Source organism: Heptranchias perlo, chromosome 32, assembly GCF_035084215.1.
Source record: "Heptranchias perlo isolate sHepPer1 chromosome 32, sHepPer1.hap1, whole genome shotgun sequence".
In the NCBI taxonomy this organism is placed as follows: Eukaryota; Metazoa; Chordata; class Chondrichthyes; order Hexanchiformes; family Hexanchidae; genus Heptranchias; species Heptranchias perlo.
The window spans coordinates 4,811,788-5,054,638 of NC_090356.1; the positions used below are offsets into that span (position 1 = coordinate 4,811,788).

General features: G+C 48.0%; 1 protein-coding gene across 3 annotated transcripts; it reads left to right on the forward strand.

Annotated features, from left to right (window-relative positions):
* The first annotated feature begins 10,330 nt into the window (after window positions 1-10,330).
* On the forward strand, window positions 10,331-221,820 carry LOC137300950 (MORN repeat-containing protein 1-like). 3 transcript variants are annotated; one of them, XM_067970239.1, is made up of 15 exons: window positions 10,331-10,495; window positions 12,130-12,201; window positions 13,045-13,143; window positions 13,882-13,992; window positions 14,144-14,234; window positions 23,554-23,641; window positions 34,790-34,886; window positions 36,414-36,524; window positions 44,062-44,188; window positions 45,233-45,423; window positions 66,190-66,255; window positions 115,845-115,996; window positions 119,996-120,072; window positions 140,391-140,467; window positions 221,224-221,820. In XM_067970239.1, the coding sequence occupies exons 1-15, from the start codon at window positions 10,417-10,419 to the stop codon at window positions 221,367-221,369; spliced, it is 1,584 nt and encodes a 527-aa protein (XP_067826340.1). In that variant the 5' UTR covers window positions 10,331-10,416; the 3' UTR covers window positions 221,370-221,820. The 3 variants fall into 3 exon arrangements, with proteins under 3 accessions (XP_067826340.1, XP_067826341.1, XP_067826339.1); XM_067970240.1 differs by lacking the exon at window positions 221,224-221,820 and adding an exon at window positions 142,139-143,095 and having other exon boundaries at window positions 10,332-10,495; XM_067970238.1 differs by lacking the exon at window positions 221,224-221,820 and adding an exon at window positions 143,129-143,785 and having other exon boundaries at window positions 10,334-10,495.
* The last annotated feature ends 21,031 nt before the right edge of the window (window positions 221,821-242,851 follow it).

The following is a 242,851-nucleotide window of genomic DNA, read 5'->3' on the forward strand; positions in this document are numbered from 1 at the left end:
AAACTTAAAAACTAGTGCACAGGTACAACAAGTAATCAAAAGGGCCAATGGAATGTTGGCCTTTATCTCAAAGGGGCTGGGATACAACGGGGGAGGAAGTGATGCTCCAGCTGTACAGAGCAATGGGCAGACCCCATCTGGAAACACTGCGTTCAGTTTTGGGCGCTGCACCTCAGGAAGGATATATTGGCCTTGGAGAGGATGGAGCAGATTCACCAGAATGATACCGGGGCTTAAAGAGTTAAATTATGAGGACAGGCCACATAAACTTGGCTTGTATTCCCTTGAGTTTAGAAGGTTGAGGGGTGATCTGATCGAGGTGTTTAAAATGAGAAAGGGATGCAATGCCGGGTCATTTGACATTTTTCAAGACTGAGATCGGTAGATTTTTGTTGGGTATCGAGGGATTTGGAGAAAAAGAGGTTAAATGGAGTTGAGGTACAGATCAGCCATGATCTGCTTGAATGGCCAAACAGACTCGAGGGGCTGAATGGCCTCCTCCTGTTCCAATGATTCATTTTTTAAAAATGGGTTTTCAGTTTATCTCTCTTTCTGTAATTACATACAATTTACAGCACAGAAACAGGCCATTCGGCCCAACGGTTCTATGCTGTTGTCAATGCTCCACACGAGCCTCCTCCCTCCCTACTTCATCTAACCCTATCAGCACATTTTAGCTATGAGAAAAGATCGGATAGGCTGGGGTTGTTTTCTTTGGAACAAAGGAGGCTGAGGGGAGATTTAATTGAGGTGTATAAAATTATGACGGGATGAGATAGAGTGAATAGGGAGGACCTGTTTCCCTTTAGCAGAGGGGTCAGTGACCAGAGGGAACAGATTTAATGTAATTGGTAGAAGGATTATTCGGGAGCTGAGGAGAAATGTTTTCACCCAGAGGGTGGTGGGGGGTCTGGAACTCACTGCCTGAAGAGGGTGGTAGAGGCAGAAACCCTCAACTCATTTAAAAAGTACTTGGATGAGCATTTAAAGTGCCGTAACCTACAGGGCTACGGACCAAGTGTTGGAAAGTGGGATTAGGCCGGGTGGCTCATTTTCGGCTAGCACGGACACGATGGGCCGAATGGCCTCCTTCTGTGCTGTAACTTTCTACGATTCTACCCTTCTATCCTTCTATTCCTTTCTCCCTCATGTACTTATTTAGCTTCCCCTTAAATGCATCGATGCTAGACACCTCAACCACTCCAAATGATGAATCATATTCCTCACATTTCATCAGTGTTGACAGACATTGTTGCTCAATCACCCACTCTAATAAATTAAGCTTCCAGGAAGTGAAAACCTGGCTGGGTGAATATCTGTTAACTTTGGAGCGAAGCAGAAGGTGTATTGCAAAACAATGAGCAGCCAAAAAGAATAAAGGATCGCACTGCATGTTTTTTTTTGGGGGGGTGGGAACACTAAGAAGATCATCTGATGCGTTTGTCCCAATCACATTTTATGTATGTGTTTCAATATGACTTATTTCAATGTCCAAGTCACACACCATCCCGACTTGGAAATATATCGCCGTTCCTTCATCGTCGCTGGGTCAAAATCCTGGAACTCCCTTCCTAACAGCACTGTGGGAGAACCGTCACTACACGGACTGCAGCGGTTCAAGAAGAAGGCCCATCACCACCTTCTCAAGGGCGACTAGGGATGGGCAATAAATGCCGGCCAACGCCCCTATCCCAAGAAAGAGTTTTAAAAGGTTTTTTTTAAAGTTTGATCTTTCCCTGGGTAAGTGTATTTCCCAGTGCTGAGCCACACAGACCCTGGTTGGTGGTGAGTTGGCTGATCTACCTTGGGGTGATGCATGGCCACCTTTTGCCCGGTCCAAGTAGGGTCACCAACACTGGTGAGACCTATTCCGGGAGGTTTCATTACATGACCTCCTACGTCCAATTGCCCCACCCCCGCACTCCCGCCATTGGCCACCCGACACGTCCATCCTTGCGAAGCCCCGCCTTCCCATGCTAAGTGGAAAGCAAACAGACTCTTCGTTACCCAATTGGATGGTTCTTGACTGTCAGTCAAACAGCCGATATTTTTTGTAACTGATAAACAAAAGTGAACACCTTCTCCTGGGTTTGCTCACAGCCGTGTCCAGGAGATAAACCTATAATTCCCTGAGACACCAGGACAATCCGGGTGAGTTGGCGGCCCTGGGTTCAAAGCAGACTGGGTATTTGCAGAAAAGATGTGGACAGCAGAGGCTGATTGCACACGCAACTGACGCACATACGCCCGTGTTGTGCGTTTGCGATCAGACTGATTTCTGCCAGAACACAGCTTGTTTAGCGATTGGTGTTGGACCTTTCTCCATCCAGTCCTTGAACGTACCATGTCCACCGTGGGCAGTGGAATTTTCATTTTAATTTCCAATGATTTCATAGAATCATAGAATGATACAGAACAGAAGGAGGCAATTCGGCCCATCATGCCTGTGCTGGCTCTTTGAAAGAGCTCTCCATTTAGTCCCACTCCTCCTGCTCTTTCTCCATAGTCCTGCAAATTTCATGGTTCTAACGTAGTTTGTTATTTTCTTGTTAAAAATCAGTTTAGTTGGGCCAATCACTACAGGGGAAGAAATAAAATGTTAGAGGTGTTGCCCCCTTTAAGGGGAGGTGTTTGATTGTATCTCAATGGGAACAGGTTTCCTATCTGTCTAACCTGTTAGTTGGGTTCAATACTGGACGGTTGGTATCTCAAACATTAGGGGGAGCTACAATCGACCTCAGCACCCCTGGGATACAAGAGGAAAAATCAGCCAGGGTTCTTGCCCCTGATCACTGCCAAGTCACCCTTACTGGAAAGCGCGTGTGTGAGGACATCGGGCAAGGAGGGTGTGATTGGGCCAAGCTGCGATGCCCTCCAACTGACTCTCTGACCAATACCGGATGAGCAAAAATTTCCTCCAACTAAATTGGGAAGACTGAAGCCATTGTCTTTGGTCCCCGTCACAAACTCCGTTCCCTAGCCACCAACTCCTTCCCTCTCCCCGGCCACTGTCTGAGGCTGAACCGGACAGTTCGCGACCTTGGCGTCCTATTTGACCCTGAGATGAGCTTCTGACCACATATCCGCTCCATCACCAAGACCGCCTACTTACACCTCTGTAACATCGCCCGTCTCTGCCCCTGCCTCAGCTCATGTGCTGCTGAAACCCTCATCCATGCCTTTGTTACCTCTAGACTGGACTATTCCAATGCTCTCCTGGCCTCCCATCTTCCACCCTCCATAAACTTGAGCTCATCCAAAACTCTGCTGCCCGTATCCTAACTCGCACCAAGTCCCGTTCTCCCATCACCCCCTGTACTCGCTGACCTACATTGGCTCCCAGTCCAGGAACACCTTGATTTTCAAATTCTCATCCTTGTTTTCAAATCCCTCCATGGCCTCGCCCCTCCCTATCTCTGTAACCTCCTCCAGCCCTACAACCCTCCGAAATCACTGCACTCCTGCAATTCTGGCCTCTTGCGCATCCCCGATTTCCTTTGCTCCGCCATTGGCGGCCGTGCCTTCAGCTGCCTGGGCCCTAAGCTCTGGAATTCCCTCCCTAACCCCCTCCCCCTCTCTACCTCTCTCTCCTCCTTTAAGACGCTCCTTAAAACCTACCTCTCCCTGTCCCAATATCTCCTTATGTGGCTCGGTGTCAAATTTTGTTTGAAGGCGCTGCTTGGGACGTTTCACTACGTTAAAAGGCGCTATATAAATGCAGGTAGTTGTTGTTGTAGGCTCACGCACGAAGACTTGCCAATGGGACGGGCTCTTGGAGACTCCATGGACGCCTCCCCCGCATCCTGACTGGAGGAAAGAGCGGAAAATGTTTCAGGAAACAAAACTTGCTCTTTTTTTTTTGTTTCCCTCCTTCAACTCACCACAAGATGGCCTGCTTCCCAAAGCTATGGGCGGTGAGGTGAGGGGCCGAGGGGGGAACTCAAAGTTTTGGAGAGAGGGAGTAGGGCAATGGAATGTGGTGTTTCTGCCCCGGGCACTGGAGCAGCCAAAAAAGACGGGCTTGACAATCAGAAAACATGTTACCCTGTGGCCAGCTTAAAAAGACAAAGGAATCCACTTGTAAATGATGCTGCGATATATATATATATATATATTTAAACAACGCACACCCCTTCGTTTCTGACTCGAGTGATCAAGGATAATCCAATCGCAGGACTGTATCATGCCCATTCCTCCAGTGACGCAAACCGCCCAGCGGTCCGTTCAATGCTAATCTGTTACTTTGATTTTTTTTTTTTTTTGCCCAGACGTGACTTACCGGTAGAGCCGCGCATGTTTTTGTTGCTGTGGCGGGGAGGAACCCGTGTCTCAGCGCTGCTCCGAATGCCATCGACGACCCCACTCGGGATTGAATCCGTTCGCAGCGGTGGAGCTGGCATGGACAGAGCGCAGCCCCTGTGCTGCAGTGGGACCTGTGTCTCGGCCCTCCGCTTCAGGACGCTGCGGTTCCTGCTGACTTGGCAGCTTTCCCTGTCGTGTCGATGTGAAGATACACAGTACTAATCAGGATAAAGACCTCACTCGTGCTGGGATCTGGTTTCTGTTTTCTTCCCCCCCCCCCGCCAAACAAAAGTGCTGACTTTTGCAGGACAATGATTCCACAACAAAGACAAAAACAAAAACTTGCATTTATATAGCACCTTTAGCATAGTAAAACATCCCAAGATGCTTCACAGGAGTGTTAGTTCAAACACAAATTTGACGCCGAGTCACATAAGGAGTTATTGGGCAAGTGACCAAAAGCTTGGTCAAAGAGGTAGGTTTTAAGGAGCGTCTTACAGGAGGAGAGAGAGGTGGAGAGGTTCAGGGAGGGAATTCCAGAGCTTAAGGGCCCAGGCAGCTGAAGGCACGGCCGCCAATGGTGGAGCGATGAAAATTGGGGATGCGCAAAAGGCCAGAATTGGAACAGAGAACAGCATCTCTCTCGTACCACAGCCGAGTTGTCATTCTTCATGGGTGGGTCTAGACCGTAAGAGTCAAGAGGATATTTGACCATGGTGGGCAGCACTCCCGCCTCTGAGTCATTCCAGGGTCTTGAGCACAAAAATCTAGGCTGACATTCTAGTGCAGTACTGAGGGAGTGCTGCAGTGTCGGAGGTGCCATCTTTTGGATGAGATGTTAAACCAAGGTCCCATCTGCCCTCTCAGGTGGGTACAGTAGCATAGTGGTTATGTTACTGGACTAGTAATCCAGAGGCCTGGACTAGTAATTTGGAGTCATGAGTTCAAGTCCTGCCACGGCAGCTGGGGAATTTAAATTCAATTAATTAAATAAATAAAAATCTGGAATTAAAATACTCGTATCCGTAATGGTGGCCATGAAACTACCGGATTGTTGTAAAAACCCATCTGGTTCACTAATGCCCTTTAGGGAAGGAAACCTGCCGTCCTCACCCGATCTGGCCTATATGTGACTCCAGACCCACAGCAATGTGGTTGATTCTTAATTGCCCTCTGAAATGGCCTAGCAAACCACTCAGTTAAGGAGGTGACTCACCACCACCTTCTCAAGGGCAATTAGGGATGGGCAATAAATGCCGGCCTCGCCAGCGATGCCCACATCCCATGAACGAATTAAAAAAAAATCCCATGACAATTTTTCGAAGAAGAGCAGGGGAGTTCTCCCCGGTGTCCTGGTCAATATTTATCCCTCAACCAACATCAATAAAACAGATTATCTGGTCATTATCTCATTGCTGTTTGTGGGATCTTGCTGTGCACAAATTGGCTGCCGCGTTTCCTACATTACAACAGTGGCTACAGTTCAAAAGTAATTCATCGGCTGTAAAGCCCTTTGGGCCGTCCTAGTGTGAAAGGCTCGATATAAAATGTAGATTTGTTTTAATGGTTCAGTGTGGCGAAGGGAGCAAATTCCAAGGGTCACAAATTAAAAACGAGAAGTCTAGGAGTAAGAAGGGAAGTCGGTTGGAGTGTTTCTCACCCGAAGGTTAAAGGAGTTGCGGAATTGGTTACTGGGGAAGGACACTGAGACAGGTGGCATAACGGGGTTCAAAGGGGTCACCTGCTGTGTTTATAGAGAGGGACAGGACTGAGGGATATGCTGAGAAGGTGGGTTTGATCTCTGAGGAAAGGGACTGACTTGTCTGGGTGTATTGGCCTTTTCCTGTTCCCAGAAATCCTTGTGCAAGTTTATCAAATGATAACCCTCAGTTGATTGCACGAAAAACAACAGTCTGTACATAGTTAATTATTAATTGAACGAATGTGAGAGGCCACTCATTACGTTGATGTGGTAATACATCAATGAAAGGGATTTCTTTGACATTAATAGTAACATTAAAATAAAGCCTCCCAGAACTTCTCACAACTGACCCACCCCTTCAAACACAGATTTGATTCCATTCCCTTGTAATCTTATGTTGTGCTTTTCTGAATTACCACTCGTACAGATTTACGAGAATTACAGACTCCACCTGATTCAGGGTATTACCAGTGCACAGGACATGCTGTGTACATAGAGTTAATATATATTATTGGACCACTCGTTCATGGGGCCAAGGACAGGCCGTGGTGGGCGGGGGCAGGTTCAGTTGGAGGCTGCAGGCTGGGGCCCCAAGCTTGGGTTGTGGATTGGGAAGGGGTGAGAGACTGGACGCTGGGCTGGGAATTTGCTCGGACCTGCTCCTGCTCCTGCTTCGCTGCACTTCCAGCGAAGTTATAGCGGAAGAGCATCTCCGAGGGAATTCCCAGCCATACGTGACTATGGAGGGCAGGGAGCCGAGGAGTTCTCCCCTGTATCCTGGGCCAACATCTATCCCTCAACCAACATCACTGAAACAGCTTCTCTGGTCATTATCTCACTGCTGTTTGTGGGATCTTGCTCTGCGCAAATTACAACAGTGACTACGCTTCAAAAGTACTTAATTGGCTGTAAAGCGCTTTGGGACGTCCTGAGGTTGTGAAAGGCGCTATGTAAATGCAAGTTCTTTCCTTTTCCTTTGAGTCTGGAGAGCAGGGGCCGTTCACTGAACTCCAGGTGTTTATTAACATCTGGAGTTTGTCAGTAATAGGATAAAGAATGTCATGATCAAAGTGTATAACAGTGTGAACCACTGGAGCCTGAGATGGGGAGAGCAGGAGGCCAGATCCTGAAGTCGGGACATAGAGGGAACCGAGCAGGACACAGATGTGGAGCTGCGGCTGGGATGGGGTTGACCTGGAGCCAGGTCTCATCAGGAAGCTCAATCTGGAAAGGCGGGAGACGTGCAGCTGGGAGCAGGCAAGGTGGCCAACAAATACAGACCCTTGCATCTGACGAGGGTACCCTCATCAATCAAAGCTTAGATGTAGTGGTCACATGGCTTCCATGGCCCAATTAGATTTCCACTCAAGTGTACAGCCAGGTGGCAGAAGGCTGTGCACTTAAGTGGAGATCTAATTGGGCCACCAGATGTTGACAGGACTCATCAACCAGACAATGTCCCTTTATCTCCCCTTCCCACATTCTCAGTGGATGCAGAAAGAGATTGGCCCCATAGTCCAGGACTACATACCTGTATGGTCACTGTGCAATGCACACAGGGACATGAGTACTCTGCCATATCACTGGACCTCACTGATAATCTCACTGGCATCCACCCGACAATGTGGAAAATTGCCCAGGTATGTCCTGTCCACAAAAAGCAGGACAAATCCAATCCGGCCAATTACCGCCCCATCAGTCTACTCTCAATCATCAGCAAAGTGATGGAAGGTGTCGTCGACAGTGCTATCAAGCAGCACTTACTCACCAATAACCTGCTCACCGATGCTCAGTTTGGGTTCGGCCAGGACCACTCGGCTCCAGACCTCATTACAGCCTTGGTCCAAACATGGACAAAAGAGCTGAATTCCAGAAGTGAGGTGAGAGCGACTGCCCTTGACATCAAGGCAGCATTTGACCGAGTGTGGCACCAAGGAGCCCTAGTAAAATTGAAGTCAATGGGAATCGGGGGGAAAACTCTCCAGTGGCTGGAGTCATACCTAGCACAAAGGAAGATGGTAGTGGTTGTTGGAGGCCAATCATCTCAGCCCCAGGACATTGCTGCAGGAGTTCCTCAGGGCAGTATCCCAGGCCCAACCATCTTCAGCTGCTTCACCAATGACCTTCCCTCCATCACAAGGTCAGAAATGGGGATGTTCGCTGATGATTGCACAGTGTTCAGTTCCATTTGCAACCCCTCAGATAAAGAAGCAGTCCGAGCCCGCATGCAGCAAGATCTGGACAACATCCAACAAGAGAGAGTCTTACCACCTCCCCTTAACATTCAACGGCATTGCCATCACCGAATCCCCCACCATCAACATCCTGGGGGTCACCATTGACCAGAAACTTAACTGGACCAGCCATATAACTACTGTGGCTACAAGAGCAGGTCAGAGGCTGGGTATTCTGCGGTGAGTAACTCACCTCCTGACTCCCCAAAGCCTTTCCACCATCTATAAGGCACAAGTCAGGAATGTGATGGAATACTCTTCACTTGCCTGGATGAGTGCAGATCCAACAACACTCAAGAAGCTCGACACCATCCAGGACAAAGCAGCCCACTTGATTGGCACCCCATCCACCACCCTAAACATTCACTCCCTTCACCACCGGCGCACTGTGGCTGCAGTGTGTACCATCCACATGATGCACTGCAGCACCTCGCCAAGGCTTCTTTGACAGCACCTCCCAAACCCGCGACCTCTACCACCTAGAAGGACAAGGGCAGCAGGCACATGGGAACAACGCCACCTGCACGTTCCCCTCCAAGTCACACACCATCTCGACTTGGAAATATATCGGCCGTTCCTTCATCGTCGCTGGGTCAAAATCCTGGAACTCCCTTCCTAACAGCACTGTGGGAGAACCTTCACCACACGGACTGCAGCGGTTCAAGAAGGCGGCTCACCACCACCTTCTCAAGGGCAATTAGGGATGGACATTAGATGCCGGCCTCGCCAGCGACGCCCACATCCCATGAACGAATATAAAAAAAATAAGTTGCACACACTGGTGAGACTCCAGCAGCTGTCCTCTTTATTCATCGTATCATAGTAGGTGCAGCGCTGAAGGAGGCCATGCCGGCTCTTTGAAAGAACTATCCAACTAGTCCCATTCCCCTGCTCTTTCCCCATTGCCCTATAAGTGTTTTCCCTTCAAGTATATATATAGTGCTAAGATGTCATCATTGAGACCTCTGTAGAGTTGGCCGAAGACTGTCTTCTGCATCCACTGTCTCATTGGAAGCGTTTTCACCTTTGAGTCGGAAGATTGTGGGATTTACGGCCCACCACAGGACTTGGGCACATAATCTCTGGAGACACTCCACTCAGGGCAGTACTGAGAGAGTGCTGTATCATCGGAGGTGAAAGGTTAAACTGAGGCCTCACCTGCTTGCTCAATGGCTGTTAAAGATCCAATGACATTATTTTGAAGAGGAACCAAGCGTTCTCCTGGAGTCCTGGCCAACATTTCCCTCTCAACTAACACCATTAAAAACCAGATTAACCTGTAATGGCACTCCAGCTCCGTGGTAGCGCTCTCCCTTCTGAGTCTCGTGATCATGGACTCAAGCCCCACTCCTGGATTTGAGTTTATAATCTAGACCGGCACTTCAGTGCAGTGTGGAGGGGACGCTGCTTGGCTGGAGGTGTTGATTTTTTGATGAGACATTAATCGAAGGCTAAGGTTGTGTCTGTGTGTTCAGCTGGACATCAAAGATCCCATGACATTATTTGAAGACGAGTTTTCCTTGTGCACGGACCAACATTTATTCTTCAACCAGCACCACCAAAAATGGATGAACTCATCGATCATTTCATTGCTGTTTGTGGGGCCTGGTGTGCAAATTGGCTGCTGTGTTTGTCCATATAACAAAGGTAATTAATTGGCTGTGAAGCGCCATGGGATGGCCTGAGGATGTGACAGATGCTATATAAATGCAAATTTGTATTTCTTCATTTATTCTTCTTGTCATTGTCTGTCGAATCTTGCTGTTTGTAAAAGTGGGTGCTGCTGTTATGTGTATCAGTGACAGCACTTCAAAGAAATTAATATGAAACACTTTGGGACATTTCCGAGAGATGGGTCCTAGATAAACGCAATTCTTTCTTCGGAGTGGAACAGATATAAAATTAGGACAGAAAGCACTCAACATTTTTGGTGATGGACAGGTAAACTGATGTAAATTTAATTCCCATCACTGCACAATATGACCAGAGTCCATTGTGGCCTTTAGGTGGCGCTGATACTTGGAGGACCAACTGTTGGGACCATCTTGACTCTCACGTTGATCGAGGAGTTGGACCGGCGGAAGCCCCGAATCGCGATTGGTGGGTTTCCCCCCTAGCAACGGCGCTTGCGGCCTGGCCAATGGCTGGCGATGTTATTGGTGCCGGGGCCGCGATGCGATGGAGGCGGCGGGTGAAGTGAAGGTGCCGGCGGCTCCGGGCTGTTATGTCGGGGAGGTGAAGCAGCAGCTGCGGGACGGTGAGGACGGAGGGCGGGCGGAGGGCGGTTAGGGGCAGGAAGGCGCTCGGGTTTAAAATGTCATTGACAGAAACCACCATCGACAGCGTCCTGGTCACTGGAACCCCCTCCCCCCACTTACCCCCTCCCCTCACTTACCCCCTCTTTTTCTCCCCCACCCCCCTCTTTTTCTCCCCCACCCCCCTCTTTTTCTCCCCCACCCCCCCTCTTTTTCTCCCCCACCCCCCTCTTTTTCTCCCCCACCCCCCTCTTTTTCTCCCCCACCCCCCTCTTTTTCTCCCCCACCCCCCTCTTTTTCTCCCCCACCCCCCTCTTTTTCTCCCCCACCCCCCTCTTTTTCTCCCCCACCCCCCTCTTTTTCTCCCCCACCCCCCTCTTTTTCTCCCCCACCCCCCTCTTTTTCTCCCCCACCCCCTCTTTTTCTCCCCCACCCCCCTCTTTTTCTCCCCCACCCCCCTCTTTTTCTCCCCCACCCCCCTCTTTTTCTCCCCCACCCCCCTCTTTTTCTCCCCCACCCCCCTCTTTTTCTCCCCCACCCCCCCTCTTTTTCTCCCCCACCCCCCCTCTTTTTCTCCCCCACCCCCCTCTTTTTCTCCCCCACCCCCCCTCTTTTTCTCCCCCACCCCCCCTCTTTTTCTCCCCCACCCCCCCTCTTTTTCTCCCCCACCCCCCTCTTTTTCTCCCCCACCCCCCCTCTTTTTCTCCCCCACCCCCCCTCTTTTTCTCCCCCACCCCCCCTCTTTTTCTCCCCCACCCCCCCTCTTTTTCTCCCCCACCCCCCTCTTTTTCTCCCCCACCCCCCTCTTTTTCTCCCCCACCCCCCTCTTTTTCTCCCCCACCCCCCTCTTTTTCTCCCCCACCCCCCCTCTTTTTCTCCCCCACCCCCCCTCTTTTTCTCCCCCACCCCCCCTCTTTTTCTCCCCCACCCCCCCTCTTTTTCTCCCCCACCCCCCCTCTTTTTCTCCCCCACCCCTCCCTTCCTCCCCCCTCTCCCCCCCTCTCCCCCCTCCCCCCCCAACTCCCCCCCTCCCCCCTCCCCCCCTCCCCCCTCCCCCCCTCCCCCCCCCCCCCCCCCTCCCCCCTCCCCCCCTCCCCCCTCCCCCCCTCCCCCCTCCCCCCCCTCTCCCCCCCAACTCCCTCCCCCCAACCGAACAACAACAAATATAAATCCACACTCAAACAACTCTGTGAAGAAACTCCTTCTCACCACTCTCCTCATTCCCTTAGTTATAATGTTAAATTGGTGACTTTCACACTGACTGCCCAACCATAGCGAAAAGTCTTTCCCCACTCACCCTATCAAAACCCTTCATCATTTTCTAAGCCTCTATTGAATCTCCTCTTTGCCACCTTTGCCCGAGTTGCAATAGTTCCCAGTATCTCTGCTCTCTTCTCATAACTATTGCTTCATATCCCTGGTAACTTTATGCTGCATGCTTGTAAATTTGTAACATCAGGAAATTGCTTGTAAATTTCAGGCTGCAACTCTGAATAAAATGCTTTCTTTAAGATTGTTTTGCATCTGTAATAAAGTTTGATGGATGCATGCTGAGTGCAAGACGTGTGAGTGTACACATGCAGCGCCAAAAATGGCTGCAGCTCATCACCGGGATATTTGATTTTCTTTTTTCTAGGGTTTGGTCTGTACGTTTATGCGAACAGCTTTTTTCAATATGAGGGAGAATGGAAAAGTGGGAAAAAGCACGGTAAGTCATCATTGTGTTGCTTTCTGAGATATAACACGTTCGAGTCGCAACGGCCTCCTTCCTTACATGCTTTAAAAGCAGCGCCTTTCACGACCTCAGGATGTCTCAAAGCGCTTTACAGCTAATGAAACACATTTGAACTCTAGTCACTGTTGTAATGTAGGAAATGCAGCAGCCATTTTGCGCACAGCAAGGTCCCACAAACAGCAATGTAATAATGACCAGATAATCTATTTTAGTGATGTTGAGGGATAAACATTTGCCAGGACACCGGGAAGAACTCCTCTGCTCTTCTTCAAAATAGTGCCATGGGATCTTTTATGTCCACCTGAGAGGGCAGAAGGGGCCTCGGTTTAATTATTTATCCGAAAGACGGCGTCTCCGACAGTGCAGCACTCCCTCAGTACTGGCTCTGAAATGTCAGCCTGGATTTTGTGCTCAAGTCCCTAGAGTGGGACTTGAACCCACAACCTACTGACTGAGAGGCAAGTGTGCTGCCAGCCTCCGATCCATTGCTGCACCTGTAAGATTCTATTAGTTTGTTTTACACTACGTGCCTGCTCATGGTGGGGACCATTTTCTGTGACCTGTCACTACCTGTTCCTGGCACTACATTTATAGTTGCTTTTTTTTTAAGCCTGGGTTACAAACTTTCCTGTTTTCTTCCTTCTGGGTAATGTCTATCTCCAAACAAATCTTTTTAGAGAGCAAGGCAGTTCTGTTTTGTCATTGCTTGCCGTCAATATTCAGTGATTTGTAAACAGGTCACACAGTTCAAATTTGAACTCTCCGGCTCTGTCAGACATGAAAGGCTGTAATTGATTTTATTTTTGTCCACATTAGGTAATGGGAAGTTTCTAATGAAGGATGGCAGTTACTACGAGGGCGAGTTTGTGAATGGAGAAATAGAAGGGAATGGAGTTCGGTACTGGGCCGTCTCAGGTACGCAAACTCCTTAACACTGCTACCTGTTAGAATAACTTCTTACAGATGAGCTTACAAGGACATCCTCTTTAAGAAAAATAGAACCTAGCAAACAAGGAGGAGCAGAGGGAGAGAGTGAACAAGTGAGCTAGCTGTGTATCATTTTCACTTCAATGATCTCACATGCAAATGATGCAACATTTTGGTACATTATTAAATTTTGTGTTTATAAACAATTGGGGGAAAAAATTATTTGTCTTTGTTGCCTGTATGGACTTTGTGCCCTTTAGTTTATTTCTTTGTTTCTATATTTTTGGTCCTTGCTCGGACATTTCCTGCAGTTCCTATTATCCCCATTGTCCATTGTGTAAGGTCAGTCAGGTGTTAGAATGGCTGGAGTTTCAAAACTGACCTGGTGCTTCAGTTGTTCACTGAGGATCACTTTCCAGTGGTCCCTGCATGGAAAGTGCCTGTGTGTGGATGTCAGGGCTTCGCTATGACGGGCGAACAGCCTGCTTGTCACTCACTGCCTTGCCTCATACATAAACAGTAGAAGCTTGGCGAAGTACCAGAGGGCTGCCAGCCCCGTTGGAAAGAAAAAACGTGCATTTATATATAACGCCTCACGCAAAGTGTGGCCGCTTAATGAGGTACCAGAGGGCTTTCTGCCATTTGAAACACCTCCCAGCAAAGATTCAGGAGAGAAGGGGAGGAATTTAGAAAGAAAAAAAAACAGATGTTTTTCCATTTTTAAAGGAAATGAGTATTCTGGACAGTTCATGCAGGGAGAGATCCACGGATATGGAGTGATGAAGTACAGCGATGGTGCTCAGTATGAAGGGGAGTTTCACTACGGCGTCCGAACAGGTGAATAAATTTCTATCTGATTTTGACTCCCATCTGCTGCCTGGCTTTGCATCTTCGTGTTGTGTTGTCTAGTGGCACCTCCTATAACTGCAGGCTGACCCTCTGCTTGTTGCTGGCTCAGTGTGTAACTGTACCTTATTCCTCTGTCTAGGTCATGGAGTGCTGACTGATAAGGAGGGTCAGATGTACCGAGGGTCCTTCCACAACCACAAGAAGCACGGAGAAGGCGAGATGTACTATAAGTAAGTGAAGACCAAAGCTGAGAGCTCCTCACTGCTCCACTTGAGTCCTCCTCGTCAGCTGGAGCTTACTTGCGAATACACAATGAACCCTGATGAGATGCACGCAGCTGTTTCCAGCAACGTACGGTAACTTTGTTTCTGATTTCCACCGAGCCTTTACCACCTTTTCCGTTTCCCCCCCTCCAATTTGGAAAGTCTCAAAATATTACATAGAAGTTATAGCAGAGACAGGCCATTCAGCCTAACTGGTCTATGCCGAGGTTCCTCCCACCTTACTCCATCTCCCCCTATCAACATATCATTCTAGCCTGAAAACTTCCCGGGAAACCATTTCAAAAATAAAAACCAAAGGTGCAGAGCCCTGAACATGGTGCATGGGAGGGAGGAGTTTGATCAATGCTTTTGAAGGGAAACTCCCCACCGCCCCCCCCCCATACTTTCTTCCACATACACTCTTCCCCCCCGGCCCTCGCGGTTCAATCAAAGCTGAATCATGGCAATTTGGGAAAGGTACCAGAGAGTGATAGGCTTCATGATGCAAAGCTCAGCAGGGACTCAGCGCCTTTAGAAGCGGTCAGGGGTGGGAGGGCGGGGAGAAAACTGTCAGAGAATACCGTTTAGAAACATGGTCCTGGCCGTCTTGTAAACATGACACTTGGAGCAGGGCACTGCATTCCGCAGATGATGAACTTAAAAAAAAATTAATGAGGGAAAAGATCGCTTTGACAAGAACTAATGACTCCTGCACTGCAGGGTTAGAAAGTCTTTGTTGCTCCATTGATATAAATTCCATTCTGTCAAATCTCAAGTGGATTCCTTTGTGAAGGATTTCATTAATATGCCTGCCCACAGTTACTTATCCACACGTCATCGTGTTTTAATGACCCCATGCCCTTGTTCCATGGTGGTGCCTTGCTCAGGAACATTTGCCTGTCTTCTCTCAAGCATCTTTCTTGATGCCTTTAAAGGATCCATTGCATTTTTCATTAGTATTGATTGTCCGACTTACCCTGTGCTTAAACAGTAAAGTTCAGTCTCTGGCCTGTGCTGAGTTAGTTGGCCTTCGCCTGGGTTGAAGGTAGAGGAACAATACAACCGGTCGCTGTGCCATGGCGAGGGAGACGTAAATCAGCCAGGGTCATGCTCCTGGTCGCTCTCCACTGTCCCCTGCTGGAAGTGTGTGTTTGTGGATGTTGGGTGAGGAAGGTGATGCCCTCTGACGTTAAACTGACTGCCAATCACTCACTGGCTGGGCTCACGTGTACAGAATGGCAGCCTTGTTGAGGTACCAGTGGACACCTGGCAAGAAAGGGCATCATCAGGCAAGAAGGAAATAAAGTAGAAATGGGGGAAAGCAATAAAATACAGGTGACATTTATGACAGGACCAGAATCAAACAAAAAGGAATAAACTTGGTGCTGTCTGTAGCTACTTTTATATTGTCCTAGGGCCTCAGCTAGTGTCACCAACTCCGCATGCTTGCGTCTCAGGCTGACATTTAACCATGGGGTTCGGTGAGTAAATGTGTACAATTATTCCAGTACCATATAAAGATTACTTGCTTTTTCTATTTTATTTTTTCCTCATCCTATCCTGAAGGTGCTAACTCCATGCCGGGGTACAGTCCTACAGGCGCGGCGCCATGCCGGGGTACAGTCCTACAGGCGCGGCGCCATGCCGGGGTACAGTCCTACAGGCGCGGCGCCATGCCGGGGTACAGTCCTACAGGCGCGGCGCCATGCCGGGGTACAGTCCTACAGGCGCGGCGCCATGCCGGGGTACAGTCCTACAGGCGCGGCGCCATGCCGGGCTACAGTCCTACAGGCGCGGCGCCATGCCGTGATACAGTCCTACACAGGCGCGGCGCCATGCCGTGATACAGTCCTACACAGGCGCGGCGCCATGCCGGGGTACAGTCCTACAGGCGCGGCGCCATGCCGGGGTACAGTCCTACAGGCGCGGCGCCATGCCGGGGTACAGTCCTACAGGCGCGGCGCCATGCCGGGGTACAGTCCTACAGGCGCGGCGCCATGCCGGGGTACAGTCCTACAGGCGCGGCGCCATGCCGGGGTACAGTCCTACAGGCGCGGCGCCATGCCGGGGTACAGTCCTACAGGCGCGGCGCCATGCCGGGGTACAGTCCTACAGGCGCGGCGCCATGCCGGGGTACAGTCCGACAGGCGCGGCGCCATGCCGGGGTACAGTCCGACAGGCGCGGCGCCATGCCGGGGTACAGTCCGACAGGCGCGGCGCCATGCCGGGGTACAGTCCGACAGGCGCGGCGCCATGCCGGGGTACAGTCCGACAGGCGCGGCGCCATGCCGGGGTACAGTCCGACAGGCGCGGCGCCATGCCGGGGTACAGTCCGACAGGCGCGGCGCCATGCCGGGGTACAGTCCGACAGGCGCGGCGCCATGCCGGGGTACAGTCCGACAGGCGCGGCGCCATGCCGGGGTACAGTCCGACAGGCGCGGCGCCATGCCGGGGTACAGTCCGACAGGCGCGGCGCCATGCCGGGGTACAGTCCGACAGGCGCGGCGCCATGCCGGGGTACAGTCCGACAGGCGCGGCGCCATGCCGGGGTACAGTCCGACAGGCGCGGCGCCATGCCGGGGTACAGTCCGACAGGCGCGGCGCCATGCCGGGGTACAGTCCGACAGGCGCGGCGCCATGCCGGGGTACAGTCCGACAGGCGCGGCGCCATGCCCATAGTGAACCAACACGAGGGAAAAACCTACTTGACCTCGTCCTCACCAATCTACCTGTCGCAGATGCATCTGTCCATGACAGTATTGGTTGGAGTGACCACCGCACAGCCCTTGTGGAGACGAAGCCCCGTCTTCACACTGAGGACACCATCCAACGTGTTGTGTGGCACTATCACCGTGCTAAATGGGATAGATTCAGAACAGATCTAGCAGCTCAAAACTGGGCATCCATGAGGTGCTGTGGGCCATCAGCAGCAGCAGAATTGTATTCCAGCACAATCTGTGGCCCGGCATATTCCTCACTCTACCATTACCAACAAGCCAGTGGATCAACCCTGGTTCAATGAGTGTAGAAGAGCATGCCAGGAGCAGTACCAGGCGTACCTAAAAATGAGGTGCTAACCTGGTGAAGCTACAACTCAGGACTATATGCATGCTAAACAGCGGAAGCTACATGCTATGGACAGAGCTAAGCGATTCCATAACCAATGGATCAGATCAAAGCTCTGCAGTCCTGCCACGTCCAGTCCTGAATGGTGGTGGACAATTAAACAACTAACAGGAGGAGGAGGCTCTGTGACCATCCCCATCCTCAATGATGGCAGAGTCCAGCACGTGAATGCAGAAGACAAGGCTGAAGCGTTTGCAACCATCTTCAGCCAGAAGTGCTGAGTGGATGATCCATCTGTGATATCCCCACCATCACAGAAGCCAGTCTTCAGCCAATTTGATTCACTCCACGTGATATCAAGTAGTGGCTGAGTGCACTGGACACAACAAAGGCTATGGGCCCTGACAACATCCCGGCCGTAGTGCTGAAGACTTGTGCTCCAGAACTAGTCACGCCTCTAGCCAAACTGTTCCAGTCCAGCTACAATACTGGCATCTACCCGACAATGTGGAAAATTGCCCAGGTATGTCCTGTCCACAAAAAGCAGGACGAATCCAATCCGGCCAAATACTGCCCCGTCAGTCTACTCTCAATCATCAGCAAAGTGATGGAAGGTGTCGTCGACAGTGCTATCAAGCAGCACTTACTCACCAATAATCTGCTCACTGATGCTCAGTTTGGGTTCAGCCAGGACCACTCAGCTCCTGACCTCATTATAGCCTTGGTCCAAACACTGACAAAAGAGCTGCATTCCAGAGGTGAGGTGAGAGTGACTGCCCTTGACATCAAGGCAGCTTTTTACCGAGTGTGGCACCAAGGAGCCCTAGTAAAATTGAATTCAGTGGGAAACGGAGAAACTCTCCAGTGGCTGGAGTCATACCAAGCACAAAGGAAGATGGTAGTGGTTGTTGGAGGCCAATCATCTCAGCCCCAGGACATTGCTGCAGGAGTTCCTCAGGGCAGTGTCCTAGGCCCAACCATCTTCAGCTGCTTCATCAATGACCTTCCCTCCATCATAAGGTCAGAAATGGGGATGTTCGCTGATGATTGCACAGTGTTCAGTCCCATTCACAACCCTTCAAATAACGAAGCAGTCCGTGCCCACGTGCAGCAAGACCTGGACAACATCCAGACTTGGGCTGATAAGTGGCAAGTAACATTCGTGACAGGCAATGACCATCTCCAACAAGAGAGAGTCTAACCACCTCCCCTTGATATTCAACGCATTACCATCGCCGAATCCCCCACCATCAACATCCTGGGGGGTCACCATTGACCAGAAACTTAACTGGACCAGCCATATAAATACTGTGGCTACAAGAGCAGGTCAGAGGCTGGGTATTCTGTGGCGAGTGACTCACCTCCTGATTCCCCAAAGCCTTTCCACCATCTACAAGGCACAAGTCAGGAATGTGATGGAATACTCTCCACTTGCCTGGATGAGTGCAGCTCTAACAACACTCAAGAAGCTCGACACCATCCAGGATAAAGCAGCCCGCTTGATTGGCACCCCATCCACCACCCTAAACATTCACTCCCTTCACCACCGGCGCATCGTGGCTTCAGTGTGTACCATCCACATGATGCACTGCAGCAACTCGCAAAGGCTTCTTCGACGGCACCTCCCAAACCCATGACCTCTACCACCTAGAAGGATAAGGGCAGCAGGCACATGGGAACAACACCATCTGCACGCTCCCCTCAAAGTCACACACCATCCCGACGTGGAAATATAACGCCATTCCTTCATCGTTACTGGGTCAAAATCCTGGAACTCTCCACCCAACAGCACTGTGGGAGAACCTTCACCACACGGACTGCAGTGGTTCAAGAAGGTGGCTCACCACTACCTTCTCAAGGGCAATTAAGGATGGGCAATAAATGCTGGCCTTGCCAGCAATGCCCACTTCCCATGAACGAATAAAAAAAAATATGCTGGGGTACGATCCTACGGGCGCGGAGTAATGCTGGGGTACAGTCCTACAGGCACGGGGTAATGCTGGGGTACAGTCCTACAGGCGCGGGGTAATGCTGGTGTACAGTCCTACAGGCACGGGGTAATGCTGGTGTACAGTCCTACAGGCACGGGGTAATGCTGGTGTACAGTCCTACAGGCGCGGGGTAATGCTGGTGTACAGTCCTACAGGCACGGGGTAATGCTGGTGTACAGTCCTACAGGCACGGGGTAATGCTGGTGTACAGTCCTACAGGCACGGGGTAATGCTGGTGTACAGTCCTACAGGCACGGGGTAATGCTGGTGTACAGTCCTACAGGCACGGGGTAATGCTGGTGTACAGTCCTACAGGCGTGGGATTATGCTGGGATACAGTCCTACAGGCGCAGGGCAATGCTGGGGTACAGTCCTACAGGCGCGGGGTAATGCTGGGGTACAGTCCTACAGGCGCGGGGTAATGCTGGGGTACAGTCCTACAGGCGCGGGGTAATGCTGGGGTACGGTCCTACAGGCGCGGGGTAATGCTGGGGTACGGTCCTACAGGCGCGGGGTTATGCTGGGGTACGGTCCTACAGGCGCGGGATAATGCTGGGGTACAGTCCTACAGGCGCGGGATAATGCTGGGGTACAGTCTTACAGGCGCGGGATAATGCTGGGGTACAGTCCTACAGGCGCGGGATAATGCTGGGGTACGGTCCTACAGGCGCGGGGTAATGCTGGGGTACGGTCCTACAGGCGCGGGATAATGCTGGGGTACGGTCCTACAGGCGCGGGATAATGCTGGGGTACGGTCCTACAGGCGCGGGATAATGCTGGGGTACAGTCCTACGGGCACGGGGTAATGCTGGTGTACAGTCCTACAGGCGTGGGATTATGCTGGGATACAGTCCTACAGGCGCAGGGCAATGCTGGGGTACAGTCCTACAGGCGCGGGGTAATGCTGGGGTACAGTCCTACAGGCGCGGGGTAATGCTGGGTTACGGTCCTACAGGCGCGGGGTAATGCTGGGTTACGGTCCTACAGGCGCGGGGTTATGCTGGGGTACGGTCCTACAGGCGCGGGGTTATGCTGGGGTACAGTCCTACAGGCGCGGGATAATGCTGGGGTACGGTCCTACAGGCGCGGGGTTGTGCTGGGGTACGGTCCTACAGGCGTGGGGTTGTGCTGGGGTACGGTCCTACAGGCGCGGGATAATGCTGGGGTACAGTCTTACAGGCGCGGGATAATGCTGGGGTACAGTCTTACAGGCGCGGGATAATGCTGGGGTACAGTCCTACAGGCGCGGGATAATGCTGGGGTACAGTCCTACAGGCGCGGGATAATGCTGGGGTACAGTCTTACAGGCGCTGACTCAATGGAGGGTTACGGTTCTACAGTATCTTACCCAGGCGGCCTTTCTTCGTGTGTTTTGGCAGGCTGTTCAGCTAGTCTTGAACTCAATAGTCAAATTTTTTAGTGGGCGTCTGGAAATTCCGAAAATGTGAATCTGCTGCCAAAAGTCTTTTTGTTTAAATAGATGTCTATTTTAGTCAAGATGTGAGAACATTAATTTATTGGGGGTTATTAAAAAGTTTTCAATAAACTTCATCAGCAAAGCATAATCCTATCCTTGCCCCCTACCCTGCCCAGTTTTGATCTTTGCTAAATGTGGCTGGCCAGTCTTTGATTGTGGTAAATCTCAGCTGAAGTCAATCATGGCCACACCTTATGTCCACACACCTGCACTTAGCAGCAGACAGCACTGGATAGTGTTTCGGAGCAGAAACCCTGGCCGATGTTTCTCACCCCCCGCTTCCCATAACACACAGGCACTAAGGCAATTGTTGGACCCTCATCTTAATGCTGAGATCAGCTAACTTTGCATTGACCCGGGATCGAACTAGGACATCTGTACTCTGAGCTGTGCGTTTGCCCAATTAGCTGTCAGAGGAGCTGCCAAGATCACTTTTACACACCGATGGCTTGGAGTAAACAACGTGGTACTATATGTGTCTCAGACCGCTCATTTTATGGTTTCTAAATCTTGTTGGGACATGGGGTAGTGACTGGGCCACAGTCTTCTCATTAGCTAATGCTAACGCTGCTGCTCTGACCAGCCAACGGGATCTGTTGGTGTCTCCAGAACCGGAACATAAAGTTAATCGAAGGTTACAGCAGTGCAAAGTACTATGCAAAGCAAAAGTGCCAGTATAACTCCACAGAGTCGGGCCCTGACTTGGCTAGAATAGAAGAGTGTGAGACGCTCCTGAAAGACGCAGTCTCGCCGCACTTGGGCTTGGCGTCGCATGGAGAGTAACTCCAGTGCAGGGTAAAGACAGACGGGGGGGGGCGTGGGCAGAGTGAGTGGGGGTTCTGTTGGGCATTGTCAGTGAAGTGTCAGTGGTCGTGCTCTTGCCTCTGTCGGGAGGTTGTAAGTTCAAACCCCACTTCAGATACCTGAGCGTTTAATCATGGCTGACACTTCAGTGCAGTACCGAGTGGACTGTCTTTTGGATGAGAGGTTAAACCTGTTTCTGCTTAAATGTAAAAGATCACACGGTACTATTTGAATAAGAGCAGCAGACCTTTCCTGGTGTTCTGGCCAACACTTCTCCCTCAACCAACACGCATTAACTGGTCTTCATCTCACTGCTGTTGGTGGGACCATGCACAAATCGCCTGGTGTGTTTGCCTATAAAATAACAGTGATCGCAGTTCACAAGTAATTCATTCTTGGGATGCTGGCAAGGCTGGTCTTTATTGCCCATCCCTAGTTGTCCTCGAGAAGGTGGTGGTGAGCCGCCGCCTTGAATCGCTGCAGTCCGTGTGGTGAAGGTGCAGTGCTGTTAGATAGGACGTTCCAGCGATGATGAAGGAACGGTGACATATATCCAAGTCGGGATGGTGTGTGACTTGGAGGTGGTGTTGTTCCCATGTCCCTGCTACCCTTGTCCATCTAGGTGGTGGAGATCGTGGGTTTGGGAGGTGCTGTCGAAGAAGCCTTGGCGAGTTGCTACGGTGCATCCTGTAGATAATATACACTGCAGCCACGGTGCACTGGTGGTGGAGGGAGTGGATGTTAAGCTGTGAAGTGTTTTGGGACAGCCTGAGGACATGAAAAGTGCTATATAAATACAAGTTCTTTCTTCCTTTTATTAACTTATTTGGAGCTTATATAAATATTTTGAGACTGATTGCTACAAAATAACTGCAGCCAAAAAGGACAGCAAGGTGAAGCTGGGCAGTTGCCATCTTAGATTTCTCTACTAAACCTCTTTTGGTGTAGTCTCGACAATAAATATGCTTACTAGTGATCCATAACTGTCCTCTGTTATTTCCTGAAGGGAAAGAAAATTGTTTGTGAAAATTTTAAAGAAGTATTGTTAGGAAAATATTCTTGTAATAATTGCAATTTTCAAAAAGGTGTGGCGTTTGCATCAGTGCAAAAGTTGTACCTGGCAGCAAAGCATGGCTCGTGCTGTGCTTGTAGATTTAAGCGTGAAGTTGCGCCTGCTGCACTGGATCTTACGGTACTTCCTCTCTGTCTCGCTTCACTTCAGGAAACTCCAGTAGACGGTCTGGAGCCTGCAAAGAGCAGATTTATTTATTTTTCTGCAGTTTGAGCATACCAACAACAGCAACAGCAGAAAACTTTCCAGTCGTAAGTTGGCAGCGTTGCAGCTTCAGCTGAATTGATGTTCTCTGTCCTGCGCCTGCCCCTAGTACTTAGCCAGCATTTTCTTTGCCTTTTCTTATTTCTCTGCAAGTTGCTGACTCATGCTGTGGACCGGTTCCATGGGCACTGCAAGCCTCTGGTCCCTTGCCCAATGAACCATTCTTTATGTGTAAGCACAGACAAATAGTGTTGACCGGCTAGTCAACCAAGGGGAGATTTGCAGCAAATCCCAATCGTCTCCTTACCCAATGTGCCCTTTTCAGGAGGGTCACTTGCACAACGATTAGGGGCAAGAACCAGGGCAGATTTCCACCCCCCCCCCCACCTTAACGAGCCGCAGCCCAGGGCTTCTAAGGCCAATTGTAGCACCCTTACCACTGCTCTCCTTGAGGTCAGCTAACTCAACACCAACAAGGGATAGAACCTCCTGGTCTGCACGGTTCACTTCCAAACTGGTTGGTGCTCTTGCCTGCTTGGGGGAGGCGGGGAGGGGTGCGGTGAACAAGGTAACCACTTGCTTTTTTTAATTAGACATTTTAAGTTGAATCATTTATTGAAGAGAGAGATCGAATTTGAAAAAACATAACTTCTATTTCCCTCTCTCGTTCAGGAACGGGGACCACTATCAGGGAGACTGGATTGTGGACCGGCGACAGGGCCATGGCATACTGCAGTATGCAGACCAATTCCTTTATGAGGTATTCCTATTTACCAGTAGATGTCACTGTGAGCATGCTCTTCGTCTCAAAGGCAACACATTGCAAGATTTAACAGACTAAGTTTTCGGAAGTTAGAAGGCAACTCAAACTTCTAAAGCTTCAATTTTATTTCACAAAAGTCTCGGAACAGCACCTCACAAAATGTCCCAAGGTTTTATTTTTCTCTCCACACCTCAACTTTCCTCCTGCCCTCTCCTGATGACGCTGACACTTACCCGATTACCCCTTCCGACGGTGGCATCAGCCTTGCCGTATCTCCTCCAAGTGGCCGTTCTTCATGTGAAAGCTGGTACAGTGAGCATCAGCAGGCTGTTTGACCCTGGAGGCCATCGCAGTTGACCCCCGCCCTATCCGATGCTCACTCAATGTCGTCACAAGCCTTGTAGACTCCACATAAAGTTGAAATTAGTGTTCCCGTTAATTCCCATGTGTCTCAAGTTACTGATACTAACCGATCTGGTTTAGGATTTATCCATCAATAAGAGGACAGCCAATTCCAAACCTTCAGGACAACCAAATTCAAACAAGTTATCCAGGACAAATAGAACTGAGTTGCTTTGATTTAATTGACCAGGTTGCCAGGGCTCGGGCTGGATATGGCCCATGTGACATAGGTTGGACACCCCTGACTTTACCACATGAGCCACCACGACCAATTGTGACACTTGCTGATCTCAGTCCGGACTGAGATTAGCCAACGCAGCTCAGTCTGGGGATTGGGAGTGGCAGCTTCCCGTTCTGTACCATAGCACATGGCCCATTTACAACGTTACGATCTCAGGTTTAAGTGTTGTGATCCTTTCATAGAACCATAGGCACAGAAGGAGGCCATTCGGCCCATTGAGTCCTTGCCAGCTCTATGCAAGAGCAATCCAGCTAGTCCCAATTCAGTTGAAGCTTTTTCTAATGAGGCAAAATGAAAGTACCAGTATTTGAACTAAATCCCAAAGTCTTTCTCTAGGGAAGAGAACTTTATTTAAATTTCAAAACCCTCGAATGCTGCGTGTTTTTTTTTATTTTGTGAGGCAGTGGCTGCCTCATTGGGCGGGTTCAGCCCACTGAGCGGTAAGTGCGGGTTCAGCCCACTGAGCGGTAAGTGCGGGTTCAGCCCACTGAGCGGTAAGTGCGGGTTCAGCCCACTGAGCGGTAAGTGCGGGTTCAGCCCACTGAGCGGTAAGTGCGGGTTCAGCCCACTGAGCGGTAAGTGCGGGTTCAGCCCACTGAGCGGTAAGTGCGGGCTCAGCCCACTGTTTTGCAGTGAATGGGGGTTCACCCCTTGTGGGATTGTAAATGTGGAGTCTCCTTGGTGCAGTGAATTCCCAATCCAGGCTGTGCCACTGAAGGGGAAAGCCAGAGGGAGATTGTTGCAGGCTGCTCCAGCTGGATTATAGGGCAACATTGACAAAGGGAATGGTTTGTGCCTTGAGGAAGAGGGATGGGAACAAAATAATGAAATGCAAATTTTTAATTGTAAGAACAACTATAAGTGTAGTCCTAAATAAGTAGTCATCTTTAAAAATTGTTTCTCCTCTACCCTTTTCCCTGTCCTTTCCTTTTCAGCGCTAGTTATAAAAGTGCACAACTCCATCGAACATGTCTTAAATGGCAATATTCTATGAGGGGGGAGGGACTAGCCAATTTAATTTCAGTCTTGGCAGAAAGTAGAACTTCGGCACTCGAATGGTTAACTCCTGCAGGACTGTGGATGCCATTTGGCGTCATTGCCCACTGCAGGCTCCAGGCTCCAGTCTCCCCAGACGTCAGTAGTGCAGCTGTGTGGAGTGCGTGCAGGCAGGAACACGTTACCTCACCATGGCACTGTGTAATGAATGAATTAATTCAGTTTCAGTGCCTGATAACATCACTTTCCCATAGTATAATCACTTCTCTCTTCACACCATTCACTGGAACTGTTTTTACACACGTGTTTGTGTGTGTTTTTTTGTAATTTAGGTTAGTTATAAACTTTAAAAGTCTGATTATTCTGAGCTCCTGGGATCCTGTTGAACTGAAAACTGTCAAAGGTCACAATGTGAGGAGTAAAAGGGCAATATACTCCAACCTTTGTTGAAGTCCTTCTTCTCTGCTATTCCGACATGGGCCTCCTGTACACCCTCCTCACCCCCTCCCTCCATTCTGCCATTGGTAGCAGACCCTTCTACCACCTGGGCCCTACTCTCTGGAACTCTCTTCCCTAAACCCCTCTCCTTTGCTGCCTCTCCTCTCCACTTTCAAAAGCCTTCGACTGTGCCTTCAGTCTTCTCCCCTAACTTCTCTTCATGCTCGGCATGGCGTGCCTTGGGGCAGCTTGAATAAAGAGGTAGAAATCTGTCTGTTTTCCCTTTAGCTCTGAGAGTAGAACTGTCTGCAGCCTGTAATTTTCTATGTCTCTAGTCACTGCCATATGATCATAAGAAAAGGTCAAGGAGGAGAAAAGGCTATTGAGGCCATCAAGTCCACACTGGCACTCCACCTCCCCCTGTCCAGCGCCCACCTCCCCCTGTCCAGCGCGCCCATTGGAATCTGGTGTTGGAATCTGACTCCGGATTTACACTGCAGCGTCTTAGCACCAGTGAGAAGCGAAGCCACCGTGCACCAACCCTCCCGTTACCGTGTCAGTGCAGCCTGAGGATTTTTGTTCTTCCATTTTTAAAGTTCAGAGGAGTCCCCAAGCTAGCAGGACAAACCGGCCCAGGGACTAACAATTAAAGTATGAGAAGGGACATTTTTTAACTTGACGTTGCCGACATGTTGGAAATCCAGGTGCGCACAGCCCAGTTTTCTGGTGATTATTTTAAATGGCATTTGGTGCTTGAATTCTCCATCAGTGGGTGAGGCTCCCCACTGGCAGTGCAAAGTCAGAGCATTACCACCACGTCCTTAAACAAATTCTCAGGGCAGAAGCAGGATTGCAATGTTATCTTGGGGCCAAACTGGCAAACTATCCCAAAAATATATTTGACCTCTGTCTCTAACCCACAGAAGCAGAGAAGGTTATGGGGAGATTTAATAGAGGTGTTCAAAATTATGATGGGTTTTGACAGAGCAGATAGGGAGAAAATGTTTCCACTGGCAGGGGGGTCAATAACCAGAGTACACAGATTTAAGATAATTGGCAAAAGAACCAAGGGGGAGATGAGGAGAATTTTTTTTTCCGCAGCGAGTTATGATGATCTGAAGGGGAGGTGAAAGCAGATTGAATAATAACTTTCAAAAGGGAACTGGATAAATACTCAAAGGAAAAAATTTGCAGGGCTGTGGGGAAAGATTCAGCGAGTGGGACCAGTTGGATAGCTCTTTCAAAGAGCAGGCGCAATGGGCTGAATGGCCTCCTTCTGTGCTGTAAGATTCTATGATTCTAAGCACCTCTTCTCAATTGTCACTGCGGTCTCTTGAAATACACTGGTGGTATAACCAGTCACTTGGGAAAACCAGTTTCATAGAAAATACAACGTTCTCCTCCAACGTCTCACCGAGTTGGAGGGTGAAGAAAGGGGAAACAGGCCAGGGGTCCAGCCTTTGATTGCTAGCCATTGATTCGTACTAGTTAACTGCGTCTGTGTGTGTGTGTGTATGTGGATCTTGGATAAGGCCAGGATCGGGTGTGGCTGTGTTGCACTCCACAATCAAATATGCTATGACACTAGCTGTCTCAGCTAACACATCAACATGCATTAGTGCCTTCAGGAGCAGAGGGGAGAAAATCGCCAGGGAGGGGAGCGGGAGGTAACAAGATACTGTTTAATAGCTAAAGTTAGCAGTTAAACAGCTTAAATTGGCAAACTCAGTTCCTGGCTACCCTCCAATACGTCAGCTAAGTGGTACCACTTCATGCCTGAGACTAGACAGTGAATATTGGGAGGCTGTTTGACTGTGGAGGTCGTCATCACTTAAAGCTGATCCTGTCCTCATCCAAGATCCACAAATGGGCACTTTTCAGCAGGCGTCACTCGATAGTTCTGAGGGAGGAGGAGAACCCTGGCAGGTTCTCTTCTCTCTCACCTAGGAAGACTGAAGACAGAAATAGCTCGCTCCCATTTCACCTGAGATCAGCTAACTCAGAACAAAACAGGGAGCTGATCTGTACAGCTCGGCTAAAGAACGGGAACTCTGCTGCCTGTATCCTAACTTGCACCAAGTCCCGCTCTCCCATCACCCCTGTGCTCGCTGACCTACATTGACTCCCGGTGCAGCAACGCCTCAATTTTTAAATTCTCATCCGTGTTTTCAAATCCCTCCATGGCCTCGCCCCTCCCTATCTCTGTAACCTCCTCAAGCCCCTACAACCCTCCAAGATCTCCGCGCTCCTCCAATTCTGGCCTCTTGTGCAACCCTGATTTTCATTGTTCCACCATAGGCAGCCGTGCCTTCAGCTGCCTAGGTCCTAATCTCTGGAATTCCCTCCCTAAACCTCTCCGCCTCTCTCCTTTTTAAGGCGCTGTATAAAGGCAAGTTGTTATTGTTTCTCAACTTTAGATGTGGGTTACGTTTTTGTGTTAAGGTTAACATAACCCAAAAGAAAACCTCGGAATCTACAGTGGGAAAAAGCAAAAGATACTGATTATAAACTGGCTTAAATCTCAACAATAATCTAGGCTTGTTCTATGGAATATAATTTTTATCACTCGATCCCTCATAGAGTTTCCCCATTAGAATGCAGTTACAGTAGCCAAGTGGTTATGGTACTGGCCTAGCAACACAGAGATCGTGAGTTCAAATCCCATCACAGCAAGAAGTGAAATTGGTCATTTGTGGGCCAGCACCAGAAAAAATATCTCTATGGTAACAAGGGATGGACAATGAATAACGGCACCCGCAAAGCTGTTTAAAGACTGAGTGCATTAGGGAACTGATTTGGAGGAGTTACTGAGCCCAACAGTGTAAGAGAGCTGAACCAACATAAGTGGGACCAAGTCAATTACACAGTGTGCTTCAGTGGTTGTCATTTTGACTGTGTATGAATTTCAGCCCCTTCGCACAGTCACACGCAGCAACTCCTCCCAGCCAGTTCCCTCGATAGTTTTGTGTCACATCACTACCAAAAAAAATTCAAACAAATCAGCAGAAATGCACCTGAATGAGCAAAGAGCCAGAGAATCTGTCCTTGTTTTAAAGCTCCCTACTTTAAGATGCTTTGCTTGTCTGTAGTGCTGACAGTGGGACTTTGGAAAATGTATTTTTTTTTGCAAAGCACTTAACAAAACAATTCTGTAATAATCCAGCGACTGGGTAATGAATCATCTCTGAGTACTAGCAGCTCGGGCTGTGGAGCTTTGCGTGGGGAATTGCTATCTGCCTGTAAGAATGAATGTTTGGATCTGCTGCAAATACATCTCTGCGTGTTGGTTGCCGAAGACTAGTGCAAACAGCACTTAATCATTTAGAAACTTTTGGCTGCGCTGTGACAAATACATGAATGTTATGCAAATTTATGCTGAGACTTGGCCTTCAGGTTTTTAGTTGCAATTTCTGCTTCCTTCACGCCTCTCTCTGAAGGTCAGAGTGCTGAGGATTGGTGTAAATCTCCTGTCATTTCCTCTGCTGTGAAAATGTTGCAGGCATTCCCATCACGGGGGGAGATGGGGAAGGGGATAATGGTTTTACTATTTTAAACTGGCTTGCAAACCAAAAATCCCTTGCTTAATCCCCCCCTTTCATAACGCTGGAGTACTGAGGCCCATTCTAGCTCTCCTGGGATCAACAGACAGACCGAGGATTTGAACCATTGGCGTGTCAGCTAGACTCAGTCAATCGCACTCAATGTAATTCATTGGATGTGAAGCACTTTGGGACGTCCTGAGGATGTGCTATATAAATCCAAGTGCTTTCTTTCACATCTGCGATGAAGCTGCTTATGACATCAAACAAGCCATTGCTGTAAATTTGAGTTTCTCACTTGTTGATTTCAGCTGGGCAGCACTAGGAGCACTGCAGCTGGCCTGGACGAGTACCCCTTGGTTAGGAAGCGGCAAGGTCTGCCTGGATTCCTGTTCCTCACCACCCCACCCCCGCTGGAAGAGCAGATGCGTGAGTGCCGGGTGAGGACAGGATCAGGCTTAGCTGTGATCTCCGCATTCAGGTAGCCTGTCAAAGCTCACGCACGCAGATGGCTGCTTGGATGAGGAATGTAGGGTAGCTTCCATCCCTGACACAAAGTAGAGCATGTGAATTTTTAAATGTTTTTTTTTCTCCTCCTACCTGAGGGAGGGAAGGGGAGAAAATTGGAAGAAGAAAAACTTTCAAAATTCACCATTCTCCAAACTGATGGTGCTTTGAGTTAGCACTCTGCCATTATGGCTCAGACTAATAGGATGAAAGTTTTCTCCCTGTGGGAGTCCTACATGAAATGATTGGGTGGTCACTCATCGGCCAGGGCCCACACACAAACTCATTTGATAATCCCATGCAGGGGAGGGTGTGTGAATGCCTGGAAATGTCACACTGGCTCACTCTGCTAAGACTGAGATTAGATATGTAATTAGGGCAGTGCACTGGGACCTTTATTCGGCATTTAACCTCTGATGTGTCCAACCTAGTGATTCTCATTGATGACCCTGGGGTTAAAAAGTGGATAAATTTCCCATTCCCTAGTACTACCTTCCTTAAGTTTGACTCTTTTTCGGTTTAAGTTTAAAATACATATATTGGCCACCTTTGAATTACAAGACCTTAAGACAAGCGTACCATTTAAATTACCCATAAATGGGCTGGAGCTTTACTTTTCAAATTTGAGGTGTGATAGAATCATAGAAAGGACCTTTCAGCCTTTTGGACCTGTGACAGTTCTAGCACTTCAACTGGAGCTGTCCACTCTAATCCCATTTCCCTGTCCTTTCCCTGTATCCTTTTACACTCATTCTTTTCAAATGCTTATCCAGTTCCCCTTTAAATAATGCTACAGTCTGTACCTCCAATAGCCCCTTGTGGTAAAGCTCCATGTTCTAATCACCATCTGTGTGGGGGAAAAAAACATTCTTCTCACTTTCCTCTTCATTCTTCTAAAATTCTGGAGTGAATTCTTCTCTTATAATTCCCTCTCAGCCATCTGTTTCCTTGCATGTGTTTTATTGAAAATATTCCAGGGAGTTCATTTGCTTTCCCCTGTGTCCTGTTCAATGGACACAAGGGTATTCTGTTATATACAAAAGACTGAGAATGCAAAAAATATTCGAATGTTGCTGTCACTGGTGGCTCAGTTTCTAAGTCCGTTGACCAGCCTGTAACTAAGCCACACAGAAAAGTTCGATACCCAGTCTGTACTCGGTTAGCCAATCTCAACCAAGGTGGTGAAAGACAAGTTAACTCAGTATCTCTGGGCTAGGGAGGGGAAAATTAACCTGACTTTCTGATGACTACCTTATAGGTAAGGATAGGAATGGGCTTCTCTCTGGCTTCCTTCAGCTGGAATAACCTGTTGGCAGTCACCATCAAAGAATGGTCATTTGGGCAAGGTACTGGAGGGTAACCTATGCTCTTGGAACTGAATGCTAGTATGAGTCAAGGAACGGAGGGGAGGAAATTGGATGTGTTGTATTCGGACTGCATCTGCGAGTTTGACTGTGTTGTGTGGTTGGATCAGAGCATTTGGATCACCATCAAAACATCTGTCAGTGAAAGGAATATCACCAGTGCGGCCCTAATTCTATCCGCCTAATGGATTGGTGAATGCTGACTCAGTGTATCCTCCATGTAGTCCCAGGTCTATTTAGCATCTGTCTGGCTTTGGCTAGGATTCTAAATCAGACATTTTACAATGGTTGTTCCAAATGTTTGGAATACAGAGGGTTTGTTGGCTGCCTGTATACTGCCATCTTTCCCAGAGGAGGCCGTGCTCAATCAGCTGTAGCTGTTTACTGCACAGAACAGGTGGGGATTCTTATGGGTCCCCTCACCTGTGACATTTTAGGGAAGTAAGTTGATGGGAATGTGTTCCACGTGCATTCCGGTCTCTCTGAAGGAGCGCATTCGCCTCATCCCCCTGGATCCGTTCTCAGGAATACCTCGGAGAATCAGGCCGGTGTTATTTACAGGCCAACTCATGTGACTGTACACAAACATCCTGCATGTGTTAAAAGACACACAAACAGCTGCCGGGTACATAGCATTTATTACCAGAGTTGCTTTGGAAACCACCAATTCTTTGTGCACAGGGACAGGGTGGCACAATATGTTCCAGCACTACTCTTTCACCCCTAGGCATCAGATCCAAAGCCAACCAGCCAGACCAGGTAGAGTGAAGCCTGACAAGTGAAGCACATTCATTTTTGGTAAACAGTCTAGCTGGATAAATCAACAAGGTAATAAAAAATTAAAGAGGCTGATTTGATCCAATGATCTGGGGACTCTCCCTGGGTCTCAGCATTACCACATGCAGGTAGTGTATGCTGGGAGAGCAGCACCTGCGTATCCTTGAAGAGACAGTCCAAAAACTTGGCGGGGCAAAGTCCTCCTCACTAATAATACAATCTTGGCATGGAGATGCCCCTCACTGTAAAATAGCCTGCCGACACTCACTGTCTAGGCTCACATGAAGAAAGCCCAGTTGGACAAGACTGTGGAGGGCTGCTGGCACCCATGGAACTGTACGCCAGGGAGAGCCAGTACCCTCAGGAAGGGGGGTAATGGGAGGGAAAGGTATGACCCGTTGCACACTTGTCTCGCTGTTTGCGGTGGGAGGAGGTTTCTCAGAGTTTAATGCATTTCTGATCATTGCGTTTCAATTTATGAGATTGTTTCTAACTTTGTGAATTTTGAGCTCATCAAGATGAGAGACTGGGAATGGAGCACTTTACATTTCAGCAGTGTCAACATCAAACCCTCCCAGGCTGGATATACCCCACAGTTAGATAACAGAGCCAAGCTCCTGCTAAACAATGTGGGGGGAGCGGGGGGTAATGGGACTGTGGGGGGAGGGGGGGTAATGGGACTGTGGGGGGAGGGGGGGTAATGGGACTGTGGGGGGAGCGGGGGGTAATGGGACTGTGGGGGGAGGGGGGGTAATGGGACTGTGGGGGGAGGGGGGGTAATGGGACTGTGGGGGGAGCGGGGGTAATGGGACTGTGGGGGGAGCGGGGGTAATGGGACTGTGGGGGGAGGGGGGGTAATGGGACTGTGGGGGGAGGGGGGGTAATGGGACTGTGGGGGGAGGGGGGGTAATGGGACTGTGGGGGGAGGGGGGGTAATGGGACTGTGGGGGGAGGGGGGGTGTATGGGACTGTGGGGGGAGGGGGGGTGTATGGGACTGTGGGGGGAGGGGGGGTGTATGGGACTGTGGGGGGAGGGGGGGTGTATGGGACTGTGGGGGGAGGGGGGGGTGATGGGACTGTGGGGGGAGGGGGGGGGTGATGGGACTGTGGGGGGAGGGGGGGTGTATGGGACTGTGGGGGGAGGGGGGTAATGGGACTGTGGGGGGAGCGGGGGGTAATGGGACTGTGGGGGGAGGGGGGGTAATGGGACTGTGGGGGGAGGGGGGGTAATGGGACTGTGGGGGGAGGGGGGGTAATGGGACTGTGGGGGGAGCGGGGGGTAATGGGACTGTGGGGGGAGGGGGGGTAATGGGACTTTGGGGGGAGGGGGGGGTGATGGGACTGTGGGGGGAGGGGGGGGGTGATGGGACTGTGGGGGGAGGGGGGGGGTGATGGGACTGTGGGGGGAGGGGGGGTGTATGGGACTGTGGGGGGAGGGGGGGTGTATGGGACTGTGGGGGGAGGGGGGGTGTATGGGACTGTGGGGGGAGGGGGGGTGTATGGGACTGTGGGGGGAGGGGGGGTGTATGGGACTGTGGGGGGAGGGGGGGTGTATGGGACTGTGGGGGGAGGGGGGGTGTATGGGACTGTGGGGGGAGGGGGGGTGTATGGGACTGTGGGGGGAGGGGGGGTGTATGGGACTGTGGGGGGAGGGGGGGTGTATGGGACTGTGGGGGGAGGGGGGGTGTATGGGACTGTGGGGGGAGGGGGGGTGTATGGGACTGTGGGGGGAGGGGGGGTGTATGGGACTGTGGGGGGAGGGGGGGTGTATGGGACTGTGGGGAGAGGGGGGGTGTATGGGACTGTGGGGAGAGGGGGGGTGTATGGGACTGTGAGGCGGGGAGGGGGTGTATGGGACTGTGAGGCGGGGAGGTGGGTGTATGGGACTGTGAGGCGGGGTGTATGGGACTGTGAGGCGGGGAGGGGGGGTGTATGGGACTGTGGGGGGAGGGGGAGTGTATGGGACTGTGGGGAGAGGGGGGGTGTATGGGACTGTGAGGCAGGGAGGGGGGGGGTGTTTGGGACTGTGAGGCAGGGAGGGGGGGGTGTATGGGACTGTGAGGCGGGGAGGGGGGGGTGTATGGGACTGTGAGGCGGGGAGGGGGGGGTGTATGGGACTCTGAGGCAGGGAGGGGGGGGGTGTATGGGACTGTGAGGCGGGGAGGGGGGGGTGTATGGGACTGTGAGGCGGGGAGGGGGGGGTGTATGGGACTGTGAGGCGGGGAGGGGGGGGTGTATGGGACTGTGAGGCAGGGGGGGGGGGGGTGTATGGGACTGTGGGGAGAGGGGGGGTGTATGGGACTGTGGGGAGAGGGGGGGTGTATGGGACTGTGAGGCGGGGAGGGGGTGTATGGGACTGTGAGGCGGGGAGGTGGGTGTATGGGACTGTGAGGCGGGGTGTATGGGACTGTGAGGCGGGGAGGGGGGGTGTATGGGACTGTGGGGGGAGGGGGAGTGTATGGGACTGTGGGGAGAGGGGGGGTGTATGGGACTGTGAGGCAGGGAGGGGGGGGGTGTTTGGGACTGTGAGGCAGGGAGGGGGGGGTGTATGGGACTGTGAGGCGGGGAGGGGGGGGTGTATGGGACTGTGAGGCGGGGAGGGGGGGGTGTATGGGACTGTGAGGCGGGGAGGGGGGGGTGTATGGGACTCTGAGGCAGGGAGGGGGGGGGTGTATGGGACTGTGAGGCGGGGAGGGGGGGGTGTATGGGACTGTGAGGCGGGGAGGGGGGGGTGTATGGGACTGTGAGGCGGGGAGGGGGGGGTGTATGGGACTGTGAGGCAGGGGGGGGGGGGTGTATGGGACTGTGAGGGGGGGTATATGGGACTGTGGTTGCTAACGGATAACACAAAACAGTGGTTAAAACCTTTCCCTCGTTTCAGGGACAGTGGAGAAACGACTTGTTTAATGGGCAAGGCTCGATGATTCACTGCAGTGGTGTTGCTTATGATGGACTGTGGATCAATGGCCGTCCCGCCGGTGTGTACCCTTCAGACTGCATTACCAGTCGCATGTGTCATGCTGATAACTCAGACATTGATTAACAATCGTCTTGTCTGGTTTTGTTTTAACTGATGAAGGGTATGGAGAGGTTTTGATCTGGATCTCACAATTTAAAGTACATGTGCTCTTTGTTTTTTTTTCTTTTATGAATGTTTCCTGTAGTCACTGTTTGACCCTGGACAGTCCTGTTATTCCCCATTTTATGTTTCTGCACAAAAATCTTTTTTTCCTAAACTCCCTAAGCTGCTGCATTTATGTTTTGCTGATGGTGAGACTCCCTCTTTTTAAGGTATATTTCCCCTTGATTGCCCTTTTTAATTATTTGTTCTCAGGACATGGTGACACTGGCAAGGCCATGATTATTGCCCATCGTTAGTTGTTTTAAACTGAATGGCTTGCCAGGCCATTTCAGAGGGCATCAACCATGTCATGCAGGACTGGAGTCATGTGTTGGGGGTGACAGGTTCCCATCTAGGATAGTAACTAATTACCAGATTTATTGAATTCAGTTGCCATGGTGAGATTTGAACTCCGAACCTTTGGTTTGCAAGTCCAGTACCATAACTAGTACATTACTGTTCGGGATGAGCAGTTGTACACATGCAACCTGCTGTCGGTCTCTGAATTGGCTACCAAGTGTTTGAGAGACATTCACTGGGATGATTCTCCTTAATTTTTTGTGTTACGGATGGGAAAATCGTCCAGATATCCCATTCCTGATTACTGACCAGTGACCCGAGCCGGAGGTACAAATGTGTGGACATTGGGTGAAAAAAGAATCAAACTTGTCTGCTGCATCCTGTGACAGAATAGCTCGCCAACACTTCCTGCCAGTTATTATACGTGAGTTACGGTTACCCAGCAGGTACCTGTGGAATCGTACTCCAGCAGCTTAAGGGGGGAAGATGTCACTTAAAAAGATGGTGCTCAGACTAGTTGTACATAGGACACCTACAGCCAGGAAACAATGTGGAGGCTTTTATTCCCTCAGTCTGGGCTGGATTTAAACCAGGACCCCTCAAGATATTAACCCACTGAATCATCCAGTTCGCAAGCTGTTTTTCTGACTTTATGGTTGTGTTCTTTTTGCTTTGTTGATTGCTGCTCTGCAGTGATTGAACACGTGGACATTGAGTCCACTAATACTCCCAGATCTTTCAACTTCATCCTTAGCTCTTTGACACATTCATGGAGGAATTATGTCACCCATTTTACTTCCTACGAACAGTCCTTTACACGTGTCCACATTGAATGAAGAATTCAGAAAGAAATGTAACACTTCATTCCTAACTGAATTAATTCATTAGTCTGTGGCAGGAGACAGACCTTTATCATTTTACCAACATGTAACCTTCAGCCTAATATCTGGACACTCCACCTCTCATACTATATGTTACACGTTAGCTTTTGTGTTGTCTTTGGTGTAAAATCTGGATGTTGCATGTCTTACTGTGTGACTAATAACATCTTATTAAATAATGTAACTTCTCTTTTTGGGAAAAGCTGAAGCCACTAAGCTGGTGATCCTCGGTGAGGAGATACAGGAGTTGGTACAGGGGTCTCCCTTCACCATTGAAGTTCAACTCCAAAGCGATGAAGGAGAGGTCATGGAAGGTAAGGGTCGTCCATTATCATAATTATCCAGCATGAGAAATTGTATGGGTCCCAGACACCACAGGAAAACACCACTTAAGATTTGCTCCAGTAGCTTGGTGGGTACATGCACTGACTGGTGAAATCGAGTCATACAGGCTTAGTAGGCCTCAGGTTTGGTCCCTGGTCGATGTTGAGTTAGCTAATCCCTGTCAGGGTAACAGCTGTGGTGCTGCATTTGGCCTCAGTGCTCCTGATGACTTTGCAGTGGCCCCAGTAGGAAAGGGCATGTGTGTGGATGTTGGGGGGAGGACAGGATTAGACTCCGATGTGATGCCCGCCCCCTTGCTCAATAGACTGCCGACACTCACTGCCCGAGTTCACACATGAAGAATGGCCACGTAGGTGAGGTACCAGAGGGCTGACTAAACCCGTGGAATCAAACCCCAGCAGAGTTAGTACCCCGAGGACAGAGGGTGAGAAATAGCTCTGCCCAGAGATGACCCCCCTCCCCCCACCAACTACTCAGGGTAAGGTGCAGGTCAGGAGCAGTGGGCAGCATGAAGGGCAGTATTTTCAGCACAAATGAATAACAGGCCTCAGAAACAGTGTGTTTATTATTATTTAGTAAACTAGTACCAAAGTTGCAATGGTTTTATACTCCTCTATGGCTGTGTTCAGTCTATAATGGTATAACCTACACAGGGACATTTTTCGATGAAAGACTAATCAGGCTGGGAGGTGTGACTCAAGCAGCCGCTCTGTCCCGTTACTTTGGATTGTACATTGCAGGATGTCATGCGCAGCAGCCTGCAGGAGATGACCCAATTTCACATCTTTTAAATGCACAAAGGGCACCCATTGGATACCAGAAAGAGCAAGACTCCCATTTAATTTATTTCACAGACAGCAAATGTTTGCTAATGGCTAGGACCTGTCAGTAGCAAAGTTAGTTTCCCCACTAGCAAAACTGATCCAAACCAAACCCAAACTGACAGGCTGGCTGGCAACAAAAAGACTAATTTTTGAGAGGAACAAACTGTCAGACTGTGTGAGCATTTCCTGCAAATGCCTGCTATTTTGCGATCCCTGGAAGGGACTTGATGTGGATCTGACTTCGTATTACTGTGCCCAGTGCCTTATTTACAATATGCAGAGTGGTGTTCAATTCATGGGTAAATGCAGACTGATCACGCCCATTTTATATTAATCTGGTAAACTGGTTGGACTAACCCCCTGATGCACTGGAGTTGAACTGATTCAGAGTAAATAGACATGGCTTCTTCCGCTGCCTGGCACGGAACTTTTTTTATTCATTCGTGGGATGTGGGCGTTGCTGGCAAGGCCAGCATTTATTGCTCATCCCTAATTGCCCTTGAGAAGGTGGTGGTGAGCTGCTGCCTTGAACCGCTGCAGACCGTGTGGTGAAGGTTCTCCCACAATGCTGTTAGGAAGGGAGTTCCAGGATTTTGAACCAGCGACGATGAAGGAACGGCGATATATATTCAAGTCAGGATGGTGTGTGACTTGGAGGGGAACGTGCAGGTGGTGGTGTTCCCATGTCCCTGCTGCCCTCGTCCTTCTAGGTGGTAGAGGTCGCGGGTTTGAGAGGTGCTGTCGAAGAAGCCTTGGCGAGTTGATGCAGTGCATCTTGTAGATGGTACACACTGCAGCCACAGTCCGCCGGTGGTGGAGGGAGTGAATGTTTAGGGTGGTGGATGGGATGCCAATCAAGCAGGCTGGTTTGTCCTGGATGGTGTCAAGCTTCTTGAGTGTTGTTGGAGCTGCACTCATCCAGTTATTTATGTGACTGGTACAGTTAAGTTTCTGGTCAATGGTGACCCCAGAATGTTGCTGGTGGGGCATTCGGCGATGGTAATGCTGTTGAATGTCAAGGGGAGGTGGTTGGACTCTCTCTTGTTGGAGATGGTCATTGCCTGGCACTTGTCTGGCGCGAATGTTACTTGCCACTTATCAGCCCAAGCCTGGATGTTGTCCAGGTCTTGCATGCGGGGACGGACTGTTTCCTTATCTGAAGGGTTGCAAATAGAACTGAACACTGTGCAATCATCAGTGAACGTCCCCACTTCTGACCTTATGATGGATGGAGGTCATTGATGAAGCAGCTGAAGGAGGTTGGGCCGAGGACACTGCCCTGAGGAACTCCTGCGGTGATGTCCTGGGGCTGAGATGATTAGCCTCCAACAACCACCACCATCTTCCTTTGTGCTAGGTATGACTCCAGTCACTGGAGAGTTTCCCCCCTGATTCCATAACATAGAAAATAGAAATATAGAATATAGGAGCAAGAGTAGGCCATTCGGGCCTGCGCCACCATTCAAAATGATCATGGCTGATCATCTAACTCAGTACCCTGTTACTGCTTTTTTCCCATAGCCCTTGATCCCTTTAGCATTAAGAAATATATCTATCTTCTTGAATACATCTAATGACATGGCCTCCACTGCCTTCCACAGGTTCACCACCCTCCGAGTGAAGAAATTTCTCCTCATCTCAGTTCTAAATGGCATACCCCGTATCCTGAAACAGTGACCCCTTGTTCTGGACTCCCCAGCCATTGGGAACATCCTCCCTGCATTCCTATTGACTTCAACTTTACTATGGCTCCTTGATGCCACACTTGGTCAAATGCTGCCTTGATGTCAAGGGCAGTCACTCTCACCTCAGGAATTCAGCTTTTTGTCCATGTTTGGACCAAGGCTGTAATGAGGTCTAGAGCTGAGTGGTCCTGGTGGAACCCAAACTGAGCATCGGTGAGTAAGTGCCGCTTGATAGCACTGCCGACGGCACCTTCCGTCACTTTGCTGATGATTGAGAGTAGACTGTGCCATACAGACCCGAGCACCTGATCTGGATCACGATCCAGTGATTGCTGCTGGAAAGGGCGCGAGTGTGGGTGTCAAATGGAGGGCAGGATCAAGTCCAGTTATGATGACCCCCATGGCGGAATGGCCTTATCGACCAATGTTGTCCAGGCTCCCGCATGAAAAATAAGTATCTGGGTGAGGTACCACAACATATGTCAGAAAGGAAAGGGAGAAAAGGGAAGAAAATTGGAGGAGCAAATAAATAGCATTTTTGGAGTCTGACAGTAGTGACCTGTGCAGCTGATGAGACATCAGTGGTTGCAGCTCTATCAATGCACTGACCCAAAGACGAGATTAGAGTGGACGTATTTGGTGCGGAGCAGCCATGCTGTAAGGACTGAGAAACAGATAGTCAGGTGAGGAGAGAAATCATAGCGAAGAAATAAGAAAATAAAAAGGAGATTCCAAAATTAGAGAGAGAGCGTGCCTGAGAAAAAAACGCAAGACAATGAAACAAAGAATAATTTGTAGTGATTAATAGAAAGTGTTGAAAAGAAAGAGAAACGTAGAGAGAGATACCAAAAAGAGGGCAAGCAAAAGATTAGGCAAAATACAAAACATAGGAGGAAAATATGAAGATAGGGAATAAGGCATGAAGAAAAACTTTTTAAAATTGCAGAGAGAGCATAAGTGGGATTGTCAGAGACAGGCTGCTATAGACTGGTGCTTGTTCAGCTCTATTATAGAGATGAGACAATAAATGGGGCCTGCAGAGACAGCTCTTGCTATAGACTGGCACTTGTCCAGCTTGTTAGAGATAGAGCTTGCAAATGGGGCCTGTAGAGACAGATCTCCCTGTGGGCCGATAGTCTGCTTTGTTTATAGAGAGAGAGAAAAAGTAGGGACCCATCGAGGTAGGCTCACTGAGGAGTGCTGCTCGTCCAACTTGTATAAATAGAAACTGATGCTTCTAGTTTCTTCGATGGCTCTGCCCAGTGTGGAACTGAGCTGTACAGATCAGGACAAACACTTTGTAATGAAGCTGCGCTAGGGAGTGGTAGGACATGGCCCCTCCAAAGATTTTCCCCGCATGCTGAGCTTGGTTAAGCTATGTGGAGTGGAACGATGAGAGGCTTTCCCTGAGGCGTGGAGAAACAGAATATGCAAATATGCTGTTCCACTGTTGACTTGATTGGTTACAGGAGCACTCCTAAAGTCCTTTTTTCTAAATAAGAGGAGTTGATATTCGTTATTTGGCATTGGCTCTGTGTAAATTTCTCCCATTCCTTTAAATTTAACTTACTTACAATTTTCGTCTCCTATCACAGTGTCCTCCCTAGACCCATCAGAGTCTGCACATAGTGCTATGAATAATTATGCAAATGAGCTTACATTGGAGAATTGAGTGTAATTAGCATTTGACCTTTCAGGTGGGATTTGCACCATCTCTAAATCATTTAGAACTGACTTAAACCTGAAGATGAAAATTGGCCCCATCAGTCAGGGCAGCAGTGGAAGCAGTAATTTGGTCTCTGTGTCCCTGGGACAAGAGGAGTTTTGGGGGGGGGAGGGAGGGATTTAATCAGCCAGGATTCTTTCTCCTGATCGCTGTCAAATGCTGGGAATCGGGCTGTGGGGGTATTCGGTGAGAACAGGACTCAGCGTATCTCTGTTCAAATAGTCTGCGGTGACTCACCATCTAGACTCCCACAAAGGGTGGCCACTTGGGTGAGGCACCAGATGTTGACCATGAGGCGGTACCCCAGCAAGTCTCAGCACCTTCAGGAGAAGGAGGGGAGAAAACTAGGTGTGAAAAATCGAATTTAACAAATCAGTTTTGATTTTTTATGTCTAAGCTATAACGTGGCTTGCCTCCAGGTGCTGGGCATCATTCCAGCTTCACGGATATGTGTTAACAGCTTTGAGTCAGGTTGGGTAGCTTGGGCGAAACATTTTTGTAGCATTCAGTTCAGTAACCAGGAGAGTTACCCAAGGGTGAAGTAAAATCTCCCTCCAGTGATCTCCTTTTGCCAAAATGTTTGGAAGCGGAGCGCACTTTATTCCCCTTGCAACTATCTTTGGGAAGAAGCGAGGAGGCCAGATTCTCTCGTGTTTCCTTTTGGCAGGCGCAGCTCTCTGATGTTAGTGTTCACTGTGGAAGTTGTAAAATGCCTGGTTAATCTGCTCGTGGTCAGGTGACTGACCCATCTGTTGCCCATCTAACAGCAGAAATAACTCAAGACTATTGTGACAACAGATACCTGGAAACACTCTACTGATGGCTTCGAACTGAAAAATCCACAAGAATCTTGCTAGTGCACAGATGTTATATTCCAGCTGTGCAAAAGAATTTATTGCTTTCTTGTTGCTATGCCAACCAAAATATATAAGAAAATACTGGATTTTTTTTCTTTTTGTCATCAGGTTAATAAATGTATCACACTTGTGTTTTCAGTTCTCTTTGTTAGGGCTCTGGGTAAATGCACCATACGGTGTGGTACTCAGCCCTGCAGATCAGGAAGGTCCCAGGTACAATCCTGGATCTGTTCTGAGTTAGCTGATCTCAGCTGGGGCAGTGGTCAAGGTTGGTCACTAGTCACAGCGGCCCTGGTCTAGGGAGGTGATTCAGGATTCCCACTCCTGGCCCCTGCTGGGAAGTGTGTGTGTGTTTGCATGTTGGGGAGGACATGGTTGACCACAGGATCCTCCTCCAATGCCTCCCCTCTGCCGTCCAGCTGGGTGGGACGGAGCTCACCTGGTTCCACTCTTATCTATCCAGCTATGGCCAGAGAATCACCTGCAATGTCTTCTCTTCCCGCTTCCGCACAGTTACCTTTGGAGTCCCCCAAGGATCTATCCTTGGCCCCCTCCTATTTCTCATCTACATGCTGCCCCTTGGTGACATCATCCAAAAACACAATGTCCAATTCCACATGTACGCTGACGGCACCCAGCTCTGCCTCACCACCACCTCTCTCAACCCCTCATTTGTCACACTGCTTGTCTGAAGTACTGAATGAACAAAAATTTCCTCCAACTAAATATTGGGAAGACCAAAGCCATTGTCTTTGGTCACCGCCGCAAACTCCATTCCCCAGCCACCGACTCCATCCCTCTCCCTGGTCACTGTCTGAGGCTGAACCAGACCGTTCACAACCTTGGCGTCCTATTTGACCCCGAGATGAGCTTCCGACCACATATCCGCTCCATCACCAAGACCGCCTACTTACACCTCTGTAACATCACCCGTCTCTGCCCCTGCCTCAGATTATCTGCTGCTGAAACCCTCATCCATGCCTTTGTTACCTCTAGACTGGACTATTCCAATGCTCTCCTGACTGGCCTCCCATCTTCCACCCTCCTTAAACAACTATGCTATCCGTATGCTAACTCTCACTAAGTTCTGTTCTCCCATCACCCCCGTGCTCGCTGACCTACGTTGGCTCCCGGCCAGGGAACGTCTCGATTTTAAAATTCTCATCCTTGTTTTCAAATCCCTCCATGGCCTCACCCGTCCCTATCTCTGTAACCTCCTGCAACCCGCCAAGATCTCTGCGCTTCTCCAATTCTTGCCACTTGCACATCCCTGATTTTAATCACTCCACCATTGGTGGCTGGGCCTTCGGTTGCCTAGTCTCTAAGCTCGGGAATTCCCTCCCTAAACCTCTCCACCTCTCTCCTCCTTTAAGACGCTCTTTAAAACCTACCACTTTTGGTCACCTGTCCTAATATCTCCTTATGTGGCTCCTGTCAAATTTTGTTTGATAATCGCTCCTGTGAAGCGCCTTGGGACATTTTATGACGTTAAAGGCGCTATATAAATGCAAGTTGTTGTTGACAGGATCGGGACTGTGATGCCCCCCACGACCGACTAGCCTGTAACACTCTGTCAAACAAGTGAAAATAGCTACTTGGTCACGGTACCCCAGCAAGAGTCAGTGCTCTGGGAGAGGGTGAGGGTGAGCGGGGGGGGGGGGGGGGGGTAATGAACAAATAAATGAAACTTTTTTTTTATTGGACGTATTTGACCGTGTGCACGAATGCCCTGAGAGAGGTTAAATCAGAGAGAGAGTCTTCCAGTAGGTGTTGGAACAGGTTAGACAGCAGGTCACTTTGCCACGAAGTGAGATGTATAAAACAAAAGGTGAGATGGGCAAAATATCTTTTTTGCTTTAAATTCAAAAATTAAAACAATGTGGCTCACTGTGTGTGATCTGTTTTGGAATACAGACATTGCCTCTTGGAAGAAGGTATTGAATGGGTGCCTTGTAATACTCTCCAAGTCTATAATGTGATTCAGATGTTTGGATGACCTCATAAACCAGGACTGTCCAAAGTTTTTGTCTTTGTGGGCCACTTAGTGCGTAGCATGGAGCCTTGTGGCCATGCATCAGGTTTAAATCTAGGTCCCCATTAATTCCCAGATATCTCAAGTTGCTGATACACTCAGAACCTGGTTTTCTCATTTAGACTTTATCTGCCAATGAGGCAACAGCACTAAGCACAGCCATTTCTAAACCTGCACACCCATGAAATTCAAACAGGACAAACTGAGTAAGAAATACAAGAGCAAACAAAGCTAAATATCCAGGGCATGTATGATTGGCACCCCACACGGTTATAAATTGTGAGGCTGAGCCCTCTCTGGTCAGTCATTGCCTCGCAAATAGAAGAGGGACTGAAGAGGAAGGCGTTACTTTTAACAGTGATGTGCTTTTGTCTCCTTTTAGCTGAAAATGGGCGAGTGTTGCAGATCTGGGCAGGAGTCAAGCACGTTCAGCTCTCCCCAAACCTCTCCACCACCACCTTCCTAGAGCTCCTGGAGGATCTAGAAGAATCACCTGTTGAAACACCATTGTAAGTGTTCTGGGTGACGGTGTAATACAGGAGTGCCTCATTCTAACTCTGATACAATGTTTATCCCCTGGTTTCCCCATCTCTCTTGAAGTAACCAATTCTCATGAGGTACGGTTCAAAGTTGTCGCTCTTCATGTGTGAACCTGAACAGTAATTGTTGGCATGCTGTTCAACTGCGCAGTGCCTCACGACTGAACCTGATCCAGACCCTTACTCAACATGTGTGCACATGGACACACATACACATGCACACACGTTGCAGCAGGAGTCACTGGACAGTGTTGAGCAGCCTTGGCTAATTCCTTATCTCCTTTTGCCCAGGGACTCTCAGACAAATTGTAGCCCTGGTTGAGATTAGCTAACTCAGCACAGACCAGGAATATGGTTTGGCTCAGTGCATTCACCCAATGAGCCATCAGGAAAGCCTGTAACTCTGAAGTACGACTTCTGAAACTATGTGTTTTTTGGCTCTTTCGCTAATCGAGAAACCATATAAAATGCCCTCTATACAACACATTGCAGTTGAGATTCCTCCATGAGCTATATTTAGTGGAGATCAATTTTGTCCGCCCGTTTTGGCGGCGAAGATACCCCCGCCATTTTGAGGCTGTGGCTGAGGTTTATAGAAAATCGAGTATAGTGTGGGATTTCCTGAACTCTGGGACTAGCCAGGTGGACCCACTGTGCCTTTTCCACACCTGTACCATTCCTACGTTCCTAAAACCAGCATCTGCCCGAAATTGGAGGGGGTTTCTCCACTGGCCCGCTTTAGTGGGCCTCCTGATGGATGGCCAAAGAGCTGCTTCACTTATCTTTGCTCTTGATGAAACTGATGGGAAATAGCTGGATAACCACACTGAAAAGTTACAAATGTCAGCCACTGAGACCCAATTGGGAGCAGACAACCTGTCTGCTGTTTTTTTTTCCCTCAGCTGATTTCAAACCTAGTTGCTGCAATGTTGGCGTGGTGGGATTCATAAAGTGGGGTTCTCCCCAGAACTAGATGTGACTAAAACATCAAACTCTTATTTCCTTTTCACGCAGTGGCTATGATGCCATCGGCTATCCCCTGATGGAATATGTGCCAGAATCTGACGAGGTGAAGGCTGGCAATATTGCATCAGCTAAATCTGGAATTACCACGGCTGATTCATCGAGCATCAAAGAAGACAGTGTCAATGAGGCTAAACTGTATTTTCCTGAAGCAGCTGGAAACACGCATGGCTCATTGCATGGTAAGAGCTGATAAACACTTGAACAGCGATTACAGCCCGGTCTCCGCAAACGTCAAGATAAGTGAGCACCTCCGTGGGATTTGACGGTCATTTAAAAAAATAATCACAGCTACAGACTCGGGTATAGGATATTCTCCCTCACTTTGTTCCTTGTCCTGTATTGCTATTCGCCTGCTTCTGCACCCACTTGTTTTTGCACTCAAAAAAAAAAATTGGTACAATTTCAAATATTCCTTGTGTATTAATCTGTGCACTCTTCTGTAATTTTTTTTTCACTTCCCTTTTCTGAACCTGGCGGCCCTGCACTGGGTGGTGGCGGGGGAGGGGGCCTCGCTGGGTGGTGCTGGGGAGGGGTTGGGGCCGCGTGGCGTTGGGGGGGTGCCCCGCTCTAGCCTGTGCCTTCCCTAAATGGCACATTGTTTACGTGTGAGCCTAGAGAATGTCAGCAGGCTATTCAGCATCACATCCAAGCCAGCCGCTGTCCTAGCTCAGAGTTCACATACATGCACTTTCCAGCAAGGGTCCCTGGATAGCGATCGGGAGTGGAGACTAACCCGTCAACTATAATGTGTCTCCTGCTATCCTGACTGAAACTGGCTAGTTCAGCACCATTAGGAATCAAACCTTGCAACTTTCTGGTCTGTACAGTTCATGAGGAGCTGCATTTACCCATAAAGCCATCAGGAGGTTTGATGGTGTTTTTCAGTAAAATAGAGTATGAATAAACAAGTCCGGTACGGCAGTTGAATGCTTGTAAGTATTGCTCTTCCTTCATCTTCCTCTTATTGTCAGATAACTCTTTCCTCTTCCACACCTCATCTTGAGCATTCAGCTCTGTGTGACTTTCAGCTGTAAGGCCGTGCATTGCTAGGGTTGCTGACGGGAGTGTTGCTTTGGTGCGTGGCTACTACAGTTACTGCACACCATGATCAACGTTCTTCACCTCAGCCAGTACCCAAAAACAAAATAACGGTCCTTCATCTCATTGCTGTTTGTGGACTTCTGCTGTGCACAAGATGACTGCTGCGATTTGCCTAAATGATAACAGTCACCACACGTCAAAGTACTTCATTGTATGTGAAGCACTCTAGCATGTGCTGATGTGATACGGCACTATATAACTGCAAGTCTGTCTTTCTATTACGGAGGAAGTGGGAGCTAAACTGAATGTCCAAAGTGATTTGAATTGGGCCCCTTCAGACCTGTTCATAGCCTCTGAATTTAAACCTGTTTGGTTTGGATCCACCTGTCCCTGCATTGATTCCTTGTATTAAATTTAGCAGTGTGCACGGCTGAGGTATAAATGATTCTCCTGTATATGTATGTCACACTGTGCCAATATTGAAGGGGCAAATTTTCCGATCCCAGTGAGTCCTGATGTGGATTGGTGTTCTAGGAACCGCTGCCTCAGGTGGAGGGGTGGGAGAGGAAAAAGACAGTAGTGCCCCCCTGCTGCCTAGTAGCACTTGCCGAAAATTAAAACATTTTTATTTTCTCACCTCGCCTAGTGCAATTAGTTGCTCTGATTTTAAAATTCTCATTCTCGTTTTCAAATCCCACCATGGCCTCGACCCTCCCTATCTCTGTAACCTCCTCCAACCCCTACAACTCTCCGAGATCTCTGCGCTCCTCCAATTCTGGCCTCTTGCGCATCACTGATTTAATCGCTCCATCATTGGCGGCCGTGCCTTTAGCTGCCTAGACCCTAAGTTCTTGAATTCCCTCCTTAAACCTCTCTACCTCTTCCTCCTCCCTTAATACACTCCTTAACACTTACCATTTTAACCAAGTCCTAATGTCTCCTTATGTGGCTCGGTGTCAATTTTTGTCTGATTACGCACCTGTGAAGCGCCTTGAGACGTTTTACTACACTAAAGATGCTATAAAGTTGTTAACCAGGCAAGGCGGCTCTTGACCCCCCCCCTCCCCCCCATGTTGGAGGCCAAGGATGCGGTAGCATTGCTCAGAAATTAAATAGTTTAAAAATCCATTGGATAATGTTTTCCCACCGTTAACATCTGATTTAAATACACCTGCCCAAATACGGGCGGATGTGTTCAGTGTCCATAGTCACTTCTGCGACATCCAGGGAGTGGAGTTGGCCACCAAGCACCCAGTGGAACTGCTCCACAGCCCATCTCCTGCCCACTGCCATCCAAAATTGGATGGTAACAGGATGGAAAATCCAGCCCACGGTATCCCGTGAAACTGCAACTTGAACCACTTCTCTTTTCCCCCCCCCCATCACATTTATTTTAAATTGGTACCTGGTGGTCTCGGGATAAACTGAGCTCATTCCCAGATGGTCCAGTGGTGATTGTTAATTACTCTGCTCTCAAAGCTCTCGTTGAGCTGATTGATCCTGCACTTCAATGGGAAAAGGTTGCATCCCTGTTTCAAGGTGGTTTATTGCTAATCATGCCTGTGATGCTGGCTATCGTCTAGTGGCTCTGTTACACACTCTTGCATCTCGACTCGAGCTCCCCACACACCTGGGTCTCCTCTGCTGATAAGGTGCAAAAAAGATTCACATGGATAATACCAGAACTGAGGGGATATACTGATCAGAAAAGGCTGAACAGGCTGGGACTCTTGTCTGGAAAAGAGAAGGCTGAGAGCTGATCTGATGGAGGTCTTTAAGATTATTGAAGGGTTTGATAGGGTAGGTGTAGAGAAAATGTTTCCACTTGTGGGGGAGACCAAAACTAGAGGTCATAAATAAAAGAAAGATACTAATAAATCCAATAGGGAATTCAGTAAAAACTTCTTTACTCAAAGAGTGGTAAGAATGTGGAACACGTTACCACAAGGAGTAGTTGAGGTGAATAGCACAAATGCATTTAAGGGGAAGCTAGATAAGCACATGGGGGAGAAAGGAATAGAAGGGTATCCTGATAGGGTTGGATGAAGAGGGATGGGAGGCTTGTGTGGACCATAAACACCAGTACAGATCAGTTGGACCGAATGGCCTGTTTCTGTGCCGTATACTCTATGTAAAACGGCAGCATCATATCCATGCTTCTTCGCAGCTATTTGAACAAAATACACCTTTGAAAAGTTGCCATTGCTGGTTTAGATCTGATGGCTGGGAATGTAATTGAGGGAGGGGAGGACTCGTACTTCCTGGTCATTTTGGGTAAATGGGATTGAGGTACAGAATAACATCTAAGTAGGTACAGCACAGGAGGAGGCCATTTGGCTCATGCCTGTGCCAGCTCTTTGAAAGAGCTATCCAATTAGTCCCATTCCCCTGCTCTTTGCCCATAGCTTTGTAAAATTGTTTCCCTTCAAGTATTTATCTAATTCTCTTTTGAAAGTTACTATTGAATCTGCTTCCACCGCCCTTTCAGGCAGTGCATTCCAGATCTTTTGCCGATCGCCATAAATCTGTGTCCTCTGGTTACTGACCCTGCTGCCACTGGAAACAGTTTCTCCTTATTTACTCTGTCAAAACCGTTCATGATTTTGAACACCTCTATCAAATCTCCCCTCAACTTTCTCTGTTCTAAGGAGAACAACCCCAGTTCCTCATCCCTGGTACCAGTCTAGTAAATCTCTTCTGCACCCTCTCTAAGGCCTTGACATCTTCCCTAAAGATTTGAACTCAGTATTCAAGCTGAGGCCTAACCAGTGTTTTATAAAAGTTTACCATAACTTCCTTGCTTTTATACACTCTGCCTCTATTAATAAAGCCCAGGATCCCATGTGCTTTTTTAACAGCCTTCTCAACTTGTCCTCCCACCTTCAAAGATTTGTGTACATACACCCCAGGTCTCTCTGTTCCTGCGCTCCCTTTGAAATTGTACCATTTAGTTTATACTGCCTCTCCTCGTTCTTCCTACTAAAATGTATCATTTCACACTTCTCTGCGTTAAATTGCACCTGCCATGTGTCTGCCCATTTCACCAGTCTGTCTATGAACTCCTGAAGTCTGTTACTATCCTCCACATTGTTTTCTATATTTCCGAGTTTCGTGTCATCTGCAAACTTTAAAATTATACCCTCCATACCCAAGTCCAGGTCATTAATATATATCAAAAAGAGCAGTGGTCCTAATACTGACCCCTGGGGGACACCACTGCACACTTCCCTCCAGTCTGAAAAACAACCGTTCCCCACTACTCTCTGCTTTCTGTCCCTTCGCCATTTTCATATCCGTGCTGCCACTGTCCCTTTAATCCCCACGGGCTTTAATTTTGCCTTTTGAAAGTCCATATACACAACATCTACCATACTACCCTCATCAACCCTCTCTGTTACTTCATCAATCAAGTTAGTCAAACACGATTTTCCTTTAACAAATTTGTGTTGACTTTCGTTTATTAGCCTATACTTTTCCAAGTGCCAATTAATTTTGTCCCAGATTATTGTGCCTCAAAGTTTCATGGCAGTCTGGCTCAAGGAGCTACATGGCCAACACTTTTTTTCTTATGTTCCTACATTTCATGATCTGCGTGCATTTATTCCCTGGAGGTTTGAGAACTGTGTGCCCCTAGGGGTTTGGAGGGGGCAGGGGTGGGGGAGGAGTTTGTCCTGAGGGCTGTCCATGCCTGGGGTGCCCTGAGATGTTTAGAAGGTGTATACATTTGGATTGGCCAGGAAGTTTGGGGGCTGCGTGTGTGTCTGAGGTACTCCTGGAGGTTTGGCGGACGTGGAGGCTGGGGTAATATTTATCTGCTTTGCCCCCTGAAATTCATTGGGTTCCAACTTAGTAAAGATCTGGATTTTCTCCTTTGTAAATCAGAGACCCAAACAAACCCAGATTCTCATCCATAGCGAATAGACTCATGCAGAGTTACTTTTATTTTGTGATATTTTGTGTCGTTCCCCCTTACCCTCCAACAAAAAACCAGTGCCACATATAAGATAGAAAGAACTTGCATTTATATAGCGACTATCATGTACTCAGGACGCCCCAAAGCGCTTCACAGCCATTGAAGTACGTTTGAAGTGTAGTCTGTTGTAATATAGGGCCGTTTCCTTTGTAATCTTTATTCTGAAAGATTTCACTGAACGTTTTCACACTGTATTCTGCAAAGCAGGATCGGTTAGCTCCACGGAGCCTTTGTGAGCTGACTAATTAACAGTTACCATTTGAGCTGCTGTAATGGAGCTGTAATGACTTACCTGAATCTACCCTACCTCTGCTCCCTCTGGGCTGCCCCACAACAGCCACAGTCCTCTGTTTTTAGAACCTAGAGAATTTTTAATAGGAAACTGAATGTGAAACGTGGCACTAAACATGTCCCAGCATATGCCAGAGTGTGGGGATGTTTAGCATCGCAGCGGTGAGTGAGAAAAATAATTGGTAATTAGCCCCGTTGAAGGCTGGAGTCGCTTTTTTTTCACCACACCAGCCCTTAAAACAAACAATACCAGAGTGTAATTAAAATTTTAAAAAAATAGGTAACACATCTTGTTCCATTTTCCCTCGGCGAGTAACGTGCAATTGCTGTTTGCACGTGTACAAAAGCGCAGTTTATTTTTCTCGCGCATGTTTGCGCCGATCTAGGCTTTCGATACCCTTTGCCCGCGGTAAATTCGCATTCTGTGCGCAGTTTTTCCAGCCCGATTCCGAAGGCACACTGAGGATTGTAATAAGAGCTGGGGGAAGCAGGGGGCAGTGCAGACACAGGACAGACTGCACCACTTCACGGCAGAGAAAGTTACAGAGCCTGTTTTTGTCCAAGGTGATTCAGAGGCAAGACAGGCCAAAAGGTGAGAAGGGGGGTGGGGGGTTGCAAAGAGATGTCAGTGTATCTGCACCAGTTCTGTGCTCCTTGCCTGAAAACAAGTGTAATTTTTGTTGTCAACATGCACAGTTCTTTGTCAGGAGTTGCAAACAGATTTAGAAAGAGACTTTTATGATCTAGCACCCTTCAGGCCCTTGTGTTAAGCCACATACATAGTATCAGGTATCATGAGAAGTCAGAGGGAATGTTGGTGAGGAGAGTGAGGCACATCAGAGAGTGAGGTTCAGTGTGTGTGTTTCTGGGACTCTAGCACTTTTAATTCATCTATGTTACTTTGTGCCTCCCTATCTGACCCTCTCTGGCCCTACAACCTTCCAAGAACTCTGCATTCCTCCAATTCCACCCTCTTGTGCATCCCTGATTTCCTTCGCCCCTCCTTGGTGACTGTTCCCTCAGCTGTCTAGGCCCTAAGCTCTGGAATTCCCTCCCTAAACCCCTCCTCCTCTCTACCCTCTCTCCTCCTTTAAGATCCCCCTTAAAACCAACCTCATTGACCAAAATTTTGGTCACCTGTCCTAATATCTCCTTATGTGGCTCAGTGTCAAAGCTTGTCTGATAAAGCTTATGTGAAGCTCCTTGGGATTTCTACCACGTTAAGGGCACTATATAAATGTACGTTGCTGGTGTGTGGTTTTTTAAAAAAAAAATCCTACCATCATTGCGCAAGGCTCCAGCTTTTGATGGGTACAGTACCATTGCCCCTGCCAGTCCACTGGTATCTCACCCACGTGGTTACTTGTGATCCTAGAGAGTGAATGTTGGAAGGCTATTTGACTGTAGAAGGCATCACAACTAAGCCCAATTCTATCCTCCTCCCCCAACACCCACACGTGCAGTTTCTAGCAGCGGTCACCGTACAGCAGGAGTTTTCAAACTTTTCCACGTGGGGGTGGGCAACCCCGCTTGCAAATATTGACACACCTGCTCTCCCGGTCCACGTCTTAACATCCTAAAGACAATGCCAGCTACCCGAAGAAATCAGTGCCATTACTGCAGAAGGTGTACTACCCAGCAACAGAAACAATGTGCCAATAAGTTTTCTGCATTAAAATAGTGACTACACTTCAAAAAGTATTTCATTGGTTGTAAAGCGCTTTGGGACGCCCTGAGGTCATGAAAGGTGCCATATAAAGGCAAGTCTTTATGTTCTTTCTAACTCATCAAATTCAGATGGAAGATAGAATCCAGAATTCTCGAGACCTGGTGCTTGCAGCCTGTAGTGTGTCCAGCTCCCAACAGACAGCCGACCGCATCATTCCCTTGATACTGGAGAACAGTTTGAAAACCTCTACTGGATAACAATTAGTAGCAGGAATCCTGGTGGAATTTCCCCTTACTTTGCCCATACACATTGAAGCCAATTGTAATGTCCCTACTGCTGACCCCAGCTGAGATCAGCTAACTCAGCACAGACCAGGGATCAAATCTGGTAAGGGTTTATGCTGAGGAGTCGTGTTTACTGAGGACAAGGTTAAGGCAGCTGGAAATCAATTCACTAACAACCCTAACACCTCGTGTAATCTCCCAAATCCGGAAAGGTATGACCTGCTGTTTATAAATCTTCTTAGACCTGGCAGCTGTCGGGAAAGGAGACTTGTCGCCCTGTCTCCCTCGGCTCCGTTCAAACCCCATCTCCTGAAGGACAAATTTTTTGGGGGGGAAAAAGTTCTACGTCGACTGGTTACTTTTACATCTGATGATCGGATCTGCTGGTTTTGTAGTCTGAGAGGCAGGATGGTCAAGACTCCTCCACAGCCAGCATTCGTGCCATTAACACAGATTGGCAGGGACTGCAGCAGACAGGACAGGATAGTCCACATAGTTGTTCCAGTTGCATCTGCGCACAAAACAGTTATTGTCAGCCTAGCACAAGTGCTAGAGCTGTCTACGGATTAGATGCATTATTAACACTACTGTCTGTGGGTACGCCAGCTTTTTAAAAAAAAGTTTGTTCTCAGGATTTGAGTGACGCTGGCAAAACCACGTTTTTATTGCCCCGAGAAGGTGGCAGTGCGCTGCCATCGTCTTGAAACCGCTGCAGTTCTTAGGCCAATGGTGCTCCCACAATGGTGTCCGATAGGGAATTGCAAGATATTGACCCAGCGACGATGAAGGAACGGTGATTATTTGTCCAAGTCAGGACGGTGTGACTTTAAGGAGAACTCAGAAGCGATAGTGTTCCCACAGTCTTATTGCCCTTGTACTTCTTGGTGGTAGAGGTCGTGTGAGTAGGAGTTGATGTTGAAGTGCATCTTGTACATCATACGTACTGGAGCCACAGTGCGCTAGTGGCGGGGGGGATGCGGGCCGGATCCAGTGGCGGGGGGGGATGCGGGCCGGATCCAGTGGCGGGGGGGATGCGGGCCGGATCCAGTGGCGGGGGGGGATGCGGGCCGGATCCAGTGGCGGGGGGGATGCGGGCCGGATCCAGTGGCGGGGGGGATGCGGGCCGGATCCAGTGGCGGGGGGGATGCGGGCCGGATCCAGTGGCGGGGGATGCGGGCCGGATCCAGTGGCGGGGGATGCGGGCCGGATCCAGTGGCGGGGGGGATGCGGGCTGGATCCAGTGGCGGGGGGGATGCGGGCCGGATCCAGTGGCGGGGGGGATGCGGGCCGGATCCAGTGGCGGGGGATGCGGGCCGGATCCAGTGGCGGGGGGGATGCGGGCCGGATCCAGTGGCGGGGGTGCGGGCCGGATCCAGTGGGGGGGGTGCGGGCCGGATCCAGTGGCGGGGGGTGCGGGCCGGATCCAGTGGCGGGGGTTGCGGGCCGGATCCAGTGGCGGGGGGGGTTGCGGGCCGGATCCAGTGGCGGGGGGTTGCGGGCCGGATCCAGTGGCGGGGGGGCTGCGGGCCGGATCCAGTGGCGGGGGGGCTGCGGGCCGGATCCAGTGGCGGGGGGACTGCGGGCCGGATCCAGTGGCGGGGGGACTGCGGGCCGGATCCAGTGGCGGGGGTGTGCGGGCCGGATCCAGTGGCGGGGGTGTGCGGGCCGGATCCAGTGGCGGGGGTGTGCGGGCCGGATCCAGTGGCGGGAGGGTGCGGGCCGGATCCAGTGGCAGGGGGGGGATGCGGGCCGGATCCAGTGGCGGGGGTGTTGATCAAGTGGGCTGCACTAGTGATGGTGAATACTCAGTCAGTACAAAGTCACTCCTCAAGTTCGGGAGTTGAATGGTCATTTTTCATCTGACCTCATTTGATTTAAAGTCATTTTCAGTTTCCCCACACTTTACATCTCCCTACAGCATTCCTCAGTCATGAGGTACAGGAAGGAGATCTCTTTGTGGCTATTCCAGCGCCACTTTAGAACCAGTTGTTGGAAGGAGCACCTGGCTTTTTGACAAAAGTCAAGGAGTTGCTATATGTGATATCTTCGTGTGAACCCACATCTGACCTGGAACACAACAAAACTTGCCATTCCACTGCCCCCACCCCTACATTTGCTTTTTAAGAACATTTGCAGGCAGGTCATTTTTCATGTTTGAGGCCAGACAGTGAGTGTTGGGAGTCTGTTGGACCATGGGAGGCATCAATTGTTTCCTTGCCTGATGTTTTCTTTCACACACACGCTTTCCAGCAGCTCAGTGGATAATCAGGAATAGGAACCTGCCATATTTATCCCTTCCCTAGCTCAGGACTACTGATGTCAATTATTAGCGCGTTAACTATCGCCTTAGCTGAAATCAGCTAACTCAGCATAGAACGGGCATGCAACTCGGATCCCTCCTGGTCTGTGTCGTCTATTTTGTAAATTCTCAAATGGTGGCTTTCACCTTAATTATTTATCAAAGTGTCTTGCCTAAGCTGAAATGCAGACCATTTTCCCCAGGGTAAAATTACAGGGTATCTTTTTATCTAGGTTTTGCATTCTGCAGATATGCAGCTACATGGAACAGTCCCCATCAGATTACAGGGTTGGACAGTTCTTCCCCCTCCCTGCATTCTCATTGGGTTGAAATTAAGGGTAGATTTTCTGCTCATTGAATATGAATGAGGTGGAAAACTAAGCCCCAAGAAACATTGCACCATTTCCCACGCAAACACATTCTCTCCCAGGATATTCTAACTGTGGAACTCCCCATCTCCCTCAGTCCCCCCTTCCTCCTACAATCTACATGCTTTTAAACCCTAAGTTTAGTATCACCTGATTACTGCTTCCTTGTCTGCTCTCCTAATCTTTTAATCCTTGGTAGTGTCCTTGATACTCCACCTATGCCCCTCAATTTAATGATTATTAATAATAATCCAAAGCCCTTCACAGATATTGGCAGTTATCAACAAGTCTGTGAAAGGGAGATCAGGCCAGCATGACATTGCTGATAATCTACTGGTTAGTGTTAAGAGGGCAGGCTGACTTAAGCTATCAGTAAACTCAAATCCAAGAAACCCTGAATTGAGCCATTTCAGCCGAGCTGGGCCAAAACCAGGGTTCTGCTTAGTTTAGCCTCCAATTTATTTTAATAAGAACAGAATTTGAGCTGTTTCACTTTGCCTGGTAGGGATTTTTCATACGGGTTCCATGGCTTTTGTGGAAGTTAAATCAAACTAACCTGAATCTTTTTGGCCAACTGTCCAACCATCATTACTTTAAATCCTTCAATGATCCCTCACCTCACCCACCCACAGAGGAGGGGCTCAAGATAATTTCAAGTTGTCCATTTGTGAAATTAGGGTTTTTGCAGGACTGAAAAATACAGAGACATTAATAGCAGTGTTCATTTTTTTCCCCAGTGGAAGGAACGTAATGTTGATCAAACAGGCTGTGCTCAGAGCAAAGTCCATGATAGAATAATCATACACTGCCGCTGGATGGGCAGTCTTGATGGGTTGAATCGCATTTTCTCACTCAAATCTAGTTGTGTTTCATAACAAAAGCCATTGAGGAGGGTCTCCCATGGAGAGTGCATAAGTCTCGACGATGGCAAACAAATGATTTGCATCCCCCTGATGGTGAAAGGAGAAAGGGCACCGTCCAGTGTAGCACTAAGCAATGCAGGCCAGAAAAGATGCAGGTTCAGTTCTAGATCTGTTCACTGCCTAGGCTTTTACGTGAAGAATAACCACTTGGGTAAGATACTTGAGATCTGCTGACATCCATGGGACTGCTGCCCAACACGAGTCGACACTTTCAGGGAAGGGGGAGGCAAAAACAATTTTTTTTTTAAAAGGATGGAGCATGTTAGAACTCCAATTCAAGGTGCAGTGCAGGCTCAGCGTTTGCCCCTGCTCCCCTCACGTGAGCTTCTGATTTCAGCAGCAGTGATCAGAGACTTGGCACCTCAGGCATTTCAAGATGCTCAGCACCTTAATCAGCACAAACATTCAGCCCCCCCCCCCCCCCCCACCAAACAAGAAAATCAGTTTGAAATACAAAATAAAAGGAAAAAATGCTGAAAATGCACAGCACCCAAAAACAGCAAAGATTTGAGCAGATTCACGGCCCTCCGTCAGAGCTCCCAAAACATTAACCTGCAGCATGCACTTGAAATGTAGTTCATTGCTTTTTACGGAGATGCAAATTCCATTTTTAGTCATCAGAAGCCTGCAAGGCAGCCAGGGTTTTAAAAGAACTTTCCGAAGGACCTTTTACAGCGTTCTAATGGGTTCTAGAACTGAACTGAACTGAACAAATAGGCAACTTTAAGCAGCTATAAAAAAAACAAAAAAAAATTCCAGTAACTCGACTAGACAAAACAGATAGGACAGTTTTATATATATATTGCAGCCCTTGTGTTCCTCCTGTATTGATTTGTGCACTTATGGAACAGCACTTGATGTATTAACCATGTTGAAGTGCACCAGAAATAGAAGTGGAAGCACAAGTGAATAATGCATTTGGATGGGAGACCTATCTCTGCGAGACAGTGTTAGCGTGTAGACTGAGCACTGCTTTATGGGTCTGTAGAAAGCAGCTGCACTTTAAAAAAAAAATTCACACTATTGTGACTTATCTTGGGAGAGCTTGCAATGCAAAGCATTTTTCACAGGAGGTTGAGGAAAAAAAAGTTGTCAGCCATTCCCAAACAGGATTTATTTTTCAATGCACAAGTTCTTTGTATTATAGTGTCACTCTTTCACTACTTGGCTTGCTTGTTAGTTTGCAGTTGCCTCAATGGCTAAGAAAACCATTGAGAATTGCAGTGAGATTTATATTTTTCCTGCATCTTAATTTCTCCCCGTCTATTTTCTCTTGATCTTATTTTAGGTCACCCCACTTTCTTAGCATGTGCTAAGTGGCATCCCCTAATGGCAGGTGACCAGCTCCCTAGCCTTAGCTAATGGCGCTGTGTATCCAGCCTGTAGCAAGTATGCAAGGCTCTTCCCTTGAAGGCACTGCCAGTATAGTACTGAGCCACACGGGACCAGAAGGTGCCTGATTCAGTTCCCCAGTCTGTGCTGAGTTAGCTGATCTTAGTTAGATGGGCCACTGGGCTTGGCTGCAACGCTCCATCATTGAATAACCGGATAATACTCATTGCCTAGGCTCACGTGAAGAATGGGCATGTAGGACAAGATAGTGGAAGGCTGCCAGTGCCTGTGAGACCATACTCCAAAGGAGGAGAGAAATTAGACCCTCTTCCCCAGTGGCAGTATTCCAGGGGGGGCAGAAGGGGGAACCTGGGACCTAATGACAGCATGTATCTGTACCACATCCTGCTGAGCTTGTTAATTTCAAAACGTCTGCTTTGGAGGATTAAAACATTTCGGAGCCTCTGAAACTGGTCTGAACTTATCTGGATGCTCGTCTCCAGTGAATTATGTGTGGGGAATTTCAGATGGCTCTTGATGAATGCTGCCGTGCTGATGAAGGGAGTTTAAACAGAATTAGGTCCGATAAGAGCTTCAACAAGAGGACTGAGGGCAGCACATCCGTCTCCAGACAGCCTTAGCAGCTGGCAGACTGCAGCCGCTGGTACCCTCACAAGGAGACAGGAGATGCTGACTGTGTCAACAGTCTGCCAGAAAAGACTTTATTGATCTTTTTACTGGCACAAACCTGTACTTAGGTCTATAGCACGAGGCTGTTTTATAAATATTTTATGTAGCTTAAAATAATGGAGCTCTTAAAAGGGCGATGTAACATTTCAGGAGCCGAGACTGTCAGAGGAGCTGCAAGCAATCTTGTCTCAGTGACAACAAGTGTATGCAGCATAATACCTTTGATACAAATGGCACATTAAGTGCTTGGCTCAGTTGGTAACAGTCTGCTCTCTGTGTTAGTAGGTAGTTCAACACCCACTGCAAGACCTGAGCACATAATCTAGGCTGACACTCTAGTCCAGTACTGGCAGTGCCTACTTTGTCAGAGGGTCCTGTCTTTCAGATGAGATGTTGAACTGCACCCCAGTCTGCCTGTCCAGATGGATGTTGAAGATCCCATGGCACGAGTCAAAGAACAGCAAGAATTTTCAGTGTCCTGGTCAACATCCCCCCAGCCCAAAAGCAGGTTAACTGGCCATTTATCTACTGTATGTAAAATGGCTATTGTGTTTTCCTACATAACGACCGTCACTGCACTTCAAAGTAATTCATTGTATGTGGAGTGCATCAAGAAATTTCTGAGAAATTATGTTGACTGCTATTTTTCACTTGAGGGACCACGGTGAAAAGCGAAGGCCCTTAGTGTAGGACACCACAAAGGTACAAAAGGAGAGAAGATGAACTAAATCCAGAAGCAGTGAGGCCAAGCTTGGGTTTAGAAGCTTGAAGATTGTAAGAAAGAGAGAAAGAACACATTTATAAAGCACCTTTCACAACCTCACGGTGTCCCAAAGTACTTTACAGCCATTTAACTACTTTTGAAGAGTAACCACTGTAGAAAGATGGTAGTCACGGCCAATTTGCTCACAGCAAGGTCCCACAAACGGCAACGAGATAATGACCAGATAACCTGTTTTGGTGATGTTGGTTGAGGGATAAATATTGGTCAGGACACCGAGGGATAACTCCCCTGCTCTTATTCAAAAAAGTGCGATGGGATCTTTTCTATCCACCTGAGAGGGCAGACGGGGCCTCGGTTTAACGTCTCATCAGAAAGACGGCACCTCCGACAGTGCAGCATTCCCTCTACAGCACAGAAGTGTCAGCTTGGATTATAAAATCATAGAATCGTAGAAAGGTTACAGCACCGAAGGAGGCCATTCGGCCCATCAAGTCCACGCCGGCTCATTGCAAGAGCAATCCAGCTAGTCCCACTCCCCGCCCTTTCCCCATAGTCCTGCAATTTTTTTTACCTTTCAAGTACTTATCCAGTTCCCTTTTGAAGGCCATGTTTGAATCTGCCTCCACCACCCCCTTGGGCAGTGCATTCCAGATCCTAACCACTCGCTGTGTAAAAAAAAAAAAGTTTTTCCTCATGTCACCTTCGGTTCTTTGGCCAATCACCTTAAATCTCTGGTTCTTGACCCTTCTGCTAATGGGAACAGTATCTCTCTATCTACTCTGTCTAGACTTCATGATTTTGAATACCTCTATCAAATCTCCTTGCAACCGTCTCCGTCCCAAGAACAACAACCCCAGCTTCTCCAGTCTATCCACGTAACTAAAGTCCCTCATCACTGGAATCATTCTAGTAAATCTCTTCTGCACCCTCCCTAAGGCCTTCACATCTTTCCTAAAGTGCGGTGCCGATGTGGGGAAGAGGACTATGGAGATTGGAGTATTTGAGATTAGGAGGCACAAAAGAGCAAAGTACAGAGGAGCAATGATCCAGCTGCAGAATCAAAAAAAGTTGAGATGGGAACAGTCCACTATTTCCAGTTAGATAATCTTTTACTTTTTTCAACTTTGGTGATGAGTGAGATAATGGAGGACAGCTGGGACCATATACAGTGCCTTCAGGAGAGATGGGGAGTGAATTGTGGGGGAACCCTTGGGTTCAAACCATTGTTGTGTGAGAGTTTGTTTTTGTTCTCTGTTGCTGGTTTCATCACTGACATGAACCAAAATGGGACAGAATTCTCATGAAAAGCTTAAATTTACGACATGATTACGGAAATGAGTCTGCAGTGGATTAGAGGAAAATAACAGTGCTGTACCTCTATCTGCTATACATACTCGTTAACTTTCCAAAACATTGCGCACAGGGCGGCAAAGCCAAGTTTGAAGCAGGGTTAGAAGGTGGGGGATAATCAGACCAGGGTGGTGATTCAGCATCCATTTCTAAAGTCTTATATTCTGTCCTTATTTTTTAAAATAATACTTTGATTTGATTTTATATTATTATTCATAGTTAAATAAAGCAGAACCTACAATTTGGAAAGTAATAGTTTTGGCTGGAGCACAGTCGTTTCTGCAGTACAGGTTGAGGAACTGAAAGATGCAAAACTGAGGTGCTACAGGCAGTTTCCATTATAAATGTGGACAAAGGAATTTATAATGGGAAAAAGTTGACACAGAAAGTGTGCTCAGACATAATATCCATAATATATAGAAAATCTTGTTATACTCATGGCCTCGCTCCTCCCTATCTCTGTAATCTCCTCCAGCCCTACAACTCTGAGATCTACGCGCTCCTCCGATTCTTGCCTCTTGCGCATCCCCGATTTTAATCGCTCCATCATTAGTAGCCGTGCCTTCAGCTGCCTGGGCCCTAAGCTCTGGAATTCCCTCCCTATACCTTTCTGCCTCTCTACCTCTCCTCCTTTTAAGAAGATCCTTAAAACCTACCTCTATACAAGCTTTTGGTCAGCTGAGCTAATATCTCCTTATGTGACTTGGTATCAAATTTTGTTTGATAATCTCTCCTGTGAAGCACCTTGTGATGTTTTATTACGTTCCAAGGCGCTATATAAATGTTTGTTGTTGTTTTGTAGATTTCCCATAGTGCTACTTACGGTAAGTCGGAGGATATTTTACAAGAAAGAAAAGAACTTGCATCTATGTAGCGGCTTTCACATCCTGAGGATGTCCCAAAGTGCTTCATGGCCAATTAATTACTTTTTTGAAATATACTCATTGTTGTTCTTTTGAAAAATGTAGCAGCCAAACATCAAATGAGATAAATGGCCAGTTAATTTATTTTAATTTGGTGCTAGTTGAGGGATAAGATCAAAATCATCGTCTTTAGCCCCCGCTACAAACTCCATACCCCATATCCTTCCCAAGCCATTGTCTCAGTCTGAATCATACTGTTAGTAACCTATTCAACCCGAGCTGAGCTTCCGACCCCGTGTCCTCTCCATCACATGGACAGCCTACTTCCACCTCCATAACATTATTCACCTCAGCTGTTCTGTAGCTGCAACCCTCGTACTATCCTTTGTCATTTCCAGACTCAACTATTCCAATGCTCCTTCATCCATAAACTTCAGCTCATCCAAAAGCCTGCTGCCCGTAGCCCACTCGCCCATCAGTCCTCTCCTTGCTGACCTACAATGGCTTCTGGTCCCCCAGTGCCTCAAATTTAAAATTCTTATCCTTGTGTTTAAATCTCTCCTTGGCCTTGCCCCTCCCTAACTCTGTAACCTTCTTCAGTCCTGCAACCCCCCCACCCCCCCAAACTCTCCATTCCATTGTCTCTTGTGTCCCCTCCCCCTTCACCTCACCATTGACAGTCGTGAGACCTAGGCCTCAATCTCTGAAATTCCAAACCTAAATCTCACCATTTTCCTCTCCTCCCTGTTAAGACCCTCTTTAAAATTCTTGTTTCACTAAGCCTTTGGTCACCTCTCCAATTCTCTCCTTTGGCTCTGTCTTTATTTTTCCTCACATCTACTGCTCATATTATCTAGGTATTAGATTATCTTGTGTCCAGCGATCTCTCTCTAATTCACGCTTTCTCTTATCGGCAGGATCTGACATTAGACGCGTCTCTTCTGTTGATTTGTCTTTTTGAAATATGTCCATAAGTAAATAGATCTGACTGTTAGTAATTCAGTTAGCAGAAGATCTGTGCAGCTTGTTGGGATTGGGATGTGGTGATGAAAGGAGTCTTATTTGAGACCGAGTACTGTTTGCAAAAAGAGAAAATCTGGTGGTGACTTAGTGCACTGACATCATGAATGTTCACAGATTGATCCTGCAAACCAGCAGAGAGCCAGCAAGGAGATGAAAGGTAAAGTCATCCTTTCTCCAGCCTTTCCAAGTGATATCCGTGGACTCACCCTCGGGCAACGTGAACTTCAGAGAGCTCATTCATAAATAGCCGTGCCTGGGCGAAGTGCAGCCAGAGACAACTTGTGTTGCAATCAACTTCAAAGGACACCCTAAAGATATGAGATTTTTATGTATAATGCTTATTACAAAGTCTTTGACATCTTTGTTGGTTGAAATGTAACCTTGTGTTTCATTTAGCAGCAGAGTTATAATTATTCATCCTATATATATGTATAATATATAAAGATCAAGTGCCAGGGGTAGAAAGAAATTGAAAGATCACAATTACCGCATTGTCTTTCAAAGACTCCCAACAGTCTCCTCACTGAGTGTCTTAGCAACAAATTAACCCTGTGAATAGTGAATTTCCCCTGCATCTTTCACAACTGATCGACCTAGTAATCTATAGGGTAAACTCAATGATGCTGTGCTCCTAACAGGGAGCCACACTCAAAGGGAGCGTGGGTTGGAGGTGGAGCTATGCTACTATAGTATCAGTTCTCTGACCCCACCTCCTCTTTGAGCACGGGATCGAATGCCCAGCCCTCTCCTCGTCCGCTGTGCACGCGGTTGCACTTTCCAGGGGTCACTGGACAGCGATCAGCAGCTACCCTTGATGCCTCCTCATTATCCAGAGGCACTGAGGCCAGTTGTTGCAGGCCAGACCACTGTCCTGGGTGAGATTGGGCTGACTCAGCAGACACCAAAGACGAAACCAGGGATGGGAGACTTAACCATGGGACATGTTGGCACGAGCTAAAGGTTGCATTCTATTGAAAAAACTTTTCCACAAGTGAGTTGAATTTGAACCTTTCCACAAGTGAGTTAAATTTGAACACCCAGCCCGATGCGATCCTTTAATAAAAGAAAGTGCACGGAAATAGTTCCTAACATGTTAGGAAGCACTGATATGTCAGCTCACCTCGTGTCAGCTCTTATAATGATCCTGCGCAGTGTAGTGTGCTTTTAATAACACAAATAAAACTCAATTTGCACAAAGTAGAAAGAGCTTATTTGAAGCGGCTTCATTTCAACATTAGTTACTTAACTTAATTTTCAGACAGTGCACGGAGAAGGGCTGTTCCTGTCTTGTCTGGTGAAAGTACAATTCTTGCAGAATAGCTGTTAAGCTCTCTCCAAAGACTTAGTTGCTAAATGCACTTCCAAATATGATAGAGAACTACTGAGACCAGAAAGCCTGCAGGTTCGATGGCCCGGTTAGTTGATCTCGGTCGTGATGGTTGTAGAAGTGCTCCGGTTGGCCTCAGCACCCGGGGATGAGGGAGGGGAGAATATCAGCTAAGTTGTGTTCTTGAAATGGAGTATAGACAGCTGACTTGTCTGGAGCAGCAGCAACAACAACAACTTGCATTTATATAGCACCTTTAACGTAGTAAAAGCTCCCAAGGTGCTTCAAGGAGCGTCTTCGAACAAAATTTGACACCAAGCCACATAAGGAGATATTAGGAGATACTTAGCAGAGAAAGTAGTGAGTCGAGCCATGAGTGTTAGCAGCAAGGTAAGGCGGAGATGTGAAGAGCGAGATAGGTCCAGTGCAGAGAATTCAAATAACCGATAAGAGAATCTGGGCATTTACATTTGACAGACACTTAAGGGGAGCAGAATGTCTTGTAGTTTTGTCTAATTTTGAGACATATTTTTAACATTTTTTACTCTGCATTTGTACCATCAACAAGTTGGGTACGAGCACAATTATGGACAATTCAGTAAGATTTGTCTGGTGGCCTTTGAGTGAACCGGTTACACTACTATTTAATTTGGCTAGGACTTGGAAACCAGAACAAGTCTAAAGATGAGCAGTCTTTTATGTAAACAGATCTGATGGAGATGCCACTAGTGCTAAAGATCACATCCTCGGGAGCTGAGGACTCTGAACGAGCCAGATGGTGTGGAAAAATAATGACATAATTAACAATTCGCAGTTTAGAGGTGCTTAAATTTAAATCCGTTTTATTTTCCACAAAATGTGGGCACTTCCCACACTATTTGTTTTGCCAGACATCATACCTTCCACCAATGCAATTTATCTTTTAACTGTTTACGTTAAATTTAATCAAATCGCTCATCTCTCCTCTGATGGCTCAGTTGGTAAAGTGCTGCCCAGTGTGGAACTTAGCCACATGGGCCAGGAATGTCCCAGATTCAATCTCCAATCTGTGCCAGGTTAGCTGATCCCAGCTGTTACAATTGGCCTCAGCTTCCTGGTCTAGAGTGGAGAAAAATCAGCTTCCTATTTCTGATCGCTATTCAGTGACTCCTGCTGGAAAGTTTTTTTTTTATTCGTTCATGGGATGTGGGCATCGCTGGCGAAGCCAGCATTTATTGCCCATCCCTAATTGCCCTTGAGAAGGTGGTGGTGAGCCGCCGCCTTGAACCGCTGCAGTCCGTTTGGTGAAGGTTCTCCCACAGTGCTGTTAGGAAGGGAGGTCCAGGATTTTGACCCAGCAACAATGAAGGAACGGCGATATATTTCCAAGTCAGGATGGTGTGTGACTTAGAGGCAAATGTGCAGGTGGTGTTGTTCCCATGTGCCTGCTGCCCTTGTCCTTCTAGGTGGTAGAGGTCGCTGGTTTGGGAGATGCTGTCGAAGAAGCCTTGGCGAGTTGCTGCAGTGCATCCTGTGGATGGTACACACTGCAGCCACAGTGCGCCGGTGGTGAAGGGAGTGAATGTTTAGGGTGGTGGATGGGGTGCCAATCAAGCGGGCTGCTTTGTCCTGGATGGTGTCGAGCTTCTTGAGTGTTGTTGGAGCTGCACTCATCCAGGCAAGTGGAGAGTATTCCATCACATTCCTGACTTGTGCCTTGTAGATGGTGGAAAGGCTTTGGGGAGTCAGGAGGTGAGTCACTCGCTGCAGAATACCCAGCCTCTGACCTGCTCTTGTAGCCACAGTATTTATATGGCTGGTCCAGTTAAGTTTCTAGTCAATGGTGACCCCCAGGATGTTGATGGTGGGGGATTTGGTGATGGTAATGCCATTGAATGTCAAGGGGAGGTGGTTAGGTATGAGTGGATATTTGGTGAGGACAAGATCATGATCAACTGTGATGCCCTCCACTGTCAAATCCCTTTTATCATTTTAAACACCTTGATTAGATCACCCCTCAACCTTCTGTAATCAAGGGAATACAAGCCTAGTCTATGCAACCTGTCCTCATAATTTAACCCTTTTAGCCCCAGTATCATTCTGGTGAATCTGCACTGCACCGCCTCCAAGGCCAATATATCCTTCCTGAGGTGCGGTGCCCAAAACTGAATGCAGTCTCCAGGGGTCTGACCATTGCTCTGTGCAACTGAAGCATAACTTCCTCACTTTTTAATTCCAATCCCCTTGAGATAATAGCCAACATTCCATTAGCTTTTTTGCACTGTGCACTAGCTTTTAGTGATTTGTGTACATGGACACCCAAATCCCTTTGCTGCTCCACAGCCTCCTAGTTTCTCACCATTAAGGAAATATTCTGTCAGCCGCCATGGCCCTACTCTGTGGAACTCCCTTCTCCACCTTTAAAAGCTTCCTGAAACCCCGGCTCTTTGGGCAGCCCTTCGGTCACCTCCCTTAACTCACTTGCAAAGGTTCAGTGTCCATGCTTTTCTTCCTCTGTGTGTGGGCCTTTTTTTCCCTACGTTAAAGACCCTATTTAAATACAATTTGTTATTAATCTCAATTCAGCAATTACTTGATTTAGCATTGTATATAACAAGTAACTGTCTTCCTTGTTTCAGCTGGGACTTATGTAAGTATATCGCATCCACGTAACCATACTGTAAATAATGGTTGACCTAAATAAATCAATCTAATTTGACAAATACAGACCCAGAAATTGCTTGGACAGTGAGCGTGACAATGACTGAAATACCCCCTATTTATTGAAAGCTCTTTGTTTCTCTCCTAGGTATGTCGGACTCCTCACCTGTCAACGAAGGAGAAGAGACAAAGCAGCAGGAGGAACCTCTTTACGGTAAGTGTGCCTTAAGATACCCTAGTGGCAGAGCCCCAGGACTGCACCAGCCTTCATTTTTATCAGGAAATACTCTGCAGGTCAGGCAGTATCTGTGGAGAGAGAAACAGAGTTAACACCTCATGTCAATGACCTTTCATCACAACTGGAAGAAGTTAAATATTTAACAGTTTTTAAACAAGCACAGAGCCAGGGAAAGGTGGGGGGTGGGGGAGGAAGCAGAGGGGAGGAAAGAACAAAAGGGAAGGTCTGTGATAGGGTGGTTCTGCTGTTGCCCACCCCAATTCAAGAGAGGAAACAACAGCACTCACTTTGGGTATTTCCCTGTAACTTGGTTTCTGGGAAGAAGAGGAGGAGTAAGCAATAAAGGAAGGTAGAATCTAAGAGTTTTCAAGAACACAAAAAGGTCCATTAAACCTGACGAGCAGGGGTCTTTGTCATAAGTCAACCCCACTTCCCCACCTTCTCAGTGTAGCCTTTAAACCAGGAGTGTCAGTAGCCACTAAGATACGTACTATGGAGTCTAAATATAAACTTTAAGTCCATGTTCCCATTAATTTCTGTATGTCTCAAGTTGCTGGCACTAATCAATCTTGATTTTCTGACTTACGATTTATCCACCAATGTGGTCACAACACTAAGAACGACCCTTTTCCCCGGGCCTTCAACAGGACAAACCACGAGCAATAAAACTGAACTGCCGAGCTCATAGGCCACGTATGGCCCAGAGGCAGTAGTTTGGACATCCCTGCTTTATTTCTTCTCTCTCCTGAAACACACCTAATTGCACCTGACCCCATTTATACGGTTCCCTGTAATGGCTTTCCCTGATGACTTGTTCCACAAATCCATTTCCTTTGGGTTAAAAAGTTCCTCCCGACTTTCCTTCTAGCTTCTAAATTGCTAATTTACGTCATGTCAACTGATAGAACAGGGTGGGTTACAAAAACAGTTCCGCTCACATCAAATGATAGGAAGTGCTGGTGGTACAAATTGATTTTATCTGCTGTGATACAGGGAGTTGGTTCCGCCACTATCTGTGTCAAAATGATCTACAGAGAGACATTCAGTACCAGGAGTTTAATGACCGTGAAAGAGTTAATACAGACGACACGTATAATGACACAAATACATGTCACACATCTGTGGCTTCAGTGTGGATAGAGATGGAAGATCCATGTGCACTGCTGTCCCTGGGGCTGTGCACGTTTCACAGTTTGTTGGTTTTCTGTGAGTTGTTTGCCTCTCCACAGCTGGTGTCTCTGTCAGAGCTCTCAGCCTCCATTTTTACAGTCAAATTGGATGTGGAAGATTTCCATTGGTTAGGTCCATTAGGTGGTGACCTTTCAGGCGCACTCACTTCTGCCACCTGCGCGTAGCCTCTGTTACTGCGTGTTACTCTGTTATCAAAGCTACTGCTATACGTAGGGATTCATTGTGCAAAATTAACCACGTCGCTTTGTACGTTTTCAACTCAAATGTAAAGTTGCATTCTTGGCTCAGACGGTAGCGCTCTCGCCTCTAAGTCAGGAGGTTGCGGATTTGAGCCCGTAGTCTCAGCTGACGCTGCAGTGTAGTACTGAGACGTTAAACCAAGGCCTCCTCTGCCTGTCCCAGTGGTTCCGATGGATGTTAAAAACCCCATGACACTATTTGAAGAAGAGCAGGGGGTTCTGCTGGTGCCCTTGCAAATATCCTCCCGCAACTAACCCTACCACAAAACAGGTTAACTGGTAAATCATCTTATTGCTGTTTGTGGGGCCTTACTGTGTACAAAATGGCTGCCATGTTTACCTGAATAACAATAGCAACTGCACTTCAAAAAGTAATTCATTTGATGTAAAGTGTTTTGGATCATCCTGAGAGATGTGATGAGGTACTACATAAATATAAGTTCTTTATTTCTTGCATATATTTACAGAATTTACAGAATGGGTGGACACATGGCAGATGAAATTTAACGCAGGAAAATGCGAAGTGATACATTTCAGTAGGAAAAATGAGGAGAGGCAATATAAACTAGAGGGCACAATTCTAAAAGGGGTACAGGAACAGAGAGATCTGGGGGTCTATGTGCACAAATTGTTGAAAGTGGCAGGACAGGTTGAGAAAGCGGTTAAAAAAGCATACGAGATCCTGGGCTTTATAAATAGAGGCATAAAGTACAAAAGCAAGGGAGTCATGATGAACATTTATAAAACACTAGTTCGACCAAATTGGAGTATTATGTCCAGTTCTGGGCACCGCACTTCAGGAAAGATGTGAAGGCCTTAGAGAGGGCGCAGAAAAAATTTACTAGAATGATTCCAGGGATGAGGGACTTTCGTTATTTGGATAGACTGGAGAAGCTGGGGTTGTTCTCCTTGGAACAGAGAAGATTGAGGGGAGATTTAATAGAGGCATTTAAAATCGTGAAGGGTCTAGACAGAGTAGATAGAGAGAAACTGTTCCCATTGACGGAAGGGTCAAGAATCAGAGGATATAGATTTAAGGTGATTGGCAAAAGAACCAAAGGTGACATGAGGAAAAGCTTTTTTACGCAGCGAGTGGTTAGGATCTGGAATGCCTTGCCAGGGGGGCTGGTGGAGGCAGATTCAATCATGGCTTTCAAAAGGGAACTGGATAAGTACTTGAAAGGAAAAAATTTGCAGGGCTACGGGGATAGGGCGGAGGAGTGGGACTAGCTGGTTTGCCCTTGCATAGAGCAGGAACAGACTCGATGGGCTGAATGGCCTCCTTCCGTGCTGTAACCTTTCTATGATTCTATGAATAGGAATGCACCCTAGTTTGTAGGAATTTTATTCAATATTATTTGCTGCCTAAACACTGCTCTGCTCAGGAATTCAGTTCCCACTGAAATAAAATCCCTTCCGTCTGTTCAGTCTTTTAAGACAGTCTGCAAATATTAACACACTTGCAGGTAATGCTGTGTGTAGGGATGCCAACCCTCCAGGGTTGTCCCGGAGTCCCCAGGAATTGAAAATTAATCTCCAGGACACTGCTGCGAGCAACACCCGAGGCAAAAATCATAGAGGCATTAAAGCAACTTGAGTGTTTTATCATTTTCTTTGATCATTTTCGTTTATCAGTCATAAAATTATTGGAAATGAGTTTTTTTAAAAAAAAAGACTATTTGACTGGGTGGGGCAGATGGATGCGGGAGGTCATGTGATAACAGCTGCAGGAATGCATCCAACTAGAGATGGCAGCCCAAGCTGTGTCTCTGTGATGCTTTCATCTTGTATCTTACTGACATTGTAAACCAGCTGAATTTTTTCCTGCCGTTTTCCCCTCTCCTTTCCTAAAGTGACTACGGTTGCTGGGGTACATTTCCATAGTCTCCGGATTAACCCGTGTGTGCCTAGATTGGGAGTGCTGGCAGGCTATTTCACCATGGAAAGCACCACGGATGAGCCTAATCCCATCCTCACCCGACACCCCGACACACGCATCTTTCAACAGGAGTAACTTGATAGTGATCAAGAGCAGGAGTGTAGGGTGATTTCCCCCCTCCCTCCCAGCCCAGTTGCAATGCCCCAGCTCCTGCTGTGGCTGAGATCAGCTAACTCGTGCGTTCCAGGAATCAAATCAGGGTCCTCCTTGGTCTGAATGGCTTAGTACCACGGTGGGTGGAGCATCCCCCCCCCCCACCCAACTGGACCATGTGGGAAGCTCCCAATTACCCTCTTATTGGTTGAATTTTCAGCAAAAATTGCTTTGTCTTTTCCTTGCAGCATTTGATATCCAAGTGAAGTAATAGTGATCAAAACTACAAGAGCTGGAAAGTTTAGGGAGAATCTTATTGAGAGACTATTACAAAATGCTGGAATTTGCCAAACGTTTAATTTGCCAGCGCAGATCATATGGCATGGTTTAGGGCGCAATGGTTTACAGATGGCTACTGACTAGTACTGGAACAGGTTAAACAGCACGAAACCTGGTATTAGTTGTGATAGAAATTGCTAATGTTTCAACCCAGTGTTTATCAGTACACAGAAGATTAACTGTACTGCCAAATGGCTCTTGAGAAGGTCCTTTTTTTAATCCAATGCAGATCAAATTTTACACTGTCCTGTTTACAATTCTCTGAAGCGATCGGTTAGCCTGACATGTTCCAGACAGAAGCTCTTTAGTAATCAGTCTGTTGGGCAGGATGTTCTGATGTTGGGCAAAGTCAGAAAAACAAACCCTGGGTAGTTTCCTGCGCTTCTGCATGCTCTGTGTGTCTGGCTGAGATATTCATTGTCTTGGCAGTGGGAGGTGAGGCATGAAGTCCCATTTTCCTTTCTCTTCTCACTCCCTCCCTCCCATATTTCTACCTCTGCCCTTCTGCTCCTGAAGCTGGTGACTCATGTTGGGGTAGGGCTGTACCTCACCTAAGTGCCCATTCTTGTGTGAGCCTAGACTGGGCAATGAGTAAGAAAGAACTTGCATTTATATAGCATCTTTCACAACCTCAGGATGTCCCAAAGCGCTTTACAGCCAAGTACTGTACTATTGAAGTGTAGTCAATGTTGTAATGTAGGAAACGTGGCAGCCAAATTTTGAACAGCAAGGTCCCACAAACAGCAACATGATAACCAGATAATCCGTTTTTAGTGATGTTGGTTGAGGGATAAATATTGGCCAGGACACCAGAGCGATTTCCCCTGCTCTTCAAAATAGTTCCATGGGATCTTTTACATCCACCTGAGAGGGCAGACGGGGCCTCGGTTTAACGTCTCATCTGAAAGACAGCACCTCCGACAGTACAGCACATCCTCAGTACAGCACTGAAGTGCCAGCTTAGCTTTTGTGCTCGATCCCTGGAGTGGGACTTGAACCCACAACTTTCATGACTCAGAGGCGAGCATGCTGCCCTCTGAGCCACAGCTGACAGTATTTGATCATTATGGCTGAGCCTGATCCCATTCTCACCTGAGGTCCACACATGTTGAGGCCAAATGTAGCATGCCAATTGCTTAATCAGCTAACGCATCAGAGACTAGAGATCAAACTGTGTCCTTCTGCACTATATCTTCGTTTGGCACTATAGCTTCTACTCTTACCTATCCGATCATAGCCAGAGCATCTCAAATAAGGCTTTTCTTATCCCCATATTATTACCTCGGAGTCCCCCAAGGATCTATCTTTGGCCCACTCCTCTTCCTCATCTATGTGCACCTCTTGGTAACATCATCTGCAGACATTGGGTCAGCTTTGCGTATGTACGCTGATGATATCCAGCTCTACCTCTCCACCACCTCTCTCTACCCCTCCACTGCCTTAGTGTTGTCAGTCTGCTTGTCTAACATTCAATCTTGGATGAGCCACAATTTTCTCTAGTTAAACAATGGGAAGATTGAAGGCATTATCCTTGGCCCCCAACACAAACTCCGAATTCCATCCCCCTCTCTGATCACTGTTTCAGGCTGAACCAGACTGTTCCAAACCTCAACGTCCAGTTGACTCTGAGCTGAGCTTCTCGCCACTTATTCTCTCCATCACAAAGACTGGCTACTTGCATCTCCATAACATTGCCCACCTTCGCCCCTACCTCAACCCATTTGGTGCTGAAGCTCTCATCCATGCCGTTGTCACTTCCAGACTCAACTATACCAATGCTCTCTTGATCTTACACCCTCCAGAAACTTCAGCTCATCCAAACACTGCTGCCTGTATCCTATTATGCACCAAGTCCCACTTACCCATCAACCCTGTTCTCGCAGAACCACTGGATTTGAAAAACAAAAAGTACACTGCATCACTGATACTGTAGGACACTGCATCACTGACACTGGAGGACACTGCATCATCGCATTGACACTGTAGGACACTGCATCATCGCATTGACACTGTAGGACACTGCATCATCGCATTGACACTGTAGGACACTGCATCATCGCATTGACACTGTAGGACACTGCATCATCGCATTGACACTGGAGGACACTGCATCATCGCATTGATACTGTAGGACACTGCATCATCGCATTGATACTGTAGGACACTGCATCATCGCATTGACACTGTAGGACACTGCATCATCGCATTGATACTGTAGGACACTGCATCATCGCATTGATACTGTGGAACACTGCATCATCGCATTGACACTGTAGGACACTGCATCATCGCATTGATACTGTGGGACACTGCATCATCGCATTGATACTGTAGGACACTGCATCATCGCATTGATACTGTGGAACACTGCATCATCGCATTGACACTGTAGGACACTGCATCATCGCATTGATACTGTGGGACACTGCGTCGTCACAGATACTGTAGAACACCATCATCGCATTGATACTGTGGAACACTGCATCATCGCATTGATACTGTGGGACACTGCATCATCGCATTGATACTGTGGGACACTGCATCATCGCATTGATACTGTGGGACACTGCATCATCGCATTGATACTGTGGAACACTGCATCATCGCATTGACACTGTAGGACACTGCATCATTGCATTGATACTGTAGGACACTGCATCATCGCATTGATACTGTAGGACACTGCATCATCGCATTGACACTGGAGGACACTGCATCATCGCATTGATACTGTGGGACACTGCGTCGTCACAGATACTGTAGAACACCATCATCGCATTGATACTGTGGAACACTGCATCATCGCATTGATACTGTGGGACACTGCATCATCGCATTGATACTGTGGGACACTGCATCATCACAGATACTGTGGGACACTGCATCATCGCATTGATACTGTGGGACACTGCGTCATCGCATTGATACTGTGGGACACTGCGTCATCGCATTGATACTGTGGGACACTGCGTCATCGCATTGATACTGTGGAAACACTGCATCATCGCATTGATACTGTGGAACACTGCGTCATCGCATTGATACTGTGGGACACTGCCTCACGTTGATACTTCAGCACCCTGTAGTACATTGATACTGCTGCACTCAGCATGGCATTGATGCTCCAGAATGCTGTACTGCATTCATGCCCTAGAATGGTGCACCCTCTAGTTTCACACACTGGGAAGGTCAACTACAAAGTCTAGGTAGGTATCGACACCAATATATCTTAACTTGAAACAGAAGAGTTTACAAATGGTTGCCTCTCCAGTCCGTGCTGTGTTTGTTGATCTGGACCAGGGCAGCAGTCGACCATGGTGTCCCTGGACTGGCAAAGGGAAAATCAGTCAGCGTTCTCACCCCTGATCGTTATCCAAGTGGCCTCTGCTGCAAAGTGCATCTATGGACATCATGTGAGAACAGAATTGAGCTCAGTTGAGTAGTTCTCCGTCACTATGGGCATCAAGTGTTGAGCTTGATTGAATAGCTCTCCATCACTCAGCATCAAAGCTCACGAGAAGAATGGCCACTTAGTGCCTTTAAGAGAGGAGAAGGTGGGAAAAAACTGGGGGTGGGGGGGGTGGGGAGGGGGGACAAACAACTGGTTGCCGAGCGTCATGGAAAAGGTATTATAGCACAAAGCCTGGTGTTACTGGTTCGAACCTAGCCTTTATCAGCACACAGTGGATAATCTGTACTGCCATGTGGCTCATCAGAAGATACTTCCCAAAAAAAAGCTGTACGGAGCATATTTTGCTCAGTCTTTGGTCTCTTCTTTTCTGCCTACCTTTCACAAAAGTGAGAATTTAGCCTGACATGTTCCAGACACAGCATCTCTAGGTTCGGTTTGCATGACAGGTTGCCCTTATGGTGAGTAAAATGAAAAAAATATATATTGGTTCTGGGTATCTTTCCTAGGTTCTGGGTTCCCTTCCAGCTGTGTTTGTTTCCCTGGTTCTGGTTCCTTTCTCCAGCTGTCACGTCTTTTATGCCACATAATTGAAACAGTGTTTTTAAAGTAAGTTATGTATTTTTAAAATTTTAACAAGAGGCTATTGTTAATGTGCTGGTTGCTTTAATACTCCCCATTTCAGTGTAGCATGATTAGCATCTATAGGTGGATTTTGGGTTGTTAACTACTTTTTGCATTGTTTTCTGCTGTGACTTAATCACAGATGTGGAGCATTACCACCCAAGTAGAAAATCATCAATTAAACCAATAATTAAGGGGCGGAATGGAGTAAAATAAGTGCAGTAACTATTTGACATCACTGTTTTTGTGCACAGAACATGTGTCATTAACCCTTAAACTGCTGAGAGCTCCAGGGAATTTTAGGCTTCCTGTGCAAGCCACTTTTTCAGTTCGAACACCGAAACCGACACTAATATTACAGTGATAAAGCTACTCCCTGCACGTGAATATGGTCTCTGTGTAATTAACCCTAGTTCAGGGACAGTGAGGCTCCCTCAGTGCTTATCGAGGCTGAGATCAGCTGACAACACAGACTGGAAATTGATCTTGGGGACCTTCAGGGCTGTAGGACTCAGTTCCATGCTACCTTCACCAACTGACTCTCTGGGGAGCTGAGTATGAAGATTGGTCTTTATATATATATATATATATATATATATGGCCAACTCAATCTTTTGACAGGACTTTGTGTCAAAGTAAAAGCAGTTACCAGGTTCATTAGTAGTACAGATAACCTAATCCTGCCCAGGTGAGGTACCAGCAACAATGCTATTTAAAGAAAGCTTTTCCAATCGCTCTTCCATAAGAGAAATACTTGGGCACAGATCCTCCACATACATTTTTCTGCATATCCTAGTGCAGTAATGTGCAGATCTGTTATAACTGATTCTTGATCTAAAACAATTGCAGAGAATTTTTAGGATTTGCAAGCAACATAAACCCGCTCGAGGGGCTGACTGGTCTCCTCTTGTTCCTATGAGGGTAACTCATTAATCCTGTGTTCCCAGCAGTGGGCCACATTCACAGTGAGCACAGATCAGCGATAAAGATATTGTACCTGCAAAGCCGTCAAATTCTCTGACATGCAAAGCCGTTGAGCGTGGCTGGTGAATTTACTGTATAGTATTTAAAGTGCAACTACAGCATATAATGTAGTATTGAGTGGGTGTACTCCCCTCCTTGCTTATGTTGCGCAAGTTGATTTCTTGATTTACTATGGGTGCTAAATTAAAGGAAAAAAACAATAAATCGCTTATTAGTATTTGAATAGTAAATGGGGGTAATTACCCCGCACTTAACACCCAAACAGCCCTAATGACTGCAGACCGTTCACACCTTTAAATACCGGTGACTTATCTAGTTAGTCTCACTGGTGAAAAGATAAATCCTACACCTTTTTTCTCCCAATTTTCTTCCCTCCTACCTGAAAATACTGCTGAGTTATGGTTCCACTTTCACCAGCAGCCAGCTAATGCCTCACCCATGTAGCCATTCTTCATTTTTGAGCCTCGATGTTGAGTATCAAAAGGCTATTTGACAATAGGTGGCATCACAGATCCTCTCGTCCCCTGGTGCCCAGCAGAGGTCGTTGGATAACAACCAGGAGAAGGAAACCCGGCTGATTTTCTCCTCCCTAGTCCGGGGCACTGGAGGCAATTGTAGTTCCCCAGCTAACCCGTGCACAGACCAGGAATCAAACCTGGGGCCACCTAGTTTGAAAAGCTCAGTACCACACCATGCAATGTTTCTACCCACCATGTCATCAAGTGACCTATAAATCCTATTTCACGGCTGTTCATTAGTTTGGGTTTAAGGATCTGCAGCAGATGCAGAAGCCGTCTCAAAATTAGCAACCCCTTCCAGCAGCTCACATTTACTGCTGATCTGTCTGCTTTGAATGGTCTCTGTAAATGCATCTTCTTTCTCCTTTCTTTCTGTGATCAGTGCTTGGGCAGTAATTCAGCTGACAGAAAAGATTATCTTTCATGATTTTCCATCCTGGCGATTTTTTTTTTAAACACTCTTAGCACCACTCTTAAACCTATAAAGAATGAAAAATGGAAAAAAAATCTCTTTGCAGACATTAAGTGATTAACAGTTTCCCGCTGTATCTAGTCCTATGATCTGACCTTATCATCTGATAGCCTCCCACTAAGGGTACTAAAGGAGATTCAGCATGTCTGCAGCAGTGTGTGAATAACAGAATTTAATGAGCCATTACTTCGCCATTATAATTTAACGCTGCTTACTTCCAGTGCCCCCTCCGTCTCATCCCCCTCTTGATCATTACTGCTGGCTTCAATTCTCTTCATTTCAGTTAATTGGTGCCAGTTAAGGGGGTCTGTGACAAGTCTGTGTATTTTTTAACCCAGCATGCTGTAGTCAAGGTGCTGATAATTGCACGATTGTTATGCGCAAGGCAAGACCAGCCTTATGTGGCTCGACTCTCCCTGACTCTGCTAATTGGATTTCAGATTATTAGAATGCTGCAGAGTCACTGCCAAATGAGAAGGTTAGATAACCTTAACGTACCTTTTTATTATTAAGGACAAAAGGAGGGAATAATTGAAATGGCACTATAGTTTATAATTAATGGCTTGTGTTTCCCAGCAGCGATAAAGGTCAATTTTCCACAGCATGGTTTTATGTACTCTGTAGTACGAATTCGGTGTGAGGTGCACAGGCAACGGACTCACTTTAATTGTGAGCTGCAGCCGTTGTAGTGATTGCTACAATTTGGGGGGTTTTCGGTAATGTCTTCTCCGTCCCCAATGATCCAGAGGCTGTACCTTTTCCATACGCTTCTCCTGCAGAGATAGGTCTCAAAGGATAACAATTGCCCCTCTCTAGTGGATTTAATGTAGTTTTGCACTAAATTCTCTTCAAAATAGGAGCTATTACAACAATTGAGTATAGAAGCGGTGGTCTAATTGAGGCGTTTAAGATGTTTAAAGGATTTGATAGGGAAGATAGAGATAAACTATTTCCCCTGATGGGGGAGTCCAGAGCAAGGGGGCATGACCTTAAAATTTGAGTTAGGCTGTTCAGGTGTGATGTCAGGAAGCACTTCTTCACACAAAGAGGAGTGGCAATCTGGAACATTCTCCCCAAAAAGCCGCTGAGGCTGGGGGCCAATTGAAAATTTCAAAACTGAGATTGATAGATATTTGTTAGGTAAGGGTATTAAGGCTGGCAGAACCAAGGGCAGGTAAATGGAGTTAAGATACAGATCGGCCATCATTTAATTGAATGGCAGAATAGGCTCGAGGGGCTGAATGGCCTACTCCTGTCCTATGTTCCTTCCTATAACAACAACAACTTGCATTTAAGTGGCACCTGTAACGTAGTAAATCGTCCCAGGGCACCTCACAGGAGCATTATCAGATATAATTTGACACCGAGCCACATAAGGAGATATTGCAACAAGTGACCAAAAACTTGGCCAACGAGGTTGGTTTTAAGGAGCGACTTAAAGGAGGAGAGAGAGACGGAGAGGCACAAAAATTACCACACAAATCAAATGTTTACAGACTAAAAAAAACTAGTGACTTTATTTACAAATCAATAGCCACACAAAGCATAATAAAACGCAAATGCTAAAAATAATTAGAACAAACACAAAGGCCCCGATATTTACTGGGAGGCAGGGAGGGAGCGGGGGAGGGCGGTGTCATAGTGGCTGGGAAACCCGGAAATGCGGGTAACCCAGAGGTCCTGCTGAATTTAGCAGCAGGACCTCATTTAAATTTTTTTCTTCTGTTTTCCGGCCGGCAGCCAGCCAGATTAAGAGGCTGGTCAGCTGCTGTGCGGGAGGGCCTGTGCTGGTAGGCCGCAGCCGGGGAGCGGAGCGGAGAGAGGGAGGAAGAGATCATAAAAGCTGGGGGGGTGTCGGAAAGGCCGTGGGGCGGGGGGGGAGATTGGAAAGGCCTGGGGGGAGATTGTGGATGGAAGGCTGGGGAGGAGACGGGGGCCGGGAGAGTCCAATTGCGGGAAGGTCGACCGATCGAAGTGGGGAAGCACTCCTGCTCCTCCTGGCCCACGAGCTGTGCTGGAAAGGAACTGACCTGCTGGATCCGGCCGTTCTCGCCTCCCTTCAGCTGCCGGGTTTCCCGAAACCTGGGACACCCGGCCCGCAGCCATTTAATTTAAAACTGTGCTAAAATTTGAGGCACGCAACCTCATTAAAATATTTAAATTACGTACCCGCCTCTGGAGAGCAGGTTAATCGCCTGACCCCCAACCTGCCTCTGTTAAAACTGGAAGTTGGCGCGTTGGGGTCGTATTTCTGATTTTTATAATTTTACCCCCCCCCCCCACTTCCACCCATCATGGGGGTTAAAATTTCCCCCAGAGTTTGTAATGGGTTAATTGCCCTGTGTAAAACTGATGTTATAAATAGTTAAATACCCTCATTTTAGGGTATTTCTCCCCTTCCCCTTTCTTGGCACATCATGCAGCAGCTCCAAGCCCTAAACCACCACTGCTCTGAAACCACCCATTAATCGGTGAATGAGAACAGCCCGGGGTGGGGGGGGGGGATTGAGTCCTCCCCAATCTCTCTACGTTTCTGTGGAGAAGCACCTGCCTCCAATGAAACTGGACACTCAGTATGTGAGAATAACAGGAGAAAGAGAGCGAGAGAGGCCATCTTCTGTGACAGAGAATTTCATGATTCCTTTTGAGTATCTTTTGAATTAACCGTTCGTCATTTCAACAAGACCTGTTTTTAGTTTTTAGTTGTTTAGGTGTTAAAACCAACATTTATAGGAAATCTCTATTTTCCCAATTCAAATTAAATAATGCCTTGTGCAGCTTTCCGATTAACGTAGGGAATTGCGTGTAGACTATTTCCTGAGCAAATCAAACCTTACTTTGTACGTAAATCCAATTAAAGATGATGTGGAGATGCCGGTGATGGACTGGGGTGGACAAGTGTAAAGAATCTTACAACACCAGGTTACAGTCCAACAATTTTATTTGAAAATCACAAGCTTTCGGAGATTATCTCCTTCGTCAGGTGAGTCTCACCTGACGAATTTGTTCAAAAGATGAAATAATTAACTAACAACTCCGTACATGCAAATTCTTCCATTTCTCACTAAATAGACTTGCATATTGTCAATCTGTGTACCATCTTTAATTGTAAAGAATCTTACAACACCAGGTGAGTCTCACCTGACGAAGGAGATAATCTCCGAAAGCTTGTGATTTTCAAATAAAATTGTTGGACTATAACCTGGTGTTGTAAGATTCTTTACAATTAAAGATGGTACACAGATTGACAATATGCAAGTCTATTTAGTGAGAAATGGAAGAATTTGCATGTACGGAGTTGTTAGTTAATTATTTCATCTTTTGAACAAATTAGTTCTTTATTTCACAGGTAGGCCCTGCTAATGAAATCAATTCAGGCATCTACTCCTTAGATCACAGATCCCATTTTGAACATCACAGTCAAGGAGACAAACGATTCAGACTCTCTCATAGCGATGATGAACTGTTGGTAGAATATACCGTTTGCAAGTGGAGAAAGTGCTGTGAATTCATGCGACATAGTGTATATTACAGAAACGTGCTCGTATCATAATCAATCTTTCTCGCTTTCTTTCTCCTGTTATTCTCACATACTGAGTGTCCAGTTTCATTGGAGGCAGGTGCTTCTCCACAGAAACGTAGAGAGATTGGGGAGGACTCAATCCCCCCACCCCCCCCCCCCCCCCCCCCCGGCCCCGGGCTGTTCTCATTCACCGATTAATGGGTAGTTTCAGAGCAGTGGTGGTTTAGGGCTTGGAGCTGCTGCATGATGTGCCAAGAAAGGGGAAGGGGAGAAATACCCTAAAATGAGGGTATTTAACTATTTATAACCCCAGTTAGGAACATAGGAGCAGGAGTAGGCCATTCAGCCCCACGTGCCTGCTCCGCCATTTGATAAGATCATGGCTGATCTGTGATCTAACTCCATATACCTGCCTTTGGCCCATATCCCTTAACACCTTTGGTTGCCAAAAAGCTATCTCTCTCAGATTTAAATTTAGCAATTGAGCTAGTATCAATTGCCGTTTGCGGAAGAGAGTTCCAAACTTCTACCACCCTTTGTGTATAAACTTCGATCCGATCACCTTCTAAACTCTAGAGAATACAACCCCAATTTTGTGTAATCTCTCCTCGTAACTTAATCCTTGAAGTTCAGGTATCATTGTAGTAAACCTACGCTGCACTCCCTCCAAGGCCAATATGTCCTTCCGAAGGTGCGGTGCCCAGAACTGCTCACAGTACTCCAGGTGCGGTCTAACCAGGGTTTTATATAGCTGCAGCATAACTTCTGCCCCCTTGTACTCCAGTCCTCTAGATATAAAGGCCAGCATTCCATTAGCCTTCTTGATTATTTTCTGCACCTGTTCATGACACTTCAATGATCTATGTACCTGAACCCCTAAATCCCTTTGGACATCCACTGTTTTTAACTTTTTACCATTTAGAAAGTACCCTGTTCTATCCTTTTTTTGATCCAAAGTGGATGACCTCACATTTGTTTACATTGAATTCCATTTGCCACAGTTCTGCCCATTCACCTAATCTATCAATATCCCTTTGTAATTTTATATTTCCATCTACACTGCTTACAATGCCACCAATCTTTGTGTCATCGGCAAACTTAGATATGAGACTTTCTATGCCTTCATCTAAGTTGTTAATAAATATTGTGAATAATTGAGGCCCCAAGACCGATCCCTGCAGGGCTCCACTAGTCACATCCTGCCAATGTGAATACTTACCCATTATCCCTACTCTCTGTCGCCTTTCGCTCAGCCAATTTCCTAACCAAGTCTGTACTTTTCCCTTGATTCCATGGACTTCTAACTTAGCTAACAGTCTCTTATGTGGGACTTTATCAAATGCCTTCTGGAAGTCCGTATAAATAACATCCATTGACATTCCCCTGTCCACTACTTTAGTCACCTCTTCAAAAAATTCAATCAGGTTTGTCAGGCACGACCTACCTTTCACAAATCCATGCTGGCTCTCTCTGATTAACTGAAAATTCTCGAGAATTTTCAGTCGCCCTATCCTTAATTATAGACTCCAGCAATTTCCCCACAACAGATGTTAGGCTAACTGGTCTATAATTCCCCAGTTTCCCCCTCCTTTCTTAAAAAGCGGAGTGACATGTGCAATTTTCCAATCTAGAGGGACAGTTCCTGAATCTAGAGAACTTTGAAAGATTATGGTTAGGGCATCTGCAATGTGCTCACCTACTTCCTTTAAAACCCTGGGATGGAAACCATCTAGTCCTGGGGATTTGTCACTCTAGTGCTATTATTTTCTTCATTACTGTTGCTTTACTTATGTTAATTTTATCGAGTCCCTGTCCCCGATTCAATATTAGTTTTCTTTGGATTTCCGGCATGCTATCCTCTCTTTCTACTGTAAATACTGACGCAAAGTAATTATTCAAAGTGTCCACCATTTCCCCATTGTCAATGACAATATCCCCACTTTCAGTTTTTAAGGGGCCAACACTGCTCCTGACCACCCTCTTTTTTTCCTAATATAACTATAAAAGTTCTTCGTATTGTTTTTGATATCCCTCGCAAGTTTCTTTTCATACTCTCTTTTTGTAGCTCTTACTATCTGTTTTGTGACCCTTTGTTGATCTTTGTATCTTTCCCATTCGCCAGGATCTGTACCATTTTTTGCCTTTTTGTATGCTCTTTCCTTATGTCTTATACTGGCCCATTACCTCTTTAGTTGTCCATGGCTGTTTTTTTTGGCAAGTAGAGTTCTTGCCCCTCAGGGGTATAAACCGGTTCTGTATCTTGTTAAATGTCTCTTTAAACATTTCCCACTGATCAGTCGTTTTACCCATTAACAGATTTGCCCAGTTTACTGTGGACAGTCTCTGCCTCATCCCATTGAAGTCGGCCTTACCTAAGTCCAGAATCTTAGCAGCTGATTCACTTTTTTCCCTTTCAAACATTACATTGAACTCGATCATGTGATCGCTATTGGATAGATGTTCACGCACAGTTAAGCTGTTAACTGAATCTGGTTCATTACTCATTACTAAATCTAGTATGGCTTGCCCCCTTGTTGCCTCTAGGACATACTGCTGTAGAAAACTATCCCGGACACACTCAGGAAATTCACTACCTTTCTGACAGTTGCTAGTCTGCTTTCCCCAATCTATGTGAAGGTTAAAGTCCCCCATTAAGACCACTATGCCTTTGTTACACGCTTGTCTAATCTACCTGGGAGTGTTTTACAATGTTTACACCACAAACATGAAGAATGAGTGAATTTCTGAAGTTAGGCAGACATCAACATTGAACAAACTTACATTTCTTTTCATTTGTAACCCATACAAACCCTGATTATTACCATACACTCACAGCAATGGGCAGTGGGCTATTGATTTTCCAATGTGCGCTCACTATGTGCAAGGTACCTTTCGGTGGGCAAGAACTTGGAAAATCTACCTTATAGAATAATCAATAGAATATATAAGAGCAGCAAAATCTAATCACAAGTTGACATCATTTGAACTCAGAGTTTGAATTACAGCTTTTTGATTGCGCTCTGCCACCGCAGTCTGGTATTATTTAGAACTTGTACTATTTTTAAGTCCCGTTGTTTTTGGCTATGCTCCTGCATCTGGAAGCTGTGGATGTATTTTATGTTGATAGTCAACGGGTGTTATTTTAGTGCGTTGTGCTCACGGTGTTGATGTCCCGTCATGACCTCGCCCCTCCCCATCTCTGTAACCTCCTTCAGACCTACAACCCTCCCTTCCCCAGAACTCTGCATTCCGTCGACTCTGACCTCTTGACCTATGCTCTGATATTCCCCCCCTTAAACTTCCCCGCCTCTTTCCCCCGGTCACCGCTCCTAATATCCTCTTCTTTGATTCGGCATCTATTTTTGTCTGATATACGCTCCTGTGAAGCGCCTTGGGATGTTTTTCTACGTTAAAGGCACTATATAAATGCAAGTTGTTGTTGAATGAAATGCTTCTCCCTTCATTCTCAAACCTGCTAAATTACTGATGATAGAAGCCAGGTTAGCCTCAGTCCCCTGCAGGTTCTGTGGTTAGATGACAGCTGAAAGCAGTGCAAAGTGACAGCTACAGGAGCCAAGTAAACATATCTATTATGCCACGGGGATATGAGCCTGGAAAATCACCATTGGCAAGATGTTTGCTGCCCAGGAATGAGTGTAATGGCCATTGGCAGGTAAATTACATTGCAGTAGTAGGAGGAGAGTGTGGCATTGGAATTGCACCACCCTGGGCAACGGATGCACTGTAACAGTGCCAACTACCTGGGCATGGCTGAGGAAGCTCAAACTTACCAGGGAGGCTGAGATTGAAGTGTGCCACCTAAGCCATGAAGACTTGCAGGGACGGTTAACAACCTGTGATGCGCTACCTGTGACAGTGAAAGTCACCACTGTTACGCCACAGAACTCCTACAGACACTCGCAGCAGACATCACCGGAGTCGGCCGCTTTGTTTGGTCTTTGTGCAATTTGTTTTTCCTTCAAATTTGCAATTCCTTCAGAGTGCAAGTTATATTAAGAGTGAATTAATTTGATTAGATTAATTGTTTGAACCTTCCTATGTTATTTATGGATGTGCTACTAGGTACTCCCCTAGCTGAGGGAACAGCACAGGTGCATGGCTGCTTCGCCAACTGGTGAGCTGCACGGGACACAGACACACAGGACTACGTGTATCTGTGAGCAACGCATCAATACCAGGCCTCTGCTTTACAGGAGTTACTGTGGGATCAGTCCTTCCAGAGTTGGCGACTGTCACTTGTGCAGAGCTTTCCTGTTGGCTTAGCACTGCCGTTCATGTGGATGCTCCTGACCTACTCCACACATGACACACCTGGAGGCATTTCTTCACAGTGCCCACCGATTGAGTATAAAACATCTGACATTTTGTGCCCAATAATTAGACCAAAAGTAACATCCGGATTTATTTTGAAGCTAATGCAGGGGAACATTGCTATGATACTATAAATAGAGCTGTCAACATGGAGGAAATATTGGGAGTGAGATGAATCATAAAACCCGTTAAGCATTTACTGTTCAGAATGAGTTATGCTAAATTAGAGTCTTCCAATACTTCACAAGTCTAACGTTCCAAGTGCAAATCCTCCTGTTCACTAGAGGGGAACCTAATGGAAAAACAAAAGACGTTTTCAGTTACCAGCAATTTAAATACTCTAGTCAGGATCTTCTGTCCTCTCTCCACCATGTTCTGGCGGAACTGCGATGACTGGAGCCAAAAATGGGACAGGGACGCACTCTGCCAAGTCCACATCCATTGGATTTCCTGCCGGAATTGACATGGATATTTGATGTGAGCACCCATCCATGGCTGGGTGTATTGAAATGATACTCAAACGTTGGAAATATGTCATGTGATGTATTTTCAGAGTAACGCTGAACACCTGGGACTTCTGCTAATCCATGGCATCCAACATTGCAATGGCAGCAGAGGGAGGGGATTTAACTTTTAAAAGCTGGGGGACTCCTGTGCAGTTGATTCCTCAGCGATCAATTTCATTGGTTATAACTGGCCCCTCCAAGGTGTGCCACAGCAAATCTCTTCCCCGATTCCTGGGGAACTCCTCGGCGGAGGCTGGGGAGCCGCCAAAAATATTTAAATGACTCTGAGCTGGAAGGTCGGCCAGGGTCAGGCGCACATCTTTGTATGCCGCCTCATCAGGAAGGCACCCCAATTTCGCTCAGGCTGAATATAGGGACTCGTGTTTCCTTTGCACTTTTAAAGATGTTCACAGACTTTGTCACTATTTTAACTCAGCTGTTGAAATGAAACTGGTATAAATCAACATTTGCGTTACATTAGTAGCTGCCAACGTGGCTTTCTTCAGCCCCTCAGGCTCACCCTTCACCCACCGGCCACCCAGCATTGATGGGGCTGCCACATTTCTCCCATCTACCTCTTCGTATGGCTGGCTGCTTTCTCTCTGCGATGCTAGCTGGCATCGTGGTGAACAGATACCCTGCCAAATAATAATAGAGCAATGATGGAGAGGAAACAAAGAGCAGTGTGCTTTAGGTTTGACATTGACTGGTAACAGTGCACAATAAGTCGCGTGGCCTTAAGACTCCGTCCGGCATTGGCCCTGCTTGGGCTCAATCCTGACTGGGGCTCGGTGTCGGGTTGGACACCCGATCAGATTGAACCTTGCAGGATGCTGAGATCTTGACTGGATAGAGGACTGAAGACAACCCATTCCAGCCTGGCAATCAGGATGCGTTATGTCCATTACAATCTGCAGGTTGGAGCCTGAATCGCTTCCATTCCAAAACAAATGGTGGTCTGTGACCTTTAGTCCGCACTGACCCTGGCAAAACTAAATGCATCCTGTTACCTTCCTTCTTCTGTACATCCAACACCTGAATGGGGAGAAGATCAGGCTTCAAAGCGTGAGCAATTACAAGATGGTCTCTTGAAGCCCAATGCGTATCTTTCCAGGTTGGAAATAGTCTGCTGCTGGCCTGTTTGGGCAGAGGTGTACATCCCGTTACACTTGTAGAGGCCCCCTGGCCCAGAGAAGAGGATTCTGGTTTCTGTCATAGGTCACAAAGCAGACTCAAAGCTGAAAGAAGCTTGCTGATGAGACTTTACTTAAGGTTGGAGAAGATGGGGCTTTATTCCATACTGGACAATGAAAGGGAAATATGAAATTTGGACGTTATGTGCATTTTGTGTCTACTCAGCTCAGTTGGTAGCACTTTCACCTCTGAGTCAAAAGATTGTGGGCTCAAGCATTGAATACAAAATCTAGGCTGATACTTCAGTGTAGTACTGAGGGATTGTTGGAGGTGGCACCTTTCAGATGAGATATTAAACCGAGCCCCCGTCTGCTGGTTCAGATGGATGTAAAAGACCCTGTGCCTCTATTTGAAAAAGAGCAGAGAGTTCTCTGTGTCCTGGCCAACCTTCATCCGTCAGCAACATCCAACCTTCAACCAAACAAATATGCTGGTTACTTATTTGCTATTTGTGGGACCTTACAGTGTGCAAATTGGCTACCATGTTTGCCTACAACACAACAGTAACTGCACGTAAAAATGCTTCATTTTGAAACCCATTTGGATGTCCTGAGGATGTGCAAGATGCTATATAAATGCAGGTTCCTTCTTTATATTGCTGCATTAACTAATTTGAATATAGATGTCTTTTAAAGTTACAGACCATCCTTGCTTTAAGAAACTAAATTTCCAGAATTATACTGGACAGCCAAAAAGTGTAGGACTTGGCTTACGTGGTTTTTGAGGATGGTAATTTTATATTTCCAGTTTTCATATTTGTAAACTACGAAGTGACATAGTGGCTGCAGCTATTGTATTCATTTGGGGAGGGGGTGAATCCACTGATTCTGGGGCTACTCTCCCACAGATTTCTACATTTTTCTGCAATGAATCCCAGCAGATATTACTCAAATTTCTCACAGATTTCCATTTTCATTGACCCTGTCTATGGGATATCTGCAGAAAATGTGTTCCAGATGCCACGTGGGTGTGAGACACAGAGGGAAATAGAACGATCCATCCATCAGCTAATGCTGTGAAGCGTAAGCTGAGCATTGTTTACAAAAGCTCAGGCCTGGGAATAGCTCTGCCCTTCAAACCTCCAACCCTGCAGTTTTGTTCGGCGCAGACAACATACAAGGTTTGCTGAGTCAACCAAAAAGATGTTGGAAAGTCCTTTTCTGAGCCTGAAACCTCACGACATAGGTTCAAAGAATGTAACGTACCCGTTTGTGTGGGGCAGGGTTTGGGAGGGGCGGGGGGGGGGGGGCAAATTCAGCAGGTTCTCCTGACTCATGCTGGGCAGACACTAGCAGCCTACTGGTTCCTCACCCTAGTCTTGTGTTGGTAGGCTATTCAACTGCAGAGAGGATCGCACAATCCTGTCCTCACCTCTACTTTCCTATAAGGGTCACTAGAAAGTAATCAGGGACAGGACTTTTCCTGTGTATATACAGATTTTTCCTGTCCCTAGCCCAAAGGCACTGTGGCTAGTTGGAGCACCCGAAACCAGATAAAGATAAACTTTGCCTCACCGCTTCTGCCGTTATGTTTCCATTACAGTATTCGTCTGTAGCACACAACTATATATTTATATGGAGAGATTTTACGGGAACTATTTTGGTGCACAATAGAAAGAAAGAACCTGCATTTATATCCTCAGGATATCCCAAAGTGCTTTACAGTCAATGAAGTACTTTGAAGTGTAGTCACTTGTTTTGTAGGGAAACAGGTCAGCCATTTTTCAAACAGCAAGGTTCCATAATCAGCAATGAGGAAAATACCCAGATCATCTGCTTTTGGTGGTTTGTTTGAAGGTGGGAATATTGTCCAGGGCACCCTGCTCTACTTTGAATAGCCATGGGATCTTCAATGTCCAGCTGAGCAGGAAGATGAGGTGTCAGTTTAACATTTCAGCCAAAGAATGGTGCCTCTAACAATGCGGCACTCCCTCAGTACTGCACTGAAATATCAGCCTAGAATATGTGCACAAGTCCTTGAGTGGGGATTGAACCCACAATCTCTGACACAGAGATGAGTGCTACCAACTGAGTCAAGCTACAAATAATGATTTTAATAGTTTATTTTACATAAAAAATTATAAAGGTAAATGCACCACATTGTATGCTGCTAAGCTATGTAGACCCTGAAAGTTTCAGGTCTGGCTTGGGCTGAGTTATCTGATCTCAGTTCAATGGCGGTTGGGTGCTATACTGGCCTCAGTGCCATTGGACTAGGGAGAGGAAAAATAATTGAGGGTTGCTGCTACTGACAGGAACATCACGTGCAAGGATAGTGATCAGGCTTAGCCGTGATGGCCGGCAAGGTCCAATAGGCTACTAATGCTCACTGTCTAGAAAGAAAGAATTTGGATTTATGCAGAGCCTTTTGCAAACTTTTGAAGTGTAGTTGCTGTTGTAATGTAGGAATCACAGCAGCCAATTTGCACACAGCAAGTTCCCACAAACAGCAATGTGATAATCACCAGGTAATCTGTTTTAGTGATGTTGGTTGAGGGATAAATATTGTCCAGGACACCGGGGAGAACTCCCCCGCTCTTCTTCGAAATAGTGCCATGGGATCTTTTGCATCCACCTGAGAGGGCAGACGGGGCCTCGGTTTAATGTCTCATCCGAAAGACGGCGCCTCTGACGCTGTAGCACTCCCTCAGTACTGCTCAGTGTCAGCCTGGATTATGTGCTCAAGTCTCTGGAATGGGACTTGAACCCACGACCTTCTGACTCAGAGACAAGAGTGCTGCCCACTGAGCCACGGCTGTATATACAGAATGGCTACGTGGCTGAGTCACCAGAGGGATGTGGAGCTCAGGGCACTGAACCCCAGCAAGGAGCAAAAGCCTTCAGCAATGGAGGGGAGAAATTGGGAGGAAACCGTCCATCCAATATTAAGGGCTATGTACAGACACTAGCAGGCAGAACACTTGACTGCAGGAATAGTGGGGGATTATGTTGCAGCAGCATCTCCTATGCAGAAACAATCAAATAAGCAAACAAATTTTTTGATGCAATACTATAGAATTCTACTATTCTCTATGCAATTTACAATAGATTTACAATTTCCTACCGAGATAATGGGACGTGTGTCTTTAAAAAGCAGAAAAGATGAATTATGAAACACAGGACTCCGTCACAGAGTCGGTCACCTCCGGAGCGGTGTAATAAATTCCCCAGAGAGAGAGACTGCCATCTGTTAGCCTGTCATTTTCCATAACGCCATGTGGCAGTTTTCCAGACAGTCTCACGCAATGTTCTCGTCTGCCTTCCCTGACCTGGCACAGTAGGGCCACAGGAGAAAAGGAGCTTGCAGCAAAATGACTGACTAATCATTTCCTGCTGCTCCCACCAGGAGTGCAGAATTAGAGGTAGGAAAAGCTTGCCGTGTCCACACTGTTCCACTGCAGGTGGCAAAGAGAAAAAGTTTTTGAAACCAGAAGTATATTACATATATGCACACGCACATATTCCCACACACATATAATAGATAAATATGCTGGTGTTCAATATGTTAGTGCATTGAGACCATTTGTTACACGATGTAGGTGCAAGTCATTATTGTAGGCTCCCGTAGAGAACGGCCACTTGAAGCTACTGGAGGGTCATTGCTCACACAGCCATTCTTTAACAACAGAAACTTGCACTTATGTCAAATAGTAAAATGCCTTATGGTGTTTTTCAAAGAGGGACTGAACACCGAGCAGGCATTTGGGTTGGAAAAGTAGGTTTGTGGAGATTTCTGAAAGTGAAGAGAGATGTGGCAAGGTGGAGGAGTTTTAAAAATTCATTCTCACGATGTGGACGTCGCTGGCAAGGCTGGCATTTATTGCTTATCTCAGTATAGTTGCCCGCTGAGAATGTGGTGGGAGTGACTTGATACAACGGAGTGACTTACTAGGCCACTTCAGAGTCAACCACTTTGCTGTGGGACTGGAGTCACATAGAGGCCTAGGCCCTAAAGACAGCAGGTTTCCTTCCCTAATGAACCAGCTGGGGCTTTTACAACAATCCAAAGCCTCATGGTCACTTTTATTGATACCAGCTTCTTTCTTTTTTTAAACTGAATTCAAATTCTCAAACTGCCATGGTGGGATTTGAAATGATGTTCTCTGGATTGCTAGTCCGGTAACATGCCCACTACACTACCGAAAAGCAGCGCTGCGGTGTGATGACTGCAGGCTCTGCCTTCAATGCTAGAATGGAAGGGTGGGACGCACAGTAGGCCAGAGCTGGGAAAGTGGACGGTGTGGACTAGCACATGGAGCTAGAGGAGGGTTTAGAGATGGATGTGTTGGCAGATCATTTTTTTTTCATTGTAGAATTTTAATTAATAAATGCCAGTATGGTGCCACATATAAGCTTGGGCAGTACCAATCCAGCCCTGGGAGGGGGATGCACTCTCAACATAAAATTGCCTCTAATTCAGCATTAGTGGGCACTAATTTGGCAATCTCAGTCAGAGAGGCTAGAGGATGGGTGTTGTTGGATATTAAAAAAGTTGGAGGTTTAATTCAGCAGGGAAACAAGTTGTGACCCAGAGCTACGGGGCAAAAAGCAGAGTATTTTGTTGAATCTCCCAGTTCCTTCAATCTCAGAACTTCAAATGGTTCTTCTTGCTACTCGGCCAGTTTGCAATTAGTTTGGTTATATGTGGTCTGGGCTATGAGTTTTTCAATATTTAGTTACATGGAAAAATGATTACATTCAAAAAAAAATAAAATAAACCCTTTTGTTGCTTACCTGAATTATCAGAATTCGGTGCAGTAATGAACCTAGTTGGCCACAGTGCATGAATCTGTCTGTCACTCTTGTAATGAATGCCCTCAGTAACAGAGCAGAGTGACGCTCCAGTCCACACTGTTTCATCAGTTTCTGACTAGAACACTGAAATACCTCACAGCACTGGAGTTCCTAAATGGGGGAGAGCGAGAGAGAAGAAGATTAGCACAAGTGAATTGGCCATGCGAAACTCATGGTTAATACACATAGAAGACCAATTGACTTTGAGCAGGTCATCACCTCATCCTGTCTATTGAGGGAGGTAATAGTCCTTGAGAGGGAAAAAAAATCTACTGAAGAATAGAAGGATTAATGCAGCCATTTGAAAATGGTAAAATGTATTGTAATTTATTGGCCTCATAAATGTAATTATTTAAAAATCTCTGCCTTGTCACTTGACCTTATTCATTTGCAGCATTCCTTTCCCTGAGGGTGTTTTATAGGCTGTAGCCCATAACCAAATCAACAGCACCATATCCTGTTTGGATTCCTATAATTATTTAATTCCCATCATTTCCGTTTTAAGAGTGATTTAAATTTTATTGCTGCAGTCTGGCACTCGCTGGCCCTGCTTCCTAAGCAGATCAGGTATGCAAGAATCGCTGGCTGGCAGATTTCTGACCATATACAGAGCTGCCAACCTCAGCACATTACCAGGAGTGAGATTTTATGAAGACAAAGAGCTGGAAGGATTACTAAACCCATTTCAACCCAGCACAGGATTAAAAAAAACACATTTTACCAAATATATAGAGAGTCTCACTCATATTTTCCTAGACCTGGCAGGTCTGATATGGTCAGTACCTCCTAAGAATAGGTGAACTGTGATTCACCCCCCGGGGGGAACCATGCACTACCCAAAACCAAGGCCCAGCAAACCCTGTGACCTGGCCTCCTTATCCAACCAAGCCCCACTGCTACAGTTGGACCTGACCCTGCCAAAGAGTAACATCACTCAAGTGTGCAGACTATGTAAGCGCTTCATGTGTGCGTGTTTACATATATGGATCTCATGTGACATTACTCATTGTAAGGCAGACGATATGCTAAACTGTAACCTCTGAAGTGTGAGGCTAAAGTGCGACAGGAAGTCAATATGTTGCTTAGAGGAATTGGGCACTGTATACAAGACCTTTAATATAGAGAGGTCAGTGTGTATCAGTTTGTAATGTGGCAGGCGTCCTATCATGTATCATGACCGAGGAAAGCTTGTAATTGTTCTTTTTGTTTTTTCATGTGAAAAGCTCAGTATTTCATATTTCCACCACCACTAATTGATCCAAAACGTCATGACATGAGTGTAAATTTCTCTTTAGTTGTTGCTTTTAACTAAGGTGTCCTGTAAAACACAGTTTGTTTTTTTCCCCCCCTTTCTGTGGTACGAGCATACGAATTAAGAGCAGGAGTAGGCCATTCGGCCCCTCCAGCCTGCTCTGCCATTTGATAAGATCATGGCTGATCTGATTGTGACCTCAACCCTCCTTTCCCGTCTACTTACTATAACCATTGGCTCCCTTGTTAATCAGGAATCTATCTATCTCAGCCTTAAAAATATTCAATGACCCCGCCTCCACCGCTCTCTGGGGAAGGGAGTTCCACAGACTCACCACCCTCTGAGAGAAAAAATTTCTCCTCATCTCCGTCTTAAATGGGAGACCCCTTATTTTTAAACTGTGGCCCCTAGTTCTGATCTGTCCCACAAGGGGAAACATCCTCTCAGCATCAACCCCTTCTAGTCCCCTCAGGATCTTATATGTTTCAATAAGATCACCTCTTAGTCTTCTAAACTCCAATGTATACAGGCCTAATTTTTTTCAACCTTTCCTCATAAGATGACCCCCTCATCCCAGGAATCAGTCGAGTGAACCTTCTCTGAACCGCCTCCAAAGCAGTTATGTCCTTTCTTAAATAAGGAGACCAAAACTGCACACAGTATTCGAGATGTGGTCTCACCAATGCCCTGTACAACTGTAGCAAAACAGCTCTACTTTTATATTCCATTTCCCCTTGCAATAAATGACAACATTCCATTTGCCTTCCTAATCACTTACTACCTGCATACTAACTTTTTGTGATTCATGTACTAGGACACCCAGATCCCTCTGTACCTCAGAGTTCTGTAATCTCTCTCCATTTAAATAATATACCGCTTTTCTATTCCTCCTGCCAAAGTGGACAAGTTCACATTTTCCCACATTATACTCCATCTGCCAAATTTTTGCCCACTTATTTAACCTATCTATATCCCTTTGTAGACTCCTTATGTCCTCTTCACAACCGGTGCAGTTGCACCAGTGCTTGCAGCCCAACAAGTGGCCATTCTTCTTGTGGAAGCCCAGACAGTGACTGTTGGCAAGCTATTCCACTTATGGGGTGCATCACTGCTGAGCCCGATCCGTTCCTCCCTCCAGGTTTGCACTTTTGGCCAGTGGTTATTGGATATCAATCAGGAGCAGGAACCCCCTCCCTTGCGCAGGGACCCTGAAGCCAATTGCAGAGCCCCAGCTACTGACCGTTTCAGCTCAGCTAACTCATGGAGACTGGGTTTCAGTAGAGTAAAGCCCAGTGTGTGGGTCACAGCAGATTTGATGGTAGTTGATAACCTTCCACATAAGATCCCTTGACACTTGTGACTATGTTTGTATAAATTCTATGATACATACCGCCCATATTATTTATGTATAATTAGTTGTTGGTTATCACTCAGTAATCATACAGAGGTTGTATTATAATCAGTACTTCAGGGTGGACACCGTCACGAGACAAACACAAGGGGCCTGCAATCCATTGGCATCTACCATGACAGCTGCCCTATTGGAATTGTTAAGAGTTTTTATTCTCCAATGTTATTCTTTTTATATCGTGCTCTTCTCCCGCAGGCACTGACTCGGGCTGGGGTAAAGTTCACAGGCACCTGCAGAATCCCAGCCCTTCACCCAAGTGGCTTATTTTTCATATGTAAACCTAGGCAAGTGTCGGCAGGCTATTGGACCCATGGGAGGCCACTCGGCGGAGCCTGATCTCGTCCTCATAAAGCGTGCACTTTCCATTCAGGATTGACCGCCTTGGCTGTTTTCCTTCCTCTGTCAATGGTAGTGCCCCAACTGAGGTCATCCAGCTCAGAATAGAGCGAGACCTTCTGATCCATGTGGCCCAATCCTACACCAGGCTGCACCTTTAACCAATGGAAAGCTGGACTTCCTGATGAAAGACACATTTATATAGCGCCTTTCACATCCCAAAGCACTTTATAACTGATTAAGTACTTTTGATGTGCAGTCACTGTTGGAAACCCAGCAGCCAATTTGCACACAGCAAGGTCCCACAAGGTCCCCAGCAATGTGATAAATGACCAGATAATCTGTTTGTGATAAATATTGGCCCCTGCTCCACTTCGAATAGTGCCATGGGATCTTTTACGTCCACCTGAGAGAGCAGACGGGACCTCGGTTTAACATCTCATCCGAAAGACAGCGCCTCCGACAGTGCAGCACTCCCTCAGTACTGTGCTGGAGTATCAGCCTTGTGCTTAAGTCTCTGGAATGGGACTTGAACCAACAACCTTTAGTAACACAGAGGTGAGCATGCTACCCACTGAGCCACGGCTGACACTACATAGAAAGAAAGTGAAGGAATCCAGAATGTCCCAGATGAATCTGCTGCTGGAAAACAGTATTAACAGATTTTTTGCCGAATTTTCTGTCACCGTGTCTGGATGGAAATAAGTGAATATCCAGCAAGGGGACAGACTTGCTGGTGACGTAAACAAAGATCACACAGTTCAGTCCTTTTGATTTTCCAGTTGCATATTTTAGCTTACCCATATTATATGGAATGTAACCTTCATCCAAAGAATGATTACTGCACCTAAAGGTGATTAATCTCCCTTTTTGCTACATGACATTTATATATGCAATCCATGAACCAAATTGCCTTTCTGATCCGAATCTCTCACGCGACACACTGCCTACTCGTGTGGTTTACATCTCCACCCGCTCCGTTACTGGCAGCAGTGGTAATCAGGTGGCACAATTACTCTGGCTGCTGCCTCATATAAAATGATATGAGAACAGTCCCAGTAATCAGTACAAGCAAAGTTTGTCCTCCCTTAGCTGTCTTATACTGCAGAACTGGTTAAGGATAGGAACACGGATTGTGAGAGAGCGGCGACCATATACGGATCGGGAGAGAGCGCCGACCGTGCGCGGAGCGGGAGAGAGGGCCGACCGTGCGCGGAGCGGGAGAGAGGGCCGACCGTGCGCGGAGCGGGAGAGAGGGCCGACCGTGCGCGGAGCGGGAGAGAGGGCCGACCGTGCGCGGAGCGGGAGAGAGGGCCGACCGTGCGCGGAGCGGGAGAGAGGGCCGACCGTGCGCGGAGCGGGAGAGAGGGCCGACCGTGCGCGGAGCGGGAGAGAGCGGCGACCTGTTTCACTGGTTCAGGTGAATGTTAATCCCATGACACTATTCAAAGAAGAGCATTGTGATCTCTCTAGGTCGCTGGTCTTCATTTCCCCCCTCAACCAGGGCCACCAAAAACAGATCAACTGGTGTGATGATTTATCTCGGAGTTTGCTGTGCGTACATTGGCTGCCATGTTTCTTATATAACAGTGACTACTTCATAAAATGTTTCAATGGATGTGAAGCACTTTTGGGACATCCTGTGAGAAATTATAAGGTACGATATAAGTGCAAGTTCTTTCTTGTATGATTTCATACCAGGCATCAACCAGATGGTACAATTACTCTGGCTGCTGCCTCGTATAAAATGATATGCGAACAGTCCCAGTATCAACCAGATGCCACTCTCCCATGATCCAGACAAACTCCAACAACAACTTGCATTTATATAGCACCATTAAAATATAGTAAAATGTCCCAAAGTGCTTCACAGGAGCGTGATCAGACAAAAAATTGCACCTCTCTCGCGATCTGTACATGGTCGGCGCTCTCTCCCGATCCGTATACGGTGAATGTTGTAGAATGTTGTGATTTTCCATAACATTCACCTGAGGAAGGAGGAAGCCTCCGAAAGCTTGTGAATTTCAAATAAAATTGCTGGACTATAACTTGGTGTTATCCTGATCCGTATATGGTCGCCGCTCTCTCGCAATCCGTGTTCCTGTCCTTAAACACTTGGTCAAAGAGGTAAGTTTTAAGGAGCGCCTTAAAGGAGGAGAGAGTGGTAGAGAGGCCAAGAGTTTAGGGCCTAGACGGCTGAAGGCACGGCCGCCAATGGTGGGACAAAGGAAGTCGGGGATGCGCAAGAGGCCAGAATTGGAGGAGCAAAGAGATCTCGGGGGGCTGTAGGGCTGGAGTAACCACGCCAGTTAAAAGCACCTTAAGCCACCAATTTGTGCTGACTTCAGCGGTATTATTGCCAGGGAACTCTTAATATTAAATGGAAGTGTAAGCGAATATCCTGCAGCCACGCACAAGTGATGCTGAAGTACAATAATGTGGAGATGCCGGTGATGGACTGGGGTTGACAATTGTAAACAATTTTACAACACCAAGTTATAGTCCAGCAATTTTATTTTAAATTCACAAGCTTTCGGAGGCTACCTCCTTCCTCAGGTGAACGATGCGGAAATGAAGTCCTCGAAATGAAGTCGCATTTATAATTCACAGAACAATGCTGGTGATAACAGACAGTTTTTTCAACTGCCCGTTGCCAAGGCAATCAGTGTGCAGACAGACAGGTGTATATTCTGAGACCTGGCAGGTAACACCTGTCTGTCTGCACACTGATTGCCTTGGCAACGGGCAGTTGAAAAAACTGTCTGTTATCACCAGCATTGTTCTGTGAATTATAAATGCGACTTCATTTCGAGGACTTCATTTCCGCATCGTTCACCTGAGGAAGGAGGTAGCCTCCGAAAGCTTGTGAATTTAAAATAAAATTGCTGGACTATAACTTGGTGTTGTAAAATTGTTTACAGAAGTACAATAACACATCTTCTCATTCTCACCTTTTCTAGTAGGCGATTAAGACATTCAGAGGCTTTTGTTGTGTGACAATGGGTCGTTAATGGATAATTAATGAGGAAGATTACAGGACAAAGCAGTGCAAGGTCACCTCATGTCACTGAACGTGGACTTGCACTGTAGGTGGAAAAGAAACGAGTTTATAAAAGAGCACCTTCCACTTATCGAGTATTGTATGTCAATATGTAATGACGGGGAAAATCCGAACATGTAGCAAATGTGTAATCAGGCTTGTTCTTAAGTGCACTAGCCAGTACTGCATATAGTGTTAGAAAGTGACATAAACAGATATGTAGATCTTTAGGAAAGGGATGTCAAGACTGGTCTCGCCGTATCAGTACTGAAGACCAGCTCTAAAGCTGCTTTTATATTGGGGTTAATGGGGTGTTAGCGTCTTTTGCTCCCAGCGCGACGGCCTTGCACAACTGGCAGCAGCCCCAGCTGGATTCACTAGAGCCAGCAGACAGGAAAATCCAGTAAAATCATAGTATCATAGGATGGTACAGTATAGGAGGAGGCCATTCGGCCCATTGTGCATGTGCCAGCCCTTTGAAAGAGCTATCCAATTAGTCCCACTCCCCTGCTCTTTCCCCAAAGCCCTGCAGATTTTTTCCCTTCAAGTCTTTATTCAATTCCCTTTTGAAAGTTACTATTGAATCTGCTTCCATCATCCTTTCAGGCAGTGCATTCCAGAACGTAACAACTCGCTGCGTAAAAAATGTTTCCTCATCTCCCCTCTGGCTCTTTTGCCAATTACCTTAAACCCGTGTCCTCAGGTTACCGACTTTTCTGCCACTGGAAACAGTTTCTCTTTATTTACCCTATCAAAACCGTTCATGATTGTGAACACCTCTATCAAATCTCCTCTTAACCTCCTCTCTTCTAAGGAAACTAATTGTAAACAATTTTACAACACCAAGTTATAGTCCAACGATTTTATTTTTAATCCCACAAGCTTAAAGTTATAGTCCAACGATTTTATTTTTAATCCCACAAACTAACCCTAGCTTCTCCAGTCTCTGGAGAACTCAGTCCCTCATCCCTGGCACCATTCTAGTAAATCTCTTCTGCACCCTCTCTAAGGCCTTGACATCCTTCCGAAAGTGTGGTGCCCAGAATTGAACACAATGCTCCAGCTGAGGCCTAACCAGTGTTTTATAAAGGTTTAGCATAACTTCCTTGCTTTTGTACTCTATGCCTCTATTAATAAAGCCCAGGATCCCATATGCTTTTTTAACAGCCTTCTCAACTTGTGCTGCCACCTTCAAAGATACAGTTCTTCCTGGCAGCCGGTCTCAGCCAATCCGGCAAGTTTACTTTGGTTATTCCATTGGCTGTGCCATATCAAAGCAATTTAAGAGCCTGAGGCCAGTAGGTAGGGTCGCCAACCCTCCAGGATTGTCCTGGAGTCTGCAGAAATTAAAGATTGATCTCCTGGACACTGCTGCGAGCAAAGCCCGGGAGAAAAATCATAGGAGCATTAAAAAATTGTGTGTTTTTTCATTTTCTTTGAACACTTTAATTTCTTAATTATAAAAATATTGCTGCTAGGGGTGGAAAAGGCTGTTTGACTGGCAGTCAAGAATTATCCAATCAGGTAACGAAGAGTGTTCACTTTCCAATTGGCCGTGGGCAGGCGGGGCACTGAGAAGATGGACACGCTGGGCGACCAGTGGCGGGAGCGGTTGGGAAAAGGAGGTCATGTGATGAAACCTCCAGGAATATGTCCAAGCAGAGTTGGCAACCCTACCTGTACAGAGTATAATCTCTACCAGCAGGGACAGTGAGCTGCCACCGGCTGTGAGTTGTACTCTGGGCACCAGGAGAGAGTGGAGATTGCAAACCAGCACAGAGCTGCACCCCCCGACCCCGACCCTGGCCAGTAAATTTTTAATGTGTGGAGAGTGGGGTGGAGCATCCACAATCTCAGGACATGAAAACAAAAACTCTGTTTTATTAGAGGAAGTGGCCAGCCAGGTTGACGGTGGTAGTAAACCCTATAACGTTGTGTAGTTAGACTTCCAAAAAGCACTTGATAAATTTCCACACAAAAGATTACTAATAACGCTCAAAAGCTTTGGGGATTCAGTCCAAACTTGGGTATTGATAAGAAATTGATTGAAGGGTAGAAAACAATGGGTCCCGGCGAGAGGGGTAATGTCAGGTTGGGAGACACCCGTCTGCCCTCGGAAGTACTGAGTGGGGTGCCCCAGGGCTCAGTGTTGGACCCACCACTGTTTGTAATTTACATCAATTACTTGCTTTGTGAAACTCTATATAAATTGATTAAATTTGCAGATGATGCCAAGCCAGGAGGGGCAGTGAAATTGAAGGAGGCAGCCCAGAAACTCAAATGAGCTAAATTAAAAATGCAAGTGGGTCAAACAATGGAGATGGAATGTAATGCAGACAAGTGTAAAGTACTGCACATAAGAAGGAAAAACAGAAACCATGCAAACTATGGTAAAGGTGTGGAAATAGCTACGGATGAAGTTGAAAAGGTCCTGGGAGTCTTAGTAGATTTTATGTTCAATATATATCCAGCCAATGCAGAGCAGCAATCAACAAAGCGCTTTATAGCCAATGAAGTACTTTTGCAGCATAGTCACTGTTGTAATGTAGGAAACACGGCAGCCCATATGCGCACAGCAAGGTCTCACAAACAGCAACGTGATAATGAGCTGATAATCTGTTTTAGGTGTTGGTTGATGAATAAATATTGGCCAGGATACCCAGGAGAAATCCCCTGCTCTTCTTTGAAATAGTGGCTGTGGGATCTTTTGCATCCACCTGAGAGGGCAGACGGAGCCTCGGTTTAATGTCTCACCTGGAAGGCGGCACCTCCGACAGTGCAGTACTCCCTCAGTATTGCACTGGAATGTTAGCCTGGAGTTTGTGCTCAAGGCTCTGGGGTGGGACTTGAACTCACAACCTTCTGACTCAGAGGCAAGAATGCTACCCATTGAACTATGGCTGATGAGGGGAGTCAGGCCCGCACTGTGCAGGGAAGAGTCATGAGGCTGAGCCATAGTGTCAGGGGTCTGAGTTATGAAGAACGACTGGAGAAACTTGGGCTTTTCAGCCTGGAAAAGAGGCACCTGAGAGGCGATCTAGTAGAGAGTATATAAAATAATAAATGATATGGAAGAGTTTAACCCAGAATACTACTTTGAATAAAACATGATGTGGAGATGCCGGTGATGGACTGGGGTTGACAATTGTAAACAATTTTACAACACCAAGTTATAGTCCAGCAATTTTATTTTAAATTCACAAGCTTTCGGAGGCTACCTCCTTCCTCAGGTGAACGATGTGTGGCATGTATCAATTGTTTACAATTGAATAAAACAGGGAGAGTAGGACAAGGGGGCAGAGGTTCAAACTGGTAAAAGGTATCTTTAGGACTGATATCAGGAGCTTCTTCTCCCCATTGAATGATCAACACTTGGGATGGACTCCCAGATAGAGTGGTGGAGACAGAAACCTTGGAATCATTTAAGAAACAATTGGATGCTGTAAGGGGGGGGGGAGTGTAGGGTTGTTCTGGATGAATATATTAAAATGGGCCTAAAAGGCCTTCCTCATCCATAACTATCTTGTCAAAGATTAACCAACCCTCCTGAGCACTTTCTAAACTTGGCTCGATTCTGCACTGGAGATACATGCCACACATTATTCAACCCAATCAACATTTTTTAAAATTGAAAATATACTTTACTTCATAAAATTGAAGGATACATACAGTTCAATGTATATATCACAATTACAATTCAAAACCATACAAAACAGATCGTACACATTACGATCCCATTATTACAATTCAAAACACTACATATCTTATAATACATGGTGAACAATACAAGGTGGGATGGCCTTACACGGTGGCCTTTCCCCTCAGAGCCTTTGCATAGGCCTCACCTCACTTCAGTGCATCCCGCAGCACGCTCTCCTGGACCTTGGAGTGTGCCAATTGGTAATTCAATCGTGGACCGCTCCTTCAGCTGGAAGATCTGCAAGTTTCGGGCAGACCAAAGCTCCTCCTTCACCAAGTTGATGGTCTCCCGGTAGCTGTTGATATCTGTCTGGGTGTGCGGCCCGGGGAACTGTTCATAGAGCACAACGTCCTGTGTTACCAAACTGTTGGAGATGAACCGGGACAGATACCAACACATCTCTCTCCACACCCTCTGCACGAAGGGGCAGTCCACCAGGAGATGGACGACGGTCTCGTCCCCGCTGCAGCCTCGCGGTGGTGCTGAGACGCCGTGCGTGCAGGAAAGACCGCACTGGAAGGGCCCTTCTCACCGCCATCCAAGCTACACCCTGGTGCCTGTTGGTCAGTTCCGGCAACGCGACGTTCTGCCAAATGGCTCCGACCGTCTGCGACAGACTCCCTACGGAGGGGTATCACACCACTGTGTTCTGGAGACTGATTGAGATCGGACCCCACAATTATAGTCTCACTTTTATGCTACTGTGTAGCAAAAACCACTTCACAGTGACACCAAGGTGACTGTCCAGCTGCAGCCTAAAAGTTAGGTTTATATTGTCGGTACAGCAGAGGGAGGTCAGTGCTCAGAGCCTGACAGACACTCTCCCCGTTTCTCTTTATCAAAGTGCAAACCAGCCCCAATTTGGCCTGTTGGAGGACCGATAAGGAAGAGGCCCATGTTTCCACAGCACCAGTGGCTGCTCTGAGGACTAAGATACGGGCTAGAATGCAAGAGAGGCACGAAGCTTGGGTATGTTAACAGATGACACTCTGTGAATATAACAAGATGTTAAATAAGGAGATCTGGGTTCTTGCAGCCCTACATTATCACATGCAATCTCCCCCCCTCTAACACCGACCTCCTTGTCCCCCAGCCCCTCCACTCCATCACTGATAGCCATTCATTCAGCCACCATTCTCCTTTCCTGCTGATCTCCTCACCTAATTCCCTCTGCCTTACACCTCCTTCCCTGCTTTCGAAAGACCTCCTCAAAGCCTTTATCTGCAACTGTGCCTTCAGGTCCCCACCCTAAACCCCACTCAGTTTTGCCATTAACCTCCTGCTCCTGTTTTTTTCCCTCAATCCTTAGCGTGAAACGCTTTGAGACATCTTCTTGCACGTGACCAGCACTATAGCGCATAAAGTTGCCTGTTATTGATGGAAGTTGCTGAGTCAGTTCTAGAAAAGAAAACCAATGAGCATATGTAATCTTTTCAATTCAGCTGCTGCCCCACACAAAACAAAACCAAACCAGAGAATTATGTTAGTTTGTCCTTGCAAAGGCATTGATGCATCTACAGTATGGGCCAGTAAAGCACAGCATTCACAAACTTCTTAAATCTTTGTGACTGTAGCAGCTACTGGCAGGCTGAATCCACTGGGACAATAATAGTCCGACATCTGAGTCAATGCCTTCAGCAGTTTATTATCTGCAGGCAGTGAGTGTTTCAGTCTCTCTAGTTTAATTCACTCCCATCTTATGCAGGCAAGAGGCTGTGAAATTGCTGCGTTGAATCATTTTTCACTGTAATTTAATTTTTTTAAAATTCCTTTCTCTGCAATTTCTCCCCTGCCTGCCACCCCCCACCCCCCCACCTGAACGTGCTGACTCCTTGCTGGGGTACAGTTCCACTAACAAAAGGCAGCACAAGCACAAGTCAACTCAGCGCCAGCACAAAGGAAGGAGGAGTGTCAGTGAAGGTACAACTGGCTTCCCACCATCACGTTGATACAACCAGCTCCCTTATCTCCATGGGCAGAATTTTAGACCGACTTGTTTGTGGGTCTGGAGCTGGACCTGTTTACACTATGGAGTGCAGACTAGGTCTCCCTCCATCAGCTAGAAAGAAGGACTTGCCTTTATATAGTACCTTTCACAACCTCAGGACGTCCCAAAGATCAATTAAGTACTTTTGAAGTGCAGTCACTGTCGTAATGTAGGAAATACGGCAGCCAATTGCACACAGCAAGGTCCCACAAACAGCAATGAGATAATGACCAGATCATCTGTTTTAATGATGTTGGTTGAGGGATAGATATTGGCCAGGACACTGGGGAGAACTCCCCTGCTCTTCTTCGAAATAGTGCCCTGGGATCTTTTACGTCCACCTGAGAGGGCAGACGAGGCCTTGATTTAACGTCTCATCCAAAAGACCTGCCCTTGTATGTGGAGGTAATTTGGCACAGAGCTTTGAAGGTGGTGACTGCAGTTTGGAAAATCAGAGCTGCAATGTTGTAGCCTTATCTCTACTCCTGTGCTCACTGCCAGCAAGGTCTCGTGCTGCAAGCAGATGATGGCAAAATGATGCCCAGTGTGCAAAAATGCCATAAGTTCAACTCCCATCACTGAGAAGAATCAGGTGAGTGAGCGACAGCACAGGTCCACCTGTGAGTACTGGCACCGATGGTTGCTCACCCTGGTACCAGAGGACTAAACTAAATTTTAATCCATACCAGGGCTATCGAAAGAGATGTATTCAGCCACCATCACCTGCAGCTGGGAGGCAGGCTGCTAATTTGTAATGTGAAGACATACTGAACCTTGGTCAGAGGATATGGTGCTCCCAATGGAAGAGCGTTGTGGTTCTTGGGGTCAGAAATATTATACTCCAGTAGGTTTGATGTGGAACGGAGGAAGACAGAGAAAGCTTCTGTCCCTTTGGATCATTTAGGAGCTGAACAGATGCCGGATGAATTTTCTGCCATGTGCATGCAACAGGGCTGCGGATTTGCTACACTCACCTTTGCGACACTGGAGCCTGTCAGCGTGGGAAGGATCTCGGATGCAATTATAATTGGGCCATACAATAACTAATTTCATTATGGTGTTGGCCTGACAGTAGGAAGATTCCCTTGTGGAATTACAATGTGTCCTCATTGAGATAATAAATATTTAACATGGGGACATTCTTCCTTCACACTGCTGCTTAGGGTACAGGAGAGTGGAGAGTCATAGAACTGTGTCCCAGCCTGAGTCATCACCATCATGGGAGGAGGGAAAGATTTTGGCCAAGTGTATTGCCACCATGGGAACTAATCCAATTGATTTTGTCCAGTGGAAATCATGGTGCTGTCTTTGTAGACTGTCAGCCCCAGTATTTGACTTATAATGCAAGTACACAGAATGTCAGTTTTGCTCAGTGGGTAGAACTCTCACCCTGAGTGGTTCAAGCCCCACTCCAGAACCTCAGCTCATAATCTAGGCTGACACGTTGGCGCAGCACTGAGAGAGCACTGCAATGTTGGAGGTGCAAATGAGCCATTAAACCACACATGTGTGTTTGTGCGTATGTTTGTGTGTTTGTCTATATATATATATATATATATATATGTTCTGGTACTATAATGTGAATGAAGTGAACTGTTCTGTGCATTTTACGTACAGTTGCTTCTGGTCATTTTACCACAAAGCCAGTAGCAATATAACAATCACTTTGTGATAGGGACAGTGTAAAATACAGTCTGCCTATTCAGGTGGTGGAAAGGAACTTGCGATGCTAATTGACAAAGAGCAGGGAGCTGTCCTGGTGTCTGGCCAACATTGCTCCCTCAACCAACACTACCAAAAGCTGGTCATTCATCTCTTTGCTGTTTGTGGGACCTTGCTCTGTGTAAATTACACGGTGCGTTTGTCAACATAATAACAGCGGCTGTACTTCAAAAATTGTTTGGTGAGTTGGATATTCCAGTCCTGTATCATGCGTCCCTGCTATTAACACATCAAACTCCATTCATTTATGCAAAAGCCTTAGTGACGCATCAGAATTCTCCCATCCTATCCTGAAGCTGCTGACTCAGGCTGGAATGACAGAATTTTACAGCACAAAAACAGGCCATTCAGCCCAACAGGTCCATGCCGGTGCTTATGCTGCACACGAGCCTCCTCCCACCTGAAACTGGAGTACAGTTTCTCGGGCCCTGCCAAGTCTGATATCTTGCCCAAGTGCTCATTCTTCACGTAAGAGCATAGAAACTGAGTGTTGACAAGGTATTCAATGATGGGAAGGGTGGTCTCAAATCTAAAGCAAGGGCCAGTGTCGAGAATCCTGGCTGATTTTCCCCTCCCTAATCCAGGGGTGCTGAGACAAGTGATCCTACCTCAGCCCTGTCTGAGATTCACCTAAATCAGCTCAGATCAGACCTGGGACTTCCCTGGTCTGTATTGTTTGGAACTATAATAATGTGTCATTCAAGCCAGTGGCTGCTATGGGGTAGGAAATCAGTGCTGGAGTTGGGGGTGGGGGCGCAGTACAAGCCAAGCATTAAATGTAGTTCTGAGCTCAAAAGCAATGTCTTATGTAAGGTGCAGTGGGGGAGTTAATGGTGCCCTACCTTCCAAATCCTCTGGGACCCCACATATCCTGGCCTTGTTTTAATGACCTCCATTATCTAGTTCATCTGCTTTCTCTTTTATTATTCAGTCCTGTTTCATCAAATAATCCATGGGGGACTCAATCTCAACAGTGCATGTCATCCTTCCATCTGTGGCCCTCAATCCCTGCAGTCTTCAGTGGAGGGGATTGAGGCTTGAATTCCGGGAACACTGGCATTCACAGTCAGCTCTCTGTGCTTAAAAGTGAACGTTACGGTGCCTGAGGAGAAGAAACCAGCTCCCAAGAAGGGAGCCAAGAAAGCTGTGAGTAAAGTCACAGCAAAGGGCGGCAAGAAGAAGAGAAGGTCGAGGAAGGAGAGTTCCTCGATCGACATCTACAAGGGGATGAAGCAGGTTCACCCCCGACACCGGCATCTCCTCCGAGGCCACGAGCATCATGAGCTCTTTTGTGAACGATATTTTTGAGCGCGTCACGGGTGAGGCTTCCCGCCTGGCCCATTACAGCAAGCGCATGACCATCAACTCCCGTGTGCCTGCTGCTGCCCGAGCGAGCTGGTCAAACACGGGCCATGTTGGAAGGGACAAAGGCTGTGACCAAAAGTACACCAGCTCTGAGCAAACCTCCACAATGTACTGAGAAGTAGCAGCTTCCTGATTTAACGCCTGAGTTCCTGCAGGCAGCAATGAACGTTGGCAGCAGGCTGAACGGATAAGCAGCCATGAGACCCGCGTCGTCCTCAGTTGTTTTCCTTTGGCCAATTTTCTCCACTCCTCTCCTAAAAGTGCCGGCTCGTTGCTGGGTTGGCTTTGACAGTCCCTAGCCTCTCTCCAGCACCTCACTCAAGTGTCCATTCTTTGTTTATAAGCACTAGACGGCGAGCTTTGATGGCTAATCAGTCTGGAGAGCATCACAGCCAAGCCTGATGCTGCCCCCCCACCCCCCGTACCCATTGCCAGTCGGGAGCAGGAGCCCCGTTTACCCCCCATTTCTGACGAAAGGTCATCGACCTGAAACATTAACTCTATCTTCCTCTCTCCACATAGGCTGCCTGACCTGCTGAGTGTTTCCAGCAATTTTTATTCTAATTTCAGATTTCCAGCATCTGCAGTACTTTGCTTTTTGCTTCTTCCCCCCTCCCTAGCCCAGGGGTGGTAATAAATTTTACAACTCAACTACTATCCAGCTACATTGGGCAGAGCATTTACCCACTGACCAGGCCATCAGCAAAGCAACATTGGGATCTCCAATCACATACTCTGAGCTGCATTAAACTATAAATTTAGAAATACTTACTCCACCTCGACACTACACATCCATTTCACTCGAGTCAGATCCAACCTAGAGCAGGGAGTCCCACTCCACATCACTCCAGAATTAAGACCCAACCTAGAGGAGGGAGTCCCACTCCACATCACTCCAGAATTAAGACCCAACCTGGAGGAGGGAGTCCCACTCCACATCACTCCAGAATTAAGACCCAACCTGGAGGAGGGAGTCCCACTCCACATCACTCCAGAGTCAGGTTGGGCCCTGACTACAGATCTACAACTTCTTAGCATCAGTGGGAAATGAAACTGCCTCACACCAATAGTTACAATGTAAATGCTGCCTAAACAGGCCATGTAAAGTACTGGATCACCTTCAAACACTTGACTATTTTGATTTTTCCACCCCCCACCTTAAAGTTCTGTAGTGTGACAAAACAGTCCAGTTAAAGAGATGGGAAATATGACAGGAGTATGGATTAGGCCATAAACAGCCTATAACTATTTATGCCCTATTATTAGGCACGACATCTGTGAATTTTATGGTAATTGTCACACTGTACTCACCAGCCGGGGAGTTCCTGGTGATTTAGTGCCGTTTGCAGATATCCTATTCAGCTTATCAGCGTGTAATAATTGAGAGGGTAGTAAAAGTATAATTAATTGACATTTTGCTCCTGGAGAGGTCAATTCCCTTGTCCTCATCCCTGCTGTTCGGAGTCTCGTCCTCTTGCCTGTCTGCGAAAGCCGGGTGTCTGACCTTGGCCAGCAGGTTTAGTTACGAGTGTGTTAATTAAAAGAGACACATGCGGAGTTGCTTGCTGCTGCTTCCCTCTGTGACCTAGGCTTTAACTCCAAACTACAGAGGTCCCTTAAAGAAAAAAAATCTGCATTATTTACTTGATCAGGGCGGTTTGCTGTGCATGTTATTAACCCTGGGTCAGGAGCCAGGCTGGTGAAATATTTATCAGCAGAATACAGATTGTCACCAGCGTAAGAGAGAAGAGGAAAGGGGTTAAAAAAAACATTCCTAACGTTTGTATTTCTCTCTGTTTAATGTCTTGCATTCAGGTTAAAATTATAAACATGCCAAAGCTTCATTACGTTTCAACTCTTGGTTCCGCTAATCGTATGTGCAAAGGGCAGCAGGGTTAGATCTTGGTGTATTGATTCTAGTTGAATTACTTACTGTATTTACTGCTTTTGATGACCAGAGTGTTGTGAAAAGTTATTCATTATTTCACATTGCCAATAAACTTTCCTGCTCGTCAAAGTGAGGTTGACTTTTGTTGCCCACTGTCAGTACTGGGCACCACTGGGTCAGGTATGGTGCAGGTTAATGCAGGGGAAAAGCTCCTTCTACTCTACCTCAATCACATGCCTGGACTCCAGCCTTAGAAGAACAGCCCCACTGGACCAGTATGACATTTCCCTTTCCCACACCTTACTACCTTTGAGGGCTCCCTGAGTGAGATTGCCAACTTAGAAACCAAATTATGGGCAGTTTTTATGCTTGCTGGGAAGTAGGTTGAGTTTGCCTGAAACTCAGTGCTCTTAAAAACCTTAGAAGTGGCTGAGAGAGGAGACATTCGCCCCATCAATCAGCTGGATTCATCAGCCGATCACTCTAAGCTGGATTCAGACAGCCAGTGAGCTAAAATAAGCACTGAAAGAGGACTGGGCAATCTAGTGAGTTAGCACTCTATTCTTTCGCCTCAGCGACCTGCTTTTGAATCACTGAGAGAGGCCACAAAAGCAGCAAGTGTAGGAAATGGATAATACAGTGAGCTGCTCTTCTGAGGTTGGGACTAGGACCTGAGAAGGCATTATATTTTTTGGTACAGAGATATTACAAGACTACATTTTACAGCAAATATACTCAACAGGTATGTAGTCTGTCCCTGCTGCTCGCTGGTGTCAACAGTTCTCAGCCATGCAGCTGGGCTGGGGACCTGCTTGTAGCCCCTCTCAGTGTTGCTCTGCAACTAGGTGTTAGGAATTGTATGACAGGCAGCTGATCGACTGACTGCCTGCCTAATTCCTCTTCAGTCTCTGTTGGAGACGTGGTTCGTGTTCATTTGCTGTTCACAAGATGACCAGAAAGGATGTTGTGTGGGAATTATTGGCACTGTGCACACCCCCCTAGCACTCAAAGCACAGCTGCACCTTGGTATTAAGGAATAAATGATTCATTTAACAAAACAATTTGTCAATTTGAAGCTTCATATCTTTGACGTGTCACAGTTCTATAAAGCATGTGAGAAGGTGGGCTGATAAAGCCTTTCGCACACCCACAGAGAAGCAGAGCTATGAGGTGTCTGGAGGCTCGAAGGGGGCACCAGCTAAAAATATTATAAAACTGCTAAGAATTATGCAGTGCAAAGGAATTGGGAAGGGGAGGGGAGAACGAAACTGGAAATCACCACATTCCAGGTGTTTAAGGTGGGGAAAGGTTTTGAGCAGAAGAGAATTATTTGTACTCTTTTAATATTGAATGGCCGTCAGATCATCTGCTGCTGGAGCCAACCCTGTTTAAATAAAGTTATTGCCCTCCCCACCATAGGTGCTGCCTCTTGCAGCTGCACTCCAGCACCTCGCCAGCGTGGCTATTCTTCACGCGTGAGCCCAGCAGTGTTGACAGGCCATTTGATCATGGGGGGCATCACAGCCTAGCCTTATCCTGTCCTCACTCAACACCAACACACCCTCACGTCAAGCCAGCCGTGGGAGCGGTCACCCAAACTGCTTTTTCCCTCGCCCCCATTCCCAGGGGCCCTGAGGCCAACTGTGACACTGCTCTACCACTCTTGGCTGAGATGAGCACAGACTGGCGATAGGCCCTAATACCTGTTTCTGCTCCTAAAGGCTCAGCTCTGCACTGGGTAGTGCATTAACCAGCTAGGGCTGTCCAGAGAGCTAATTTTCATGTCCTGCTCAGCCAATTAAGTACTTTCGAAGTACTGCCTTGGGGTCTTTCACATAGAGCTTTGGGATCTTTTACATCTACCTGAGAGGGCAGACGTGGCCTCAGTTTAACGTCTTGACGGATATTTCTCAGGATCCCACTGTTTCACTTTTGTTTAAGATAAAAAAACGCGACTGTCATTTAAACAGAAAGTTCTGGGAGCAGCCGTACAGAATTGGGTTGAATCTGGGTCGAGTGAGGTGACATTGCCAGTGTGCGGTGAATGAGTTAAGCTATTTTCTGACCCCCTAAAGGAAAAATAATGAATTGTCAAATAGAACTTATTACCCACTCAAAATTAATTAAGCCATTCAGCTATTACATTAACACATCTAATGGTAAATGATTTTCCATTGAATCATAAGAGCTCACAGTGTTGGCAGGAACAGAATATTGTTCTAAGCATTGCCAATGGTGAGGGGAGCAAAATATTCAAACATTTTATTTATCTAACGCAGCTACTTATGGCCACAGAGAGACGTATTTTTTTTTGTCAATTTTCTCCCCTCTCCAGAAGGCACTGACTCTTACTGGGATAGAGTTCCACAGGCACCAGCTGTCCTCAGCTACCTCTCCCACCGCTGAGCTTGGACGGTGAGCGTCAGTTGTCTATTTGGCCCTGGAAGGCAGCACATCCGAGACGGATCATGTTTTCACCCCTTTCCGGGATCGGGGGATGGGGGGTTACCGCATAGCAATCAGGAGCTGATACTTCTTTTCTCTCTCCCCCCTCACCCCCCCCCCACCACAGCCCAACAGGCACTGAGGCCAATTATGCTACCCCGACTGTTGCCCCCGCTGAGGTCAGATAACTCAGCACAGACCAGGAATGGAACCTGGCACCTTCTAGCCTGAACCAACACCTAAAAACAGATTACCTGGTCATTATTTCATTGCTGTTTGTGGGATCTTGCTGTGCGCAAATTGCTTGCCGCGTTTCCTACTTTACAACAGTGACTACATTTCAAAAGTACATCATTGGCTGTAAAGTGCTTTGGGACGTCCTGAGGTCGTGAAAGCCACTATATAAATGCAAGTCTTTCTTCTTTCTTACAATTAGTCTCAACTGCACTGGATTTGGTGGGGAAAATTTGGTGTGTGTAGACATCAGGTGGGGGCAGGATCAGGCTCAGCTGGGTGTCATCGGCTATCAAGTAGCCCCCAGGTTCACCAATGAAGAATGCTGTGGCATGGTTTCATGTCTCTGTTTCTCTGTGGATGTGCCAGTGGCTTTACAATCCCACCGACTTAAGCACATTACAGAACTCTGCCGTGTCAAAAATGTGAAGCTTTGAATTGACAAGCTGTTTTTGTTTTAATGAATGATTGATTCCAGGTGGAGCTGTTCATTAGAGTGGCAGGGGGTAGCTCCGCGCCCCTCATTCCCATGTGCCAAGTATTCAGCATCGCTCTCGTGAGCTGCCAAGATGCCAAAGGCTTGTCGGTGCCCATGGAACCATCACTCGATCCGAGTTAGCTCCTTCACAAGAGGAACGAGGGAGGCTGGAAAAAGAGAAGATAATTTTAATAAAAGGATGCAGAACTACACAGGAAATGCTGGGCATAAACCAAGAGCAGTGGGGACAGAGCAGGCGTCTGGCAAACATTAAGAGAAGAGGGAGAGGCCGAGAACATGGAAATCTGCTCATTTCCACGTGACAGCTCCTGCTCTGCTCTTGGCATGCCACAGAATCTTCTGCACTTATCTCAGCCTATCTCCGTCGGTCAGCTCTTCCTCTCCCCCCTCACACCCCACTCACTCCCCCACCCCCCCCACCACTAGTCTGTTTTTCACTCTCCTGCGTTGATTTTCTTCCCAATACTAATGCAGCACCGGCTAAATACTAGTGCAGCACCGGCAGAACCATGGTCCTATATATACATTAGCAAATTAGGGTCACATTGATCATACGAGTCAAAAAATAATGGGCAGGAAGACCCTTGTATGTAAAATGGACAAGGTCCCACCTTGTTTGCAGCTGAGGGAAAAACGTTACTGAAAATACTGCATACAATTTAACTGCATTGGTGCTAAATGATGCACGAATATTAGATTGGAAAAATGATGTGCAGAGTGTAACTTCCTCTATCCCTCTAGACTGTTGCAACAGAATGGTTTCACCTACTTTTACATTGGTTTAGTGGCATGTTATCATCACTGCTTCCCGACATGTGGGTCTCACACAGCCAGTGAAGACTCTAAAGAAAATTTACTGGAGCACTAAGGCCAGTGGCTGAGAAGACCCATTCCTTGGAACCCAGTGTAAAAGCTGCTTAACTCCTCAGGTCACCTTCTACAGTGAAGCATGTTTTTGATTTCCATTTTTCACAGCAGTCATCCTTATTGCCTCTCTGAATGAGATTGCCAATTCACTGCAAACTTGTATATAGTATAGCCCGTCGTTATGCTGCAGGTCCTTTCCAGGCTTATTTCATGTAGGACCCTCCATACCGGCTGAGAAAGACTGAAATCAGCACAGGAGATGCTGGAGGGAAGGTGGTGGTGGGGGGGATGAAGAAACAGCTGACAGATTAAAGAGAGCCCCAGAGCAGAGCAAATGATGCCTCTGGGTCAGATTCTAACTGAGACCCTAGAGGTGACAGTCTGCTTAATCACTGCACAACTCTGTGCCCATCATATTTTACGTACACTTAAGACAATTTCCTATAAAGGATAGTATAGCCATGGCTCAGTTGGTAGCACTTTCGCCCCTGAATCAGAAGGTTGTGGGTTCATAGACCAACTCCAGAGACTCGAGCACAAAATCAAGGGAGTGCTGCACTGTCAAAGGTGCCATCTTTCAGATAAGATGTTAAACCGAGGCCCCATCTTCCCTCTTGGGTAGACGTAAAAGATCCCATGGCACTATTTCAAGGAAGCACAGGGGAGTTCTTCCCAGTGTCTTGGCCAATATTTATCCCTCAACCACCATCACTAAAACAGATTTTTTTTTTATTCGTTCATGGGATGTGGGTGTCGCTGGCGAGGCCGGCATTTATTGCCCATCCCTAATTGCCCTTGAGAAGGTGGTGGTGAGCCGCCATCTTGAACTGTTGCAGTCCGTGTGGTGAAGGTTCTCCCACAGTGCTGTTAGGAAGGGAGTTCCAGGATTTTGACCCAGCGACGATGAAGGAACGGCGATATATTTCCAAGTCGGGATGGTGTGTGACTTGGAGGGGAACGTGCAGGTGATGTTGTTCCCATGTGCCTGTTGCTCTTGTCCTTCTAGGTGGTAGAGGTCACGGGTTTGGGAGGTACTGTCGAAGAAGCCTTGGCGAGTTGCTGCAGTGCATCCTGTGGATGGTAAACACTGCAGCCACTGTGCGCTGGTGGTGAAGGGAGTGAATGTTTAGGCTGGTGGATGGGGTGCCAATCAAGCGGGCTGCTTTGTCCTGGATGGTGTCGAGCTTCTTGAGTGTTGTTGGAGCTGCACTCATCCAGACAAGTGGAGAGTATTCCATCACATTCCTGACTTGTGCCTTGTAGATGGTGGAAAGGCTTTGGGGAGTCAGGAGGTGAGTCACTCACCGCAGAATACCCAGCCTCTGACCTGCTCTTGTGGCCACAGTATTTATATGGCTGGTCCAGTTAAGTTTCTGGTCATTGGTGACCGCCAGGATATTGATGGTGGGGGATTCGGCGATGGTAATGCCATTGAATGTCAAGGGGAGGTGGTTAGACACGCTCTTGTTGGAGATGGTCATTGCCTGGCACTTGTCTGGCACAAATATTATTGCCACATATGAGCCCAAGCCTGGATTTTGTCCAGGTCTTGCTGCATGCGGGCTCGGACTGCTTCATTATCTGAGGGGTTGCGAATGGAAATGAACACTGTGCAATCATCAGCAAACATCCCCATTTCTGACCTTATGATGGAGGGAAGGTCATTGATGAAGCAGCTGAAGATGGTTGGGCCTAGGACACTGCCTTGAGGAACTCCTGCAGCAGTGTCCTGGGGCTGAGATGATTGGCCTCCACCAACCACTACCATCTTCCTTTGTGCTAGGTATGACTTCAGCCACTGGAGAGTTTTCCCCCTGATTCCCATTGATTTCAGTTTTACTAGGGCTTCTTGGTGCCACACTCGGTCAAATGCTGCCTTGATGTCAAGGGCAGTCACTCTCACCTCACCTCTGGAATTGAGCTCTTTTGTCCATGTTTGGACCAAGGCTGTAATGAGGTCTGGAGCCGAGTGGTCCTGGCGGAACCCAAACTGAGTATCAGTGAGCAGGTTATTGGTGAGTAAGTGCCACTTGATCGCACTGTCGACGACACCTTCCATCACTTTGCTGATGATTGAGAGTGGGCTGATGGGGCGGTAATTGGCTGAATTGGATTTGTCCTGCTTTTTGTGGACAGGACATACCTGGGCAATTTTCCACATTGTCGGGTAGATGCCAGTGTTGTAGCTGCACTGGAACAGCTTGGCTAGAGGCGCAGCTAGTTCTGGAGCACAAGTCTTCAGCACTATAATGATCTGGTCATTTATCACATTGCTGTTTGTGGGATCTTGCTGTGCTCAAACTGGCTGCTGTGTTTCCTACATTACAACAGTGACTACACTTCAAAAAGTACTCCATTGATTGTAAAGCGCTTTGGAACGTCCTGAGGTTGTGAAAGGCGCTATGTAAATGCAAGTCTTTCGTTCTTTCTAGTGTCGGACATCAAACAATTCTGATTATTTGTAAAAATGGCTTTTTTATGTTTATGAAATTATGGTTTAGGGCTGCTTATGTAGCTGTTTCTCCCCCCACAAAACTAGTCAGTCTCCTGTGATGTTGCAACAGAAAGTCAAGACCAAGTGTATTCTTCAAATGAAGCTGTAGCACCTCCACTGTGGGGAGGATGTTATTACAATGTAATAAGTTTACATGGGCAATTTCCATTATAAATGTGGACATAGGAATTTGTAATAGAAAAAATAGACAGGAAGTAAGATTTTTAATATATTATTTAGATGATGGACTCTTGCAATTAGGTGCACAATAATCAGATAATATTCACAATGTTAAGAAGGGGCATGTACTGTTAAACTATATATTTAATAAAGAAATAATCCACTTCATCACAAGCTTACTGGGTGAATGCTCCATTCGGTGTGGTACTAAGCCATACACCAGGTTCGATCCCAGGTCTATGCTGAGTTAGTTGATCCCAGCCAGTGTGGGAGTAGAGGTATTACCATCGCCCTGCGTGTACTAGGGCTGGGAGCAGGGGAACTCCCGAATGCTGTCAAGTTATCCCAGCAGGAAAGTGCTGGGTGCAAATGCCGGGTGAAGGCCGGATGTAATGCCCTCCCACAGTCAAATGCCCTCCCACAGCCTACCAGCACTGCCTTTCTGCACTTAAGTGCAAAGAATTGGGAAGGAGTCAGAGCCTTCAGGAGAGAAAGTTCAGGAATAACTAAACAAGGCATGTTTGACAGTAAGAAAACACAAACCCGTAACGTACACTTGAGAGCTACGGTAATTGCAACAGAGGCAGCAACCCCCCGCCTCCCCAACCCCCCCCCCCCCCCAAAAGTAGCGACTGGTTCAGATAATTACTTTTGTTAAACCTTTAACTTAAATAAACGAAAATAACAATTAACACTGCCAAGGGCAACTGGGAGCATATCTCATGCATCGGACCCAGTGACCTATTAGCCACTGAAAATGGCCTCCAGATTGAAGCAAACACTCGACTTCTGTGCAGTCCAAGCCTGATAAATAAATGAAATATAGAGGCTGGGGCTGGGAGGGAAAGTCTTAGTGTTTCTGTGAGGTGCAGACTCCAGCATTATGCACTGCACTGGCAATGGGACTACCACCAGCATCACTCCAGGTGAGCATTTCAGCCTCAGTATTTGTTGCTAAGCCCTTCAGTTACTCTGAGGAGTTAATCGTGTGTATGTTTGCAGTTTTTTTTTAAATCTTAAAGAAATAAAAATCTGAGCAGATGGGAAAGGATTAGGTGATTGACTCTGAGTGTCAGACAGCATGGAAGTGAGCTGTTTGCTAACACAAACAGATTTATCTCCCCTGTTCTTCTGGCACGACCAATGGTTTCCACTGCGTTTGGCATTCTGACTTAAGTCAGCGAGAACCATGGTGATAGTGATCTTCAGAAACCAGAAATGCACTGCCACTGTTAACCGCAGGGCGTTACACACAGTCCCCTGCTCCATTATCTCAACAAAGTCAGTTGACTTCTCCCTCAATTCCCCCTCGCCGTGGGGAGAACAGGGGGAAGGGCGGCGAGCACAAACCAGACCTTTACCCCAATAAATAAAATCAGGTAGATAAACCCACATCACTCTAGAAAAGAGAAGGCTGAGAGGTGAGCTAATAGAGGTCTTTAAAATTATGAAGTGTTCTGATAGGGTAGTCGTAGGGAAGATGTTTCTCTGTAACCACCTCCAGCCCTATAACCCTCTGAAATCTCTCTGCTCCTCCATTTCTGGCCTCTTGTGCATCCCTGATTTTCATCGCTCCACCATTGGCGACCATACCTTCAGCTGCCTAGGCCCTAAGCTCTGGAATTCCCTCCCTAAATTTCTCCGCCTCTCTCTCCTCCTTTAAGACGCTCCTTAAAACCTACCTCTTTGACCAAGCGTTTGGTCACCTGTCCTAATATCTCCTTATGTGGCTCGGTGTCAAATTTTTGTGAATACTCCTGTGAAGCGTCTTGGGATGTTTTTATTACGTCAAAGGCGCTATATAAATGCAAGTTGTTGTTGTAAGGGTATCACGGGATATGGAGGTAGGGTGGGGACTAAGGGTTGTGGCTAACAAAATGGCAGATCAGGCTCGTGGGCCGCACACCCTGATCCTGTATTTGTGTACCTAACAACAGGGGTATCCGAGGTCGATGTGAATGTACTAATTGACTGTCCATACTGTTGCAGGGTGCCAGATCTCTCTAGCAGTGGAGGACGGTTCCGGTCCTGCTCTGGCCAATCAACGAGCAGAACGTGGCTATGCCGTGTTTCGGAATATTGCACTGGCGCTGCCCCCAGTCTGCTATCGCCCTTTCATGATTCTGGACGAACTGGAGAAGGTAAAAACCTCAAAACCGACCTGCTTCTCAAATCTTTGTACAAAGCATCTTTTAAAATGTAGACAGCGACCCAACCCATTTGACTTTGCTCCGTGATGTTACTGATGAGGCTGATTGGCTGTCTCACTCGGAGTGGCCAGTGTGGGCAACGAAGAAATATTACATGGTGCCATAGGGGGCGGTTTTCTATGGTTGGGCAGAGTGGGATGGACACGCGTGTTAGGGCAGGGTGGGGTGGACATGCGTGTTAGGGCAGGGTGGGATGGACACGCGTGTTGGGCAGGGTTGGATGGACACGCGTGTTAGGGCAGGGTGGGATGGACACGCGTGTTAGGGCAGTGTGGGATGGACACGCATGTTAGGGCAGGACGGGATGGACACACGTGTTAGGGCAGGACGGGATGGACATGCGTGTTAGGGCAGGGCAGGATGGACACGCGTGTTAGGGCAGGACGGGATGGACACACATGTTAGGGCAGGGCAGGATGGACACGTGTGTTAGGGCAGGGCAGGATGTACACGCGTGTTAGGGCAGGGTGGGATGGACATGCATGTTAGGGCAGGGCGGGATGGACGCACATGTTAGGGCAGGGCAGGATGTACACGCGTGTTAGGGCAGGGCGGGATGGAGCTTCACCCACATAAAACAACATATTTCAGAAATGATTCCCTACCTCCCACTATCCTCGGTCCGCGGGGCTGGTGAGATATTTCATCCCACTGACATTTCCAGATTGCTGTTCTTGGCCAGTGTACTGAAATGAGGGAGCTCCCTCGTTGTTCATTTTTCCCGCCTCATTGGGTGAGACTTAACTAAACTGAAGAGGATTAATATTTATTTCATTTCACGTTTTTGAAATCCCTCTCCGGATTCCACCATACACGCACTCTGCCTGACCTTTCCCAGCTGAGGCGATGCCACTCGGCTCCTCCATAGTTGGATCGACTCACTCCCTGATCCTCCCTACTTCGAGGAAGCATCTCCGTAGACCAGCCAACTCACAATGTTGGGGGCTCCCAGGGGCAGGGAGAGTTTTTACACCACTTGAATAATATACCAGAGAACCAGGTGGTCTGCCCATCGTATTATTGCCCATGGTTATTAAGAGTAAGTATCCCTATTGGTCCTGAGGTTCTCACTGAGCCTTTGGATGGAGCAGCTCGGTGTGGTGATGAACTCACCCTGCCAGAACCCAAACCTCTCCGTTTGTGACACTCATAATGCCCCCAGGTCAAAGCATTCTTTCAGGATGCCAGGGAGTAATTCCCATGGGAAGATATGGGGTGGGCGGTCAGGGACTGCATTATTTCCTTTGAGAATTGTGCCATCAGCAAAAATGTGTATATCTGGTTGGGTCACGTGAAGATACAAAAAAGGACAGGAACAGACCGGCTGGTCCATCAAACCTGTCCCATCCCAACATAGTGCAACCTTCCCGCTCCATTAAGCCCATCCCACCCACCCATTCCTGGCAAGCAATTTCCCGGAAGAGGCAAGAAAAAACCTTAGGAAGGAGCTCTGGGAAATTCATCTCCGATCCTCTTAAGAGCAAGCTCCAGGACAGTCTGGTGGCTGGTACTGCTATCCCCATACCCCACCTATCCACCATGACTCGGGATGTCTTCCACTCACAGGAGCTTATCCAGCTCCATTTTGAAGACTTGCAGCAAATCCACGTTCACCAGGAACTTGTTCTAGAGGCTGGCATCCAACCTAACTCTAGGCTTTCGGAACCTGTACTGATGCCCCCAGCTCTCACCTTCCTATCTCGCTGGTAATCTATGTCAGTGGTCAGAATCTAAACCCTTCATACATATGCATAGGGAAACTGTTGTGTACACTTCACAAGATCCCAAGATAGAATCAGCGAGGAAAGCCATTCACAGCATCCAACTGCCCTTTCAATAATTCCCCAAGGTTTTTGTCTGCATTGCCTTAATCCGAAATCCATCTCAAGTCTTAGAAGAGCCTGAAGAACTTCCAGATTTTGGCCTAAACATGTCAGGAGGGTCAAGATTACTTTCTGGCAGGTGGCTGCAGGCCGTACAAGGGGGGAGGCAGGGTCAGGGGAGTGTGGTAACCAGGTATGAGTGGCAGGAAAGTAACTGCGGGTTTGTCCTGGTGTTTGACGCGGAGGTGGGTGAATTCTGTCGCTCTAGATTATCCTGAGGGTGGGGGGGTGGTGGGAGTAGGGCTGGTGGGTGTTCAGGGTTCAGGATGGATGCAGGGCCGCAGGAGAGTAGACTGAGGCCGCAGAAAGGGAGGCTGCTTATTTGGTGCTATTGCAGCTCCCGCCACAGCACATGCACTACTCGTTTGGACTGGGATATGTTCCACAGGTATTGGGAGGGAGTGGGGCAGCTGCGTTTGGGCTTTGCATCTTCTTGCTGCAGGGGATAGAAGTTTAAACAAAAACCTTGTGGGTCAGCAATTCCTGGCCAGCTGTGGGCAGCAGAAGGTAGTGTTCTTCCAGCTGCAACCACATGTTTCAACCGCATATGGCACTGTGACAATTCCAGTGACACTGGCATGAAAAGCCTAATGACGTGCCCAGAACTATTTAACCACTAATGCAGATCAGAGCTTACTTCACCATTCAACTCCTCCATGAAACAGTGCCTGTTTTTATATAGGCCTTATCACATCTCTCAGTGCTTCACGTCCAATGAATTACTCTTGAAGTTAGTCAGTGTTGTTATGAAGACAGATGTGGCAGCCATTTTTTTTGCAATGCTAGATCCTTATGAACAGCAATGGGTCAAACACCCACTGTTTTTTGGCGGTATTGTTTGAGGTGGAATGTTAGCTCCATGTCCTTCTTCAAAATAACACACTGGGATGCCAGCCTCGTGGCAGCATCGTTCCCATCGGTGCCTCGTCCTGCTCAGCATCATTTAAAAAAATTTTGTCTCAGGACGTGGGCGTCGTTGGCAATTCCTGCCATTTATTGCCCATCCCTAGTTGCCCTGAGAAGGTGGTAGTGGGCCTTCTTCTTAATAGGCCACTTCAGAGTGTGTAAGGTGTGGGGACTGGAGTCACATACAGGCCAGACCAGGTAAGGACAGCAGGTTTCCTTCCCTAAAGGACTTTTGGTGAACCAGTTGGATTTTTACAACAATCCTATCCTAATTGGTCCAGGTAAGCTATGTTTTAAAAAAGAATCACTTTAACCAGCCGCTTTTATGCCATTTTCCCGGTGTCCGACTGCACCTCTGCTTTTGCCACTACTCCCACTTGAGTGCGCCTTGAGTTACACTACTTTAATCAGAACATCACAAAGGTCCGCACACCCCCCAATGGCTGAGTTGATAAATGCACTGCCTAGTGTGGAACTGAGCATATTGAGACAACGGAAATCCCAGGTTCAGTCCTTTGTTCGAGCTGAGTTAGCTCATCTCGGCCAGGCTGCCAATAGAGGCAGTACAAGAGGCACGACGCGTGCCCACTGCATTAGAGGAGGTCTTGATCGGTATCCAGTGAGGTCTGCTGGAAAATGTGGGTTTGTGTACCTCAGGGGAGGGCATGATAGGCTTCACTAAATAGTTTCCCAACTGTCTCGACTCAAACATGAAGAATGATGAACTCCAGGCATCGCTTGGCCAAGGTTCCAGATGGCACCCAGCAGATCCCACACGAGTCTCAAAGTAAGCTTCCTGGAGTCAGTCTAGTTACCAGGATAAGAGGTTGAAATCCTTGCTCAGGAGTGATGTGCTCTGGTAGTCAGAGATATCTGAACATTTATTCGAGGTACACATGGAGAAATCCAGCCTGGTACCTTGAATGAGCCATAATGGTACTGCAACCAGTAACCAGTGGAACTCTGGTACCATACCCCAGTATTTTTGTTGATGGAAATCCAATTTGCGGAAGGCTTTAGGTCTTCAGACATGCAAATAGTTAAGGGATGAGACTACAAGCCATGGCATAAGTAGCCATCGAGTTAAACTAGATGTGTATTATACTTTAAAATTGACTGGGTTCTATCTTCTTAAATGCAGAAAGCGAGCAAGAAGTCAAGCAGCAGAACATTGAGTGACAAAGCAACAGTCTCACAGGAGAAGATAACCGAGAGCAGGTGGGTGTGAGTTGCAGCTTAACCAGTACAAGCGCCTCTGTGTAGCACTTAGCACGATGCCCCACGCCTGGGGAGAAGCAGCAAGCAGTTGTTAGCTCATTTTGCTCGTACTCTTCAGATGAGGTTGCTGCAGTAACTGGCTGCTGGTCTGGGGAGCAAGGACTGTCAGGTTGCTGAGGCGACGATATCATGATAGGCCACTTTTCCACAGTCTGTTACAGAAGCACTTAGCGACCTTTAGATAGAGTGCCCCACAGAGCACCGACATCAGAAAAATAATTGCACATCTCAGTGAGGTTAAAAACAAATCATTCTAAAGGTCACAGCAAATGCTAGAAATACACAGGAGGTCTGTCAGCATCTGTAAAGGCAAACAATGGGTTAATGCTTTGAATTTTGGCCGCTACTTAGCCCATCTTTTAGTGCCAAGTTAGTGACACATTGATATGGCACAGATGGCACCAGCAACAAAGTAAACTTGCCATGTTTACTAAGCTCGGTGGCTGGGATCCTGTTGGGTTCCTGCTGGGATCCTGCTTGGTTCCTGCTGCGAAATTGCTTGGTTCCTGCTGCGAAATTGCTTGGTTCCTGCTGGGTTCCCGGCCAGTGGCTACAGATGCCGATGGACCTGCTGTGCAGTTTCAGCATTGTCTGCAACAAGAAAAAATACTGCAAATGCTGGAAACTCAGGGTTCACCTTCAGAGAGGGAATGGCTGACACAGTCATTTAGTAAATTGTCCGTTCACCTCTGGCTCCAGGGTTCAAACCCAGCTAACAGAGATGGAATGAAAGTCACCTTACTCTCTGCTGGCTGCAGGTATCCAAAACAAACAATGTAGGGCTAATTTTACAAAATCATGCTCCCAGTGGGGAGCATCGCACACCTGGAGTGCATATTGTGAAATTCCCAGCGGGTGAGGCTCTCTGCCAGGATTATGCATTCATAAGGTGACCCTTGTATCAGAGCAGTCGATGGAGGGAGATCCGGCCTCATCCGGATGGCATCAGAGATCCACAAAAATGTTGGTCTGTGATTCGGCTATCAGGATAAGGGAAACGGTTCGAGAAATGTAAAAGCAGGGATCCAATCCTGCAAACATTTGTTGCCCACCATTGGCGGCCGTGCCTTCAGCTGCCTGGGTCCTAAGCTCTGGAATTCCCTCCCTAAACCTCTCCATCTCTCTACCTCTCCTCGTTTAAGATGCTCCTTAAAACCTACCTCTTCACCTGTCCTAATAGCTCCTTATGTGGCTCGATATCAAATTTTGTTTGTGAAGCACCTTGAGATGTTTTTATTACGTTAAAGGAGCTATATAAATACAAGTTATTCTTATGGGGCTCCATTTAAAAGCAGAGCCCAGCATGCCAATGGAGGCTGGCTGAATGTAAAGGTGAGGAAGTAATGCTGATATCCCGATATCCCCACCATCACAGAAGCCAGTCTTCAGCCAATTCAATTCACTCCACGTGATATCAAGAAACGGCTGAGTGCACTGGACACAGCAAAGGCTGTGGGCCCCGACAACATCCCGGCTGTAGTGCTGAAGACTTGTGCTCCAGAACTAGCTGCGCCTCTAGCCAAGCTGTTCCAGTACAGCTACAACACTGGAATCTACCCAACAATGTAGAAAATTGCCCAGGTATGTCCTGTCCACAAAAAGCAGGACAAATCCAATCCGGCCAATTACCGCCCCATCAGTCTACTCTCAATCATCAGCAAAGTGATGGAAGGTGTCGTCGACAGTGCTATCAAGCAGCACTTACTCACCAATAACCTGCTCATCGATGCTCAGTTTGGGTTCCGCCAGGACCACTCGGCTCCAGACCTCATTACAGCCTTGGTCCAAACATGGACAAAAGAGCTGAATTCCAGAGGTGAAGTGAGAGTGACTGCCCTTGACAGCAAGGCAGCATTTGACAGAGTGTGGCACCAAGGATCCTGAGTAAAATTGAAGTCAATGGGAATCAGGGGGAAAACTCTCCAGTGGCTGGAGTCATACCTAGCACAAAGGAAGATGGTAATGGTTGTTGGAGGCCAATCATCTCAGCCCCAGGACATTGCTGCAGGAGTTCCTCAGGGCAGTGTCCTAGGCCCAACCATCTTCAGCTGCTTCATCAATGACCTTCCCTCCATCATAAGGTCAGAAATGGGGATGTTCACTGATGATTGCACAGTGTTCAGTTCCATTCGCAACCCCTCAAATAATGAAGCAGTCCGAGCCCGCATGCAGCAAGACCTGGACAACATCCAGGCTTGGGCTCATAAGTGGCAAGTAACATTCGCACCAGACAAGTGCCAGGCAATGACCATCTCCAACAAGAGAGAGTCTAACCACCTCCCCTTGACATTCAACGGCATTACCATCGCCGAATCCCCCACCATCAACATCCTGGGGTCACCATTGACCAGAAACTTAACTGGACCAGCAATATAAATACTGTGGCTACAAGAGCACCTTCGGAAGGACATTTTGGCCTTGGAGGGAGTGCAGCGTAGGTTTACTAGAATGATACCTGGACTTCAAGGGTTAAGTTACGAGGAGAGATTACACAAATTGGGGTTGTATTCTCCAGAGTTTCGAAGGTTAAGGCGTGATCTGATCGAAGTTTATAAGATATTAAGGGGAACGGATAGGGTGGATAGAGAGAAACTATTTCCGCTGGTTGGGGATTCTAGGAGTCGGGGGCACAGTCTAAAAATTAGAGCCAGACCTTTCAGGAGCAAGATTAGAAAACATTTCTACACACAAAGGATGGTAGAAGTTTGGAACTCTCTTCCACAAACGGCAATTGATACTAGCTCAATTGCTAAATTTAAATCTGAGATAGATAGCTTTTTGGCAATCAAAGGTATTAAGGGATATGGGCCAAAGGCAGGTATATGGAATTAGATCATAGATCAGCCATGATCTTATCAAATGGCGGAGCAGGCACGAGGGGCTGAATGGCCTACTCCTGTTCCAGTGTTCCTATGTTCATAGGTCAGAGGCTGGGTATTCTGCGGCGAGTGACTCACCTCCTGACTCCCCAAAGCCTTTGCACCATCTACAAGGCATAAGTCAGGAATGTGATGGAATACTCTCCACTTGCCTGGATGAGTGCAGCTCCAACAACACTCAAGAAGCTCGACACCATCCAGGACAAAGCAGCCCGCTTGATTGGCACCCCATCCACCACCCTAAACATTCACTCCCTTCACCACCGGCGCACTGTGGCTGCAGTGTGTACCATCCACAGGATGCACTGCAGCAACTCGCCAAGGCTTCTTCAACAGCACCTCCCAAACCCGCGATCTCTACCACCTAGAAGGACAAGAGCAGCAGGCACATGGGAACAACACCACCTGCATGTTCCCCTCCAAGTCCCACACCATCCCGACTTGGAAATATATCGCCGTTCCTTCATCGTCGCTGGGTCAAAATCCTGGAACTCCCTTCCTAACAGCACAGTGGGAGAACCTTCACCACACGGACTGCAGCGGTTCAAGAAGGCGGCTCACCACCACCTTCTCAAGGGCAATTAGGGATGGGCAATAAATGCCGGCCTCGCCAGCGACGCCCACATCCCATGAACGAATAAAAAAAAATGTCTCTTCCCTAAAACTGAATGAAATGCTGTTCAGAAATATCAAGGGCCATGGGATTGATGCAGACTCTCCCCTGTGGAGATACAAGCACACAGAACCTTTTAATGGGGTTACCTGCAAACATAGAACCTGTTAATAGAGACACCAGAACATAGAAGGCAAGTTGACACTCCAGGTGTGAACCTGAAACATGAACTTGCCTGTTCTCTCCACAGATGCTGACTGTGGGTCTCCAGCATTTCTGTTTTTGTTTCAGGTTTCCAGTGTCTGCAGGATTTTGCTTTCCGCCAGAACAGAAAAGTTGTCAGTGGGGACACCTGGACGCAGAACATACCAATGAGGTGCACACGCACATGCATGCACACACTCACACATACGTGCACGCGCGCACACACTCACAACCTGAGGGCAGTACCTCATGCTACAGTTCCACATACACCTGGTACCCTTTAGTACTTCACCCATGTGGCCATTCCTTATGAGTGAGCCCGGATAGTGAGTGCCAATCAGCTATTTGATTCTGGGGATGATCATAGCAAGTGTCTTCAAGAAAGAAAGGAGGAAAATTAGCAAATAAATGCATAGTAAATAAAACACAACAGCAGCGCATGTTAAATAACTTGAACGGTTCACAGGTTTTAATCTGCAGTCTGGAAACTAGCTGGGGATATGTTTGCTGCTCTGATTTTCCCTGCCCCACACAGTGGTGCCATAAAGTATTCTGCAGTGTATCTGTCGCAGTCGATTCAAGCTGGGAAGCATGTTGTGGCAACAATGCACTTAGCACCTCGTGTTGCAATGTTGTCTGGCAGACGGGTCACAGCAGGTTTTGCTGTGACATCACCTCTCTTAGCAGCAGGGAGAACCAGCACAGTTCTGGGACGGAAATGTTTTAAATACATATAAATGGGACCCAAGAACCCAGAGATACTATAAAGCAAACACTGAAATGTGGACATTTTTATTACAGGTACATAAACAGTGCTGATGAATTTCACTGCTTATAGTGACTAAGTAAATAATCTGTACTCTATAAAATCCGACACTGCTGGTTATATATATTCTCCTCACGGGGATTTAAGGTGCAATGTTTTTCATTTTATTTCTGGTGTAAAATTGTATTGCTGCAACAGCAAATACATCACAGTCACCAATTAGTGTGACAAATTAAATCCATTGGTCATCACTTTGCAAGGTTGCACAGTACATTTTTTTACCATACCTCATTTCTCGCCAGAGGTAAATATCATTCACATTCACTCTAACAAGCACCTCTCCACCCCCCCCCCCCCACCCCCTTCACAATGACCTGTGCCGGGATACAGTTGTACAGGAGGGAGCTGCCCCCTCTCCCCACCGCCAGTACCTTGCCCAAGTGGGCACCCATCGCGTGTCAGCCTGGACAGTGAGTGATGTCAGGCCATTCGACCATAGAAGGGGAGGAGGAGAATCGGCGCAGTGGCAGGGGGAATTGACCTACAAACGCCATGCCCACGAGATCACTCGCCCCCAGAGAGAGTCGCTGTCCTAGGGCATTTTGCCAGGGTAGTGCCAAGTGGATGCCAGGCAATTCTCCAGAGGGAGGGAGGGAACATCAGAGGGGTAATCAGTCCCAGCCTTCTCATAAGGCAAGTGCCAATGCTCAGGTCTCCAATAGTGAACAGTGATGTAAAGCTAAAGGTGACCATCTCCCAATTACAGACAGCAGTGTAGACCCACACATTTCATGGATCATGCCCGGAACAAGCTTTTAAGAATTTATTCTTGGCATGTGGGCATCACTGGCAAGGCCAGCATTTATTGCCCATCCCTAGTTGCCCCTTGAGAAGATGGTGGAGGGCCTTCTTCTTGAACCGCTGCAGTCTGTGTGGTGAAGGTGCTCCCACAGTGCTGTTAGGAATGGAGTTCCAGGATATTGACCCAGCGATGATGAAGGAACGGCCGATATATTTCCAAGTTAGGATGGTGTGTGACTTGGAGGGGAACTCGGAGGTGATGGCATTCCCATGAGACTGCTGCCCTTGTCCTTTTAGGTGGTGGAGATCGCGGGTTTGGGAGGTGCTGCCGAAGAAGTCTTGGCGAGTTGCTGCAGTGCATCCTGTACATGGCACACACTGCAGCCACGGTACGCCGGTGGTGGAGGGAGTGGATGTTTGAGGTGGTAGATGGGCTGCTAATGCACTTGGCCAATTCATCATGTTTGTGGCATGACCTAAAATTGTACCATGACTCAGCATACATGGTGCATCGGGCTGACTCAGCGTCTATTCCCAGGCCCACAACTCCATTTGTTTTTACTTCTAAGAAGCTGACTGGCCTACAGGGTACTTTGCCTCTGTTCTCCTTCAGCACCTTTAGAGGGAAACAAAGAACCAGTCTCCTATGCCTGCGCAGATCTCCATTTCCAAATCACCCTCCAACGGGCTGTGGGGGAGTACAAACAAAGGACAATGTCAATGTGCAGGAGAGCAGTGCACAGAAGGCGTTCTGGTGTCAATCTTCTGCAAGCAGCACATTATGTAAAAGGGCCCATACATCTCCTAACAGCTAGCAGAAGGACAGAATTACATAATCACTGGGGAGTCATGCGTGATTTGCGGTTACAATAAAGAGATCGGGATAAAAAGAAACCCTTTAAAATATACTGATGGATATAATTTGAAGAGCCAGTGAAACTTTAAAGACCCCCCTGTTCCCGCCCCCCCCCCCATCCCCGATTAATACACGTGCTGCAAATCTGAATCTGCCTTCAGGCCTCAACAGTCTATTACGAGCTGCTGATTGGCTTTGCTGCATTGTGAGGTGTTCACAGGCTGTACATCCATGGTCCTGGCAATTTCACACTTCACCTCTGATCTCTTTTTTATCCTCCTCTATGAATTTACATCCCTAAAACCCAATATCCATCCCTTACACTGAGTATTGTACTGAGTCAGATGGTCGTGGATTCAAGTCCCATCCCAGAGACTTGAACCACACAATCCAAGCTGACACTCCCAGTGCAGTACTGAGGGAGTGCTGCACTGTCGGAGGTGCCGTCTTTCGGATGAGTCATTAAACCGAGGCCCCGTCTGCCTTCTCAGGTGGATGTAAAAGATCCCATGGCACTATTCAAATAAGTGTAAAGAATCTTACAACACCAGGTTATAGTCCAACAATTTTGCAACAATCTTATTATTCAAATAAGATCAGGGGAGTTCTCCCCAGTGTCCTGGCCAATATTTATCCCTCAACCAACATCACTAAAAAACAGATTATCTGGTCATTATCACATTGTTGTTGTGGGATCTTGCTATGCACAAATTGGCTGCTGTGTTTCCTACATTACAACAGCAACTACACTTCAAAAGTACTTCATTGGCTGATAAAGCGCTTTGGGACGTCCTGAGGTTGTGAAAGGTGCTGTATAAATGCAAGTCTTTCTTTTCACAAAACCGATCAGTTTCTTTTCTTCAACTTTCCTCCCTCCTCTCCTGAAGGCACTGACTACAGCACTGACTACTTCATCAGAGGTGAAGTGTGAAATTGCCGGGACCATGGATGTAGTCGGTGCCTTCAGGAGAGGAGGGAGGAAAGTTGAAGGCGCTGGGCACCCCCTAGCACCTCACTTGTTGCTGCTGTTCCGTGTGTGAGCCTAGGCAGTTAATGCCAGCTATGCAACTGTCTAGGATATTGCAGCTGAACCCAATGCTGCCCTTGCTCGAGGACTACACACACGCACTGCTTTCCATCAGGGATCACTGGCTAGCAGTCAGGCGAGGCTATATTTTCCCTTCCCGCTTGCAGGGCCAATTGTCCGACCCACTCACCTCCCCAGGTGTGATCAGCTAACCAGTGGAAACAGGGGATAGAGCCTTGTACCCCTCTCTGGTCTCTCAGAGCCAGCTCCACGCTGGGCTGTACATGTACCAACGGAGTCCAAACTGATTAAAATCTCAGCAAATTACTTGCACTTTTAATTCAATTAGCAAAAATAACCCACGTCCCATATGATGGTGGTTAAGTTGCTTTGGGCAAACGAATCACATTTAAAAGCTGCCAAGGACATGAAGTACTGAACAAGCTAATCATTCAATAGTCAACCAACCCGATGGTGATGCCACTCAGAAGAGAAAAATATATCAAGCTTAATATTTGTTTCCCTGAATGGTTTTAAAATGCTTGAATATACAGCTAGCCTTAGGTTTATGTGGCTGTGCAGTGCCCGTACTGAGTGTATTACGCTGTAAAATACAGAGAACGAGCAGATCTTAAAGCAATGCCATTACCTCTGAAATTTTTAAAAAGATTTCTTCCTCTTCCAACTGTTTCCTTCTTCTCTTAAGGTACTGATTCCTGATGTCGTACGGTTCCACTTGTACCAGTTTATTCCCTGCTGGGATACAGTTCCACTTGTACCAGTTTATTCCCTGCTGGGATACAGTTCCACTTGTACCAGTTTATTCCTTGCTGGGATACAGTTCCACTTGTACCAGTTTATTCCCTGCTGGGATACAGTTCCACTTGTACCAATTTATTCCCTGCTGGGATACAGTTCCACTTGTACCAGTTTATTCCTTGCTGGGATACAGTTCCACTTGTACCAGTTTATTCCCTGCTGGGATACAGTTCCACTTGTACCAGTTTATTCCCTGCTGGGATACAGTTCCACTTGTACCAGTTTATTCCCTGCTGGGATACAGTTCCACTTGTACCAGTTTATTCCCTGCTGGGATACAGTTCCACTTGTACCAGTTTATTCCCTGCTGGGATACAGTTCCACTTGTACCAGTTTATTCCCTGCTGGGATACAGTTCCACTTGTACCAGTTTATTCCCTGCTGGGATACAGTTCCACTTGTACCAGTTTATTTCCTGCTGTCATACGGTTCCACTTGTACCAGTTTATTTCCTGCTGGGATACAGTTCCACCTGTTTCAGTCACTCTCCAGCTGGGATCCGGTTCCTCTTGTGCCAGTCACTCTCCTGCTGGGATACGGTTCCACCTGTGCCAGTCGCCCTCCAGTACCTCACCCAAGTGGCCATTTATTCTAATGCCACTTCCTTGCTCTTTTCCTATACCAGTTTTCATGTGTGAGCTTAGACAGTGAGTGTCAGCTGGCTATTTGACTGCAAGAGTCATCAATTCTGAGCCCGATCCTATCCTCGTCCGACATCCATGTGTGCAGTTTTCTGGCAGGGATCACTGGATAGCGATTAAGAGTGGAAAGCCTGGGTGGCATATTCCCAGCTCGCTGTTGCGGTGCATGCCCACTCGCAGTAACACTTTGTTTATTATTGCAGGCTCTCAGCTCTCACAATACCGACCATTCCTGCAGATAGCAAATGTTTTGTGTCTTGCAGTTTACATTTACTGAGCAGGAATATTCACTAACCAGGCTAGGTTGTGTCCCAACACCCAAACTCCAGTTCCCTGCTGGCCCAGCCAATGGATCAGTCTGGCTTTTCTTTGCCTTTGCTGCTCTCACCCACTGCTGTTCCTCATAAATAACCACTGCCTTGTAAGAATGTTCCAGCCACACATGGATGATTCAGCTCTCTGATGGACGTCAACATTTTTATGATTTTTGGTTATTAATGGCTGAATGATGATTGGAAAGATTGGTGCTTTATTTACAGATGTTTTCCATTTTTCAAAATGAAACCACTCCCTCCCTGAAACGGAAATCTCAGCAGCAAGCCACATGGAATATATAAACCCCGCCTCACCAACCCAGCAGCTTTCCACCCCCTCCTCTGGCACCAACGACTAAACCTTCACAGCATTCCTTCTTGTGTGTTCCAGTTTTCTCCTCATCCAAGTGGCCATTCTTCAGAGGAGAGCCCAGTCAACAGGCTATCCAACCACTGAAGGTGGCATGGCCAAGTTCAACCCTATCCTTTCTGCCTTCACTCAACATACAAACAGACACACACATGCACACAGACACATATACACTTACAGACACACACATACACACATGCACAGACACACACATGCAGACACACATGCACAGACACACACACATGCACAGACACACACATGCACACAGACACGCACATGCAGATACACATGCACAGACACACACACACAGACAGACGTACACACGCACAGACGCACAAACCCACACAGATATAGACACGCACACACATGCAGACTGACATATACACATAGCCCTTTCAGTAGGAGTCACTGGACTGTTATGAGAACCCTCACTAATCCCCACCACCCTCCCCCTAACACAGGGTGCCCCAACTGTTGCTCAGAGCAGGAACTGAACCTGGAACGTTCAGGTCTCTATAGTGATGCCTTTACTCACAGGGCCACGGTGGGGAGCCAATTGCAGCATATTTTACATTTTCAGAGCTGCCCGGTGTAGAACTGAGTTGTATCGACCAGGGATGTGCCAAGTCCAATCACTGGTCTGTGCTCAGGTACCAGGGAAGCAGTTAAAGTGCCACAAATTCCTTAGTGCTCCTGAACTATAGAGGGTGGCGGGGGGGTCGGAAACCATCCAGGGCTCACCCTGCTAGACAGAGCATGTGAGCACACATCGGGTGAGAACATGGTTGGTTATGATATCCCTCCCACCTATGGTTGAATAGCTCACCAGCACTCACTAGGCTCGCCTTTGAATATTTACTTGGGTGGGGTATTGAAGGGCAGCTAGCACCTGTGATTGATAAACACCTTCAGGAGAGGAGGAGAGAAGAAGAGAATGAAAGGGGATGCTGCATTTTCTGCAGTCAGCCTCATTACCTGGTGCTGAGATCTGTAGGTAAACCCTTCTGTTTGTGCATGGACGTTGGCGACTACCCCATCAAGGATCAGTAATTACTGCGGTGAAGCTGTTCCCATTCTGCAGCAACCTTTCTCCCAGTTGTGGCGTAAAGTTTTAAATGGGTAGTGTAATGAGAGCCCGGGGGACAGTTGGCGGTTGCCAGTGAATAGCAGAGCAGCAATTCAATCAACTGCTTCTGATTGTGTCCCAAGTCCCAAGAGCAAAACCCAAAATTGAAAATAGCCTCAAACACACTGCCAGGTTTTTGTTAGTCTTTATTTCCGCTGCAGTTTTCTCCCCTCCTTTTCAGATTTATGCCGGGGTATGTTCCACGGCTGATCATAGAATCATAGAATGGTTACGGTACAGAAGGAGGCCATTCGCCCATCGAGCCTGTGCCGGCTCTCTGCAAGAGCAATCCAGCTAGTCCCACTCCCCCGCTCTTTCCCCGTGGCCCTGCAAATTTTTCTCCTTCAGTTGCCGATCTAATTCCTTTTTGAAAGCCACAATTGACCCTGCTTCCACCACCCCCTCAGGCAGTGCATACCAGATCTTAACCACTCGCTGCGTAAAAAAGTTTTTCCTCATGTCACCTTTGGTTCTTTTGCCAATCACCTTAAACCTGTGTCCTCTGGTTCGCGACTCTTCCGCCAGTGGGAACAGTTTCTCTTTATTTACTTTATCTAAACCCTTCATGATTTTGAACACCTCCATCAAATCTCCTCTCAACCTTCTCTGCTCTAAGGAGAACAACCCCAGCTTCTCCAGTCTATCCACATAACTGAGGCCCCTCATCCCTGGAACCATTCTAGTAAATCTTTTCTGCACCCTCTCTAAGGCCTGCACATCTTTCCTTAAGTGCAGTGCCCAGAATTCGACACAATACTCAAGTTGTGGCCGAGCCAGTGTTTTATAAAGGTTCAACATAACATCCTCGCTTTTGTACTCTGTGCTTCTATTTATAAAGCCCAGGATCCCGTATGTTTTTTTAAACGCTTTCTCAACCTGTCCTGCCAGCTTCAATGATTTGTGTATATATACCCCCAGGTCTCTCTGTTCCTGCTCCCTTTAGAGTTGTACCCTCTAGTTTATATTGCCTCTCCTCATTCTTCCTACCGAAATGTATCACCTCACACTTCTCAGCGTTAAATTTCATCTGCCACGTATCCGCCCATTCCACCAGCCTGTCTATATCCTCTTGAAGACTATCACTATCCTCCTCACTTTTTTTTACACTTCCAAGTTTTGTGTCATCTGCAAATTTTGAAATTGTACCCTGTACACCCAAGTCCCAAGTCATTAATATATATCAAGAAAAGCAGTGGCCCCAGTACCGACCCTGGGGAACACCACCATATACCTGCCCCCAGTCTGAAAAACAGCTGTTCACCACTACTCTCTGTTACCTGTTACTTAGCCAATTTCATATCCTTGTTGCCACTGCCCCTTTTATTCCGTGGGCTTCAATTTTATTGACAAGCCTATTATGCGGCACTTTATCAAACGTCTTTTGGAAGTCCATACACACAACATCAACTGCATTGCCTTCATTAACCCTCTCTGTTACCTCATCAAAAAACTCAATCAAGTTAGTCAAACACGATTTGCCTTTAACAAATCCGTGCTGGCTTTCCCTAATCAATCCACACTTGTCCAAGTGACTATTAATTCTGTCCCGGATTATTGTTTCTAAAAGCTTCCCCACCACCGAGGTTAAACTGACTGGCCTGTAGTAGCCGGGTTTATCTTTACAACCTTTTTTGAACAAGGGTGTAACATTTGCAACTCTCCATTCTCTGATGCTGCCCTTCATGGTACATCACTTAAGTGGCCTGTGGGCTTTAGACTGAAATTATTGGTGGTGGCCATCACAACCGAGCCCTGTCCTGTCCTTAACCAACAACTGTTGCTGCCATTACAGAAGATGCCTGAAAGTGTGATGGAAGCAGATTCAATAGTAACCTTCGAAAGGGAATTGAGTAAATACTTGAAGAGGAAAAAATTGCAGGGCTATGGGGAAAGTGCAGGGGAGTGGGACTAATTGGATAGCTCTTTCAAAGGGCCAGTACAGGCACGATGGGCCAAATGGCCTCCTTCTGTGCTGTACGATTCTATGTTAATAATATCCACATGTCGGCATTTTGCAGCAGGGGTCACTTGATAACAGATCAGGGACAGGAACCCTTGCTCGTCTTTCTACCGCCCTAACCCAGGGCACGCTGAGGCCAATCGTTACGCCCCTGACACCACCCAGGCTAACAACTCGGCACAGACCAGAGATCAAACCTTGGACCTTCCTGGCCTGTATAGCCCCTGTAATACACTGGGTGTACCAACCAAGGTATCGAGGAGCGAATCACTTCAGCCTAGGGCCGTCAACCTCCTGGAGGCCCCAGGAATTGAAGATTAATCTCCCGGACACTGCTGCGAGCAAAACCCGGGCGAAAAATCATTGCCATTTTCATTGAACACTTTCATTTATTAGTTGTAAAAATATTGGAGATGGGGAAAAACAGCGGTTTGATTGACAATCAAGAATCATTCGATCTGGTACATCTGTGTTACATCTGAAGAGTTTGTTTACTTTCCAATTGGCCGTGGGAACGCGGGGTGCCGCGAGAATGGACGTGTTGGGTGACCAATGAGAAGTGTGGAGGCGTGGCGGTTGGAGCCAGGTGGTCATGTGATGAAACCTTCAGGAATACGTCCAACCAGAGTTGGCAACTCTAATACAGGCTCTCCTCTCACATTGCTGATTGCATCCTCAAGGTTTCAACCATTTGACAAAAGTCACATCTGTCACTGGGCTGGTATCCCACTCGTTCCAACTAAATTCTTCCTGTCTCCGAAACGACCAAAATGACGTCAGATGCACAGATACAGAAAATCTCACAGCAGCTCCAGCTGTGCCTCTGTGCAAAGCCACAACTGAACAGATCCTTGGAGTATTGTGCACAGTCGGGGTCTCCATATTATATAAAAAGGATCTAGAGGCATTGGAGAGGGTGCAAAAAAAGATTCACAAGGATGAGACCAGAACTGAGAAGATATCACCAGGAAAGGCTGAACAGGCTGGGGCTCTTTTCTCCAGAAAAGAGAAGGCTGAGGGGTGAGCTGATTGAGGTCTTTAAAATAATGATAGGGTTTAATAGGGCAGACGTAGAGAAAATGTTTCCACTTGTGGGGAAGTCCAAAACTAGAGGCCATAAATATAAGAAAGTCGCCAATAAATCCAATAGGGAATTCAGGAGAAACTTCTTTACCCAAAGAATGTGGAATGCGCTCTCACAAAGAATAGATGAGGCGACTAGAATAGATGCATTTACGAGGAAACCAGGTAAGTGCAAGAGGGAGAAAGGAATAGAAGGATATGCTGATGGGATTAGATGAAGCGGGAAGTGAGGAGACTCGTGTGGAGCATAAATGCTGACATAGGCCACTTGGGCCGAATGGCCTGCTTCTGTGCTGTAATTTCGATGTAACTCGATCCCTTGTGCAATGGTCTTCATTTTGCCCTTCACACTACAATCCGGAATTGTTTTGTTCCCCTGTAGTTTTCTCCCCTGAAGGTGCTGACTGTCACTAGGGTACAAATCCAGGGGTCCCAACCCCCGCACAGCCCTTCTCCAGTTCCCTACCCCTTTCAAGTTGCCATTCTTCAGATGGGAGCGTGGACAGTGAGTGCCGGCAAGTTACGCAGATTGGGAGGGGGTGGATATTACAGCTGAGCCCGATCCTGTCCTTCCCCCTGTAGGCGTCACTGGATAGCGATCAGGAGCTTATTGCTTTTAGCTTAGGGCCAATGAAGCCAACTCACATCACCCCTTGTAGCCGCCGGCTAACAAAACAGACCAGGGATTGAACCTGGGGCCTACCTGGTGTGCCTGAGTCTTTATCAAGAGAGCCACCTACGGAGGAAAGAAGGAGTATTTTTATTCAAACAGAATTGAAGAGTTTCTTCGGGCTGTGTTGAGCCTTCAAGGTTGCCTGTCTCCGAATGTACAGCCTGTCCCTTCATGGTGAAAATAATAAAGTGAAGCAGGTGTAAGGCCTGAACACGGACCAGCTGGATCTGACGGATGTAATTTGGTTGCTGTGGGCTTAAATGTTAAATCCCTGCTGCTCGGGATGAATGCTTCTCTTCTGACGCAATGCTGGAATAAGAATGTAGCACACTATATGGAGCGGATGCTGCCGCTGAGGTAATGGGAATGCCAGCTGTTTTAACCCCTTCCCGACTGTACGCTGCCGAGTCAAGCTAGTACCAAGTTGAGTCGAAATCGAATCTTCAGCCAAGAACCAAAAAAAAACTGTATTTGATAGTTTTTCCCTTTTTTTTAAAAGTGAAACAAGCAGGCATTGTGTAGTGGGATTGCACCACTTTTCACATGGGAGGCCATCAAAACCCTAGCAAGTTCCTCCACTCCCCCACTAGCCCCCGCTGAGCACAGTTTCACCGGTGACTCTGAGTACGGTTTCACCAGTGACTCTGAGTACGGTTTCACCAGTGACTCCCGCTGAGTACGGTTTCACCGGTGATTCTGAGCGCGGTTTCACCGGTGACTCTCACTGAGGTGGTCCTGTGGACGTTGGGCATCCTCTGCTACCTCGCCCGCTCAGCAATTAACCAAGTGTCAGCCCAGTGATTGAGTGTCATCAGTCCATTCGACTATGGTGGGTGCAGCACAGTCTATCTCAACCCTGATCTCATGTGTCCCACATTAGGTGTTGCTGAATAACAGTCGGGAGCAGGGAGTCCAGCTGATTTTTCCCTCCTTAACCTGGGGGGTGGGGGGGGGCACTGAAGCCAATTGGAGCTGAGTTCAAATCGAGGACCTTCCTTGTCTGTATAGCTCAGGTGCTCGTGGTTAAAATTGCTGAGCAGTCCATGGAGAAGCCTGGGTAACATGTTTAGTGTAAGAATCATTGAGCAAACATTGACAGATTGTTCATTTCATCAGGACTTTTTGGTTCTATAGAGTATTGATAGCAACTACACACTATCCCCCTCCCCACCCAAACCGTACTTCGGTGCGACGATTGCAACTTATTGTCCATGAACGGAATCTAATTTCTGCTCTGGTTCAATGGGTGAATGCAGCACGGAACGTGATACTGAGCCACACAAAGCAGGAAGGCCCCCATGGTTTGAACCCTGGTCTGTGCTGAGTTAGCTGATCTCCAACTGGACAGTGGTAGATCTTGGCCTCGGTGCCTTGCGAGTGCTACCGTTTTGAGATCTAGGGAAAGATCAGCAAGTGTGCACAATGCAGGGCAAGGACGTAATGCACCGAGGGTGTGTAACGCTGTGAGGGTGCGTAACGCAGCGAGGGTGTACAATGCAGTGAGTGTACGCAATGCAGCGAATATGTGTAACACAGCGAGGGTGTGTAACGCAGCCAGGGTGCGCAATGCAGCAAATGTACGTAGCGCAGCGAGGGTGATCAATGCAGTGAGTGCGTAGCGCAGTGAGGGTGCACAATGCAGCGAGCACGTAATGCAGGGCGTGTGCATAATGCAGCAAGGATGCGCAATGCAGCGAGGGTGCACAATGCAGCAAGTGCATAACGCAGCGAAGGTGCGTAACACATTGAGGGTGAGCAATGCAGCAAGTGCATAACACAGTGAGGACGTGTAATGCAGCGAATGCGTAACACAGGGCTTGTGCATAACACAGCAAGGGTGCACAATGCAGCGAGTGGGTAATGCAGTGAGGGTGCACGATCCAGCGAATGTGTAATGCAGTGAGGGTGCGCAATGCAGCGAGTGGGTAATGCGGCAAGGGTGCACGATCCAGCGAGTGCATAACGCAGAGAGGGTGCGCAATGCAGCGAGTATGTAACACAGCGAGGGTGCACGATCCAGCGAGTGTGTTACACAGCGAGGGTGCGCAGTGCAGCGAGTGTGTAACACAGCGAGGGTGCATGATCCAGCGAGTGTGTAACACAGCGAGGGTGCGCAGTGCAGCGAGTGTGTAACACAGCGAGGGTGCGCAATGCAGCGAGTGTGTAACGCAGAGAGGGTACGCAATGCAGCGAGTGTGTGCATAACGCAACGTGGGTACGTAACACAATGAGGGTGTGTGACATCATTGTGAGGGCCGTGACTACGGCTCTTCCCATTCTCTCTCCCCCCCCTCCCCAAAAGGTTCAACGAGCACTTCTTTTTATGAGGGCGATATCCCTTTAAATGCACCTCTCCATAGTACCCCTCCTGTGTCTGCCTCCCACACACAGCATCACTGAGAGGGTCGAGTCTATGCCTTCTCTCTAAGTATTTCTCTCATGGTTGAAAAAGAACAAAATAAAATATTGATGGGTTGGCATGGCAACCTTCCTGCTGTTGTAGTTTGTAAGACGGTCTTTAGGGATGGAGAGAATAAAAATCCTTGTGCATCTTTAAGTAGAAAGCAAGTGAAGCATTTGGTTTTCAGCAGAGGTAAGTCTTCACCTGACAGGGCAGCGACCTTGAAGGGTGTAGATTTGTTTAATCTTTACTGCACTATTTAACTGGCTAACAACAGGATATCGGGCTATGAATTGTGGTTAATGCTGACACTGCTGAAGCTAGTATGTAGACTATGCAATGCAGGAGCCTGAGGGTACAGTCACACTGCTACTTTTGCAAGGATGCAAAATGGTTTTTGGGGTGATTTCAGCGCAAAAGTGGCAGACTACTAAGCACACTAAAGCCATGAAGTGCGAGTCCCCTTCAGGACGCTATCACATGGGTTTGACTTTACGTTGAGTGCAGCATAACTCCAGCCAAAGTTTAAATACTATGGGGCTGCCCGTGACGCCAAGAGTGGAGTGGGAGAGAACGGCCTAACATAGAGGACCAAAGATGGAGACCAGAAAAAGGAAAGAACCTGTATTTGTATACCGCTGGGGGTAATTTTGACTTCGTGCGACAGTGTAAAACGGGTGATAGCGAGTCAGATGTATTTCCATCTCTCACGATTTTTATTTCCATTGACTCCAATTATGCTGGTTCAAAACGAGTGGAAATTTTTGCCCAAAATTTTAAGCCTAACTGGACCCAAAGTCATATTTCTGATCTTTCATGGCGATTGTTTTAAGCAGTTTTTTTTATTGCCCCTCACTGAGACCAGCACTGGATTTTCTGTTTCTTTGAATGCATTTTTAGGGCATCAGAATGAGGTACATTAAAAACTGAAAAGGTTGCACGATTGCATTTTCTTAAACATGCTGTGCCTAATGTGCATAAATGATGGTTGATTGGTTCAAACTTTAATCTTCACACTTAATATGGTGTGAGAGCCGTATTTGCCTTGGGCTTTGACTGTTTACGCTGATTTTCACGTAACGCTAATGAGATCGGCAGGAAATTTCAACCTCAATTGCTGTCAGCAAAATGGACGTGAATTTTGTGTACAATCTCGGCGTAGCTTGTTGATGATAACAGCGCAGGAAATTCCAGGCCGCAATCTTTTTATCATTTTTGTCTAGTTAAAAGATTGATTACTGTAAATATATTAGATTATCACTTGGTCATTATTCGTGTAATAAATTGGCTTTGTACTTTAAAGAAGACTGTGATACTGTGCCACTTTCAAAGACTGAAGTGAAATCCTGTGCAGGCGCAAGATAGTTTGCACCTAATAGCAATCACCACATAGGATTTGATGTTCATTTCCCTGGAATGTTACCAAAAGCTCACCTCGATCACAAGGCAAGGGTAAGGGGATTGGGATTCGCCCATGGGAGTGATCCAAGATATGAGCGCTGAAACAATCTAGGGTAAGGCGGTTTTAAAAGACCCATAAACATAACAAGCATCTTATTGCATCTCTCAAGTCATCGCAAAGCACTTCACACACAACAAGTTACTATTCAATTGCAGTCACTGTTGTTATGTAGGTGAATGTGGCAAAGAGTGGGGTCAGGGTGCGAGAACGGTCAGCTGTCAAATGACCAGCCTTTTCTGTATCATATCCAGGAGTGAGGGAGATGGGTGAAGGGCTCCCCAAATATTGGAACATTGGATAGAGTTGAGAATTATAGAGAGTGGTTTCTCCACCTCTGCGTTACTCTTTCCTCTCTAAATCCCATGCATTCTCGTGTATATGTAAAAATAATAACGTCCAGTTTATCCCTACCAGGCTCTTAATCACAGAAAAAGCTGTCCTAAACTCTGAATCTACGTTTAATTATTTCTACACAGATTGGAGACAGTGCATGGGGTTCATGACTTAGCCCATTCCATCCCCAGCCTATATGATGGCAGGAGTGGGTGATGCCTCCACCACCAAATAGCCTGCCAACACATGAAGGAATCAGCTAACTTGCAGGAGGGCTGCTAACGCCAGTGGAACCTGACCCTGGCAAGAATCATGGGCCTCAGTTTTCTGATCATAATGTCAATAGTAAGCTATTCAAAACAAATGGGTCACCGTCATGGGTTAGGATCAGAAAACCCATGCCGGTGACCTTCAGCAGGGGAGGGGAGGAAATTGGAGAAATTTTGTTTTAAAAATAATGGTAATTTTTTTTTCTGTAAAGAAAACCAACTGCCTGGCAGTGAGTCTCAGACACTCCCTTCTGCTAATTCCCTGGAACCAAACAGGCTTTCCGTTCATGGTTCATGGTGCCATTGGAAGTCTGCAATTGAATTATTGCCTTGTAACTCACTACAGCCAAATATTACCCTGTACTTATTGATTGTTCTCTCCTTAATAAATTAAATCAAGTGCCTTCTCCAAAACATGCCCTTAGCTATGTAACAATTATCCTATAGAGAGAGACACACCACATGAGCTCCACACTGCTCTCAGCAGTCTGATACTATTGGTGGAGGATGGGATTGTGGAGACATTTGTCTCTGCCTTTCCACTCTAGTTAAACTATATATTTTTTAATTTAGACCAAAATTAAGTAGAATTGAAAAGCAGAGAAGTTATGTTAAACTTGTATAGAACCTTGGTTAGACTACACTTGTGCACGGTCTCCATATTATAAAAAGAATATAAAGGCACTGGAGAAGGTGCAAAAAAGATTCACAAGGATGACACCAAAACTGAGAGGATATACTTATCAGGAAAGGTGGAACAGGCTGTGGCTTATTTCTCTAGAAAAGAGAAGGCTGAGGGGTGACCTGATTGAGGTCTTTAAGATAATGAAAGGTTTTGATAGGGTAGACATAGAGAAAATGTTTCCACTTGTGGGGGAGACCAAAACTAGGGGTCATAAATATAAGATAGTCACTAATAAACTAATAGGGAATTCAGGAGAAACTTCTTCACCAAAATAGTGATTAAAATGTGGAACTTGCTACAACAAGGCAAATAGCATAGATGCATTTAAGGAGAAGCTAGATAAGCACATGAGAGAGAAAAGGAATAGAAAGATATCCTGATAGGGTGAGATGAAGTAAGATGAGAGGAGGCTTGTGTGGAGCATAAACACTGGCATAGACCAGTTGGACTGAATGGCCTGTTTCTGTGCTGTAGACTCAATGTAACTCGATGATGTAATCCCCATTCACAAATGGTTTTGGTCCGGCTTCAATACATGGAATGAACCTGCAGATAGAATAGTGGAGGCAAAATCCCTGGAATCGCTTAAGAACCATATGGATGCTGCAAGTGGGGGAACATTTGGGCCATTCTGGATGGATGAACTAAGATGGGCTGAATGGCCTCCCTCGTGTGATTGTCATGTGGCACTGCCCGTGGATCCCCAGCTAACTGCTCTCTAACTGTAAAGTGCACGTTTGGACATTGAGTGATATCAGGGTTGGCCTCCCCTCTCCCCCCACTCCCCTGCAGTCGAATAGCCTGCCAACCGCTCGCTGTCCAGGATCGCAGGCGAAGAATGGTCACTTGGCTGAGAATTGCCAGGAACCAGTCAGATCTTAACCCCAGGCAAGTGTCTCCACCTCCAGGAGCAGGTAGAGAGGACGGGTAAAGGGCTTGTGCTGGTCAGTTACTCATGTCCAGTTTTTCTTTTCAGATCTGATGTAAGCATCAAATTGGGCGGAAAATCAAAGAAGGTGCAGAATGTCACAGACCTGCCGATTGTGAGGCCAGGTAAGAGAGGAGGGGCAACCTGCTTGGTGCCTGAACGGCAAGTAGAAGCCACAGAATGCTGCAGTGCAGGCAGCGAGATTAATCTCCAAATTAGTGCAGCACATCAGTCATCCTGCCCTCAGCAGGAGCAGCTCGGTCTGTTCCCACGCCTATAACAAGGTAAAGATTGAACTTAAATTAAAATAGAAGTGAAATACAGTGACCGCACAAAGAGAGAAGTGACACTTTTTCTGTTGTGTGTGTTAAAAGAAAGAACTCGCATTTATGTAGCGCCTTTCGTGACCTCAGGATGCCCCAAAGCGCTATCCCTCAACCAACAGATTATCTGGTCATTATCTCATTGCTGTTTGTGGGATCTTGCTGTGTGTAAATTGGCTGCTGCGTTTCCTACATTACAACAGTGACTACACTTCCAAAGTACTTCATTGGCTGTAAAGCACTTTGTGACGTCCTGAGGTCATCACAGACGCTATATAAATGCAAGTCTTTCTATCGTCCTTTCACAGCCAATGAAGTGTAGTCATTGTTGTAATGTGGGACACTGTCATTCAATTTGTGACGCTGTAGTTTTCAAGCGAGGTGGCACAGTGAGCACTATGCTTTAATATTTATAATCCAAGACGCGTGGCACACTCCAAGCTGGCACTGGACAGGGGTGATTAGCGTATGTAGAACTTAAAAAGCTGCCTGGGCTGTCAGCACGAAACGGTGAAGGAAATCACACTGGACAGCTAAAGCCAGCCTGTGGTTGAGTCAGAACATGTAAGCACCCCAGCCCTGCCTTCCCACATAGCTTCCTTGTTATCCTAACAGTGGAACGCCTGTGGTTTAGGGTTATTAAAAAATGTCTTTTTTTTATTTAAAAACCACACTTCAGCCCACCTGTTGTGTAGTGACTAATGTCGATCTCAAAACTAAGTGTCGGATTAAAAACTCAACGCAGAGTGAACCCTGGGGCTGAGTGCCCAGTATAAAGCGAGTCTGGGAAAGATTGCTCTTCATTCACCAGCTTTACATCATGCACTTCTGAACACTCAGCCCACAGCTCAAATGTCAGACAGACAGAAATGATCTTTTATGGGGTGCAGCCCATAGTGTCGGCCGCGGCTCAGTGGGTAGCCCTTCTCACCTCTGAGTCTGAAAGGTCGTGGGTTCAAACCCCATTCACATAGACTTGAGCACATAATCCGGGCCGACACTCCCAGTGCAGCACTAAGGGAGTGCTACACTGTCGGAGGTGCTGTCTTTCAGATGAGATGTTAAATAGAGGCCCTGTCTGCCCTCTCAGGTGGATGTTAATGTTCCTGTGGCACTATTTTGAAGAAGAGCAGAGGAGTTCTCCCCGACATTCTGGCCAATATTTATCCCTCAACCAACATTTGTTAAAAAAACAGATTACCTGGTCATTATCACATTGCTGTTTGTGGAATCTTGCTGTGCGAAAATTGCCTGCCGCGTTTCCTACATTACAACAGTGACTTCAAAAGTACTTAATTGGTTGTAAAACGCTTTGGGACGTCCTGAGGTTGTGAAAGGCGCTGTATAAATGGAAGTCTTTCTGTCTCCCTGCCGGGCTGCTGTTTTTTTGTAATCTCCATTTTCTTCCTCTTTTGATAAAACGACCTTTTGTAGAAGTTTTTGATTCAGCTGTCTAAATTTTTTACAGCGCAGCACACACACTGTGACTTGTCTGATTCCTCGGAATATCAATAAGCAAGAATATGCTTCATTTGAAGACTTCCCCACCCCGAGAGCATTGACTCTTGCAGGGCGCAGTTCACAGGAGCTAGCAGCCCCCCACTCCCTAACCCCACTGCCCATTCTTCACGTGATCCTGTGAGATGGATACATTTTTGTTGGGTGAGGGTATCAAGGGATATGGAGCAAAGGCTGGAAAATGCAGTTGAGGCGCAGGTCAGCCATGATCCAATTGAATGGCGGAGCAGGCCCGAGGGGCTGAATGGCCTGCTCCTGTTCCTAATGTTCTTGGATATTCATTCTCAGCATGCTGTTTATCATCACGAGTGAGCACAATCCTGTCCTCATCCCAGCATCAATGCACACGTTCTCGCCAGGCTCACAGATCAGGAGGAGAGCGCAGACTGATTGACAAAAGGTCCCTTGTGCTCAGGTTCCTAGAGGCATGATTCTGTTATTTGGGACTTTCCTAAAAGGAGCAGGAATCAGCATCACCAGATCGGACCATCTGTGTTAGACCACACTGCCAGGTGTGGTACCAAGCCACACAGACCAGAAGCTCCCAGGTTTTATCCCTGGCCTGTGCTGAGCTATCCACGACCGCAATAGGGTCGCTACAATTGGCCTCCTTCCCCCGAAGATGATGAAGGGGAAAACCAGCCACAGTTCCCGTTCCTGACCCCTATCCAGTGACTCCTGCAGCGCACGTCAGGATTAGGCTCACCTGGGAAGTCCCCCACAGTGAATCGTTTGCCACATTTGGTTGTTCGAAGACAGATCTGATCCTTCTGTAAGACTCACACACAAAGACCGCCCACTTGGGTGGGGTACAGGACTACTGTCGTTGCCCATGGAACTGTGCCCCAGCAAGTCTCAGTGCCTTCGCGAGAGATGGGGAGTAAATTGGGGAAAAAAAATAAAGTTAAAATGAAAAAGTTTAAAATGGTGCCTCTCTGATTTCAGGTGAATATATTATCAGGGTGAAGGACGTGACCACTCCTCCTTTCCTGGGTCGCACACTTTCGCCGGCTTTCATCCTCCTCAAGGTGATACCTCAGAAAGCAAACAAAAAGGGCACCAGAAAGGAGCCCAACAAAGTGCCCAGCAAGTAATGAGGTTCCTGAAGAATGGCACAGGTCCGAGGAACTTTTAGCAATAGTGTCAATGTATTATTCTCGCCCTGCACCCCACTGATCTCCCAGAGAGATCTCTCTTCTTCTGATCTTTCCATTCTCCTGCACCCCCTCCCACCCCCTCTCTCTCTCTCTCTCTCTCTCTCTCTCCCTGGACACCATCACTTCAGGTGACAGCCTGAAACTTATTCCATGTAAGACGCTGAGCCAGCAAAGAGAGGAGACTCTCATCCCTTCAGTCTGGGTCAGAGTTGAGCCCAGGTCTGAGAAGAGAAAGGGAAGTTACTAACCCACAGTATACACCCAGTCCCAAAATAGTCTGATCTATAAATGGGACCAACAAGAGCACAGATAGAAAAGTCCCTGTTGTCAGCGGAGGTGTCATTTCACAACAGATTTGTACCAGAACAAAGTGGAGGTTTTTTTTAATACTCTATTTACTTCAGTTGAATAAGGCATAAATAATTTTTTTAAACTACTTAATAAACCACGTGTTTGAATATTTTCACTTCCCTTAAAGCCCCGAAAGTATGCAAGCTTTAATCGCAGCTGGCGAGGTCAGTGTTTGTGAGGCAGAACAGGATTGACGGTGGATCTGAACAGAAATTGGACAGCAAACACTTTTGTGAAAAATAAGAAGTTAAATAATGTACTCAGAGTGACCTGTTTAACCACCTGAATGTACACGCTGCAGGTGGGTCCGCATCTGTAAAGGGAAACGACAGGTCAGGGTTTCGGGTGGTGACCCTTCACCTGAACTGTTATCAGAAGGCAGGACTGCAGATGTACGGGACTGAGTGAACCAGAGGGGAGGCGAGGGGAGCATTTGGTATGGTGTGAAATGTGCTTTCCAAAAGACACCATATACCCCCATCCCCAGGCATGAGGGGGGTAGGGGTAGGGGTACCAGCATTTAACCAAGTCTGAAAATCAGATGGCAGCAGGGTAGGGGTGGGGTCAGGGGTCAGGGCTTTGTTGATGATGAAAATGAATTGAAAACCTTAATTAACGTATCCACATCAGGAGACTCGCACACAGTCAGATTTTTCTGCGGTTTACATTTTAGACACTTACAAACAAAAACTGCACTGTCCCGATGCCGGCCCTGGTTCCCAGGCCTCTGCCAACGCTGTGCTCAAATCAGCCACTGGGAGGTGCACAAGAGCTGCTCGAGTGCAACACTAACCCTCCCTCTGAGAATCAGCATCAGCGACGGCAGGGCTGACAGCACAGGCTTCGCACTGAGCGATGGAGCACACCAGGCAACATTGTGTCCGGTGTGCAGCACGGCCAGCTCGCACTCAGAATTCAAACATTCACACGACTCCGCCATGGTCTAGCGGGTAAAGGCACCGCCCAGAGGTCCCAGGTTTGATCCTTGATCTGTGTGCGGAGTTAGCTGGTCTCAGTCAGGTGGCTGGAGCACTACAGTTGTGCTCAGTGCCTTTCACGACATCCCAAAGCATTTTACAGCCAATGAAGTATTTTTGAAGCGTAGTCACCGTTGTAATGTAACAAAATGTGGCAGTCAATTTGCGCACAGCAAGTTCCCACAAACAGCAATGACCAGATAATCTGTTTTAATGATGTTGATTGAGGGATAAATGTCAGCCAGGACACTGGGGAGCACTCCCCTGCTCGAATAGTGCCATGGGATCTTTTACATCCACCTGAGAGGGCAGATGGGGCCCTCGGTTTACTGTCTCGTGAAAGACGGCACCACTTACAGTGCAGCACTCTCTCAATACTGCACTGAAGTGTCAGCCTGGATTATGTGCTCAAGTCTCTGGTAGGACTTGAACCCAGAACCTTCCCTGGCTAAGAGGTGACAGTGATACCACAGCTGACACTGCAAAGGTCAGTGGAAACCTCAGGCGGGGGGTGGGGGGGGGCATGCTCCTGACTGCCATCTGATGACCCCCCCCCCCCCACTTAGGAAAGATCAACTGTATGGTGGTTGGGTGATGATGGGATCGGACTCAGCTGTGATGCTTCTCCCAGTCAAATAGCCTGCCAACACTCAATGTCTTGTGTCTCACACACACAGTATAACCACTTGGGCCAGCTACCTGAGCGCTGTCACCTGCCTAACCGAACGGCAAGGTGATTCAGCGCCTTCAGTGGAAAGCAAAACAGTTTCCTGCACGAGGAGCTCGCAATGCACAAGGCCGGACAGGTCTAACTCCACCTCCCCCGCAGTTGGCTTTGGATTACCAAGTACATCCCCAGCATCACTCAGTGCCCAGATTCATTCAGCTCTCAGCAAACGCTGGGTAATCAGAGGGTCCGTACCCCAAACCCAGGGGTTTGACTACACCAGAGCTTTTATAACTTGTAGGCAGGTCTAGGGTTGCCAACCCCCCCAGGATTGTCCTGGAGTCTCCAGGAATTGAAGATTAATCTCCAGGTCACTGCTGCGAGCAAAACCCGGGAGAAAAATCATAAAGGCGTTACAGTCTTGTGTGTTTTTTTTCATTTTCTTTGAACACTTTTGTTTATTAGTTATAAAAATACTGGAGATGGGGGGGAAAAAAGGGCTGTTCGACCGAGTGGGGAGGTTGGAGGCCAGGAGGTCATCTGATGAAACCTCCAGGAATACGTCCAACCAGAGTTGGCAACCCTAAGGCAGGCCATTCACATGTCACATGAACACTGGCTGAGTGAAGCTTTCGAAGAGTCTAAATTAAAAGATAAATTATGTGTTGGACTGCAGAGGGCAGCAGTTTTTCGCAAGTACCACTTTATTCTTTGGGATCAAGGGATCGGCCAGCCACCCCCCCCAACCGCTGTCCCACTGCCTCCCCTCCCTCCCCAATGAAACAACTAATCAGAAGAGGGACTGCACAAGGCTCCCTTTGTAGCCCCCACCCCCACCACAAAATCCAATCTTAACTTCATCGTGGAGTTGTAATTGTTGAAACTCTTGCCAGCTGGGGCTCGTATTTTCTTGCAGATGTGAGATGGGTTTGTGGTTTGCCCTTTCAGCACAATGAATGCTCTGTTAATCAGCTAACATTCAGAATAGTCTGGTGTGGGTTTGGACGGCAGCCAGCCTCAATCCATCAGGCAATGGATTGTTAATTCCAGGCAGAGCGAGCAGAATGCTGCTGGGCACAAGGATGATCGCTCCGCATAGACAACACTTCGAATTGCACAGGAAGGTAGCAACAGAGTGAGTGAGTGAGTGAAAGAATGGAGCTGTATGAATAATTTAAGTCAATTCATTCTGCTGACTTCAGCTACTTCTGCTGCAAGCAATCAGCAGAATTATATCGGCTTCCCTCGATGGCTCGCTGGGCAGATGCACCACCTGGTGCATCACCGAGCCACACAGACCGGGAAGGTTCAATCCCGGACGTCCCAGGCGCTTCACAGGAGCGATTATCAAATAAAATTTGACACCGAGCCACAAAAAGAGATATTAGGACAGGTGACCAAAAGCTTGGTCAAAGAGGTAAGTTTTAAGGAGCGTCTTAAAGGAGGAGAGAGAGGTAGAGAGGCTTAGGGAGGGAATTCCAGAGCTTAGGGCCCAGACAGCTGAAGGCACGGCCGCCAATGGTGGGGCAGTGGAAATCGGGGATGCGCAAGAGGCCAGAATTGGAGGAGCGCAGAGTTTTCGGAGGGTTGTAGGGCTGAAGGAGGTTGTAGAGATAGGGAGGGGCGAGGCCATGGAGGGATTTGAAAACAAGGAGGAGAATTTTTAAATCAAGGCATTAGTGGAATCGGAGCCAATGTAGGGCAGCGAGCACAGAGGTGCTGGGTGAACGGGACTTGGTGCGAGTTAGGATACGGGCAGCAGAGTTTTGGATGAGCTGAAGTTTATGGATGGCGGAAGATGGGAGGTCGGCCGGGAGAGCATTGGGATAGTCGAGTCTGGAGGTAACAAAAGCACCGATGAGGGTTTCAGCAGTAGATTGAGCTGTGGCAGGGGCAGAGGGGGAAAGGGGGAAAGGAAATCAGCTCAACTTCCTTTTCCTGATCTCTATCCAGTGGCCCCTGCTGCAAAGAGCCTGTGCAGATATCAGCTGAGGACAGGACTGGACTAGGTTGTGATGCCAACACTCACAATCTAGACTCACACATGAGGAATGGACATTTGGCGAGGTACTGGAGACTGGAAACTGTGCACCATCAAGAGTGCAATGTCTTCAGGAAGGAGAGGAGAAGTAAAGGGAACTGAAATTATACTTCCTTCAGCTCGAATGAAGGACAGTAAGAGAGTGCCATTGTCTTTACGAGATACACTGCTCTGTGATCGGCTGATGGAAGATGTGTGTTTTTAATTTGTTCTTGGGGTGTTCTTGTGGGCAATGTTGGCAAGGCCGGCATTTATTACCCATCCCTAGTTACTCAGAAGGCGATCAGAATCAACCACGTACTGTGGGACTGGAGTCACATGTAGGCCAAACCCAGGGAAGGACGACAGGTTCCCTTCCCTGAAGGACATTAATGAACCAATTGGGTCTTTACAACAATGCAGCAGCTATCATGGTCATTTTTATTAAATTCAATTTCACAACTTGCCATGGTGGGATTTGAACTCACAACCTCTGGATTGCCAGTCCAGTCTAGTCCCACTACCACTACATTACTGTACCCCAGTCAAATGACACCTCTCTTTCTCCCTTCCCACCTCAATAACAATAACTGAACAATAAGCGCAATGTCAGAAGGTCATGATCCTTGAATTGGAATTCAGCAACCATGATGTTCCATTTGCTGGCTGAGTATCAATTCAAGGGGCATTGGAAGAGTGAAAGACTCCCATCTGTGAACGTGTAAACCCCAGTGGGATTCCCTGTAACCTGCAATCTCCCAATTGGGATTGTTTAATCATCTCCAACATTTCCCCCCTCTCCCTGTGTGGAAGTATGTTAACACTAGGCTGATTGGGGCAGCCTTGCAAAAGCTAGATTAAAAAGGAGATACTACCGTTGATTGCAAAGAGTTTAGACCCGATCTTCAATCCTTTAGATTAAGAACTGAGGGCAGGAGAAACCTCTTCACAAAGAGAGAGTTGTGAGGCCGTGAAATTCACTTCCAGAGTTAGTGGTTGAGGCAGAAACTGTGTCAACATTCGAGATTAGACTGGCGAGGTGGATGAAGGAAAAGGCGACAAAAGGGATATGGGAACAGGGTGGAGGGTAAACATCGACACAGACTGATGGGGCCGAATGGCCTCCTTCTGTGTTGTAACCTCCAGGAATGTATCTTCACCAAAGGCTGATAGGAGAATGTAGAGGAGCAGAGGAACAAGAGAAAAAGTGCAGGATGCAAAAAGATAGTAGATCAGAGGCAATAGACACGAAAAAATCTTAAGGATACCCATCAGTGTTAGCTAGTGAATTCTTCCTAGGAATGTGAGAAGGAGCCATTACTCCCGAGCAGCACTAGACTAGGCTCGCACGTGAAGAATGGTGGGAATGGTCAGTAACTGTAGAACCATATTCCCAAGAGTTAGATGTAGGTGAAAAGGGGGAAGTGGGAATATTTGGGTACGGTGGAGTAGCGGTTATGTTACTGTACTAGTAATCCAGAGATTGTGAGTGCAAATCCCACCAGGACAGTTTGAGAATTTGAATACAGTTTAAAAAAAAATCTGGAATAAAAAGCTGGGATCAGTAAAAGTGACCGTGAAGCTGTCGGGTTGTCGTAAAAACCCGACCGGTTCACTGATGTCCTTTAGGGAAGGAAACCTGCCGTGCTTACCCGGTCTGGCCTCCATGTGACTCCAGACCCCACACCAGCGTGGTTGACTATTAACTGCACTCTGAAGTGACCCTAGTAAGCCTCACAGTTGTATCAAAACCGCTACAAAGAATAAGAATAATGAAAAAAAAACAGACGGACCACTCGGCTGCGACCTGGGCATCGAATCAGGACACGACGAAGGCGGACCCAGCTCAGGTGACGTTGCAAAGTCCTCCTCACTAATGTCTGGGGACTGAGCCCCAAGTTGGGAGATTGTCCTACAGATTAGTCAAGCAACAGCCTGACACAGTCATACAGAATCACAGCCATCAGCCAATGTGCTAGACTCCTCCGTCACCATCCCAGGTATGCCTCTGACCAGCTCTAGTGGTTACCAGCATCAGACAAAAATATGGGCAGAATGTATGACTTTAAAATGGGGGCTGAATTCCATCTGTGCACCCCAGCCCCACGCTGTAATCCCGCCTCACCTGTAGACTACACTTGGTTTCATCGCCCTATGTGTAACACCATGGGATATCCACTAGTGATACAAAAATTATCCTTGGATTTTTTTTAAGGTGATTTAATGAGGGTAATTTTTGGACTTTGCGCTTCAAGCAGGCGGCCTCACCGACGATACCACATGTCGGAAGTTCGGGTGTAGGCTGACCATGGCTTTCCACTGAGTGCAAAGTTAGAATACTTCCCCCATGTATCACGTTCGGCGTCTGAGAGCGATAGAAAATCCTCTGGATGGCCGTTAGTTTATAGGAAGCATGGGCTGGTTTGAAAGCTGGAAAAGAAATTCAATATTCTAATGGTCTCCGGACTGTGACAACACTGCAGAACGAACATAACCCGTCTCAAGTGTCGTGTTTGCTGTGCAAACTGGATCAGAAACGCATGAGTGCATCAGCCTGTGAGCTCATCATTACTCCTGGTCTCCAGAGCTTTAAGCGGGAGGAAAAATCTCTTTGACCCATCTTCCCTTCATCTGTATTGACACATCTCACAGGGCAACAAAATGATAGCGAGAGTACTTTTAACCCACTTTAAATGCTTACCCTGAGCTCCCACAACGGCTCAGTGAGTAAATGCAGCCCCCTCAACAACAACTTGCATTTATATAGCGCCTTTAACATAGTAAAACATCCCAAGGCTCTTCACAGGAGTGTAATCAGACAAAATTTGACACCAAGCCACATTAGGAGATATTAGGACAGGTGACCAAAAGCTTGGTCAAAGAGGTAGGTTTTAAGGACTGTCTTAAAGGAGAAGAGAGAGGGAGAGAGGCGGGGAGGTTTAGGGAGGGAATTTCAGAACTTAGCGCCTAGGCAGCTGAAGGCACAGCCACCAATAGCGGAGTAATGAAAATCGGGGATGCGCAAGAGGCCAGAATTGGAGGAGTGCAGAGATCTCGGAGGGTTGTAGGGGCTGGAGGAGGTTACAGAGAGAGGGAGGGGAGAGGCCATGGAGGGATTTGAAAACAAGGATGACAAGTTTAAAATCGTGCGTTGCCGAACAGGAGCCAATGTAGGTCAGTGAGCACAGGGGTAATAGGTGAACGGGTGTGAGTTAGGATGGTGGGCCTTAGTCACAGAATCAAACCCTGTGTTGAGTTAGCCGGCCGTCGACCTGAGCAGCCGTAGGAATGTTACAATTTGTAAAAGTAACCAGGAACAGGAAATAAAAGGATTCCTGCTCCAGATCACTATCCAGTTATCACTGCCTGAATGTCCACAAGTGTCAATGTCGGGCAAGGATAGGATCAGATTTGTTGTGTTGCCCTCACAGTCAAATAGCCGGTCTAGTTCACACATGAGGAGAGGCCTTTTCAGCCAAGGTTCTGGACAATGGGAAAGAGCCAGCGTCGTCAGCGGAGGAATGGGGGAAAAGAAAATCTGGGGAAAAAGAAGAAATGGGGTGAAAGTTGACTGTTCATGTCTTGTGTTCTTCTCACAAAACCTGGACACCTTGACTCCCTTCCAGAAACCTGCTCCATCACCAAACCTGTTGCAAGAAACCTGCTCCATATTCAAACCTGCTCCATCACCAAACCTGCTGCAAGAAACCTGCTCCAGGTTCAAACCTGCTCCATCACCAAACCTGCTCGATCACCAAATCTGCTCCAGATTCAAACCTGCTCCATCACCAAACCTCCTCCATCACCAAACCTGCTCCAGATTCAAACCTGCTCCATCACCAAACCTGCTCCAGATTCAAACCTGCTCCATCACCAAATCTGCTCCAGATTCAAACCTGCTCCATCACCAAACCTGCTCCATCACCAAACCTGCTCCAGATTCAAACCTGCTCCATCACCAAACCTGCTCCATCACCAAACCTGCTCCAGATCCAAACCTGCTCCATCACCAAACCTGTTCCAGATTCAAACCTGCTCCATCACCAAACCTGCTCCAGATTCAAACCTGCTCCGTCAAACCCATCTCCCAGGGCAGTTAAAAAAAAAACACTTTTTGGGCCACATTGCACATTCTTCACTTCTGAAATGAGATGACAAAACAAAAGCCCCTTTTCTCTGAAACAAAAGGCAGAGAGAAGTTTGCCCGTGGGCCTCCAAAGGATGCGACTCGCCCCAGGCTCCTGTAGCGGTGCCTCAACACTTGTCTCGCACTCAGCTCACAACCAAGTGGACGGCCTCAACCGGGATCTTGGGTTCATGTCACGCTACACGTAACCCCACCAGCGAACAAAAGTTATCTGTTTTTAATATAACGGGTCATTTGCTGTCTTTCTCTTCCTTCCGGATGTTTCTATGTTTCTGCCTCTCTCTCTTTTTTTTTGGTTGTTTGTATATTCGGTGGCCCTGTAGGTAACACCTCTCTGTCTGAACACTTTGATTGCCTTGGCAACGGGCAGTTGGAAAGACTATCTGTAATCACCAGGTATTGTTCTGTGATTTATAAATGCGAAAGGTTCGAGGATTTCATTTCCACATTCACCTGAGGAAGGAGGAAGCCTCCGAAAGCTTGTGATTTTCAAACAAAATTGTTGGACTATAACTTGGTGTTGTAAAATTGTTTACAGTTGTCAACCCCAGTCCATCACCGGCATCTCCACATCGTAACCAAGTGAGGGTTTCCTCTCCTGAGCCAATTTTTGGTCGCCCATCCTAACCTCTCCCCTCCACGACTCAGCGTGCATCCCTCTACCGTTTCCAATTTGTGAAGCGCCTTGAGACGTTCAAGGTGCTATATAATCGCGGGTTGTTATAGTTCAAACAGCAGGGAAGGTTAGGACAATATTATTATGCAACGGCTTATCAGGGTGTGGAATGTATTACAGTACAATCGGTTGTACTCACCAGTTATAGTTCCTCAGATGACGTTTTCAAAAATGAACTGTCAGAACTGCGTGCCATCGAACGCTGTGTTTTGACAGCGGTTTACAGAGCTTGCTACACGTCAGGTATGCAACTCAGAGCAGAGCCCGGAGCGCCTGCCTCACCCGCCAGCAAATGCAGACTTCGCGATTGTGACTGCCTGCGGTTGCCGTGGAGCCATGTCGCTTTACAATGTTTACAGCGGTCGCCAAGGAGACGGTGTGTGTGCTACAATGTTTGCCCGCGCTAATATTTACCAGCGGTCGTCATGGAGACGTCACAGGAAACTCATGAGAACCGGTCACCCTCCCGGTTCTGACTGAAACTCCCCCCCCCCCGGGTGTCCCGACCGTGACTGGAAGTGTTCGATCAGATTCGGTGGTCGATTTGGCTTTTTTTTTTGGACTAATCGAGTGCCATATTCGTGTTGCACAGTACCGCGAGTGGCTGCTGAAGCCGAGGTAATCAGCACGTTTAGGAGGGAATCAGATAAACTCTTGGGGGGAGAAGAAAGTGTAAAGGGCACATTGATAGAGCAGGGCAACGGGTTCGGAGTAGAAAGGACCAAGTACAAAGTAGAAATTGGACTCAATTCCTTGCCCCTCCCCTCCACAAAGTAGACCCCCCACCCCCTGTACAAGTACGTCTCTTCGTGCAACAAGTAAGGCTGCTGAGAAATTTCTCCCGGTCCTTTCAGCTCATCACCTCAAGCAACTTCCAAAGGGTTTCAAGTGCGGGTGAACTTGCAAAAACACAGCGGAGATCCTTCCAGGTTTGACAGTGAGTGTGGGAAATGTGTGAAGATACAACAGCAAGCAAAAATAAAGCAAAGGTGACAGTCATCAACTGGTGCTACTACTCCACACACACATACAGACACACACACATACACAGACACACACACACACATACAGACACAGACAGACACACACACATACAGACAGACACAAAGAGACACACACACACATACAGACACAGACAGACACACACATACAGACACAGACAGACAGACACACACACATACAGACACACACATACAGACACATACAGAAGCGCACACCACATACACACACAGAAACACACTCAAACACATGCACATACAGACACGCACAGATACACAGAAAAAAAGACTTGCATTTATGTAGCGCCATTCATGACCTCAGGATGTCCCAACGCGCTTTACAGCCGATGAAGCACTTTTGATGTTCAGTCATTGCTGTAATGTAGGAAATGTGGCAGCCAATTTGCACACAGCAAGATCCCACAAACAGCAATGAGATAATGACCAGATAATCTGTTTTTTAGTGATGTTGGTTGAGAATAAATATTGGCCAGGACACTGGGGAGAACTCCCCAGCGTTTCTTCGAAATAGTGCCATGGGATCTTTCACATCCACTTGAGAGGGCAGACAGGGCCTCAATTTAACGTCTCATCTGAAAGACAGCACCTCCGACAGTGTAGCACTCCCTCAGTACTGGAACTGGAGTATCAGCCTGGATTTTGTGCTCAAGTCTCTGGAGTGGGACTCGAACCCACGACCTTATGGATTGGTTTGGTTTTAAGGAGGGTTTTAAAGGAGGTGGAAAGGCAGAGGAGTTTAAGGGAAGGAAATCTGGAGCGTGAGGCCGAGGCACAAGGCCCTGTGGAAGAAGAGACCAGATTTAGAGGAACAGAGTGTTCAGGGGCAGGGGAAGGTGGTAGGGCTGGAGGAGGTTACAGAGATAGGGAGGGGTGAGGTCATGGAGGGATTTGAAAACAAGGATAAGAATTTTAAAAAGCAGGCATTGCTGGACCGGGAGCCAATGTAGGCCAGCGAGCACAGGGACGATGGGTGAATGGGACTTGGTGTGAGTGGGTTGCCAACTCTGGTTGTGTGTATTTTCATCATATGATCTCCCGCTCCAACCCCCCCTCCCGCCCGGTCAAACATCTTTTTCCCAAGCTCCAATAATTTTACAACTAATAAACAAAACCGTTCAAAGAAAATGAAATAAAAAACACCCCTATGATTTTTCTCCCGGGTTTTGCTCGCAGCAGTGTCCTGGAGATTAATCTTCAATTCCTGGAGACTCCAGTGCAATCCTGGAGGGTTGGCAACCCTAGGTGCGGGATAGGATACGGACAGCAGAGTTTTGGATGAGCTGGAGTTTACGGAGGGTGGAAGATGGGAGGCCGGCCAGGAGAGCACTGGGATAGTCGAGTCTGGAGGTAACAAAGGCATGGACACCCCTTAGCTCACTGACCTCGAACGCCTCAATTTTAAAATTCTCATCCTTGTGTTCCAATCCCTCCATGGCCTCGCCCCTCCCTATCTCTGTAACCTCCTCCAGCCCCTACAACCCTCCGAGATCTCTGCGCTCCTCCAATTCTGACCTCTTATTCATCCCCCACTTCCTTCGCTCCACCTTCAGCTGCCTAGGCCATAATCTCTGGAATTCCCTCCCTAAACCTCTCCGCCTCTCTCTCCTCCTTTAACACCCTCCTTAAAACCGACCTCTTCAACCAAGCTTTTGGTCACCTGGTCCGAATGTCTCCTTTGCCTCGGTGTCCATTCTCTTGTCTGATTACTCCTGTGAAGCGCCTTGGGACGTTTTACTACGTTAAAGGCGCTATATAAATGCAAGTTAATGTTGAGGCTGGTGGTAACACCCTGGTTAAGATCAGCATAGGCTGGGAATCAAACAGTCTCTCATCTGTGTTCGTGGTGTCATGGAAGGGTTAAAGACGCACTGCTCAGCGCGATGTAAGACTCGTGTTTCTCTGACGCCCTTCTCCTCTCCGCATAAACTGGACTTTCCACAAGAGGAAAGGAAAACAAACAGTATGTTCTGAGATGGTTGTAGAGATTACAGTGCAGTATGTCCACAGACACGTCTGTGAAAAGAACAGTGAGAGACTCTCCCTGGAGTTGAGAAAGTAACGCACTTTGAACAAGGACAGGCCATGATTGGATGGAATGGGAAGCTGTTTGAACAGAATTGGAAGCCTTCGAAACATTGCACAGAAGCAGGGTCGCCAATTCTGGTTGGACGCGTTCCTGGAGGTTTCATCGCATGACCTCCCGTCCCCGCCATTGGTCGGCCGACACATCTATCCATGCAGTGTGCCGCCTTCCCACGGCCAATTGGAACGTGAACAGACTCTTCATTACCCGTTTGGATGATTCTTGACTGTGGCTCAGACAGACGTTTCTCCAATATTTTCCCCCTCGAGTTGCTCGCTGCAGTGATTAATTTTAATTCCCGGAGACTCTCCCGCCCCTGCGGACCCTGACTCTTGCTGGGGTACACTTCCACGGGTAACAGCTGCCCTTTCGATACCCCATCCTCAAGGGAACATCAGTCAGGGTTCCCCGTACCTGATCATTGTCCAGTGACCGCCCCCCCCCCCCCCCCCCGCTGCAACGTTTTTTGGGGTCATTTAACCAAAACAATCGGGCAGCCGACCCCATCCCACCAGTTACCCGCAGGGCAGGTTGGGGTAAAATCACCCCCCTCTTGCGTGTGCAGATGTCTGGTTGTGGGCAGAATGGGGCTTGACTGTGATGCTCCCACAGTTGAACAGCCTGCCAAAGCTGACTAGACTCCAGCACGATGAGTGCGGTATCAGAGGGTGGAGGTCACCATCCAAAGCTGAATTTTTACTGGGGGATATAATTTGAAAAAAAACTAAAAAGAAGCTTTTGGATGAGACATTAAACTGAGGCCCCGTCTGCCCTCTCAGGTGGCTGTAAAAGATCCCACAGCCACTATTTTGAAGAAGAGCAGGGGAGACCCCCCCCCCCACTGTCCTGGCCAATATTTGTCCCTCAACCAAGACTCATTAAAAAACAGATTATCTGGTCATTATCACATTGCTGTTTGTGGGATCTTGCTGTGCGCAAATTGGCTGCCGCGTTTCCTACATTACAACAGTGACTGCAGTTCAACAGTACTTCATTGGCTGTAAAGCACTTTGGGACGTCTTGAGGTTGTGAAAGGCGCTATATAAATGCAGGTTCTCTCTTTCCTTAATTTTGAGAAGAGGCTAAGTTCCAGAGTTCACCTCTGCTGCAGCCGACTCACCCCAGCACTCAGATTATATTTGTAAACGGAGTTTTCGGGCTGAGTTACCAGTCGCTGCACCAGGACTTCAGCCTGCCTGCAAACTCCCGTGCACCGCCAATATCCCTTTAAGGCCACGTGTTGCCAAGGCAACAGAGCCTGCACGCCATAGGCGGTGCTGGTGAAATACCCTGAATTTTCATACCACCGGTAGCATCTCGCATGCTCCCCATCACACCGCTGCTGTCTGCTATTGGCTGTTTTTTTTTAATTTGACAGCAGAACGATTATTTTAGGCTGAGGTTGTTTGTGTTCTGTTGTCTGTCTGACCCGACTCCTCCTGACTCATCTTTCTCTTTCCCACTCCCTCCCTTGTTGAGTAAGGTTATCGAGGGATATGGATCAAAGGCGAGTAAATGGAGTTGAGGTACAGATCAGCCATGATCTGACTGAATGATGGAACAGGCTCGAGGGGCTGAATGGCCTCCTCCTGTTCCAATTCCTCTGTACCTTCAGCGCTCGCTCCCACCCCTCTGACTTTCTCTCTTTTTCGGTTCCTCTTCTCCTTGATTTTCCTTTTTTCTCTCCCTCTTTGTTTCCCTTTTTTCTCTCTCACTCCTTCACTCTCTCTCTCCTTCGAGCTTACCTTGTGGATTTATTTCACACTGCGCCTCTGCTTTCGATTAAAGGGAATCACATGGCAGTGAAACAATGACTGGCTTTCTTAGACCTGGCTGTGCTCTGCAGGCTGGGTCCAAAGGGAGCTGTGGGCTGCATAAAGCCAATTGTTAAGTTTAGATTACCCCAAGGCTGTCCTACATATAGGATACCATTCCTTAAGGTGATGGTGTTTATTAACAAACAATGGAGCTGAATAATTTCGCCCAAAATACATTGTGTGTACTTGCTCTCTAATGTACCGCAAACCTCTCCTACAACTTGTATTGCTCACAGCTCCTTCTCTGACAGAACAAGTACATGAAACACAGTAAAGCTCTCTGACTCTAACATAACTGAGATCCCAGATGGCAAACCCAACCAATGGCACCCTCTCCCCACTGTAAAAACCGTCTGTCACGGAACGGGGGTGGGGGGAGCCCGGAAACGGGGGCGCCAAGCCAGCGTTGGGAGGCCCGAACCATTTGTGGGATCTTGCTGTGCGCAAATTGGCTGCCGCGTTTCCAACATTACAACAGTGACTACACTTCAAAAAGTACTTCATTGGTTTTGGGACGCCCTGAGGTGGTGAAAGGTTCAGTAGAGATTGGGGAACTGAAACATTAGGCCTTCTTGGCCTGTATGTTTCAGCTGCTCACTGGACCACTGAAGGAAAGGGTTTCAATGGTAAAAGAAGAGTTTGTCACTAGATGGGACATCGGCGTCTTGTTATGAATTAAAACCTTTTTTGAATCAGGCTCATCCAGTCAGGAGCTGAACTATACGGATCAGGACCATCCCAGGTTTGATTCCCAGTCCGCACTGAGTTAGCTGATCTCAGGCAGTCCATCAGTAAAAAAAGAACTTGCATTTATATAGCGCCTTTCACGACCTCAGGACGTCCCAATGCGCTTTACAGCCAATTAAGTACTTATTTTGAAGTGTAGTCACTGTTGTAATGTCGGAAGAAAGGACAATACAGTGCCTCTGTGGCCTGTGCGCGGAGGGTCATACAGCTGAGACTTAAGAGAGTTGTCTCCCTTTTGTATAAAGCACACCCTGTGACATTATTTACACAGAACTGCCAGTTCGAATACAATTCCTTTTTGTTCCTTCAGGCTTTCTTGCAAATTTGCAGATGTAACTATTCCCGGAACTTGAAGATCGTTCCCTTAACGTTTTAAGTCAAATGGTTACTAGTCGATAAAGTCGAATGAATGCGAGTGCAGGGCTCCCAGCCAAACCTGACTGGCACTGGCTCATCTGTTTCACTCAGTACTTGTAGTATCTAAATTGTAGCCAACAGTAGTAGGAGAAGGTTGGGTTTTATCTGTTCTGGTGAATCTCTTTGTGCCAGCTCGCACCGTGCGTTCTACGCCAGTCCCCATCCTGCCCCCAATTCTTCCATTGATGCTGCAGTCCTCCCGTCACTCTCCTGCACTCTGGAGTTCTCCTCCCGGACCTCTTTGCCTCACCACCTCCCTCCGCACCTTCAACAGCCTCCTCAAAGCATTCTTTGCAAGCTCCACGTACACCAGGAGCAAACCTGCCTAACACTGATCACCCGATTCAGGCTCTTGAGGGACACTTCTGCAAAAATGTCTCCCTGCCCCACGGATAAATCAAACAACAGTCCAGAATATTAATCCGTCTGCTGCATTTATCTAATAAATGCTGCGATGCTACACTCCCAGTCTTGCACAACAAGAATGCGGGCACCTCCATGTCTAACTTTCAAATCCACATTCCCGTCGAGGGAGGCTGCATCCCAGAACTGCTGCCTGCAGAATTCCCCTGTGCCTGTCAGTCTTGTCTATCTCCTCACCCTTAATCCTACATTATTCATCTTTCTGCAGTTGCCTTGACTGGCACACTAATTCTGTGGTTCTCAGGAACCATCCTGCTTCTCTCATTCCGTCCTTATGTTCTCTATCTGGAGGTGGATGAACTCATCTGTGTTCAGCGTTTGAGCTTGTGGCTTCTGATGATCTCAACCCCCTGAGAAACAATGAAATCCCATTGCTGTGTCAGCCGTGGTTCAGTGGGTAATGCTCGCGCCACTGAGTCAGAAGGTTGCCCAAGAGACCCGAGCACAAAATCTAGTACCGAGGGAGCGCTGCACTGTCGGAGGTGCCGTCTTTCAGATGAGACATTGAGCCGAGGCCCTGTCTGCCCTCTGAGGTGGACATGAAAAGATCCCATGGGCACTATTTCGAAGAAGAGCAGGGGGAGTTCTCCCCGGTGTCCTGGCCGATATTTATCCCTCAACCAACACCACTAAAAACAGATTATCTGGTCATTGTCACATTGCTGTTTGTGGGATCCTGCTGTGCGCAAATTGACTGCCGTGTTTCCTACATTACAACAGTGACTGCACTTCAACAGTACTTCATTGGCCGTAAATGCCAGAGACGTCCTGAGGTCGTGAAAAGCCCGATATTCTTTCTTTCTCACTGGTCGTTCCCATATTCACCAACTTGACACAGCTGGGAGCCTGTCCCAACTCCAAAGCTCTGTAGGGGAAGGAAACTTGTCCATCCTGCAGTTCCCCTCTGGTTAAATGACCTCCTTCCCCCTCTGCGTCTACATTCCCTTCTCCGAGAAAGCTCCTTCATTGTCACTCCGTGTCGTGTTGAAGACAGGGTTGCCAACTGTGGTTGGACGTATTCCTGGAGGTTTCATCACATGCCCTCCCGCGTCCAACCACCCCGCCCAGTCAAACAGACATTTTTCCCCCATCTCCAATATTTTTAAAACCAATAAACGAAAATGTGCAAAGAAAATGAAAAGGACACACAATTCTTTGAACGACCCTGTGATTTTTCTCCCTGGGTTTTGCTCGCAGCCCTGTTTTTAATTCCTGGAGACTCCAGGGCAATCCTGGAGGGTTGGCGACCCTCGTTGGAGAGAGGCGGGGGAGGGGGGTGGAGGGAGGGGGAAATATTTAATTTCCTTTAGTTTTGGAACCTTTGAACTGCACCTTGCCGGCTCCCTATGGAAGCCCAGAGGAGATCGGAGCGTTGGGAACACAGGCCCCATAGGAGCGTTGGGAACACAGGCCCGGTCGGAGCGTTGGGAACACAGGCCCGGTCGGAGCGTTGTGAACACAGGCCCGGTCGGAGCGTTGGGAACACAGGCCCAATCGGAGCGTTGCGAACACAGGCCCGGTCGGAGCGTTGGGAACACAGGCCCGGTCGGAGCGTTGCGAACACAGGCCCGGTCGGAGCATTGGGAACACAGGCCCGGTCGGAGCGTGGGAACACAGGCCCGGTCGGAGCGTTGCGAACACAGGCCCGGTCGGAGCGTGGGAACACAGGCCCGGTCGGAGCGTTGGGAACACAGGCCCGGTCGGAGCGTTGGGAACACAGGCCCGGTCGGAGCGTTGGGAACACAGGCCCGGTCGGAGCGTTGTGAGCACAGGCCCGGTCGGAGCGTTGGGAACACAGGCCCAGTCGGAGCGTTGGGAACACAGGCCCGGTCGGAGCGTTGGGAACACAGGCCCGGTCGGAGCGGCCCCACCTCAGGGCTCTCAGGAAAGAGAAGAAACTCAAGTCTTTTTTTTCTCGTTCACGTGATCCTCCCCCTCTCCTCCTTCACCCCTCCCCTCCCCTCCACATCTGCTGAACAAGCTGAGCCTTCAGGAGAGGAGATGGGGGGGGGGGCGGGGAGGTGCAGAGGGCGACTGGCGCCAGGAAGGAGTCAACAACTTCAGAAGGCTAGGGGGGGGGAAATTAGCATGAATTTTTTTTTAATATAAATTACAAGCAAAAAGACTGTGGTGCATCAACCAGAGCTGACAGGGTTAAGTGTTGGATAAGCTGAACAGCTGCCACAGGATGTCTGTATAAAACAATGGTCTATTCTGATACAGGCATCAACAAATCTACTTGAAGGATGATTTATGTATCCCTGTGACAAAAAAATGAGATGTTGTCATTTCCTTTCAGTAATTCACCTAGGGTGAAATGTATCCAGCATGGTCTCCCAGCCAAGGAGTCCAGCCCTTCCCCTGCCGCTGGCACTCGTTCAGATCCAGTCTGCAATTTTCATTAACTCCAACCTCCCTGTTCTGTTCTACCGCAACAACTTGCATTTATATAGCGCCTTTAACTTAGTAAGACGCCCCAAAGCGCTTCACAGGAGCGTAACCAGGCAAAAATTTGACACCGAGCCACGCAAGGCGATATTAGGACAGGTGGACAAAGAGGTAGGTTTTAAGGAGCATCTTAAAGGAGGAGAGGTAGAGAGGCGGAGGGGTTTAGGGAGGGAATTCCAGAGCTTAGGGCCCAGGCAGCTGAAGGCCCGGCCGCCAATGGTGGAGCGAAGGAAATCGGGGATGCGCAAGAGGCCAGAATTGGAGGAGCGCAGAGATCTCGGAGGGTTGTTGTATGCACACAAATTCGAAGGCATAAGGATAACCGAGCTTTCTAATGCCGAGCCCCTCCCGTTCTCTCTTCTAAACATAGGAATCACTAGACGTGAAAAGGCCAAGCTCCATCTGGTTCACCTTCTACCATCCTGGTAGTTACGTGATACAATGATAATGGATTGTTGTCTAACCACAGCGATCAATCTCTATCGATGAGTCTCCAACAGACCCAGACAGGAGACGAGGAAAACCCCCCAGTGGTGGAGAGCTTTGGGAACCATAGGCCCAAAGTCACCTGTATCTCCCGAGCCCGTTACACTCACCACAGGTCATGTCTCGAATTACTCAGATACTGCATCCCAAAATAAGCACTGACCCATGTTGCAGAACACAAGCACTGGGCACTGGTACCTCAGCCTACTGGCCAGTCTGCATGTTCGAATCTAGACATCGAGAATTGGCAGGCTATTCCACCATGGGGAGCTGGTCCTCACACCAGGTGTTTGCCTTGGGGGAGGGGGGGGCTTCAAGGAGAAGGCCTTTGATATCAAATATCAAACAGGATGGACCAATTAAACAGAGTGGAACCAGAATGGAACCAACGTACAATGGACCAAGGGTCACTACAGTAACTGTCAGTAGTGATCTGCCAACAGGACATTCAACTTGGCCGCAGGCAATGGAGCAACAATTCTGAATCAGGGAGACGCTGCCATCCATTTATAACGTGAAATTCACCAAGCAACAAACATTTAGAACAAATATACTCGGACAATTCAACTGCTGGGTGAACGGAAGATTGCCAGCTTCTCAGGGCAACGAGGGATGGGCAAAAAATGCCAGCCTTGCCAGTAATGCCCACATCCCGAGAACGAATTTTAAAAAAGCTCGTTCGACACCATTCGTGGAGTGCACCCCTCTCCATTTTCCTTCTAACATGCATTTCCTTACATAGATCCATATTGAGTTTCATCTGCTGGAGTCTAATGTTGGTTGCTCATTCCCAATCTCTAATGGATAGTTCATTAACACCATGCACTCCATGGATTTGTTTTAACTAAACCCCTCACTATTTTTTTAAAAAAATGTGATAGGTTTATTGGAACAAGGGGAATTTTTTGACAGGAAAGGCAGATTGTTAAAGGAGAGACGTCAGCTGGGGAGAGAAGAAATGAACAGAATAACACTCGGTGCTCAAAGAGGAGATTGATTGAGCTCGCCAGTCGTATAATGAACAAAAAGGACTGTAAAATTGAGGGAAGGCGCAAGAAACCTTCAAAAGTCATTGCACTGCAGGGAATGCAGATTAGGACAAGGTGGGCGGGGGTGCGGAGAGGGGAACGGGAAGGGGGGAGGGAAATGTCACAGAATGCGGTGATGTTCCCACCGTGCCCTAGTGGGTAAAGGCCCAGCACTCAGCTGGTCCCAGGTGCCGGAGGAGATGGTGCAATGCTGCAACTGGCCTCAGTGCCACTGGAGAGGATTCAGCCTGGGTCCCTGCTCCCGACCACTTCCCAGTGGTCCCTGCTGGCAAGCGTGCGGGCGTGGAAGTCAGGTGAGGGCAGGACTAGGCTCAGCCGCGATGCCCACCCAAACCTGCCAGTCTAAGTACCCGCTGGCACTCACGGTCTTGCCCCAACCACCTGCTTGGACCCTGGGATTAGAGGGGGGCCGAATCCCCAGGAGGAGTCGGCACTTTCAGGAGAGGAAAGGAGGACATTGGAAAATAAAACGGAGCTTCTGGTTTTAAGGAAAATGCCCAGTTTTTACAGAAGTTGCAATAAGGCCTCATCAGGCACACTCACACTCACTCCTTGACTCTGCACCGACAGGAAAAGGATGAAAAAAGAAAGAACTTGCATTTATATAGCGCCTTTCACGACCTCAGGACGTCCCAAAGCGCTTTACAGCCAATCAAGTACTTTGGAAGTGTAGTCACAGTTGTACTGCAGGAAATGCGGCAGCCAATTTGCGCACAGCAAGATCCCACAAACAGCAGTGTGATAACGGCCAGATAATCTGTTCTTGTGATGTGGGTTGAGGGATAAATATTGTCCATGAAACCGGGGAATAAACCCACCTCATGGCTCCACTCTGCACCACCTCCTAGGCATGAATGTCTCTTCTTGTGTCTTGGTTACTGAAACAGGACACAATGCTCAAGGTGCGATCGGAACAAAGCCCTGTACAGATTGAGTGCAACATCTTCCGACTTGTACTCTGCTGATTTAACAATAGAGTTGAACATTCTACCTGCTGCACTCGGTGACTGGCTGTGTTAATGCCGAGTCTACTAGTAACCCATGACCTCTTTCAACTTCACCCTTCGCTCATAATACACCTGTTCACACCTGGCCATTCATGGAGTTCACACCTGGCCATTCATGGAGTTCACACCTGGCCATTCATGGCGTTCACACCTGGCCATTCATGGCGTTCACACCTGGCCATTCATGGCGTTCACATCAGGCCATTCATGGAGTTCACACCTGGCCATTCATGGAGTTCACACCTGGCCATTCATGGAGTTCACACCTGGCCATTCATGGAGTTCACACCTGGCCATTCATGGAGTTCACACCTGGCCATTCATGGAGTTCACATCAGGCCATTTTCTCTCCCAACATGCAGTTCCTTACATTGATCCTTATTGAATATCATGTGTCACAGAGTCCGATGCTGATCCCTAACTCCCGATCTGTAACAAATATTTTAGTAACACAGTTACGAGTTTATAAATTCTACGCTCACTTGGGTTGATTACCTTAAGCATGCTCACCCTCACATTAGTTACAAAAAGATGAGCCAATCAGAACTCCCCAGCTTCCTACCCAACATCTCATAAGAACATAAGGAATAAGAACAGTAATAGACCACATGGCCCCTCGAGCCTGCGGACCCTCGAGTCTCCTCACCCAACATCTCCTCACCCATCTCCTTACCCAACCTCTCCTTATCCAGCATCTAGCACCCTGTCTAGTGTCTGGTGCGAGTGGAACTGTACCCCAGCTGGTGTCTGGTGTGAGTGGAACTGTACCCCAGCTGGTGTCTGGTGTGAGTGGAACTGTACCCCAGCTGGTGTCTGGTGGGTGTGGAACTGTACCCCAGCTGGTGTCTGGTGGGTGTGGAACTGTACCCCAGCTGGTGTCTGGTGGGTGTGGAACTATACCCCAGCTGGTGCCTGGTGGGTGTGGAACTGTACCCCAGCTGGTGGTTGGTGTGAGTGGAACTGTACCCCAGCTGGTGTCTGGTGGGTGTGGAACTGTACCCCAGCTGGTGTTTGGTGTGAGTGGAACTATACCCCAGCTGGTGCCTGGTGGGTGTGGAACTGTACCCCAGCTGGTGCCTGGTGGGTGTGGAACTGTACCCCAGCTGGTGTTTGGTGTGAGTGAAACTATACCCCAGCTGGTGCCTGGTGGGTGTGGAACTGTACCCCAGCTGGTGTTTGGTGTGAGTGGAACTATATCCCAGCTGGTGTCTGGTACAAGTAGAATCGTACCCCGTATCCCGGCTGGCGTCTGGTGCGGGTGGAACCGTATCCCAGCTGGTGTCTGTTCTTCCTCACACAGGATGTGCAGCCACAGTGAGCATATCCTCATGTTGCAGTTTTGAAAAAGTAATAATTTGTTTCTGACAAGTTGCATAAATTGTGAGGTCAGAATATTCTAGTTATCTGTTTGTGTCTGAGGAAAGGAAGCAAAATGATAGCTAAACAATCTTTATCACAGATAACCTTTACTTATATCCGAATCCTTCCCACAGGAAATAAACTTGGTACAAGCTGTTCTGATGTCTCAGCCGGGCAATGCCCCACCCAGTGTGGTACTGAGTCTCACAGGCCGCCCGCCCCAGAATCAGTTTCGTTTCTCTCTGTATTTTATGAGCTGATCTCAGCAGAAAATCACAACAACTGCTTGAAATCCCCTTGGTTAGAGAGAGAAAAAATCTGGTCTCCCCCACAAGTGGAAACATCTTCTCTACATCTACCCCATCGGACCCTTTCATAATCTTAAAGACCTCTATCAGGTCACCCCTCAGCCTTCTCTGATAGTTACAACCTCTCAGTTCTGGTATCATCCTTGTAAATCTTTTTTGCACCTTCTCCAGTGCCTCGATATCCATATCCCAAAATAGGCAGGACCTGACCAGTAATATTTAATTGATATCACAATGCCCCTCGTGTCATTGTTTGGATCATGATGATATCGATATAAAATAGATGTCCAGGGTTACCACTCGCTGAGCTGTATACAGAAGTAAGTTACAGGATTAATTCAGCAGGGCCAATGCCAGTTGTTTGTATTTTTCTGCTTCCTCTTGAGCTCATGGTCATTGCGCTGCTGTTTCTTTCTTCCAGCTCCATTTTCGCCGTCAGTGGGCTTCCCAATGGGAATTCCCTCCATCTTAGCTTTTTGGAGGCAGAAGGGGAGGTCCAATAGAGGGGTGTCAGGCCGCACCAGACGTGTTCTGTTCCCGACCGTCAGTAACTGCACAGCAGCATCTGCACAAAGAGATTCACACAGCCTTTCTGTGGCAGACAATCAGTGCACCAGAAGCTCCTGTTTCCAAGGGAAAATGTGACAACAAACCCAACGTGACAGGTACGACATGTGAAAGACTGACTACTCATTACACTGGAATGGCTCGTCGAAAACGGGCCAGTGTGGTGCCTTCAGTGGTACTGTGTGAAACAAGGTATGTCAAGGTGTCCAGCAGCCAGCCAAGCCTGATTGGTCACATCCACCAATATGTCACCATCCATATTTGAAGGCATTGTTGTACCTGTCTGGCCATGGTCACAGGGGGCCGTCTGGCCATGGTCACAGGGGGCCGTCTGGCCATGGTCACAGGGGGCCGTCTGGCCATGGTCACAGGGGGCCGTCTGGCCATGTTCTCAGGGGGCCGTCTGGCCATGGTCACAGGGGGCTGTCTGGCCATGGTCACAGGGGGCTCTCTGGCCATGGTCACAGGGGGCTGTCTGGCCATGGTCACAGGGGGCTGTCTGGTAATGACTGTAGGGGACTGTCTGGTAATGACTGTAGGGGACTGTCTGGTAATGACTGTAGGAGGCTGAATGGTAATGACTGTAGGGGGCTGAATGGTAATGACCGTAGGGGACTGTCTGGTAATGACAGTAGGGGACTGTCTGGTAATGACTGTAGGAGGCTGTCTGGTAATGACTGTAGGGGGCTGTCTGGTAATGACAGTAGGGGACTGTCTGGTAATGACTGTAGGGGGCTGTCTGGTAATGACTGTAGGGGACTGTCTGGTAATGACTGTAGGAGGCTGAATGGTAATGACTGTAGGGGGCTGTCTGGTAATGACTGTAGGGAGCTGTCTGGTAATGACTGTAGGGGGCTGAATGGTAATGACTGTAGGCGGCTGTCTGGTAATGACTGTAGGGAGCTGTCTGGTAATGACTGTAGGGGGCTGAATGGTAATGACTGTAGGGGGCTGTCTGGTAATGTCTGTAGGGGGCTGTCTGGTAATGACTGTAGGGGGCTGACTGGTAATGTCTGTGGGGGGCTGTCTGGTAATGACTGTAGGGAGATGTCCTCACAGGATGGAGCTCAGTAGTGAGCCACATGTAGAGCTCTGCCATATGCTGTAAGGACATTATTGGGATGTGGGCGTCGCTGGCACGGCCGGCATTTATTACCATCTATAGTTGCCCTGAGGAAATGGTGGTCGGCCTTCTTCTTGAATCGTTGCAGTTTTGATACAACCGTGTGCCTTGCTCGGCCACTTCTGAGGGCAGTTAAGTGTTGACCACGCCGGTGTGGGGACTGGAGTCACATATAGTCCCAGACCGGGTAATAACGACAGGTTCCCTTCCCAGAAGGACATTAGTGTACCAGCGATGGCCAACAGCCAGCAATGTTTATTGCCCATCTCTCGGTGCCCTGAGGGCATTAAGAGACAACCACATAGTGTGGGACTGGAGTCACTTGTAGGCCAGACCGGGTAGGGGGCGCCAGGCCGCCAATGGGTTGAAATATCTTCAGGGCCATTTGTTTGTCCCTTTATTCTGATAGTTCCTTTAAATTGTCTACATCCTTTGACATTTCACCAACCTGCCATTCTCCACTCCCAATAGCCTGCTCCCTGCAGCCAACCGAATCAGTACCTGGAGCTGGGAATAATTATGCAAATGGCTGACCCTGGAGAATTCAGTGTGATCAGCACATTATCATTACGGTGAGATTTACACCAGTTCTTAACCATTTACAACTGGTTAAAATTTACAACAATTTTACGTCTGCCCACTCAGGTGGACATAAACGATCCCATGGCACTATTTCGAAAAAGAGCAGGGGCGTTCTCCCGGTGTCCTGGCCAATATTTATCCCTCAACCGACATCACGAAAGCAGGTTATCTGGCCATTATCATATTTGTGGGATCTTGCTGTGCGCAAATTGGCGGCCACGTTTCCTACATTGCAACAGTGACTGCACTTCGAAAAGCGCTTCATTGGCTGAAAGGCGCTTTGGGACGTCCTGAGGTCAAGAAAAGCCGTGTGTGAATGGAAGCCTTTTGCGTCTGATTTGGATAATACGTGAAAATCAGACGCAGTCAATTACTTTTACCCACGGCTCAGATTTCATCGCAGTTACCCTGAGCGTTGGTTGGATGCAGTGTTTCAGGTAAAGCTGGGTGGTGCGATGGGATGGACACTGGCTTTTTCACCTCTGGGACCTGCATTCAAATCCAGCCCACGTCACTTGAATGAAAGTCTCTGCTGGCTACGCTACAGCGCCCCCAGTTAGTTCCGATTGTGCAACGTTATTCAGGTGTCTAAATGGGAAGAAAATTCCATACTTGTGTAGGAGGGGACGTGCTCCTCACACTGGAGCTAAGGTACGTAGTTGGGGCAGAGTAGAGGGAGCTCTGCCTGAGTCTGGAGTGCTCAATGCTGACACTAAGGAAAGTGTTCCATTCCTCAGCACCAAACAACCCCACCCTCACCTCAAAAAAAATGTTTTTTAAAAAATAAAAGAAAGGAATACTTCTCTTTAACTCCCACATACATGTTTTCCGACCCTAAGCAAGCAAGGAGAAACCTAGCGCCTGGGCTCTGTTAATGCTGCTTTTGATCTGGTTGCCAGGACTTGTACAAGGAGGGGGGGGGGGTGATTTGTAAAATTCCATACTGCTGCTCGCGATCAAGAGGGCCTGATTTCCCACCCCCCACCCCCCCACTTCCCCAAACCAGGTCTCTCTCCTGACTCTTCTTGGGGTGCAGTTCCACACATGGTGCAAGTCCTCCCATACCTCGACCGAGTGGCCATCCTTCCTGTGTGAGCCTCAACAGCGAGTGTCAGCAGGCTATTCGACTTTGGTAGGCCTCTCGCCTGGGCCTGATCCTGCCTGCACTCACGTTCCGATGGGCATCAGCGAGGGTCGGCATGAGCAGCTGTCTGTGACGCAGACACAGGACCAAACCCTGGAGCCTCCTGGTCCGTGTGGCTCAGTGCCTGGGTGCACTTTCAAGGGGAGCACAAACGAGAGGGCCTTTTAAAAGAAAAAGAGAAACCTTCTCCAAATGAACCACCGAGTGGGAACTTTTATTTTTAAACTTCTCCGCGGCGGTCCCTCGAAGGGTTAAAAAAAAAGTCATCCGCAGGCAACAGGAGTGCTCGTAAATTAAAGAGGAGCAGCGCTGCAGGTCCTGACAGGGTTAATGTCTGTGGGCCTCTCGTTACAGGCTGGCTGAGAGAGTGCAGGAGAGGGGCCTGTGTGGAGCGAGAGCCAGCTGTTGGCTCGAGCCCAGCACTGGGAGGGCATCACATTTCCATCCCAGCTTCCTGCCTCATGAGATGCTTCTTTCAGCTCCACATTCTTAACAGCTGTATCTGCAAACCAACAGCACTTCCTCCCTCAGCGACCTGCCCCTCCCCTCCGTACTTGCAGGTCCACAAATACAGGACAGCCCTTCCCATCCTATTAGAGTTCAGCAATGCTCAGCTTCAAATAATCACCATGGCCAACAGCTACGGCCCTGATCAGACCTTGACCTGGGGTTTCTCTGAAAATGAGGTCGCTTTTATTCCTTTCTCCGTTCGTTTGTGAAGTAAATTTGTGTCACTTTTTTTTTACATAGAATTTACAGGGCAGAAACAGGCCATTGGGCTGGAGTTTGTGCTCCACACGAGCCTCCTCCCTCCCTACTTCATCTCACCCTATCAGCATATCCTTCTATTCCTTTCTCCCTCATGTGTTTATCCAGCTTCCCCTTAAATGTATCTGTACTATTCGCCTCAATCACTCCTTGTGGTAGCGAGTTCCACAATTCTCACCGCTCTCTGGGTGAAGAAGGTTCTCCTGAATTCATTATTGGATTTATTAGTGATTATCATATATTTGTGGCCCCCAGTTCTGGTCTCCCATGCAGGTGAAAACATCTTCTCTGCATCTACCCTATCAAACCTCTTCATAATTTTAAAGACCTCTATCAGGTCACCTCTCAGCCTTCTCTTTTTCTAGAGAAAAGAGCCCCAGCCTGGCCAGCCTTTCCAGATAGCTATAACCTCTCAGTACTGGTATTGTCCTTGCAAATCTTTATTGCCCCTTTCCCAGTGATTCTCTATATCCTTTTTGTAATATGAAGACCAGAACTGTGCACGGTACTCCAAGTGTGATCTAACCAGGGTTATATATAAGATTAACATAGCTTCTCTGCTTCTGAATTCTGTTCCTCTGGAAATGAACCCCAGTGCTTTGCTTGCATTTTTTTTTGGCCTTGTTAACCTGATGATTTATGAATCTGTACTATTTGTTCTGAGTAGATTTCTTCCTCCCCCCACCTCCAATTGTTCTCACCCCTTCTCCCAGACCCCTGTTGGGGCAAGGATCTCCGTAAGCACCAGCAGCCCTCCAGTTCCTAGCCCATAGTGGTCATTCTTTGTGTGAAAGTTGACTGTGTCTGCAGGCTATTCAACCATGGAATGTATCACCGCAAAGCCAGATCCTGTCCTCACCCAGCGCCAATGAACGTGCACATTCCGTCTGGGGGTGGGGGGGGAATGGAGTGACTGGATAGTGATTAGAAGCCCTGGCGAATTGACCCCCTTCTAACCCCGAGTTACTGAGGCCCTTGTAACACCACTGCCACTGGGCCTGCCGAGCTGAACCAGGGTTCACCTGTACAAAAGGCAACACATTTACCGACTGAGCAATTCTGGACTTCCCCTGCATTTTATTAGGCTGCCTATTGTACAAGTCCCAGCCAGAATGGAGATGATTGGGTAATTCCCCCAACAATCGCTCCCGGGACCGCTGTAAGTGACTGGGATTGATTTTACGCACATGATTTGTATTACGTAACTCTCCTCAACACACTGCATTTTGCTGGAGAAATAATCCTGCTTTTGTTGGGAGAAGTTGCTGTAGTTTTGGTCATGAGTTCTGTTTGCTGTAGTGTGTGAAGACTCTGTTTAAGTAGACTCTGTTTGTTGTTTGATGTAAAATTGACTTTTTTCTGTGAGTCCTGCCATAAGACCTAACACAATGGTGTCAATACACACTTCAGTTTTATTATTCCTTTCGGTGGGACTGAATGTTTGTCCTTTTTGTAGACTCCCACATATCCCTGTATGGGGAACAAGGCGCCCTTGTATGGGAGGATTAGGGCAACGGGTGATGGTTCTCAGCTGCAACCCTGCTCACACATAGAACCACAGAATCACACAGCAGAGAAGGAGGCCAATCAGCCCATCGTACCTGTGCCGGCTCTTTGAAAGATCTATCTAATTAGTCCCAATCCTCCTGCTCTTTCCCCATAGGCCTGTAAAATTTTCTCCTTCAATTATTTATCCAATTCCCTTTTGAAAGTTATTATTGAAGCTGCTTCCACCGCCCTTTCAGGCAGTGCATTCCAGATCATAACATCTCGCTGCCTAAAAAAAATTCTCCTCCTCTCCCCTCTGGTTCTTTTGACAATTATCTTAAATCTGTGTCCTCTCGTTACCGAACCTACTGCCACTGGCAACAGTTTCTCCTTATTTACTCTGTCAAAACCCCTCCTATTTTTGAACATCTCTATCAAATCTCCTCTTAACCTTCTCTGCTCTGAGGAGAACAATCCCAGCTTCTCCAGTCTCTCCACATAACTGACATCCCTCATCCCTGGTACCATTCTGGTAAATCTCCTCTGCACCCTCTCCAAGGCCTTGACGTCCTTCCTAAAGTGCGGTGCCCAGAATTGGACACAATACTCCAGCTGAGTGCTAACCAGTGATTTATAAAGTTTAGCACAACTTCCTTCACACGGTCATATAACCTGTCATCACTCACTGCCCAAGCTAACCCACGAAGAACAATCACTTGTCCCAGGTACCATGGGACTGTACCCGAGGAGAGTCAGTCTTTTCAGGAGAAGGTGAAGGGAATCCTTGAGTACTTAGCTTTCTGAGGAAAGTCATCGAGTCAGGGTTCTGGAGCAGGACTGAGGGAATTCTCCTCTCGCATCCGGTCAGTGAGGGCTGTTGAGTTCTCAATGAGTGAACTGAGATAAAGAGTCTGCTGTGGTACAAGACTGTCTCAGTGGTAAACACTCTGAATCGAATTTTTATCTCTGTCAAAGAGTTTGAAAAGCCATGGAATGGGGGAGCGGCAATTCAGGGTTGTGTGTGTGTCACTGCCAGGTTCATCATTGAGAGCAGCTGTTGACAGCAGATAAATTTTCAACGCCTTTCCTTGACGGTTTTACAGGGAGAAATTAAGTACTGGGAGAGATAAGCCAGTTGTCATTACACCCTCTTTAAACATTTTCTGGCAGATTGTGGTCGGTGCTGTTGATTCCTCTGGGATTCTGTTTACTGTTTAAGGCATTTATCGCAAGGGAATTCTCTCGGTCATTCCCACAATACTTCACGGGTAAATGCATCTCACGTTGCACTATCGAGCCACACAGACTAGGGAGGTCCCCGGTCTCATCCCCGGTCCCCTGGCTGATCAGAGTCAGGGCAGTGGCTGAGTGATTCTAATTGTCCTCAGCATCTTTGGGTGGGAAAATGACCTCAGTCCCCAGTCACCCTGCGGGGTTGGACTGGGGCTCTTCCTGTGTCCATCCTAACCAATCCCTTTGGAGGAACCAACTGCCCAAAAGGCCTAGCGCAGAACGGTGGCTCCGTGGTAACAGCACAGGATCATGGCCCCACCAGCACTGGATCATGGCCCCACCAGCACTGGATCATGGCCCCAACAGCACTGGATCATGGCCCCAACAGCACTGGATCATGGCCCCAACAGCACTGGATCATGGCCCCAACAGCACTGGATCATGGCCCCAACAGCACTGGATCATGGCCCCAACAGCACTGGATCATGGCCCCACCAGCACTGGATCATGGCCACAACAGCACTGGATCATGGCCACAACAGCACTGGATCATGGCCACAACAGCACTGGATCATGGCCACAACAGCACTGGATCATGGCCCCAACAGTGCGAGCGTCTGTTTGGCACCTGTTCCATTTGGGGCGGGGAAGGTGCAGTTCGTAGTCTCAGCTCCAGAGTACGAACATACAAAATTGATGGGCAGGAAAAGACCAGCTGATCCATCAAGCCTGCCCCACATACCATGATGGGGATCGGGCGGGAAAGTGGAGTTGAGGTAGAAGATCAGCCATGATCTGATTGAATGGCGGAGCAGGCTCGAGGAGCCATTTGGCCTACTCCTGCTCCTATTTCTTATGTTCTTATGATAGCTGGCGCATCATGACTAAACATTACCCTCAATGGGAGTCCAGCACAGTACCACTAGAGCTACTGGGCTACTGGGCCCTGAATGGGAGTTCAGCACAGCACCACTAGAGCTAATGGGCTCTGAATGGGAGTCCAGCACAGTACCACTAGAGCTACTGAGCTATTGGGCCCTGAATGGGAGTTCAGCACAGCACCACTAGAGCTAATGGGCTCTGAATGGGAATCCATCACAGTGCCAGTAGAGCTACTGGGCCTGAATGGGAGTCCAGCAAAGTACCACTAGAGCTACTGGGCTATTGGGCCCTGAATGGGAGTTCAGTACAGTGCCAGTAGAGCTACTGGGCTACTGAGCCCTGAATGGGAGTCCAGCACTGTACCACTAGAACCCCAGTGTTCCCAGTTCAGCTTTTGGTTGAAATCCTTTGGGGTTTTGTTCTTTATTTACTCTTGGAATGTGCCATGAATATTCCTCCAGATAATTCAGCCTGGTTCCCGTCTATCATGCAATAAGGACGGTAAAATATTGTTTGGGCGGCTGCAATATCCTCCTAGAAAAGGGAAGGCAGACTTTTGCCGTTTTTACTGAAGTGTGTGTCCCCATTATATCCACCCGTCCCCCGTCACCACATTCCTGTATGTTCCACATTACCATCGGTGAACGGGGAATGGGGAACGCTATTCATCGCACTCACAGATTTCAGAACATCAGCAATGTGTTTGTACAGCCACCCCCGGGGCAAAGGGATCCTCAACTGCAGAATGTCACAGACAGATTACAATTCAACTGTCACCTCCAGGTCCCAGATCTGTATTTGATGCCTCGTATTAGACTCCTGCTTTGACTCTCTCTCTTGCTGTGCATTGATGTGTGGACCTTATTTCCTTGTGGTTTGTGCTGTGCCACTTTTCAATAACAGTGAGAACCTTCACTCTGTATGGCAGCCGATAGGGCTTGATGCAATAGGGCTTGAACCCTTTTCTGAGCAAGAATTTTTTTCCGCTTGGCTCCCTGGTTACTCAGCAAGTTAATCCAGTTAGTAGCTGAGCCAATCAGCCCAGAATGGAACCAGGTTTGATCCCAGTCTGCGATGAGTTATCTGTGGCTACTAAGTTTGCCGACATAACCAAACTTCAAAAGTAATTCATTGGATATAAAGCACTTTGAGACTTCCTGAGGATGTGATAAGACGTATATATGCAAGTTCCTTCTTTTTTGACTCAAAACAAAGCTAAATCAGCAGATGATTCATGGAGAAAAGGGTTAAACATTTACTTTCCATTTGAATCACTGACTAGACGCAGTTATTTGAACTTTCCAAAGGAAATGAATCCCAAAGGAAGAGGTTAGTCAGTGGGGTTTGGATAATTACAACAAGCCAGAGACTATCAGATGAAGTAGGAAAGATTTTAAAGGAACAATGAAGGATCGGGGATTCAGGGTCAACGGTCAGGGGTCATGGACTCAGGAATTAGGCATCAAGGGTCAGGGATCATGGACTCAGGGATCAGGAGTTTGAAATCAGGGATCATGGACTTACGGATCAGGGGTTCAAGATCAGAAATGAGAAACAAGATGCTTTGTTTTGTAGTTCTTTAAGTACCTAATGCTCTGGGTAATAGGTAAGTGGGAAATTTCAAGTCCTGATGGAATCCATTCTCAATCCAATTTACTAACCTGAAAAAAATGTGACTATGTAAAGACACCACCTGTTGTGTAGTACTGAACTTTGTCCCTCTCAGGCCCTTCTCTCTTATCTCCTGCCCCTCCATTCATTTCTCTTTCATGGGTTCTTTGCCTCCCCCCAGTCCCTGCCCCAGCTCATAACTAATCCTCAGCCTTCCTACTGTCCTAGGACTGTCCTCGGCTTGAATATGCCCACAGCTACCCTCCGAGATATCTCTGCTCCTCCAATTCTGGCCTCTTGCACATACCCCAATTTCCATTGCCAGCCGTGCTTTCAGCTGCCTAGGCCCTAAGCTCTGGAATTCCCTCCCTAAAACCTCTCTACCTCTCTCTCCTCTTTTAAGAGGCTCCTTAAAACCTACCTCTTTGACCAAGCTTTTGGTCACCTGTCCTAATATCTCCTTATGTGGCTCGGTGTCAAATTTTGTTTGAAAATCGCTCCTGTGAAGCACCTTGGGACATTTTACTACATTAAAGGCGCTATATAAATGCAAGTTGTTGTGTCTTTCAGCATTCTCTGAAGGGCCCCTTCGAGGCACTGTCACTGCCTCTTTATGAAATGTTTTGAACTCCTCTGTTCTGTTTTGAAATAGCGCCATGAGATCTTTTACGTCCACCTGAGACGGCAGATGGGGCCTCGGTTTAACATCTCATCTGCAAGGCAGCACCTCTGACAGTGCAGCACTCCCTCACTGCTGCAAAGAAGTATCAGCCTGGATTATGCGCTCAAGTCTGTGGAGTGGGATTTGAACCCATGATCGTCTGACTCTGAGGGTGCTACCCACTGAGCCACGACTGATACCTAACCTACTATCTGCTTCCAAGAATGAAAGGCAGATTGCATCTCAGTCAGTAATTCTACCAAATGAAGGCAACTGGGAAAAGAATGGGTCAATTAGAATTCTATGGAATACAAGCAAGAGAAAGGGGGTTCAATCCATTGAAATTCTATACAATGGGAAATGGATGGGAAGGGGTTTTGTCCGTTGGAATAATATTATGATTATCAATAATTTCTGTAAGGAAAACTCCCTTTAAAGTTACAATCTTTCTCTCCTCACACTCTATCCCAATTTGCTTTTGGATCGTAGTCAATAGTGATTGCTAGTACCATAGGAGAGCCAAACAGGATGAGTTGGATAGAATAGGAAGTGAATTAGTCCTTCGGAATTCTATTGAATGGGATGTGATTTGGTCCATTGCAATCTTACTGAATGGGATGTGATTTGGTCCATTGGAACTCTGACCACAGTTATGGTTGGATGAGAATTTGAGGTGTTTCCAGACTGTACAGAGGAATGTTAATGTTTTTTTGAAATACTCCAGAGTGTGTGAGCTAAAGGCAGCCACAGAGGGGGAATGCAACCAACACATGTTGCAAATATACAGTTGTACTCCTGGTAAACACACGGCCAGATTGCCAAGAAATATTAGGCTCTGATGAGACTATGCCTGAAAAATGTGATACTTGGAAGCCGTTTATGCTTGAGTCAGGATTTTTGTAGACCTCCTCTAAAAATAAGAATGACCAGTTGTATCTCGGCCCATTTAACCGTTCCTTCTGCATCCGATTCTCACTCGAAACAACTCAAACACCAGACTTTGGGTAACCTCAACAATCCCTCAAAACCCATCTGTGACTCATTTAGACTTGGTTGCATTGAGTGAGGTCTCCCTGAAGGGAAGTCCAATGTTGTACTGCCGGAAAACCCCAAGAGATTAAATCAGCAGTTTCTGCTTGTTGTTGGATGAGGTGATAGATGTGTCTTCCCAAAAATTGGTGGAAGGATTGGGGTAAAGGAAGAAAAACTTCCATTTATATCACACCTTTCACAATCTCAGGACATCTCAGAACGCTTTACAGTGCAGTCACTGTTGTAACGTAGGGAAACGCGGCAGCTAATTAGCGCACAGCAAGATCCCACAAACAGCAATGTGATAATGACCAGATAATCTGTTTTAGTGATGTTGGTTGAGGGATAAATATTGATCCAGGACACCGGGGAGAACTCCCCTGCTCTTCTTCAAAACAGTGCTGTGGGATCCATCCTGAGAGGGCAGACTGGGCCTCGGTTTAACGTCTCATCCAAAAGACTGCACCTCCGACAGTGCAGCACTCCCTCAGTCCCTAGATTTTGTGCTCAAGTCTCTGGAGTGGGACTTGAACCCACGATCTTCTGACTAGCGAGAGGGTTACCCACTGAGCCACAGCTGACACCTTTGCTCCTAGGCTGGAGTGAGCAGTAGCAGTTCAGTCTTAATGATCATCCCTCCTGTCAGCCTCTCCCCCGCCCCCCCCCCCCACCGACCACCCCGCCCATCCACCTCAAGGATGAAGAATGCAGCAGCTTAAACGGTGGAAGAAAAGGACCAGGGCAATGGTCCGCCAACGAGGATCACCAAAGGGCAGTTACGTACCAAGAATGCCCCGGATTCTCCGTGTTGTGGGTTCATGATCCTGGCTGTACCATGCCCGTGAAAAGCTAAGCAGAGATCTCCTGTAGAAAGGGAGCGAAAATCGGATTGCAATTCACCACATGCCTCTCGGGCATCTAACCAAGGGGAGCAGAGTAGGTCTTATATATTACCAACTGTGGAGTGGGCCATTTCACTGGGAGGAGAGGGAATGTAGAGGAAAAAAAATTAAATTCAAAAACAAATAGTTTGTACAAATATATTTCTGATGAAGGGTCATCGACCTGTTAACTCTGTTTCTCTCTCCACAGACGCTGCCTGACCTGCTGAGTGTTTTCCAGCATTTTCTGTTTTTATTTCAGATTTCCAGTATCCGCAGTATTTTGCTTTTGTACAAATATAGTGTTGTCTTGAGATTAAGTTCTTCTGAATGCCGACTTGGCTCCGTTCAGTAACACTCTCATCACTGAGTCAAAAAGTATTGGATTCAAGTCTGACTCCAGGCCTTGGGCACATAACCCAGTTTTAGACACTTCAGTGCAGCAATGAGGAGGTGTTGTGTTGTCAGAGGTGCCGTCCTTCAGATGAAATGTTCAACAGAGGTCCTGTTTTCTTGCGCCAGCGGTTCAGGTGAACATTAAAGCCCCCAGGCACTAATCAAAGAGCAGGGAGATGTCCTGACCAACATTCACCCCTCCCCCCTCCTCAAGCAAAAACAGGTAAACTGATTCCATTGTGGGATCTTGCTGTGTCCAAGTTGGGCTGCCGTACTTTCCTACATAACAACAGTGACCGCACTTCAAAGTAATTCATGCTATGTGAAGCGCTTCGGGGTGTTTCAGAGAAATTTATGACACCGAAGGAGGCCATTCAGCCCATCTTATCTGTGCCGGCCGAAAAAGAGCTAACCAGCTTAATCCCACTTTCCAGCTCTTGGTCCGTAGCCCTGTAGGTTATGGCACTTCAGGTGCATATCCAGGTACCCTTTAAATGTGATGAGGGTTTCTGCCTCTCCCACCCTTTCAGGCAGTGAGTTCCAGACCCCCACCACCCTCTGGGTGAAAAAATTTCTCCTTAACTCCCCTCTAATCCTTCCACCAATCACTTTAAAACTATTCCCCCTGGTCACTGACCCCTCTGCTAAGGGAAACAGGTCCTCCCTATCCACTCTATCTCGGCCCCTCATAATTTTATACAACTCAATTAAATCTCCCCTCAGCCTCCTCTGTTCCAAAGAGAACAACCCCAGCCTATCCAATCTGTCCTCATAGCTAAAATTCACCAGTCCTGGCAACATCCTCGTAAATCTCCTCTGCACCCTCTCTAGTGCAATCACACCTTTCCTGTAATGTGGTGACCAGAACTGTACGCAGTGCTCAAGCTGTGGCCTAACTAGTGTAACCTCCCTGCCCTTTTATTCGGGGAGATATGATGGAGGTGCTGTACAAATGCAAGTCTTTCAGCTGTTATGAAATGGATTGACAATCTTTGGAACAACACTAACATGAATAACTGGAGAAAGTAATAAAGCTGGATCAAAAGTTTAATATAATGGGGGTGATTGAGAAGCAATGTGGCACATTGGAATCTTATGTTCACACCAGAATGGGTTTTGAACGTGGAGTGAACTATACAACTCAATAAATATAAAGCAATACTATTTTTGGCTTTCGTTCAAAATTAAATCAGCAGATACCCACCCCCTTCCTGCAGCGCAGGTTTGAATTTGAAAGCGAGTGACATTTTATTCCAGGCTGTGTAATCAGAAAGAAAATACACTCATCTCCGATCAAATGAGCACTCCCCAGCCTGCCACAGGTGGGCGGGTTCAACGTGGGTTCTTGGCAAGCCCATGGCCAGAGGAATACTCACACTGCATTCTTCTTGCTGTTGGGGCAAAGGACAAGCGTCAACAATGATGCCAATGCAGAGCCTGTATTACAGTGAGGCGCATGTGATGAACAGGGCATTTCACTGGGGTTCTCTTTTAATATATAAACCATAAAAAATGCATGTTATATCAGACTGTGCTGAATATTATAGAAGGCATGATACCAGAATGTACCTTATGTCATTCCATGGTGTATAAGGACATTGTATTTGAGAGAGTGGTATATAAGAGAATGGTGTATCAGATTGTGGTGTGTCAGTGTGGTGTATCAGAGTGGTGTGTATAATAGTGTGGCGTATGGTGTATCAGTGTGGTGTATTAGCTTGTGATGTGTCAGAGTAGTGTATCAGATTCTGGTGAATTAGATTGTGGTGTGTCAGAGTTTGGTGTGTCAGAGTGTGGTGTGTCAGTGTGGTGTGTCAGAGTGTGGTGTGTCAGAGTTTGGTGTGTCAGTGTGGTGTGTCAGTGTGGTGTGTCAGAGTTTGGTGTGTCAGAGTGTGGTGTGTCAGAGTTTGGTGTGTCAGTGTGGTGTGTCAGAGTGTGGTGTGTCAGTGTGGTGTGTCAGAGTGTGGTGTGTCAGAGTTTGGTGTGTCAGTGTGGTGTGTCAGAGTGTGGTGTGTCAGAGTGTGTTATATCAGTGTGGTGTGTCAGTGTGGTGTGTCAGAGTGTGTTATATCAGTGTGGTGTGTCAGAGTGTGGTGTGTCAGAGTGTGTTATATCAGTGTGGTGTGTCAGTGTGGTGTGTCAGTGTGTGTTATATCAGTGTGGTGTGTCAGTGTGGTGTGTCAGAGTGTGGTGTGTCAGTGTGGTGTGTCAGAGTGTGGTGTGTCAGTGTGGTGTGTCAGAGTGTGTTATATCAGTGTGGTGTGTCAGTGTGGTGTGTCAGAGTGTGTTATATCAGTGTGGTGTGTCAGTGTGGTGTGTCAGAGAGTGATATCAGAGTGGGCGGTATTTCAGAGTGTGGTGTGTCAGAGAGTGGTATATTGAGAGAGATATATCGGCCTTGGAGGGGATGCAGATTCACCAGAATGATTCCGGAGTTTATGGAGTTAAATGAGGAGGACAGAATGCATAAACTTGTCTTGTATTCCCTTGACTATAGAAGATTGAGGAGTGATCTGATCGAGGTGTTTAAAATGTTCAAAGCATTCGATAGGGTAGATACGGAGAAACTATTTTCTCTAATGGGGAATCAAGAACAAGGGGACATGTGCTTAAAATTGGGCCATCCAGGAGCCAATTCAGGAAGTGCAGTTTTACATAAAGGGTAATAGAAATCTGAAAGTGTCTACCCCGAAAGGCTGTGGATGCCGGGACAATTGGAGCTTTCGAGACTGAGACAGATTTTTGTTAGGTAAGGGTATCAAGGGATATGGAGCAAAGCTGGGTAAATGTTGAGGTGCAGATCAGCCGTGATCTATTTGAATAGTAGAGCAGGCTCGAGGGGCTGAATGGGCTGCTCCTGTTCCTAATGCTCCTACCAATAGAACTGTACCCCAGCATGGAGTCAGTGCCTGTAGAACTGTACCCCAGCATGGAGTCAGTGCCTGTAGAACTGTACCCCAGTATAGAGTCAGTGCCTGTAGAACTGTACCCCAGCATGGAGTCAGTGCCTGTAGAACTGTACCCCAGTATAGAGTCAGTGCCTGTAGAACTGTACCCCAGCATGGAGTCAGTGCCTGTAGAACTGTACCCCAGTATAGAGTCAGTGCCTGTAGAACTGTACCCCAGCATGGAGTCAGTGCCTGTAGAACTGTACCCCAGCATGGAGTCAGTGCCTGTAGAACTGTACCCCAGTATAGAGTCAGTGCCTGTAGAACTGTACCCCAGCATGGAGTCAGTGCCTGTAGAACTGTACCCCAGCATGGAGTCAGTGCCTGTAGAACTGTACCCCAATATGGAGTCAGTGCCTGTAGAACTGTACCCCAGCATGGAGTCAGTGCCTGTAGAACTGTACCCCAGCATGGAGTCAGTGCCTGTAGAACTGTACCCCAGCATGGAGTCAGTGCCTGTAGAACTGTACCCCAGTATGGAGTCAGTGCCTGTAGAACTGTACCCCAGCATGGAGTCAGTGCCTGTAGAACTGTACCCCAGTATGTAGTCAGTGCCTGTAGAACTGTACCCCGTATAGAGTCAGGATCTGTAGAACTGTGCCCCAGTATGGAGACAGTGCCTGTCGAACTGTACCCCAGTATGTAGTTAGTGCCTGTAGAACTGTACCCCAGTATGGAGACAGTGCCTGTCGAACTGTACCCCAGTATGTAGTCAGTGCCTGTAGAACTGTACCTCGTATAGAGACAGTATCTGTAGAACCGTACCCCAATATGGAGTCAGTGCCTGTAGAACTGTACCCCAGTATAGAGTCAGTGCCTGGAGAACTGTGCCCCAGTATGTAGACACTACCTGTAGAACTGTACCCCAGTATGTAGTTAGTGTCAGTAGAACTGTACCCCAGTATAGAGTCAGTGTCTGTAGAACTGTACCCCAGTATGTAGTCAGTGCCTGTAGAACTGTACCCCAGTATGGAATCAGCGCCTGTAGAACTGTACCCCAGTATAGAGTCAGTGCCTGTAGAACTGTACCCCAGTATGTAGTCAGTGCCTGTAGAACTGTACCCCAGTATGTAGTCAGTGTCTGTAGAACTGTACCCCAGTATGGAGTCAGTGCCTGTAGAACTGTACCCCAGTATGGAGTCAGTGTCTGTAGAACTGTACCCCAGTATGGAGTCAGTGCCTGTAGAACTGTACCCCAGTATGGAGTCAGTGCCTGTAGAACTGTACCCCAGTATGTAGTCAGTGCCTGTAGAACTGTACCCCAGTATGGAATCAGCGCCTGTAGAACTGTACCCCAGTATAGAGTCAGTGCCTGTAGAACTGTACCCCAGTATGTAGTCAGTGCCTGTAGAACTGTACCCCAGTATGTAGTCAGTGTCTGTAGAACTGTACCCCAGTATGGAGTCAGTGCCTGTAGAACTGTACCCCAGTATGGAATCAGCGCCTGTAGAACTGTACCCCAGCATGGAGTCAGTGCCTGTAGAACTGTACCCCAATATGTAGTCAGTGTCTGTAGAACTGTACCCCAATATGTAGTCAGTGTCTGTAGAACTGTACCCCAGCATGGAGTCAGTGCCTGTAGAACTGTACCCCAGTATAGAGTCAGTGCCTGTAGAACTGTACCCCAGTATGTAGTCAGTGCCTGTAGAACTGTACCCCAGTATGTAGTCAGTGTCTGTAGAACTGTACCCCAGTATGGAGTCAGTGCCTGTAGAACTGTACCCCAGTATGGAATCAGCGCCTGTAGAACTGTACCCCAGCATGGAGTCAGTGCCTGTAGAACTGTACCCCAATATGTAGTCAGTGTCTGTAGAACTGTACCCCAATATGTAGTCAGTGTCTGTAGAACTGTACCCCAGCATGGAGTCAGTGCCTGTAGAATTGTACCCCAGTATAGAGTCAGTGCCTGTAGAACTGTACCCCAGTATAGAGTCAGTGCCTGTAGAACTGTACCCCAGTATGTAGTCAGTGTCTGTAGAACTGTACCCCAGTATGGAGTCAGTGCCTGTAGAACTGTACCCCAGTATGGAGTCAGTGCTTTATCGAAGGAGAGGGGAAGAAATTAAAGGGAAACAGAGGAAATCAGCACCTAATTTAGAAAATAGGAAGGGTGATGAGGGTGGGTATAGACAGGATACATCGGACGGGTAAGTACCCAGGGCGATAACCAGCCACTTTAAACATTGCGTGTCTGGGGAAAATGTTTTTTTTTTGTTGAAATTGTAAGAATGTGAGAAGCTTGTCAGAGAATCTAAACAAAAGAAATACCAGACTCTGTGTGAGACATGAAACTGCACATCTGCAAAAGATTTACAATCTCTCCCAGGGAGTGGCAGGGCATTTTATGATTTGGTGGGGGCTGGTTGCAATTTATAGCAATCATTACGCACTGCAGCCCTCCCCCAGCCCTGTACTCAGGAGGACTGGCTCGCTGTGCGCAGGTTAAAAGACAAACAATGACCAGATGTGCTGCTGAAATGAAAATATAAAGATGTCAGGCGTGAATGGGACACCGGGAATAGGAGGAGTGTGGGGGAGGGAAGGAGGGAGAGGAGGAAACAGCACTGAGCTGGACAGTGCAAGCAAACAGCGTGATGGGTTTATTGTGACTTTTAGCACACATGTACGCACTTGGCAAGAACGCAAGCAAATCTTTTTATTACTGGCAGGAGTTTGTTCCTCTTTCAATTTTGTCTGTAGGGGGACAGGGGTATTATAAACCCATTAAAATAAATCTCTGCCTCCCCGCCTATCTTCTCCTCTCCTGAAGGCATAGCTCTCACTCAGCTATGGTCCCACCAGTGCCAGTAAGCCATTCTTCTTGCGCGAGTCTAGATAGGCCATTTGACCGTGTGGGCGGGAACATTAACACATTCCAAGCCCGACGCTGGCCTCAGCTGAAGGCAAAGCTCCCAGCAGGGGGGCGATGAATAGTTATCGGCAGGGGGGCGGGGGGCAGCATGGCTGATTTTGAACCTCACAAACTCAGGGGCACTGATGACATTTGTAGTGACCTCATACGCCCCCGCACCTTGGCTTGTGTTCAGGAGAGTGTGTTTACACTGCACTCAGGGATCTGGAGTTTGTGTTCAGGAGAGTGTGTTTACACTGTGCTCAGGGATCTGGAGTTTGTGTTCAGGAGAGTGTGTTTACACTGTGCTCAGGGATCTGGAGTTTGTGTTCAGGAGAGTGTGTTTACACTGTGCTCAGGGATCTGGAGTTTGTGTTCAGGAGGGATCTGGGCCCCAGTATTACCAGGGAGGTGGGTTGGCAGCGGGGGGTCGTCTGGGCGCGTGGGTAACCGGCCAGTAAAATCGGTGGGTTCTCCACGCGATCGCGAGTAAATTGAAGCCACTTACCTTGGCTTCCGGGAAATCTGCGCAGCGGGCGGACTGCGCACCCGCATCACAGGCTGTCAGCTGGAGGAGCCCTATTTAAAGGGGCAGTCCTCCAATGCTGCTCCTGCAGCCAACAGCCAAAATTACAGCATGGAGCAGCCCAGGGGAAAGGCTGCTCCCAGGTTTAATGATGCCTTACTCCAGCTCTTACTGGATGGGGTGAGGAGGAGGAGGGAGATCTTCTACCCGGCGGACGGGAGGAAGTGGCCTGCCTCTGCCACCAAGAAGGCCTGGCTCGAGGTGGCAGAGGAGGTCAGCAGCACCAGCAACATATCCCGCACCTGGATACAGTGCAGGATATGTTGGTCAAAGTGAGCACACTTACTCATTCTCCTACACTCCGTCTTCCACATCACCGCCCCCACCCCACAACTCATTCTGCACTGCTAACACCACTCTATCACATCACTCCTCACACCCACTCAAACCTCATCCTCAATTTACCTGCACTGACTCACCTCCCCAGTACTCATCCCACCACTACCACTCAACCCAATCCTCATACAATCTCATGGCTCTGTCTCATACTCACCCTCTGATGCATCTCTTTCACGGTCACCCTCACCCAACCTGCCATTACCTCTGGTAAAGCCACAGGGGATGCATCACGTATGAGTAGTAGGAAGCGTAAGGCAAAGGTTTCATGAGCACAAAGGGGGTGCACAAGGGTGTTTGACGGTTTGTCATGTTTTTTATTTATATTTGATTTTGGTTCAACTCACATTAAATATTATATTGTCACCACTACTGCCACGTCTTGGCCATTCTTGACTGGCTTGTTTAATAAGTCCCTTTCATGAGGTTCTCCATGAACACCCACCCTTGATGCCACCCCTTGGCTTACCCTGCAGTGGGTGTATGTGTAATTACACAACTATTTTGTGCAGGTGCCTGTGGCGCAGCACTGTGTTGTGGAGCTCCACGTGGCGGAGGTGGACGGCGTGCCTGGCGAGGCTGGTGATGTTGCTCGTCCTCGGATGAAGTGATGAATGCAGCCATGGCGCCCCCCCCATCCTGACGGTGTGAGTTTGAGGGGGTCCGCAAAGTAGGTAAATGTGTTTGCACAGCAGAGTTTAGGGTATAAATTAATAATTTGGAGTGGAAAGACAAAGGTGTTGCAACCAAAACTTTGTCTGAAGTGACAGAGTGCCCTGCTGTAATAAATGAGGTTTTCCCTCCAACTGTCAAAAAATCCTTTGCATCTCCCACTGGCTGCTGACTGAAACACGTCTGCTCCAACAGGGAGTGTTTCCCACAGCACGGGAAACACGCTGAGGATCCATGAAAATTGCACCCCTGCCAAAATCTCCTGTCAATGAGGCCTGTCAAGTACCTCAACTAGGTAAGTAAGTATTTAAATTCTCATCCCGCCGGCTTTAATTGCCGGTGGGAGTCCCGCATGCGGCAGCTGCGCGCACACCCGAACGCATCACTGGGGAACCTGGAAGTGGGCGGGTTGGAGCCGGGCTCCGGACCTACTCCGGGATTCCCCGATTTAACGAGCCCCCCAGCCCCAGCCCCCAACGCACCCACTCGGCCATCCTAAAATCAACCCCCTGGAGTTTGTGTTCAGGAGAGTGTTTATACACAGTGCTCAGGGATCTGGAGTTTGTGTTCAGGAGAGTGTGTTTACACTGTGCTCAGGGATCTGGAGTTTGTGTTCAGGAGAGTGTGTTTACACTGTGCTCAGGGATCTGGAGTTTGTGTTCAGGAGAGTGTTTATACACAGTGCTCAGGGATCTGGAGTTTGTGTTCAGGAGAGTGTGTTTACACTGTGCTCAGGGACCTGGAGTTTGTGTTCAGGAGAGTGTGTTTACACTGTGCTCAGGGACCTGGAGTTTGTGTTCAGGAGAGTGTGTTTACACTGTGCTCAGGGATCTGGAGTTTGTGTTCAGGAGAGTGTGTTTACACTGTGCTCAGGGATCTGGAGTTTGTGTTCAGGAGAGTGTGTTTACACAGTGCTCAGGGATCTGGAGTTTGTGTTCAGGAGAGTGTGTTTACACAGTGCTCAGGGATCTGGAGTTTGTGTTCAGGAGAGTGTGTTTACACTGTGCTCAGGGATCTGGAGTTTGTGTTCAGGAGAGTGTGTTTACACTGTGCTCAGGGATCTGGAGTTTGTGTTCAGGAGAGTGTGTTTACACTGTGCTCAGGGATCTGGAGTTTGTGTTCAGGAGAGTGTGTTTACACTGTGCTCAGGGATCTGGAGTTTGTGTTCAGGAGAGTGTGTTTACACTGTGCTCAGGGATCTGGAGTTTGTGTTCAGGAGAGTGTGTTTACACTGTGCTCAGGGATCTGGAGTTTGTGTTCAGGAGAGTGTGTTTACACTGTGCTCAGGGATCTGGAGTTTGTGTTCAGGAGAGTGTGTTTACACTGCACTCAGGGATCTGGAGTTTGTGTTCAGGAGAGTGTGTTTACACTGTGCTCAGGGATCTGGAGTTTGTGTTCAGGAGAGTGTGTTTACACTGTGCTCAGGGATCTGGAGTTTGTGTTCAGGAGAGTGTGTTTACACTGTGCTCAGGGATCTGGAGTTTGTGTTCAGGAGAGTGTGTTTACACAGTGCTCAGGGATCTGGAGTTTGTGTTCAGGAGAGTGTGTTTACACAGTGCTCAGGGATCTGGAGTTTGTGTTCAGGAGAGTGTGTTTACACTGTGCTCAGGGATCTGGAGTTTGTGTTCAGGAGAGTGTGTTTACACTGTGCTCAGGGATCTGGAGTTTGTGTTCAGGAGAGTGTGTTTACACAGTGCTCAGGGATCTGGAGTTTGTGTTCAGGAGAGTGTGTTTACACTGTGCTCAGGGACCTGGAGTTTGTGTTCAGGAGAGTGTGTTTACACTGTGCTCAGGGATCTGGAGTTTGTGTTCAGGAGAGTGTGTTTACACTGTGCTCAGGGATCTGGAGTTTGTGATCAGAGTGGGGAGTTAGATCACTGATCTGACTCCATGTTCACACTTCACCTCGAGTGTCCCAGTGCAGTGGAAAGGGCTTCATGTCGGGGGGTTGAAGTTGGTGTGTGGGCACAGCCATAATATCGGGGCGGTGTATACACCTGGGAATGCGGGCGATGATTGTATAGTGAGGGAGCCACCCTTGAAAGAGGGTGAGTGGGAAGATCTGCTGTAAAATCTTCACCTCCTGGGGCTCTCCTGCCTTATTGAGTTTGTCTTTCTACAGCAAGGTTTGACAACATTCAAAGAGTTAATTTGGGTAACCATGGTGAGGAGAGTCGCTATCCTTCCCTTAGTATTGTTTTTGGCGTAACATGTGGTGCAGTTAATCCACTGACTTATTCAACGTGTGGTCGAGGCACGAATGAGGGGTCAGTTTTATATCTTCCCATTGTTGGTGGGTTTTGTGACAGGTGTCACCCCATGACTGTAACTACAGGCTATACTGAAACCTGCTGGTGTGTGCAACTGTCTGAGTCAGGTAATATCCAGAGATCTGGGCTACATCATCTTTAGGACAACCAGCTGGCTTTCCACACTGCAGTCGATCTTTGAGCATCTATTCTATACCCGTTTACTTCCATGCTTTTTTCTTTCACATTTTCTCTGTGTGTGACTTTTCAGTGGCTGGTGGTATATGTGTGTGTGTGTGTGTTTGTGTGAGGCTGTGTGTGTGTGTGTTTGTGATTTATTTATGTGTTTGTGTATCTGTATATGTGTGTTTGTGTTTTTGTATGTGTGTTTGTGTATATGTATATGCATGTATGTTTGCGTGTGAATTTGTATATGTGTGTCTGTGTATTTGCGTATCTATATATATGTGTGTGCAGGTGTTTGTGTTTTTGTGTGTATCATAGTAGGATACAGCACAGAAGGAGGCCTTTCGGCCCATCATGCCTGTGCCATTTGTCTGTGTTCGTGTGTCTGTATATGTGTATGCATATATGTTCGTGTTTTTGTATGTGTGTTTGTGTATATGTGTGTGCATGTGTGTCTGTGTGTGCATGTGTGTTTGTGCATCTGTACATGTGTATATGTTTGTGCTTTTGTTTGCGTGCATGTGTCTGTGTTTGTGTATCTGTAAGTGTGCATGTCTGTTTGTGTAAGTTTGTGTGTTTGTTATTTTGTATGTGTTTGTGTATCTGTATGTATGTGCGTGTGTTTGTGTTTTTGTGTGTGAGTTTGTGTTTGTGTGTTTGTTATTTTGTATGTGTCTGTGTGTTTGTGTATATGTATACGTGTGTGTTTGTGTATATGTATACGTGTGTGTTTTTGTATATGTATACGTGTGTGTTTGTGTGTCTGTGTCTGTGCGATTCAACCAATGATACCCACATGGCCGCATGTTCCAGTGAGGTTCACTGGAGATTGATCAGAGGTGAGAATTCTGTCTGATTTTCTTGTCTCTAACTCAGGGATGCTGAGGCCCATTCGAGTTCCCCAATCATCACCCCACTGAGATCAACTAACAACAGAAGCCGGCAATAATTCTAGTGGTTAGGGATTAGGGAGATGAGAAACTAAATATCATTCCTGTTTCTCATATAGATTGATACAGCACAGATGGAGGCCATTCGGTCCATTTTGCCGATGCTGACCCCACTCCCCTGCTCTTTCCCCCATAGCCCTGCAAATTTATTCTCTTCAAGTATTTATCCAATTCTCATTTGAAAAGTGCCATTGAATCTGCTTCCACCAACAAGTTGCATTTATTTACACCGTTAACGTAGTGAAACATCCTGAGGCACTTCACAAATGGACCGAGACCATGATCACAGAGGCATGGCAGCTTTAACACGGATAATAGGACGCAATACTGCAAATTGGTCATTTTATTTTTATATATCCAGCCCCAATCCAAGCGTAACTGGGCCCTGACAGAACCCTTTTTTTGGCACTGAATGCTCTTACCAGCTGATTGAACTGAGCCTCCTGCTCAGTTGTTATGATTTGGTCCCTATAGTTTTCAGCTTGTCTCATTCTCTTTCTTGTTATACAGGCGCCACTGGTAGGGAAACAATCTGGAGTCGACATTCACCATTGCTGAGAAGAAGTCCTTTCCCCCCCCCACCTCTCTCCTTGCTCTGCAACAGAGCAGTACAATGCACCACCAATATTAATAATGTGGGCACCAGCTCCCCCGAGGACTCGATTTGGTGAAGGCCCTGAACTCCCAGCTAACCACAATTAACCTCAGTAGCCCCATGGCCAGGGAGCAGAAATGGTTCCCACTCCTTAACAAACATGCATTGTGTCTGGACAAGGGCGGAGAAGAGGATCAAAGGCCATGGTCAGCCTGGCACAGTTGGCATTAAATTTTTGCTTCCTTTCATATAAAGGCACTTTAGGAATATTTCTCCTTGGACAGTGTTCAGTTTCTTGATCTCTTTTTCTACGGTATTCTCGATGCTCACAAAATACCTGCATCCTGATCGCCCTCTGATCAGATAATACGCTCAACATCCAAGTTGTCAAGTACTCTGAGCAGAAGGTCACAGGTTCAAGTCTCCCCCGGCCAGGCCTCAGGTACCCGACCTCTAGGACACACTTCAGCGCAGTAGTGAGGGAACGCTGCGTTGCCAGAGGTGCCGTCCTTTGAGGTGAGGCTGAGGCAGCAGCTGCCTGGTGAATGTGAAAAGAACTTGCGGATCTATTTGAAGGAGAACGGGGAGGGAGATATCCTGGCCCAAAAAAATACAGATTCCTCCCTCAACCAAAAACAGATTTGCACTCGTCCTGCTGTTTGTAGGATCTAGCTGTGCACAAATTGGCTGTCGTGTTTGCCTACACGATGAAATCGACTGCACTTCAAAGAAATAAGTGATTGATTGGTTGTGAAATGCTTTGGGACCTCATGAGGACGTGATTAACAATCGCAAGTATTAATTTCTCCTTTCCATTGCACAAATAGTCTTGTCTTCATCAGGAGAAGTATGGGCACTGGGACGAGGGTAACAGAGAGCTGTTGGCAGCCTGGAGAGAGTCAGCACCTTCAGGCGAGAAAGAGTGAAACAAACTGTCCAGGAACTGTCCAGATCTCACAGCCAGCCACAGCAGCAGCCCAGAGAAAGGGTTAAACGCAGGGAGCTTGGTAGTCATCGTGCCAAACTTTCACCTCTCGGGCTTGGGTGAGAATCCAGCCCACCCAGAAGGGATGAAAGACCCAAACGCATTTTCCTCTGACCTCTGGGACCATCTCCCAGTGAGGTGGGACTCCTCTCACTGACCTTTCTCCTCAACAACAAAACTCTGCTCAAGAATATGAACACTCGCTGTTACACACAGTGCCAACAATGAGTGCTTACAGTTCAAGTACAGCACGGCTTAGATATGGGATCAATCTCCCTCCATCCTGCCCCATACATAAGAAAAAAGTTGCATTTTACAACCAATGGAGTATTTTTGAAGTGCAGTTGCTGTTCTCAAATCTGGCAGACAATTTACACACAGCGAGACTCCACATCCAGCAAATGAATGAATGGCCAGAGAACATGTGTTGGTTAAGGGAGGAATGTTGACCAGGACAGCGGGAGAACTCCCTGCTCTTCACTCACATGTATGCACAGGCACACCATACATGTACACACACACACACACATGCACACATATACACATGCACACACACGTGCACACACTCACATTCTCCAGCCGGGATCTCTGATAGTAGTCAGGAAAGGAAGTAAGAAAGAACTTGCATTTATATAGCGCCTTTCATGACCTCAGGACGTCCCAAAACGCTTTACAGCCAATGAAGTACTTTTGAAGTGTAGTCACTATTGTAATGTAGGAAATACAGCAGCCATTTTGAGAACAGCAAGATCCCACAAATAGCAATGAGGTAAATAACCTGTTTTGGTGAAGTTGGTTGAGGGTAAATATTGGCCAGGACACAGGGCAGAACTCCCCTGCTCTTCTTCGTAATAGTGCCTTGGGATCTTTTACATTCACCGGCGAGGGCAGACGAGAACTCAGTTTAACGTCTCATCTGAAAGACCAGCAGGTACCTGGGCTAATTTTTTTACTCTTTCCAGCCCCGGGTGTTTGTGAGATCATCTGATTCACCACCGTTCAAGGATGGAGCCAGGGGCGTCCCTGATCTGTACGGTTCACTGTCTCACCAGGAGTGCATTTGCCAACTGAGCCATTGGGAGCAATTCTGGGAAATCTCAATATAAGAAGAGACTGTAACCCGGACCCAGACCGGACCCAGGTTTGATTCTGGTCTGTGCTGAGTTAGCAGATCTCAGAAATAGGATGACTTATAATTGGCCTCAGCATCCCTGGGCTAGGGAGCGGGGGGGGAATCCAGTGACTTGCTGAAATCCGTGTGCGTTTCGAGTGTCAGGTGTGATCAGGATTGCGTACCTGGTTGTGATAACCCCAGAGTCGAATAGGCTCCCAACACTCACCGTCCAGGCTAACGGATGACAAAGGGGTATTTGGACGAGGTACCAGGGGGATAGCTGGCTGCCCGCGGAACCCGGGCCTGAGTGACAGGAGGTTACAAACCAGGCCTGAAAAGCAAAATGAGCTCCCAACAAAATGAATGTCACTTCCCTGAAGGGTTAAGTCGATGAAAGAGAAGATTAAGGGTGAAGAACAAGTTGGTGCTCAACAATTTTAATTAAAGTTTTCGACTTTAAAGAACATTGCCCAGGGTCCTTTTAAAAAGCTGCAGGATGTATTTTGAAGGGTCGCGTACAATGTATTTTAAATAGCTCAGGCGTTTGAAGCCCAACGTAACAGATAAAAAAAAACCTGAATTAAACCATTTTATAATCGCCGGCCAAATGAGAGGGATGTCACTGTCGTCGAACGTTTTAAAACACTTGAGGAGGTCTCCCCGATACCTCTGTCAGTCGATGGACTGCCCAGGTGTAGCACCGAGCCGCACGCTCCCAAGATTTGGCCGCCAGTCACCACCGACAGAGATGGGGCTGCTCAAATTGGCCTCAGACCCTCCGGATTTGGGGAGGGGGAAAATCAGCCAAGTTTCCTGCGTCTGATCACAATCCATTGACCCCCCCCCCCATACACACTTTGGGGGGAGTGTGAAGTGTATCAATCTTGGTTGAGGACAGGATAACGCTCAGCTGTGATGCCTCCCATGGTCAAATAGATCGGCAACACTCATTGTCTAGGCTCACACATAAAGAGTGGCCACTTGGGCGTGGTACAGGGTTGGACTCTAGTTGGACATATTCCTGGAGGATTCATCACATGACCCCCCGTCTCCATTCGCCTCCCCCCCGCCCCCCCGAGTCAAACAGCCTTTCTTTTAACCATCTCCAATATTTTTATAACTTATATTCCTGGAGACTCCAGGACAATCCTGGAGGATTGGTAACCCTGGCGTGGTGTGTGATCCCCGGCGAGACCAGGCGCCAGTGAGTACTCCTCAGGCAAGGAGTAGAAAGAAAAAAAAAGCCACAAATGTGTTCAAGACAGTTAGAGAAAATCCTCAAAGTACAGTCCATACGATACACATGGTCCCACCAGCCCAGGATCTTCAGAGGACACCTCAGACCTCCCTGGTAGTTTGAGGTTTCATCTGCAATCAGGGCTCCAGGCTTTGAAGATATTTATAAACTACAGTGGAGTGTGTTACCCTTTCAAACTCAAAGGCAGGAACTCATCCCTCCTCCACAAGCCCTCCCCCACATCGAAATACAGACTCATCGCACTGCCTATACATAGAGGTTACAACTCGGAAACAGGCTGTTCAGCCCGACCAGTCCATGTCGGTGTTTACCCTCCACTCTCTTCCCGCATCCCTTCAACTCCTTTTCCTTCATCCACCTATCCAACCCAACCTCGAATGTTGACATAGTTTCTGCCTCAATCGCTAACCCTGCAAGTCAATTCCACAGCCTCACAACTCCCTTTGTTTTTTATTATTCGTTCATGGGATGTGGGCGTCGCTGGCGAGGCCGGCATTTATTGCCCATCCCTAATTGCCCTCGAGAAGGTGGTGGTGAGCCGCCTTCTTGAACCGCTGCAGTCCGTGTGGTGAAGTTTCTCCCACTGTGCTGTTAGGAAGGGAGTTCCAGGATTTTGACCCAGCGACGATGAAGGGACGGCCGATATATTTCCAAGTCAGGATGGTGTGTGACTTGGAGGGGAACGTGCAGGTGGTGTTGTTCCCATGTGCCTGCTGCCCTTGTCCTTCTAGGTGGTGGAGGCCGCGGGTTTGGGAGGTGCTGTCGAAGAAGCCTTGGCGAGTTGCTGCAGTGCGTCCTGTGGATGGTGCACACTGCAGCCAAGGTGCGCCAGTGGTGAAGGGAGTGAATGTTTAGGGTGGTGGATGGGGTGCCAATCAAGCGGGCTGTATTGTCCTGGATGGTGTCGAGTGTCTTGAGTATTGTTGGAGCTGCACTCATTCAGGCAAGTGGAGAGTATTCCATCACGCTCCTGACTTGTGCCTTGTAGATGGTGGAAAGGCTTTGGGGAGTCAGGAGGTGAGTCACTCGCCGCAGAATATCCAGCCTCTGACCTGCTCTTGTAGCCACAGTATTTATATGGCTGGTTCAGTTAGGTTTCTGGTCAATGGTGACCCCCAGGATGTTGATGGTGGGGGATTCAGCGATGGTAATGCCATTGAGTGTCAAGGGGAGGTGGTTAGACTCTCTCTTGTTGGAGATGGTCTTTGCCTGGCACTTGTCTGGTGCGAATGTTACTTATCAGCCCAAGCTGGATGTTGTCCAGGTCTTGCTGCATGCAGGCACGGACTGCTTCATTATCTGAGGGGTTGCGAATAGAACTGTACATTACGCAATCATCAACAAACATCCCCATTTCTGACCTTATGATGGAGGGAAGGTCATTGATGAAGCAGCTGAAGATGGTTGGGCCGAGGACACTGCCCCGAGAAACTCCTGCAGCAATGTCCTGGGGCTGAGATGATTGGCCTCCAACAACCACTCCCATCTTCCTTTGTGCTAGGTATGACTCCAGCCACTGGAGAGTTTTCCCCCTGATTCCCATTGACTTCAATTTTACTAGGGTTCCTTGGTGCCACACTCGGTCAAATGCTGCCTTGATGTCAAGGGCAGTCACTCTCACCTCACCTCTGGAATTCAGCTCTTTTGACCATGTTTGGACCAAGGCTGTAATGAGTCTGGAGCCGAGTGGTCCTGGCGGAACCCAAACTGAGCATCGTGAGCAGGTTATTGGTGAGTAAGTGCTGCTTGATAGCACTGTCGACAACACTTTCCATCACTTTGCTGATGATTGAGAGTAGACTGATGGGGCGGTAATTGGCCGGATTGGATTTGTCCTGCTTTTTGTGGACAGGACATACCTGGGCAATTTTCAATTTGTCGGGTAGATGCGAGTGTTGTGGCTGTACTGGAACAGTTTGGCTAGAGGTGCGGTTAGTTCTGGAGCACAAGTCTTCAGCATTGCAGCTGGGATGTTGTCGTGGCCCATAGCCTTTGCTCTTTCCAGTGCACCCAGCCGTTTCTTGATATCATGTGGAGTGAATCAAATTGGCTGAAGACTGGCTTCTGTGATGGTGGGGATATCGGGAGGAGGCCGAGATGGATCATCCACTCGGCACTTCTGGCTGAAGATGGTTGCAAACGCTTCAGCCTTGTCTTTTGCACTCACGTGCTGGACTCTGCCATCATTGAGGATGGGGATGTTTACAGAGCATCCTCCTCCCGTTAATTGTTTAATTGTCCACCACCATTCACGACTGGATGTGGCAGGACTGCAAAGCTTTGATCTGATCCGTTGGTTGTGGAATCACTTAGCTCTGTCTATAGCATGTTGCTTCCGCTGTTTAGCATGCATGTAGTCCTGTGTTGTAGCTTCACCAGGTTGGCACCTCATTTTTCGGTACGCCTGGTGCTGCTCCTGGCATGCTCTTCTACACTCCTCATTGAACCAGGGTTGATCCCCTGGCTTGTTGGTAATGGTAGTGTGAGGGATATGCCGGGCCATGAGGTTACAGATTGTGCTGGAATACAATTCTGCTGCTGCTGATGGCCCACAGCGCCTCCTGGATGCCCAGTTTTGAGCTGCTAGATCTGATCTGAATCTATCCCATTTAGCACGGTGGTAGTGCCACACAACACGTTGGATGGTGTCCTCAGTGTGAAGACGGGACTTCGTCTCCACAAGGACTGTGCGGTGGTCACTCCTACCAATACTGTCATGGACAGATGCATCTGTGACAGGTAGATTGGTGAGGACAAGGTCAAGTAAGTTTTTCCCTCGTGTTGGTTTGCTCACCACCTGCCGCAGGCCCAGTTTAGCAGCTATGTCCTTCAGGACTCAGCCAGCTCGGTCAGTAGTGGTGCTACCGAGCCAATCTTGGTGATGGACATTGAAGTCCCCCACCCAGAGTACATTCTGTGCCCTTGCTACCCTCAGTGCTTCCTCCAAGTGGTGTTCAACATGGAGGAGGACTGATTCACCAGCTGAGGGAGGGCAGTAGGTGGTAATCAGCAGGAGGTTTCCTTGCCCATGTTTGACCTGATGCCATGAGATTTCATGGGATCCAGAGTCAATGTTGAGGACTCCCAGGGCCACTCCCTCCTGACTGTATATCACTGTACCGCCACCTCTGGTGGGTCTGTCCTGCCGGTGGGACAGGACATACCCAGGGATGGTGATGGAAGAGTCTGGGACGTTGGCTGAAAGGTATGATTCTGTGAGTATGGCTATGTCAGGCTGCTGCTTGACTAGTCTGTGGGACAGCTCTCCCAATTTTGGCACAAGTTCCCAGATGTTAGTGAGGAGGACTTTGCAGGGTCGACTGGGCTTGGTTTTCCTTTGTCGTGTCCGGTGCCTAGTGGTCCGATGCCGGGTGGTCCGTCCGGTTTTATTCTTATTATGACTTTTTGTAGCGAGATTGTACAACTGAGTGGCTTGCTAGGCCATTTCAGAGGGCAATTAAGAATCAACCGCATTGCTGTGGATCTGGAGTCACATATAGGCCAGATCGGGTGAGGACGGCAGGTTTCCTTCCCTAAAGGGCATTAGTGAATCAGAGGGGTTTTTACAACAATCCGGTAGTTTCATGGCCACCATTACTGATACTATGTGTGAAGTCGTTTCTCCTGCCCACTGTTCGAAATCTAAAATAATTGAAAATTGGGTCTGGACTCTGAACTCTTTCTTTCTTGGGACCATAAGACTGTAGATTTCCTCTCCTCCCTCGGACGTCCCTTCCTCCTACAATCCACAGGCTTTAGAGTGGCTCTCTGACCCACACTGACTCCCGGTCCAGCAACGTCTCGATTTTAAAATTCTCATCCTTGTTTTCAAATCCCTCCATGGCCTCGCCCCTCCCTATCTCTGTAACCTCCTCCAGCCCTACAGCCCTCCGAGATCTCTGCGCTCCTCCGATTCTTGCCTCTTGCGCATCCCCGATTTTAATCGCTCCACCATTGGTGGCCGTGCCTTCAGCTGCCTGGGCCCTAAGTTCTGGAATTCTTTCCCTAAACCTCTCCCCCTCTCTACCTCTCTCTCCTCCTTTAAGATGCTCCTTAAAACCTACCTCTTTGACCAAGCTTTTGGTCACCTGTCCTAATATCTCCTGATGTGGCTCGGTGTTAAATTTTGTCTAATAATTGGTCCTGTGAAGCGCCTTGGGACTTTTTACTACATTACAGACGCTATATAAATGCAAGTTTTTGTTATTGTTGCCGACTCTGATTGGTTGTATTCCAGGAGATTTCATCAAATGACCTCCAACCGCCCACCCCCACTCTCCCGCCATTGGCCGCCCGACACGTCCATCCTCGCGGAGCTCTGCCTTCCCGTGGCCAATTGAGAAGCAAACAGATTCTTTGTTGCCCGATTGGATGTTTCTTGACTGTCAGTCAAACTGCCTCCTCCTCCCCATCAGCAATATTTTTATAACTAATAAACTAAAGTGTTCAAAGAAAATGAAAAAAAAACACACAATTTTTTTTTAATGCCCCAATGATTTTTCTCCGGGGTTTTGCTCGCTGGAGATTAATCTTCAATTCCTGGAGGGAGGGTGTTGGCAAACCTCACAGGCTTTGAAAACCCAACCTTGGGGCCACCTATTGCTATCACCCTGATTTATTTTGTCTTCTCTCCAAGTCCTTTCATGCTTGATGATGGGCCTTAGCCCTTCGCACATTACAAGTCAAACCTGTGGTGTTCTGTTGCTCACTCCCAGGTGACCCCTGTCCCAGGTCATGACCTTGGGTTTTTTTTTTGTACAGGTGTCCCGGTCAGTAGCGGAGACTATATTCCACTGCCTGCGTAAGGTTTAAGAAAGTAGAGAGTCTCGCTACAGTCCAGTGGGCTCAGTCCCTGCTGCGTATACAGGGAACAGTTTGCACTTTGGTTCGATGTGGCAGAAGGGTCAGTGACAGATTGCAATTCCACACCAGTGAAAGGATTGTGCTGTGACTCACACTGTGATACCCGGCCCCCAGTGGAGAGAGGAGGTCTTTATCCCATCTGTTAGGCTTGGATTTGATCCCAAGTCCCAGAAGCGAAAGGACAGTGTCATGTCAGACTGACATATTTAACAGAGAAGGCCTTACCCACAGACCTATCAAATCTCATTCATATGGAGTGTGACTCACTCTGTTCAGTATAGTATGTCACCTACTTTGAAGTATCTCACTTAGTTTAAACATTTCCCGCTCCAAATTGGCTTTGAGACCCTGGATCCAAAGCATAAAAATTAATTTTAAAGTGACAGGATACCTAGGGGTAAATACTCAGCACTGAATGTGCCTTCTCCTTTAACATAGGAACAGGAGTTGGCCATTCGGCCCCTCGAGCCTGTTCTGCCACTCAATTAGATCATGGCTGATCTGTATCTTAACTCCATCTATCTGCCTTGGTTCCGTAACCCTTAATACCTTTGCCTAACAAAAATCGATCAATCTCAGTTCTGAAATTTTCAATTGACCCCCAGCCTCAACAGCTTTTTGGGGGAGAGAGTTCCAGATTTCCACTTCCCTTTGTGTGAAGAAATGCTTCCTGACATCACCCCTGAACGGCCTAGCTCTAATTTTAAGGTTCTGCCCCCTTTGTTCTGGACTCCCCCCCCACAGAGGAAATAGTTTCTCTCTATCTACCCTATCAACTCCTTTAATCATCTTAAACCCCTCAATTAGATCACTCATTAATCTTCTATACTCGAGGGAATACAAGCCCAGTCTATGCAGCCTGTCCTCATAATTTAACCCTTTTAGCCAGTCTAGAATTTGAAGCATTTCAGGTATTCTGAAGTATCAAATAATGGTCCCATCTAGTTCTCCAGCCTCCATCACCCACTTTCTCCCCACATGGGCAGCCAGGAGAGAGGTGGCAGATCTGTGGTACACACTGGGTACAATTGCCCTATTGGAATGAGAGCCTGTGTTTCCACTGAAGGGACTGCCCCTCCCGCTAATCTCCCCAGCACGATGGGCCGAATGGCCTCTTTCAGTGCTGTCTGATTCTATGTTGACTGGTCCAAAGGTGCTTACTGTCCTCCAGTACCTCCCTCAAATATCCATTTGTCACGTGTGAGTCCAGACAGGGAGTGTGGGCAGAGTATTCTACTATTGGGCTCACTACAGTTCACTACATGGGCGCTTGCTGTATGGTCGTTCCTCAGTCAAGAGGCCATTCTTGATGTGTGTGCCCGTAGGCTGAGTCTCAGTTGGGTATCTCAGCTGCCTGGGCCTTAAGCTCTGGAATTCTCTCCCTAAACCTCTCCACCCCTCTCTCTCCCCCTTTAAGACCCTCCATAAAACCCACCTCTTTGACCGAGCTTTTGCGGTCACCTGTCTTAATATCTGCGAATGTGGATCGGTGTCAAATTTTGTCTGCTGACGCTCCTTGGAACGCTTTGGGATGTTTTATTACGTTAAAGGTGCTGTTGTAGCCTGACCTGAATTTGCTCTGGCCCAACATTTACACACAAACACATCTTCCAGCGAGAGGTGGTGGATGGAATCGAAGGCCGGAACCCTGGCTGATTTTTCCCCTCCCAGCCGGCAGAGACGGAGGTCAATTGAGACACTTCCAACGCTGGGATCAGTCGCCGCAGCACAGGCAGGGAGCCTGCGTGGCCTTCTCATAGTTCAGTGGCACGTCGTTTGGGGTATTTACAAACGACACCAGGAACCTACTGAGAAAGTCTAGAGCTGAGTGAAGAAAAAGCAAACTTGCATTTTATATAGCGCCTTTCACAACCTCAGGACGTCCCAATGAAGTAGTTTTGAAGCGTAGTCACTGTTGTAACGTAGTGAACTCGGTGGAAACTCGTTCTGGCACTTCCCGTCAGTGAGGTGCTTCTCAGATCCGATCAGTGTTCGTGTTGGTTCTTGTCAGTTTTGTCGATTGGGTGAAACATGCTGACTGCCAGATTAATTCAGCTCCTCCAGGCATGTATAGAAATCTTTCCAGTGACAGGGCGTGCATGTCATTGAAAAAAAGGCTGGAATTTGGCTGCAGTTCAGGTGGTTTTGGCGAGTGAGTTACTGTGAAGAGAGTGCTGTCGGGGGAGTAGTGCCATGTAACTCACGGAGGGGAACGTGAGACCGGAGTGAGCAGCACAATGTCCCAGCGCTGTCTGATATCCCATAATTACAGAATGGCCTGATACACGCTCGCCGATATCCCACACCCCGCTCACTGACACACTCGCCGATATCCCACACCACGCTCACTGACACACTCGCCGATATCCCACACCCCGCTCACTGACACACTCGCCGATATCCCACACCCCGCTCACTGACACACTCGCCGATAACCCACACCCCGCTCACTGACACACTCGCCGATATCCCACACCCCGCTCACTATCACGCTCGCCGATATCCCACACCCCGCTCACTATCACGCTCACCGATATCCCACACCCCGCTCACTATCACGCTCGCCGATATCCCACACCCCGCTCACTGACACGCTCGCCGATATCCCACACCCCGCTCACTGACACGCTCGCCGATATCCCACACCCCGCTCACTGACACGCTCGCCGATAACCCACACCCCGCTCACTATCACGCTCGCCGATATCCCACACCCCGCTCACTGACACGCTCGCCGATAACCCACACCCCGCTCACTGACACACTCACCGATATCCCACACCCCGCTCACTGACACACTCGCCGATAACCCACACCCCGCTCACTGACACACTCACCGATATCCCACACCCCGCTCACTGACACACTCACCGATATCCCACACCCCGCTCACTGACACGCTCGCCGATAACCCACACCCCGCTCACTATCACGCTCGCCGATATCCCACACCCCGCTCACTGACACACTCGCCGATAACCCACACCCCGCTCACTGACACGCTCGCCGATAACCCACACCCCGCTCACTGACACGCTCGCCCATATCCCACACCCTGCTCACTATCACGCTCGCCGATATCCCACACCCCGCTCACTGACACACTCACCGATATCCCACACCCCGCTCACTGACACACTCGCCGATATCCCACACCCCGCTCACTGACACACTCGCCGATAACCCACACCCCGCTCACTGACACACTCGCCGATATCCCACACCCCGCTCACTATCACGCTCGCCGATATCCCACACCCCACTCACTATCACGCTCACCGATATCCCACACCCCGCTCACTATCACGCTCACCGATATCCCACACCCCGCTCACTATCACGCTCGCCGATATCCCACACCCCGCTCACTGACACGCTCGCCGATAACCCACACCCCGCTCACTGACACGCTCGCCGATATCCCACACCCCGCTCACTGACACGCTCGCCGATATCCCACACCCCGCTCACTGACACGCTCGCCGATAACCCACACCCCGCTCACTATCACGCTCGCTGATATCCCACACCCCGCTCACCATCACGCTCGCCGATATCCCACACCCCGCTCACTGACACACTCGCCGATAACCCACACCCCGCTCACTGACACGCTCGCCGATAACCCACACCCCGCTCACTGACACGCTCGCCCATATCCCACACCCTGCTCACTATCACGCTCGCCGATATCCCACACCCCGCTCACTGACACACTCACCGATATCCCACACCCCGCTCACTGACACACTCACCGATAACCCACACTCCACTCACTGACACGCTCGCCGATAACCCACACCCCGCTCACTGACACGCTCGCCGATATCCCACACCCCGCTCACTATCACGCTCGCCGATATCCCACACCCCGCTCACTGACACGCTCGCCGATATCCCACACCCCGCTCACTATCAAGCTCGCCGATATCCCACACCCCGCTCACTATCACGCTCGCCGATATCCCACACCCCGCTCACTATCAAGCTCGCCGATATCCCACACCCCGCTCACTATCACGCTCGCCGATATCCCACACCCCGCTCACTATCAAGCTCGCCGATATCCCACACCCCGCTCACTATCACGCTCGCCGATATCCCACACCCCGCTCACTATCACGCTCGCCGATATCCCACACCCCGCTCACTGACACGCTCGCCGATATCCCACACCCCGCTCACTATCACGCTCGCCGATATCCCACACCCCGCTCACTGACACGCTCGCCGATATCCCACACCCCGCTCACTATCACGCTCGCCGATATCCCACACCCCGCTCACTATCACGCTCGCCGATATCCCACACCCCGCTCACTATCAAGCTCGCCGATATCCCACACCCCGCTCACTATCACGCTCACCGATATCCCACACCCCGCTCACTGACACGCTCGCCGATATCCCACACCCCGCTCACTATCACGCTCGCCGATATCCCACACCCCGCTCACCGATATCCCACACCCCACTCACTATCACGCTCGCTGATACACGTCATCCCATTCACTATCATATTCTGATAATCCACACCCACTTAGTATCGTACGCTCTGATATTCCACATTCTACTCACTATCACGCTCTCTGATACACTATCACTATTGCATTTTCTAATATCTCAAACCCTGCTCACTTATCACACTCTGATACATCACATTCACTTAGATTTCACACCCTGCTCACCCTCACGTTCTCTGATACATGACATGCTGTTTACTATCACACTTTCTGTTCCATCTTACCCACTCACTATTGTACTCTCTAATACAACACACCCATCTTACGATCAGACAGTCTGAAACACAACCCACTTCTTTTTCTTTTTTTAAAATTCGTTCATGGGATGTGGGCGTCGCTGGCGAGGCCGGCATTTATTGCCCATCCCTAATTGCCCTTGAGAAGGTGGTGGTGAGCCGCCTTGAACCGCTGCAGTCCGTGTTGTGACGGTTCTCCCACAGTGCTGTTAGGAAGGGAGTTCCAGGATTTTGACCCAGCGACAATGAAGGAACGGCTGATATATTTCCACTTATTATCTCATTCTCTAAACAAAGAAAGAACTTGCATTTATATAGCACCTTTTACATCCACAGGATGTCCCAAAGTGCTTCACAGCCAATGAAGTACTTTTGAAGTGTAGTCACTGTTGTAATGTAGGAAACGTGGCAGCCAATTTGCGCACAGCAAGATCCCACAAACAGTAACGTGATAATGACCAGATAATCTGTTTTAGTGATGTTGGTTGAGGGATAAATATTGGCCAGGACACCGGGGAGAACTCCCCCGCTCTTCTTCCAAATAGTGGCCGTGGGATCTTTTACATCCACCTGAGAGGGCAGACGGGGCCTTAATTTAACGTCTCATCCGTAAGATGGGACCTCCAAGAGTGTGACACTCCCTCAGTACTGGGAGTGTCAGCCTGGATTTTGTGCTCAAATCTCTGGAGTGGGACTTGAACCCACGACCCTCTGACTGAGAGATGAGAGTGATATCACTGCAGGTCTTCAGAACCAGAAAATATTACAGTTCAGCAGCTTATAAGAAGGAAGGGAGCGAGGGAAGGAGGCAGCATTTTCACCATCTCCTTTCCCTTCCTCTGTTCCTTTTTATAAAGCTGTTGATCTGCAATATTTTCTAGTTTTGAAGACGTGCAATGCCTGTAACGTTGACTTGTTGCTTCTCTCCACAGGGACAGTGTTAGGAGTGTGCAAATCGTGCAATTGCACGAGACCCTGAGTGGATCCTGTCACACCAGATTAAGTCAGTGGGATCATAATGTTGTTTTCTCCCAAACCGAACCTTTGCACAGGGCCCTTGCAAGGCAAACTCTGCTCCTCTCTCTCCACAGCCGCTGTGCCTCACTTATGTTTCTGCAATTTCTGTTGCCACTCACTTGCACTGATTCACACCCTGCTCACTATTGCACTTTCCAATGTACCACAGCCAATCACTATAGTGCACAACAGTACACTAGTCATGCTCGCTGTAACACACTGACACACGAGTCTTGCCCCACCATTGCACCATTTGACACAAGTCCACTCACCATGGCTCCCTAATAAATAGAGAAACTGCGTAACACCCACTGCATGTCACGGGATGCGTCACTGCTACTAAATGCGACTATGGTAGTGGAGCATGTGGTACAGCCCCTCGTTAACCTCCGTCCCAGTCGCTATTCAACAACAATCAGCATCATCCACAATCTGCTCAGCCAATATCTGCAGAAATCATTTATATCCTGAGAATCGCTCGAGTTCTGTTCTGCAATGCCAGAGTGCTAATTATTAACCCCACTTTTTTTTCTACCACTGCAGTCTCTGTGGTCCAGTTTATTTAACGTGTCACTGAAGGCAGCGGGCAGGGTTCGGCTGTGTTAGCAGAACTGCCCAAAGAGATTGGCATTGCATTTTGGGGTTGGCGGGCAGCTTTATACGGCCAGCAAGCAGCAGATCCCATCTGTATCTGTCAGCGGGCACACTGGCCTTGATTCTTGTAACGCGACCACCTCACATGACAGATTGCCACAAGACCTCAACATGGGACCCCCAACACAGGAACCTCCGACACAGGGACCCCCGACACAGGGACCCCCGACACAGGAACCTCCGACACAGGGACCCCCGACACAGGGACCCCCGACACAGGGACCCCCGACACAGGGACCTCCGACACAGGGACCCCCGACACGGGACCCACAACACAGGAACCTCCGACACAGGGACCCCCGACACGGGACCCACAACACAGGAACCTCCGACACAGGGACCCCCGACATGGGACCCACAACACAGGAACCTCCGACACAGGAACCCCCAACACAGGGACCCCCAACACAGGGACCCCCAACACAGGGACCCCCGACACGGGACCTCCGACACGGGACCTCCGACACGGGACCTCCGACACAGGAACCTCCGACACAGGGACCCCCAACACAGGGACCCCCAACACAGGGACCCCCAACACAGGGACCCCCAACACAGGGACCTCCGACACGGGACCTCCGACACAGGAACCTCCGACACAGGGACCCCCGACACAGGGACCCCCGACACAGGGACCCACAACACAGGAACCTCCGACACAGGAACCACCGACATGGGACCCCCAACACAGGAACCTCCGACACAGGGACCCCCGACACGGGACCTCCACGTGGGGACCCCCGACACAGGGACCCCCGACACAGGAATCTCCGACACAGGGACCTCCACGTGGGGACCTCCGACACGGGGACCCCCGACACGGGATCTCCACGTGGGGACCTCCGACACAGGGACCCCCGACACGGGACCACCACGTGAGGACCTCTGACACAGGGACCCCCGACACGGGACCTCCATGTGGGGACCTCTGACACGGGACCTCCACGTGGGGACCTCCGACACGGGGACCTCCGACACGGGGACCTCCGACACGGGGACCTCATCATTTGTTCTGCTCCATGCTCCTGTCTCTGGAGTGGGACTATGAACAGACAACCTTCTGACTCAGAGCGGAGAACGTTACTCACTGAGCCATGGCTGACAAGACTCATTGCCATGGCGAACAATGGTCACCTGGGCTTGGTATGAAAGAGGAATTGGCACCGGTGAAATCGAACCCCAGCAAAGAGTCAACCGGGGAGGGGAGGGAATAAAAATGGCCAGAAATTTGGGGGAAATCGAGCAGGAAGCCTGGTTGGTTTTCCCACTCCTTATCTCAGGTGCACTTGTAGCCTCCCCGTCGCTACCTGGCTAACCCAACACAGACTGCACATCGAACCTGGTGTATTACTGGTGTATTTAGAGCAGTGTATTTTATCCACGAGCCATTGGGGCCGGACAAGGAGGGGAGGGGGCAAAGCTGACACATCCCCTTTAAATTGACAAGAAAAAAATCTCAATAACTGGGTTATAGACACATTAACAAATATCATTAACACCACCATCTGCTCCTGGGCCAGTTGAGTTAACAGTTTAGCTAACGTGGGAACACGATATCATTAAAGAAAGCCGTGAAACTGCTTTGGGCTCTTGCCTGTTAACAGCTGACGCCCAGATACAGTTCCACTGGCATTATCCCATGCTCACATATGTCAGCTTTGTTTTAACATTAAACACTCTGAATTTTTTGTTCCGTTTTTTTTTCAAGGCGAGGAGTAAGGTTTCATCAAAGAATAACACTCACTTTATTTGTCAGCCAAAATTCCTTATTTTTTCCAGTTCTCTCTCTCTCTCGCTCCCCTCAGCTGACTCACGCTGGTCTCCGATTCTGCAGTCACTGGCTGGATTTAGCATCTGACCGAGTGACCATGCTTCATGTGTGGACTTGAGACAGTGAACATCGGCAGGACACTTCAATCGCGATGGTTGGCAGGGGGTGGGGGGAGCTGCATCACCGCTAACCCATCTGATCTTCCCCCACCCCACCGCCAGTGTCCGCACTAATGTACTCTGCAGCGGGGTTCACTAGATAGTGATTGGGGCATAACCACTGGCTCCATTTTTATTCCCTTCCCTGTCCAGTCCAATCGTGGAGACCCTACTGTTGCTTTGGGTGAGATTGGCCAATGGAGACTGGGTACCCAAAACTCGGGCCTTGAGACCTGGATGTTAAGCGGTACCTTGAACCTCAAAACTACTGTGTGCTCCTCTGTTAACAAATGAAAATGAACATTGATCACTATAAATGTGTCAACCGTGGCTCAGTGGGCCAACCTCTTGCCTCTGAGTCAGAAGGTTGTGGGTTCAAGTCCCACTCCAGAGACTTGAGCACACAATCTAGGCTGACACTCCTGGTGCTGTACTGAGGGAGTGCTGCACTGTCAGTGATGCCGTCTTTCGGATGAGATGTTAAACTGAGGACCCGTCTGCCCTCTCAGGTGGACGTAAAAGATCCCATGGCACTATTTTTCAAAGAAGAGCAGGGGAGTTCTCCTTGGTGTCCTGGCCAATATTTATCCCTCAACCAACACCTTAGAACAGATTATCTGGCCATTTATCTCATTGCTGATTGTGGGATCTTGCTGTGCACAAATTGGCTGCCATGTTTCCTACATTCGAACAGTGACTACACGTCCAAAGTACTTCATTGGCTGTAAATTGCGCTTTGGGACATCCTGAGGTCGCTTTGTTTCTTAATGCTTCAGGATGACTTGCTTAAACTGAAAATCACGTTTACAGCTGATCTCAGCCTCCCCGTCTCCCTTCGAGCATTAAAACCTGCACCTCATTTTATAAGAATTATGTGTGAAATTTGATTCTGATAATGGGCCTGTTGAGATTGTGATAGGATGTGAGCTGAGAAACTGGCCAACCAGTGACTGTGGTGAGTCACCACTCTCTATCTCTGTGTCGTATCATCCAGGACGTGTGGAACAAAAAGAAATGGGGCTGTAGACACAACACAGACACCAGGCCGTCCGTGTTTGCATTCTTCCCCCTTACCTGGTGACTGGGTGGATGTTTGATTTGATATCAAAGCCTTTGCTGTTTCATTAACCCTATCACTGCCTGACAGAAGGGCAGGTTTTGGCATAACGAGAGCCCAAAGTGTCCAGGTGTGGAGATAGCCTGTCTCGGCCGGAAATCTGTGAATCTGAAATCAAAACAGAATGTGCCAGAAATAAACCACAGCTCCATCAACGTGTCTGCCGAGAAAAGACAGGTTAACATTCCCAGTGTGGCCACTTCATCAGAACTGAAAGTGGAAGGAAATACTTAGTAGGGCTAACCAAGCAATGGGGAGGGGGGAATAAAGTTTCAGTGGGGAGGGGGGAATAAATAATAACAGTGAGGAGGGGGTGGCACTCTCACCTGTGAATCAAGAAGGTCGTGGGTTCAAACCCCACTCCAGAGATTTGAGCACAAAATCCAGGCTGACACTGAAGTGCTGTACTGAGGGAGTGCTGCACTGTCAGAGGTGTCATCTTTCCAATGAGATGTTAAACCAAGGCCCTATCTGCCCTTTCAGGTGGATGTAAAAGATCCCACGGCACTATTTGAAGAGCAGGGGAGTTCTCCCCGGTGTCCTGGCCAATATTTATCCCTCAACCAACATCACTAAAACAGATTATCTGGTCATTTATCTCATTGCTGTTTGTGGGATCTTGGTGTGTGCAATTTCCTATGTTACAACAGTAACTACACGTCAAAAGTACGTCATTGATTGTAAAGCACTTTGGGAGGTTGTGAAAGGCGCTATAGAAATGTAAGTCTTTCTTTTAGGGTATGTTTCATCATCAATTTCAGATGTACAGATTGCATTGCACACTGTGTAAATGGTGAAAGTTCACTCCTGTCTGGTTACTGAATGACTGGGCTGTGTCTCATTCCCAGTTCCACTAGGTGCACAATACACTCTGAGTAAAAGGTGCCAATCCCTTTCTGTGTAAACACAGTTCACACTGGCTCTAATAGTTAATGAATGAGTCACTGATGTCTGGTACTGTATGGCTCATTGTCAATTGCAGTGAGTGCATTACATTATCAGGAGCTGGAGTCTACTGTAAAATTCAGCTGCCCTTTTCCAGGCATGGTATTGCTGTCCAACATGGTAATGTTTTGTTCTATACAATGTTCCTACAATTAACCCTTAAACCGTTGGCCAGCCCCGGGAAATGCCTGTCTCCCCGGGCTGGCTGGTTGCCTGAGTTTTTGGGTTTGTAGGTGTGACTCGACCCCATCAGTGGTTCGATAGGACTTCAATCTATTCTGCTCGCCTCTCCTTTCTTTTTTTTCAATCTTCGCTCCACTCTTCTCTCTGACTCGCTGGGTAGCTCAGCTGGGTAATTACATCAGTGAGTGGCTGAGACACCCAGATCACGAAGGTCCTGGGTTCAGTCTGAATGGGGTTCTCTAATTGGCTTAAGTCTCCTGGGTTAAGGAGGGGGCAGCGCGCAGGGGGTGGGTCAGAAATAAGCCAGAGTTCTCGCTCCTGATCACTCTCCAGTGACTCTTTCTGGAACTAAGAACAGGATCGGGCTCAGATGTGAGGCCCCTGCAGTTGAAGAGCCTACCTGCCCTGGCTCGCAAGTTGCCTGTGGAACCGTAACCCCAGTAAGGGGTCAGGAGCGGCAGATGAGGCACAATAATTGTCTGAGGAGAGGAAAGAGGCACAGATCCTCAGAAATGACCAAAAGCTGGTCCAAAAATTGCGACCAACGGGCAGCCCAGAGTCACTGTGTTGGAATTCCAGGATCCTGTAACAATTCCCAGTTTTCTCCATTGAATTGATGACTTGTGCAAGGACAATGTCCAAAATCCAAGTTGGGGTTGGTTTTGGATTTAGTGAAATATAGTTACGCAGCATCTTGACATCAGAAGATCTCAAAATTACTTTCTTTGGAGTGCAGTGACTGTCGTTATATAAGCAACTTCCCACTCACCGGAATGAGATCTGTTGTGGTTGGTTAAGGGAGGAATGGTGACAAGGACCACCCGGAGAATCCCCTGCTTTTCTTCAAACAGTGTCACTCAATCTTTAACCTGTACAGCCAAACAGGACAGCATCTTTAACAATGCAGCACTCCCTCAGTAGTGCACTGGAGTGCCAGCCTAAATTAAACGCCCAAATGGGGGCTCAAACCCACAACCTCCTTGCCCAGAAGCAAGATAGCTGATGAGTGATCCCAGCTAACACAGGCCGGTCTCCAGGCAGCAGTTGGTGTCAGTGTAAGGGCCGAAACTCAATTAATTCTGGTGCCCACGGTCCATCACATCACCAACACTGTGCTGGGCCGAATGCCCATTAACAGGTGACGTAGTTTGTCAGTGCAGTTACAAGCCAGGCCAGCATCAGGACGACTCAGTAATATCTCAACAATCGCTCGAGCAGAGTATCTGGTCATTGTCATATTGCTGTTTGTGGGATCTTGCTGTGCACTAATTGGCTGCCGCGTTTCCTACATTACAACAGTGACTACACTTCAAAAAAAAAATACTTCATTGGCTGTAAAGCGCTTTGGGACATCCTGAGGTCATGAAAGGCGCTATATAAATGCAAGTTCATCCTTCTTAATTGAACTACCAGGAGGTCCACACGCTTTGCAGGCAGGTGAGGAGAATGCTCGACAAAGGCCAGTCGCTAAATAATAAGTGGACATTGGCCGAATCCTTCACTTCTTGTACCGCCAGGGATGAGAGGTAAAGCAAGCCTGTGAATTTCCATGAGGTAGCAGCCAATAAGAGATCATAGCCCTGTTGGATTCTGGGATGAAGGTGTCATGAACAGCACAGCGATGTTAAGATGGCAGCGGGATTTCAATCATAGAATCTTACAGCACGGGAGGCCATTCGGCCCATCGTGCCTGTGTCGGCTCTTTGAAAGAGCTATCCAATTAGTCCCACTCCCCCTGCTCTTTCCCCAAATGTTTTCCTTTTCAAGTATTTATCCGATTTCCTTTTGAAAGTTATTATTGAATCTGCTTCCACCGCCCTTTCAGGCATCGCATTCCAGATCATCACAACTCACGGTGTGAAAAAAAACCTCAAATCTGTGTCCTCTGATTCCCGACCCTCCTGCCAATGGAAACAGTTTCTCCTCATTTATTCCATCAAAACCCCTCATGATTTTGAACACCTCTATTAAATCTCCCCTTAACCTTCTCTGCTCTAAGGAGAACAATCCCAGCCTCTCCAGTCTTAAGTGGCGGGAATCCACCCAAGTATACAGGGGGGGTGGTAAGTCTGGGGGGGGGGGTGGAGGAAGTGTCTGGGAGGGGGAAAGATAGTCTTGGGGGTGGGGGAGGGAGACTGGTGGGCAACAGAGGGAAAAAGAGATTTGTCTTTTAAAAGAAAATCTGGACCCCTGGTGTCTGGTTTACATTTTTTAAATCTGCTGAGAGCTCCTTCACAATCCGTGCTCTCCTGCCCAGCACTTTAGTGTTTCCCGATGCAGTTGGTCAAAGCACATTGAGTGATACGGGGCCAGGGGTGGAAGAGAGAGAGGGAGAATAATGTACTAAATATGGAAGGACGGGAGGGAAAGGGAAAATAAAAGATCTGCAACACAAAGGAATGTGGATGCCCAGTTGGGAATCAGAGTTTTGGATCTGAACCCAGGCCTCCTGCTGAGACCCAGATGTGGAGTGGCTTGTTTCACAAAGCTTCTCCCCTGTGCTCAGTCAGTGGGATCCGGTCCCATTAAACACACAGCCAGTTACACTTGCCTATAATTACGTACAGTCACATCCCAATCACCACAACAGACAGAAAGACCAACACAACTTCCCTATTATCAGTGACTGGGCGTCCTCCCGCACCCAATGAGGGCTCTTTCAAAACCAGCCTCTCGCCATTAAACACACAGGCAGACATTTCTCATCTCCATCTCTGTTTAATGGAGTGCCACCTTCAAGAGAAAAGATCTTCTTCCAACTTTTTTCTTTAGCTTGGAAAAAAAAAATTAATCAGGCTCGTGATTCAAGCATGAAGGCGACACGGACAAACCATTCGATTTATCTCCCTGCCGCCGAGTATTTGTAAAGATGCTGGATCAGGTGCGGCTAAGACAACACACCCCCCACCCCATCCCAAACACCCCCCACCCCATCCCAAACACCCCCCACCCCATCCCAAACACCCCCCCATCCCACCCCATCCCAAACACCCCCCCCACCCCCCACCCCATCCCAAACACCCCCCCCACCCCATCCCAAACACCCCCACCCCATCCCAAACACCCCCACCCCATCCCAAACACCCCCCCATCCCACCCCATCCCAAACACCCCCCCACCCCATCCCAAACACCCCCCCCACCCCCCACCCCATCCCAAACACCCCCCCCACCCCATCCCAAACACCCCCACCCCATCCCAAACACCCCCACCCCATCCCAAACACCCCCACCCCATCCCAAACACCCCCACCCCATCCCAAACACCCCCCCACCCCATCCCAAACACCCCCACCCCATCCCAAACACCCCCCACCCCATCCCAAACACCCCCACCCCATCCCAAACATCCCCCCCACCCCATCCCAAACACCCCCCCACCCCATCCCAAACACCCCCACCCCATCCCAAACACCCCCCCACCCCATCCCAAACACCCCCACCCCATCCCAAACACCCCCCACCCCATCCCAAACACCCCCCCACCCCATCCCAAACACCCCCACCCCATCCCAAACACCCCCCCCACCCCATCCCAAACACCCCCCCACCCCATCCCAAACACCCCCACCCCATCCCAAACACCCCCCACCTCATCCCAAACACCCCCCACCCCATCCCAAACACCCCCCACCCCATCCCAAACACCCCCCACCCCATCCCAAACACCCCCCACCCCATCCCAAACACCCCCACCCCATCCCAAACACCCCCCACCCCATCCCAAACACCCCCCACCCCATCCCAAACACCCCCCACCCCATCCCAAACACCCCCCCATCCCACCCCATCCCAAACACCCCCCCACCCCATCTCAAACACCCCCCCATCCCCACCCCCCCACACACACCCCCAACCCCCCACCCACACATACCCCACCACCATGCCAAACACAACCCCACCCCCATCCCACACATACACCCCACCCCCCACAACCCCCTCACAAACCCCCCCACACAAACCACCCCTACACCCCCACAAAAACCCGCCACCCCATAACGACACCCCCCACACACCCACAACCTACCCCTGTAGTAAAGCAGCCTCCAGGGGACTCGCTGTTTAGGCCTGAACCCCAGTGAGAGTCGGTGTGTGTGGGACCCGTACCCCAGTGAGAGCCGGTGTCTGTGGGACCCGTACCCCAGTGAGAGTCAGTGTCTGTGGGACCCGTACCCCAGTGAGAGTCAGTGTCTGTGGGACCCATACCCCAGTGAGAGTCGGTGTCTGTGGGACCCGTACCCCAGTGAGAGTCGGTGTGTGTGGGACCCGTACCCCAGTGAGAGCCGGTGTCTGTGGGACCCGTACCCCAGTGAGAGTCGGTGTCTGTGGGACCCGTACCCCAGTGAGAGTCGGTGTCTGTGGGACCCGTACCCCAGTGAGAGTCAGTGTCTGTGGAACTGTACGCCAGCAATATAAGAGGGTTACTGGATCTATAATGGCCCTGAATTTAACCTAACCCGCCTGGGGAGAGTGCGAGTCAGATGCCCGGTTAACACTCTGCCCAATTTTCCGCTACATTGAAGCCAATGGAAAATTGGGCAGAGTGGGGGGGTGTGGAAGCGGGGGGGGGGGGGGAGGGGGGGGAGGAGCGGGGGGGGGAGGGGGGGAGGAGTGGGGGGGGAGGAGCAGGGGGGAGGGGTGTAAAACAGGTGTCCGACCTGAACCACCCTGATTCCATGGGCGAGTTGGGCCAAAATCGGGGCCAGGGTAGTGGGAGCAGATCCAGCTGCGAAAAGGCCCAGAACCAGCTCACACCAGCTGATTTCCTGGGACCCGAGGGAGGGTAAGACAGTGTCAAGGCAGAGTCGGGCCCTTTGCATCCCTTCAGTCCCCTCCCGTTATCTGTGAATTCACTGAGAACAACAGCCCTGGGCTCCAGGCTCTCAGCCCATTCCTCCCGTACGGAATTCACTTGGAAAGATTTCCAGAACCTAATCCTGTCAACACTCCCTGTGTGGGGGTGGGGGCACTTGGAGCATTGCTCGTTTCTCCAGCTTGATTGGTTTCAATCCCCTAGAGCCCATGCTCCTGTCTGTCTGTTTATTCGTCAAGCCTGAATTACAATTTGAACTGGCTGACACACTGCACACGGGCACTGGGGAGGTTTGAAGATCTGCACCGAGTCCACCATCGACTGTGGAGACAAGAAAATTACCCCAAACTGTCCAGAAAAAGTCCCACATTCCCCCTCACCAGCTGGAGCCCGGCTGTGTCCAGTTTTATGCAGACTGACTCTTCTCTTCCCCGGTTACAACTCCACCGATGATCCGACCCAGCGAGTGTTGACGCCTGTTCTACCGTGGAGGACATCACTGCCAAGCCGCACAAACACACACCCGCACGCACAAACACACACCCGCACGCACGCACAAACACACACCCGCACGCACGCACAAACACACACCCGCGCGCACAAACACACACCCGCGCGCACAAACACACACCCGCGCGCACGCACAAACACACACCCGCACGTACAAACACACACCCGCACACAAACACACACCCGCACGCACGCACAAACACACACCCGCACGCACGCACAAACACACACCCACATGCACGCACAAACACACACCCGCACGCACAAACACACACCCGCACGCACAAACACACCCGCGCACACAAACACACACCCGCACGCACGCACAAACACACACCCGCACACACAAACACACACCCGCATGCACGCACAAACACACGCACGCACGCACAAACACACACCCGCACGCACAAACACACACCCGCATGCACGCACAAACACACACCCGCACGCACAAACACACACCCGCACGCACGCACAAACACACACCCGCACGCACAAACACACACCCGCATGCACGCACAAACACACCCGCGCGCACAAACACACACCCGCATGCACGCACAAACACCCCCCTGCACACACGCACAAACACACACCCGCACGCACAAACACACACCCGCACGAACGCACAAACACACCCGCGCACACAAACACACACCCGCACACACACACAAACACACACCCGCACGCACAAACACACCCGCGCACACAAACACACACCCGCACGCACGCACAAACACACACCCGCACGCACAAACACACAACCGCACGCACAAACACACAACCGCACGCACGCACCCACGCACACAAACACACATCCGCACACATGCACAAACACACCTGCGCGCACAAACACACAACCGCACGCACGCACAAACACACCCACGCGCACAAACACACAACCACACGCACGCACAAACACACACTCACACGCACGCACAAACACACAACCGCCGCACGCACAAACACACACCCGCACGCACGCACAAACACACAACTGCACGCACGCACACACAACCGCACGCATAAACGCACACACAAGCATAAACGCACACACAAGCATAAGCTTAAACGCACACACACCCACAAGTTTAAACGCACACACACATGCTTAAACGCACACACACAAGCATAAAAGCACACACACACACACACAAGCATAAACACACACACACAATTCCACAAAAACACACCATATACCCCCCACACACAAACACACATCTAAACCCCCTCATACCCCATGTACTCACACAGGACTGATGTTTCTCTAATAAACAGTTATGAACTGCAAAACAATAGGGCAGTAATAGGGGATTTCAACTGCCCTAATATTAACTGGGATACAATCAGTGTAAAAGGTATAGAAGGCACAGAATTCTTAAATTGCATTCAGGAGAACTTTTTTAGCCAGTACGTAGCAAGCCCAACAAGAGGGGGGGTGCAGTTCTGGATTTAGTTTTAGGGAATGAAGCTGGGCAGGTGGAAGGAGTATCAGTGGGAGAGCATTTTGGTGGCAGTGATCATAATTCAGTTAGATTTGGCATAGTTATGGAAAAGGACAAAGATAGAACAGAACTAAAAGTTCTCAATTGGGGAAAAGCCAATTTTACGAAGCTGAGAAGTGATTTAGCAAAAGTGAACTGGAAACAGCTACTTGAAGGTAAATCAGTGTCAGAGCAGTGGGAGACATTCAAGGAGGAGATAGTGAGGGTTCAGAGTAAACATGTTCCCACAAAGAAAAAGGGTGGGACTGCCAAATCTAGAGCCCCCTGGATGACAAAGAGCATACAGGGTAAGAGAAGGTAAAAAAGGGAAGCTTATGTCAGACACCGAGAGCTCAATACTACAGAAAGTTTAGAGTATAGAAAGTGCAGGGGGTGAAGTTAACAAGGAAATTAGGAAAGTCATAGAGTCATAGAGTTATACAGCACGGATAGAGGCCCTTCGGCCCATCGTGTCCGCGCCGGCCATCAAGCCCTGTCTACTCTAATCCCATATTCCAGCATTTGGTCCGTAGCCTTGTATGCTATGGCATTTCAAGTGCTCATCCAAATGCTTCTTGAATGTTGTGAGGGTTCCTGCCTCCACAACCCTTTCAGGCAGTGAGTTCCAGACTCCAACCACCCTCTGGGTGAAAAAGTTCTTTCTCAAATCCCCTCTAAAGAGGGGCATGAAAAAATACTGGCAAGTAAAATTAAGGAAAACCCAAAAATGTTTTATAAATACATAAAGAGCAAGAGGATAACTAAGGAAAGAGTAGGGCCAATTAGACTCCAAAAAGGTAACCCATGTGTGGAGGTGGGAGATGTGGGTATGGTTCTTAATGAATACTTTGCATCTGTTTTCACAAAAGAGAGGGACGATGCAGAGATTGTAGTTAAGGAGGAGGAGTGTGAAATATTGAATGGGATAAACTTAGTGAGAGAGGAAGTATTAAGGGGATTAGCATCTTTGAAAGTAGATAAATCGCCAGGCCCGGATGAAATGTATCCCAGGCTGTTAAAAGAAGCAAGGGAGGAAATAGCGGAGGCTCTGACCATCATTTTCCAATCCTCACTGGATACAGGTGTGGTGCCGGAGGATTGGAGGACTGCTAATGTTGTACTGTTATTTAAAAAGGGAGAAAAGGATAGACTGAGTAATTACAGGCCAGTCAGTCTAACCTTGGTGGTGGGCAAATTATTGGAAACAATTCTGAGAAACAGGATAAATCGTCATTTAGAAAGGCACGGAGTAATCAAGGACAGTCAGCAGCGATTTGTTAAGGGAAGGTCGTGTCTGACTAACTTGATTGAATTTTTTGAGGAGGTAACAAGGAGGGTCGATGAAGGTAGCGCGTTTGATGTAGTCTACATGGATTTTAGCAAGGCTTTTGACAAGGTCCCACATGGCCGACTGGTCAAAAAGTAAAAGCCCATGGGATCCAAGGGAAAGTGGCAAATTGGATCCAAAATTGGCTCAGTGGCAGGAAGCAAAGTGGGGTGGGGTGTTTTTGTGACTGGAAGGCTGTTTCCAGTGGGGTTCCACAGGGATCAGTACTAGGTCCCTTGCTTTTTGTGGCATATATTAATGATTTAGACTTAAACATAGGGGGCATGATTAAAAAGTTTGCAGATGATACAAAAATTGGCCGTGTGGTTGATAGTGAGGAGGAAAGCTGTAGACTGCAGGAAGATGTCAATGGACTGGTCAGGTGGGTAGAAAAGTGGCAAATGGAATTCAATCCAGAGAAGTGTGAGGTAATGCATTTGGGGAGGGCAAACAAGGCAAGGGAATGCACAATAAATGGGAGGATACTGAGAGGTGTAGAGGAACAAAGGGACCTTGGAGTGCATGTCCACAGATCCCTGAAGGTAGCAGGACAGGTAGATAAGGTGGTTAAGAAGCTGAGGCGTAGAATATAAGAGCAGGGAGGTTATGCTGGAACTGTATAAAACACTGGTTAGGCCACAGCTTGAGTACTGTGTACAGTTCTGGTCACCACATTACAGGAAAGATGTGATTGCTCTAGAGAGGGTGCAGAGGAGATTTCCGAGGATGTTGCAGGACTTGAGAATTTTAGCTATGAGGACAGATTGGATAGGCTGGGGTTGTTTTCTTTGGAACAAGGGAGGCCGAGGGGAGATTTAATTGAGGTATAAAATTATGACAGGATGAGATAGAGTGGATAGGGAGGACCTATTTCCCTTAGAGTAATTGGTAGAAGGATTAGAGGGGAGCTGAGGAAAAAAATTTTCACTCAGAGGGTGGTGGGGGTCTGGAACTCACTGCCTGAAGAGGGTGGTAGAGGCAGAAACCCTCAACTCATTTAAAAAGTATCTGGATGTGCACCTGAAGTGCTGTAACCTACAGGGCTACGGACCAAGTGCTGGAAAGTGGGATTAGGCTGAATAGCTCTTTTTCGACCGGCATGGACACAATGGGCTGAATGGCCTCCTTCTGTGCCGTAAATTTTCTATGTTTCTAAGTACTTTAATGTGATGTTGCACATTGTGCAGTCATTTATCAGGACCTGACTCCCCTTCCCTCAGTGAATGGACGGCCCTCTCCATTTTCAGTAATTTGTACTGTTGTTATTCTGTGCCCTCAGCCTCTCGGGTCAGACTTATATCGATATCTCCAATAAAATGGGAATAAATAGATGGCAGGATTAGATGTGTCAGGGTGTGATAAACGGGCACTGAGTAATTCAGTTCTGCAGGTTGCTGGTCTGACTCACACTGCTGAAAGGGAAGGAATGATCCCACAGGGTCTGACTATGTGTCTGTACTTTGCGGGGGGGCCGGGGGGTCGGGGGTTAGAGAGAGGAACAGGAGGCTAGTTCATTACATATTAGATCCAGGGGTTTCTCCTGTACACCAATGAGCCCCGACCAACCCAAGCTGGTGACAGCTCTGTCTGTCTGTCCTGTCTGTCTGTCCGTCTGGGGTGCTCAAAGATTCAACACTAACTCTCTCACACACCGCCAGTCAGATAAAACCACCTGAGTTTAATGGATTTAGGCTCAGTGACCGGGAGCTGAGGAAGAAAATGAGAAAATCAGTCAGCGTTCCCAATATTACCTGGCCATTCCTGTGGGATAGTGTGTGTGTGTGTGTGTGTGTGTGTTTATAGACTGTATATGCGTGCGTGTGTGTATATGCGTGCGTGGGTGTGTATATGCGTGCGTGTGTGTGTGTGTGTGTGTTTATAGACTATATGCGTGCGTGTGTGTATATGCGTGCGTGGGTGTGTATATGCGTGCGTGTGTGTGTGTGTTTATAGACTGTATATGCGTGCGTGTGTGTATATGCGTGCGTGGGTGTGTATATGCGTGTGTGGGTGTGTATATGCGTGCGTGTGTGTGTATATGCGTGCGTGGGTGTGTATATGCATGCGTGGGTGTGTATATGCGTGCGTGTGTGTGTATATGCGTGCGTGGGTGTGTATATGCATGCGTGGGTGTGTATATGCGTGCGTTATGTGTGAATGTGAGTGTGTATATGTGTATACACCAGGCTGAAGGTATATCCCACATTCACACCCTCTCCAGTGGGAGTGAACGGTTTCAGGTGTGATCAGAGTCTAAGGACGGGGCCTGTCACATTCCAGGTCTGAATGACAGAGAGTCACACTAAGTGCATCCACCCACCAAGCAATTGGATCAAGCCCCTCAGACTTATTTGCACGGTGTTTGTATCCAGGTTTGAAATGTGGATATAAATAGAGTCTGGGAGACATCGGCCGCTGACGTTTGATTAATATCTCCACGAGTGAGGCAGGCGGACAATTGAAGAGTGACAAAGTCACAGTATGGGATCGTCAGCAGTCTGATATTAATCATCACTCACTGTCGACCACAACACGCACACTATCATTTCTAATGTTCAACTACAAAAAACATAAAACATACTTCTGTCATCTTTTTAACTCCAGAGTTGTCCTGAATACATCATTTTCTCACTGTGATATCACAATGCTGACGACAGGAATTTGATTTCCAATTATATTTATCCCCACAATGAGAGAGACTCTTGCCTAGAAATTCGGGAGCACCCAATTTTATGCACTCCCCCCGCGCTCAATGGTGCGGCCCGAGGGGCCTCTGATATTGGGCCTCATTCCCATAGAGAAAGAAAGAAGAAATGAAAGAAAGGAACAACTTGCATTTATATATTTTATAAACGACCTCAGGACGTCCCACAGCATTTTACAACCAATGGAATGCTTTTGAAGTGTAGTCACTGTTGTAATGTAGGAAACGCGGCAGCCAATTTGCGCACAGCAAGATCCCACAAACAGCAATGTGATAATGACCAGATAATCTGTTTTATTGATGTTGGTTGAGGGATAAATATTGGCCAGGACACCGGGGAGAACTCCCCTGCTCTTCTTCAAATAGTGTCGTGGGATCTTATTACGTCCACTTGAGAGGGCAGACAGGGCCAAAGTTTAATGTCTCATCCGACAGTGCAGCACTCCCTCAGTACTGCACCAGGAGTGTCAGCCTGGATTATGTGCTCAAGTCTTTGGAGTGGGATTTGAACCCACAACCTTCTGACTCAGAGGAGAGAGACACACTGAGCCTCAGATGTAATATCCTGGGGGATGTGGAGGAGGACAGCAGAAAAAAGAAAGAGAGAGAGAAGTGAAGAGAGAAATTAAACAGTTCCGTCTTCTTGGCTTCTGAAACAGATAGCCACACCTTCCCGATTCATGCCCTGCTCCCCCAGTCCACCTCCACCGCGATACTGCTCCTGATTTAAACCAGATCAGAAGAATTCTATTTTTGACTACTTATTTTGAAGCCTTTTTTTTTTCACCCATTATTCAGCCAATGAGCCTGTTGGAATCTCATCGCCATTCAATCCATCTGAAGCCCAGCACTGAATTTATCAAAGAGCAGCCTTTTGATCAGACATGTTGGAGTTTTGCCTTTTATCAATGGAAATGACAGGACCGAGTTATGACACAGGCAGTCAGCGCTAAAGTGAAATCTGTATTCCCTTTGAAGTTTGCTGTTCGGGCTGTTTTGCATTAGTCGACCCTGTAAATATTTTACAATAACCAGGGATAGCCTCCAGCTTCATTGAGTCCAGCTGGGGACAGATCGGTTTACAATCTGTTCAGCAGAGGAAAAGTTCCGCTACTCCAGAGAGCAAGCGGTGGTGGAAACAACAGACGGGTTTGTGGGACGTTCGATCGTCAATGAATAATTACCTTCATTTTTTGTGTTAGAACCTCCTGGTATCTCCATCAATGTCCGGTGTCCTCAGTGCAGCTTAGGCTGGGTGGGGGCAGGGGAGAGGCGAGGGGGAAAGCAAAGATCCAGGGTTCCTGATCGGTATCCAAGGAATTCCTGCCTGTGTGGATGTGGGGCTCGGATATGTAGCTCTCTCCCCTTCCCCCGTTCCCCGTCCCCGTGTTTAAACAGCTTGAAACCATACCCCAGAATGAGTTAATGTCTTAAGGAGGGACGGGAAAGGGAAAAAAAAAATATTCGAAAAGGGGAAGGGGTGGGTGGTAGGATTTACGACGAAACATTGGTGTAAGATGACGATTGAGAACAGTACCGAGACAGCCGGGAGAGAATGCTGGAGGGGGGGAATTAAATGGTGAGATTATCAATTAAAGTCGCCCCAAACCAACTGCAACTAAAAAAAGCAGCAGAGTCAATTCTCCCAATGCAAAGCTGAGGTGACATTCCACAGACATTGTTGCCGTGGAAACAGTTTAGGTTGTTTTACGATCACACAACACCTTTACATGGGGATTCCCCTCTATCGGAGGCGCCGTCTTTCGGATGAGACGTTAAACCGAGGCCCCGTCTGCCCTCTCGGCTGGACTTAAAAGATCCCATGACACTATTCAAATAAGAGCAGGGGAGTTCTCCCCGGTGGCCTGATCAATATTTATCCCTCAACCAACCAATTATCTGGTCGTTAGCTCATTGCTGTTTGTGGGATCTTGCTGTGCGCAAATTGGCTGCTGCGTTTCCTACATTACAACAGTGTCTACACTTCAAAAGTACTTCATTGGCTGTAAAGCAGGGACATTCGGAGGGCAATATAAATGCAAGTTCTTGCCTTTTAAGGAGGGGGTAATAGCGATCAAACTATACCAGGTCTCAGTTTAACATCTCAGCTGAGACCTCCAACAGTGCAGCACTCCCTCAATACCTACACTGGAGTATCAGCCTAGATCTGGAGTGGGGCTTGAGCCCACAACTTTCTGACTCAGAGGCGAGAGTGCTACCAACAGAGCTACAGCTGACAGCCTACTGTTTTAGCAATGCCCTTTAATTGCTGCTCTGTAATGGTTGAGTGTTGAGTCTATTAAAACTCTGAGGTCTCTTTCAACTTCACCCTGAGCTGTTCCAACACCATTGATGGATTACATGTGATGCTCGATGCTCCTTCCTGTGTTCGGTACTTTACAATTGTTTGTATTAAATTTCATCTGCCATTTGAACCAAGTAAATTCCTCTCTGTGACTCTCTTTTCATTGTATCAGAGATTCCCATGGGGCCAAGAGAGAGGAAGGTTTCACCGAGCAAAGGACTGTGGAAAGGCTCGGGATGTGAATTTTGCAAGAGCGTAGACGAACGACGGGCTGGAGAAGACCAGCCGGTCCATCAAACCTGCCCCCGCACCTCGTAATGGCCGGAGCATCGTGACTGGACACTTCCCATCCAACCCCCACTCCCCACAGCCATGTAATCACCTGGGAGAGGCAGAAAAAATATCCCAGGGCCAAGAAGGAGGGAAAAAAAATCTTTTCTGACCCCCTCAGGCGATTGAAACCAGTCCAGGAGATCACATGGACCAAGCGATCAATATCTTTGGCTGTTCCTTGAGATGCCTTCAGCCTCTGTCTCAACCTTGAAGAACTTAATTAAACAGCAAGACTGAAACTAATCGACTGCCAGCTCACCAATATTAAAATAATCCACATATCAGTCAGCTTTAAAAAAATAATTCAATCTTAAATTATCCAACTGAAAACCTATTACATCTCTCAGAGAGTGAGCTCGTAAAATTAACACAGATTCAAATTACAGCTGAAAGGGCCGCACTGTGTTAACCAGATTTTAAATCATTCTGCAATTACAAGGTCAAAATTACATTGAATCCTTTAATAAATAATTTTAATTTTTTAAAAAGTCAAAAATCTTTCCCTTGGTTATTTCCCCTCTATATTATTCTACTTCTCTCCGTCTGGACTGTCTCTTTCTCCTGACTTTTTCTCAGCTTTCTGCTCCTACTTTGTCTTTGCCCCCTCTCTCTCTCTCTCTCTGCCCCCACATGCTGTCTGTTCCTGCATGTTCATTCTCTCTCCCCCTCTCTCTCCCTGCACCCCCCCCCCCCATATTCTGTCCGTCTCTCTCTGTCTCAGCCCTGTGCACAGTCTCTCTGTCTGTCTCTGCAATCATTCATTCTCTCTCTCTCTCTGCACTGTCTCTGCCCCGAACACTCTCTCTCTCTCTGGTCTATCTCTAACTCTACCTCCTTCTCCCCCCGCAGGGTATGCTCTCCCCCTTTATTCCCACTCACTGGGGTACAAATTGCCGCTGGAAGAGTCACAGAGCTTGTGAAGCTGGTAGGATCACAGCCCAGGGTTGTCCACAGCCAGTGTTCCATTAGGCAGCCCTCAATTACCCTGTCTGCCCACCCATTGCCGCTCATTGTTAAATTTACCCAATTGAAATGTCTGCCTGTCAGCAAGGAATCCCTTAAAGTTACATATTTTTTATATTGTTCTTTTCGGAGGAATGGGGATTGATTTCAAAGCTCGGGCAGCAAGATCAAAAACTACTGAGATTCGCCAGGCCAGATCAGACAATTGCAGAACCCGCTCCCGCCATTATACATCAGTCAATCCCAGGCAGCTGATGAAAGAATTGCCTCCACAATCTCAGGTTGAGCAGGGAAGCAACTCCAGACCAGTGCCATCTGCTGCAAGGAGGGTCGGGGTTAACGTCCACCACCCCAGCTCCATAGATCCTTCAAACTGTGTACAGTTCTGGTCGCCCTATTATAGAAAGGATATTATTAAACTAGAAAGGGTGCAGAAAAGATTTACTAGGATGCTACCGGGACTTGATGGTTTGACTTATAGGGAGAGGTTGGATAGACTGAGACTTTTTTCCCTGGAGAGTAGGAGGTTAAGGGGTGATCTTATAGAAGTCTATAAAATAATGAGGGGCATAGATAAGGTCGATAGTCAAAATCTTTTCCCAAAGGTAGGGGAGTCTATAACGAGGGGACATAGATTTAAGGTGAGAGGGGAGAGATACAAAAGGGTCCAGAGGGGCAATTTTTTCACTCAAAGGGTGGTGAGTGTCTGGAACGAGCTGCCAGAGGCAGTAGTAGAGGCGGGTACAATTTTGTCTTTTAAAAAGCATTTGGACAGTTACATGGGTAAGATGGGTATAGAGGGATATGGGCCAAGTGCAGGCAATTGGGACTAGCTTAGTGGTATAAACTGGGCGACATGGACATGTTGGGCCGAAGGGCCTGTTTCCATGTTGTAACTTCTATGATTCTATGATTCTAAACAGGGGAGGTCATTCCCTTGTCGATCACAACACTGCTGGCTCCTTTCCCAAAACTCACCCGTACAGTGTGACCCACTCGTTGCCAGTTCCTCCAACTCACTATTATCACAACGCACATTGCGGTTTAATGTCACAGGTTATTGGGGGTGAAATCGGTCGATGTCAGCAGCGCGAAACGGGCTCGTAGCGAATCAGCAGCCCGTTTCACGCCCCGCCTGATTGTCTTTTCCACTGCAGCAACACCTGGAGGGCACCGTTTATAAACATGGCCATGCGTTAGCTGGAATTCCCCCCACACCCAAAGCGCAGCAACTGCACGGAACTTCAGTCCCCTTGCTTTGTGTTGATTTCAGGTGGAGGCCCTTTAAATGGCCGCAGTATGACTTTAAAATTCCGATCCAGTGTGGACAAGATCCCACAGACGGCCTGATGTGTGGGAGAGTGGAATGGAACATTTATTCAAGTAAAGAAAGAACTTGCATTTATATAGAGACTTTCACAACCTCAGGACGGCCCAAAGCGCTTTTCAGCCAATGAAGTACTTTTTGAAGTGTAGTCACTGTTGTAATGTAGGAAAACCTGCAGCCAATTAGCGCACAGCAAGATCCCACGAACAGCAATGTGATCACGACCAGACAATCTGTTTTTATCAGTGATGTTGGTTGAGCGAAAAATATTGGCCCAGGACTCACGTATTTCTGGCAGCAACAGGCAGAACACATCACAGTGCAGTTAGCCTCAACACCTCTGGGCTGGAGAGATGGAAGGGGAAATTTTTTAAAAATCAGCCGGTGTCCCCTATGCTTATTGCAGTCCAGTCTCCCCCTGTTGGGTAGTGCATGTGAGGTGAGGACGAGATTAGGCCCCCCATACTCGAGTAGCCTACCAACACACGAAGACTGGCCACTCAGACAATTTCTGCCAGCGTCTGCAGAACAGGAGTTGGTGCCTTCGGGAGAAGAGGGCAAGGGAGGAAATTTGGTTAAAGTAAACAAATGATCTGACCGTGAGGCAGCAAGTTACCACTTCAGTGTCGTGGGCTGGTAGGACATGGGCTGCTCGGGCAGAATGACGTTACTGGCGAGCTCTCTTCCTGGAAAACGCTATGTAATTTTCCACGGAATCTTGGGTTAGACACAGAACAAATATTTGTCATTTGTTTTTCCCCCTGTAGGAATTATGGCTCCTGTGGAAAGTTATTCAGAGCACACGCCAGCCCCAGTGAGGTCATCCTGCCCAGAAGGCTAAGACGTTTGGAAATGGGCTGGTGCCAAGACGGTGGGAAGAGTAGTCTCATTTTATTCTTTAAGATGCAACCTCTCGTCGTAGGTCTTCCAACCAACAAAACAAAGTTCCTCTCCCCCTGCCTCATGTCCTCTCATGCTCTTCTGAGTGTGATTCATGCCAGCTGCACTCTTGGTACCTCACCCAAGGGACTAATCTTTGTGTGTGAGCCTAGACAGCAATGTCAGTGGAAGCATCACAGTGGGGCATGACCTTGATATCCATGCACGTGCCCTTTACATCAGGGTCACTGGATAGCAATCCGGAGTGGGAACCGGGCTGGGTCTTTCCCCTGCCTCACTCAAGGATTCGGAAGCCAATTGTTGACAACACAGACCAGGGATCAACTCTCAGACCTTCCTGATTTATGGGTCAACACCATATCACACTGCACCTTTATCCATTGAGCCATTCGTGGACCACTATCTTCATGAAAAGGCAAGCCTTTTCTCATTTGTTTGAAAACAGGCCATGCAGTGCTTTACACCACATTGAAATGTGTCTGTCACTAGAATAAAACAGATGGGAGGCATTGCAGATCTCCTGCCCTTCCAGTGCACAACTCAGCATTGGCCTAACCCACGAATGGACATTACTAGAGGCCTAACTCAAGAATGGACATTACTAGAGGCCTAACTCAAGAATGGACATTACTAGAGGCCTAACTCAAGAATGGACATTACTAGAGGCCTAACTCAAGAATGGACATTACTAGAGGCCGAAGAGAAGGAGAAAAAAATAAATTAAACTTATGTTTGATTATTATTGGACAAAGATCAGTTTACGGTTGTAATACTCCCCTTCCCCCCAGTACTGGGCACTTGCACTGAGCCCCACGACAGATCTGGACATTTATGATGCATGCTCTGTATTATAAAGTGCTGTACTTGCTAGTAGAGGGAATTGAAGTCAATCCCTCAGTGCCAGTCAGCAGGGCTTCCACTATTCCAAGCTGGATATAGAAAAGGTGGGGTGGTGGGGGGAGACAGTGGGATGCTCGATGGTATTGGCACACTTAATAAGTAATGACATCATTTCCTGGGGTATACGGTACTCACACCGTCCACAAGGCTATAAAGATCCAATGTCCCTTTCTTGTCTCCTGCACAGGTTGTGTGATAGAGAAGCCTGCTCGTGATTAATGGAAAGTTTTATTGCATGGATCCCCTCCTGTGCTGCAGTTCCAACCAGTGCAATAGACCTTCTCCTTGTGCCCACAGTAACGGGAATCGCTAGATGAAGAAAAACCAAGGTCCATCTGGTTCACCTTCTACCATCCTGGTAGTTACGTACAATGATAATGGACTGTTGACAAATCACAGCGATCAATCTCTATCGATGAGTCTCCAACAGACCCAGACAGGAGACGAGGAAAAACCCCCCAGTGGTGGAGAGCTTTGGGAACCATTGCCCAAAGTCACCTGTATCTCCCGAGCCCGTTACACTCACCACAGGTCATGTCTCGAATTACTCATGTGCTGTATTTCAAAACATCTCCCACTTGCTGCATCAACTTCCCACCAACAGAGGTCTCAAAAAAATTATAATATAGTTCTTTATGGTCTGGATCTTATACATGTGCATCAGTATAAAACCTAGAGTGTCTTTAAGGAAATAAAGGGGGAGGGGAGGAGGGAGAGGGAGGGGAGGGGAGGGGGGAGAGAGGGGGAGGGGGCAGGGGGAGGGGTGAAGAGAAGCCTAGTCTCACCTGCTTACAGATCAGGACATCTTGTGTCAGACTATAGGCCCGAAGCCTCACCAGCAGATTCCACTTAGGAAGCAAATGTGCTCCTTCATTTAATTACTAAGGAAATCACCAACGGCAACTTGTCAAACAGCTGAGCCATTTGCTGGTTAAATAGTTAATTGAGCAAAACGAGAGAAAGGTTCCAATCAACGGGAATGATTTCCACTTGCGTCGATATTGGACCTGGGACCTTGTAGTGAGCAGAGAGAGGAGCTCAGTCTGGTGTTGCTTTTCAACTCAGGTCCCAGGGATGAAAGGACAGTTGTTTTAATTTTGGAATTTCCAATCCTCCCCTCTTCATTGGAAGACCCGGGTGTTTGCAGGAGTACAGTTCCATGGGTCCCAGCTACCTCTAGTACCTTACCCAATGCCCGTCCTTCACACCCAGGACTGGACAGCGGGACTCAGCAGGATATTTAGTTACAAGGAGGCAGATGCTCAGATCTGGAACACCTCACTGAATCAGGATCAGGAGTGGGAAAGCTGGCTGATTATTTTTTCCCCCTCCTCCTTAACCCAAGGGCACTGAGGCCAACAGTAATATCCCTATTGGGTGTCAGCTGTGGTTCAGTGGGTGGCTCTCTTGCCTCTGAGTTAGAAGGTCGTGGTTCAAATCCCACTCCAGAGACTTATAGAACCATAGAATGGCTACATCACAGAAGGAGGCCATTTGGCCCGTCAAGCACGTGCTGGCTGTCTGCAAGAGCAACCTAGCTAGTCCGTAGCCCTGCAAATTTTTTTCCCTTCAAGTACTTACCCAGTTCCCTTTTGAAAGCCACAATTGAATCTTTTTTTTTTATTCGTTCACGGGATGTGGGCGTCGCTGGCAAGGCCGGCATTTATTGCCTATCCCTAATTGCCCTCGAGAAGGTGGTGGTGAGCCGCCTTCTTGAACCGCTGCAGTCCGTGTGGTGACGGTTCTCCCACAGTGCTGTTAGGAAGGGAGTTCCAGGATTTTGACCCAGCGACAATGAAGGAACGGCGATATATTTTCAAGTCGGGATGGTGTGTGACTTGGAGGGGAACGTGCAGGTGGTGTTGTTCCCATGCGCCTGCTGCTCTTGTCCTTCTAGGTGGTAGAGGTCACGGGTTTGGGAGGTGCTGTCGAAGAAGCCTTGGCGAGTTGCTGCAGTGCATCCTGTGGATGGTACACACTGCAGCCACAGTGTGCCGGTGGTGAAGGGAGTGAATGTTTAGGGTGGTGGATGGGGTGCCAATCAAGCGGGCTGCTTTATCTTGGATGGTGTCGAGCTTCTTGAGTGTTGTTGGAGCTGCACTCATCCAGGCAAGTGGAGAGTATTCCATCACACTCCTGACTTGTGCCTTGTAGATGGTGGAAAGGCTTTAGGGAGTCAGGAGGTGAGTCACTCGCCGCAGAATACCCAGCCTCTGACCTGCTCTCGTAGCCACAGTATTTATATGGCTGGTCCAGTTAAGTTTCTGGTCAATGGTGACCCCCAGGATGTTGATGGTGGGGGATTCGGCGATGGTAATGTCGTTGAATGTCAAGGGGAGGTGGTTAGACTCTCTCTTGTTGGAGATGGTCATTGCCTGGCACTTATCTGGCGCGAATGTTACTTGCCACTTATGAGCCCAAGCCTGGATGTTGTCCAGGTCTTGCTGCATGCGGGCTCGGACTGCTTCATTATCTGAGGGGTTGCGAATGGAACTGAAAACTGTGCAGTCATCAGTGAACATCCCCATTTCTGACCTTATGATGGAGGGAAGGTCATTGATGAAGCAGCTGAAGATGGTTGGGCCTAGGACACTGCCCTGAGGAACTCCTGCAGCAATGCCCTGGGGCTGAGATGATTGGCCTGCAACAACCACTACCATCTTCCTTTGTGCTAGGTATGACTCCAGCCACTGGAGAGTTTTCCCCTTGATTCCCATTGACTTCAATTTTACGAGGGCTCCTTGGTGCCACACTCGGTCAAATGCTGCCTTGATGTCAAGGGCAGTCACTCTCACCTCACCTCTGGAATTCAGCTCTTTTGTCCATGTTTGGACCAAGGCTGTAATGAGGTCTGGAGCCGAGTGGTCCTGGCGGAACCCAAACTGAGCATCGGTGAGCAGGTTATTGGTGAGTAAATGCCGCTTGATAGCACTGTCGACGACACCTTCCATCACTTTGCTGATGATTGAGAGTAGACTGATGGGGCGGTAATTGGCCGGATTGGATTTGTCCTGCTTTTTGTGGACAGGACATACCTGGGCAATTTTCCACATTGTCGGGTAGATGCCAGTGTTGTAGCTGTACTGGAACAGCTTGGCTAGAGGCGCAGCTAGTTCTGGAGCACAAGTCTTCTGCACTACAGCTGGGATGTTGTCGGGGCCCATAGCCTTTGCTGTATCCAGTGCACTCAGCCGTTTCTTGATATCACGTGGAGTGAATCGAATTGGCCGAAGACTGGCTTCCGTGATGGTGGGGATATCGGGAGGAGGCTGAGATGGATCATCCACTCGGCACTTCTGGCTGAAGACGGTTGCAAACGCTTCAGCCTTGTCTTTTGCACTCACGTGCTGGACTCCGCCATCATTGAGAATGGGGATGTTTGCAGAGCCTCCTCCTCCCGTTAGTTGTTTCATTGTCCACCACCATTCACGACTGGATGTGGCAGGACTGAAGAGCTTTGATCTGATCCGTTGGTTGTGGAATCGCTTATCTCTGTCTATAGCATGTTGCTTCCGCTGTTTAGCATGCATGTAGTCCTGAGTTGTAGCTTCACCAGGTTGGCACCTCATTTTTAGGTACGCCTGGTGCTGCTCCTGGCATGCTCTTCTACACTCCTCATTGAACCATCTGCCTCTACCACCCCCTCGGGCAGTGCATTTCAGATCATAACCACTCGCTGTGTAAAAAAGATTTTCCTCATGTCACCTTTGGCTATTTTGCCAATCACCTTAAATCTATGTCCTCTGGTTCTTGACCCTTCCGCCAATGGGAACAGTTTCTCTCTATCTACTCTGTCTAGACCCTTCATGATTTTAAATACCTCTATCAAATCTCCTCTCAATCTTCTCTGTTCCAAGGAGAACAACCCCAGCTTCTCCAGTCTATCCACGTAACTGAAGTCCCTCATCCCTGGAACCATTCTAGTAAATCTTTTCTGCACCCTCTCTAAGGCCTTCACATCCTTCCTAAAGTGCGGTGCCCGGAACTGGACACAATACTCCAGACCTGAGCATGTAATCCAGGCTGACATCCCAGTGCAGTACTGAGGGAGTGCTGCATTGTCGGAGGTGCCGTCTTTCAGTTGAGACGGTAAACCGAGGCCCTGACTGCCCTCTCAGATGGATGTAAAAGATCCCATGGCATTATTTCGAAGAAGAGCAGGGGGAGTTTATTGGCTGTAAATCGCTTGGAGACATCCCGAAGTTGTGAAAGGCGCTATATAAATGCAAGTTCTTTCTTTTTTCTTTCAAACCAATTCAGGGTGGATCAGAGGTCAAACATGGGCCTCATCTAATCTGTATTACTCAGTCCCACTCTGGGGAACGCCGCCACTGAATCATCAGGGGACCTAATAGTATTGAGCAAATGAGCCGACTGAGGAGCAGACAGCGGGCGTGTACCTGGGGGAACCACATTAAGGGTGGGGGCTACACTCATCCTCTCAAGGGAAAGACTTGTTCTTCTCACACAGGCAAGTGAGAAAATCCCCAGGACAGCCAGAGCAGAGAAAGTGATACCAAAAAAAGAACATTTAAATGAAGTGCGACAGTTTTGTTTCCTCTGAGAGAAGTGGCTTCTCAGACCGTGAGTTGACAGGATTGTGAAATCCCCCCGCAAAGGCCAGCAGAAATCTCACTTCCAGAAAAGAGGTGCGAAAATTCAACAAAACGGGCCGGAAAATTTAAATTTCAGCTGATGCGGCGAGAGTCCTGACTCGATCCCACTTACCCTGTCTGTAGTCTGGCAGCTCCTCTCCTTAATGTGCCTCTTGGGGTAGGTGGAGATGATTGAACAGCTGTGGGCCTCCCGGGACAATCCACCTCATGATTTGGATGGAGTCGTAACGCACCTGTGCTGCTGACACGTATTATAGGGTCGGGCAGGCTCGCCAACCCTCCAGGAATGCCCTGGAGCCTCCAGGAATTGAAGGTTAATCTCCAGGACACTGCTGAGAGCAAAACCCGGGAGAAAAATCATAGAGGTGTTAAAAAAATTGTGTTTTTAAGAAATTTCCTTTGAACACTTTTGTCTATTAGTTATAATAATATTGAAGATGGGGGAAAAAAGGCTGTTTGACAAGAATCATCCAATCGGGTAATGAGGATTCTATTCGCTTTCCGATTGGCCGTGGGAAGGTGGGGCACTGTGAGGATGGACATGTCGGGCGACCAATGGCGGGGGGTGTGGGGGCGGGGCAGTTGGCGGTAGGCGGTCATGTGTTGAAACCTCCAGGAATATGTTCAACCAAAGTTGGCAACCTTGATGCTCAGACCTACCCAAAACACCTTCAGGTTTGGAGCTCTCAAAAGCCATTTTGTTAAGTCTAATTGTACAGAGCGGGACATCCAGTTCCCTTTTCTCTCTGAGGATTTCCTGAGCAAAAACGGAAAGCGACAGTTTTTTTAATAAAAGGTTCAGAGGACGGCTCACACAAAGAAACCCTGAACACGCGGCGCTCTGCTTCCTGCTGGGAGGCGAGTTATTATTTTTCCTTTTGCCAGTTTTCTCCTGAAGGTCGCTGCCTGTTGCCGGGGGGCTCAGTCAGCCACACCTCAGGAGACGTTTGCCATCTCTGCGAGCCCGCTCCTGGCCCCACCCAATGCTCAGCTTCCAGCAGGGGTCCCGGGATAGTGACGCAGTCTCTGGTCGATTTTCTTCACCCCCATCCCTAACCCAGGGGGCGCTGAAGCTAATTGTAGCACCTGCTCTGCACCCAAATCCATCCTTTTACGCTTGGTTGAGGGATAAATATTGGCCAGGACACCGGGGAGAACTCCCCTGCTCATTACCGATAATGACGTGGGATCTTTTACGTCCACCCAACAGGGCAACAGGGCCTCAGTTTAATGTCTCATCCGAAAGACGGCACCTCCGACAGAGCAGCACTCCCTCAGTACCGCACTGGAGCCTCAGTCTAGATTTTGTGCTCAAGTCTCTGGAGTGGGACTTGAACCCATGACCTTCTGAGCAGGGGAGTTCTCCCCGGTGTCCTGACCAATTTTTAACCCTCAACCAACATCACTAAAACAGATTATCTGGTCATTATCACATTGCTGTTTGTGGGATCTTGCTGTGCGCAAATTAGCTGCCGCGTTCCCTACATTACAACAGTGACTACACTTCAAAAAGACTTCATTGGCTGTAAAGTGCTTTGGGACATCCTGAGGTCCAGAAAGGCGCTATATAAATGCGAGCCCTTTCTTTCTCTCTTTACGAAACCCTTTGTGGAACTGGATTAATTTCCCAGCTGGCCGATGATTTTAAAGGCGCAGATTGGGTTTGAAGTGTCTGTGACTGATCGCTGTCGGCTAATGATGAGTTTTATACTGGAGATTAAATTAACCCGATACTTTGCACCGTCATCCAGCCATAGTCACAGCTACCCAGGGCTGCGGAAACTAATCGGGATTAGCCATTCAGTTCCAATGACGAGACGTGTGATTGAAGGAGAGATTTCTAAATACCGCTGGAATCGGTCAGGGGTGCAGATCACCTCACCCTGTCCTTCTGTTAAAGATCAGCCATTCCCAAGTCAATCAAAATCATTTTCAAAAAGAATTCCTCCCAAATTTGTTGTTTCGCCTCTCCCGCAGGCTCCCTTCCACCTTGGGATATGTTTTCACTACAGTGAAACCTGTGAATTACGGACACCTCAGGGACTGGCATCAGATGTCCTGATTTTCAAAATGGTCATTTTATGCACTGTAAAAATGTCCTCAACGACGGTGAAGAACCAGCTGAGATTGCGATCAACATTGAATCAGCTGCAATAATGCTAAGAACCCAAGTTTGGAAGCAGATATGACAACAAGAATTATGCCAAGTACAGGACCTGTACAGTGTTACACTCAAACATCGGACAACCATCCCGCGTGGGGTCGGGTCTGCGCATATCTTCTGGGTCTGCGTGGGGTCGGGTCTGCGTGCATCTTCTGGGTCTGCGTGGAGTCAGGTCTGCGTGCATCTTCTGGGTCTGCGTGGGGTCAGGTCTGCGTGCATTTTCTGGGTCTGCGTGGGGTCAGGTCTGCGTGCATCTTCTGGGTCTGCGTGGGGTCAGGTCTGCGCGCACCTTCTGGCTTGTGTTGTCAACGAGGTTGCTTTTGGAAGCAGAGACAGCGGCTGCAGGGGGTGATTCAAACCCCGGGGGACTGGCAGGGACAGAAAGCAGTCCAATAACAATCCATCAGTCATCACAATCTTCAGATTCAGATACAGTCTGTTCACTCTGAACATTTTAAACTCTGAGGTCAAGAGGTGGCCTGTGTTTTAAGGTGTAAACGGACTTGGTGCATTGATAGCTGGCCGTAGTTTGTAATTTGTGTGTTTCCGAATGCCGTTTGTATATTTTACAATGCAGGTTATTTGGGAATGTCGATAAGTGTCCGAGTCAGGTCAGATTTGCACTGATGAGTCCAGAGTTGTGTCCGGCGATGCTGCATGAAGCTGAATCCACCAGAATTTCCTGGGGCAGCTCATTTGCATAGCCACTGGAGAATCTCTGGCGTAAATCCTACGTCAGCAGAGGAATCAGTGGACAATAAAAGACCAAGGCCCATCTAGTTCACCTTCCACCATCCTGGTAGTCGCAGAATGGATAATGGAGTTGTTGTCTAATCATAGCAATCAATCTTTATCAATTAATCTCCAACAGACCCAGACTGGAAAACCCCCAGTGGTGGAGAGCTTTGGGAACCGTAGGTCCAAAGTCACCTGTTCCCCGCAGGCATGTCCAATTTACATAATTGCTCGTCATAATTCAATCCCTCCAACCCCTCAATCATTCTGGTTGCTCTCTGCTGTATCCTTTCACTAGCTGCAATATCCTTTCTGTACTGAGGCGACCAGAACTGTACACAGTGTTGTACGTGCGGTCGCACCAATGATTTATAAAGTGTCAGGATTACCTCAATATTGACCTCTCAATGCATCCCAACATCTGATTGGTTTTATTCCCTGTCACTGAGCATTGTTAAGAAAAACAGAAAGAACTTGCATTTTTATTGCACCTTTCACGACCTCAGGACGTCCCAAAGCTTTACAGCCAATGAAGTACTCTTGAAGTGTAGCTACTGCTGTTATGTAGGAAACACGGCAGCCAATTTGCGCACAGCAAGATCCCACAAACAGCAATGTGATAATGACCAGATAATCTGTTTTTTTAGTGATGTTGGTTGTGAGACAATTATTGGCCGGGACACTTGGGATAACTCCCCTGCTCTCCTTTGAATAGTGCCAGAGTTACAGAGCTGGAAGTAGGCAGTCTTAGTGATGGAGGGGATTATGGGGTCAGAGGCTCATCTCAGGGTCAAATAGGACGCCAAGGTTGCGAACGGTCTGGTTCAGCCTCAGACAGTGGCCGGGGAGCAGGACAGAATTCAGGAGCGAGGGAACAGTGTTTGTGTTGGGAGGCTGAAGGTGATGGCTTTGGTCTTCCCAATGTTTAGCTGGAGGAGAATGTGGCTCATCCAACACTGGATGTCTGACAACGCCAATTGAGAGAGAGGTGGTGGGCAGACAGAGCTGGGTGTCTTCGGTATATTTGTGGAACCTGACCCCAAGTCTGCCAATGAAGACTTCACTGTGATTGGGGAGAGGGTCAAAATCTCCCCAGTGGTCTCACTCCCACATCGGATCATTGGAAGAAGGAACAGGAGGAGGCTGTTCAGCCCCTCGAGCCTGTTCCACCATTCAATTAGATCATGGCTGATCTGTATCTTAACTCCATTTACCCACCTTTGCTCAATATCCTTTGATATCCTCACCCAACAAAAATCTATTGATTTCAGTCTTGAAAATTTCAATTGACCCCCAACATCCACAGCGTTTTGGGGGAGAGAGTTCCGGATTTCAGTCAGAAGCCAGTCTATGCTCAATAAAAACAGAAATCTCTCCAGAACGTTGTTCCCAGTGACTGTAATTGTTACTCAAACTTTCAGGAGTCTCCAGGCTCACAAACTCCTCACTTTTGCCGGTCTCAGCTGATTGTGACAATAGTCGCACTTTATATTTCTCATTGTAATGAATCCCGAGTGCAAACCAAGAAATTCAGGGGACCCTCACTTTAGTACATTCTGTTATAGAGGGTATCACAGCCTGATCCATACACACACAGAGCAATACACACACACAGACACACAGAGCAATACACACACACACACAGAGCAATACACACACACACACACACACACAGCAATACACACACACACACACAGCAATGCGTGCACACACACACACACACACGCAGAGCAATGCGTGCACACACACACACACACAGAGCAATGCACACACACACACACAGCAATGCGTGCACACACACACACAGCAATGCACACACACACACAGCAATGCGTGCACACACAGAGCAATACACACACACACACACACAAACACACACACAAACAGCAATACACACACACACACAGACACACACACACACACACACACACAGCAATGCGTGCACACACAGAGCAATACACACACACACACAAACAGCAATGCACACACACGCACACAGACACACACACACACACACCTCTAATTTCCCCACTGTAAATCGCTCCCACACCTTTGGTTTCTCCTCTTCCCCCCCCTCCTCAGTTTCCCCTCTCCCCCTCCCTCCGTTTCCCCTCTTCTCCTGCTCACGGGTGCCTTCCTGATTCACGGAACTTCTCGCACAAAATCACGAGCAAAAATACTCAGCTACAGGAGACCGGACCTTTGTATGGTAAATGCAGAGAGAGAGGGGGAGGGAGAGGGGAGAGATGGAGAGGTAGAGAGGCAGAGTAGAGAGGGGGTAAGCGGGGGGAGGGTGGTGGAGGGAGAGAAGTGGAGAGGGAGCGAGGGGACAGGAGCGTGAGAGACTCAGAACATTCAGGGTGGAGAAATAAGCGGCTAAAAAAAAAGGAAAGGAGAGATTTTTTTAAAATGGAGGCCTAACTTTGATAACTTTGTTTGGCTGAGTTCAGGACTGCCGGAGGTTTCCATGGCTACCTGGAGCTGTGTGTTATTGTGCCTGACCCCTAAACTTAACTGTGAGCTGCACCTCCACTCTCCCAGGACACATCTCTGGTGTGGTCAGAAGCACTGGGTAATGAGCAGCACTGGGGCAGTGGAAGAGGGAGCAGCACTGGGGCAGTGGAAGAGGGAGCAGCACTGGGGCAGTGGGGGAGGGAGCAGCACTGGGGCAGTGGGGGAGGGAGCAGCACTGGGGCAGTGGGGGAGGGAGCAGCACTGGGGCAGTGGGGGAGGGAGCAGCACTGGGGCACTGGGGGAGGGAGCAGCACTGGGGCAGTGGGGGAGGGAGCAGCACTGGGGCAGTGGGGGAGGGAGCAGCACTGGGGCAGTGGGGGAGGGAGCAGCATTGGGGCAGTGGGGAAGGGAGGGCAGCACTGGGGCAGTGGGGGAGGGAGGGCAGCACTGGGGCAGTGGAAGAGGGAGCAGCACTGGGGCAGTGGGGGAGGGAGCTGCACTGGGGCAGTGGAAGAGGGAGCAGCACTGGGACAGTGGGGGAGGGAGCATCACTGGGGTAATGAGCAGCACTGGGGCAGTGGGGGAGGGAGCTGCACTGGGGCAGTGGAAGAGGGAGCAGCACTGGGACAGTGGGGGAGGGAACTGCACTGGGGCAGTGGAAGAGGGAGCAGCACTGGGACAGTGGGGTAGTGAGCAGCAATGGGGGAGGGAGCTGCACTGGGGCACTGGGGTAATGAGCAGCACTGGGGCAGTGGGGGAGGGAGCAGCACTGGGGCAGTGGGGGAGGGAGCAGCACTGGTGCACTGGGGTAATGAGCAGCACTGGGACAGTGGGGGAGGGAGCAGTCCAAGATGATGTCAGTTAGAATACGAGTCCCTGTAGAAGACATTACGTTATCTAATTCTGCAAACTAGTGGGTTTCTCAAAACCAGTACAGTGCACATGTCCCCGACAGGGACCTGTACAATCCATAACACACATGGTGACCCCCCCAAGCATGGAACTCAAAATCATATTCCACATGAATGAGGTCAGAATTATTTCACTGCACAGAGTGGGACCAATTTCAGACCAGTCTCTGCGCCTTCTCCCTCATAGCTTCCCTGACCTCTGTATTGTTTTAGCAGAGAGTCAGACTGCTAGAATAATTATGAAGGCTCAGTGAGCAAGCGAAAAAGGAGCTGGGAGTTCGCTGTGTGAGACGCGGAGAGAGGCTCAGAGACGCCAGACTCCGTGAATCCAGACGACGCGGGCGCCTGTGTAGAAGTGGCTTGCACTCCTGCATCCCGCCATTGTGCCACTTTCCAGACTATGACTCACGGGCGTGACACTTTATCTTCTTCGTGGGTCATCTTTCGCGGCCTCTCGAAAGCGAGATTGCCAATCGAGTGCAGATCAACGTTGACTTATTGTCCCATCCGCCCGGGAGAGGAAGAGACTTTCATCCCGTCAATCTGCGCTGGATTTGAACCGAGGTCCCTGGAAGTGAAGGGACCGATTTTGAGATCTGCTGCTCCAAGCTGAGGGAGGGAGCAGGCAGTGATCTCAAGGAGGATATCTCGGGAAATCGCAGCCCATGGTTTACTGTCCATTAAATTTAGGGTCAGCGCACGCGATGTGTCGGGATGCACATATTCCTGTGAGCAACAGAATCTTACAGCACAGAAGGAGGCCATTCGGCCCATCGTGCCTGTGCCGGTTCTTTGAAAGAGCTATCCCATTAGCCCCACTCCCCCCGCTCTTTCCCCATCTCATAGCCCTGCAAATTTCTTCCTCTCAAGTCTTCAATTCCCTTTTGAAAGTTATTATTGAATCTGCTTCCACCGCCCTTTCAGGCAGCGCATTCCAGATCATCACAACTCGCTGTGTGTAAAAAAAATCTCCGTATCTCCCCTCTGGTTCTTTTGCCCATTATCTTAAATCTGTGTCCTCTGGTTACCAACCCTCCTGCAACTGGAAACAGTTTCTCCCTATTTACTCTATCAAAACCCCTCAGGGTGAGGAAAATCATTAAGATTCCTGATCATTAGTGTGTGTGTATGTGTATGTGTGTTTATGTGTGTGTGTGTGTATGTGTGTGTATGTGTGTGTGTATGTGCGCGTGTGTGTATGTGTATGTGTGTTTATGTGTGTGTGTGTATGTGTGTGTGTATGTGTGTGTGTATGTGCGCGTGTGTGTATGTGTATGTGTGTTTATGTGTGTGTGTGTATGTGTGTGTGTATGTGTGTGTGTATGTGCGCGTGTGTGTATGTGTATGTGTGTTTATGTGTGTGTGTGTATGTGTGTGTGTATGTGTGTGTATGTGCGCGTGTGTGTATGTGTGTTTATGTGTGTGTGTGTGAGTGTGTGTGTGTGTGAGTGTGTGTGTGCATACACACAAGTAACGGTGACCCAGGAACTGGAGGGTGACCAGCACCATTGGGACTGAAGCCTGGCGAGGAGGCGATGGTTAAAAGATAAAACATTGGGGAGCAAGGACAAAAAAAAAATCAGCCATACAATGCAATCATTGTAGGTTTTGTTGAAATATTATTATACATTGCTTTTAAATCTCTCCAACAATCTGCAATTGCATCATAGTGCAGGCTGGTGAATCCAATGGCCGTATGGTGACAGCTGTTTTATATGTAACAAAATACAAACTTGTAACTAACCATTTATCAAACTGTATGGGAGGCATGAAACCTGATTTCAAGTGGCCCTGTACCACCAGCGTTTGGCACACAAAACAAAAACTGGTATCTGGAGTTATTCAGTTCCGACCCACCCCACCTGTTAATACTCCCCGTTGTGTTTTACCCCCGGGTGGTATCGAGCCCCCCCTCCAAGTGGTATCGAGCCCCCCCCCCCGGCCTCAGTTTAATGCCTTATCTGAAAGACAGCACCTCCGACAGTGCAGCACTGTGAGTGTTGGCCTAGATCGGGAGTGGGACTTGAACCCATAACCTTCCAACTACAGAGGGGAGAGTGCTACCCACTGAGCCAAACGGCCAAGCGAACTGACAGATCATTCATTTTCCATGGAACATATAATAAAGCAACTCATTAACTACCATCGGGGTAGCCTTCTACATAACTGAAACCCACACGGTGCCTAAAGCAGCTCACAGAAAGCCCGAGGACATTAGTTAAGTTAACATAACACAAGCTCTTCTCATAGGGAACCCCAAGAAAGCTGCCACATGTAAAACAGTCTATTCTTTTCGTCCTCAGGAACAACTGGGACCTGATTTAATTAAGCAGGAGCTCCTGAATTAATCAGCCACGAGCTAAGCACTAGGTGAGAGGTTACACGTGCACCGTCACAATCCCAGATGGGGGACAGAGAGCAAAGAGACAAGGAGCAGCACAAGGCAAAGGAAGGAACTTTTGTTGCAAAGGTCTCCAGTCCAGCAGCCAAAAGTGTTAGGCCCAAAACAATCCAAACCCAACAGTAGGGTCGCCAACTCTGGTTGGACGTATTCCTGGTGGTTTTCATCACTCAACCTCCCGCCTCCAATTGCCCGCCCGGTCAAACAGCCTTTTTATCCCCATCTAAAATATCTTTATAACTGATAAACTAAGAGGTCTTTAAAATTATGAAGGGGTTTGATAGGGTAGACGTAGAGAAGATGTTTCCACTTGTGGGGGAGACCAGAACAAAGGGGTCATAAATATAAGAGAGTCACTAATAAATCCAATCGGGAATTCAGGAGAAACTTCTTTACCCAGAGAGTGGTTAGAATGTGGAACTCGCTCCCACAAGGAGTAGTTGAGGTGAATAATATAGATACATTTAAGGGGAAGCTGGATAAACACATGAGGGAGAAAGGAATAGAAGGAAATGGTGATAGGGTGAGATGGAGTAGGGAGGGAGGAGGCTCGTGCGGAGTATTAACATCGGCACTGAATTGCCTGTTTTTGGGCAGTAAATTCGATGTAGTTCTACGATAAACGAAAGTGTTCAACGAAAATGAAAATAAAAACACTTTTTTTAACGAGATGATTTTTCTCCCAGGTTTCTCACCACAGCCTGAGGTGTCAGCCGTGACTCAGTGGTGGCATTCTCGCCTCGAGTCAGAAGGTCATGGGTTCAAGTATCACACCAGAGACTGGAGCACATAATCCAGGCTGACACTCCCAGTGCAGTACTGAGGGAGTGCTGCACTGTCGGAGGTGCCGTCTTTTGGATGAGACGTTAAACCGAGGTCCCGCCTGCCCTCTCAGGTGGATGTAAAAGATCCCACTGCACTATTTCGAAGAAGAGCGGGGGGAGTTCTCCCCGGTGTCCTGGGCCAACATTTATCCCTCAACCAACATCACTAAAAAACAGATTATCTTATCATTATCACATTGCTGTCTGTGGGATTTTGCTGTGCACAAATTGGCTGCTGCGTTTCGTACATTAGAACAGTGACTACACTTCTCAACGTGGCTGTAAAGCGCTTTGGGACGTCCTGAGGTTGTCCAAGGTGCTATATAAATGCAGGTCCTTTTTTTATGAAGCAGTGCGTCAAGTGAGATCAGCTGATTCAGCAGAGGCCAAGGGTCGAACCTGGTCCCTTCCTGGTCTGTGTGTGGCTCATTGCCGGGTGATCACTTGCCCACTGAGCAATGGGGAGTGGGGGAGCTTTAGATAGAGGCCAGGCAATTATCCCACCAAGTTAATGTGACGCTGGAGCTTTGAGTGTCATAAGCAAACAACATTTTGTGGTGAGTAAGTTATTCACTTAATGGAAATTGACTGTAACATTAAAACAAAATGAAGCAATATTAGAGGTGTTGATATCTTGTGCCACAGGCATCAGCGATATCATCACTTTAACGTCCTCAGTGAATCTCAAAGCAATCATCTTTCTGATCCTCACGGAGCATTCGTATATAATTTGCACATTAATAGAACCGCATCCCTCTGATTAATATAAAACATATCAATCATTGCTGCTGGGGGATTGGGCCTAACACGTGAATATTCAATCTCTGCCGACACTCTGGGGAACCTCTGTCTGCAGAACAGCTTGCAGGTCACTAAGCAATGAACCGAAACTCCGATCTCTTACTATTACCATCAAACGGAGCACAGCGCCCTAGACAAAGCGGCCTGGTGACCTGAGGGGAGGAGGGGGGAGGGGGGAAGGGGTCAAAATCTTTAGCCCTGTTTAGACTACAGCTGTGAACCTGCGTTATTGGTGAACTCTGTGACGATACGCAGTGATACTGAGGCTGTTTACTCCAGCCTTAATCTGGAGATGATCTCCTTCCACTCTGCCCCTTGCTGGGGTTTGGTTCGATGGACACCATTTGCCCTCCATGTACCTCGCCCAAGTGTCTATCCTTTATTGATGACCGTAGGCGTTGTGTATTGGGTGGTTATTCAACTGTGTAGGGCATCGCACACAGGCTGTTTACATTGCTAAAACCAGCCCGCCTCATCCCACGTTTTTATGGGATTCTGCCAATGGGATAAGGAAGCCAGTTCGAGCAATGCAAATGTTGTGGGGGGGGGTGAGGGTGGTGAAGAGGAGGTGGAGGCAACACACTGACATCACTCTCCCGCAAACTACAGAAGCATCGCACGTAAAAGTGCAGCGTGGTGGAGAACTATCTGCCCTCTCGGCTGGCAATGTCACGGGACATTGAGATAACATAACAGGAGCACAGTAGAAATGTTAAGTTCATTGTTTTTGGAGACTTCTGTTCATCAGGAGATTCACCTCAAGCTGATTACAAATCTAAACATCCTGAAGTTCTCGGTAGGCAGGAAGATATGACCTCTGACCTTGATTAGTTTGGCAATTGAATGACCTCCGGTGGTTTCACTGAATCAGGGTGGAGGGAAGTGTTAACAATGTGAACGGCTACACTGCTCCAAGATAGATGGTCTCTGTAAAAGCTACATTTTATATTTATGTAAAAGCAAAGAAAGAATTGCATTTATATAGCGTCTTTCACAATCTCAGGACATCCCAAAGTGCTTAACAGCCAATGAAGTACTTTTGAAGTGTAGTCACTGTTGTAACGTAGGAAATGTGGCAGCTAATTTGCGCACAGCAAGATCCCACAAACAGCAATGTGATAATGACCAGATTATCTGTTTTTTTTTAATGATGTTGGTTGAGGGATAAATATTGACCAGGACACCGGGGAGAACTCCCCTGCTCTTCTTTGAAAAGTGCCATGGGATCTTTTACATCGACCTGAGAAGGCAGACGACCTCTGTTTAACGTCTCATCCGAAAGACGGCACCTCCGACAGTGCAGTGCTCCCTCAGTACTGCACTGGAGCGTCAGCCTGGATTTTGTGCTCAAGTCCCTGTTTTGTTTAAAAAGAACAGAATGTCGCCCCGCAATGATTTGTTGAGTGAAGAGATCACCTGCGTTGAACAGAGCCACTCAGACCCCAATGGTAACACGATTTGTACCCCAGCCTGTGCTGACTCAGATAATGTGCTCACCCCAGTTGGCCTCAACGTCCCAGATTAGAGGGGGGGGGGGGAAAATCAGGCAGGGTTATCATTCCAGGAGGAGAGGCTTAGGTGTGGCTGTGATGCTCTGTACGGTCAAATAGCCTACTGACACTCACTGCCGTGGCTCACACATGAATAATGGCCACTCGGGCAAGGTGCACAAGGCGTCTGCGAACAGTATCTCAGCAAAGAGTCAATCCCGTCGGGAGAGGATGGGAGCAAATTAGCAAAGATAGAAAATAGCGTAATAAGAAAGGGACGTGGGCATCGCTGGCAAGGCCGGCATTTATTGCCCATCCCTAGTTGCCCCTTGAGAAGGTGGTGGTGAGCCGTCTTCTTGAACTGCTGCAGTCCGTGTGGTGACGGTTCTCCCACAGTGTGGTTAGGAAGGGAGTTCCAGGATTTTGACCCAGCGACGATGAAGGAACGGCCGATATATTTCCAAGTCGGGATGGTGTGTGACTCGGAGGGGAACGTGCAGGTGGTGTTGTTCCCATGTGCCTGCTGCCCTTGTCCTTCTAGGTGGTGGAGGTCGCGGGTTTGCTGAAGAAGCCTTGGCGAATTGCTGCAGTGCATCCTTTAAGCTCCTTTAAGCGATGAGAACAACAATGTATTTCTAAATGATTCTCTTCAGTGTGAGTTACTGAAATCCAATTATGGGAAGCCCATTTGATGCTCGACAAGATGGACACCACCAGTGTTTTTACCATGGGTCAAATACTCTGTTTCCATTGGGGAATTCTTGTTGCATTCAAGTTGAAAACTGGCAAAACCCATGATTTATATTCATCAAATTGAAGTGCCAAGTGTGGGCGGCTCTGGGAAATGAACTCGCCACCTAAGAGGCAGTGCGAGAGAAACTTCCAGAAGCTGCTTGGGACGGTGCAGCACCATGGTGGTTTAATTAGAATCACCTTATTTGAGCGCTTCAGGTGCGTCTGGGGATTAGGAGCGTTAGGTCA

Bases quoted from the DNA above. Each gene is read 5' to 3' on its own strand.
- LOC137300950 (XM_067970238.1), top strand. From the start codon at position 10,417: ATGGAGGCGGCGGGTGAAGTGAAGGTGCCGGCGGCTCCGGGCTGTTAT. The intron at 13,993-14,143 runs GTGAATAAATTT...TCCTCTGTCTAG, and splicing joins TCACTACGGCGTCCGAACAG to GTCATGGAGTGCTGACTGAT. The intron at 45,424-66,189 runs GTAAGAGCTGAT...TTTCTCTCCTAG, and splicing joins CACGCATGGCTCATTGCATG to GTATGTCGGACTCCTCACCT.